This window comes from Mastigoproctus giganteus, chromosome 1 (genome assembly GCF_048544385.1).
Source record: "Mastigoproctus giganteus isolate SK-2022 chromosome 1, ASM4854438v1, whole genome shotgun sequence".
Lineage (NCBI taxonomy): Eukaryota > Metazoa > Arthropoda > Arachnida > Uropygi > Thelyphonidae > Mastigoproctus > Mastigoproctus giganteus.
Window position 1 is genome coordinate 139,092,298 of NC_143575.1, and position 288,358 is coordinate 139,380,655.

Genomic DNA, 288,358 nt, shown 5'->3' on the forward strand with positions numbered 1-288,358 from the left:
TTTCTTGCAGGCGCATGGTGCGAGCAAAGCGTACCAGTTAGGTCTATTGTAATTCATTCGTTATAGGGAAAATTTTCTTAGTTGCACGGAAACTATTTTAAATGTAATTACCAAGGGGAATTCAAAAAAAATCCGTTATAAAAAAATTCATTAAACAGAGGTCCGGCTGAACTTATTATTTATTATGATTTTTCCAATTATCGTAAAAAGGTGTGTAGCTACGAATTTGCCAAGGATGACAAAAACCAAGCTACGCCTCTGCCACTGCATACCCTTAGTCTGAATCAATCCATGTCATATGCACTGGAAAAGCTAAAAGAATTTGAATGAAAACCACGCCTCACACCAAAGAAGCAAAGCAAAAGGCTGAAGCTAGTGGGAACGCCACGTAGCTCTGAGGAGAAGTGAGAGGGCGGCTATAATCCGAGTCACAGCCTAATGAAATGTACAGCTTCTTTGATGTTTGCAGGCTATCAGGAATGGGTTATATATAAGTATGTGCTCGATGTAAGGAGTGTGGGGATATTAGGAGCCAAGTTGGCCTTTATGAGAGATCGACGAACAAGGTGGATGGCCTCAAAGGATTTAAATTTGAGGGAGGAGTCACCCAAATTCTCAGTTGCTCATATCAAGTTAGAGTTCAGGCAACACAGCAGCAACCCCCAAAGCAGAGTGCGCTTCTCCCACAAAAGCTAATTGTTGTTGGTGGCTCTATTGTTAGGGAATATTTATTCCGCAAAAAGGAGATGGAATAGGACCAGAAAGTTGCAAGTCTGGGTTAATTTGAAAGTGTCTGCATTTCTAGCCAGACACGATAGGAGAAACTATGTTGAGGGCCTTGTCAGGCAATTGAGCCTTGGATGAATGTGCAAGGCTGTAAGGTATAATTTTTCTGTGTGGTGTGTTTGTTAACAGGAGAGAATGCTTCTACAGGGTGGGATACACTTAAATAGAAAGGACGTAAGAATATTTGCTGATAGTGACAGTGTTCGGAGGGTGGGAAAACTGCTAGCCTAACGGGATAAACAGACCAATAGATAAACAACAGCCACAAACACAGGAGAAACTGATTGATAAACTGTTTCTATTGGAAGGAGCAGCAGACTTAGAAGCAAGGAAATGAGGATTTCAAGGATTGAAGGGAGTCATCATGAAACAAGTAAATACATGGGCTATATTCGGCAACTAAAAGTATGAACAGGTGCAATTATGCTTACACATATATACATATATATCTATATATATATATATATATATATATATATATATATATATAAAACAATCACTTAAATTTAAAAAATATCAACAATAAAATCAAAGAAATACAAAACAAATTTGTTATTACTAGAACCGACAAAGCAAGCAATAATTTCAGTATCATTTGCAAAAAATTCTACATAGAAGCCATCAAAGAGGAATTGCATGACAATGAAACATACAAGTACATAGACTCCAATCCAAACATCATCAGCAAAAAAGTATTGGCCATGCATAAAAAGCTTAAAATTAAAATAGACAGAATGCAATACCCCTACATATATTGGATTCCAAAATATCACAAGATTCCTACGGGAAAAAGATTCATTACTTCAGGTAAAAACAGCTATATCAAATATACCAGTAAAATCATGGAAGACAAGTTAAAAAACATCAACAAAGAAATTAAAAACACCAGAATTATCAACAACAACAAAGAATATTTGGATTATTTAAAAAAACAAAACAATAATATTAAATGTATAAACACATACGACTTTAAAAACCTCTTTACAAGCATATCGCATGACAACCTAATAGAAGTACTACAGATATATTACCAAAAATATCACAACATACTACAATGCAAAAAACAATACTGGAATGACCTTACAAAAATCAGCGTCAAAGGAAACTACATTCTAATGGGAGGCAAAGTGTATTTACAAAGCAGGGGTATAGCTATGGGATCCAGCAGTTCTTGTGCCATGGCTAACCTCTACTTACACCATTATGAAAGTAACATTACGGACAGTTTAAAATTCTACAGATACATTGATGACGTAATAGTATTCAACCATGACAACTTTATAAATATTGCAAAGAATTATTACCCAGCAGACCTTAAAATAGAATGTACAAATCCGGATAACAACTTAAAAGCTGTCTACTTAGACAGCGAAATTACCATCCACCCAGACAAAATATATACACATCACCATGATAAAAGAGATCATTTTAATTTCGAAACAATAAAACTCACACACTGGGAAAGTAACATAGCAAAGCATATACATGGTAATACCATAAGAAATCAGACAAACAGACTATTACAAATATGCAACAATATAAATAGTGGAAATATAGCCATTAAAAAACTCATTATAACGCTGGATAGAAACAAAATTCCCAAACAATACAGTAGATATCACGTAAGAACTGCCATATACGCAAATATTAGAAAACACCATCCCAATGTAGACCCATATACTTTTATCAAAAGCCAACTAAAAATATAATAGTAATTACTCAGAAGAGTATCCCCTTATTTACTAGGTTTATTGCACTCAGGCGAGGCTCGTCGCCTGACTGCACTACAACCTATTGCCAAAATTAAACCCCCCCCCCCTCTCCCATAGTAAGAGGCTGTATATATGTATATAGTTTTGCCTCTGGACAAACAAGTGCTGTTACGCCTTGGAAAAGCGGTACCGGCACTGTCCGAGGTGAGACATAAAATAAATGTAAAAATATTGTAAATACACAACTAAATAAATTCATTTAACCTGCCACAAAACCACCATAATAGACCTTGGCCTGAAGTTCGGGGACTTCCGCCAAAACACCATCGGAACACAGGGAAACGCTAAAGCGACAAAGCCATAAAAATAGCCATCTATAAAACAAGTTAAGGGTGCGAAACATTCCTTTTTCGACTCGACGACCTCCACCGAAACACATCAAGTAGGATGGGAAACTTTCCTGATTCGACACTACGACCTCCACTTATACACATCAAGTAAGTAAAGTTATTGTAATTTTTTAAAAAACTCACCCGTTGGGCTTTGTGTATTCTATCACAGTTGCTGTAGAAATTATGGGATATTAATTCGGTTCATAATAAATTTATAATAAATAATACCTATTTAACTAATAGCAATGGGAAAGGGACAAAAATGGGAATTTAAAAGAAACTTAGAATTCAGTATCGGACAAAATAGCAAAGCTGTGATAGATACAAACAGAAACGGGTAAGTAAGTAATGCATTACATCGAATGGACCGTCAATCCGCTCAAAGCCCCCGATGAAGTAGGGGATTGACGACCATGTGATGTAATACAAATATGTATAAAGATGTAATACAATAAATGTATAAAAATGTTTAATATTTTATCATTTTGTCATAAAGTAGTATTGCTACAGTTTTTCATCTATAATTAATATGACAATTTCTTTAGCAATACGTAACAAGTTGAAAAATAAAAAATGAATAGGCCCTGGGCATTTAAGATAACCGAGTTTAGGCTAGCTTAAAGACCAGTAATGTATTAACCATAATACCTATGAGTAGAAAACACCCGTAATTAAGAAAATAAACACAATAAACCACAATAGAAAGATAAAATAATAATAATATATATATATATATATATATATATATATATATATTTTTTTTTTTTTTTTTTTTATGAAAACCCCAAACACGAGAGGTATTACAACTTATAGTACATAGTAACGTGCATGGGTCGGAGGTTGAAAAGACGAAAGAAGATATTTGTTGACATTAGACTTGAACTTCTGTAGACTGCAATATTCAGAAATACGTATGAGGTAAGTTTATACCAGAAAACGGCAGTTGAATGAATAAACGTGGAAGTTGAAAAGATGGTTCTGCGAGTTTGAAGTTGGAGAGTATATGGATGTTGGGTGGTGGCGGCAAGTGTTCGGACTGTTTTGAAAGAGAGGGTGGGAATTATAGAAGCCAATTCAGAAGAACAGTGCCCATGGAAGTATCTGTAGAAAAACCATGCAGCAGAAACAGCACGTCTATGAGACAGAGACTGGAGAGACTCTGTTAGAGTTGAGTCATTAATTAAGCTAACTGCCCTCTTCTGAATGGAAACTAGAAGCCGGAGAGAAGTTTTGGGGGCACCACCACAGATGGGGGAACAATATTCCATGGTAGGGCAGATTTTCGATTTGTACAGAGTGAACAGCTGTTTGGAAGAAAAGTAACGCCGAGAGCGAAAGAGAAACCGAGTTTTTTTGATTCAGAACAAGCAACATTTGTAATGTGCTTGTGCCAAGAGAGATTAGAAGTCAGGGTAATGTCCAAAAGAGACATATCATCTTACCTAGAAATCGAAGTGTCACCAAAGATAAGCATAGGAGCAGAAGAATAATTTTTGCGAGATATAACATAGCACTGAGTTCTAGAAGGATTAAAATCAAATAAGTTCCTTGCCCCACTGGAAACTTATCTGAAGATCGGCATTTAAGGAATTTGTAAAGCAAATACGAGAAATTTAAGATTATTGAGCAGGGCAAGGTTTCTTAAAATGGAAAGTGGAATGCAATGTGCTATCATCAGCAAAACTATGGATAGGATTTCGGGGGTCAATGGAAATCCTATCCATAATTAATATACAAGAGGCAAAAAGTTGATTTTGATTTGGTAGCGCATCGGCTTCTGTGGCCATGTTGCACCTCCCAAGGTTTTAGCAGTACTTTGATCCAAGCCCGAGGCGGGAATCGAACCCGTGACCTTTGGGTTGCCGGGCAGGTACTTTACCCACTCGGCTAGCCCGGTCGGCTTAGAGGCAAAAAGTAGGAGACAGAATGGAACCTTGGGGGACACCAGCATTACAGGAGAAGTTAGCAGACAGAGAGCCATCTACCATCACCTGCAGTGAGCAGTCAGAAAGAAAACTGGATAACCAATTGCAAAAAAGAGATGACAAAACACAAGATGGGAGCTTGTTTAGAAGACCTTTATGATATACAATAGAAAGCCTTTCAGATGTCAAGAGCAACTGCTCGTGTTTCACAAAATCTTCCCATTCAATTTGACCATAAATGGGTAACATAAGCCAGAATATCACCAGTGAATCGACACTGATGGAATCCATACTGGCGATCGTAGATCAGACGGAAGGTTTCTAGGTAGTTTAAGAGTTGGCGGTTAATTGATTTCTCCATTACTTTAGAAAGAGTAGAAGTAACTGCAATGGAACTTTAATTGAATGGGAAGGATTTGTCACGCTTTTTAGGAACTGGCTGGATATGAGAAAATTTCCAAGCAGAAGGAAACACACCTTTGGAACAAGAAAGTTAAAAAACAAAGCAAAGAACAGGATTAAGTTCAGCAGCACAGGTTTTGAGAACAAATGGAGAAATGCCATCAGGACCTGGAGCTTTCTTAGAATCAAGATCTGACATCCTTTTTAAAGAAGATCACAGGAGGCATTGAATGGATCGTGTTGGGAATGGTGGGAGGAGTTTTACCAAGATCATTAATACATGAGTTGGAAGAAAAATGGGATGCTACCAGATCAGCTTTATCCTTGGATGAAGTGACAACGGAATTATCTGGTTTTCACAGAGGTGGGAGCAGAGATGGACAAAAGTTTCAGCCAAGAGCTTTGGCAAGAGACCAGGATGCTCGGCTACCATTAGGGCAAGAAGCAAGCTTTCTACTCTTAGGCTGTTCAAAATCTAGTTTGGACTGATTAATAACTGTTTTACAATTGCAGTAAGCTCTGGTGTAGGCAGAAAATTAAACTGAAGAATTGGAAACAAGCCAATTACGATATTCAACGTTCTTCTCTTGAACAGCCTTAGCACATTTATTGGAAAAACCAAGATTTAGATAAAGGACAAGAATTTAAGTTGGAGTATAGAATAAAGGATTCCATTCCTACAAGAATAATTTCACTACCACGATCAGAGCAAATGTTGAAAACAGACGTTTCGAAACAGTAATCCGACCGAGGAAAAGAAGAAAAGAAATCTCGTAGATCATCCCATTTTGCGTTTTTGTAATGCCAAACAACACGAGGTTGGGAACAGCCACGAGATAAAGGCTCCATTGGAGAAGAGACAATCACCAAGTTGGGATATAAGGTGCCTGTATGACCACGGACTTTGATCGTGTACTTAGAAGTGTTGTTTTGACAGAATGAGGTAGAGAGATTTTCAATTGGGGAAGATTGAAAAGAGGAGATTCCAAATTACCAAGTCTCTGACTGGGAATATTCATAATGTGTTCAAGTGAAGGAAAAGTGGGGGGGGGGGGAGGAAGGATATACTAGAGTGTGTTTAGTGTCAAACGGCACCAGGGGTTTCCCCCATCTCTGCGTAGTATACATTCTGGGTGTGGAGCGGAACACTGTCAATGCCAGAGTTTTAAAAGTGTATGGGTTTTGCATATGTGTAATGTCGTGTACCGTTGTTCCTCTACTCATTTAGCCGCTGGGCCCCTAATGGGTTCCATCGTTGTCCACACTCTGCGCCTTGGAGGCAGACCAGGTATGTAGTAGTGAAATTTTTGGGTACGGCATACACGTGGTAAGAATATACTGAGATCCTTGATATAACGTGACCTCGACAATGCCCGCGCATACACACTAGTCGAACTCCCTCCATTCACTATCTGGCAGAGTACAGGCAGCAAGATTATACACTAGCCGATCCAAAAATCTTCTAAAGCGTTACCAATAGGATCTGTCCGGTGAGCTGACTAGCGGCCGGCCAGCGAACAGTGTTTTAGACCCGTACCCTCGAAATATAAGGATGTTTGGATCTCACCATTGTGTTCATCATAACCTCAGAAGAGCTGCACATGTGTTTCCGTTATCGGGTGCTTGCTTGCTGGGTAATGCTCTACTAAGGGAGAATATTATTACTTATCATTCAATGTGTGCAATACGGTTTCCTGGCAAGTCAAGCACTAACATTGATGTTCCAGAAAACTCCTGTGTTTTATATGATTGACTAGTGTTTTAATTTTTAGGACAAATATCTGGTGTTCTCAAGACCTATTCCGAAACGTGGAGAATAGGCTCTCACCATCAAGAAGGCGCTGTGTTATTTCACTCTGAGCTCCTCCCAGTAGTTAGACCTCACAGTGCCGCAAAATTATAGCTCTTTCACTAAAAACACGTGTTGTGGATAATGTGTAGCAAGAGAATGGCCAAGAGGCAAGGATGAATAAACAAAGCATGATTTATTAAACTTAAACATATCATACAAATGGATAAAAGAAACAAATGGTTATGTCTTTAGTATAGTAACATAAACTCTATACCTCTATTTCTAATTAAACAATGGACTAACATGATAATGGCACATATCTTTAGATTTGTCTCTGTTCTTCATGTAGCCTTTGATGGATAACCTTGCTCATACTCTACGGGATTGACGAATATCTCACTGTCCAGGTATTTAGGTACTTGTGTAAAGTCGACATACAAGTTTGATAATGACTGATGGTGCTACGTTTAATAGTGGGTCGTATTGATAACGCATTCTAGGGTCTAAGTGCGATAAAATAGACATTTATCCTGGTGTATACCGAGGAGGAGGGATATCGGTCAGTGACATCAACAAGAAAAGGGGAAAGTCTTATTGTTGGACTGTTGGACTATCTCATTCGATTAACTATCGAAACTAGGGTGAACTTACCAGAAGACTCCTGGGTGCGTTCAGGGGTTGACAGTTCAGGATAATCGCAATCGCATCAACTCTTCAGACGTCCACTATTCGTCGGCTAATCTCTCTCCCGATTTTCTCCTCGTTTTGCTCTCTCCGTACCCGTTCTCTCTCTCTCTCTCTCTCTTTCTCCTCGCACGACCACAACCACAGCGACAACAACTCCAACAATCCCTTTTCCTTCTCCTCTCCCCATATATATATGTCCCCATTTTTTGAGTTCCCCGAACTTGTATTGGTTCACAGGTCAGCTTTGCGGGAAGAAGAAAAGCCAGGGACTGTCATCTAGGAGACCTGATACAGCCAAAAATGGGATTTATGAGGAGTAAGGGGAACTTCATATCTGCACGGGGTTACGTCTCCGAACTGCCAAGCAGAGGTTAGCAGATATAAAGTTCGCCCACTCCTACACAAATAATCTCCAAACAACAAGCACCCCGTAGTTATCTGGTTCAGATTACCTTAAAAAGTATGTTCCTTACTAACGTTACTCTCTTTTCCCCGACGAAAGTTACATTCTCACCGTTTTTATAAATATTACGTGCACGACGTTCGTCCGATCCAACCGAGTGACTATCTCTTGCTGTGATCCAGCCGGACTCATTACGATGGAACAGTGTTTCAACTGCTGCTTACCCTAGCACGGCGTCAACGAGCGCGTGCTAGAGCGAAAGAAAAACAGCTTTCACAGGAAGTGGATGTTTTTCTACAAATATAGTAGTGACAAAAGTATAGGATGACTTGGAGTAGTGACTACTCTTAAAGGCGAATAAAAAGTAAAAATGAAGAAGACATCAATCATACTTCATGATGGAAGAGATCAGCATTTACATTACAAATTGTACAAGTATACGGTGCAATAAAGCAAGCTTGTGCAGCTTCGACAAAAAAAAAAAAAAAAAAAAAAACCCCTCCCATTTCACCGCTGCATTCGTCCAAATGCCTGTCCAGCTCAGCCTTAAATTTATTTAGGCTATCAATTTCCACAACAAAAGATGGAAGTCTGTTCCGCCATTGAACTACCCGCTGGCTAAAGACAAACATCCGTAAATCTATTCTACAACTGACTTTCCTCAACTTGAAACCATGCCCCCTCAATTTCTTAATCTGAGCAAGTGGAATTATCCCTTCAGCATTGAGTCTGCTCAAGCCATTGAAGGCCTTATGCACCTCAATCAGATCATCTTGCAGTCTCCAGATGCTGCAAATTGCAGAACTTTGCAAGCCTTTCTTCATCAGCGCACCCCTTTGTTCCTCTCACCAATCTTGTTGCCGTTCTCTGTACTCGTTCTAGCAGCTGTACATCTTTCCTAAAATGAGGCCTCCAGACCAGTATACAGTACTCAATGTGTGGCCTGACCATTGCCTTATAGAAAGGAATAATCACCTACTTGTCTCTGCTAGCAAAATTCCTATGTATCATTGAAAAACTCCATGACCTGCTCTGGTAGTCCGTCTTCTCAGCTCAGAGAATTCCATATCTGATTGCACAATTAACCCCAGGTCTTTTTCATTATCCACCTCCACGAGTGTAGTACCACACAGTTGGTACATTTCTGTTGAGTTACTGCTATGCATATGGAGTAATTTGCACTTGTAAATGTTAAACTTGAATTGCCATTACTCGGCCCATCTGCCTAGCTTTTCTACATCCTGTAGCAGTAGCATATTGTCATTAACAACCCTGCCGTCTCCCACTCAACCATCCCTTTATCCATTGCAGTAACTTGCCTTTAATGCCATACCGCTCCAATTTGTACACAAGTCTTCGGTGCGGAACAGTATCAAAAGCTTTCCTAAAATCTAAAGTTATGGCATCAAGACTATTATTTTTTCCATCCAGTAGCTTTGTGACCAGATCGTCGTATCCAATCATGTTGGTCAGAAAAAACTTCCTCTTAATAAACTCATGCTGTGTCTGAATTATTCCTGCTGTCTTGTCGAGGTGATCCTGTATAACCTATTTAACCATTGACTCCATTATTTCCCCCGGAACAGAAGTTAAAGTAACAGGTCTCTAATTATTTGTGTCACCCTTTGAACTACCTTTGTGAATTGGGGATACATTTGCACATCTTCAGTCCATGCAGGACCTCTGCGGACTCTAATCATGCTCTCATAATTATAGCTATGAGTTTACTTAGTTCCCTCGCTGCCTCCTTCATTACAACTGGATAGATTCAATCTTCCCCAAGTGTTTTTTTCTGTTTAAATTCAACAATTCCGCCTTCATTCATTTATTACAAAATGACCTATCTCTCTGCTAGAGTTAGATAAACTTCTAGCATTCCCATTCTTGAATGGGAATGTTCACAACTCCAGCTGGCTTCCATTTTCTAGTCACACCGATCCAGCAGGTCGAGATGCTTAGGCTTTTGCAATTACTAATGACCTAGCACAGATTGTTCATTTACCTACAAGAATACCGGACAATCCTAATCATACAGCCAATACGCTTGATCTTTTTCTCACAAACAACCCTTCCAAGTACACGGTCGAAGCGAGAGGTCCTTTAGGCACTTCAGATCACAACTTGGTGATTGTCTCTTCTCCAATGGAACCTTTATCTCATGGCTATTCCGAACCTCGTATTGTTTGGCATTACAAGAATGCAAAATGGGATGACCTGCGAGACTTCTTTTCTTCTTTTCCTTGGTCTGATTACTGTTTCAAAACTTCTGATGTCAATGTTTGCTCAGATCGTATCAGTGAAATTATTCTTGCAGGAATGGAATCCTTTATACCACACTCCAATTTAAAATCTCGTCCTTTATCTAAACCTTAGTTTTCCAATAAATTTGCTAAGGCTGTTCAAGAGAAGAATGTTGCATATCGTAATTGGCCTGTTTCTAATTCTTCAGTGTCATTTTCTGCCTACACCAAATCTCGCAACAATTGTAAAGCAGTTATTAATCAGTCCAAACTAGAGTTTGAACAGGCTAAGAGTAGAAAACTTGCTTCTTGCCCTAATGGTAGCCGAGCATTCTGATCTCTTGCCAAAGCTATTGGCCGCAACATTTGCCCATCTCTGCTCCCACCTCTGTCCAAACCAGATGGTTCTGTTGTCACTTCAGCCAAGGATAAAGCTGACCTGCTAGCATCCCATTTTTCTTTCAGCTCATGTATTAATGATCTTGGTAAAACACCTCCCACCATTCCCAACACACTCCATTCAATGCCTCCTGTGGTCTTCCGTCAAAAGGATATCAGAAGGATTCTGATGAATCTTGATGCTAAGAAAGCTCCAGGTCCTGATGGTATTTCTCCACTTGTTCTCAAAACCTGTGCTCCTGAACGTACTCCTATTCTTTGCCACCTTTTTTCACTTTCTTATTCCAAAGGTGTTTTTCCTTCTGCTTGGAAATTTGCTCATATCCAGCCAGTTCCTAAAAAGGGTGACAAATCCCTCTCATCCAATTATCGTCCCATAGCAATTACTTCTACTCTTTCTAAAGTAATGGAGAAATCAATTAACCGCCAACTCTTAAACTACCTAGAAATCTTCCGTCTGATCAACGATCGCCAGTATGGATTCCGTCAGTGTCGATCCACTGGTGATATTCTGGCTTATGTTACCCATTTATGGACTAATTCAATGGAAAGGTTCGGTGAAACACAAGTAGTTGCTCGTGACATCAAAGGCTTTTGATTGTGTTTGGCCTAAAGGTCTTCTAAACAAGCTTCCATCTTATGGTTTGCCAACTATTTTTAGTAATTGGTTATCCAGTTCTCTCTCTGTAGATGGCTCTCTGTCTTCTAACCTCTCCAGTAATGCCAGTGTCCCCCCAAGGTTCAGTTCTTTCCCCCCACTCTTTTCCTCTTGTATATTAATTACCTTCTTCCATTGACTGGAAATCCTATCCATAGTTTTGCCGATGATAGCACATTGCATTCCACTTTCCATTTTGAGAAACCTTGTCCTGGTCAATCAGCTTCAACTTCTCGAAAATCTGCTACCAATTCCTTAAATGCCGATCTTCAGGTAATTCTCCAGTGGGGCAAAGACAACTTAGTTGATTTCAATGCTTCTAAAACTCAGTCTTGTCTTATATCTTGCAAAAAGGATTCTTCTGCTCCTATGCTTATCTTTAGTGACACTCTGATTTCTAGGCAAAATGATATATCTCTTTTGGGGATTACCCTGACTTCTAATCTCTCTTGGCACAAGCACATTACAAATATTGCTTCCTCTGCATCTAAAAAACTTGGTTTTCTCTTTCGCTCTCGGCGTTACTTTTCTTCCAAACAGCTGCTCACTCTGTGTAAATCATAAATCCGCCCTGCCATGGAATATTGTTCCCACATCTGGGGTGGTGGCCCCAAAACCTCTCTCAAGCTTCTTGATTCCATTCGGAAGAGGGCAGTTAGGTTAATTAATGATTCATCTCTAACAGAGTCTCTCCACTCGCTTTCTCATAGACGTACTGTTTCTGCTGCATGCCTCTTCTACAGATACTTCCATGGGCACTGTTCTTCTGAATTGGCTTCTATAATTCCCGCCCTCTCTTTCAAAACAGTCCGAACACGTGCCGCCACCAGCCAACATCCATTTACTGTCCAACTTCAAACCCACAGAACCAACTTTTCATCTTCCTCATTTATTCATTCAACTGCCGTTTTCTGGAACAATCTTCCTTGATACGTATTTCCTGAAAATTACAATCTACAGAAGTTCAAGTCCAATGTCAACAAATATCTTCTTTCGTCTTCTCAACCTTCAACCCAAGCATGGTACTAAGTACTATAGGTGCTAATACCTCTCGTGTTTGGGGTTCACATAAAAAAAAAAAAAAAAAAAAGGTGCAGGCAGAGGATTTGGCTGTCACAGACCATCGAGACTTCGCTGAAATTGGGTCCACTTGATTTGAGTGTCACCCAAATATCAGTTCCATCAGAGTTTTAGACTCCCAGGTAGCAAGCACAGCTTGTCTGGCATATCTAAGAGAATGTCTGCGACAGCCTCAAAGACCATGTACAACAATGAATATACGACAATGCTAGAAGCATAATAAATAAATTTGATGAATTTGAAGTAGTAGTCAAGACATCAAATGCAGATATTGTTGTAATATCAGAGACATTGTGTCACTGAGATATAACACACTCTATCTCTCTTTCTCTCTCTCTGGGTAACTCAGAAATTTTTTTTTCTCTGGTGCAGCAAAAGCCTCAGGCTTTTGCTCCCATTCTATCCTTTCAATAGAAGTGAAGAGACCTTGTTCTTAGTTAAAAAGCACATAGAATCTAAGGCAGTGCCTCCAGTTAACATGGGTGGCCAGTGCAATGTTGAGTCAGTGTTGTGTGACATGACCACTCGGAAATCAAAAAGGAGAGTAGGAGTGTGTTATAGCCTTAATCATTCTGATGTGTAAAATGAACAACTGTACAGAGAAATACAGTGGGCCAGTAGATCAGAATGTCGTATAATGGGGGATTTTAACTCTCCAGATATTGACTGGAACTTGTGGATTCGTCACTCACAGATTAGCAAGACTTTTGTGGATTTATTGGATGACCATTTTCTGCAGCTGCATATTAGAGAGGCAACAAGAGGGAGTAATACTCTTAGTCTGATTATCAGCAGTGATTATGTATGGATTAAGAAACTGCAATTAAAGAACCACTAGGTGGCAGTGATCACAGTGTATGATTTGGGATTTACTTAAAGGCTTTTCATACCAACTAGGAAATACCGTTCAAGGTTTAGGCCCAAATGGATGTCAAGTGAACTAATGAGACTCATGGCAGAGAAGAAAAATATGCCAGATGCATATAAATTATCAAGTGACGCAGAAGCCTATGGTAGATATAAGCTTGTCTGCAATCAAGTCACAATGGAGGTTAGGCAAGTGATGGCAGAATGTGAAAAATCTTTGGGAAATGATGCAAAGAAAAACAGCAAAGACTTCTTTACTTATATAAACTCTAGAATGGTCCACTTGATATCGATGGTTCGATTCTTGAGGATCCTGCTTCTACCCCCAGGGGCTCACATCTGGTGAGTATGGACTTGGCACATCCAGGGTCCTCAGCTGGATATCATCACATTCTTCTCTTTCTTGGTGATTCCCTTCTACTTCTCTCTCTCTCTCTCTCTCTCAGGGTAATTCAGAATTTTTATTTTTTTTTGGCTGGTGCAGCATAAACCTCAGGCTTCCTTGCACCATATGGCTAATAATAATAATAATATAGCTGACAAACTGAATGAGTATTTTGAAACTACATTCACAGATAAGGAATTCTGTAGGGTAGTGGAGGACAGAAGCTGATTAAACTCCAACAGAGAGCTAAATGATTTGTAATAAATGAGAGCAAAGTGTAGGAGAATTTGTTGAAGTTAAACATAAGAAAGGCACCTGGGGTGGATGGAATCTATCCCGTTATATAAAAGGAGGTAACAAAGGAAGTAAGCAATTCCTTAGCCATAATTATCTAGAGACCTAGAGAGAATCCTTGTACTCAGGAGGACTGAAGATGTGGAAATGTTTTTTTTTTTTTTTTTTTGTTGGTGCATCGGCTTCTCTGGCCATAATGCACCTCCCAAAGGTTTTGCATTTTTACTCTGATCCAAGCCCGAGGCGGGATCCGAACCCGTGACCTTTGGGTTGCCAGGTCACAGGTCACTTTACCCACCAGGCTAGCCCAGTCGGCATGTAGAAATGTACCTTCAATTCACAAAGGGATGTTCAAAGGGTGACATGAGTAATTAAAGAAGCATTGCAGGATCATCTAGACATGGCGGCAATTTTACTTCAGACACAGTATGGGTTTGTTAAGGGGAAACCTTGTGTCACCAATTTGATTGGATACTATGATGTGGTCACAAAGGAACTGGATGCAAAAAATAATTTTGATATCTTAACACTGGGATTTCAGGAAAGCCTTTAATACTGTTGCACATAAAAAATTTCTGCACAAATTGAAGCAGTGTGGTGTTAAGGGCAATTTGCTGCTATGGATGGTTGAGTGGGAGAAGACAGAGAGTGGTAATCAAATGACATTGTACTTTTTGGACTAATGTTGTTAGTGGAGTCCCCCAGAGTTTGATGTTGGCCGATTGTTGGTTTCTATAATTTCAATGCTATTAATGAAGTCATATCAGGCTTAATGTCCAAGTTTGCAAATGATATAAATGTTGGCAGTGTGGTTAATGACAGGATCTCAAAACGTTAGGCAGATGGGCTGAGAAATGGCAAGTGAAGTTTGTCATTGACAAATAGAAACAAATTGAGAATTCATGGAGTTTTGCCAATGATATACAGGAATTTTGCTAGCAGGAATAAGATGATTATCCCATTTTATAAGGCAGCAATGGTCAGGCCACATGCTGAGAACTGCATACAGATCTAGAGGTCTCATTTCAGGAAGGATGTAGAGTTGCTGGAACAAGCGCACAGAAGGGCAGAAAGATTGGTGAAGGAAACAACGGGGTGCTCTAACGAAGAAAGGCTTCATTTTGCAAATTGCAGCACCTGTAGACTAGGCATGGTAATCTGACTGACGTTTTAAGGCTTTGAATGGACTGAACAAGCTCAATGCTGATGGGATTCTTCCTCTTGCTCAGACTACACATGGGGGAAAATTAATTCAAATTTAGTAAGGATGGTTGCAGAACAGATTTGCCTTTGGCCAGTGGGTGGTTGATTGCCTTAAGCTATCAACTTCTATCTGTTGTGGAAGTTGATAGCTTAAATAAATTGAAGGAAGAACTGGACAAACTAATCCCAGGGGCTCACATCTGGTGAGATGGGCTTGGCACACCCAGGGTCCTAAGCTGGATATCATCATTCTTCTCTTTCTTGGTGATTTCCTTCTCTGTCTCTCTCTCTTTCCTCCTGGGTAACTCAGAATTTTTTTTTTTTTTGCCTGGTGCATCAAAAGCCTCAGGCTTCCTTGCACCATATGGCTAATAATGATGATAAATGTTGGAGTGGATGAATAGGTGAAATGGAAAATGTTTTTTTTTTTTTGGCTGATGCTTCTTGCTTTCTTGCATCATTTGTCACTACTAATACTAATATGTCTGGTGCCTGTGAATCAGTTTTCTGTATGTTAGGTCACTTGTGAATCATTTGATTGCACAACTTTACTGGACATTACAATCTGTGACATTAGATTTTATGCTGCAGGTCTATATTAAGATCTGCAGATTAAAATATTCATTTCAGTAATTTTAAAATTACTGAAATGAACATCTAATTATTGTATAAGATTATAATGGAAAGCTTGTTGTTTGTTTGTTTGTTATTTGGTTTTTAGGAGCATTAGCAACTAAGGCCATATGCTCCGAGGATATGCGGTGGTCATTCCCTGACCTTTCCGCATCATCCGTATTTGATGGTGACGGGCTCGAACCCCGGTCTAAATCAAGAAGCGTATGCTACGCACTGCTGCTCCTTCCCACCTGGCTACGGAGGCGCCTAATGGAAAGCCTGCAATGGCCAGTTGCACCATATTGGCCTTTACAATGTATAGCATTAGATTTTAAGCTGCAGATTTGTATTCAGATCTGCAGGTTAAAAATATTCTTTTCAGTAATTTTAAAATTACTGAAATGAACTTAATTTTACCTACCATCACAGATCTTTTTTATTTCATATAAATCTGTATACGGCAGTATAAATGTTCTTGTTCAGTTGTGATGCATATAAATAAATGCAATGCTAGTTGCACAGCACTTTCATCAGCATAAGGAAGTGTTTGCTTCACAGCATAAAATACAGAAATTATGCTTGATAATTTTTACTCAAGCGATTAGCCTGCATAAGGCATTTATGTATTCACTTTAATTATACTGCCAGATGATGGAAATCTATTGAGCCACTATCAAAAATTTCCAAGTTCTGTTTCTGATTGAGACAGCAAGAGCTTAACAAACAGAGCTTTCTGAAGTGGGTAGCATGACACAAGATGTGTTTCACAGTGTTGACAAATTTTAGTATAATACTGGCATTGTTTTCACTGTGATTTCCTTTTACTGTATATATTGATTAAAATATGATTAATGACTAATACATACAAAAAAGCCTTCCCATACTACTTGTCCATTCCCTCCAATGGTTTGTTTAGTTCTACCTTGAATTTATTCAAACTATGTGCCCAACAACACCAGATGAAAGTTTGTTCCAACCATCAATTACCCACTGGGTGAAAGCAAATTTCCTCCTGCAACTATCCTTCCTCAAATTGAATTTGAGTGTGTGTGTGTATTGGTATTAGTAGTGGTAAATTATGCAAGAAAGCAAGCTTATACAATATCAGCAAAAAAAAACTTTCCAGCAGTTTGAACTTAGAAAGGAGTCCATTGACATTGAAAATCTCATTGAGGATTGAGCTTACTCAATCCTCAATCAGATTTTCACATCAGTTGCAAGTGATGTAATTACAATGGTTAAGCCTATGCTATTAACACACATTTTTTGTGTCAGTTACCCTTATTTGGATGTTTTTGACATGAAACAGGAATTTACTTAACACTGCATTTACTATAAACATAAAGATAAAAAAATAACAAGTAGGATTTCAAATAATTACAAAATTCTGGGTGGTGTCAAATTACTTTTGGCACATTAGCACTAGTAGAGGCATATTATGCAAGAAAGCAAGTTTATGTAGCATCAGCCAAAAAAAAAAAAAAAACTTATTTCACACATCCATTCCCTGTAAACATTTGTCCAGTTCCTCCTCAAATTTATTTAAGCTATCAACTTCCACAACAGATGGAAGTTTGTTCCAGCAATCAACAACCCAGTGGCTAAAGGCAAATTTCCACACATCTGTTCTATAACTGTCTTTCCTCAATTTGAATTTATGCTCCATCAGGTTTGTAATCTGAGCAAGAATAATCCCATCAGAATTGAACCTGTTCAACCCATTCAAGGATTTATACACCTCAGTCAGATCACCTCGCAGATGCCTAGTCTTCGGATGCTGCAATTTGCAGAACTGAAGCCTTTCTTGGTAAGAGGATCCCTTCGTTCCCCTAACCAATCTTGTTGCCCTTCTCTATACTTGCTCATACCCTTTGTATATAAAACAGAATACCAGCATTGATATATATGCATAGTTATAATGTGAATTATAACTATATGTATATCACTGATGATAATAATAAGCAATACTTACTAAGTCCTGGGATGAAAGTTAATGCTAAAATCAATCAATGTTGGGAAGAAAGCAAAGTTAAATTGAACATCACAGCAAAGGAGACAACAACTGCGATGATCTGTTGGACCCATAATGTTTCGTACATTTCTGTCAGTGCTAGTAGATCAAAACAGAAAATTAAGAAAAAAAAAAAAAAAAAAAAAAAAAAAGCTGAGCGGCCTCCGTAGCCGAGTGGGCAGGAGCGGGAGTGCAGTAGCACACGCTCTTTGAGTAGACCGGGGTTCAAGCCCCTGACTGCTGAATACAGTCGATCTGCCAACCCGCACTGGACCAGCGTGGCAGATTATGGTCCATTTCCCTCAGCATGAATTGTTGAGGAGGCTTCCACCCTGCAGTGATAATGGCTGCACTTTACTTTTTTTTTTTTTTAAAATATGCATAGGCATAAACACTGGTCCTGAAGCTATGAACTACACGTTGATATATTAACAGATGAAGTATTAAAATGTAAGTAGAAAATTAAATTTCTTGCAAAAAAAAGTATACAAAAAAAAAAAAAAGTATATCCAACAAATGACAACTTGTTAATGGTAAAGAGGGCTAAGAATAGAATAGAGGCAATATTGCTAAAAATAACAGATAGAAAAGGCAGTACACTGCTAAAAGACTAATACTTGGGTTGTAAAGCCCATCCTCCAATGGGTGGCCTGACATCAGCACACAAGTATGTAAGTGGGAAGAAAGGGAGTTAGATTGTGAATGGTATATGACCATTTTTGATGTCATGAAACATATGGCCAAAATTAAACAAGTAATGTAATGAGTGAAATGTCCAGAATTATTAGAATTTTTTGGGGGAAAATTTGAGAAATGTTTTATAAAAGGTGTGAAGAGTGATTCGTAGTCAAATAAACAGCACATCTCTCTCTCTCTCTCTCTCTCTCTCTCTCTCTCTCTCTCTCTCTCTCTCTCCCCCCCCTCAAGTCAGTAGTGTAGATGTACAATGTATGGAGAGGAATAAAGTAGTCACTATTCAGTGGTAAAGAAGTCAAAGAACTGAGTGAAAAAAACAATGATACTAAATATGACAGATAGATAGATGGCAGTAAACTGGTAAAAGTTGCAATACTGGGGCATGCTGGGATCATAAAGCCCACTCTCCAGTGGGAGGCTGCAGCATTATTACAAACATGTAAGTAGGAAGAATAGTGGTTAGAATGTGAATAGTATATGGAGAGGAATTAACTTGAAGATGGGGAAGGGTAAAAGACAATTAGATAAAGTAGGTAAAGAAAAGAGAGCTAAGGATAGAAATAACGCTGAACAAATCCCTCCGATAATTAATAGATTATTCAGCAGGAAAAAAGTATACAAAGCAAACAGAGAAGTAAAGGAAAGAACCACTAAATAGATTGGACAAGCTGGGATCACAAGAGCCCATCTTACAAGTGAGGACCCTGGCTGAGAAAAGATTTAATACCATATACTGATGTACAGTACACTCTTTGAAAGGAATTAATCTGAAAAGCAAAAAAGATAAAACAGAAAGACAAATAGCAGAAAGTCCATGTATAAACAGAAATGCCAAAAATTTTGGTTTAAGCTTAATTTACAAGGAAAATTATTAATAGAATTTAAAGGTTAAAAATGAAATAAAATAGAGTAACAACGGCAAAATAAATTAAGAAAGGATGATTTAAATATAAACAGTGGTAAACCTAATATTAAAACAATTTAATAATTCAGTTTCAACTGCAGAGTAGTCTTGTTATAACTGAGCATATCAAATATGGTTAAAAGAATTAAAACTGGATGCAGGGAATAACTTTGATATTACATATTTGGATCTTAGAAATGCTTTTGATACTGTTGCACATGGAAGACTGCTGCACAAATTGGAGCAGTGTGGCATTGGAGGCAAATTGCTCCTATGGATAAAGGGATGGTTGAGGGGGAGAAGACAGAGAGTGGTAATCAATGGACACTGCTCGTCGTGGACTAATGTTATTAGTGGAGTCCCTCAGGGTTCAGTGTTGGGTCCATTGTTTTCTGTATTTATAAATGATATTGATGATGGTATATCAAGCTTAATGTCCAAGTTTGCAGACGATACAAAGGTTGGCAGGGTTGTTAAGGACACTATTGATGCTGTGCTGCTGCAACAGGATCTGGAAAGGTTGAGCAGATGGGCTGAGAGGTGGCAAATGAAGTTTAATATTGACAAATGTAAAGTACTACATATGGGAAACAGCAACCCCAGAGCAACGTATCAACTCTGTGGTACTACACTGACAGTGGTAGAGAATGAAAAGGACCTGCGGGTAATTGTGCAGGCAGATATGAAATTCTCTGAGGGCAGACGGGCTGCAAGAGTAGCTCATGGTGTCTTGTCAATGATATACATGAATTTTTCTAGCAGGGATAAGGAGGTGATTATTTCCTTGTATAAGGCAATGGTCAGGCCACACCTTGAGTACTGTATACAGGTCTAGAGGCCTCATTTCAAGAAGGATGTAGAGCTGCTGGAACGAGTACAGAGAAGGGCAACAAGATTAGTGAATGGAACAAAGGATTGCTCTTACGAAAAAAGGCTTAAGTTTTGCAAATTAGTGTCTGGAGACTAGGCACCGGCGAGGTGATCTGATAGAGGTGTATAAAGCCTTGAATGGTTTGAGCATGGGATTCTTCCTCTTGCTCAGAATAATCACCTGAGAGGGCATAAATTCAAATTGAGGAAAGACAGATATAGGATAGATGTGCAGAAGTTTGCCTTTAGCCAGCGGGTAGCTAGCTGGTTGGTGGAACAGACTTCCATTCCTTGTTGTGAAAGTTGATAGCCTAAATAAATTTAAGGCTCAGCTGGACAGGTATTTCGAATGAACAAAGGGGTGAAATGGAAGTGGTTTTTTTTTTTTTTTTTTTTTTTTGGCTGATGCTGCATAAGCTTGCTTTCTTGCATCATATGCCACTACTAATGCTAATGCTAAGGGTACTGCTATGAACTATTAAATGATCAGCAGACATAGTCATGGACTTTACATAGAAGCAAGATGGGAAAATTATAATTGTTTTGATAAAACTGAATCATCCTATAGCAAGCTATACATACATTGCTAAAAATTGTCGTATCAATAATTTAAATATTAGATTGAAAACACAACTATGTCAGCCATGCAGAAAGCAATGAACTGAATGAATTTCAAACATCTGTCATACCAAAGTTCGCTATAAGGGTATTGTTGTGAACTGCGGTATATATAGTGGACAGAAAACAACAATGAGGGTCATGTAGGAAATTAAACTTTACATGAAAGCCAAATGCAAAAATTAGATTTAAGTAAAAGTAATATGATGAATTTAATAAGAAACCAAGATTCTGATCCAGATTTTTATAAAAGCAAGATCCAAAGAAATATAAAAGTAGAAGCATAAATTTGTTAATAACCTAACCTAACAAATTAATAATGTAAAACAATAATGTAATTTATGGAATCAAATTTATGGAATTATGGTATATTCTGCACATACTCCCTCATTACATTAAATATAATTGTATACTTTATTAATCGTTTAATTTTGGCCATACATCTCACGACATCAAAAATTATCATATCACCTCTACTCTATTCTTTTCCTTCATTACCATTAAATTGGTTTCTTTAATTGATAGAACAACCCCATTTTGTCAGCATTAAAAACATCTCTCACGCTATATTCTTCAAGCACTGTGGGCAATGTAGACTGCAGCCAATCCGATGTTATACTCAGTAAACTTGATTTGCTTCACCGCAAACATTTTTAAAAATGATGCCATTTCTTTTCTTGAAACATTCCAGCCAGCCTGGATTCGCAGTGAATTCAATCCCCATTTGAATTGCAAACATATCCATTTTTTCCATTAATAGAGGTCCCGATATTGGAGCATTCTGCGACCTAGCTTGTTTGAACCAAACAAGCAATGCAGCCTCCAAATCTTCATGTTTGGCCGTTCTCATCAGTTTCCTATCCGGCTCAAACATACTGCACTCAAACATTGCAGTAAGTTGGTCTCTATTCTTTATGATTGCTGACAACGTAGTTAGTGATTCCGAACCTTTTACAAATGCCTGTTTTCAAAGAATCCCCTACATCTACTGCTTTCAGCAACTCCATTTTAACTTTAAGCGAAATAGCGCTTTGTTTACACCCTGATTTTTCCATTGTACAGTTGAGGGTGATAAATTTACGGATTTTTTACTAAACACGAAATTCACCACTTTATACAGTACGTGTCACTCCAAGACTGTAAATGAAATGTTTTGCCTGCCGAAAGGTAATCCCCATTTGTTTAAAATGATAAGGGTGGTGTGGGGCAAGCAGCAACCTTGTACTATCTACATATTGTTTATTATCAGATGTTGGCCTAGTCAATAGAAAGTTGAGTCAAAGTCATAAACAGTAAAAATTTAGTGACGACGCAGCAGCCAGTATATTTTTTTTTTCTTCTGAGATGTGAAATCTTTTCATGTTAAGCATTTTTTGTTTCGTGTTAAAAGAAAATAAATGTATGAAATCGCATAGCATTTTGTCGGGATCAGAATATTTTTTCATGTTAAACATTTTCCAGTGTAATTTAATTTGCTACTTACATTTTAATATTTTCTCTTTTAATATATCAACATGTGGTCCACAATGTTGGCACCATCATTTTTGTTTAAGCATATTATGAATATTCTAAAATCATAATATTTTATTTTATTTTGTTTGGTTTGCTTAATTTTCTGTTTTGATCTACTTTGCATTGGCAGAAATGTACAAAACATTACAGCTCCAATGGATCATCATAGTTGTGGTTCCCAGATAAAGTCTGCTATGATGTTTCATTTTACTTTGTAGAACTACATGTATATCAATGCTGGTATTTTGTATTATATATAAGCAGTATTATATCATCCTTTCTTATGCTTCCACTTTCCCTTCCCCTCTTCTTATAAGTGTAAATCTTGTAGAATAAACACTTCAACTTATTACTTTGGCTAAATTTCTTTTCCTTTATTATTTATATATATATATAAAAACGTAAGGGTTTATCCTCAGATTTTCAAAACTTAATATCACCAACTCTCATATTTCTGCTTTTGCTTTCAGGTGCAAAAAGAAACAGTAGCATGATTTGAATTCTGATAAGAACCATCAGAGCAGTTATTAGGTCACTATAACTTGACTTAATTTATACTTCACTCTGCCGGAAAATATGCCTTTAGTTTTGCGTTGATATGTTAGTTCCTTTTGAGTTAGTTAAGGTGCAATTTTAATCATCAATAAACAAAAGTTATAAGGTTGACTTTTTTTTTTTACTTTCCATCCTTGTAGAAAGTAAACAATGCATGTCCTTGTCACATCATGTATCAAAATTCACACTTTACGTATTTTATTTTATTCTGGTTTTTGTGTTCCGGTTGATTAGAATACAGCAAGTGATGCCAGAATATTTTAACTGATGTTTTAGAATATGTAAAAACTTTTGCCTTTAAGATATATATATATAAAACAAGGTTTTCTAACAGATAGGTTTTGTGCTGATAATAAATAATCACAACGTAAGTTTAATTTCTACATATAAAATCTCTTTTTTTTTTTTTTTTATTAATACAGTGGCCAGAGAGGTTCTGCTTCATAACATATCATGCAGTCTTAAAATGAACAAGAATAATGAAAAAATAATAAATAACACCTGATTACTATCAACTGATTTTTCCTTATAGTTCAGTATTTCAGCATCATAACATTAATGTTTAATCACTGATATAGATTCTTGAACTTCTTTACTGTGATGGGTACCATCACAGAAAGGTCGGTGATTACTCTGCTTGCAGTTGCAAAACCAATAATCTCTCGTTTCAGGAGCTTTAAAGCGCATGGGTCGCAGAGTAATCTTTAAACTGGGAATCAGACACATAAGATCGCAGAATGGCTAAAATGAGAAAAACTTTTAGGCAATTACACTAAAAAAAGCATTGAGTATTTATTTATCAATATCTCATTTACAGGTACAGATTTATGTATAGGCAATTGCTTATATACAGTAGAATCCCGATTTAAGGTTTTATTTAAGGGTCGTATTTTCATATGTTAAATCAAGAAAACTCTTAAATAACACTACTCTGCATTTTGAAAAAAACGCATTGATTTTTTCTCGGGAAACAGTGTTTCTGAATCATTTTATAATGCTGATTTCAAAAATGACTTTTTTTTTTCCCATCATGTCAGGTTCTTTCAAAAATCACAAAAGAAAATTTGATTTTTCACAAATTTTTATTAATTTTGGCAGAATCTGTGCATTGAAATTATAACAAAATGCTACTTTTACCAGACATTTATATTTAAATATGTTGAAAATACTATTAAAAAAGGGCAGTGTGGTAAAAAGTTCAAACACTCACCTCTCATTTTAAACACTGATGTACAATCTGTCAAATTTTTATTTCTTTGATTTTCTTGCAGATCCTTCTACTTGAGTCCCTCTTCAGCATCAAGCAATAGTCAGCCATCATGTTGACATTCCACATACCCTGGTAACTCATCTCCAAGTCTTTAATGTCCTGGTGAAACCTCTCACCTGTTTGTACTAACACTTCCAAGATTTTCTGGGAAGAAGTCAATGTAGGAGAGTAAAAAATGTACATTGACACTCATGTTGCAGCCCAGCTTTTTGAAGTTTGCCAACATATTTTCAACTATATTCTTGTAGTCAGGATCCTTTTTGCTCCCTAAAGAAGTTCTCAACAACAGACCTGAAGCTAATCCATGTGTTTTTCTCTTTTATTCATAGTTCCCTCCAAATCTCAGTCCCTCAGTTTGTGAATTTAAGGTCCAACAAAAATAACTTGTTTTTTTTCTTCTCTTGGGTGATTGATGGGAATTTCGTAAAAAGGTAGTTGAAGCAGGGACCTTCCTGAGCTCATCAAACTGGGTTCGATGAAGCAGTTTTCAAAATCTGCTTCATCGAGCCCAGTTTGATGTGCAAGGGTGGAAGGAGGCCAGATTTGGGATCTACCAGTGGTTTATGAACTATGTTCTTTGATCCAGTAACTGTCCCTCTTCGGCCAGACGACACAGCAGTGCTCACTTCTTGCATGACTGTCCCTCACACAAAAAGCAAGGCATCTTTGTGTAGCTAAATTGCTGTCCAAGTAACATGCCTATCACTTCAAAGTTCAGCACAGACCAATGAACCATGTTTTTCATGCTGCTTAATATTTGTCAACAACAACTTCAAGTTCTCATATATTTCTTTCAAATGAACAGAGTGAGATACTGGAATTGACTCATTTATGGGGAGCAAAACAACTGTTCCATTGTGGAACGACACACTTTTGCGACTCCTCTTTGATGAGTCAAACAATTCTCCACCAATAAACAAGTCTCCACTGTGTAGGATTGTAACTAATTCCTAAATAATTCATTTAAGTCTTTATATTATTGCAAAAACCATAGAATCATCCTCAGAAAAGTAAAGGACTAGTACTAGTTCTTGTTCTCTGTGTCAGTACCATGAGAAAAATGTCCCATGTGCTAGAAGATTTTTTGCCTTACGTGTAGAACCAAGGAGTTATGGATTCCTTTGGTAATTTTAAATCTTTCCCAGATCATTGAATTTATGCTATTAAAACAGTTGAGGGCTGAACTCAATGTCTACAAGTGTATAGACTTCAGTTGCTTCACTTTCACAAGTGGAAACACAGGAACCAACTAATAAAAGACCAAAACAAAAGTATGATGACATTTGAATTTCAGCTTTACTTGTGTTGGAAATAAAGATGCTCCTGATGCACAGTGCATCGTATGTAACAAAATATTAACAAACAGTTCTTTGGCTCCCACTAAACTTGTGTACCTTAAGTGTACCGTAAATATATTGTGAGATGAAAAGTGTCCCGTGACTTAAAAAGGCTTGGGAAATGCTGCTCTACATTAACAAAATAAGTTCAGATTATTCAAACACTTTTCAGTCAAAAACTGAAAAGTCAGTAAAGAAATTTTACTGACTTTTTAGTTTGGCACAATAATCTCAAAAATACACTGAGTTCACATGGAGGTATTAAGGACAAGAAACAAATGACTAATGGCAGCATTGCCAGCATGTGAAGATTTAGTTTACAAATTCCTGGCATTTATGCCTAACTTAATACATTCAATAATACAACTCATGGCATCAACTTAAGTGATCTGTGAAAAAAACGGTATGTGATAGAAAAAAATATATATAACATTTCTGAAATCAGCATAAAAAACAGCTGTTAGTTTACAAATATTAAAAACTATGCAGAGCGATATAATGGTTATATAAGAATCAAATAGAAAATGGCACTCCACTATTAATTACAAAAATTTGCTCTAATCCTGATAAAAATAAGAAACAACAGTAAAAAATTGAACAATGTACTTCTACGAATAACAGAAAAACTTTGTTACTAATGTTACTTAACTTTGTTTGCTATATTACTAATGCCACTTAATTTATTTCTTGCGACTCTTAACTAAAAAAAATTATACGCAGGGATGGAATAAGAATGAAATAGGTCCCCAGTCATATTTAAATTTGAGGCCCCTTTAATATATATAATTATATATTAATCAATTCGATAATTATTAAAATCATCGTAAAAAGGTGCATAAATAAAATTATCATAATAAATAATAATAAGTACAGTCTGACCTTTGTTTAACGAACTTCTTTATACCAGATTTTTCTGTTTAGCGAATTTTTTTGAATTCCCCTTCGCAATTACATTTAAAATAGTGTTTGTAGAACAAAGAAAATTTTCTATATGAGATTACCTAGTTAATGGATTATGAGAGACTAAACTGGGCATGCATTTGTTCGCCCCTCTCGCCTTCAAGAAATTTAGGCAATAGTGCTGTTGTTAAGCACAATGGTAATCTCTTTAGCTTAAAGATTATCGGCAACTTAGTGGTACCTGTAAAATCTATCCAACTTCCTGTCCCACATTTCATTGGATACTATGATGTGATCACAAAGGAACTGGATGCAAAAAATTAATTTTGATGTGATATACTTGGATTTGAAGAAAGCTTTTGAATGGAAGATTACTGTACAAATTGGAGCAGTATGGGATTAAGAGCAAGTTGCTACAATGGATAAAAGGGCGGTTGAGTGGGAGACGACAGAGTGGTAATCAATGGATGCTGCTCTTTGTGGAATAATATGAATCCCCAGGGTTCAGTATTGGGCCAACTGTTGTTTTATATATTTTTCAATGATATTGATGAAGGTATATCAGGGTTAATGTCCAAGTATGCAGATAATACAAAGGTTGGCAGAGTTGTTAATGACAGCAATGGCAGTGTGCTACTGCAACAGGATCTAGAAAATTTGGGCAAATGGGCTGAGAAGTGGCAACTGAAGTTTAACATTGACAAATGCAAAGTACTGCATATAGGTAGAAGTAACCCCAGAGAAACGTACTGTGTGGTATGACACTCAGGGTGGTAGAAAATGAAAGACCTGGGAGTAGTTGTGCGATCAATTATGAAGTTTTCTGAACAGTGCAGCCAGGCTGCCAAGAGCAGGTCATGGGATCTTGTCAATGATATACAAGAATTTTGCGAGCAGGGATAAGGAGGTGATTACCCCTTTGTATTAGGCAATGGTCAGGCCACACCTTGAGTACTGCATACAGGTCTGGAGACCTCATTTTAGGAAGGATGTTGAGTTGTTGGAGCAAGCACAGAGAATTTTGGTAAGGCGAACGAAGGGGGTTTTCTCTCTTACCAAGTTCTGAAATTTTCAGCTTCTGGAGACTAGGCACTTGCAAGGTGATCTGATTGAGGTGTATAAGGCCTTGAATGGATTGAGCAGGCTTAATTCTGATGGGATTAAGATCTTCTTCTTGCTCAGATTACGAACCTGAGGGAGCATAAATTCAAATTGTGTGCAAATTTGCCTTAGCCAGCGGGTAGTTGTTGTGGAAATTGATAGCTTAAATAAATTCAAGGAGGAACTCGACAAACTTTTAGAGGGAATGGATGTGTGAAATGGGTTTCCTTTTTTTGGCTGATGCTACATAAGCTTGCTTTCTTGAATCGCATGCCTCTACTAGTACTACTACATAAAGAGAATTTTTATTTTCTCTTTATGCAGTCTTTCTTTGTGGTATATGCTTCTTTTCTTTGGTGGCATGTCTAAAATTAATTGGTCTTTTGTTGTTTTTTTTAGCATTAGCGTTAGAGGCATATGAATTATGCAAGAAAGCAAACTTATAACAGCATCAGCCAAAAAAAAAAAAAAAAAAAAAACCTTCCCATTTCGCCCATCCATTTGCTCCAAATGCTTGTCTAGTTCTGCCTTGGATTTATTTAAGCTGTCAACTTCTACAACAACAGATGGAAGTTTGTTTCAGTAATCAACCAGCCGCTGGCTAAAGCCAAACTTCCACACATCTATTGTACAAGAGGAATTCCACCAGCATTGAGCTTGCTCAAACCTTTTAAGGCCTTATAAACCTCAATAAGATCACCTCGCAAGTGCCTAGTCTAAAGACCCTATAATTTGCAAAACTTAAGCTTTTATTCATAAGGGAAACCCTTTGTTCCTTTCACTAATCTTCTTGCCCATCTCTGTACTTGTTCCAGCAGCTCTACATCCTTCCTAAAATGAGGCCTCCAGACCTCATACAATACTCAAGGTGTGGCCTGATCACCTTGAGTATTGTATACGGGGATCAGGAGGTGATTATCCCCATATACAAGGGGATAATCACCTCTTATCCCTGCTAGAAAACCTCCTGTATATCATTGACAAGATGCCATGAGCTACTCTTGCAGACCGTGTGCACTGCTCAGAAAACTTCATATCTCCCTACACAATTATCCCCAGGTCCTTTTCATTCTGTGCTACCCTGAGTGTAGTACCACACAGTTGATACGTTACTCTGGGGTTACTGCTACCAATATGCAGTACTTTATATCTGTCAATGTTAAACTTCGGTTTCTGCCTCTCAGCCCATCTGCTCAACTTTTCTAGATCCTGTTGTACTGTCGTTAGTGTTATTAACAACCCTGTCAACCTTCATATCATCTGCAAACTTAGACATTAAGCCTGATATACCTTCATCAACATCATTAATAAATACAGAAAACAACAATGGAACTATCACTGAACCCTGGGGTAATCTACTAATAACTTTAGTCCATGAAAAGCATTGTCCATTGATTACCACTCTATCTTCTCCCACTGAAACATCCCTTTATCCATTCTAGCAACTTGCCCATAATGTCACACTGCTCAAATTTGTACAGTAGTCTTCCATGTGCAACAGTATCAAAGCTTACCTAAGATCCAAGTATATGATATCAAAATTATTTTTTGCATCCAGTTCCTTTGTGACCACATTATAGCATCCAATCAAATTGGTCAGACAAGACTTCCCCTTAACAAACCCATTCTGTGTCTGAATTATAACTGAAGTCTTGTCTAGATGATCCTGCAGTGCTTCTTTAACCAGTGCCTCCATTCATTTCCCCAGAACAGAAGTTAAGCTAACAGGTCTGTAACTGCTTGTGTCACCCTTTGATCCTCCTATGTGAATTGGGGTCACATTTGCACATCACCAGAGTCCAAGGAAGCTCTCATAATTATGGCTAAGGGTTTGCTTACTTCCTTTGGTGCCTCCTTTAATATAACTGGATAGATCCCATCCACCCCAAGTGCCTTTCTTATGTTTATCTTCAACAATTTCTCTTCCATTTTGCTCTCATTATTACATTATCATTTAGCTCATTTCTAGGGTTTAATTCACCTCTGGCATTCCCTTCCCTGAATAACTCCTCATGTGTGAATGTTGATGCAAAATACTCACTTACTTTGTTAGCTACCTGAGCAGATTATCAACAGTTGAACCATTGATATCAAGTGGACCAATCTGATTCATCTGATTCACCGTTTCTTCTAGAGTTTACGTAAGTTACTCTTTGCATCTTCTGCCAAAGATTTCTCATAATCTGCCTTTGCCTGCCTAATCTCCATTTTGACTTGATTACAGACCAGCATACCATAGGCTTCTGTATCACCTAAATTAAAAATCACAATATTCATGATCATCTGTTTATATAGCAAGCACAAAACCGTATACACACATTATTTATAACTTCGAACTTATTCCGTATCTCAGAACATACACAGTGTTTGAACTGCAAACTGCTGTGCATTTGAGCATGTACCGATGATAAGGTCGCCAGCATGGTCCCTTAAAAGTTGTGTTCTGAACAGCAAATAGATGTATGCTGCTATGCAGTATGTACTCAGATGTGAGGATGCATGCAGGCTTGATTCACCCTCTGAAAACAAACACGGCATTTGGCAAAAATTAATTTTCACCTTGCCCTCTGTTCTCATCCTGATGCTAAATCTAGGTGCGCCATTTCATCAGCTAGCCCCGGGTGCCGAAACAGCTTGACATGGAACTGATGTGGCCTGTCATTGGCGCCTCTGATACCAGCACCCTTGGCACCTGCCCGAATGCCAAGGCTTTCCTACACTACTGATTACACATTATATATATACACACTGATGAGCCAAAACATTATGACCAGCGAGTCGTTATGCAAATCAAAGCAACTACAGGTGAACTACGGTGCGTGTGCGGGTCGGGACATGGTATAAAAAACACCTGATACTGAGCTCCGTTAATCAGTGTTACTCTTGTTCTTCAGATGGGAAAGGCAGTGGACTTAAGCGAGTTTGACAAAGGCCAAATTGTAATGGCCAGACAACTGGGTCAGAGCATATCCAAAACGGCACGGCTGATGGGTTGCTCATGGTCAGCCATAGTTAGTACCTACTGAAAGTGGCCTGAGGAGGGAAACCCACGAACTGCCATCAAGGTATTAGGCGACCACGGCTCATTGATGTTCAAGGTGAGCGAAGGCTCTCCCGGATGGTACATGGCAACTGTGGCGCAATTCGCCGGTAATTGGAATGCTGGTGACGGGAGTAATGTGTCAAAACACACAGTAAATCGAACTCTGCTGAAAATGGGGCTGTGTAGCTGCAGGCCACTCTGAATGCCCAGGCTAACCACAATTCATCGGCGACAGCACCAACAATGGGCATGCGAATAGGTCGTCTGGTTCAATGAATCACGTTTCCTGTTGCACCACGTGGACGGCCAGGTAAGTGTGCGTCGTTTACCTGGGGAAGTGATGCCGCCTGGTTGCACCGTGGGACGAAAACAAGCTGGTGGCAGCGGTGTCATGCTTTGAGAAATGTTCTACTGGAATACCCTGGGTCCAGTCATCCATGTGTCGGGCACTCTGACATCTATCACATACTAAGCATCATTGCTGACTAGGTACACTCTTTCACGGCAACGGTCTTCCCCTTGGGTGGTGCCATCTTTCAGCAGGATAATGTGCCATGTCACACTGCCCAGATTGTTTGAGATTGCCCTGGCCTCCAAATTCCCCAGACACCAATCCCATCAAGTATCTGTGGTTTGTGTTGGAACAGCAACTTCGATCTGCAGATCTTATAGTTTTTTTTTTTGTTTTAGTTAGTTGTTGGCGCTTCGGCTTCTATGGCCATAATGCACCTCCCAAGATTTTTGCAGTACTCTGATCCCAGCCAGAGGTGGGATTCGAACCCGCAACCTTTGGGTTGCCAGGCAGGCACTTTACCCACCTGGCTAGCCCAGTCGGCGATCTTATAGTAACCAGCATATCCTTTAACTACAGGAGTTAAAGGATATGCTGGTTACGTGTTGGTACCAGATACCATAAGACACAATTAGAAATCTTGTAATGTCCATGCCTCGCTGGGTATGAGCTGTTTTGGCTGCACGTGGAGGACCAACATCATATTAGGTAGGTCGTCACAGTGTTTTGACTCATCAGTGTATATATAATATATATTACACACACATAGAAATACAAATACTACATAGGTTTTTATATTTTTATTTTGAATAATAATTCCTTGATAAAAATGCAAACTGAGAGGTTAAAAATATTTTATGTTTTCTGACTTGAAAAATAAAGTAATAATAAAAACAATTTTAATACAAACTTTTAACTTATTTATTGTACAATAAAAAGGTATAAGAATAAAATTTTAAACGCTTAAGTTTAAGAATGCTTTTAATTTACACATTTTCTTGGTTTATTATTATCAGAAATTTTTATCACTACTTTAGAAAATATTTACACTGAAAATGAGCCCCAGCCATGGTCGGTTTGGCTGTAGTGTTAATGCGGCCCTGATTATATGTTACAGAAGGTTAAAAAGACAACAGAAAAAATGTAAGTTAAGCCTAACTGCTCTGAGCAAATGCAGTCTGTTTTTGTTCTTCTAAAAGGATCTTGAAAGAGAAAAATTAATAAAAGGAAGAAAATTAATAACACTAACTCATTACTTGTAAAAAAATCAGTTCATGTTAGCATAATCAAGGCAATTACTGTATAAATGCAAAAAAAAAAAAAGCAGCACATTTGTCGAAAAAAGAGCAAGCAACTTCCTCTCTAGCGAGGAATTGGTGTATCCTCATCCATTCCTTCTTCTTCACTGTCTACACCTTTTGTTCTTTGCTGTAACACGCTCAATCTTGATGATGTTAAAACACCATAATCAACACTTCATAGTCTGTGAATTGAATATCTGGATGAGAAGCACCTTTTTTTTTTTTCCAGTCTTCTCTAACCTCATGCTCATCATTTTCTTCAATGGTAATAATGAATCCAACGCCAAATTTAGGACATGGGGTCTTGGTGTAGACGTTTTTCTGTTCCCCCCTCCATAAACATCAGAAAAAATTACAAAAGATATATTTATGTATGCATACATTTTAATGCAGTTGAGGCCATGCTACAAACGCGCCCCATGAAATCTGACCTTGGATGACCCCTACTTTTTGTGGCAGAACACCCAGTTCCAGCTCAGCCTTTCTCATTAAGCGGCAACTGTCTTCTTAACTGATGCCTTGATTTTATAGGCAAATCTTTTGTGCATAAAAAATATTAGATCAAAAGTCTGTTAGCACAAATGTGGATCGGTTTGATATTCATAAAAAATGCTATGTCTGGTGGATGGGCAGGACAATTATCTATAAAGAGCAGTAGGTTTCTAATGGCAGAAACTATCTTGAAATCCGATACAAAAAAATTTTTGATAAAGGTCTAACGTCATTCACACTTTTGTGTTATTAGTGTAGAAGGCTGCCGTAGCCTAGTGGTCAGGCGCACGGGTGCATAAGTACACATGCCTTGAGTGACCAGGGTTCAAACCCGTGACTGCTGAATACGGTGCTGTTTCTTGTATTCTATCTTGTGAACTCCTCTGACTGTTTGGTCGTCCCGGAGTATAAACAGAAAATTTATTTATTTACAAGGAAAAGTGAAGATATTCCTGAAATGCTTTGTTTTTGCTTACTTCATTTTGTCACAAGCTCTGATTCTTGAATAATGGCATTTTTTACAGGCAAACCTTTTGTGCATAAAGAATGTGCATCAAGTAGCCTTAACAAATATAGTATAAGCACAAGACTATGAATCATTTTGACTCTATTCAACACACAAGCAAACTCTCTGCATGTTCAGGTGTATTTACAGTATGTGATTCTCCCAATGTCTATGTTTGATACAGTGCTGATGGATTTAAAATTGGCTATTTCTGACTTGATGTTGATAGGTGTGTTACAAACACAAAAATGTCACTGAAAACTGCACTACATTGTAAAGATACACTTACTTTTGAAAAACCATGTGATGATGAATGCAACAATGCTCAGTAACAAACTAATCTCTATTGTATAACAAACTATTTATACAATACCACTGAAAACAAAAACTCCTACTTGGTATGGACAGGAGAAAAACTGTAATAAAACATCAGTTGTTTTTGGAAAAACTCCAACAAAACATATCAGTTGTTTTTGACAGACCGTGCAGAAGAATGCTGTCATGCGTTTTAAAATGTTTTTCGTTCTATACCCATATATGAGATGAGGCAGCGATTTGTTAATCCACTGGTGACAAACTCCAGCTTAATACCATTACTTTTGCCACATACTTTTCTGCATTTATAGTTGACAACTGTAAAGTTTTCAACAAAAACGTCCAATGTAAACCTTTAATCAGACATACTTTGCTGTTTTTATAACTTAAGTTAACCTGACACATATTTCTGCTGCAAGTAGGTAGCAGAAAGCAGTACTACAGCAGATTATATCTGGTTTAGTGAGATTTTCAGTGAATTTGTAAGAATCTAATTAAGCATGCTCACATGTAGAATGCAGGTGGCCGCTTACCTGGAACCAGCAGTGATATGCAGCTGAAGCTTCTCACTAGCTATAAACTGTGCAACTTCTCAGTATACGATGGGGTAGGTTTTTTGGACACCAATGAATTGCAGAATGTTAATTCCTTTAGCTCTCGAGTAAACTGGTACCCTAAAATTGACCACTAAGTTGCCATCAAATCCCTCTTGCAATTCAGCGGGTGTCCAGTAACTTTCAGGTGAAAACTTATCAAGAGATAAATAATTATGGGGGAAGAGGGGGAGTGGGTGGTTTGCTAATGCCCATCACAGGTCATTTCAATAAAATGTGTGTTGGAATGCACACTAAAATAATTTAAAGTGGAAGGGAGAAATATTTTTGCAGGTGAATGATTTTAAATTTATCAAAGAAAAAATCCCCATTATAAAGTGGTGAAGTGTTCAGAAGCTATGTATAAGTGTCAGGTATTGATAAAGGTTGAGGAGAATGGAACTCCACCCGATAGGTAAGAATAATATTGGCCCAAAATGCGATTTTTTCCGAATTTATTACGGTAAAATGTGAACGAAAAGAAAAAGTATAGTTTTAACACTGCAACAAAAAACAGAAATTAATAGAATTAGAAAACGTGAAAATTTAGGAAATCTCTCCAAAGAGTTTAATGTGGGGACTTCAACAATTTATGACATCAAGAAAAATTCCAATGCTATAACAGAATTTGTGTCGATTATGAATAGTGAAGGAGAATCTAGGGAAAACAAAATGTTGAAACCTAAAAATGCCACTTTAGAGAGTGCACTTAATTTAATTTTTTTGTTTTCTTTAGAGCGAAGTTTAGGTGAACCAGTGTCTGGCCTAATATTGTATGAAAAAGCATTGGATTTTAATCGAAAATTAATAGGTAATGAAGATTTTAAGGCAAGCACAGATTGGCTGAAAAACTTTAAACTAAGACACTGTATATGTGAACTAGATATTCAAGTCGAGAAATTTTCTGCAGACGAATCGGCAGTGGTGTCCTTTGAAAAGTAAGTTTGCTTCAGTAATAGCAAATTATGAGAAAGAAAACGTTTATAATGTTGATGAGACAGGCTTATTATAGAAAGCATTATCAAGAAAAACCCTAGCCACTAAAAGAAAAATGCCTGCACCAAGTGTTTTAAGATGAGAAAAGAGCAAGTTACAATTGATATGTGTGCATATGCCACTTGGACGCACAGAATGTCTGTGTTCGTTATCGGTAAGTCAAAAAAACCGAGAGCATTCAAAAATCTTTCTAATTTTCCTGTTTTGTATAAAAATCATAAAAATGCCTGAATGGATGTTTCTGTTTTCTGAAATTGGTTTATAATTTTTTTAAATTTAATTTAATTGTTAATTAATCCTACCAGAAAAATTATCCGAAAAATTTGGCTATCCGGAAGAGGTCTGACATCAATTATGCTGGATAACTGACACTCTACTGCAGGGGTCGGCAACCTGCGGCTCATGAGCCGCATGCAGCTCTTTTAGCATGTAACTGCGACTCCAACTTTTAGCCCATATGAAGAACAATTTGAAATGGAGTTAGAGGACTTAAAAATCAAGGACATGTAGAATGCAAGACTAAAATGCCTTAAAACTGAAATTGAGGATTTGGAGAGGCAAAAGGCCCTTGCAATTCTACACAAATGGATGGCAATAGAGGAGCTGAAAAAGCAAGACCAAATTGTGTTCGATGCATGGAGTAGCTTACTGGACATGTATATAAATTTGAAAATATTTGCGTTTGGGCTTCTCTCAGTTTTTGGTTTGACGAATTTCGACGAAATATTTTTTCAGCATGAACTATATTAAAAATAAATCAAGAAACTGTCTGAACAATGGAAGTCCCTCAGCATGTTTAAAGATGAAAATTACGGCATACTTGCCTGATGTTGTGAGACTTTCAAGAAGTTCAGCAGCAAATGTCATATTAATTCGTACCTAATTGGACGTGTGTTCCGTTTTCAGTAATAATAAATATTTCAAAATATATATTTTTTTAATAAAACACCTTCCCACTCTATTCCATTTCTTAAAAAACTCCCCCATCCCTCTCCCTCCTCGAGCTGAGGTGCGGCTCTTCAGATTGTCTTTTTTTTTTTTTTTTTAATTAGATCAAAAATGGCTCTTCACTCAAAAAAGGTTGCCAACCCCTGCTCTAGCGTATTATAGAAAACCTATGTGCTGGGGGCAATATATTCAGTAAGATGGCACAAGCCAATAATCATGAGAACAGTGTTATTAGGGCCTTGTTGGATAGGGCTGAGTCTCACTGTAGCTCCTCTGAGGATAGAAAGGAGGAGAATAAACGTGTCACAGTAGATCACAATATGTTTGGGAAACAGAACACAGATGAAGAGAGCCGTTTGCAACCATTGCCACCGCAAACATTCCCTGCTATCCAGGCTTAACGGAGCGAACCTCCTGAGTATTACGTACTGTCAGACACACACTGTGTGCAGCTGCCAGGACGAAGATTGCACACAGTCATGTCAAAGGTTAAAGATCTTGTACCTATGGAGGATGCAAGTGGGGTCATATATGAGATCAAATGCCTGGATTGTGGGGAGTGCTATATTGGTGAAACAAAATGCAGGTTCAAAGATCATATAGGGGAGCATATTAACATAATAAAGGCTACAGATTTTGGGAAATCTGATGTGGCCGAACATTTTTGAGAGGAGCACTGCAATTTGCAGAACTTAAGCCTTTTCTTGGTAAGAGCACCTCTTTGTTCCCCTCACCAATCTTGTTGCTCTTCTTTGTACTCATTCTAGCTACTCTATATCCTTCCTAAAACGAGGCCTCCAGACCTGTACACAGTACTCTAGGAGTGGCCTGACCATTGCCTTGTACAATGGGATAATCACCTCCCTGTCCCTGCTAGCAAAATTCCTATATATCACTGACATATAGGTTATCTTGCCTATATGTCAGGAATCCTCCATGACCTGCCCTGGCAGCCCATCTGCAGTGCTCAGCAAACTTCATATTTGACTGCACAATTACCCCCAGGTCTTTTTCACTTTCCACTTCCCTGCGTGTAGTACCACACAGTTGGTACGTTTCTCTTGGGTTATTGCTACCCATATGCAGTACTTTGCATTTGTCAATGTTAAACTTCAGTTGCCACTTCTCAGCCCATTTTCCCAACTTATCTAGGTCCAGTTGGAGTAGCATACTATCTTTACTGTCATTAACAACCTGCCAACCTTTGTATCTTCTGCAAACCTGGACATTAATCCTGATATAACTTCATCAATATCACTGATGAATAAATAAAACAACAATGGACTCAGCACTGAACTCTGGGGAACTCCACATTTGTCCACAAAGAGCGGTGTCCATTGATATGGGAAATGCTGATGTAAAACAAATGGATATGCCCTCCCCCCAGTTAGGAATACTTCATGTAAGGAAGCTAAATTTGGACAAGTGCCCAACTTGAGAACTACATTTGCCAATTCTAGAAATTGACAGATTTGGCTATTTTCTTAAAAACAATTGGAAAATGGAGTGTGCTAGAAAATTCCCTGATTTGAGAGGTTCACCTAAACATGCATAAATGTATAATACACTACTCTGTATATGGATCGTATGTATATGCAATGCATATGCCAATACCTCAGACATGGTTATCAAATGAACTAATGAGACCCATGACAGAGAAGAAAAATGCATGGGATGCATATAAATTATCAGGTGACGCAGAAGCCTGTGGCAGATATAAGCTAGTCTGTAATCAGGTCACAAAGGAGGTTCGGCAGGCGAAGGCGGATTACGAGAAATCTTTGGCAAAAGATGCTAAGAAAAACAGCAAGGATTTCTTTACTTATATAAACTCTAAAAGGAATGGGATGAATATGATTGGTCCACTTGACATCGATGGTTCGACTGTTGATGATCCTGCTCAGATAGCAAACAAACTGAATGAGTATTTTGCATCTACATTCACACGTGAGGAATTATTACAATTTGAAAATGGAAGAAGGTTATCAAATTGTAGCAGCGCGCTTAATGATTTTGTAATAACTGAGAGCAAAGTGGAGGAGAAATTGTTGAAGTTAAACACAAGAAAGGCACCTGGGGTGGATGGGATCTATCCAGTTATTTTAAAGGAGGCGGCAAAGCAACTAAGCAAACCCTTAGCCATAATTATGAGAGCATCCTTGGACTCAGGGGAGGTTCCCACGGACTGGAGATGCGCAAATGTGTCCCCAATTCACAAAGGTGGATCGAAGGGTGACACGAGTAATTACAGACCAGTTAGTTTAACTTCTGTTCCGGGTAAAATAATGGAGTCGCTGGTTAAAGATGCATTGCAGGATCATCTAGACAAGACTGCAGCAATAATTCAAACACAGCATGGGTTTGTTAAGGGAAAGTCTTGTCTGACAAATTTGATTGGTTATTATGATGTGGTCACAAAGGAACTGGATGCAAAAAATAATTTTGATATCATATACTTGGATTTCAGGAAAGCTTTTGACACTGTTGCGCATGAAAGACTACTGTACAAATTGGAGCAGAATGGTATTAAGGGTAAGTTGCTACAATGGATAAAAGGATGGTTAAGTGGGAGAAGACAGAGGGTGGTAATCAATGGGTGCTGCTCTTCGTGGACTAATGTTATTAGTGGAGTCCCACAGGGTTCGGTGTTGGGTCCACTGTTGTTTTGTGTATTTATCAATGATATTGATGAAGGTATATCAGGCTTAATGTCGAAGTTTGCAGATAACACAAAGGTTGGCAGGGTTGTTAATGACAGTAATGGCAGTGTGCTACTGCAACAGGATCTAGATAATTTGGGCAGATGGGCTAAGAAGTGGCAACTGAAGTTCAACCTTGACAAATGCAAAGTACTGCATATGGGTAGAAGTAACCCCAGAGACACGTACCAACTGTGTGGTACTACACTTAAGGTGGTAGAAAATGAAAAAGACTTGGGAGTAATTGTGCAGTCAGATATGAAGTTTTCTGAGCAGTGCAGACAGGCTGCTAGGGCGGGTCATGGGGTTTTGTCAATGATATATAGGAATTTTGCTAGCAGGGAAAAGGAGGTGATTGTCCCTCTGTATAAGGCAATGGTCAGGCCATGCCTTGAGTACTGCGTACAGGTCTGGAGGCCTCATTTTAGGAAGGATGTAGATTTGCTTGAGCGTGTACAGAGAAGAGCAACACGATTGGTGAGGGGAATGAAGGGATTCTCTTACCAAGAGAGGCTTAAGTTCTGCAAATTGCAGTGGCTGGAGACTAGGCACCTGCGCGGTGATCTGATTGAGGTCTATAAGGCCTTGAATGGGTTGAGCACGCTGAATTCTGATGGGATCCTTCCACTTGTTCAGATTACCAACCTACGGGGACATAAGTTCAAATTAAGAAAGGACAGATGTAGAATAGATGTGCGGAAATTTGCCTTTAGCCAGCGGGTGGTTAATTGCTGGAACAAACTTCCATCTGTCGTTGTGGAAGTTGATAGGTTAAATAAATTTAAGGAGGAACTGGACAGGCATTTGGAGGGAATGGTGTGATTTTTTTTTTTTTTTTTTGGCTGATGCTGCATAAGCTCCTACACTTGCTTTCTTGCATCATGTGCCACTACTACTACTACTACTACATTATAACCATTTTTGCATACGCCACTAAGGCTGACAGATGTGAAGAAAGTGTTGCTCTTAAATTTTGCCACTGGTTAGAATAAAATTGTAAAGAAGCTTACTCCATGATACAGGAAGCCAAAGAATCTGTGCTTCTCAATATAACAGTCAGATGGTGGTGGTTGTTATGAGAATTTCTGGTTCAAGGGCTACTTAGGCCATATTGTGTGCCTACCAAAGTAAATGAGGCTATATATGATAACTGCTAGGGAAGCAATGAGAACCATTTACATTTTGTTTAAGGCAAAAAAAAAAAAAAAAAATGCAAAGAATTTTGCATCATTACCTATGATGCATTTGCAAGGCATCATTGAATGATGAATGGGAAAAACTTGCTCACAGGGAATGTGCTGACAGAGAATGTAATATCAGGAATGTTGGAGATTCCTGCTTGTTTGCATCCTTTTTTTTCAGTCTCTGACAGAGAGAAGTCATGGTCAGTTTAATGACTGTCGTGTTGAGAGCTCTTCAGCTCTAAATATGGGAATTTGTTAGTGTTCACTTTACTCCTTTTGACCCTAAGCACTGGTTTTTTTCTCTCAGTAACCTGTCAGAAAAATTAACCCTCAGGGCCATGCCATGTAGAGGCAGGAGTGGTTCTGACCAGTAACCAAGCAATCAGAATAGTACGTTGCTAGCAGTAATGTTGCTAACAAGGGGGATTTAACAGTAATGTTGTAAGTTGAGAAAAAATTTTGAAAACCAAGTATTTTCCCCTAGTAAATCACACTAGGGAAATTACTTGAAAACTATTGCTTGGCACTTGGGGCCACTAGATGGCAGCTAAAACCAAAGATGGAAGTTCATTGTCAGGTCTGCTCAAAAACACTATTTATCCACTGCTTCATGATCTAAAGAATGATAAATCAGGAAGTTTGGGGGGGGGGAAATAAACCTGCCCAAATCAGCTAATGGAGAATTTAAAACCTTTTTCACATATTTTTAAATTACAGGCTGCAGGAGGGTAAAGGCAAGAGCCAATTTAACATCAAAATGATATGCCAACTAGTTATGTGACATTACATGAAATATTTTACATCTGTTTATATTGCAAAGAATGAAATAAATACTATTCTAGCAGTTTTTGTAAAAGAATGATCTTAGTTTGGATTAAAAGTACATACTTTTACAATATGTAATTACCAAAGTACATATTGTTGAAGTTTTACCTGCATATTGTGACTTTGTCCACATGTACACCAAAGATATATTTTATCTTTCTGGCATTTAAATTTAAATGGTTTCTTGTCATATACCTGTCCTTTACTCTGATAATAAGAATCATAATAATCTTTCTCTTTTGGGTCTTCCATTTCAGGAATTCTGGGTGTATTTTGGAAATCAGATTGGCTTTTCTCTCCATAACTTTCTTTATTATCCTACAATAAAACAATTGGCAAAATAAGTAATAAATAATGAAACATTATGTTCATGACATTAAACTAATTTAAAAATGTTTTACAGCGTAACATCGAAGAGCTAACAATTAAATTTAATCTGGAAAATGTACAAGTATTTATTTTGAAGAATATCAGCATGTTAGGAAATTACTAGAGAAAAGAATACCCTAGACCTTATCACCATCCACAATCACAGAAAACATAGGATAGACAGGGACCCTTATCAGGTAGTGATCCCACTGTTCTAAAAAAAAAAAAGAAAGAAACAGATTGAAGTTGTTTAGGGCATGGATTTAAGACAGTTTGTTACATGGCCTTTATTAACGGTCAGAAGGCATAGGAAGGGCAAATACTGGGAAACTATGAAACAGCTTTAGTCACAGAATATATGTCTTTATATACATGTACAGACATATATAAATATATACATACATTATATGTGTGTGTGTGTGTGTGTGTGTGTGTGTGTGTGTGTGTGTGTGTGTGTGTGTGTGTGTGTGTGTGTGTGTGTGTATTAGCATTAGTGAAGAGTAGTGAATAACTGACAGACATACATAGTTAAGTCTATGGAGTAGACATAGGTAAGTCTATGGAGTAGACACACGTAAATGCATGTTAGATTGTTAAAAATATATACAATACCTACAATCTGGGTGATTTTTTCAAGAAAAAATAACAATAAGGGTGTGTGTGTGTGTGTTAATCAATATGCAATATGGTGTCACCAATGTATTAATCACATCTAAACATTATGTACAACTGTTTTAATTAAATTTTTTTTTATATATTATAAAATGTATGTGCACTATGCATACATTTTATAATATACAAAATTCTTTTATAAAAATGCATGGCTTTTAGCTTGGACATGGTAAGTCACATGGTATTTTTAAGCTTGAAATTCAATACAGATTCAATTCTTTATTCAATATAGATTCAAGCTAAAAAAAAAAAAATTTTTTTTTTCCCTTTTCTATATTGAATCTGTATCAAATATCAAAGTATAATAATGATACAGGTTAGTTTTTGTATTTTGTAATGACTACATCAATCCTTTTCAAAAAATACTTTAAAATATCACAAACTCTGCTACGGAAGTTTTATTCAAGCTTTTACCTTCTCTTCTGATATTCTAGTTCAGGGATTTGCCTTTTATAAGATTATCCAAGATCATAACCATACCCAGTGTACACTGTTCTACCAAAATTAACAAGCCATTTCCAGTTATTGTGTATTTATTCAAAGAAACTGTTGGCCCAAATTATTAAACCAAACTGGCCATAGTATGCTCCATCCATCTGAATTATTTATGGAATCATTTACCAAAATTTCTATCCTTTTTATCAGATTCACCTAGACACCACAAACACTGATATAAAATTTTTTCAAGTATCCTTCAGTTTGTTGCAATTTTAGTGCCTACTAAAAATCATGATAAAGGAAGGAATGATAAAATGAAGTTTATGGGCTTAGTTCAAGATCAGAACCATTTTGACAAATTCATCCAAAAGGGGCTTTCAAGTCCTATGAGTTCGGAGCAAAGAAGACTTGAAACCTCTTGCAAAAAAAGAAATAAATCAAGATTTGAACTATATCCCAGGACTAAAAAAGGCTCTGAAATAATTTTTGAAATAGATTTTTTCCAATAATTACTGCATCTGCATAAAAGAAGGTTATAAAAGCAATTTTTAATAAAAAGTACTTTTAATATACATAGTGTCACAAAAAGAGAGTTAGTCAACTTCATAAATTTGTTACAAAAAGAAAAAAGTTTTTTAAAAAACAAATTTACAGCCATCAATAGAACTCAAAAGGTTTTTTACCATATCACAGGTGATTATGGGTGGCACCTGTCATGCAACAGTATGGGGAAAATGGCATCTCCTCAACAAAAGGCAAAATGTGTGGCATGGTTCATAGAGACAAAATCTGATATTCGGACTCAGAAAAATTATTGAACAAAGTATGGGAAACAACTATCATCTTATACCAACATTCATGAGTGGCATCAAAAGTTTATGGAAACTGGAAATTTTGATCACAAAAAAAAGGTATGGGCATCCTAACACAAGTGCCAAAGATGTGGAATGAGTGTAGAGAACGCTTGTTAGGAGCTCTTCTAAATTAATCACGACTGCCTCCAGGGAGCTTCAGATAACAAGATCAACTATACACAGAGTCCTGCTCAAATGTTTAAAGTTCTGTGCATACAAAATGCAGCTCATGCAGGCTTTGGAATCTGAAGATAAACCAAAGTGTTTTGAATTTGTGTTGAATATGCTTCACTGCATGGATAGTGATGGAAGTTTTCTTAAGCAGGTTATGTTCCCCAGCAAGTCCATATTTTGCATTTTGGAAATGGTGAATAGGCATAATGTTCAAATTTCGGGCTTGGAAAACTCATGCATTGTATGCAAATTGAACAGAACAGCAAAAATGTGAATGTTTGGTGTGGATTGCATAATTTCTTTTTTCATAAACAAACTATGAAAGCAAACATTTACTTGGATATGCTTGAGATTTATGCATTCTCACAGCTGGACAAACTTCAACCTTACGTCTTTTTCCAGAAAAATGGCATACCTCCACATCCTCTTGTCCAGTGTTTCCCAACTGGGGTCCATAGAAGCTTTGAGGGGGTCCACAAGAAAAAAATTGTATTTCGAGGGTCCATAATATGAGCTAAGGGGTTCATGATAAAATATTATAAATAAAATAATTTATTAAATAAAAAAAATAAAAAAATAATAATAAAATAAACTAATCTCATCAATCCAGAAATTCGCAGATAGAAGATACTCATATTTTCTGTAACCTTCTTTAGTTGACGCAAAAAAAAAATTTCTTTCCATAGAAAATTCTCGAAGAAGAAAACATTATTTAAGCACCGACTAATCTAGAAAGAGTCAGTCAGTCAGAGGTAATTGTTTCATTCTATAGTGAGTAATTGGCATCGTCTTGGTGAAATCTATTGTTTGTGTTATTGAACGTTATCGTTCTAGTGAACTATATTTCCATTAGTACCTACAAGCATTTCCAACATTAAATATTTGAGGTTAATAAAATTATTATTGTTTTCAGCATTCTCACAGTTGGACAAACTTCAACCTTATGTCCTTTTCCAGCAAAATGGCATACCTCCACATCCTCTAGTCCAGCGTTTCCCAACCGGGATCCATGTTTGCATGAGCCATTACCCATGGCTCATGCAAAGAAGAAAACAAGACAATATTTGACTGAATATCTCTGGTGATTCAATAAAACGTATGGTTTTATTGAATCACCAGAGAATATCACAAAAACAATGTGTCTTATATGTATGACTGTGCTGTCTAATGATAGCATGAAGCCAAGTAAGCTTCGTCACCATTTGGAGACAAGGCACAGCGAAAAGAAAAATAAATCAGTGGAGTATTTCCGAAAACTATGAGACAATTTTCAAGGAAGAAACAAATTGGATCAGATTTTTAGTAGACAAGCAAGCAATAAAGATAGCGGTTTATTAGCATCATATGAAATCAGCAAAATAATCGCAAAATCTGGAAAGCCACATAGCATTGGTGAAACTGTCATCTTGTCTTCAATATCAGTTGTAATTTCAACAAGGTTAAACAAAAATGCACGTGAAATTACCGATAACCTTCCTTTGAGCAATAACACAATATCCAGATGCACTGATGAAATGTCTGAAGATGTAGAAAATCAACTTATTGCTCAATTACGAGTGAAACAGTTTGCAATGCAACTCGATGAATCAACTCTGATGGGCAATGAAGCACTTTTATTGGCATATGTAAGATGTATGGAAGGTAATCAACTCGGAGGAAATGCTTTTTGCAAGATTTCTCAAAACAGATACTAAAGGTGGAACAATATTTAAGGAAGTCCAGTCTTATTTTAGAGAAAAAAATATTCCACTCGAAAATTTAATGGCTTGTGCTACTGATGGCTCTCCTTCCATGGTCGGTAGGTACAGAGAGTTTATCACTCATTTAAAAAATGCATTGCCAAAAGTATTTTGTATTCATTGTGTGATTCACCGTCAACATCTGGTGGCGAAGAGATTGAGTGGACGTCTTCATGAAGCTTTAACTCTTGTAATAAAACCTGTCAACCACATTAAGGCTAATGCTCTTCACGATCATCTCTTTCGCAAATTTTGTGATGAAAATGAAGAAGGATTTGACCGTCTTGTACTGCATACAGAGGTGCGATGGTTGTCTAAAGGCAATTGTCTTCGTCGTCCTTTGGGACAGTATTGTATCATTTCTAAACGAAAAGGAGATGGGAAAACCGTTGGTTGCCATGAAAACAGACATATTTTACCTCTCAAATGTGTTTGAAAAACTGAATTCTCTTAATAAGCTACAGCAAGGACATAATTGTGATTTAATATCTAGCAAAGAAGCCATTAATGCATTCCTAGGAAAACTCAAATTGTACAGTCTTAATATCTCACGCCGTGCGTTTGACCAGTTTCCAAACCTTGCGTCACTTAGCAGTGATTTAAAAGATGATGATTGTGTTGTGTATGTTGATCATTTTAAAAAAAAACATAAGAAGACATGCAAGTTTGGTTCAAGGACCTACTAGAACTGAACATCCCAGATTGGGTGCTGATTCCATTTGAGGTAAATGTTGCTGATGTCGAAACTGATTTACAAGAGGAACTTGTTGAATTGCGCTCTGATGACAGTCCGAAGTCTATTCAAAAAAGGAAAACATGATGTATGGAAGAATAGTGACATTGCATGTAAATATCCGCTTTTATGGGAGAAAGCTAAAATGTATGTCATTGTTTTCCCATCATCTTATCTTGTGGAATCTGGCTTTAGTCATGTAACATAGTTGTTAACAAAAAATCGTAATCTATTTGATACAGTAAAAAGAGGTGATCTTCGTCTGACTCTCACAAAATTGGAGCCAGATATTAAAATGCTAATGTCGAAACATCAGCCACAAGGATCTCATTAATAGGGCCTATTTAATGGGATCCTATTTTAATAGCCTTAGGAATAAATATATATATGTTGTTTGAAATAGTATTTTTTTAAATTTTTTTACTAATTCTGTCATTACAAGTAAAATTATGTTTCAGTTTTATCAATTAATTTTCTAAATTTGTAATTTACATTTTTTATATTATATTGGAATTGTTTAATTATTACCTTTTACTAACCTACAAATAAATATTTAATTTAGGAATATTACATATGCATATATGGGGGTCACATACGTAAAGTTAGGACTCGGGGGGGGTCCACAAGCAAAAAAAGGTTGGGAACCCATGCCCTAGTCCATCAAGTAATTTATCATTGGTTTATTACTTATATTTAAATGTGAAATTTCATATAAACAGGAACAATGCCCAACAGCTAGGCAAAGGATTCATGGAAAAAATACAAGTTAAACTTCAGAATAAGAATGTTACCCATGGATCTTTGCAATATCGAGCAATGTTGACTGATAAGCTTGTGGTTTAAACTGAACAGTGGTCAATGATAGATGCAGAAAAGTATGTGGAAAAAGTGGTAGTATTAGGCTGTAGTTGGTCATCAGTGGATCAACAAATCCACTGTAAGCTTAGCTCTTCCTACAATTTCGCAGTGATTGCATGATCTATTCCTTCACGTGATTTTCTTTTCTGATTAAAAACCAGTGGTGGGGGAACCCCTAAACCATTTATTGGGAAACGAGTTCCCTCCCCACCCTCTTTGGTGCTGGTTTAAAATCAGGAATTGATTTCCCCCTTTTTACTGCTATGCTTATCCATTGCTCCGCGTTGCAAAGATTCATGGGTAAAAGTCTTATTCTGAAGTTTAACCAATACATATATATACAGGGTGTGTCAAAAATACACGGCATAGCTTCAGGAATGAGTTCCTCACATGTAGACAATAAAAATATTTTATATCAATATTGTTCCAGAAATGTGTGGCTCCCGAGTTATTAACCGGAATGTTATTAACCCAAATAACTTATCACTAAAAACACCCACCCAGATGCTGAGGCTGAACCACTGTTGGTGATGTGATGGAAGAATTGCATGTGGGTTTTCCTCAGCCCATACATGCTGATTGTGAAAGTTTTGGATTCCGTCTCGTGTGAACTGTGCTTCATCTGTGAATATCGCTAAGGCAGGAAAGTGAGGAGTTGTACCACACTGCTGCAAGAACCACTGGCAGAACATTACTCACGTAGGGTAATCTGCTGGTGACAAGGCCTGTACCCATTGCAGATGGTAAGGATACAGTTGGTGTTCTCACAACACTCTCCAAATAGTGCATGCCACTCTTGATTGCAGGAGTGGCATGCACAATATCCAAAATATCCTCCTCTTCAGGAGTCGTAGATCTTGGTCGCTCTCTGTCGGCAGCACGAAGTGTAAAGGTCCCATGTTCACAAAGGCGGCGATGGATACCTTCAAACATTTTCCTGTCTGGACATCTTCGTTCTGGGAACCTTTTGTGGTACAAACGACGAGCCTCCAGAGCATTACCGTCCGCCAAACCGTACATAAAGAACATATCCACTTGCTCCAGATTTGAGTACATGGTCGGAATGGAAAACCACCAGATTCTGTCAGTACCTTGTGATGAAGGAAATCACCTGCGGGAGACAAGACATTCTGGTTAATAACTCGGGAACCAAGCATTTCCAGAACTATGTTGATATAAAATATTTTTATTGTCTACATACAAGGAACTCATTCCTGAAGTTATGCCGTGTATTCACTAAATTTAGAAAACTGAATCATTTTTGATTTTCATAAATGTTAAGTGTTGTTTACGAAGCCAAAGCTTTTATTGTAATTTATAATGACCAAATTGGTCGAAGGCATAATCAAACAAATCATGGACATCCAGTGGCAGTGCTGGAGCAGTCCACAGCAACTGGAATTTTCAGCGAACAATGCTTTGTTCTCCTTAGCCATTACTGTCCCACTGCTGGGCAAATGCCTCTCCCAAAATGTTCCATCTTTTTCTGTCCCATGTTGGGGTTGGCCAGTTTCCTTCTGTAAACTCCTTACTCGTCACAGCATCTTCTTTTTTGTCAACCTCTGTTTCTATGTCCTTCCAGTGGTATCCATTCAGTTGCAGCTTAATCCATCTATTATCTTCTTTTCTCATAATATGACCTGCCCATTTCCACTTTAGACGTTTTGCTTGCACACTGATGACCTAGGTGATTGTAATTTCACATATATTTAAGAGCCGCCCTTGTACGTATAATAAAAGTACAGGTAACCTTCATATAACATGGTAGTTCGGCTCCTACAAAATCTCATGTAATGTGAAACCATGTTATATGGACTAAGAACCAGTACAAAAAGGGGGGTTACATACCAAAAGCTAACAAAAATACGAGTACATCATTTTTTATAACTATCGGAAACTTAATTTTTATTAAAAATAATAATAACCAAACAAATGTCTTACAAACTCTGATACATATATGTCAGATATTGTACATTCATTTAATTTTCTTCCTCTTCATTGTTGCACATAAACAAACGAGAATGTTTTCTCTGTTGCAGAACATCTTTGCCTTTTGAACTTCCTTCTGCAGCATCTAGATTTCATCTATCTTCTGCTCTCTTTAAAAAATCAGTAGTCTGGGATTGTTTGCTTTTGCTTGATAGATCTTTGTAAATTGCATGGTATGGAGCTAAGCATTTTTGAAGCTCCCTTTTGAACTTTGTGTTCCTTTCAGTCTAAGGATCTGCATTCAGAAAATAAGATTCTAATTGCTCAGTTCATGCCTTCCATGTTTTTTAGTATAAAATTTGGAACCTCCAATGCCATTTCCACCAAATCCACTTTGCAGCCTCTTTTTCTACCAGTAATTCTTGGAACGTCTTCAGTAGTCATATCATCAAAACTTTCCATTCCTACCAACTTAGCAAGTTCTACTACCGCACCGATTCGACCATATTTCCCAAATGAACTGACTCTGGCCATACATTTTTCCAAACTACACGTTGCCTGTTTTACTTCCATGAGCGATAAAGCTGACTCCGATAGTCCACAACTGAAAAATGTTTCCATGCCTCCGTGATGATTGATTTTTTTCCAAAATCCATTGTAACGATTTTCTGATATAATGGGTTTTAAAGGTAATAATGCCTTCATCTAATGGCTGAATTAAAAGAAGTTGTATTAGGTGGTACGGACATTACTTCAACATTTCGGATGCCAAATCTTTTGGATGGCCTAGCAAGTTATCCAATAGCAATAAAACTTTGAAATCTAGATTTTTGCCCTTTAAATAGTGTTCCACGGCTGACACAAAACCATTCTTTAAATAAATCGGCAGTTACTCAAATTATGCCTAAGTTCCTTAGGCATAAAGAACAAAGTTTAGTAATACATACCCAGAAAAAATTATAAACGATCAAATAAAACCAAAATAGTAGTAGTAGTGGCACATGATGCAAGAAAGCAAGTGTAGGAGCTTATGCAGCATCAGCCAAAAAAAAAAAAAAAAAACACACCATTCCCTCCAAATGCCTGTCCAGTTCCTCCTTAAATTTATTTAACCTATCAACTTCCACAACGACAGATGGAAGTTTGTTCCAGCAATTAACCACCCGCTGGCTAAAGGCAAATTTCCGCACATCTATTCTACATCTGTCCTTTCTTAATTTGAACTTATGTCCCCGTAGGTTGGTAATCTGAACAAGTGGAAGGATCCCATCAGAATTCAGCGTGCTCAACCCATTCAAGGCCTTATAGACCTCAATCAGATCACCGCACAGGTAGTCTCCAGCCACTGCAATTTGCAGAACTTAAGCCTCTCTTGGTAAGAGAATCCCTTCATTCCCCCTCACCAATCGTGTTGCTCTTCTCTGTACACGCTCAAGGCCGCCTCCGTAGCCAGGTGGGAAGGAGCAGTAGTGCGTAGCACACTCTTCTTGATTAGACCGGGGTTCGAGCCCGTCACCACCAAATACGGAGGATGCGGAAAGGTCAGGGAATGACCACCGCATATTCCCGGAGCAATATGGCCTTAGTTGCTCCTGCTCCTAAAAACCAAATAACTAACAAACAATAACAAACACGCTCAAGCAAATCTACATCCTTCCTAAAATGAGGCCTCCAGACCTGTACGCAGTACTCAAGGCATGGCCTGACCATTGCCTTATACAGAGGGACAATCACCTCCTTTTCCCTGCTAGCAAAATTCCTATATATCATTGACAAAACCCCATGACCCGCCCTAGCAGCCTGTCTGCACTGCTCAGAAAACTTCATATCTGACTGCACAATTACTCCCAAGTCTTTTTCATTTTCTACCACCTTAAGTGTAGTACCACACAGTTGGTACGTGTCTCTGGGGTTACTTCTACCCATATGCAGTACTTTGCATTTGTCAAGGTTGAACTTCAGTTGCCACTTCTTAGCCCATCTGCCCAAATTATCTAGATCCTGTTGCAGTAGCACACTGCCATTACTGTCATTAACAACCCTGCCAACCTTTGTGTCATCTGCAAACTTCGACATTAAGCCTGATATACCTTCATCAATATCATTGATAAATACACAAAACAACAGTGGACCCAACACCGAACCCTGTGGGACTCCACTAATAACATTAGTCCACGAAGAGCAGCACCCATTGATTACCACCCTCTGTCTTCTCCCACTTAACCATCCTTTTATCCATTGTAGCAACTTACCCTTAATACCATTCTGCTCCAATTTGTACAGTAGTCTTTCATGCGCAACAGTGTCAAAAGCTTTCCTGAAATCCAAGTATATGATATCAAAATTATTTTTTGCATCCAGTTCCTTTGTGACCACATCATAATAACCAATCAAATTTGTCAGACAAGACTTTCCCTTAACAAACCCATGCTGTGTTTGAATTATTGCTGCAGTCTTGTCTAGATGATCCTGCAAAAACCTTAAAAGTCACGAACTGCACGCTTCACAGTCTTAATTTTTTATGGTTTCAAACACGCAGAAGTTCAATAGCGTAGAACCTAGGGAATTTACCAATTTTTTTTTTTTTTTTTTTGCTTAACGACTAAAAAGTCAACAGCGGGGACTCACAAAAAAAAAAAAAAAAATGGAAATATTGAAAAATTACATCCAACATAATATCTGGGTTTTCTCCGCACAAAAGCAGAAAAATAGTTATGCGAGGTTCGCCGCATTTCTCTAACCGTGTTATAAAAGTACCATGTTGTGCGAAGATTGCCACAATTTATCAATCATATTAGAGCGAAACCGTGTTATACGGGATTGCCTATACAGTAAATTTATAACGCGAAGAGCACACGGTCATATGAAAAAATAAGAATAAAAATAAGAAAAAATGAAAAAAAAAAAGAAAATAAGAAAAAATGAAACTAAGTCGTTATGGATCACACAAACCTGAATATGCACAGATCGCGCATTCAGTTTTATTAAACTGAATACGCCACTTGAAATGCAACTCTCAGAAATAAGTGGCTTTAAAAATAACACACTCCTACACAACACCGCCATAACTCTTCTTGAGATCCTAATTTACGGTGTATTACTACCATGTGGCTTCTCTGATTAATAACATATCTTTCTTCACTGTGACTGATGCCACAGAGTAGAGTGAACACTGACTCAATTACTACGCGCTACGAGTAGCAGAGTCTTGAACTAACGCGGCAATCAAAATCCACAGAGTACTAATGCGCAAGCCTATTGTTGAAAACAGTTGTTACTGTATTTGAAAAGATTAGCAGATTCGTCGGAGTAGCACTTCTATTTTTCATAGCGTTTTTGGTTACTATTATTATAATTATTTGTTGTTTTTTTTAATTTATATTGTGTAATTGTTTGTGACATCATGAACAAGAAGAAGTGTTATGTAAGAAATCTGTAGTGCCATTTTTTTTTTTTTTTTTTATGAAAACCCCAAACACGAAAGGTATCAAAACCTATACATGTAGTACTTAGTAGTAGTAGTAGTGGCATCTGATGCAAGAAAGCAAATGTATGAGCTTATGCAGCATCAGCCAAAAAAAAAAAAAAAAAATCACACCATTCTCTACAAATGCCTATCCAGTTCCTCCTTAAATTTATTCAACCTATCAACTTCCACAACGACAGATCGAAGTTTGTTCCAGCAATTAACCACACGCTGGCTAAAGGCAAATTTCCGCACATCTATTCTATATCTGTCTTTTCTTAATTTGAATTTATGCCCCCTTAGGTTCGTAATCTGAACTAGTGGAAGGATCCCATCAGAATTCAGCGTGCTCAACCCGTTCAAGGCCTTATATACCTCAATCAGATCACCGCGCAGGTGCCTAGTCTCCAGCCACTGCAATTTGCAGAACTTAAGCCTCTCTTGGTAAGAGGATCCCTTCATTCCCCTCATCAATCTTGTTTCCCTTCTCTGTACACGCTCAAGTAAATCTACATCCTTCCTAAAATGAGGTTTCCAGACCTGTACGCAGTACTCAAGGCGTGGCCTGACCATCGCCTTATACAGAGGGACAATCACCTCCTTTTCCCTGCTAGCAAAATTCCTATATATCATTGACAAAACCCCATGACCTGCCCTGGCAGCCTGTCTGCATTGCTCAGAAAACTTCATAACTGCCTGCACAATTACTCCCAGGTCTATTTCATTTTCTACCATCTTAAGTGTAGTACCACACAGTTGGTACGTTTCTCTGGGGTTACTTCTACCCACGTGCAGTACTTTGCATTTGTCAAGGTTAAACTTCAGTTCCCACTCCGTAGCCTAGTGGTCAGGCGCGCGGGTGCATAAGTACACGTGCCTTGAGTGACCGGGGTTCAAGCCCGTGACTGCTGAATACGGTTCTGTTTCTTGTATTCTGTCTATCTTGTAAACTCCTCTGACCGTTTGGTCGTCCCGGAGTATAAACAGAAAATTTACTTTACTTTACTTACTTCTTAGTCCATCTGCCCAAATTATCTAGATCCTGTTGCAGTAGCACACTGCCATTACTGTCATTAACAACCCTGCCAACCTTTGTATCATCTGCAAACTTCGACATTAAGCCTGATATACCTTCATCAATATCATTCATAAATATACAAAACAACAGTGGACCTAACACCGAACCCTGTGGGACACCACTAATAACATTAGTCCAAGAAGAGCAGCACCCATTGATTACCACCCTCTGTCTTCTCCCACTTAACCATCCTTTTATCCATTGTAGCAACTTACCCTTAATACCATTCTCCTCCAATTTGTACAATAGTCTTCCATGCGCAACAGTGTCAAAAGCTTTCCTGAAATCCAAATATATGATATCAAAATTAATTTTTGTATCCAGTTCCTTTGTAACTGCATCATAATATCCTATCAAATTAGTCAGACAAGACTTTCCCTTAACAAACCCATGCTGTGTCTGAATTATTGCTGCAGTCTTGTCTAGATGATCCTGCGATGCATCTTTAACCAGCGACTCCATTATTTTACCCGGAACAGAAGTTAAACTAACTGGTCTGTAATTACTCGTGTCACCCTTCCATCCCCCTTTGTGAATTGGGAAATACATTTGCACCTCTCCAGTACGTGGGAAACTCCCCTGAGTCCAAGGATGCTCTCATAATATGGCTAAGGGTTTGCTTAGTTGCTTTACCGTCTTCTTTAATATAACTGGATAGATCCCATCCACCCCAGGTGCTTTTCTCACGTTTAACTTCAACAATTTCTCTTCCAATTTGTTCTCAGTTATTACAAAATCATTAAGTATCTTGCTACAATTTGATAACCTTCTGCCATTTTCAAACCTTAATAATTCCTCACGTGTGAATGTATATGCAAAATACTCATTCAGTTTGTTTGCTATCTGAGCAGGATCATCAACAGTCGAACCATCGATGTCACGTGGACCAATCAGATTCATCCCCTTCCTTTTAGAGTTTATATAAGTAAAGAAATCCTTGCTGTTTTTTTCTTAGCATCTTTTGCCAAGGATTTCTCGTAATCTGCCTTCGCCTGCCGAACCTCCTTTGTCACCTGATTACAGATTAACTTATATCTGCCATAGGCTTCTGAGTCGCTTGATAATTTATATGCATCCCATGCATTTTCTTCTCTGTTCCGAGTCTCATTAGTTCATTTGACAACCATTTAGGCCTAAACCTCGAACAATATTTCTTAATAGGTATGAAACTTTTAGTAGCTTCCAAAATTAATTCCTTGAATGCTTCTCACTTAGAATTTACTGTTGGTAACATCGTCAGTTGATCCCACTGTACAGAATATTTAAAAACTGTAGGAGACCACTGTACTCGACTTTACGGAAGCAAAAACCCTTGCCTTTACCCCTGATGGTAATTAAATCTTTAAGTAAATCCCACGTCAGTACACTGTGATCACTGCCATCTGTACTAGTGGTTCTTTTATCTGCAAATTCCTAATACATGAATGATCACTGCTGATAACCAGATCAAGAGTATTACTTTCTCTGCTTGCCTCTCGAATATGCTGCTGCAGAAAACAATCATCAAATAAATCAACAAAAGTCTGACTAGTGTGTGAGTGACCAACCCACAAGTTCCAGTCAATATCTGGGAAGTTAAAATCCACCATTATAAGACATTCCGATTTACTAGCCCACTCTATTTCTCTGTACAATTGTTCATTGTACTTATTCAAGTCATTAGGCCTATAACACACTCCTACTCTTATTTTTGCTTTCGCAGTGCTTATGTCACACCAAACTGACTCAACATTGCACAGTTCATCTATATCAACTGGATGCACTTCTTTTGATTTTACGTTTTTCTTTATTAACAGCATACCACCTCCTCCCTTCCTATCCTGTCTATCCTTTCTGTACACATTGTACTCCCCAAATTCCAGTTCGGCATTCCTTATATCTGTGTGACACCACGTCTCTGATATCCCAACAATATCCGTCTTTGATGTCTTGACCAACACTTCAAATTCATCAAATTTATTTACTATACTTCTAGCATTGGTATACATGCACCTATTCTTATTCTTAGTTACTCTAACACATCCCATATACCCACCTGTTTCACGATGGCTGCCATCCGTCCCTGAAACCCCCAACACCCCTCGCTCCAGGTTGCTACTTATTTTAACAGAAGTTGTGCAAGAATCACCTTCACCTCTGCCTATGGCTACTGTTAAACTATTAGTCCTTGTATCCCCCCAAGCTATCAGTTTTCCGACCCACCTAACACTGCCTCGGTAGCATCAGGAAATATTCTTGCACCCTTTCTATTAAGTGTATCCCATCCCTGTAGAAGCAGTCTCTCTGTTAACAAGTACAGTCCAGGCTGAAAAAAATTCTATCCCTTGAGCCTTGCACAATCTTTCCAGGGCCGAATTGATCGATCGACAAGGCTCTCATCATATACTCCCTCCTATCGTGTCTGGGCAGAATTGCAGACACTTTCAAATTCAACCTTAATTCACGGCTTTTTTATCAGTGACCTGTACTTGTTAAGTAATTCTGCCGGTCTCCTACTCTTAATATCATTAGTGCCAACGTTTACAACTATATCACCTTTTGTGCCCCTAAAAGATGATATCTGCTCTACAACGTCATCAACCTTTGCCCCTGGCAGACATACCCTGGTCGTGTTCTACCTATCCTTTTTACACAATATATTTCCCATCTCCCTGACAATAGAGTCACCAACAACTACTAGTTCCTGTGGGACCAGCGCATTCCGCCTTGGGGGTTGCCGCTGTGTTGCGCGATGACCAAGTGCAAGCTGTGGTGTTGATGTGGGCACCTGAGAGCCTGATGCGCCCCTCAATTTAGATCATTCGATGGCATCCACCCTGTCCTTCAAACTCTCATATAGGCCCATAACAACGCTGAGTTGACGCCTGATTTCCTTACACTCCTTACATCGCGCACACACAAAGACATCCCCCATGGCAATATCGTGTTCCGTTCCAGATAGTTCGGCAAACATTTCACAAGTTGCACATGTTTTTTAGGCTGTGATGCGTTGGAGAATCGCCCCCCTCAGTTCTCCCCCCGAGTCACAGCACTCCTGACATTTTGTGCCCGTTGCTTTGCTGCTCTAGTTTGGGGCATGATATTTTAAATTAATAAGATCAATAAATTAAATTAAATTTATAGTACCGTGCATGGGTTGAAGGAGGAGTATGGGGGGATGGGGATCCCGGAAACTTTGCTCTAGAGACTAAACATGGGTTTCACCACTTCAAGCCTCCAATAAGCAAAGCGGTGGTATTTCACCGGTTGATGAAAGTCGTCTACTATTGCATCGCTTTAAATAAATAAAATTCCGTTTATTAGTTCTCCGTCACTGGTTCGTACAATGCATAGAGGCAACAGCTCCAGACAAGCCAGTGGTTGCAGGTTTGACCAAGAGGCATCCTGGACAAAGTGCCGGACCAGGGTGGCCATGTAGAGATGTGCCATCAATACAGTACAAAAAACATGCTGAGCTTTCCCCGTGACTACTAATGCAACAGCTATAGGAGCTTACATTAAAGCATAAAGACACATACAATTAGAAAAGAGTTCATAGGTTAATAGGAAAGGCAAAGTTATTGACGCATGTATTTAACATAAAATCCACACGACTGTTTGACTTGGCTATCATTAATTCTCGAGATCAGCTAATGCATTAGAACTGCAATTCAAAAAAGAAAAAAAAAAAAAATACCAGAGTTATCTGATGAGTGGAAGGTGTATGTTCCACTAGATATCTAGACTGTAAAGTTCGGATAAAAGGAGAGAGAGGATGTAACATTGTGGTTATATTTAGTTTGGTGAAGATTCGTTAGTATTAGTTCAGCCGCTTGTGACAGGAGAGCTCTGTTTTGGGCTGTTAAGACCGAGTCTATATTCAAACCATTCACAAAGGACAGTGTTCAATGGGAAGTGTCTTTCAATTAAACAGAGTCAGTTCAATAAACGGACTAGAGTTGTTTTGGATCTTGCTGCTTTACTGGGAATTCTCCAAGCTATAACTTCCCAAATTTCTGGACAATCAATGTCCGCGCTGTAGAGTTTTGTAAAGAAAGAAAGGTTGTACCAGATTGATTGTGAAAAGTCGGAGTAGTAGTTTAGGTAGTCAACCATGAAAGTTCGGGAAGAGGCAGGTTCATAGCTGGACTTCAAGAAAGTACATTTAAGAAACCAATATAGAGAAGACAGTTTTTAAATTCTGTACAGTGGGATCAACTGATGATATCACCAACAGCAAATTATAAGTGGGAAGCATTAAGGAATTAATCGTGGAAGTTACTAAACGTGAAATGTTGTTCAAGGTTTAAGCCTAAATGGTTGTCAAATGAACTAATGAGATGCATGGCAGAGACGAAAACTGAAAGTGATGCATACAAATTATTCGTCTAGGCATGGTCAATCGATGATGCTGAAAACGAGAAAGAAAGGTGTACCTTGCAGTTATGAGTATGTTACGCAGTTCCTTGAGATTCGACGGAGGTGTATACGCTTGCAGCGAACAGCCCTTTCCAGCTTATCTTAAAGATGTTCAATAGGATTGAGATCCAGGGACTGAGTGGGTGACTACAGCAAACAAAAGTCATTGTCATGTTCCTGGAACCATTCGGACTTTGTGCACCGGCGCATATCCTGCTGGAAGTAATCATCTGACTAAGGATAAACTGTCAACATGAACGGATTCACTTGTTCAGCAACGACGTTTAGGTACGATGTGGCATTCAGATGTGAATCTATGCGTATCAATGGACCCGACGTAGTAATAGTAGTAGTAGTAGTGGCATGTGTTGCAAGAAAGCAAGTGTATGAGCTTATGCAGCATCAGCCAAAAAAAAAAAAAAAAAAAAAAATCACACCGTTTCCTCCAAATGCCTGTCCAGTTCCTCCTTAAAATTTATTTGACCTATCAACTTCCACAATGACAGTTGGAAGTTTGTTCCAGTAATTAACCACCCGCTGGCTAAAGGCAAATTTCCTCAGATCTATTCTACATCTATCTTTTCTTAATTTGAATTAAGATGGAATCCTTCCACTTGTGGAAGGATCCCATCAGAATTCAGCGTGCTCAACCCATTCAAAGCCTTATACACCTCAATCAGATCACCGTGCAGGTGCCTAGTCTCCAGCCACTGCAATTTGCAGAATTAATCCTCTCTTGGTAAGAGGATCGATCCCTTCATTCCTCTCACCAATCTTGTTGCCCTTCTCTGTACACGCTCAAGTAAATCTACATCCTTCCTAAAATGGGGCCTCCAGACATGTACGCAGTACTCAAGGCGTGGCCTGACCATTGACGTATACAAAGGGACAATCACCTCCTTATCCCTGCTAGCAAAATTCCTATATATCATTGACAAAACCCCATGACCTGCCCTGGTTGCCTGTCTCCATTGCTCAGAAAACTTCATATCTGACTGCACAATTACTCCGAGGTCTTTTTCATTTTCTACCACCTTAAGTGTAGTACCACACAGTTGGTACGTTTCTCTGGGGTTACTTCTACCCATATGCAGTACTTTGCATTTTTCAAGGTTAAACTTCAGTTCCCACTTCTTAGCCCATCTGCCCAAATTATCTAGATCCTGTTGCAATAGCACACTGCCATTACTGTCATTAACAACTCTGCCAAACTTTGTATCACCTGCAAACTTCGGCACTAAGCGTGATATACCTTCATCAATATCATTGTTAAATATACAAAACAAAAGAGGACTCAACACCGAACCCTGTGGGACTCCACTAATAACATTAGTCCACGAAAAGCAGCACTCATTAATTACCATTCTCTGTCTTCTCCCACTCAACCATCCTTTTATCCATTGTAGCAACTTGCCCTTAATACCATTCTGCTACAATTTATACCGTAGTCTTCCATAAACAACAGTGTCAAAAGCTTTCCTGAAATCCAAATATATGATATCAAAATAATTTTTTGCATCTAGTTCCTGTGTAACCACATCATAATATCCTATCAAATTTGTCAGACAAGACTTTCCCTTAACAAACCCATGCTGTGTATGAATTATTGCTGCAGTCTTGTCTAGATGATCCTACAATGCATCTTTAACCAGTGACTCCATTATTTTACCCGGAACAGAAGTTAAACTAACTGGTCTGTAAACAATCGTGTCACCCTTCGAACCCCCTTTGTGAATTGGGGATACATGTGTAGATCTCCAGTCCGTGGGGACCTCCCCTGAGTCCTAGGATGCTCTCATAATTATGGCTAAGGGTTTATTTAGTTGCTTTGCCGCCTCCTTTTATATAACTGGATAGATCCCATTCAGTGCCAAGAAAACATACCCCACACTATAGCACTGTCCCCACCATCTTGCACAGTAGTCGTCAGATTCTGAGCCTTCCATCAACATGATACACCAGAAACTTCGACTCGTCAGACCAAGCAACTGTTTTCCAACCCTCGATAGTCCGTCCAGTGCTGGTATTGCTGTGCCAACAGGGGGCGTGCTCTCTTGTTCTTAATTGATAACAAAGGTACGCGATGTGGCCGTCGGCTGTTGTAGCCCATTCGGGACAAATTCGGGATTCAGCATTGCTATGGGCTTATGTGAGAGCTTGAAGGACAGGATGGATGCCCTCGAAGGATTTAAGTTGAGGGCCCATCCATGAGTTCTCTGAGCTGCCCACATCAATGCCACTTCAACATCACGCAACACAGCGACAACTCCCAAGTCAGACTTCGCTGGACCCAAAGGAACTAGTTGTTGTAGGTGATTATTGTCAAGAAAACGGGGTACATATTGTGCAAAAAGGATAGATGGAACAGGACCAAAGAATGTCTGCAGGGGCAAAGTTGATGACATTGTACAGCAGATATCTTTTAAGGGTACAAAGGGTAACATTGTTGTATACGTTGGCAATAATGATATTAAGATAGGAGACCGGCGGAATTACTTAACAAGTACAAGTCAATGCTGAGAAAAAGCTTCGAGTTAGAGATTAATTTGAAAGTGTCTGCAATTCTGCCCAAACACGATAGGAGGGAGTATATGATGAGAGCCTTGTGGATCAATTCGGCCCTGGAGAGAGATTGTGCAATGGTCAAGGGGTAGAATTTTTCCCAGCAGGGTGTGTGCTTGTTAACAGGAGAGACTGCTTATACAGTGAGGGGACACACTTAAATAGAAAGAGTGCACGAATATTTGCTGATGCTGTGTCGAGGAAGAGTTAGGTGGGTCCGAAAACTGCTCGCTTGGGGGGGATACACGGACTAATAGATTAACAGTAGCCGCTGGCATAGGTGAAAGTGATTTTGCACTGCTTTATGGAATGTCATGGAGTCTTGTCAATGATATATAGGAATTTTGCTAGCAGGGAGGTGATTATCCGTTGTATAAGCCAATAATTAGGCCACACCTACAATACTGGGTACAGGTCTGGAGATCTCATTTTAGGAACGATGTAAAGTTGCTAGAACGGGTACAAAGAAGGGCAACAAGATTGATGAGAGGAACAAAGGGGTGCTCTTACCAAGAAAGGCTTAAATTCTGCAAATTACAGTGCCTGGAGTGTAGGCACCTGTGAGGTGATCTGATTGAGGTCTATAAGGCCTTGAATGGGTTGAGCAGGCTGAATGCTGATGGAATTCTTCCTCTTGCTCAGATTAAGAACCTGAGTGGGCAGAGATTCAAATTGAGAAAAGACAGTTGTAAAATAGATGTATAGAAATTTGCCTTTAGCCATGAGTAATGGATTGGTGGAAAAGATTTCCATCTTTTGTTGTGGAAGTTGATAGCCTAATAAATTTAAGGCTGAGCTGGACAGGAATTTGGAACGAATGGAAGGATGAAATGGGAGGTTTTTTTTTTTTTTTTTTGGCTGGTGCTGCATAAGCTTGCTTTCTTGCATCGTATACCTCCAGTAGTGCTAATAAATCAAACCTCGCCAATAGTATAAAGGCCACGTGAACTAATACACACACAAGTAGTGCTTAGTCTTGTAACAGCCACAAACATTAACAAGAAGTGGTTGAACATAAAAATTATAGACTTTTTTTTTAATGAGAGGACTAAGGTTTTACTAATCAATTTGACGTTTGTCTTGGTAAAAAAATTAGTTAATTAAATAAAATAAATAAATAAATAAAAACAAAAAATATGTCTCGGAGAACACTCAGCAATCATTTCTTTATTAGCAACTGGACTGGTTAAATCAATACTACGAGTATAACCGTAATTTTGAAAGGAATCTATCCTACAACCGTCTTTCCTTAATTTGAATTTTTGCCTTCTAAGGCGATTGTTCTGAGCAACAGGAAGAATCCCATCAGCACTGAGCATGCTCAAAGTATTCAAGGCCTTATACACCTCAATCAGATAACCTCGCAGGTGCCTAGTCTCCAGACACTGTAATTTGAAAAACATAAGCCTTTCTTCGTAAGATCAGCCCTTTGTTCCATTCACTAATCTTGTTGCCCTTCTCTGTACTCGTTCAAACAGCTCTGCATTCTTCTTAAAATGAGGCCTCCAGACTTGTAAACTGTACTTGTATACTAACCATTGTTTTATACAAGGAGATAATCACCTCCTTATCCCTGCTAGAAAATTTCCTGTATATATGATTGACAAGACACCATGAACCATGAACTTTCAGACCGTCTGCACTGTTCAGAAAACTTTATATCTGCCTGTATAATTGCCCCCAGGTCCTTTTCACTCTCTACCACTATAAGTTTAGTACCACACAGTTGGTACGTTACTCTGGGGTTACTACTTCCCATATGCAATACTTTACATTTGTCAATGTTAAACTTCAGTTGCCACCTCTCAGCCATCTGCTCAACTGTTCTTAGATCCTGTTGCAGCAGCGTACCGTCATTTGTGTCATTAACAACCCTGTCACCATCCTTCCGTCTGCAAACTTATATTGATGATATACCATCATCAATATTATTAATGAATACAGAAAACAACAATGGGCCCAACACTGAACCCTGGCGGACTCTACTAATAACATTAGTCCACGAAGAGCAGTGTCAATTGATTACCATTCTGTCTTCTCCCACTCAACCATCCCTTTATCCATGGCGCACTCTGGCCATAGTTGCCGATGCACCCAATTAATCTCGAAACAAATAACCCTTTATCCATAGCAGCAAGTTGCCTCTAATGGAACACTTCTCCAATTTGTGCAGCAGTCTTCCATGTGCAACAGTATCAAAAGCCTTTCTATGATCCAAATATGATTCATTATAATGGTAGCAAGAAATTCTAAACAGTGAAGAAATTCAACCATGAACTTTCTGTATCTCACTAATTCAAAGATAGATTTAAAGAAAATCTAGCGGAGAAACTAATATTAAAGAGCAGAAATCCTTCTGGATAAGTGTACAACTCAAGATAGTGAGGGACAAAACATTGTGTTTTAGCATTTTGTTAAAGTTTTAATGATTAAATTAGTGGAGTAATTTGTTGGTAATTAGTGGAGTTGGTAATTTTTTAGTAATTAGTGGAGTTAAATTATTCGAGTAATATGTTGCAGCTCTTGTTTTAGAGATTAAACTGCTTTCGTGTATTTATTAGCCAAATATGTAGTTGAAACGATGAGCAAAAAGTAAATTTAGAGCCTTAAAACTCTTCTAAATGTTTATGATTAGGGACTGTGGTAATCAGTTGAAAATCAAAAGAGGACCCAAAGATTTCAAATCAGAAATTGAAAAATGGGAAAAGGTTTGCAGGTGATTTGGAAACGACAAGTTTAGCAGGGTTGATTGAGAAAAAAGATGAACGATAGGAGGAAAATATTTCATATGTGTCATAAGGAGAAATTTAAATATGGTTCAGTCGCAAGCCGAGAATCTGTAGTTGTAGTTTATGAATGCAGGAGAATATAGATATGAGGAAATGTCTTTCAGATGTTGTTGATTTTAAATTTTGGAAGTTACAATATTTATATATGGTAATTCAGGAGGGAATAATTAGATGTCAGAGCACCATTGAAAAAGTGAATCAGAAAATGATGTAAATAAGCAGTTGATATTATTATAATGAAGAAAGGAATGTCAACTCATCCAGCAGTGCCTTTCAGACACAAGAAATTAATTCCAATTTTCAGAAAATCCGTGGAGACCTGTAAGAGTTTATATTACTGATTACCACATGATGGTTAATACGAACAATAACTTTTTCCTGAAACCTCGCGATGCATGCAAATCCATGTCTATACGAAACATGACGAAATTAAAATTGCGCTCAAAAGAGATTTTTGAATTAGTTTCCATTTTTAAGTCGCATAATTTGAAATGGCATATTTCTTAAGTTTCTTAAATTCTTTCTGAGATTGAAGAAGCCTTTAGAATTAGCATTAGTAGAGCCATATGATGCAAGAAAGCCAGCTTATATGTCATCAGCCAAAAAAAAAAAAAAAAATCCCTTCCCGTTTTACCCATCCATTCACTCCAAACGTTTGTCTCGTTCTGCCTTGAATTGATTTAAGCTGTAAACTTCCGAAAAAGGAGAGATGGAAGTTTGTTCCAGGAATCAAACACCGCTGGGTAAAGGTAAATTTCCACACCTCTATTCTACAACTGTCTTTCCTGATTTTAAATTTATGCCCCCTCAGGTGAGGAATCCTAGCAATAGGAAGAATCCCCTCAGCATTGAGTTTGCTCAAACCTTTCAAGGCCTTATACACATCAATCAGATCACCTCGCAGGTTCCTATCTTAAGTCTTTTGTCGTAATATCAACCCTTTGTTCTATTCACCAATCTTGTTGTCCTTCTCTGTACTCGTTCCAGCAGCTCTACATCCTTCCTAAAATGAAGCTACCAGACCTATATACAGTAGTCAAGGTATAGCCTGACAACTGCCTTATACTATGGGATAATCACATCCTTATCCCTGCTAGCAAAATTCCTATTTATCATTGATAAAACCCCATGAGCAACACTTGCAGCCTGTATGCACCGCTCAGAAAACTTCATATCTGACTACGCAATTACCGCCAGGTCTTTTTCGTCTTCCACTACTCTGAGTGTAGAACTACACAGTTGGTATGTTATTCCGGGGCTATTGCCATTCATCTGCAGTACTTTGCATTTGTCAATATTAAACTTCAGTTGCCACCTTTCATGCCATCTACTCAACTTTTTTAGATCCTGTTGCAGGAGCGTACCGTCCTTACTGTTATTAACAACCATACCAACCTTTTTATCGCTTTTGTATCGTCTGAAAACTTGGACATTGAGTGATATACCTTCATCAATATCATTGATAAATAAAGAAAACAACAATGACCTTAACCCGGACCACTAGGGTACTCCACTAATAACAACGCTATAGTCTATGTCATGTTATGGGATCCCCTAGGGGACTCCACTTAGTTCATGTCATCAATGGATACTGGTCTTCATGGAGTCCCCTAGGGGACACCACTTAGTCCAGGAAGACCAGTGTCCATTGATTACTACTCTGTCTTCTCCCACTCAATCATCCTTTATTGTGCAGGCAAAGTTTTTATGGCTCCGGAAAATATAAGTTTTTTTTTAAATATTTTCTGTTTATTAATTTAAATTGGCATATTAACTTATTTTCTAGAGTAGCTGTATATTCCTAGTTACGCGATACTTAGTTTAGTTTCTAACTTCGATAGAGATTTTGTAGGTTATTACTTGGTATCAGTAAGGGTATCCAGTCCATGCGTTTTACAAGTTTTGCATCTCCGGCATGTTTTTACTATATTTAGCCGCTTTATTGACTAAATCGTTATACATCAAATTATTTTCTATAAGTAGCTTATAGACCTGGTCAAGATCCTTGGTTTATTCTGAAGTTAGATAGCGAGATTTTGGAAGTTAATCAATATTTAATGCGTAGATTTGCCGTTCGTAACTTGCTGCCATTGTTACACGATACAACGTTATAATCTGTACTAGATAGCGTTAGCTTAGTATATAGTATGAACTGTAATGCTCAATACATTCTACGTTGATATCAATGTTTGTAAAATAATAAGAGAAGTTTATCTCAATATAGTACGTAGAACACTTCCGTATGATACTCTTCAGAAATTAAAACGAAAAACTTACATTAGAGTAACAAATAATTTAAAAACTAATTAAAAATCAATTTGCGCGTTGTCAGCTTCAAGAAGGAAAATCGTTTTGCAATTTTTTTCGTTAAATTCTTTTAATTAATTTTCTTGTTTTTAATTGTGTTAAATTGATTTTTAAATTATTTGTTACTCTAATGTAAGTTTTTCGATTTTATTTCTGGAGAGTATCATATGGAAGTAACTATATTGAGGTAAACTCTTTTTATTTTACAAATAAGGACAGTATATAATATTATCAATTAATCAGTTAAATTTATTAATCTCGTTAAACTTATTCCTACCACCTGGAGTAGGATTAAGTTTAACCTCCCACCTTTACCCACCCTAGGTAGCTCCTACCCCGTTTTTCCTGGTGGCTCACCCCACCACCTGCTTTCAACTCCACCCTCTGGACCAGAATGGGCATTCTGTACCAGGGTCCCCTTACTGTCTCACATTTCAAATCAGGCGGGTGCCTCAACTACTGCCCCCTCTGTTCTCTATCCCTTTTATCCCACCCTCTTCCTATCTCCCCCCTTATCTCCTTTCCAATAAAATTTTTTTTTTTTTTCTTTTTGGGCTCTAATTGGATGTCTAGGCTACTCCAGGGTTGGACCAGCCAGAGCTTTCTTCTCTCCTAATGTGTCCTGGCCTGCCTCTCCTGGGAAGTGTCAGAAACTGGCGGTGCTGGTGACTCTCCACAGGCCCCCAGGCTAAGTGGCCAGAGGAACAACACAACCTACCCTAATACTTCACAAAACACAGACTAACACACACTCTGGCCTTATGCAGAATATTGTATTCTGCACAGAGTAAAAACGCGGAGTTGGAGGAGACCACCAGTCTCGCCAGACGAAACGCACTATGTCACTATATATAAGGCAATGTCTGCGCGGTAGCACAGTGGTAGTACCGTCCTCCCATACTGGATGGAAAATGTCCGAGTTCGAATCACGTCGATGACGCGAGAAACGTTAATGGATTTTTTCACTTTGTGGCTGAGTTAGTCGGTCTCAGGCATAGAGAGCAAGGTTTTACTCCCCAGAAATGGGGAGTAAAACCTGATCAACAAGAGAACACGCAATTTACAGACATAATACATATAAAAAACTAAATGATGGCCCTAATATAATAGTTTGAGTTTTTTTTTTTGTTTTTTTTTTGTAAACGGTTTGGAGGCCTCATTTTAGGAAGGATGTAAAGTTGCTGGAATGAGTATAGAGGAGGCAACCAGATTGGTGAGCGGAACAAAGGGTTTCTCTTACGAAGAAAGGCTTAGTTCTGAAAATTGTAGCGTTTGAAGACTAGAAACATGCCAGGTAATCTGATTGAGGTGTTTAAGGCCCGGAATGAGTTGAACAGGCTCAATGCTGATGGGATTCTTCCTTTTGCTGAGATTTCGAACCTGAGGGGTTAAAAATTCAAATTGAGGAAAGAAATGTAGAATAGATGTGCGGAAATTTTACTTTAGCCAGCGTGTAGTTAAATCAACTACGTACTGGCTAAAGGCTGGGACAAACTTCCATCTGCCTTTGTGGAAATTCATAGCTTAAATAAATTCAAGGAGGCATTTGACAAACTTAAGCTAATGCTAATATGCATTGGCAATAATTACGGAGAAGAGATTAAAAATGCAAGTCTTACAATTAAACTAATCAAACATTTTTTAGTTTTTTTCTGTACTTTGTTGCATAATTTATTCTACGTTAGTTGAATGTTTTGTTGTTTTTTGCAAAGTAACAGATGTTTTAAGGCAGTGGTTCCCAAACTACTGAGATCTACAGACCCCTTGAAAAATGTTCGCGGACCCGTTCAAAAACGAAAAAAAGTTCGCGGACGCCCTATATATATATACATATATATATCTGATAATTAAAATAAATATGATATTTAAATAAAATCATCAGCCAGTAGTACGGCAATAATGCAGAGCGAAATGAAACGCAAAATAATATAAATAAACAAACAGGGAAGGGAAAGTAGAGATAATAGGACAAAAAGGTAGTCGATAATCCCCTATATAATTTAGTCAATTAAGTCATTAAACCCAATTAATAAAAAACGATATAAATTTAAATAATGCCAATTATAAATAATTTAGCGGTACCGCCCTTGAAGGTACCAGTTCCAAAAGACGTGAAATATCACCAAAAAAGGGTTAAAGAAACTACCAAAAAACTAAAATATCAAAATAATAGACTGACCATCATGCCCCATATCGACAGAGGACCACGAGGCTAATAATGGTCATGGAATCGCTGCATTTCAATCGTCATACAAATCATCGCAAAGGCAGAAATATCGAAGAACCAAACCACCCCTCCATTCTCCGATAGATCAACCCATGCAGAGGATTTGCATGGCGGTGGTCCTTATGCAGCGAAAAATAATCTATAGAACAGACAGCACTCTTGATCAGAGCCACACCACTGACATAATGCAAGCTTAACCAGCTTATATAATAGAAAGGAAAAGAATAGATCTTTTGGAACTGGTACCTTCAAGGGCGGTACCGCTAAATTATTTATAATTGGCATTATTTAAATTTATATCGTTTTTTATTAATTGGGTTTAATGACTTAATTGACTAAATTATATAGGGGATTATCGACTACCTTTTTGTCCTATTATCTCTACTTTCCCTTCCCTGTTTGTTTATTTATATTATTTTGCGTTTCATTTCGCTCTGCATTATTGCCGTACTACTGGCTGATGATTTTATTTAAATATCATATTTATTTTAATTATCAGATATAATTAGGCATCATGTGGAGGATGTGCATTTGCTGCCTCTAATGATAGCTACATAGTCATATTTATTTATTTTTATTACTTTTACCTAACTTTTACCTCACATAATATAAATTAGTGGTAGTAGTGGGTTGATATGCTAAATAAGCAGCACCTGTGCCGCCATCTATTCTTTTCCTTTCTATTATATAAGCTGGTTAAGCTTGCATTATGTCAGTGGTGTGGCTCTGATCAAGAGTGCTGTCTGTTCTATAGATTATTTTTCGCTGCATAAGGACCACCGCCATGCAAATCCTCTGCATGGGTTGATCTATCGGAGAATGGAGGGGTGGTTTGGTTCTTCGATATTTCTGCCTTTGCGATGATTTGTATGACGATTGAAATGCAGCGATTCCATGACCATTATTAGCCTCGTGGTCCTCTGTCGATATGGGGCATGATGGTCAGTCTATTATTTTGATATTTTAGTTTTTTGGTAGTTTCTTTAACCCTTTTTTGGTGATATTTCACGTCTTTTGGAACTGGTACCTTCAAGGGCGGTACCGCTAAATTATTTATAATTGGCATTATTTAAATTTATATCGTTTTTTATTAATTGGGTTTAATGACTTAATTGACTAAATTATATAGGGGATTATCGACTACCTTTTTGTCCTATTATCTCTACTTTCCCTTCCCTGTTTGTTTATTTATATTATTTTGCGTTTCATTTCGCTCTGCATTATTGCCGTACTACTGGCTGATGATTTTATTTAAATATCATATTTATTTTAATTATCAGATATAATTAGGCATCATGTGGAGGATGTGCATTTGCTGCCTCTAATGATAGCTACATAGTCATATTTATTTATTTTTATTACTTTTACCTAACTTTTACCTTACATATATATATAACAATAAAAAATTAGAATAAGAATTTTAAAAATAATAATACCAGCAGCAAGGCAAGACAGACGAGCGAAAATAGTCAAAATTAAACACAACGATCAAACAAACAGGGAGGGAAGAGAGGGGTAACAAAAGTAAAAATATTGAAACAGAAACTCTAAAATAATCTAGAGCATCTAAATGTAAAGATAATAAAATAATAATCCATTAAATTTCGAATGCCAATTAAATAGAAATTTAACGACGTCCCCTCTGACGGGCACCAGGTCCAAATTTATGCGAAATATCACCAACAGAGATGCAAACCACTACAATAAAATAAAACAAAAATAGACTGACCATTACGCCCCATCTCAACAGAGGACCACAAGGCCAATAAGGGTCAGGAAATCGCTGCATTTCGATCGCTAGACAAATCGCTGCATTTCGATCACTAGACAAATCGCCGCAAAGGCGAGTCGATCGAAAGGTCAGTCCGCCACCCGATCCCCAGATCGAATCACGGACACTGTTCTTCTGAATTGGCTTCTATAATTCCCGCTCTCTCTTTCAAAACAGTCCGAACACGTGCCGCCACCAGCCAACATCCATTTACTGTCTAACTTCAAACCCACAGAACCAACTTTTCATCTTCCTCATTTATTCATTGCGGCAGTATATATATATATATATATATACTGCCGCTTTCTGGAACAACCTTCCTTCATATGTATTTCCTGAAAATTACAATCTACAGAAGTTCAAGTCCAATGTCAACAAATATCTTCTTTCGTCTTCTCAACCTCCAACCCAAGCACGGTACTAAGTACTATAGGTTCTAATACCTCTCGTGTTTGGGGTTCACATAAAAAAAAAAAAAAAAACGTTAGCAAATCAGCCCACTATTGTCATATGATACAATTATACATATATTTGAATAACGTTTGAAACAGTTGGAAACTGAATCTTTCATAATAAAAATAAAATGAAAAGGTAAAGCAAACATCAGAGGCAGCAAAAAGCATATTCCTCTACAAAGAGTCTACATGATGCTTGAAATATAACAATAAAAACAAATTAGAATAAGAATTGAAAAAAATAAATAAATAATGCCAGCAGCAGGGCAAGACAGAAGAGCGAAAATAGTCAAAATTAAACTTAATGATCAAACCAAAAGGGAGGGAAGAGAGGGGTAACAAAAGTAAAAATATTGAAGCAGAAACTCTCTAAAATAATTTAGAACATCTGAATGTAAAGATAATAAAATAATAATCCATTAAATTTCGAATGCCAATTAAATAGAAGTTTAACTGCGGACTGATCTTTCGATCGACTCGCCTTTGCGGCGATTTGTCTAGCGATCGAAATGAAGCGATTCCCTGACAATTATTGGCCTTGTGGTCTCTGTTGGCCTTTATTGAGAAGGGATGTCTGTTGAGATGGGGCGTCATGGTCAGTCTATTTTTGGTTTATTTTTGTTTTATTTTATTGTAGTGGTTTACGTCTCTCTTCGTGATATTTCATATAAATTTGGACCTGGTGCCCGTCAGAGGGGGCGCCGTTTAATTTCTATTTAATTGGCATTCGAAATTTAATGGTTTATTATTTTATTATGTTTATATTCAGAAGTTCTAAATTATTTTAGACAGTTTTTGCTGCAATATTTTTACTTTTGTTACCCCTCTCTTCCCTCCCTGTTGGTTTGATCGTTATGTTTATTTTTGACTATTTTCGCTCTTCTCTCTTGCCATGCTACTGGAATTATTTTTTTATTTATTTATTATTTTTTAAAAAAATTCTTATTCTAATTTATTTTTATTGTTATATGTCAAGCATCATGTAGAGGAATATGCTTTTTGCTGCCTCTGATGTTTGCTTTACCTTTTTATTTTATTTTTATTATGAAAGATTCAGTTTCCGACTATTTCAAACGTTATTCAAATATATATATACAATATATATATATATATACTGGTGTTCAGGGCCCACTATGATTTCCATTGTCAATGCGCCAGTAAACACCAAAACAACAACGACACCAACTGGTGTTCAAAGAAAGTGCATTGCCCAGTAAATTTGTAATTGTCGTTCGTATAATAGGTATATGGCAATATTTCTTACAGATTGCTTCAGATAAGATTGGCACGAGTAGGTGATGACATAATATTGCATCAGCTATTACTTTCAGCTATATAAGCACGCTCTGCAACAGTTGCAGTCATTCTTTGCTTGTGTCACGATGGCAAGTTACGTGCAATTCACGCCACGAAGTGCTATTTTTGCTTTAAGTGCTATTTTTGCTTTACGTGAGGAAGGATGTTCTTCTCTTCATATTACTTATAGAGTGTCTTGTAATCAGACGACAGTGAGTAGATTTCTTTCCAAACTCAAGAATACTGGTTCTGCCGATAGGAATTAAAGGAACCGGAAGCAAACGAAGTTCAGAAGTTCTCTAAACAGGACCGCGTTTTGAAGCACTTGTTCCTTAAAAACCGTATAGCTTCTTCGTCTGAGCTGAAAAGAGAATGGAAAGAAAATACAGGAGTGGTAGCAAGTGCAGTAACAGTCAGAAGACGCCTCTTCAAAAATGGACTTGTAGCCCGTCGTCCTAAGAAGAAGCCCCTACTCACACAAAATATGCAAAAGATCCGATTAATTTGGTGTAAGGAGCATGTCAAATGGACCCTCGAGCAGTGGAAGTCAGTACTTATTTTCTCGGATCAGAAGAAATTCAACCTGCATGGCTGTGATGCGAGACGAACGATTCGCCATAGATGTGCTGAAAAATACCATCCAGACTGTATGGTGTCTACAGTGAAATTCCCCGCCAGTCAATTGATATGGGGGTGCAGTTCGTGTCGCGGAATAGATCACCTGCAGTTTATAAAAAGTTCCGTAAATGCCAGTGGATACCTGGCTATACTGGAAGGAAAATTGCTGCCAACCATTAGAGACCATTTCAACCTGCCAAGTAACTGCATCTTTCAGGACGATTCTGCTTCTTGTCATCGGGCGAAAGGTGTAAGTAGTCACTTCTGTAGTTACTTTAGCTTAATTTCTGCATTAGAGGTTCGACAGTAATGTGTTTACATTTGTTACAGGTGAAAAGATGGTTGGAAGAAAGGTCCATTACAACTCTTAGCTGGCCAGGAAACAGCCCGGACCTGAATCATAAGAGAACTCTTAGCTGGACAGGAAACAGCAGGGATCTGAATCCTATAGAGAACTGTTAGCATCGTGTAAAATCTGTGGAAATTGCCAGAAAGAAACACCAAAGACCTTTCGTGAACTTCAGGAAGCTATAATTTGTGTTTGCAACCACGAACTATCAGTTGATTATCTTCAGAAATTGATCTTGTCAATGCCTTGACGGTGTGTTGCTGTGATCAGGGCCAGGGCAGTTCAACTAAATATTAGTTTGCACCTGGTGAACTTTTCATTTTGTTTTTCATTTAAAATGATAATCTGAAGCAAACTGAGAGCTTCTGATAACATTTCAGCCATAATTGTCGTGTTTACCAAAGCCGTTCTATAAAAGTTGCAAAGGCTCATTTTGGAATATTTTGCGAGCAACTGTCAGATATTACTTAGCTTTGCCTTAATTATTAATAAATATCTTTGTTTATATTTCTATTTGTGATGCTAGTCATTAATGTAACTTACCATCGCGAAAAAGAGATAGAAATGTGTGAAATTCTTAGGTGATGCACTTTCTTTGAACACCAGTGTATATATGCAGGCTGTTCCAAAAGTGATGGTCAATAATTTAAAGGTGAATTGTACAGACTACAATATGCAAAACAGGCCTAGTAAATATGGGTCTTTAAGTGAATCATTTTTGAGATATTGCACATTTATAGTTGGGATGCACCACTGACAAGGTGAACTGTACAGAGTTGGGATCTATCACTGACTTGTTTTTGTTGTTTAGATTATGCTCATTCTCTCCCTTTCTTCTCTCAATACTCTGAGATGTAGCAGGCATACTAGTACTTGTCAAAGGACAGTCAACATGGAAAGAGGTTACAGCAACGAAGAGTATGTGGACATGCACTTCATGTATGGTAAAGCCAACAGCAGTGTACTCGAGGCTGCACGTTTGAACTAAGAAACATGTCCCCGCTGAAGGCAGCCCAACAGGCGCACATTCATCAGGGTACATCAATGCCTTAGAGAAAATGGGCGCTTCGCACATGGAGTACGAGCAGTTAGGCCCAGAAACACAACACTTGATGTTGAGGAAAGGGTGTTAGAAAGAATTTAAAAAAAAATCAAATTATTATTTTAGGGTTTCCCGTAATTGAAGACATTAACTCGTATTTGTGTCTGTAAATTGCGTGTGTTCTATGGTCGATTTGTCTGTTTTGCTGGACGAAACCTTTCTATCTATCCTGAGACCGACTAACTGAGCCACGGAGTGAAAAAGGCCATTAAAGTTTCTCGCGTCATCGACGGGATTCGAACCCGGGCCTTTTCCCACGCGGTTTGGGGAGGATGGTGACGATACTACTGTGCTACCCGCGCAGACTCTTAGAAAGAATAGATCAAAATCCAGGAATTTCGACAAGGAGGGTTGCTCTTCAAGAGCGTGTACTGAGGCATAGCAGTGTCTGGTGAATTTTACATTGCCAGTTACTGTATCTCTACCATATCCAGCGTTTACAAGTTCTCAGCAATACAGACTACTTTCCCGGACTGAACCAGTGGATGCAACAGTGTGTCCTTAACCTCCAATTGTTAAACAACATTTTGTTCACTGACGAAGCTGCGTTTACTCTTGATGGTATTTTTAATTTTCATAACTGTCACGTTTGGTCCGACGAAAATCCTAATGCAAATCACGAGTTAAGACATCATTAACGTTTCTCGTTGAATGTCTGGGCAGGACTACTCGGAGACCGTCTAATTGGACCACACTTTCTGCCAAACTGTGTGACAGGAAAGCTGTACCTTGAGTTCCTGCAGAATGTTCTTCCAGACCTCCTTGATGATGATAATGTACCACTTCAGCAAAGCCAGAACATGTGGTTCATGCATGATGGTGCACTGGCACATCCTGCTTGAGTTGTCACTCGGTATCTAACCAGAAGTTGTGGTCAACGGTGGATAGGTAGAGGTGAGTCTAATGTGGCCTCCCAGATCACCAGACTTAAATCCTATGGATTTTTTTTTTCTGGGGTCATATAAAAAGCTTGGTGTACACCTCTGACATTAACACAGTTGAGGAACTGTAGCGTCGGGTTGAAGGAGCCTTTCAGTAAATCAGAAATGACCTGGGAATGCCTGAGTTGATTCGCAACTCAATGCATAGAAGACTACAATGATGCGTACGGATGTGAGGACAGCATTTTGAACACCTTTTGTAACATCTGTAAAATCCTATGGCGTTGAAACCAAAAGTTAAAAATGTATTATCTTATGTTTAATAAAACCACCCTTAACTAAGGATTCACAGCTTTTTGCTAAACTAGTGACCCCATAGTCTGTGGAGGATCTTAACAGAAAATGTGCATTGTCTGGAAAACGGTTCATTTGCAGCCCGATGTTCACTGGGACTTTTTTTGCTTATTTTTAGTTTGTGCTTTTCACCTTTAAATTATTGACCATCATTTTTGAAACACCCTGTATATAGGAGGCCCGACAAACTGTATATATGTATGAACACTGGGTTTTCTGAAAAGAAAATTCAAAGTTTTATGTTTAAAAGAACTCTACTTTATTCTTAGTTTTATATAAATATATAATAATAACTTTTATTTATCATCAATTTGCTATACATAGAGCGAATATTTTGACCAGTTCCAGAAGGTGGTTTCGCGGAGTTTGGGAACCGCTGTTTTAAGACATTACTAAAATTCATTATTTATAAACGGAATGTAGTTTTTTGGCCGGTTGCTTTTTTGCCTGGTGAAAGTCTCTAATCGTCGTGGTAAAAAAAAAAAAAAAAACGTGCACTTCGCCACCGTGTTAAAAAAATTCTTTACGATACTCAAATCTTGTAGAACAACGATGATCTGGTGAGTATGGGCTTGGCACACCCACGGTCCTGAGCTGGATATCATCATTCTTCTCTTTCTTGGTGATTCCTTTCTACTTCTCTCTCTCTCACTCAGAGTAACTCCGGATTTTTTTTTTTTTTTTTTGGCTGGTGCAGGCTTCCTTGCACCATATGGATAATAATAATAAAACTACGTATCGTGAGTTTTTTTTTTTTTTTTTTAAGTACAGTTTATAACTTTCCAGAATTAAGAACTGTTGTTTGTTGTTAGGTGATGCTGTAATCACCTGCCCCACCTCGTCTGCGTGTTATTCTGTTGCTATGTTACCCGAACTAATGTAATGCTACTGAGAAGACATATAGTATAAAATGTGAATGTGTTCGGAAAATGGTTTCTGGGAGAAAAAGCGACAGGGTTAATCAATTTAAGTCATCTCCGTCCGAAAAAGAATGCATATACAATTTAATACCGCGTGAAGAAGTAAAAGTAGAAAAGCCCCCAAGGTTAGTTAACTTTTCTTCCAAATGCTTTAGAATAGTGACATTTTTTCTACTTTTTTTTTTTTTTAAATGAGATTGCAGCTTTCCTTGATAGTTTTAAAGGCCTTACAGTGTACTCACGACTTAGTATGCGCAATGTATTATTTTCTAGCATTAAATTGCACTGTTATAATTCAGAACATGGATACAACTTCATACTTCGGCGAAAAGAGAGGAAGAAGGCTAATTTCGGACGAATTAAAGAAAAATAAGTGTGGATTTTTTAATAGACCTTCATTTTTGGCTAGTGAAAAAAGGGTTAGCTTAATTTACGCCACTAATTCGGGACTGATTCAAGCAAAGGAAGCCACCGCCGCAAAGTGATACCCATGTTCTGGATACCCATATATGAATCTCTTTCTGGATAACCAGAAAGAAATTCATTGATTAGATGTGGCTTTAATGCAGTATTATTTATTAAACTGAATGGTTCATGTTTAGAGAATGTAAAACTGTAGAGTTTTTATTTTTTTATTGAGTGGTCTATAAAGTTATGATCTTAAAAAGTAATTAATTGAGAAGAAGATTGACTTTTCACTTCTATTAGGCACAGAAAAAAAAATTGAATTTAACTTCGAACATGTGTGCCAATTTCCTTCCAACTGACAAGTGCACCCTTCGATAAAGTATACCATTTTATAACCCAGAACTGTTCACTTTTTTGATGCTATCCTTCATTGTAATACTATGAAGTATTACCTTCATTGTAATACTGTGCATACACAGCTATGATTAAGACATTTTTAATATAGAAAACATATCTTTAAATAAGTGTTTTTTTTTTTTAATTTATACACTTCAGTTGGCATACTTTATACATAGATGCACCACTATTCATGAAATGTGAAGTGGCCAATTTGGCTGGGCAAAGCAGTGCAATGGGTGCTACTATGAAAATGTAGCAAGCTATAATTCATGTTTTCCTATGATGTTTGCATGAAAATTGGCTTTACAGCCACAAGCATACCTTCGTACAACATATGCCAAAATGAAATTAAGCTTGCTATTTAATTTTTTTTTTAGATAAAACTACTCCAATTCTAGCATAATTAATGTAAATTGGATGGAAACATTAATTGAGGAATACTAAAAAATTCTTAAAATCTATTATATTTAGTATTCCTCAATTAATATGTTAAACATACATTAATTTAGGAATACTAAAATATTGAATGTGCCTGAAATGTACATTAATTAAGCTGTTTAATGACCAGTTCAAATGTGCAACCCATTTTTACTTAGTATATTCAGTTGGCGAGTTATTTCATATTTTAGTTTTTCCATGCTAATTGTTACCAAGGAAAATGGAATGCAGCATGCTGCATGCAATTTGTAGATGTTGATTAGGAGGCTACTGATAATTTCAAAAGAAAGAGAAAATAAAATAAAAAATTGCCTATATTTGCCTCGCAGCTAACTACTAAATAAAAAATTTAGTAGTTATAAAAAAATGTCTAAAAAATTGCCTCGCAGCTAACTACTAAATAGTTATAAGATTGGCATTATTATATTATGTATATCTCATATTGTGAGATATACATAATGATGCCAATCTTCTATAACTATTTAATAGTTAGCTGTGAGCAGATCTGATGCATTTTCACTTACAAGTTATTGTGAGCATGTTAACTCACTACGTAACTTGAGGCATTTTGCCCTAAAATGTGACGTCATTTTTATACTGCTTATTGTAATACTTAGTGAAATTTTAAGTATATCTGCATTTCAAAATCTGTTGGTCCTAAGCAGTATCTGACTTCAAATTTGGATTCAGCTCATCAAAATCCATGTGTACCATTTCAGGAAGAAAAATTAAAAGCTTGAAATTTATTGTCTGGCCACCAGTATATTGTGAATTACATCAAATATTTTTTTAGCAAGTAGCCATATTGGTCATTACTCTCACATTCAGTGGTCTCTCCCTTCTATTTTTTAATTCTGCTACTAATTTTTTCACCATGGCATGTGATGTAGCAAATTCTATATCATCAGTGGATTTCTTTCAGCATTAAACTATTCTTCTCCCCTTAATTTACTGCACCTATGTTTGCATTTTTTCATTATCTGTAAAAAAAAAAAAAAAAAAAAACATTTGACAGGTTTGCAAGCAAACTATAACCTTTTGCTGTTAGTATGGCAAAGCAAAAGCAAAAATGCCACTTTTAAAATTTTTTTTTTATTTTTAATTTGTAAATGAAATCAAATCTTTCCATGTGTCTCTCTCAACCAATATACTCTAACTGATTATAATATTTTTTTGTTTTCATTTTGGTATACTATGAATTAGGAGGCATTAGTTTTTTGTTTGGCATTTAACAGATACCAGGTGAACAAAAGCATCTATCTTTCTTCTATGCAATTCCCATTTCCACATGGTGGCTGTGAGATGCCAGCAACAGGTGTCTAATCTTACCATGGAACTTTGCTTTTGTGAACTAAACATCAACAGCTAACAGAAATACAGATGTTTGCATTGAATCTGCCAAATGCTACACAAGAGTCTGTTTCAATCCAGGGGAGATGTGTGAATTTATTCTAAAAATGCAATAAAATTTTGCTATATTATTATTGGTTTCTCTCACTTATTTTTGTTAAATTTTTTTTCCCCCAAATTTAGCAAATAAGTAATATAATCACCATTTTCAATTCATTAAAAAGCTAAAAAAATTTAAAATGAAGACAGAAAAGGGGTCTCAAGAGATGCCGTGTGTATTTGTTAAATTGAGGGTGCAAGTAACAGAAGGTTATGTCTAAGAACCTGTATTTTTGCATTTTGTATACAAATGACCAAAAACCAAGAATTATATTCACAGTTTAGTTGCCATTCTTTCTCTCTGATGCTATGATCTCTCAGTTCTGCTTTATAAATATATAGTTCTGTGAAAATTAAGTGTAAGACAAGTTTTTTTTTTTTTTTTGGCAAAATCAATTTTTTATCTAGAATATTTAAACTTATTCATGATTAATACTTAGGGTTTATTATATAGATAAGAGTAACAAAAAATCATGGAATTATGACAAAAATTACACATGCTTTTTTAAAAATGAAATTTAATTGAAACAAATACAAGTATCAGCATTATTATAATTCAAATGAGAAGACTTTTAAATTTGCAGGTGCATGCCTGAACATAAATTCACCTCTGTTGCTTAGTCATCTGTAGGCATACATTCCAAAGTTGTAATTTCAAAGCTGCAATTTCTTGAGGTGGTGTTGATAAGCTTTTCTTTTGCTTGTATATAATTTTACTTACTGCAGATGAATACAACTCCCAGAAAAGAGAATAGATTTGTTAGCATAGTTGAGAAAGGTTGCTCTTTAATAGAAGTTGCTAATAAAAAATTAGTAAGTCAAACATAATCAATAATGTCAAAAAATCAGCTCTGTCAAGGATTGTGAAGAGATGATAAACTTGTCGAACATTAAGCCCTCACATAAAAAGTAACTGCGGTAGAAAAAGGACTTTAAAAACAAATATAGATGCTATTCTTAAAAGATTATGCACAAAAAAATATCATTATGTTGTCAGTTGAACTTTCTTGGAAAATAAGCATTATCAGGCACAAAGGCTTCTGCTCCAGCATTTCAGAGATGAATCATTTGAATGGGCCATAAGTTCTGTCAGGAAGCCTTTTCTAAGTAAATTTCAGTGATGAATACAGTATTACTTTGGTGGAATTTGCATTCCTGTAGTGCAGTATGAAAAAGATCTTCAAAAAGGCTGATCTCTCAAATTGTAGAAGTATGAGTAACATTAGACTTTACTAAAAAGAGAAGTGTGATATTACTAATAAGCATTACTTATTAGTATTGCAGTATAGAGCAACTTTTCATGATAAGTGAGGTAGTATCTTGTCAGCTGTGTAGTCTACTTTGTAGCTTACTTTATGAGAGGTTGGAGCTCTGTATTGTCTTTGGCTTCTGGAGAAATGCCCAAACCTGTTGTCAGCTCTAGCACAATTTGAGAGCTCATTGCCTTTACAAAAACTTTACTTTTTTTTCATAATGGGCTATATAATAAGAATTCAAATTCTACCATAGTAATACTACAGGAGCTGTTCAATAAAGAATGATCATAATTATTTTTTCATAACATATCCATACTGTGATGGTCTTTTTCAATGTAGTCCCCATTTGATGAAATGTACTTATTTCAACATGTTTGCCATTTTTAAAAAACATGGTGGAAGCCATTTTTTGACATACATGTCTGAATTGCCTGAAGAAGTTGTAAGGTTGTATGTATAACTTCTTCTGATGAAACATTTTCCTCACAGTACCTAATTCAATATTGGAAATAATAAAAAAAAAAAATCACAGGGTGCAAGGTCAGTTGGTAATGCTGGCTAAGTACTCTATGACAGTATGTGCAATTTGAGGTCTTGCATTGTTGTGATGCAGCATCCACCTACCTGTGTACACTTGTGGTCGTTTGCAATGAATGTGATCCCACAAAGTGTACAATACAGTAAGGTCCGGTAACCGTCGTACGATATGACACAACATGCTGGTAAACCATTCCTTGAATGTTAAAAAAAAAGAGATGACCATAACCTTTCCTGCAGAAGCCACAACTTCTCCTTTTTTCGGTCTTGGAGGTGACGTAGACTTTCAGAGAGCTGGTACTCTCTGGACTGAGTTGACGAAGCCATGTCTCGCCCACTGTCACCTTGTGCAGAACCGCACCACCTTCAATAACCATCTATTGCAGCTCCCGACAAACCTCCATACGAACTTGCTGTAACTCAGTTGTAGGTAGTTTTGGAATCCATTGTGTACAAACATGTGGCATAAACAAATGGTCATGGAGAATACTATGCATGCTTCCTGATGATATTCTCTACGTCTCTGCCATTTGCCTTACTGTTATATGATGATCTTCTCTTGTGGTTACAGAAGCCGTGTTTATGGTTCCTATGGTGACAGCATTAGTTGGAGTGCCAATTTTTGTGATTGAATTACACCCATCTTTAAGGATTCTAAACTGCCTACGAGCTGTTCTATATGGAAGCGTAGATTCACCACAAGCCTCTTTTACCATTTCGTATGTTTCAGCTGATGTTTTTTTGAGATGGAAACAAAATTTGAGAGCAGCATACTGTGACTTGTGTCACATCCATTGTTACTTAGGCATAAACGTGACCAACTTTCAAGGTCAGACCATATGCTTGAGTTAACTGCACAGTTGCTGTTTGATGCAGCTTGGTTTGGTCTTAAATTTTGCAGCTCAGCTAGAAATAGCAAGCAGTACAGTTGTTCATGAAAAATTATGATCATTCTTTGTTGAATAGTCCTCGTATATCGAATACAGCCAGGTCTGGAGTTTCCTTAGCTCACATCCTGAAAAATCTCAATGATAAAAGATTATAGTTTGAAGGTTCATATCAAATAGACTGAGAATGACTGTTATAATATAATACTTAATGATGAATCCAAAATTAATACTGGATGCTTAGATGATAATTTTTGCATGTATACCTCTGTCAATGAATCAGAGTCATTAAAATTAGAATCATGGCCACCAGAGTGCAGAGCTGGCAGCTTAATTTCTGGTGAACATTATGCTTTTCGGTTACATTAGTAATCTAGCTGTTCGGATATAATCAAGTTGTTGAAGGAACAGTTAATGGAGATAAATAAAATATTCTGAAAAAAAAAAGTCATTATTCCTGCCTGTAGAGGTCATTTTCCAGACTGTTCACTTTCCAGTGCAAATGCATCATATTGAAGTAAAATTGTTTGAACTCTGGTTGGAAGGGAAATCATCAGCACAAGGCAGTGTGTTGATGAATTCAAATCATTATTTATTAACCTGCACTAAGCTAAAAAGAAAAGTAGCTGGAAAGAAAAATGTCATTGATAGTTGAATTTATTTTATGAGTACTGTTATCAGTGTGAGAATGTGTACCTCGTCATTTTTGTCATATTTCAATGTTTTTTTATTTTATTGTTTCACATACTGTCAAATTAGCATTAGCAAATGCACATGATGCAAGAAAGCAAGCTTATATAGGATCAGCAAAAAAACAAAACAAAACAAATCTTCTAATGTCACACAGCCACTCAGTCCAATGTTTGTCTAGTTCTGCCTTAAATCTATTTAAGCTATCAGCTTCTACAACAACACATGGAAGTTTGTTCCAGCAATCAACCACACGCTGGCTAAACGCAAACTTCCGCACATCTATGCTATAATTCTTTCCTCAACTTGAATTTGTGCCCTCTTAGATGATTTTTCTGAGCAAGGGGAAGAATCCCATCAGCATTCAGCATGCTCAAACCATTCAAGGCTTTATACACCTCAGTCAGATCACCTCGCAGGTGCCTAGTCTCCAGACACTAATTTGCAAAACTTAAGCCTTTCTTCATAAGAGCAACCCTTCGTTCCATTCAAATTACTAATCTTGTTGCCCTTCTCTGCACTCGCTCTAGCAGCTCTATATTCTTGGTAAAATGAGGACCTGTATACAGTACTCAAGGTTTGGCCTGACCATTGCTTTATACGAGGGGATAATCACTTCCTTATCCCTGCTAGAAAAATTCCTGTATATCATTGACAAGACACCATGAGCTACTCTTGCAGACTGTCTGCACTGGCGCCTCCGTAGCCAGGTGGGAAGGAGCAGCAGTGTATTGCACACGCTTCTTGATTAGACCGGGGTTCAAGCCCGCCACCACCAAATACGGAGGATGCGGAAAGGTCAGGGAATGACCACCGCATATCCTGGAGCAATATGGCCTTAGTTGCTAATGCTCCTAAAAACCAAATAACAACATAACTGTCTGCACTGCTCAGAAAACTTCATATCTGCCTGCATCAATATCATTTAATAAATATAGAAAAGAACAATGGACCCAACACTGAACCCTGAGGGACTCCTCTAATAACATTAGTCCATGAAGAGCAGTGTCCATTGATTACCACTCGTCTTCTCCCACTCAACCATCCCTTTATCTTTAACAGCAATTTGCCTCCAATGCCAAACTATTCCAATTTGTACAGCAGTCTTCCATGTACAACAGTATCAAAAGCCTTTCTAAGATCCAAATTTATGATATTAAAGTTATTCCCTGCATCCAGTTCCTTTGTGATCACATCATAGTATCCAATCAAATTGGTCAGACAAGACTTCCCCTTAACAAACCCATGCTGTGTCTGAATTATTGCTGCAGTCTTGTCTAGATGATCCAGCAATGCATCTTTAACCAGTGCCTCCATTAATTTTCCTGGAACAGAAGTTAAACTATCAGGTCTGTAATTACTTGTGTTGCTCTTTGATCCTCCTTTGTGAATTGGGGTCATATTTGCACTCTCCACTCCATGGGTACCTCCCCTGAGTCCAAGGAAGCTCTCATAATTATGGCTAAGTATTGCTTACTTCCTTTGCTGCCTCCTTTAATATAATTGGGTAGATCCCATCCACCCCAGGTTCTTTTCTTATGTTTATCTTCAACAATTTCTTCTCCACTTTGCTCTCAGTCATTATAAACTCATCTAGCTCACTGCCAGAGTTTAATTCACCTCTGACATTTCCCTCCCTGAATAACTCCTCATGTGTAGATGCAAAATTCTCATTTAGTTTGTTAGCTACCTGAGCAGGATCATCAACAGTTGAACCATCGACATCCAGTGGACCAATCTGTTTCATCACCTTCCTTCTAAAGTTTACATAGGTAATAATAAGCTCCCTGTAATTATTAATCATGTATCTTGTGCAGAAATTTAAATGCTCTCAGTAAAGTAAAAAATTGTGTTGTCATTAATATTCACAGCTGTTAAGTGATTTCTGAAAGCTGGTGCTACGAGTGCTATAAAATATTATAAGTGGTGGTCAAAGCCATTTTTCTTGTATATTCTTCGTGCAAACTGTTTGCCATTTTGTGTACTGAACACTACAACAATTAGCAAAATTTTTTACAACTATTTATGTTTTAAATATAAAATTTTTAATGTTCAGTTATGAATTGTATTTTTTTAGGAAAATAAATATTTTTTATCAATAATATGTTCTTTTCTGTGTGCCTTCTCCTAATGGAAGTTGGCAACCACCACTGGAAATGTCTCTGGTAGCTCTGAATAGCTGCTCTGTGTTCAGTCATGTCCAATTCTTGATGTTATCAAGCCACATTGTACATCCTCGCCCAGGCTTTCTTCTTCCTTTCATTCTCCCCTCAATAAATAGTCATGGAATTGCATATTTGTTGTTCCTCATCAGGTGTCCAAGATATGCTGTTTGTCAATTCTAAAGAATTTCAGAAATTCACAGTTCTCTGCAGGAAACTCATCAGTCTCTCATGCTGTCCATGGTATCTTTAGCATTCTTCTGTATGTCCACATTTCAAATACTTCTAGTTTTTTCGAGGGGTCAGTTTTTAATGTCCATGTTATGGCACCATACAACAAAATTGATCAAACGTAACATCTCAGCATCTGGATTCTAAGGTGGAGATACAGGTTTTCATTGCACAATGCCTTATTTTAACAAAATACTGTCTGGCCATTTCAATCCTTGCTTTAATTTCCATATCTGGTTCGTTTTTGTCATTGATCCAACAGTCTAGATATTTGATTTTGTCAAGTCTCTCTATCAGCCTTCTGTTTAACATGAGGGGGAGGTGTTGGCATTGCCCCATTAAAGGCCATCAGCTTAATCTTGTTGATCCCATGATTGAGTATCTGTAAGTCCTGCTTATTAGTTGTAAAAAGCACAGTGTCGTCTGCATAGCGAAGGTTGTTAATCCCTCTACCATTGACAGATATTCTTTCATTTCTTCCATCATTAGATGATGCTCTTGAAGAGAGCATTAGCTCTCTTGAAGATGATGTCCGAGTAAATGTTAAACAGGATGGGGGAGTACACATTCTTGCTTCACTGCACGTTCACCGTTGATGTTTTCTGTCTTTCTGCCATCGACTACAACAGTGGACCCCTCACAATTTACTCCTCAATGATTTTGATGAGCTTTGTGTGTTGGACTCAATCAAAGGCCTTCTCAAAGTCAATAAAACAAGGATGGGCATCAATCTGCACCTATGCATATTATGACCTGGGCACAAAATAGTCCTTCCCTAAATCCAAACTGCACATCATCCATCGACATTGGATGCATTTGAAGTGCTGATCAATGCATCAAAGGCAGATATTGTTGGGATATCAGAGATATGGTGTCACACAGATATAAGCAGTGCAGAATTGGAATTTGGGAGTACAGAAAGGATATACACGAGAGGAGGGGTTAGGCTGTTAGTTAAGAAACATAAAATCTAAGGAAGTGCATCCAGTTGACATGGGTGGACAGTGCAATGTTGAGTCTGTTTGGTGTGACATAAACACTGGGAAAGGGAAAATGAGAGGAGTGTGTTTTAGGCCTAGTGACTCTGATTAGTACAATGAATAGTTGTGTAGAGAAATAGTGAGCCAGTAAATCAGAATGTCTTGTAATGGGGGATTTTAACTTTCCAGATATTGACTAGAACTTGTGGGGTGGTCACTCGCACGCTAGCAAGACTTTTGTGAATTTATTAGAGGATTGTTTTCTACAGCAACATGTTTGAGGGGCAACCAAAGGGAGTAATACTCTTGATATTATTCATGCATTAAGAATTTGCAGATAAAGGAACCATGGTGAAGGTAAAGAAAGCCAACATAAGAATGACGAGACATGTTGGGTAACTTATGCGGAAAATTAGTTTCCCGGTACGGCACTCTAGCGCTGCTCGCTCGATAAACAGACTGTAAGTGTTATCGGTCTGGAGCAAAGTCGAGAACTATATACTGATTGAAAGGTAGGTGTTGCAAACGATGTGCTGATTGGTGCACGAACACAACACAACACACGATAACATCGGTTTAGTATCGGTTTAATGGTAACTTGCCCTAATGAATGCTTTCCATAATGGTTAAAAAAGATCAGGTTACCTCCACTTAAATCCCATGGGAGCTTGAACCTCTCCTGGAATGGAGGGGGTAATCTAACCTTTTTTTTCTTTAGAATCATGGCTGGACTAGCGCATAAATTGTTTATTAACAAAATATTAATTTTTTATTACTGTACTTTTATTTTTGTAAAGGTGTGTGTATGTGTGTGTTCCCTAACATTTAAGGTTAGGTCACAAAAAATAAAGAAACCTTTTCCTTTTTTTCGTAACCAAACCTAAATCTACAATATAGTAAACATACTCATGAACTCCAAAAATCTGCTTTTAATAATGAGAAAAAAAAACAATGAAGAACATAAAAATGAACAGAACGAAACTTTTATTAATTTAGTTTTCATCAAAAAATCAACCAATGTTTTATTTTCCTTACAAATTTCTTCCATCTTTAAAAGATTCATTGCTACTATTATCTGTTTACCGTTCATCACAAAACTATTATTTACTGTTCTTTACTCACAAATACACATTATGCCAACCAATGACTACACAGTAGCTTGTCATCTGTCGTGCCCACCACCAATCATTTCATCGTTTGCCATGCCTACCTGTCAATTAATATATCCTTCTCGATTTCGGCTCCAGACCGATGACACCTACCGTCTGTTTACCGAGAGAGCAGTACTAGAGTCCAGTGTCGGGAAACTAATTTTCTGTGTAAGTTATCCAACGGTTCTCGTGTTGGCTTTCTTTACCTTAGCTGCAACCACTAGGTGACAGTGATCACAGTGTACTGATCTGGGATTTACTTAAAGATTTTACTACCAACGAGGGTAAAGGAAAGGGGTTTTGTTTTTGTAAAGGTGACTGCAGTGGTCTCAGACAGTTTTTATATTATATACAGTGGGAGCAACTGATGATGTTACCAACAGTGAATTCTAAATGGGAGGCCTTCAGGGACTTAATTTTTCTTCTTGTGGCAGAGAAGAAAAATGCATGGGATGCATATAAATTATCAGGTGACACAGAAGCCTATAGCAGATATAATCTAGTCTGTAATTGAGCCACAAAGGAGGTTAGGCAGGCAAAGGCAGATTACGAGAAATCTTTGGCAAAGGATGCAAAGAGTTTACTTATGTAAACTCTAGAAGGAAGGAAGGAGATGAATCAGCTTGGTGCACTTAACGAATGTTGATGATCCTGCTCAAGTAGATGGTTCGACTGTTGATGATCCTCCCAAGTAGCTGGTAAACCGAGTGAAATTTTTGCATCTATATTCACACATGAAGAGTTATTCAAGGAGGGGGAATGTCAGAAGTTTATCCAACTCTAACAGGGAGCTAAGTAATTCTGTAATAACAGAGAGCAAAGCAGAGGAGAAATTGTTGAAACTAAACATAAAGGCACCTAGGGAGGATGGAATCTATCCAGTTATACTGTAGGAGGCAGCAAAGGAAGTAAGCAAACCCTTAGCCATAATTATGGGAACATCCTTAGAGTTGGGGGTCCCCAATTCACAAAGGGGGGGGGGTGCAAAGGATGACACCAATAATTATAGATCTGTTTGTTAGTTTAACTTCTGTGCCGGAGAAAATAATGGAGCCATTGGTTAAAGAGGTGATACAGGATCACCTAGACAAGACTGCATAATAGTTCAAATACAGCATGGGTTTGTTAAGGGGGGAAGTCTTGTCTGACCAATTGGATTGGATACTACAATGTGGTCACAAAGGAACTGGAATCAAAAAATAATTTTCATATCATATACTTGGATATCAGGAAAGCTTTTGATACTGTTGCACGTGGAAGTGTAAGATGTAAAATCTTACAAAAATATTATTTTATAGAAAAGTGAGATTTATTTAAAGTAAAACTTATAATATGGCAATATGGGGGAGCGAAACCATACGTCAAGAATATTACTAAGATCAGCCAAGGGATTAAATTAGACAACGTCTATACAAGGGGAGCGGTAGACTGAAAAGCTATTAGCAACCTGGGTACACACCCGACTCCCAGCTCACACAGGCAAATCAGAACAATAGAAACTAGTAGCAACGGCTATTAGTAGAAGGTGTCAACTCTGGTAAACAATAGTGCGGTGGAACATGTGCTGTCGGGACATTTTTTTAATGTGACACCTGGACAAGAGACAAGGTAGCGAAAACGGAACAAATTCTGGGAATTAGATTTAAGTCTGTCTGGCTGGCAGTGATGGCAAGTTTTATAGATCGTGGGAAATTAATCTGCTACTATTTTCAGTATAACTATAAGCGGCTGACTTCAAAGGTACAGACAGCCTGAGAAAGTTTACAAATTTCTTAAAATAAGAAGTTAGATCGAGCAATAAGGAATCAGCTTGAGAAAATAAAACGGGCAAATAAGAACAGAGAAAGTTGAGAAAATGAGTAAGATTGGTTAAACTGAAAACTAGCGCGGATTTGACATATGTAGGTGGTACAGAAATTGAGATGAACAAAAAGAGAGAACAGGAGTGGAAGTGATGTGAGTCTGTGAGGTTTCTTTTTTGAGGTGTTTTTAATGAGACAGACATACCCCGAGTTGAGATTCATGTGGGTGTTTATGGAAATGAGTTAGGGGAGACACAGTTGAAGTTTTTGTCAGTACTTGGGAAAGTGAGACAGACACAGATCCCCGAGTTGAGTTATGTGGGTGTTTAGGAAAATGGGTTAGTGGGATTCTAAGTTGAGTTTTTGTTGGTGCTAGGGAAAATGAAATAGTCAGCGGACACAGCAGTCGAGATTTTTGTCGAGATAAGTAAAATGAGTTAGTAAAATGAGTTAGTACGAGAAATCCTTGGCAAGGGATGCAAAGAAAAACAGCAAAGAGTTCTTTACTTATGTAAACTCTAGAAGGAAGGGGATGAATCAGATTGGTCCACTTGATATTGATGGGTCAAGTGTTGATGATCCTGCTCAGGTAGCTAACAAACTAAATGAATATTTTGCATCGACATTCACACATGAGGAGTTATTCAGCGAGGGGAATGCCAGAGGTGTATTCAACTCTAGCAGTAAGCTACAGAATCTTGAAATAACTGGGAGTAAAGTGGAGGAGAAACTGTTGAAGATAAACACAAGAAAGGCACCCGGGGTGGATGGGATCTATCCAGTTATATTAAAGGAGGCAGCAAAGGAAGTAAGCAAACCCTTAGCCATAATTATGAGAGCTTCCTTGGACTCAGGGGAGGTACCCATAGACTGGAAATGTGCAAATGTGACCCCAATTCACAAAGGAGGATCAAAGGCTGACACAAGTAATTATAGACCTGTGAGCTTAACTTCTGTTCCAGGAAAATTAATGGAGGCACTGGTTAAAGAAGCACTGCAGGATCATTTAGACAAGACTTCAGTTATAGCTCAGACACAGCATGGTTTTGTTAAGGGGAGGTCTTGCCTGACCAACTTGATTGGATACTATGATGCAGTCACAAAAGAACTGGATGCAGGGAATAACTTTGATATTATATACTTGGATCTTAGAAAGGCTTTTGATACTGTTGCACATGGAAGACTGCTACACAAATTGGAGCAGTGTGACATTGGAGGCAAATTGCTGCTATGGATAAAGGAGTGGTTGAGGGGGAGAAGACAGAGAGTGGTAATCAATGGACACTGCTCATCGTGGACTGATGTTATTAGTGGAGTCCCTCAGGGCTCAGTGTTGGGTCCATTATTGTTTTCTGTATTTATAAATGATATTGATGATGGTATATCGGGCTTAATGTCCAAGTTTGCAGACGATACAAAGGTTGGCAGGGTTGTCAAGGACACTACTGACACTATGCTGCTGCAACAGGATCTGGAAAGGTTGAGCAGATGGGCTGAGAGGTGGCAAATGAAGTTTAACATTGACAAATGTAAAGTACTACACATGGGAAACAGCAACCCCAGAGCAACGTATCAACTCTGTGGTACTACACTGACAGAGGTAGAGAATGAAAGGGACTTGGGGGTGGTTGTGCAGGCAGATATGAAGTTCTCTGAGCAGTGCAGACGGGCTGCAAGAGTAGCTCATGGAGTATTGTCAATGATATACAGGAATTTTTCCAGCAGGGATAAGGAGGTGATTATTCCATTGTATAAGGCGATGGTCAGGCCACACCTAGAGTACTGTATACAGGTCTGGAGGCCTCATTTCAAGAAGGATGTAGAGCTGCTGGAACGAGTACAGAGAAGGGCAACAAGATTAGTGAATGGAACAAAGGGGTGCTCTTACGAAGAAAGGCTTAAGTTTTGCAAATTACAGTGTCTGGAGACTAGGCACCAGCGAGGTGATCTGATAGAGGTGTATAAAGCCTTGAATGGTTTAAGCATGCTCAATGCTGATGGGATTCTTCCTCTAAGAAAAATCACCTGAGAGGGCATAAATTCAAATTGAGGAAAGACAGATGTAGGATAGACGTGCGGAAATTTGCCTTTAGCCAGCGGGTGGTTGGTTGGTGGAACAGACTTCCATCCCCTGTGGTGGAAGTTGATAGCCTAAATAAGTTTAAGGCTCAGCTGGACAGGTATTTTGAACGAACAGAGGGGTGAAGTGGAAGTGGGTTTTTTTTTTTTTTTTTTGGCTGATGCTGCATAAGCTTGCTTTCTTGCATCAAATGCCTCTACTAATGCTAATGCTAATGCTAACATGGACAGTTGAGGGTTCTGTTGTGGTAGGAAATATGTGTCAGTTAACAGTTGAGTGTTTGGTCGTGGTGGGAAAAGAGAAGGGTAGCGCCCTGTGAAGTTTTCTTCTTGAAAAAGTTCTTAATAGGTGGAGCGGAAAAACGAGGATAGCACCCTATGAGTTTTTCCTTGTGATAAGTTTTAATAAAGTGGAGTGGAGAAGGAGTTAGTGTGAGATGCCCTATCAGTTTTCCTTGTGATAGGTTTAATAAGGTGGAGAGAAAGGGAGCGAAATCTGCAGAATCAGTAGCTCGAGAGAAAGGAGCGAAAATGCAAAATTAGTAGCTCGATGAGAAGGAAGGAAGCAACGAATGGATGGTAGCCTGAATAAGGTGGAGAAAGAACGCCAGTCCTATGCAGCCAAGAGTTCCTAAAAAAAAGTATCTGTAGCAAATTCAGGTGAAAGCAGACGAAGGAGATCCTCAGTGAGCCAAAAATGGAAGTTTGAAACCACCCCAGAAAGCAAAGGAAAGAAAAAAGATGATAGTAAGTACTGTAAGTTAACAAGGACTGTTAGTGAAACAGTTTAGTGATTAATTAATGAAAAACAGAGATAGCACTAGAAGTAAATTGATAGATAAATTATCTCTTAAGTAAATTATATATATACTAACAGAGTTAATTAATTCAAAAAGGTTATTGTAAAATGCAAGAGAAACGAAAGATGAGTAATAGATTAAATTGTTGTTCAGATGATTATAATGTTAGAAGGATAATTGAACTATATAAAAAACCTTGAATGTTTTAAGGACAGATAATTGAATCCTATGAGAAGTTTTGATTATGTTTTAAGGATAGGTAATTGAATATAGTGTTTGTATTAATGAAGAATTGTTGGTCCAACTGAAAGACTAATAACAAATAGAGACTTTAGGAAAGTTAAGATTGGTCTTCAGTGTATTGTAACAGAATGGCGAGAACACAGAGTATAATGATGAAAATAGCATATTGATTGTTAATATAAGAATAATATATGCAAGGTATCCTTGACTTAACCTTGTATGCATATTACATGTTTTTTTTTTTTTTTCAATTGTATATTATGTTGTATATATAAGTGTAAATAAACTATGCTATGTTATATATTAATGTGTGCGTTGTTTGTCATTCCTGAACACTCAGCCTTTCTGAAGGGAATTATACACAATTGAGAAGCTCCCACGAATCTGGAATTCTCCTAGGAAGTAAAGTTAGATGTGTAAGTGGGCAGAAATAAGAATAAAGTGGACAAACACATAATAGGGAACAAAACGAAATAAAAATAAGAACAATAAAACAATAACTAAATATATAAACAATCATCTTTGTTTTCCACCCCCTACAGAAGACTGCTGTACAAATTGGAGTGGTATGGCATTAAGGGCAAGTTGCTCCTATGGATAAAGGGATGGCTGAGTGGAAGATGGCAGAGAACGGTAATAAATGGACACTGTTCTACATGGACTAATGTTATTAGTGGAGTACCCCAGGGTTTGATGCTGCACCCATTGTTGTTCTATGTATTTATCAGTGATATTGATGAAGGTATATCAGGCTTAATGTCCAAGTTTGCAGATGATACAAAGGTTGGCAGGGTTGTTAATGATAGTAAAGACAGTATGTTACTGCGACATGATCTAGAAAAGTGTGACAGATGGGCTGAGAAGTGGCAACTAAAGTTTAACATTGCCAAATGCAAAGTACTGCATATAGGTAGCAGTAACCCAAGAGAAATGTACTGTGTGGTACTATGCTCAGGGAGATGGAGAATGAAAAAGACCTGACTGGGGTAATTGTGCAGTCAGATATGAAGTTCTCTGAGCAGTGCAAACAGGCTGCCAGAGCAGGTTATGGAGTTTTATCAATGATATATAGGAATTTTGCTAGCAGAGACAAGGAGGTGATTATCCATTTGTATAAGGCAGTGGTCAGGCCACACCTTAAGTACTGCATACAGGTCTGAAAGTCTCAATTTAAGAAGGATGTAGAGTTGCTAGAACAAGTACAGAGAAGGGCAACAAGAAGACAAAGGCATCACCTGTCAGTAATTTCATCTGCATTGCTTATTTGTGTCGGAACAACATAAACATGTACATGTGTTGGAACATGTACTCTATTGTTTTGGCAACTGATCACAGAATGAAGTTGCTCCAACATTCGGCACCTACGTAGCCAGGTGGGGAGGAGCAGCAGTGCGTAGCACACACACTTCTTGATTAGACTGGTTTTCGAGCCCATGACCACCAAATACGGAGGATGTGGAAAGGTCAGGGAATGACCACCGCATATCCCCGGAGCAATATGACCTTAGTTGCTAATACTACTAAAAAAAAAAAAAAAAAAATCCAAAAAAAAAAGCTCCAACATTTATCAGTACTAAATTTCTCAATGTACCTTGCCAAGGCATTGTTCACCATGCTTTCCTAAGGTGTGTAGAATATTGTATAAAATAGACCATTCCCATCTTTCCTGCAGCAGATAATTCCACATGTCCCCCTCCCATATACTATAATTTCTTATAGAAGACAAAACTTAAAAGTTGCCCAGTGATTTTGTGTTTGTAGATGTTTTTCATCAAATCATATTTTTAAATTTCAGTGGATAAGAATAAGAAACTGGATTTTTTGTGATGTGACACACCTCAAAAGGTGTGGCACATTTAAAATAGAGGTGTGATGCACCTTAAGAGGTGTGATGTACTTCAAGGTGTGATGCACCTCAAGAGGTGTGATACACCTTTCATACCATGAGGTGTGTCATGGTATCAAATTACAAAACAGTTAATAGAAGAATTAATTGATTGCCAGGAAACTGAACTGACAGTTATATGTAGTTAGGAGAACTATCCTTTATTCATAAGATTTTTTTTGTGGCCAGTAGGATTTAATATGCTTAGTTGATGCAATGGGCTTAATGCTCCCCAGTAGAACAAACTTTAAATGTTGTATGAGTGGCATACATGGAATTACGTCACCACCTTTTACTTTTACACTTTTATGGCAATAATGTATAGTACAAGGTTTTGCCGTTGTAGTGGTTTTACTTTAGTTTACATGTGATAATTATTATTGCAAAGTACATATTATTTAAAAGATTTTTAATGTTGAACTTTAAAGTGTATGAATTAAGAATTTTTTTTTTTTTTTTTAACAAAAAAAAAAAAAATAGTACAAGAACTAAAATAATTTTATTTAATTATACAGACAATTAAAATTGATATACACAAAACTGGAATGTATTGTTGCATTTTATGAATACGTAATCAAATATCAAAATTTTCAGTTTTGGTTCATTATTTGAATTTAAAACACACTTTTTGTTTGACTTAGCTGTTTCAAGATATCCTTTTCCTTAAGCACAAATGTAAAAGTCCTCACAAGTATATTTATAAATTGCCTTTACTGCAATTTCACTTTTTATTAAGTTTATGATGCTCTTATTGCATTCACTTCACCAGTAGCAGTTCATAATCGAGAAAGCTTGCTCCACGTAGGTGTTGCACACAGGAATAGATAATGAAAAAGGAGAGTAAATAAGGAACGTTTGGAAGTCCAAATTTTAACAGTAACCCCAAAATAACTTGTATACTTGGTGGAGTTGAACTAAAGTCAGAAGTGGAAGAAAAGGACTTAAGTTATGATATGGTCAGACATGAAGTTCTCTGAGCATTGTAGGCAAGTTGCAAGGAAGGCCCATGGTGTCCTATTGCCTTTTTTTTTTTTTTCCCTTAATAAACAATTTATCCACTAGTCCACCAGTGATTCTAAATAAAAAAGGTCAGGTTACCCCCTCCACTTCAGGAGGGTTTCAATCTCCCATGGGATTCGATTTCTACTCCTGACCAATAACACCCACTGTATGTTTACTGAATGAGCAACAATACAAATGCTGTTACAGCAAAGTACTTTTGCCGGTAAATTTCATCTAACTTTTGCGTGCTTCTCGTGCAGGTTTTCTTTACCTTCGCCACGCATTGTAAAGGCATTTCGTTCTCTGATCAAAATTTTAAACTAATTCTACATAACACTGCATAAGAATTTGAATTTAAATTGGGTTTAGCCCCCTGTGATTTTCTCAAGCTTAAAAGTCCCCTTGAAAGGATGCACTTCAACAAGATGAATTATTCAGAATGTGACATCTATCATGTTCTGAATAAGTTGTAGAAGCAGCTGGATTCTGTGTCGTAAGTGTCAAGGAGGCCTATTTCAAAGGAGATCCATCCAAATGTCCTTTAACCTTTGTCATTTTCCAAATATTAGTTCAGTCTCCAAACTTTCTGATCATCAGCAAACATAGACAACAAAATTGAAAATTCCTACATCATTATCATTAATAAGTATTAAAACAATTAGGTACCCAATACCAAATCCTCTGATACCTTCTATATAACTACTCTTCTACTGTTTAACAATCTGTTTACCCATAGTGCCCTCTTGTCCTTAAGGCTTCATTGCTACAGTTTATACAGCAGACATTCATGGGGAACACCATCAAAAGCTTTACTGAAAGCCAAGTATTTGATATCAAAATTATTCAAGTTCCTTTGTGACAATCCATACTGGCTAATCAGATTGGTCAGGCATGGTCTCCCTTTAATGAATTCCACTCTGTGATTGTTTTATTTAATCAGTATTTAAAGTAGTAATGCAAGATGATCTTATAATTACCTCTTTAAATATTGTTTACATTGTTTTCCTTGGCAGAGGTAAAACTATCAGGATTTCAAAGTTTAGGTAATTGATTTTTGGAATAAACTTGTAACAATTGGTGTTGTCTAAGTGTGTAGTGAGAATCATTTGAAAGAAGGACTGGACAAGTAAATGATGTGATAATGATTTTTTTTTTTTTTGGCTGATTCTCTATAAGCTTGTTTCTTTGCATCATTTTGTCACTACTAATATCAGTATCAAATGAATAATTTCTTGCTACTTTTCTTTTCATTCTTAGTCAAAGATTTCTCATAACCTGCATTAGCACATCTCACCTTCTGAAGAATTTGATTACAGACCAATTTGTAGTTATTGTAACATTTCATATTTCCCAACAATTTATAATCATCCAGTGAATTTTTTCTTTATTACTGCTAAACTTATCAGTTCATCTGACATCTGTTTGGTGCAAACCTTGCACAATATCTCAATTTATTCTCCTTTGTGAGTGTTTTCTGAGTAAGAGTAAGGATGGCATCAACATTTTGTTTATTCAATCCATTCAAAGCCTTAAGCACCTCATTTAGATCTCCTTGGATTTGTCTAGTTTCCAGATGCTGAATACCTATTCAGTTTGTGAGCAACCTGAGCAGGCTCACCAGGAGTTAAATCATCATTATCAAGTGAATCAATGTGATTCAACCCCCCTTCCTTTTTTTGTTAATATAATTAAAGAAGTCTTTGCTGCTATTCTTTGCATTCTATGCCAGAAATTCCTTGTAATCTGTCTTGGCTTGCCTAACTGCCTTTGTGATTTCATTGCAGACTAATTTGTATCTGCCATAAGTTCTGCATCACCTGATAATTTATATGCATCCCATGCATTTTTCTTCTCTGCCAGAAGTCTCATCAGTTTTTCCAACAGCCATTTAGTCTGTTGGATGAACTGATCAGATGATCTAAGCCTGATGGGTTGATCTAAGTCTGGAATGCTATTTCTCAGTTGGTATGTAATGCCTATAGCTTCTATGATTACTTTGCTGAAATGTACCCATTTAGAAGTTGCCGTTGGTAACATTTATCAGATGGACTCACTGTATAGAATATAAAACTGTTTGAGAACACTGTAGTCACACTTATGAATGCAAAAGCCCTTCCCTTTATCATTAACAGTAGTTGTCTTCAGATAAATCCCACATTGGCACACTGATCACCACAACCCAGAGGGTGTTTTACCTGCAGATTCTTAATGTATGAAGATTTGTTTTTGATAATCTAATCAAAATTATTGCTTCCTCTTGTTGCCTCTTAACATGCTGCTGTAGAAAAAGTCATCGTAAAACCACAAAAGTCTTACTAGAATGAGAGTGCACAACCAACAAGTTCCAGGCAATGACAGGAAAGTTAAAAAAAATCTCAATTTATAAGACATTGAAATTTATTGGCCCACTGTGTTTGTCTGTATAGTTTTTGTTATACTCATCACAATCGTTAGGCCTATAACACACTCCTGCGATCGGTGTTTTGTTTTCCCAGTGTGTACGTCACACCAAACTGACTCAACATTGCACTCTACCCGTGTTGACTGTATTCACTGCCTTAGATTTAATTAGGTTCTTAACAAAGAGCATAATTCCCCTTCACTTCCTTGTCCTTTCTGTACACGCTGTACTTCCTGTATTCAAATTCTGCTCCCTTATGTCTGAGTATTAGTATTGGTAAATGATGCAAGAAAGTAAGCTTATACCGGCATCAGCCAAAAAAAAAAAAAAAAATCCCGTTCACCTATCCATTCCTTCCAATAGTTTGTTTATTTATTCCTTGAATTGATTTTAAGCTATCAAATTCCACAACAATAATTTAATAACATGGAAGTTTGTTTCAGCAATCAGCCACCCCCTCGCTAAAGGCAAACTTCTGTACATCTATTCTGCAACCGTCCTTCCTCAATTTGAATTTGTGCTCCCTTGTGTGCATAGTCTGAGCAAGTCTATGCACACAAGTCTATTCATGGTCTGAATAACTGTAAATGTCTAGTTAATCTGTTAGTCTTTGTATCCTTCAAGCTAGCAGTTTTCTAACCCCTCTATCACGGCCTCGATAGCATCAGCATATATTCATTCTTGTTCCTCTTCTATTTAACTGTATCCCACATCTGTAAAAATAGTCTCTCCTGTTAACAAGCACAGACCATGCTTTGAAAAATTATAACCCACAAGCCTTGACAATCTCTCCATGGCTGAACTGATTGACAAAACCCTCAATATATAACCCTCCCCATTTCCATTCAGGATTGCAGACACCTGGAATTTAAATCTAACTCAAGACTTTTTCCCAATGTTGCCTTGTATTTGTTAAGGAAGTCCTCAGATCTCCTACTCTTAATATAATTATTGGCCACATGTACAAAAATATCATGTTTCTTTCTGTTAATAGAGATATCTGCTCTACAATATCATCTACTTATGTTCTCAGCATACATACTCTGGTTCTATTCTACCTATTCTTTTTGCACAATATATTTCCCATTTACTTGAGAATTGAGTCTCACAATGCATACCTTCTGTGGGACCAGTGCATTCTGATTTGGGGATTGCCTATGTTTTGCTTGATGCAGAAGTGAGGATCCTGGCATTGAGTTGGCATCTGAGAGCTTGGTGAACCCCCATTTTAATTCCTTCAAGGACATCCATCCTGTTCTTCAAACTCTCATAAATGCTTATCAGAACACAGAGTTTGTGCATACTCTTTGCAGAACACAGACAAAGATTCCCTTTTGGCTGTATCATGTCCCATTCCAGATAGAGCCGCAAACCATAGCATAAATAGCACATTTTGTAAGGCCTGTAATTTGTAGAAGAACTGCCACTTTCAGTTCTCCCCCTTCTTCCGCTCCTTTCAGCCCATTGTTTTGCTGCTCTAGTCTGAGATATAATTTTTGTTTTCAATTTTACTTGAGAATACAGTACTACACTAAACTGATTGATACCATCATGCAGTAATATGTATTAAGCTATCAAGTGTATGTTATATGTATTATGCTATGCTGTTATGTTTGTAGAGTCTTAAATTAGTCATGGCCTTACTAGAAATAAAATTTCTTAACTAAAATAAAAATATATGCCAACCTACATGATTAGAACCTTTGACTACTTATTTACCACGATTAAAACCCTGCTATTCTATTACTGTGCACTACACTTCTAGTTATCACGATATAATATTCATGTCACATGGTAGATTAAAAAGCCCTAAGAATATTAACTTAGTATGTTATGTGCTAAGTGATAAAGTCGTTATTAATCACATTTGCATTGCTATAAATAATAGTTTATAGGCCTCTTCTGATACTGATTACAGTGCTGTAAAACCACATAGAAACCTCTGGTATCATTTTTATCAGTACTATATTGCAGCAGAAATCGACTGGTTTCTTAGCCATTTACAAAGGCTAAGTAACAAACAAGTTCACCAACTTATCAGAGAATCACAAATAACTACACTACTAATTTTAAATCAAAAGTTATAAGAAAACTAATTTTTAAGGAATAAAAAAAGTTCTATTTAGTTGGTCCTGAAAAAGTTGCACATCCAGCTAGTCTCGCCATATAGTAGACATAGATGGACTTTGAAAATATTTTGTTGTATTTAATCTTTTGTCGTAACTGTTTAATTCGAATGAGACGTATAAAGCATTTATTTTTAAGGAAAGGCATTATCATGATGTCTGTCCGCATCTGGAACAGGGAAATATTTTTATTAAAATAATATTCATTCTAACAGGCTTTTAGTGTAATTCATAAGTGTTCAATATGACCTGCATCTGGGCTATCAAGATATTTTTGATTGTAGCTTATAGGGCAAACATACCTAACACCAACACTACAGCATAGACTGCAAGCCACAGGTATTCTTGGACAAGGCCAAGTACTTCGGCGATATTAAAGGCTATTTAACTGTTTAACAGATGTAAAGGATAAGAAAAATTAAATTTTATCCCTAATGGGAAAACAAAAAATACTGCTTATCAGAGAGCTTTATATTTTAAAAAAATAATTTTATATTTGTATAAATTCCTTTATTGCTAAAATAACTTAAGAGAATTTGCTGATGAAGGAAAATTTCAAAAATCTTTTTAAGGGCACAATAACACAGGTTGTAGAGTTCATGTAAGAATTCCTCCAATTTACAAGTCACAAAAAATGAAGGAATCCAGTGATTCAGTAAGATGATGAGTGAACCAGTCTTAATGTTTGGCCTGGTTAAAGGCTGTAGATGTAAACTGTGACACAGTTGGTGCCTATAGAAGAGTGATGGGCTTCTCAGCTTAAACCATTTAAGATGAATTCCACTGTGAAGATGGGTTGTAATAGTTTTTTTTGCAGCAGATGACCAGACAATTGAAGCATATATCCATCCAAATGGATATATATTCAGTTTCCAAAAACTGAATTCCACAGAAAGATCTTGACTGTCGGTCGTATTGTTATACATGATTTACCACTACCTTAATTTTTAATTAATGAATTAAATTTTCCAGTAAAATGCTCAAAGGGTCATTCAGTATAGAAAATTTAAAACAGTAAGACCAGCACTCTTTCTAATCGCAGTGAAATGAAACTGACCAGTTGCGAAGCAAATCAAAAAACTAGCCTAATTTAGTTATGATTATTTAAAAAAAAAAATTGTAGTTGAAATGACTGGCCAGTAGTGAAAGGTCATTAGGCACATTTGCATATAAATATATATGTATGTGTGCATATTGCAGCGATAGATATGATGAAGGGATATCTTTACACAGGACTCACATCTGGTGAGTATGAGCTTGGCACACCCAGGGTCCTGAGCTGGACATCATCATTCTTCTCTTCCTTGGTGATTCCCTTTTATCTCTCTCTCTTGGTGTGTAGTTCAGAAATTTTTTTTGGCTTGTGCAGCATAAGCCTCAGGCTTCCTTGCACCATATGGCTAATAATAATACGGTATCTATCCGCACATACTAGAGGAACTCCGAGTGGATGGATTTTCATGAGGTTTTATGTTTGAGCCTTTTGAATTACAGTAGACTCATGATTTTCCGGGACAGATGGTAAAAAAAAAAAAAATCCCGGATAATCGATTTCTCGGTTAATCCAAAAATAGTGTCTCCGACATGCATAAGAGATATGTTCCAGGACTTCTCACGTAAGTCGAGTTTTACGTAACTCGGGAATGACTAATAAAATATTGCTACTATATCCCTGATATTATTTTATTATGCCAAAATTACAAAAACTACGTAATATCCTCAGAAGAATGAAGAAAAAATAGTTATATTTTTAATTAGTTTAATTAAAAACTTCATCTGGGGGACAGTGGTGAAGTAGCCAGAGTGGCACATAAGAAAAGAAAAAAATAAAATGAAGAAAAAACGCATGTTATTATACTGTAAAAACTGATTTGTATTTCGTAGCCTTGGTTATTATAGTTAGCTTCATTGGTGCCGACCGCTTCTCGTAGTCTGTCTTTCTACTTTATTATTGTGTTCACCGTTGCGACTGACAAATCTGAATTCCGCGCGATACTTGTTTGGCCATTTTCATATATCTGTTATACTGGGCGTTTTTCTTGCTTACCTACTTATTTTTCATTTGGACTTCTCTGGACAACACATCTGTATAGCAGGACGTTTTCCTTCCTTGATCATTTGTTCTGTCATAACCCCAGTATACTCATGTGACTGTCTAGTGGTTTTTTATATTAGGACAATGGTCTCAGCCCTCAATATCCACCCTTTTGAGGGGAATGGAACCGCAGCATCGACCAGGGCGCTGTGTTAATACTCAAGCCCTTTCCAGTTTTAGTCAGGAATTTTGAGCACCGCAATAAAAAGTTCTTCTATATATAATTCTTTACTTACTCATTCGTGTGAATGGAGGATAGGCCTGAGGCATATGTTTAAAACAAAACATAGTTTAATATACTCCACTATAGAATTGATACATGTATAAAAACTACCGCCCTAGTGGCAGTGACAAGCAAATCCTAAATCATTTGGTTACAAAAAAATACAAGCTGATTTTATGGGAGTATTTAAGAGTTCTTAGCATTATTGATGTTTTGGAAATTAATGGGCTCTTCACATAGGTGTTCTTCGTGTGGATACTTCATCTCAGGCAAGGACTGGCATATGACATAATGGTTGTATAAACATGATGGGGGTCAATACTAAAATACTGCACTATTTAGGATAGCACGCTTAAGATACATCATTTTACCTATTGTTAATTTGTGAAACTGACAATCTAAGTGATGCGCTATTTAAGATAGCAGTATTAGGACATTTTACAATTTTATCAATGCTAACATAATTAATTATATTATTGAGGAGTAAGGTTTATGTATAGCTGTGGGAAGATGTTATAACTTACCGAAGTAAAGTTGACTCCTTCGGCCGAGTGCGGGGCTTGTAGGTGGCACTTCAATAATTCTGCGTCTCTCTTCGTTCTTCTACTCTTTTACACTTTTCGTCAAACTTGCTCTCTGAAAAACCAAAAACTCTTCCGTACCACACTACTGTTCTTTCTACAACAACCTCCTCTCCACGTACTCAAGTATATCCTCCTTATCGCGTGAACTTTCGCCTCCTCCCCGGAGCTTGGTCTAGGGTGGGGCACTTTTCTCACGCGGTCAACGTCAGACACACTGACCAGTATTTGTCAGGGAGAGCGAAGCTCGTATTTTACTGGACTAGTGAGCTCAACGTGTCCGTAGCGGCAGCTTATCTAGAGTCATCGCCATAGTGACCAGGGGAATTGGTACTATACAAGGGTGATATCCAAACATGCGAAATTTCAACCCTACCGACTTTTGGACTCTTATCGCTATTGCGGACTGTTAGTTAAGTTTGTCCTGTGAGTTACTAGATATGTTTTCACTGGAATAACCAAAAACAACTCTTCAGCACAAGGGGCACATCAAGGAAAGGGGGGGGGATATGCAAAATGGAAAGTAAAATGTGTGCATTTTACGCATTCTTATTATTTTAATTTTCTAATCTAAATCGATCGCTTTCCTTTTCTTGGTAGATTTACCAGTAGCGCCGTCACTTATTCTCTTAGTCGGCACCATGATACCAGTCAAAATTAAATTTTCTGAAAAGAACTTCAGAGGGGACGAAAACTCTATCATCACCCCATGCGAGCTCCCATTTTACTAAAGCACATTTCTGGAAGTCACTAGCATAAAACAATAAAAACAATTTGCACTTTCTTGGTTATTGGGCTTTTCTGTTAGCGCAATCTGTTATAAATGCTAAATGGGTAGTAAATTCGATCCTATTGCATTTGCAATAATACCGAGCTGGAATTCTGTGGATTTTTACGATATTACGGTGAAATGTGTGCCTCCCTTCACTGAAATCTTCAGTCATATAAAAAAAATATAAATAACGTAACGTAAGTCCGAAGCTAAATAAGTTGGGGACTTACTGTATCGAAATCATTCATCATCATCATCAGCCATTTTCAATCCACTGCAGGATGAAGGCCTCTCCAGCAACTTTCCAGTTCCTTCTGTTTTGAGCACTGGCCATCCATTTACTACTCAAAAACTCATGAATTTCATCTATCCATCTCCGCCTTTGTCTTCCAGGTTTTCTTCTGGCTCCTCTTGGGTACCATTCTGTTATTTTCTTAGTCCATCTGTCATCATGTCTTCGAGCTATGTGTGTCCTGCCCAAGACCATTTTAGTTCTTTAGTTTTGATAAGAATGTCCTTTACTTGAGTTTGCTGCCTAATCCATGTGTTTCTCTTCTTATCTAACAGTCTGATTCCCAATATAATTCGTTCCATTCTTCGCTGTGTAGTTCTTAGCTTCTCTTCCATTCTTTTGGTGAGTGCCCAAGTTTCACTTCCATAAGTCATGGTGGGGAGTATACATTGATTCATTATTTTATGTTTCAGACAAACTGGGATATTGCTCTTCAGTATGTGGCTATATTTCCTGAATGCTATCCATCCAAAATTTATTCTTCTCTTGACTTCCAGCCATTTATCATTATTACAGCTAATAACTTGTCCCAGATAAGTATATGACTCCACCTTTTCAATTACTGCTCCTTCGATCATTATTTCCCTTTCCGTGGCATACTTGTTCATCATTACTTTTGTTTTATCCATATTCATCTTTAGTCCAAAATCCTTACTAACTGTGCATAACTGATTAAGATTTTCCTCTAATTCTTTGGGATCGTGGCTTATGACCACAATGTCATCTGCAAATCGTAAATGGTTTAGGTACTCTCCATTCACATTGACTCCTTTCTGTGACCAGTCTAATCTTCTGAAAGCTTCCTCAAGGGCAGCAGTAAACAGCTTCGGAGATATTGTGTCTCCTTGTCGAACTCCTTTCTCGATTTTAAATTTGCTACTGTCTTTGTCTAGTCTAATAAAGGATGTAGCACTCTCATATATTTTCTTCAAAATCATAATATATGGAGTATCTATGCCTTGTCTTTCCAGTGCCCGAAACATTGCCTTATGCTGTATGGAGTCAAATGCCTTTTCATAATCCACAAATGCCAGGCATAATGGTGTTTTATATTCATTTGCTTTCTCCATTAGCTGTGATATTACGTGAAGGTGATCCATAGTTGAGAATCCTGTCCTAAAGCCAGCTTGCTCTTTCGGTTGATTCTCATCAAGTATTCTTTCTAATCTGTTAGTAATGACCCTTGTGAACAACTTGTAGATATGGGATAACAAGCTAATTGGTCTATAATTTCCAATTTCTGATTTATCTCCTTTCTTATGCAGCAAAACTATGACTGCATTATTCCACTGCTTAGGCATCACACCTTTTCTAATGCACTTTGTGAAGAGCCTTGCCAGTTTTTGTGTTATGTCTCTTCCTCCCAATTTTAACAACTCTACAGTAACTTCATCTTCCCCTGGGGCTTTCCGATTCTTCATTTTCTTCAATGCATGTTCTACCTCATCAGGAAGAATATCGGGTATGTCGTATGTGTTGCTACTTTGCAATCCATCTTCCCCACTGCTGGTATCATTCCCTCACTCCTTGTATAATTCTCTATAGTAGTCTTCTGCTATTTGAATTATGCCTTCTCTGCTGTTTATAAGTACACCATCGCTATTCTTCAGTTTCAGTATCATTTGTCTTTCTGTATTACTGCTCATGGCTGCTGATTTAAATCCTTTGTTTTCCCTTAATGCTTGTTCTACTTTTCTTGTGTTAAATCTTCTTATGTCCTCTCTGAGTCTCTTTCTAATGGCTTTGCATAACTCAGTATACTCAATTTTCTCCCTGTCAGTGTTTTTCTTGCTCTTCATTTGTCGTCTTTGGTTCATCATGACAAGTGTTTCTTGACTAATTTTTTCTTCTTTGGATTTCTGTTTCCCTATAGGTTTCTTGGGCTTTATCACTTTCAGAAAGTTGTAATATTCCTCGTCGATATCTTGGTCCTGAGCAGTCTGCAGAAGCTCAAACTTGTTCTTAAGTTCCAGTACATACTGCTTTTTCTCCTCCTCTGTTATTTCAAAGACCTTTGTATTATTTACTCGAGTCAGTTTTTTCCTTTCCTTTCCTACATCTATATCAAGTGTACATCTTACCATTCTGTGATCACTTCCAACATTTACCTTATTCAGGACGGTAACATCATTCACAATATATCTTCTGTTAGTGAGGATGAAGTAGATTTCATTAGTTGTTAATCCATTTGGACTCTTCCATGTCCACTTTCTGTTCATCCTTTTCTTGAAAAAAGTGTTCATTACTGACAGTCCTTGAGATTCTGCAAATTCCACAAGTCTTTCACCTCTTTTATTTCTTTCACCAATTCCAAAATTTCCTATAGTTCCTCTTTCTGCACTGTTTTGCCTTTTTCCAACCTTAGCATTGAAGTCCCCCATAATAATAGTGTAGTGGGTTTTCTGCTCATCTAGAAGACTCTCAATTTCAGTGTACATTTCTTCAACCTCTTCATCATCATGGCTCGATGTTGGTGCATAAATCATTATAATCTTTAGCTTGTACCTCTTAGAAATCTTGAGTATTAGTCTTGACACCCTTGGTGATGTACTTTTGAATTCCAAAATGTTGTTTTTTAAATCTTTATGGACCAGAAACCCAACTCCACCTTCACTCCTTTCACTGTTTCCATTGGTGTACAGCAGATTTCCACTTGATAGACTTATAAGTGACTCATTTCTTCTTCTTGTTTCAGCCAAACCGATGATATTCCAATTCACATTTTCTAATTCCTTTTCCAGCTCTAATATCCTGTCTTCACCGATGAGTGATCGTACGTTATAACAGGCCAAGTTCAATTTCCGTGCATGGCAGCCTGGTCGTACCCAGAGATTCTTAGCACCCTCTGCTTCCACTCTGATCCTCTCGCTGCCGTAAGAGGGAGAGTGAAAGCTGCTGGGGACTGAGGGCCATTTGTATTGTTGTGCTCTCATTGCTGGAGGGTTTGGTCTTTTCCTCTTCACGCTGACCAGGCGTCTTGAAGAGAACCACTCTACACGTTCGTTGCCACCTAAGTGACGTAACAGGGCTTACCATCGAGAAGGTGTGCATGAGTGGATTTTAGGGAGGCAGGCCAACCGGACTTCTCCTAAATCTTCTGTAATAGAGAGATATTGGATCCATCAGTGTTTTAGGCTGAGTGTCTGATAACACACAGGATACCTGTTCCCCTCTAAGCCCCACTGTATCGAAAAATGTTCAGCAACTACATAAAAAGTATGGCGATAGATAAAAAACTTACCACGCACTACCGCGCGTCCAATACGATGTCGATTTTAAATCTAATAGCTTCCCTTTATTTTTTACAATATCGCGTATGGTTTGGTCACCAGCATTATAATGGTTTCTTAGAGATTAAACAGATGCATTGGTTTCAAACTTTTGAATAATTTCAAGTTTTTGTTTGATTGAAAGCGGAACTCTTGCATTTGCCCATCATTTTCGCGATTTCTAAAAAAAAAAAAAAAAAAGTTACTATAAAAAAAAATCCGACATCTCTGACATAAATAACGAAACAAAATTTGTCCTTTTGCGGTGCAACAGAACACAACAATCGAAGTGACGCACTAAAACAAACTAAACATTTGGTCTCTTTTTTTTTTTATTTATTTTTTTTTTTTTTAGCGGCTGGGGTTGCAAGATAATAGGCACATTAATCTCACAATGACGACTTATAACATCGCTTCTCGTGGCTTATTTACGACTTGCAAAACATTTGTTTATACCTATTCTAGTTATTACTTGAATTTTATGATTTCTGTTTTTTTTTTTTTTTTTTTTTTAATTTGGAGTCTTAAGTGTCCTGAATCCGATCCAGGTAAATAGTCCACTGTATTTATTTGCCCTTGAACCTTTAAAAATATTTATAGAGCCATTATAAATTTCAAAATTGGGCCAATTGAAATGTGGAAATTAAGATTTCATTTTTCCATACAAATTGTATAGAAAAAAGAAAGTCGTAGATTAAATGTTGTTTTATTGCGGCCAACTGGGCTAGCCGGGTGGGTCAAGTGCCTGGCTGGCAACCCAAAGGTCGCTGGTTCGAATCCCGCCTCGAGCTTGGATCAGAGTAGAAAATGCAAAAACCTTGGGAGGTGCAATATGGCCACAGAAGCCGGGGCGCCAACAACTAACAAAAAAAAAGAAGTTTTAATGCAGTAGTGTTAGCATTACACATTCTGTGCACACTTCACATGTATTGTTGTTATTAGCATTAGCATTAGTAGACGCATTTGATGCAAGAAAGCAAGCTTATGCAGCATCAGCCAAAAAAAAAAAAAAAAAAAACCCACTTCCACTTCACCCCTCTGTTCGTTCCAAATACCTGTCCAGCTGAGCCTTAAACTTATTTAGGCTATCAACCTCCACCACAAGGGATGGAAGTCTGGATGTAAGATAATGTAAGTCATTATGTAAGATAATGAATGTGGTTTTGCTTGTGTAGGGAAACAGAGAGAAAAGAGACATAAAAGTACATGGAAGAGAGAAAGACTAAAAAATATATGGTTGAAATTAAACTGAACAGCTAAGTTTAGGGAATGTTAATCTTTAGTTTTTTATTGCATTCTATAAAGTTATAATCTAATTAATTGATAAGAAGATAATTATGTTTACTTTTAACTTCTTTTAATCACAACATTAAGTTCGTTGTTTGTTTGTTTGGTTTTTAGGAGCATTAGCAACTAAGGCCATATTGCTCCGGGATATGCGGTGGTCATTCCCTGACCTTTCCGCATCCTCCGTATTTGGTGTTGACGGGCTCGAACCCCGGTCTAATCAAGAAGCGTGTGCTACGCACTGCTGCTCCTTCCCACCTGGCTACGGAGGCGCCAACATTAAGTAACTTGGTTTTGTGTTGCAGTCAGGTCTCTAGGTTAGCAGTGAAATCAAAGTGACTGTTGGAAAGAAAGTCACTTAAGTCTAATTTATTTGCAATACCATCCATTCTGAAAGTAAAAGAAAAATTGATATATTCTATCTGGAATGACCATTGACAAACAAGTTTGATCATGTTTATTTTTAAAAAGTTAATTTTTTTTTTTTTTAGATCAGCAGTTCCCAACCTTTTTTTTGACTCGCGAATCCCTTACAACATAATATTTTTTATCACAAAAACCCCTTTCAACACAATATTTTTAATGTGAACCACTGAGCCTATATTCTCTGAAATCGTATATTTCTGAATTTTTATTATAAAATATTTCCAGTACTGTGTTTTCATAAGTGATGTGTAATAATAAAAATTATTATTAAGTGTTATTTATACTTTGTAATTGTAAAGCAATTATTAATCAGTCCAAACTAGATTTCGAACAGGCTAAGAGTAGAAAACTTGCTTCTTATCCAAATGGTAGCCAAGCATTCTCGTCTCTTGCTAAAGCTATTGGCTGTAATTTTTGCCCATCTCTGTTCTCACCTCTGTCAAAACCAGATGGTTCTGTTGCCACATCAGCCAAAGATAAAGCTGACCTGCTAGCATCCTATTTTTCTTCCAAGTGATTTATTGATGATCTTAGTAAATCACTTCAAACCATTCCTAGTACACTCCAATGCCTCCTGTGGTTTTCTGTCAAAAGGATGTCAGAAGGATTTTGATGAATCTGATGGTAAGAAAGCTCTAAGTCCTGATGGTATTTCTTTATTTGTTCTCAAAATTTTGCCCCTGAATTTACTCCTGTTTTGTGTCGTATTGTTTCACTTTCTTATTCCAAAGGTGTTTTTTCTTTCTGCTTGGAAATTTGCTCGTATCCAGCCAGTTCCTAAAAAGGGTGACAAATTCCTTCCATCCAATTATCATCCCATTGCGATTACTTCTACTCTTTCCAAAGTAATGGAGAAATCAATTAACTGCCAACTCAGACTATCTGGAAATCTTTCATCTGATCAATAATCACCAGTATGGATTCCATCAGTGTCGTTCCACTGGTGATATTCTGGCTTATGTTACCTATCTATGGACAAATTCAATGGAAAAGTTTGGTGAAACTCAGGCCATTGCTCCTGACATTTCAAACGCTTTTGATCGTGTTTGGCATAAAGGTCTTAATAAGCTTCCACATTATGGTTTGCCAGCTATGCTTTGTAATTGAGTATCCAGTTTTCTCTGACCACTTATTGCAGTTGATGGAAGGTTGGTTCTCTGACTTCTGCACTAATGCTGGTGTTCCCCAAGGTTTAGTTCTTTCTTCCACTCTTTTCCTCTTGTATATTAGTGACCGTTTTCCATTGACCGGAAATCCTATCCATAGTTTTGCTGATGATAGCACATTGCTTTCGACCTTCCAGTTTGAGAAACCTTGCCTTGCTCAAACAGATTCAACTTCTCGAGTATCCACTGCCAAATCCTTAAATGCTGATCTCCACGTAATTCTCCATTGGGGCAAAGAAAACTTAATTTCAATCTTTCTAAAACTCAGTCCTGTCTTATATCTCACAAAAAGGATTCTTCTGCTCCTATGCGTATCTTCGATGATGCTCTGATTTCTAGGCAAGATCTTGGGGATTACCCTGACTTCTAATCTCTCTTGGCATAAAGCACATTACAAATATTGCTTTCTCTGCATCAAAAAAACTGGGTTTTCTTCTTTGCTCTCACCGTTACTTTTCTTCTAAACAGTTGTTGACTGTAGAAATCGCAAATTTGGCCTACCATGGAATATTGTTCCCACATTTGGGGCAGTGCGTCCAAAACCTGTCAAGCTTCTAGATTCCATTCAAAAGAGGGCAGTTAGGTTAATTAATGTCTCATCTGTAATAGTCTCTCCACGTTCTGTTTCTGTTGTATGCATTGTCCATAGATATTTGCTTGGGCACTGTTCTTCTAAAGCGGCTTTTATAATTCCCGCTCTCTCGTTCAAAGCAGTCTGAACATGACTCAATTAGTCAACATCCTTTTACTGTCCAAGTTAAATTCCACAGAACCAACTTTTCTTCTTCCTGATTTATTCATTCAACTTCTGTTTTCTGGAATAAGCTTCCTTCATATGTATTTCCTGAAAATTACAATCTACAGAAGTTCAAGTCTAATGTCAATAAGTATCTTCTTTCACCTTTTCAACCTTCATCCTGTGGTACTAAGTACTATAGGTTCTATAAAAAAAAAAGTACCTACACATAACAATTATCCTTAAAAAAAAATTTAGTATGGAAAACACTTTTTTTATTTAAAAAAGATTGTTTATGCATGAGCGCTTCATTTCCATAATTTCTACTACCCAGTGCATACATCATTTGATTATATCTCATATTGTGAATACCTTCACAACAGGTTATTATTATTATTAGCCCTATAGTGCAAGGAAGCCTGAGGCTTATGCTGCACTGGCCAAAAAAAAAAATGAGTTACCCTGAGAGAGAAAGAGATCGCCGAGGTATTGCACTGCTTTGAGTAAGTAATGCTTCACCAGTGGAGAAGACTAATGTTACTTATTCTTGGCAGATACCACTACCCAGATGGCACCCTTTCGAAGCTTGTTGGCTTACTCATTGGTGGGTGGGCAGGTACCCTGTTGTTGCAATGCAATAGTGACAACCCAGTTATGAAGTATAACTCCACAATACGAGAGATGTTTGATGGTATGCATGGTTTAATCTAAAACTGTTTCTTGATTAAATGTCTAAGAGTATGAAAAAGTTGTTTATGCATGGGTAATGCACTTTCATCATTTCTACTACCCAGGTAGTATGCATGCATTGTTTGATTATATCTCACATTACCAATGTATAAACAACCTTTTTGGTCCTTGAGGTTGTCACAGACATTCTCTCAGATATGCCAGACATGCTGTTCTTGCTACCTGGGAGTCTAAAACGCTGATGGAACTGATATTCGGGTGACACTCAAGTCAAAGTGGACCCAATTTCGGTGAAGTCCGGATGGTCTATGACAGCCAAATCCTCTGCTTGCACCTTCACGATGGTGGGACTGTTAGTAATCCTGGGTATAACCTTCATGCACAAGTACATGGTTGGTGACCACCCAGATGTGAACCAACGTAAGCAGGGGTCGGGGTGTGGCGCCCACACCACATGGAGGAACGCCGCCCCTCTATGTTACCAGGCAGTACTAGGTGGTAGATGACTTTCATCAACCGGTGAAATACCACCACTTTGCTTATTGGAGGCTTGAAGTGGTGGAACCCATGTTTAGTCTCTAGAGCTAAGTTCCGGCCAACCCTTCCCTATCTCTTCCATCATGCAGTATGATTGATGATTTTTGAGGTTATGATGAATGTCGTGGCGAGATCCAATATTCCTTACATTTCAAGGGTACAGCTCTAAAACGGTGTTCGCAGGCCGGCCGCTAGTTAGTACACCGGACTGAACCTATTGGTAACTCTCTAGGAAGCTTCCGGATCAGCTAGTGTATAATCTTGCTACCTCTACTTTGCCAGATAGTGACTGGAGGGAGTCCGAGTAGTGTGTATGTGGGGAGCATTGTCGAGGCCACGTTATGTCAAGGATCTGGGTATATTCTTACCACATGTACGCCATATCCAAAAATTTCATTACTTCATACAGCATGTCCCACCCACTTTTTCTTACTATTGAATACACCATGAATTGTCAAAATACTAGAGCAAGCTTATCTGCGAAAAGATCTAAACCTCCCAAGGACTTCCTAATTCATTTCACAAATATACGTGGTCTCAATTCTAATCTCAACGATGTCCATTTCCACTTGCAGTCTTCCAAACCCCATGTACTTTTTCTGACTGAATCTCAGTTATCAGTTGATTCAACTACTGCTCATCTCAGATGTCCAAATTATTTGCTGTATGATTCCTTTCGCCTCAAAGGTGGTACTTGTGCATATGTCCATTCTGATATTCCCTATCAAAGACTTGGCAATTTGGAATCTCCTCTCTTTGATCTTCTCTGGCTTAAAATCTCTCTACCTCATTGTGTAAAATTCATCTGTTGTCTCTACCGTTCTCCCAACTCCACTAATCACTTGGAGCTCTTTGACTTCCTCTCTTTGCAACTTGACTTTCTCCAGTCCAACTTTCCTAACAGTGAGGTAATTTTCCTTGGTGATTTTAATGTTCACAACTCCAGCTGGCTTCCGTTTTCTAGTCACACCGACCCAGCAGGTCGAGATGCTGAGGCTTTTGCAATTACTAATGACCTAGCACAGATTGTTCATTTACCTACAAGAATACCGGACAATCCTAATCATACAGCCAATACGCTTGATCTTTTTCTCACAAACAACCCTTCTAAGTACACTGTCGAAGTGAGAGGTCCTTTAGGCACTTCAGATCACAACTTGGTGATTGTCTCTTCTCCAATGGAACCTTTATCTCATGGCTATTCCGAACCTCGTATTGTTTGGCATTACAAGAATGCAAAATGGGATGACCTGCGAGACTTCTTTTCTTCTTTTCCTTGGTCTGATTACTGTTTCAAAACTTCTGATGTCAATGTTTGCTCAGATCGTATCAGTGAAATTATTCTTGCAGGAATGGAATCCTTTATCCCACATTCCACTTTAAAATCTCGTCCTTTATCTAAACCTTGGTTTTCCAATAAATGTGCTAAGGCTGTCCAAGAGAAGAACGTTGCATATCGTAATTGGCTTGTTTCTAATTCTTCAGTTTCATTTTCTACCTACACCAAAGCTCGCAACAATTGTAAAGCAGTTATTAATCAGTCCAAACTAGAGTTTGAACAGGCTAAGAGTAGAAAACTTGTTTCTTGCCCTAATGGTAGCTGAGCATTCTGGTCTCTTGCCAAAGCTATTGGCTGCAACTTTTGCCCATCTCTGCTCCCACCTCTGTCCAAACCAGATGGTTCTGTTGTCATTTCAGCCAAGGATAAAGCCGACCTGCTAGCATCCCATTTTTCTTCGAGCTCATGTATTAATGATCTTGGTAAAACACCTCCCACCATTCCTAACATGCTCCATTCAATGCCTCCTGTGGTCTTCCGTCAAAAGGATATCAGAAGGATTTTGATGAATCTTGATGCTAAGAAAGCTCCAGGTTCTGATGGTATTTCTCCACTTGTTCTCAAAACCTGTGCTCCTGAACTTACTCCTATTCTTTGCCGCCTTTTTTCACTTTCTTATTCCAAAGGCGTTTTTCCTTCTGCTTGGAAATTTGCTCATATCAAGCCAGTTCCTAAAAAGGGTGACAAATCCCTCCCATCCAATTATCGTCCCATTGCAATTACTTCTACTCTTTCTAAAGTAATGGAGAAATCAATTAACCGCCAACTCTTAAACTACCTAGAAACCTTCCGTCTGATCAACGATCGCCAGTATGGATTCCGTCAGTGTCGATCCACTGGTGATATTCTGGCTTATGTTACCCATTTATGGACTAATTCAATGGAAAGGTTCGGTGAAACACAAGTAGTTGCTCTTGACATCTCAAAGGCTTTTTGGCATAAAGGTTTTTAAACAAGCTTCCATCTTATGGTTTGCCAACTGTTTTTAGTAATTGGTTATCCAGTTTTCTCTCTGATCGCTCACTGAGGGTGATGGTAGATGGCTCTCTGTCTTCTAACTTCTCCACTAATGCCGGTGTCCCCCAAGGTTCAGTTCTTTCCCCCACTCTTTTCCTCTTGTATATCAATGACCTTCTTCCATCGACTGGAAATCCTATCCATAGTTTTGCCGATGATAGCACATTGCATTCAACTTTCCATTTTGAGAAACCTTGTCCAGCTCAATCAGCTTCACGTTCTCGAAAATCTGCTGCCAATTCCTTAAATGCCGATCTTCAGGTAATTCTCCAGTGGGGCAAAGACAACTTAGTTGATTTCAACCCTTCTAAAACTCAATCTTGTCTTATATCTCGCAAAAAGGATTCTTCTGCTCCTATGCTTATCTTTAGTGACACTCCGATTTCTAGGCAAAATGATATATCTCTTTTGGGGATTACCCTGACTTCTAATCTCTCTTGGCACAAGCACATTACAAATATTGCTTCCTCTGCATCTAAAAAACTTGGTTTTCTCTTTCGCTCTCGGCGTTACTTTTCTCCCAAACAGCTGCTCACTCTGTATAAATCACAAATCCGCCCTGCCATGGAATATTGTTCCCACATCTGGGATGGTGCCCCCAAAACCTCTCTCAGGCTTCTTGATTCCATTCAGAAGAGGGCAGTTAGGTTAATTAATGATTCATCTCTAACAGAGTCTCTCCACTCGCTTTCTCATAGACGCACTGTTTCTGCTGCATGCCTCTTCTACAGATACTTCCATGGGCACTGTTCTTCTGAATTGGCTTCTATAATTTCCGCTCTCTCTTTCAAAACAGTCCGAACACGTGCCACCACCAGCCAACATCCGTTTACTGTCCAACTTCAAACCCACAGAACCAACTTTTAATCTTCCTCATTTATTCATTCAACTGCCGATTTCTGGAACTTTCCTTCATGCGTATTTCCTGAAAATTACAATCTACAGAAGTTCAAGTCCAATATCAACAAATATCTTCTTTCGTCTTCTCAACCTCCAACCCAAGCACAGTACTAAGTACTATAGGTTATAATACCTCTCGTGTTTGGGGTTCTCATAAAAAAAAAAAAAAAAAAAAAACCTCTTTCATACTCTTAGACATTTAGTCAAGAAACAGTTTTAGATTAAACCATGCATACCATCAAGCATCTCTCATATTGTGGAGTTATTCTTCATAACTGAGTTGTCACTATTGCAATAACAAGGTACCTGGCCACCCACTGATGAGTAAGCCAACAAGCTTTGAAATGGTGTTGTCTGGGTGGTGGTATCTGCCGAGAATAAGTAACATTAGTCTTTTTCAGTGGTGAAGCTTTACTTATCCAAAGCAGTGCAACACCTTGGCAACTTGTTGTGAAGGTATTTACAATATGAGATATAATCAAACAATGAATGCATACTACCTGGGTAGTACAAATGATGGAAGTGCAGTACCCATGCATAAACAGCCTTTTTCATACCCTTAGACATTTATTCAAGAAATAATTTTAGATATTTATTAAACATGATATACTGTAAGATAGTAAAGTAATTATAAGGAATTGTGGGAGATATGGTTTCTTTCTTTGGAAATTCTTTACTTTTTATTTAATTTTTAGTTTACTTTATTGTTTATTATTAGTTATATTTTGTAGTTTACAATAATTTACCTATGTAAATCTAAGCAGACGCCATTACAGAATTTTAGTGTGAACCCCCACGGGTTTGCAAACCACCAGTTGGGAACCACTGGTTTAGATGAACCCCTTCCTTTCCTAATAGACTTCAGTAACTGAATTGCTTTCTACTTTAAAAATTAGCATTGATCAATAAGGGATATTTAAAAAAGACATGAGAGCTAGAATTTAGTATGGAAAACATATTTATTTAAAAAAGGTCATTTATGCATGGGTAATGCACTTCCATCATTTCTACTACCATATTCATTTAAAAAAGGTTGTTTATGCATGGGTAAGGCACTGCCATCATTTCTACTACTAATATAGCAACAGAATAGAATAGCAAAGGACTATAGCAAGTGAGAAATGCAATATAGTAAAGCCCAAAAGTTTAACACCAGAACCAATTTGAAAGCAACCACATGCAAGTGTTATCATTAGTAGAGGCATATGATGCAAGAAAGCAAGCTTATGCAGCATCAACCAAAAAAAAAAAAAAAAAAAAAAACCAACTCCCATTTCACCCCACCATTAAATTGATAGTCTTAAATTGTTAGGCTATCAACTTCCACAACAAAGGATGGAAGTCTGTTCCACCAGCCAACTACCCATGTTGTATGAGGGTTAAGCAGTAATCTTGTACACATGTGTAATCATGTGACAGACTTAAAGCTTTATATTTATTTTAATACACCAAAAATTATTTATGAGGTAGTACTGTACTGAGTGCAAATGTTAAACTAAAAATTAGATAGTTTGTCTGCTCTTGATGCAATTAGACTTCACATGAGTCGGTGCATCAAAACTTTCCCTATGCAATACCGAGTAATTTGGCTGGTTTATACGTGTGATTCCTGTCCACTAGTTCTCAAGAATGCAGTAGTCTTCATTTATCATTAAATAAAAATTGAATTGGTAATGTTACAGATTTTTTTTCCCATTGTTTGCATGACTTTCATCAACCGGTGAAATACCACCACTTTGCTTATTGGAGGCTTGGGTTTCACCACTTCAAGTGGTGAAACCCATGTTTAGTCTCTAGAGCAAAGTTTCCGGCATCCCCCTCCCCCCATACTTCTTCAACCCATGCACAGTACTAAGTACTATAGGTTTTGATACCTTTCATGTTTGGGGTTTTCATTAAAAAAAAAAAAAAAAAAACAGGTATTGATTTAATTAACTAATACTTTTCATGCAGAAAGAAAGGCAATTGTAATAACTTTGGAAGAGCTTTGTAAAATTAACTTTTTTTTTTTTAATTATGTAGATACAAATCCAGATATAATGAGATGGTTAAAGAGAACTATAAGAAAGTCAGATCTCCTCATAAAACAATGGGATATGCAAAAACTCCGTTAAATCAACCAACAGAATTTCTTAAAAAACATAGCAAGGAATTAAAACTAGGAGAAGGTAAGAGTGATATTATTAATTCTTGATTCTGGTAATATTCTTTATTGCAGAAAAAATAAATACACCTGCAATATACCCCTTGTGGCCAGGGTCTTAATTTTTATGTATATAAAGTTACTTTAAATTGAAAAGTTAGTGCAAAGCATCATTTTAGTTCGTAGTCACTGAAGTAGGTAAACTCACTCACTCATAATTCATTGCTTTGGTGATTTACTAAGAACTAAAATGATGCTTTGCTCTAACTTATTTGTCTAGTAAATTTCCTGTAGTCTGAGGCTTTCAACCCTAAACTCTTTTTAGTAATTATTGAACAATTCTTTGATGTCCATATTTTATTGTTGATACATGCTGCTGAAATGTATCCATTTGGAAACTTAATTCCAGAGAAATATCTTGACTGCCAAATTGTTATGTGATTTACCAATATTTTAATTTTCACTTGATTAATTAATCTCCAATAAAATATTGAAAGTCAGAGTCATCAGTGCAGCAATTTTTTTTTTTTTTTAGTTCACATATGTGAAAGTGCCTATTGCCTTTATTATGTCCATCCATCTGTTTGCATGTAACAACTTAACTGCCAGCAGTTGGTAGTCTCTTAGAAAGATTTGTTGTACCACCACAAATTTCATTAAAATAAGACCAATAGAAATTTGCCAATTTTTTTTTTTTAAAATAACATTTTGATTTATTTTTTGTGAAATATTCTTCCATTCACACACAGTGAATGGATGTATGTTTATTGCTCAATAAGGAAAAGACATTCAACATCAAGTTTTCAGGATACGTTGTAGTACCTGGGGAGATCTCAGTATCAACTAGATGTACCCAGCGTAACATATGCCATCTTTCTGATTATGGCGTAAATAGTTTAATCTAGATCCTTCAGTCTTCACTATTCTTGTTTAGCGGTGATATAATTCTACAGCAGTCACCTGTGGGATATATGCATATGTCTTTTCCATCTTCTCCAAGAAATATTGCAGCAACCTGTGTTTTGGATGTAAATGTATTATATCATCTCTTAACCACCTCATCCAGTTGTTGCATTACTTCGGCCATACACCCTTGGTTTGATTATTTTTCAGGCTGTTTTGTTGTTGCTTCAGAATCGAAAATATAAAGTTGTCCATATCCTGGCTTATTTGCCTCATTTGAATATAGCGGTGAAACCAAATGGTAAATCTGGCCGTGTATTCTAAAACAGTATGGATCATATTTCCAGACGGTGATTTAATCTCGTATATATTCTGTTGTTTTTGGTTTTTAGGAACATTAGCAACTAAGGCCATATTACTCCGGCGATATGCAGTGGTTATTCCCTGACTCTTCTGCATCCTCCGTATTTGGTGGTCACGGGCTCGAACCCTGGTCTAATCAAGAAGCATGTGATATGCACTGCTGCTCCTGGCTACGGAGACGCCTCGTATATGTTCTCTGTAGTTATTTGCTTCATGTGTATCACCTGTAAGCAGCTCTCATAATAGAGTAGGTGGTTCAAGTGAAACCTTTCCCATCATGACGCCATATAGTGTATTTATTCTGTGTTTAACTCATTTCCCCAACATCTTGCATTGCAATAGTCACAGTTGTAACACATATTTACTATGTGATGCTCTTCCACATTAATTACAGTTTTTTGATTATTCACATCCGGTACTTCTCTTTGATTAGTTCTATGCTGTCTTCTTATTTCCAATCTTGCTTCTCTTTTTTTCAATGTTTTCTGTCCGTCTTTTTAGTCAGTCTTGTTTTGGTCTCTTAGTCTATTAGATCTCTCCACTGTTTCATTAGAATTTCTACATTTTCTCAAAGTTCTTACACACTGTTAAGCCATTTTTACGCCTTAAACTAGAATGGTTTATTAAAATTGAAGACATTTAAAATAAACATACATCGATAGCTTTCAGACATAGGTTGCCTTTCTTCAGTCGAAAAACGTTAGTACAAAAATTAATAAAGAATGCCCGTTATGGTGGTCATGCGAGTGAACTGCATGAACTGGTTCTGGTAACAATTAGCATTTGAAAAATTTGGGCAGCATAAAAAAAAAAAAAAGTAAAGTGCAGCCATTATCAACCCACTGCAGGATGGAAGCCTCCTCAACAATTCATGCTGAGGGAAATGGACCATAATCTGCCACGCTGGTCCAGTGCGGGTTGGCAGATCGACCGTATTCAGCAGTCAGGGGCTTGAACCCCGGTCTACTCAAAGAGCGTGTGCTACTGCACTCCCGCTCCTGCCCACTCGGCTACGGAGGCCATAAATATATAAATATGGGCAGCATACGTAAGTGTTTTATATATATAGATTCCAATTTGACATCAATAGAAATCTACATCAGTTTTTTATGTTAAAACATTACTTGAAAGAAAAGTCAGTTTGTCATGAGATTTTCAGCATGTTTTATTGGCCCCTCGGGAAGTTTTAGATCCAATTCGGATTCCACAACCCCATATTTCCTTCTGCCCTATAGAAAAATGTACTAAATTTGGAACAGCAGCTCTAATCCTTTTCAAAATTTCAGGACTTTTTTAGAATATTCTTCTAAACCAGGGCAACCAATCTTTTTTAGCTAGGGTTAAAAACAGATAATGTGAGGGTTGCAGTTGGCGCAGGTTCTTGTCAACAGTAAGTTATTGGCTCCTAAAGCAGTTCTTTACCAATAATTATGCATTTTTTAAAATAGGATTTAAGTTTATTTTTGTTATTATTTACATTTAATGATTAAGTATAAAAATCCAACATTTATTGTCACCAATAACATTCTTATAACATAGTTGTTATAATATTGAGGAAGATACAGTAGGGCCTACACATACGGTGGGTCCAGACCCTCGCCGAAAAGTGAAAATCGCCAAAAAGTGGAACACAGCCTTTTTTCACTTGTGAATGCATATAAAAGCCTAATAACATGTTTACACTATCATATGCTGTAAACAGAATGAATCACTGACAATAAAATGGCACTCATCGCCCTTCTCAGACTTGGCTGTTGAGTGTGTCATGCTAAAAAGCAGAACAAGTGCCGAATATAATGAACATGGATATAATTGAAAACTGCCCTATTAGCAGAACACCGAAAAGCAGGGCCCTACTGTATATAAAACATACAAAAAAAAAAAAAAAAAATTAATATTACTGAAAATAGATTTTCAAAAGGCAATGTGAAATTGTGTTTTATGACAACCCAGTTTTAAGCTTGTGGTTGGAAGGGTGCATAACACTTAAGGCTGGCCTTACATGTGCAAACCAAGGTTTCGAAGTTGCAGTTAACACTCATGTCCCAGTTAAGCAGTGCATACCTCGATCAATTAAATGACCTTGTCACTTGACCAAGAACTTAAACAGCATAATGAATGAATTTTTGATATATAAATATATATGCTAAATATCAACATGTTGGTTGTGATATATTGATAGTATCAATAAATGGTTTTTGATTATTGTATATCAATTATTTTTGTGTTTTTGCCATCCTTACATCTAACCAGTGCCATTTAACATCTTCATGGCAGGTTTATATTCCTGTAGTTTAATCCTACCCTTGGTATCTCTAAATGGATTACCAGGTTCTTTCACTGCAAGTGTGAAAATGTAAGCATAAAAATATCGAATAGGGTCTGATGTTTTCATGTTTTCATTTTTCACACTTGTGATGAGATTTTATCACTGGAAGTGTTAAATCCTCAAAGAATTGCACCTTGACAATTCCTTTCAAAACCTCAGGAGTAGGATTAAATAGCAGGGGTCTAATCCTGCCATGCTAAAGATGTAATCTGCTGGTTGGGAATAGGAATGGCAAACAAGTAATAGAAATAAAATTGATCTGCAAGCAGCCCACAGGTTAGATATCCCTGTATTAGTTAGTCTGTTAATATCTTGTGGTATAAACATTAAGTTTGAGGAAGTTTTTGATTTAGTAGTTGTAAAGCAGATGTCATCTTTACTGAAAAATTAAAGTGTCGTGCTTTATTTGAAGCCCTTCTGACCAACCATTGGAAACTTTATTTAAAATCACTCATGCTTGCAATATTCAGGGCAGATATTGGAAGCATGAGTATGCTTGTTTCAGCCAAGTAAATATTCCCATGTCACTTGTTGTAATCAGAATTTTGTGTTCTTTATCTTATCAGTGAACATTCTTGTTACAGGAATGTTTTAGTTATGTTTATTATATTTTATTTTGATGAAAGAATGCTATTCGAAGGGTTGTTTTTATTCTTCAGCAAAAGAGGCTGTAGATGATCCTAAGTGCTTGAACTTGCCCGAAAAAGATGGGTGACAAATACTTTTCCTTTGATGTGCCCCAGACACTGTTTCACTATTTTAACAGTAAGAATCATTTTATTCTCAATGATATTGGCAAATGTGAGGCAACACTGTAAAGTATACATATGTAGTGCAACACAAATTTCAAGAAAGAATCTAATGCTGCTCTCACTGCCGATTTAAAGTTGTTTAGGGAGGTTACCAATTATTTTGGCTAAATATCTTGTAGGCGATTTTAAAAATAACAATAAGTAGCATGATGAATTATTGAAACTATACTGTATGTAATTGGACTTAGTATGTGTGCATTTATTAGTTTTGTAGTGTTGTATGGCTACATAAGGGTGCATAAATTAACCTTACATATTTTATTACAAAGGTATATTGTGATATTTTGGGATAAAACTTGGTGACAAAGATAAACCATGAGCTGCACATAGTTTACCACGTTTTGTGTGCAATTGAACTGCATAATTTTTGCTAGCTATTCCCATATTCTTTATGAACTGAGAAACAAGAGATGACTGCTAATTTTTGCTCAACAGTGCAAAGCTATAGTACTAAAAATAAGAGAACTTTTTTGTAACCAATTTTATAGGGAGAAGTATCAAGGACTGTGCACAGAGATGACTATGCACTGGTGGAAAGTGGCACATTGGTATTTTTGTTTAGTCAGGTCTGTGAATAAGGATTCACAGAGAGGTACTGTGAGGCAACCATGATGCCATCCCACCGTGGTTGCTTTTGACTAGTTATATATGAGATTTTAAAAGTTTCATTCATGGATAACTACACATTAAGTGCAGCAAATATTCATATAAGAATTGTTATGTGCTGCATAATTCTAAGTATTCATAACTGTAAGCAGAGCCATGCAAATTGGGGATGCATTGGATGCACCATGCCAGGGTCCCCCGATCCAGGGGCCCCAAGTGAGGGAGCCATCAAAGTCTCAACATAAATGAGGCCCCTTAACCCCTTTTGCATCGGCGCCCCCAAGTGCCTTTGCACGGCCCTGAGTGTAAAGATGAATTTGTGGAGAAGTTTTCCAGTATAAGTGTTCCACATAGGAATATTATTTGTAGTTTAGTAACTAAACTGAGAACCAGTGGTGTATTATTGGACACTAAACTGAAGCAAGAACACTCAGTGTTAATGGAACCAAAATTTAATGAAGGTCAGTAGGTATTAATTATATTATAAATAATGAATGAATGGATTTTAAAAAAAATAATAGATGAAGAAGGTAGTGGCACCATTTTTGCCTAAAATAGGCATTGCTTAATGTATTTTTCCTGGCATGCTATTGTTAGAGCTGGTAAAATGAAAATGCTTATGAGTGTTGGTAGTGTGTCGTTTACTGCTTGTACAATTCTCAGAAAACTTGTATGATCTACTATTAGACTAATTGCACACATGGACGTGATATGCCCATATTTTCTCTACCAGAAATTCCCAATTCTCAGTATGTTTTGTCCCAATCCGAATGTGATATATATGGTTATAGTGACTGTACACAGCATGAAAATATACCTGAACTTCAGTATTTCAGGTAAAATGTGCTAAATGATTTGGTGAGATTTATGCCATCCAAAAACTTTCTGCAGAGATCCTGTGATCAAGGTTCTAAACTTGTCTCTGGAGACAATATTTTTGGTACAAACACTAAGTGAAGGCATTCATTCTATACTTGTTTATTGCAGCAATATTTCTCAATTAATGACTGCTTTAGGAGCAGTTATTGCTTCTAATAATAATTTCTCCAGTCCTTTAAATTTATTCAAACTACCTACTTCCAGAACACTATGTGAAAGTTTATTTCAGCAAATTTCTCTCTGACTGAAAGTGATTTCCTGTATATCTGTCCTGTAACTATCCTATTCTGGTTCAATTACCCCATTGCCATCCTGTACCTATCTGTTTTCCCAAGTACAACAGCTTCTATCTGCGCTCTTTTTTAAGCAAATTACTGACTTTCCTACAAGGGACTCCCGGACACTTGACATCAGGGCCAGCTTTAGGGTAAGGCCGAGTAGGCATTGGCCTAGGGGTGCCAAGGTTTATGGGGTGGCAATATATTCCCCCTCCTCCCAAAAACAAATCCCACACAAAAAATTGTCTTTCATGTGTTAACATATTAAAAACAAACAATATTAAATTCAAAATTAAAACTTTTATAAATTAGTTTTACATATTTTTAAACAGTATTTCAAAACAGCCTTCTGCTATATTTATTTATGAGACTGAATAGGTTCAAATAAGTTTATTATTATACTCTGTGTAATTTACAGGCATAATGCCTTGTTGCTATGTCTTTTCAACAGAGACTATTGTGTATTAGACCAGTCAAATTTTTTTAATCCTTTGTCGCGCACAATGTTTTTCGTATTGAGACTGGGTGCAATGTGTTTGAGAGACACGTTAAATTATTTGGCCAGTGCATGGCTTCTGATCGTGGGAGAGTGTAAGTTCTTCACACATGTATACTTCAGTGTATTCCCCATGTATTTTGTGCTTTTCAGTTCCATTGACGGGATATTTTTGGAAAATATGGTTCCATTCTAAACCTTGATTTTGGACCTTTGATGTGTTTATTTATTACATCATGGGTGATTAAAAGTAACAGCAAAACTATACAACTGGTCAAATCACAAAACTACAGAGCAAGGATAAAAGAAAGACAAATGGATGTGAAAATGACAATTTTTGTTTTCTGTAGGTTTATTATCTTTAAAAATCCTTAATGTATGTGTTTGCGCAACTTTTAGTTGCGCAATCGGGCGCATTGTAACTTGAATGCTATTTATGTTTTGAGGGTCTTTCATTTCTAACTATTTGAAAAAATACAGCAACTTAACATTCTAGGCAATGCAATAAATGCTTTAAAGAATCATTTTGATTTAATGACGAAACATAATGATAATTTCAATATATTATGTAATATAAAGAAATGCATGAAGATGGATGACAATGAACGTTTAAAAAATTGCATGGACTTGGAAATGCTTCTAACAGATGGAAATGTAAAAGATATATGGGGAAGAGATTTAGTTTATAAAATAAGATACTGACAATGTTCTTATCCTTATGAAGAAGTATCACCAATGAAAATCCTTGAATTTCTTTGTGAAAAAAATTTTACATCTTCACTACCAGATTTGTTCATAGCGCTATGTATTTTGCTGTGTTACCTGTTTCTGTGGCCAGCACAGAAGGGAATTTTTCAAAGTTAAAATTACTAAAAACTCATTTAAGAACAATGATGACTCAGAAAAGATTGAATGGGTTTTGTTGAAAGAGCTTGATTTGGTAGATATGATTATAAATATTGCAGCCATAAAAGCTCCAAGTTTTGCTTTAAATTCTAATTTTCAAAAGTTTTAATAAATTTTATCAAATTTTGTTAACTGTCAAAAAGTTCTGCTTTAACATGTAAACATTATTTGTTTAGTATACTGTGTGCTTGAGTGTTTTTTTTTTTCAATTTGAATTAAAAGTTTTATGAAGTTTTATTTTTTTATTTTAAATTTAGTGTTATATTATGTATAGTTTACTTTTTGTAAGTAAATAAAATGTAAAATTAATCATTCTAAAAAATGAAAATCTTTGCATTTTGCAGGAGGGGTGCCCAACAGTCACTGTTGCTTTGGGGCACCATTATGCCCTTGAGCTCGTCCTGCTTGACATGCTCTTTACTAACATTCAGAATTTCTCTACCTTCCAAACTCGACTCTCACTTTGTTTCTGATTATCTTTGTCACGTTCTCACTTATAATTAATAAAATAAATGACTAGTTTACCCCTCAGTACTAAGATAAAAGTGTATTTAAATGTTTCTCCTTCCCAAATTTTTAAATATCTCTGTAGCTCCTGAACTACTTGCTCTCTTTCTCTGGGATTTAGAATGAATTCCAAGTTGATTTAGCCTTAGTTCTATCATCTTGGCTTGCTTGACTTTCTAAAAATTCTGCCTGCAGGCTATTTGCTATATCTATGCAATCTAAACATCTATGCATTCTAAACATTGGTGGAATTCTGAACTTGGTGAAGCCTTCCTTCAAGCAAAAAGGCTTTTGAATCAAATCTAGATCCCATTCTGAAGAAAATATTGAAAATTAAGCACAAGCCACATCTCACTTTATATATATATATTATCCAGCTTTTACTTGACTCAACTCCTATATAGTAAGAATATCTGTACTAAACCATCATCTCTCTCTCTCTCTCTCTCTCTCTCTCTCTCTCTCTCTCCCTCTCCTACATCACGAGCTGATTTCTCTAATGTCCAAATTTCCCTGAAAACCCCTTTGTCTCTACAATTTCATTGTTTTCATTTGATCTGAAGGTTAGGAAAAACCTAATTAATAAACTTCCCCCATTTCTAATTCTACTGGTTCTGACTAATAACATGTCCTGCTTTATCTTAAAAATTGCTAATTTACATTTTGTATACTAAATCATCATATCTCTCTCTCTCTCTCTCTCTCTCTCTCTCTCTCTCTCTCTCTCTCCCTCCCCCCCTCCTACATCACGAGCTGATTTCTCTAATAGTAGTCCACAAATTTCCCTGAAAACCCCTTTGTCTCTACAATTTCATTGTTTTCATTTGATCCGAAGGTTAGGAAAAATCTAATTAATAAACTTCCCCCATTTCTAACTCTACTGGTTCTGACTGATAACATGTCCTGCTTTATCTTAAAAATTGTTAATTTACATTTTGTATCCTATGGTCTCCATCTTTAACCATTCTTTTAAAGCTTTGAGTCTTCTTGTGTGCAATTCTGCCCAAACACATAGGAGGGAGTATGTGATGAGAGTTTTGCCAGTCAATCTGTCCCTGGAGAGACTTTGCAAGACTCATCATGTGGAGTTTCCCTCAGCATGGTCTGTGCTTGTTATAGGGTGTCCTTTTTTTTTTTTTTTTACAGTGAAGGATACTCTTAAATAGAAGGGTATAGGAATATTTGCTGATGCTATCAAGGCAGAATTAAAATAGGTGATAGGTGGGTTGGAAAGCTACTAGCTGGAGGGGATACATTGACTAATAGATTAATCGTGGCTGCAGGCAGATTGTTTGGTTTTAATGGGGGGTTTTCTGGTACAAGGGCAACTAAGACCAAATTGCCTGTTATGGTAATTATGCAAATAAAATAATTTTTCCTGGTTGCGTATTAGAAATGTTCGTATAAATGAATCTGCTTTAGAAAACTAAACAAGTCAGATGATTATACCAACAAGGAGATGTTAAGTTATTCCTTGAGCAGCATGGTGGGTAGGTAAATTGTGTTGCTTGAAGGTGATAAAGCACTCAAACCTATTATGTGTATTTCCAAATTGGAAACATGTACATGGTGGAGTTAAACATTTAATGGTATTTTCTTACAACTTCTTCAGTGACTGCAAAAACAGTAAGAAATTCAGTAACTATTATGAAATTCTTAAAATTGTTTAGTAGAATTAAAATAGATGTCCTGAAGGGCTTTGTCCTGAGAGCCTGTTGCCTCTGCAGTGGCCAGGTTCTGAAGGATGAAACTGTCCAGATAACACTCATCTTCAGTAACTGTGGATACCTACATTTAACCCTAGAGGCTCACATCTGGTGAGTATGGGCTTGGCACACCCAGGGTCCTGAGCTGGATATCATTATTCTTCTCTTCCTTGGTGATCCCCTTCTTTCTCTCTCTTTCCGAATTTTTTTTTTTTGGCTGGTGCAGCATAAGCTGCAGGTTTTCTTGCACCCTACAGCTAATAATAATAATAATAATAAACTCATATCAAAAAGGATAAAAAGCATGATAGAGTAATTCTCCAAAAATATTCCTGATGAAGATAAACAATTCATCACCATCCTCTATGCACCACATATCAGTGAAGAAATAGTTCAAATTGCTAAAAAAACAACATTTTTATCAGTTATACAAAAACCATAACAATAAGACATTAAAACCCCCATCTCGACCTCTCCCCAATACCTTCACCACTAGAAACCGTATATACAGTGCTGTAGTTGTAAAATTAGCAGGTGTACTGTATGAATATTATGAAAAGCAGAGTATGCTGTGCATATTAACTGAATTCCACAAGGTATGTGGAGTATACCCGTGTGTGTATGTGTGTGTGTGTGTGTATATATATATATATACACAGGGACTCCCCGACTTACATAAGGGTTGTGTTCCGTGGAATGCTACGCAAGTCAGAATTTCCCCCATGCTTGTGCAGCAACTGTGCTCGCTGCATTGATTAAATCAAAAAATAAATGTTCGATGAACATGTAAATAGAATTATTTATTGTATTTATTCAGTTTTTTATCTCATGCACAGGAAAAATTACAAAAGTGTGTAATTTAAAAAAATTTAAAAATTATAAAATTACAAAAAAAGAGAGGAGACAGGCATAACATCAGTATGTTTTACCTTCAAAGCATTGTTGTCAGAATTGACATCTTCAACTGATAAGTATGCTGCTGTGGAGATTTAGAAGGGGCTGGCCACTCAACCTTACAAAAGAACATATTAATGGATGACTGGATGGTGGCTTTTTTCTTTTCATCATAGATTTCTTTGTAGCAAGCAATCATTCACCCCTCTATTAACTTTTAAGAATCGTTCACTGTCAGAATCTATCTTCTCAAACCTTGCCATTGCCGATGCAATTTCACGAAATGCCATTGCCGATGCAATTTCACGAAATGCCATTGCCATCTCTCTGGTGATGAAGCGTCTCGGCTCCTTATTTGGTTCATCTTGATCTTCGTCAGCATTTTCTTTCACTATCGCTGCCTGCAAGTCAATAAGTTCTTCATTAGATAATTCCTTCTCCTCTTCCTCTAACTCCTCCACATCTTTGGCATCAATCTCCAACTGAAGTAGCTCTGCAGCCTTTACAATCTTCTGTAACTTCTTCATGTGATTCGTCTTTCTCAAATCCTTTGAAGCCTTTTACATGCCATGGGCATATTTTCTTTCATGCACTGTTTGAACTACTTTTAGTAATTTCTGCCCAGGTCTTATGTGTGGTAATTATTGTAAGATTTCCAAAAGTCTCTTAACGTAAAATTTTTCTTGTTTACTGCTGACAATACCTGAGCAAATGTCTTGCTTAAATAGTAAGCTTTTAAATTCGAAATAACACCCTGATCCATAGGTTGGATGAGGGAAGTCATGTTTGGCAGTAGAAATATGACTTATGTTCGAATTGAAATAATCTAGATGCGCAGGATGTCCAGGAGCATTATCTAATAGAAGCAAAATCTTGAAAGGAACGTTGTTGTCTTTACAATATTTTTCAACCTTGGGAATGAAGCAGTATTTAAGCCAATCCTCAAAGAGAGATATTGTTATCCATGCTCTCTGATTAGATCAGAAATGCACGTACATACTTTAATGTTGTGATGCTCTTAAATGCAAAGGATTTCAAGAATGGTACACAAGCAGTGGTTTTAATCTGTAAACTCCTGCTTCATTAACCCTAAGCAAGAACGTGGCCCTATCTTTTGATGCCTTGAAACCTGGCATTTTATTTTCCTTTTTGGCAATGTATGTTCGATCTGGCATTTTTTTTCCAATACAGAGCAGTCTCATCAACATTAAAAATTTGCTGTGTTGTATAGTTGCCTTCATCAATAATTTTTTCTACACATCACAATTTCTCTTCAGCTGCAGAATCGGCAGTGGGGACTTCACCACATACTTTAATGTTGTGGAAACCAGCGTGATGCTTGAACCTATTAAACAATCCGTTGCTTGCAACGAACTTGAGTTGGGGTTCGCCGGTACTTATCCTTAATATCTTTATAAATACTGGTTGCTTTTGCTTGAATAGTCATTAGACCCAGGGGCACTCGCTTCTGAATCTGATTTTCCATCCATTTTAACAGCTGTTCCATCTTAGATATAGCACCTGAACACTGTTTTGTGATCACCTTTGATTTTAAGTGCGTTGATCCTTTGACATGTTCTTTTATATGTTCACTGTCCTTTAAAATAGTATTCACTATTGAAGCAGCGAGACCTAATTCCCTTGCAATAGATGACAAACTTTGTCCTGCTTCGTACTTTTTAATCATTTTCATCTTCATTTCTAAATCAATTTTGTTTCGTTTCCTGGCACTGCCACCACTTGCACTTTCCATTGGTCCCTTTCCCTTCATCATTGTAATATGTAAATAGGAATGATGAGAAGTTTCTGAAAATTTGTTTTTTATATGATTGAAGATTTCAGTGAAGAGGAACACATTTCACCAACCCACACAATTGCAGTTATTGGTATTATCGCAGATGCAATAAGATCGAGTTTACTACCCATTTATAATTAGATGCGCTAACAGAAAAACCAATTAAACTGGAAATTGCAAATTGTTCTTATTGTTTTATGGTCGTGACCTCCAGAAACGTTCTTTAGAAAAATATCACAAAGGCATTCAAAATTGATTCTTATAATTGGGAACATATAACGATGAAAGGGTAGAGAGATAAATAGCTTAGTAATATAGCGAAATTTTCAACTTCCAAGGAAGGACTTGGAGCGAATTACAAAAAAACAATATGTTGTTGGATTCACATCGCAATAATTTCACGATACCTCCATTTATTCCTACGTGATGCAAATTGTGTTTCCACGATTTATTTTTAAGTTTTACTGGCTGGCAAAAACTTATGTAAAGTCAAATTTCTGTAAGTTGAGTATTACATAAGTCGGGGAGTTCCTGTATAGACAAATTTATTTTATCATTGTATTGGGTAGGGTTGCTGACCTGTGAAGTGTAATTACAATGGAAAAAATTGAGAATGCCTGCAAGGTAAAAAAACAGATTACCTGAAATTAAATGAAATTAATAATGGTACCTGATGCCCTAGGTCCTAGGACTTTTAACTACTGCTTCTAAGGGTCAGCAGCCAAAACTATAGGAGCCACCGCAACAAGCAGGGTCTCTGTTTCTGTTATGATCTATACGTACAAAACATACATCATAGCCGACCCGACAGAGACCAAAAGGAAGGAATAAAATTCAAACATAAATAAAGTTAAAAAGCTAAAATAATGCCAATTAAATCCTGTTAAAGGAAAATTGAATGTAAGTTTGAATTAAAAAATGAAGGCAAAAAGCCCAGTATGAAATTTAAACAAAGTAAAGGAATAAAGTCAGGTTATTGACAACTTACTGTATGCTTAGACCGGAATCTGTAAAATTAGCTGAGTGTGGCGAATACAGAGCTACATCAGAAACCAAAGATGAAAGCTGATAGTTCCCTGTACAGTATATTTATATCAGTTGAAGTAATCCCGAATGAGAGGGGAGCTAAGGTGCGAATTGGTCAAAGTGAACCGTATGACGGGGAAGTACGCAGTTAAACAAATGAGGCAAAGTGCCAGCAAAGGGAGAATCAATGACTAACAAGATAGTGTAGAAAAGACACTAAACTTTGTTTAAGAAGAAAAAAGAAGCGATAGCAGAAGAATAGCATCTCGATATTGTTTTTGGCCAGCCTAATCACGCATGAAAAATAAGTATTAGTTATTAAGGACAGCAGAAAGTAATTGGAAGAAGGGGAATATAGTTGTGCTTGGGTTGTCTGGGGTTGCAAAACCGATATTAAGTTGGTTAGGTCTGTGCTGGTAAATAGACTATTGAAGTCAAAAGTTTGAACATGGGAGATGTTGTCAGTATTTAGAGCATTAATAACTGGTATGTTGTTATTAATTATTCTACTATCAGGAAGGATGTCCATGATAGGTTTAAGTAACCTTTCCAAAGTTTTGCCAGGTTTATGGGTGTACTGTACTTGTAGGAAGTATACTGTACTTGCAGGAACCTGAAGCCCTTGGGGTTTTTGTGGAACTTTGGTATGAAATAATTATATAACTGCAGGAGGCTTTATCAACAGTGGTGATGATATCATCATCACCACTTTATCATCACCCCTGTTGATAAAGCCTCTTGCAGTTATGCCATAATCTGTAAAGCCTTTTATTTCCAAACATTAAATGCAGAATTAAATTCCAGTGACACCTACAAGTCCATCGCTAACAGCAGCAGTATTATTACAAAGAAGTTAATTGCTTTCAGCGAGAAACTTAAAATCAGCTTTAATAAATACAAATTTCCTTATACAGTAGACTCTCGATTTTCTGGGATAGAAGATAAAAAATATTCCCCGATAATTGATTTCCTGGTTTAATCCAAAAATACAGTAAGTCCCCGATATAGGTAAGAGATACGTTCCAGGACTTCTTATGTAAGTCGAGATTTGCGTAAATCAGGAATTTCTAATAAATCCCTGATATGCTGAAATTAAAAAAAAAAAACCACATAATATCCTCAGAAGAATGAAAAAAAATAGTTATATATTTTTAATTAGTTCAATTAAAACTATCTGGGGACAGCAGTGAAATAGCTGGAGTGGCACATAAGAAAACATAAAAGGAAGAAAAAATGCATGTTATTTTACTGTAAAAACTGGTATGTATTTCGTAGCCTTGGTTATTATAGTTGACCTTCATCGGTGCCGACTGCTTCTCATATTCAGTCTTTCTCCTTTATTGTGTTCGCCGTTGCCACTGACAAATCTGAATTCCGCACGATACTTGTATATATGACACGATACTTGTTATATGATACTTGTATAACAAGTATCGTGCGATACTTGGAGGGAGGGAGAGAGATATTCAGATTCACAGGGTTAAGGCAAACTCACTGTTATCACTCCATGCAAGCTCACATTTTACTAAAGCACATTTCTGGAGTCACTGCCATAAAACAAGTCGCACTTTCCGGGTTACTGGGCTTTTCTGTTAGTGCAATTAATTATAAACAGGTAGTAAACTTTATCTTATTGCATTTGCGATAATACCGATAGCTGGAATTTTGAGTTTTTCATTATGGTGAAACGTGTCTCCCTTTCACTTGAAATCTTCAGTCATATAAAAAAAATTACAAATAATGTTCCGTAAGCTGGGGACTTGCTGTATCAAAAAATATTCAGCAACTTACGTAAAAAGTACGGCGATAGATAAAGAACTTACCACGCACTACTCGCGTGTCCAATACGATGCTTCCCTTTATTTTTTACAATGCTGTGTATGGTTTGGTCACCAACATTATAATGGTTCTTTAGAGATTTAATGGATGCACTGTTTTCAAACTTTTTAAGAATTTCAAGTTTTTGTTTAAATGAAAGCACAATTCTTGAATTTGCCCATCATTTTCGCGATTTCTAAACAAAAAAAAAGAAAAAGTTACTATCAAAAAAAAAATTCTGACATGCATAACGAATTGTCCTTTTGCAGTGCGACGGAACAACAATGTAACGCACTTAAACAAACTGAACATTTGGTCTTTTTTTTTTTTTAGCAGCAGGTGTGAAGACAGTGGGGATTTCAAGGTAATAGGCACACTAATCTCCTAATGACAACTTATAATGCTGCTTCTTGTCGCTTATTTAAGACTTTCAAAACATCTGTTATACTATATTTATATGTTAAACTCTATTTTATGTTATATTCTATTCTATGTTATATTCTATTTATTACTTGAATTTTATGATTTCTGGTTGGTTTTTTTTTTTTTTGTAATTTGGAATCTTGAAGAGTACTGGTAAATCGAGAGTCTGCTGTATTTATTTCATACCCAAGTTCAACAAAATCCCACAGGCTTCAGGTTCATTACTTCCTGCAAGTGCAGTTACACCCATAAACCTGGCAAAACTTTGGAAAGGTTATTTAAACCTGTCATGGACATCCTTCCTAATAGTAGAATAATTAATAACAATGTAACAGTTATTAATGCTCTGAATACATGACAACATCTCATGTTCAAACTTTTGACTTCAATAGTCTATTTACCAGCATAGACCTAACCAGCTTAAAATCGGTATTGAATGAAATTTACAATAACTACCAACATGTTATTGGTTGTAATTCAGTTTATTGGAACAATCTCATAAATCTCTGCTTTCCAATAATTACATTTTTGATGGCAAATCTGTATACTTGCAAACCAAAGGTGCCCCTATGGGTAGCCCCACTAGCTGTGTCTTAGCTAACATATATCTATACTTTTTTGAGACCCTTCTACCCTCAGACGTAAAGCTTTACAGATATTTTGGAGTCTGTGCTCCCTACTATTTTACCACCCTGTAGAAGGGTAGTGGCAGACTGTAGGTACTGGACAGGAGGGGTTCATATCCTTGCCTGGCCTGCAATACATAGAAATAACATTTAGGCAGCCTAAAGCACTGATAATATGAGCACATACTGCGTAAGGAGTGCAAAGCTCATCTGTTTTAGTTAAAGTGAGGGATGGATTTCTCACTATGATGGAGCCCACAAAGTATCTGTAGAGGATTCACCTACTCTAAAGGTTACAAGTATTGTACCATACCCATGTGAGTATATGGCTCTTGGAGCAACATAACATTTATGATTTCCTCTTCAGAAATGAACCTGAGTGGTCTGCCATGGCTCGAGCCCACTGCATATTCAGTTGCAGAAATTTTAGAGTAGGGACCCCCATCTATATTAGGGTGTCTAGTCATCTATTCTAGATTGCATCTATTTCCTGGCTTTCAAATACACTGCGTATTTTGGATCTCTAACTGAATGATTAGAATCTAAGTGAGCAGACTTACAATTCCTGCACTTCGGTTGTAGGTTTTTATTACATTTATTGTAGCCATGCCCTATTATGGCATGTTGACGACATGCAGCTGTAGAAAACACAAATCCACAAAATCCTTGCTGTAGCGTTTGAGTGACCAACCCACAAGTTCCATTCAGTATCTGAAAAGTTAAAATCCTCCATTGTAAGATATTCTAATTTACTGGCCCACTGTTTCTCTGCATTGTTGTTTGTTGTATTAAAAAACAGTCATTTGGCCTATGACACGCTCCTACTCTCATTTTTGTTTTCCCAGTGCTGATGTTACACCAAACTGGGTCAACATTGTACTGGCCACCCATGCCAACTTGATGCACTTAGATTTTATATACTTTTTAACTAAGAGCATACCCCCCCCCCTCCTCTTGCCATGTCTGGCCTTTCTGTATCCTTTGGATATCTTTTGCTGCCTTTACAACACCTTTCTTAGAGATGGGATTTTTCCCTCATTGTGGAAGAAAGCAAACTTGAAGGTCCTTTTTAACAACTGCAATAAGCCTCAAGATGATTAGGAATTGTATAAACTGATTTGTTTATTTCCATATGTGGAAAAATTCTAGAAAAATTAATAGCTGTCTTCTTACCAGGCCAATGGACTTGCCACAGCAAACCATTTTGGGTACAAGAAAAGACTCAGCACTGAAGATGCAATTAGGGCAATCATAAATGTTCGGGAAACAATATGCCTTTGGTCTCTTCATAGGCTTCAAAGGTGCCTTTGACATCCTTTGGTGGCAAAGCTGCATGGAGAGGTTCAAGGAGACTAGGTCTTGAACCCCATTTATTGCAACCATGAGGACTTGTCAGAATTGTGTGATACCAACAAGTTCACAGTCTGAGACAAAACAAGACAAATGTTACTGAAAGTCTTGATGAAGTCCCTCAGACCACCCATAATTAAATGCAGAGGACAACGAATCAAATATGAGTCTACATACAAATACCTTGATGTCCTTCTTTTAACGACAAGTTTTATTATCTTTAATTCTGCACTGTGATTATATCAAAGGCAAGTGCAGAATTTTGCAGGCAAATTCACAAGTCACAAGAAAGGAGTGGGGTCTCAAGGGCTGCACCTTTAAACTATACTATCAGTGGATCTTTCTCCCAGTCATTACATATGGAGCTGGAGCCTAGGGGATACAGAATTGTGGTGAAATCCATCCAGAAGAGGTTATTACAAACAGTGAATTATTCTGCTCACAATCTCTAGTCTGTAGAATGGTTTCTACAAGTAGCCCTGCAGGTCATCTGTGGAAATTGCCCATCCAATACGAAATTATGTTCGACTACCCAAAGTTCATCCTTAGAAAACAATCCAACAGAGATCAAGGACATCTCACTAAATTTACATAGATTGATACAGGAGGAAATAATCAGAATTAGGACCAAGCTTACTGAACTTTGGCAAGAGGACAACAGTAATAACATACTTGGAAAAGCAAACTTTCATCTTCTGCCCATGATCCAGGATTTTCAAAAACAGTATCTAGAGTGGTTTAACACAGGGCTTTTGCCACTTACCTTATAACTGGCCATTCTTGCTTGAATGCCAAGCTATTTGAACTGAGACTGTCGCCACCACCTAATTGCAAGCGCAGATTGGTGGAAACATGGGATCACATCCTTCATGATTGCCCATACTACATGAAGTATGGGCGATCATGAAGAACATTAGAACAAGTCTCCAAATCTTAACAGGAATTGTGACAACAGGGAGTCACCTTCTCTGCAGATTCCAAAGGAAAACCTCCTTGCGTTCACTGAATTTGCCAATAAGGCTTTCGCAGAAGAATCACCATTCAACTACCAGGATGGAAAATTGCATGGGAAAATGGATGGAAAATTGCACGGGAAAATGGAATGAATGAAGCATCAGTGATCCTTCTTTCGAAGAGCAGGAAATTTCTACATCATCTTATATGATGAAAGTGATAACTAAGAAAAGAAGTTAGCTATTGATTAATATGGAACATCTTTTATTAATATGGATAGAAGATTGTGACAAAAGAGAATTCCTTTGAGCCAAAACATCATTCGAGCAAAAGCCGTGAGCTTATAACACACTGAAAGAAAATGAAGAGGAGGAGACTAAAGAAATATTTACAGATAGTCGTGGTTGGTTTTTCCACTTTAAAAATCATGGTTGGGCTTCACAATGTTCATATCTCAGGTGCAAGTGCAAACAAAGACGCTGCTGCAAGATTTCCCAGTGAATTGAAAGACATCATTGAAGAAGGTGGCTACAAGGACGAACAGATTTTCAACATTGACAAAACTGGACTTTTCTGGGGAAAAAATGCCCTCGCAAACATTTTTAGCTGAAAATGAAAAGGCCCAACTTGGATATAAAGCATCGAAAGATCGTTTAACACTTGTTGGGAGCAAACTCATTTGGAGATTTTAAATTGAATCCTCTACTCTTGTTCAGAGCAGAAAACCCAAGAGCTCTAAAGGATTGCATAAAAAGCATATTGCCTGTAATTTGGTGATCCAATATGTATTATAAGAGAATTTTTTACAGAATGGTTCACAAATTATTTTTGTCTAATGGTTGAATGTTACTGCAAAGATGAAGGGATGGATTTCAAAATTTTGTTGCTTTTAGACAATGCATCTAGCCATCCACCTGAAATTTCTGATCTCAATGAAAATGTAAAAATATACTTTCTTCCAGCTAACACAACGTCTCCTTACAACCCATGACAAGGCATAATTGCCACATTCAAAGTGTATTATCTGCAGTGAACTTTTTCCTCAAGCGATTGAAGCTTCAACAGGAGTGGAATCATCATCCTTACAAACATTTTGGAAAAATTATAACATCAGGAATGCAATCAAAAATATATCTGCACCTTGGCTAGAAATCACTGCCAACAACATGTGTTCTGTTTGGCAGCATGTTTTGCCCCATTTGGCAAATGATTTCTCTGGTTTTGAATTGCAAGTTCAGATAATTGCTGAAGACATTGTGAAGATTGGAAAAGACTTGGGATTTGAAACTTCGGACTGCCAATGTACGTGACTGCATTGACTCACATGCAGATGACTTAGATGATGCAACTCTCCTTGAAATTGACAAGCAAACAGCATATGAAGAAGAGGAAAACAATTCTGAAGTGGCACCAAAATAATTTTTAACAGAAGAATTAGGAAGTTTTTCGGGGGTTAACATGGCCTGTAAGGTGATTATGAATGGAGATCTGAATGTTGAACGTAGCATCAAGATACAGCAAATTTTGCAAGATGGGTTTCGATGCTACAAAGACTTGTATGCTGAGAAAAAGAAGAGATGAGTTCAGCAGACTTCATTATTGAAATATAAATAAACAAAGCTTTTTTTCTCATCTCTCATGATGTTACCTTTTAATTAATGAAATTTTTGCAATATTTTTTATTTCAAATCCTTTTAATTGGTTATAAAGTGGAAATTGTTTATAAATTTATTATAATTTGTTTATAGATTGTTTCTCTGGTATGCATTAAATTAAAACTCATAAACACAGTTTCTCATAACACAGAACAGTTTCGGTACCAATTATCAGTGCTATGCAGGGTATTGCTGTACTACCATACCCATCAAAAAATTTGAGCAATGAGCAAAGAATTTTCAATTATAGATTAACTCGAGCAAGGCAACTTGTAGAATGCACGTTTGGAATACTGAGCAATAATTTGTGCATTTTTCACTCTAGCATATTACTGAATCCTCATTCTGTTATCGACGTAATAAAAAATTGTTGCATATTGCATAATTTTGTGAGAAGAAGAATATGTTTCGAAGACACATTAACTTGTGAGATGGAAATGACAGCAGTTGGAGGGTAGCCTTCAGTCGTGTTAATAAGGGATTCTTTTTCTGCATATTTCAATGGTGTTGGCCCTTTCATGGCAAAATACTAGAATATAATCACAATAAAATTTATCCTATTTTTTAAAATAAATATTAATATTTAGTAGATAATTAAAATTCTAAAAAATAAGAAACTGTGTTCAACAAATTTGAATTAAATGTATGTGGCAATCAAAAGATTTTTTAAATTATTTAATATGTTCCCTCACATATAATAAATTTCATTAATTTAAACTCTTTGTTAGTCCTTTGGGGTAATCCATTAATGCAGTGTTGTACAAGGCAGGCTTCCTTTCCACCTCACAAAGAAATTTCTGTGTCAAACATCTTCTCCAAATAATAAAAACAAACAAATGAAGGATAAAGGCCAACCATCCCATGCATGGGTAGAATTTCCCCTCAGGCAATATAAACAAGTTGCTGGTGCTTTCAACACCCCTGACAGCATCAACAGGTGTTGAACATCAGCGCACATCTAGTTTGCATGCTTTTCCCCTCTGCTTCCTGTAAAACCAGGCATTCAAAGGCATTTCCAATGCTGCACTTTAAGCACGTGTTTAGTATAACTATAAGGGCAAGTTACTGCTATGGATAAAAATGTAGCAAAGGGTGGGAGAAGACAGAATGGTTGTTAATGCTGTTCTTGGACTAATGTTATTAGTGAAACCCCTCTCCCAGGGTTCAGTGCTGGACCTGTTGTTTTCAGTATTTATTAATACGATGAAGGCATATCAGTCCTAATGTGTAGGTTTGCAGATGATACAAAGGTTGGCGGGGTTTTTAATGAAAGTAAATAAGTTATGCTGCTGCTACAGGATCTATAAAAATTAGGCAGATGGGCTAAGAAGTTTAAGTTCTTGTGGGTAACAGTGGGTCGTGTGGAGGTGATTGTGAGCATGTGGTTGTTTTGCTGCTAGCTCCTGCATTGTCGATCGTATCTTTGGTTTATTGTGATCTGACTGTGGAAGTATTTCTTTAGGTGTTATTAACAGTTTCAAGGTAAAATATTACTTAGCTTTGTGATACAAAGACAGCTATCTGATTAAGTGAGTGTAGTTTACCACATCGGCAGAGCCAATATGGCTGCCATGTGGTAAAGATCGTCGTCGGCGGATCTAGTTTTGGAGGGAAACGTAAATTAGCTTTCCTTTTTTGCGTTGAACCTAAAAGGAATTGTTCAAGAACACAGGATTTAGAAGTTAGAATTATTGAAATACTGTAGTTGTTTTTACTAATATATTTGGAAGTTGCTTATTTAATACTACTAATATTAATCTATTTGTGAGTTTTTGATATCAAAGAATTATGGAATAGAAATCCTAATGGTAAACGATCTTTAGACAGATCCAGCGGGGAGGGAGAGGATACTTCACCCCTACTCCCACCTAAAATTCCTCAATCTCATGGCGATATACGAAGGTTAGGTGAGTTTGTATATTCCAAAAGTATTGGTCACGAGCAGTTAAGACCCGCGGCTCAGTTAGTACGAGAGCAGAGCACAAGTGGTGAGTTATTTGAAGTGGAGGGGATTGGGTCTATTCCCACCCCTATTTTGAATACAGATTCAAGTACAATGACTGATGAATGTGAAAATTATGCGAGTACAATAACTGATGAGTGTGATAATATTCAAGATGCGTCCTCTGTATATGCGGTCATTTCTAAAATGCGAAAAGATATCACAAGTTTTCTTTTCGGAGAGGCTAATAAGGTGACTAAAAAAAATGGGGATATCATTATGGATAAATGGTGTAATTTGGAGACTGTAACAACTGCACTATTGATAGAAAATGAGAGATTAAAAGCCATTAAGGAGGAAAATGATAAAAGAGCCCAATTGCTACAAACAGTTTTACAAACTTTATCTGTGGTCTCTGGCAAACACATTCAACAGGATGAACCAAAGTCAGGTGTAGATACAGATGAGTTCCTGACGGATAGGTTATATACACAAGAGCCTGTGCGTACCTATGCTGATACTGTGAAGGCTACTATTGAGAAGGGTGTTTCTTCTAGTGATCTTATTAAATCATCTAATAATGTTCTAATAATTAGAGCTTCAGATAACAGTGACCTGAAAACAAGTTCTGATGTGAAAAATGTAGTTACTACAACTCTTAAAAATGATTTGAAGAATGTAAAAGTGAAATCTTTGTGACTTGTTCGCAATCGAGGAGTGGTTGTGGAAACAGCTACGAAATCAGATTTGGACTGCTTAACTTCAACGGCAGCGTTTTCCGAAGCTGGAGTGATCACTGGCATTCCTCGTAAAGGTAATCCATCAGTCATAATTTATGATGTCCCACGGGATCTTTCAAAGGATGATATTGTGGATAATCTTTATAACAAGAACTTGATAGATTACGGTTTCACATTAGAAGAAGTGAAGCAACAAACAGTTTTTCATTTTACTACTCAGGCCAGGTCGTCATCGCTAGTTCATTGGGTTGTTAGCTTCTCACCTAAAATTTATAAATATGTGTCCCCCCCTGGACAGGTTGTTTTTGACTTGGAGTTCTCATAAGCACTGTCCTTATACGATAGTCACCAAATGTTATCTGTGTCTTGGGTATGGACATACTACCCAATATTGTTCGCATGAGTCCCCGTCTTGTGGAAATTGTGCTCGAAGTGGGCACGTATTTAATGAGTGTCCATTTAAGGAAGAGCCACCTAGTTGTATCAACTGTAAGAGACGTAGGAAGGAATATCAGCACTCGGTTAGGGACGGCACGTGTCCCGAGTACTTACGGGCATTACAGACGGCACGATTAAGGACTGCCAATGAATAATAGTTATAATAATACCAATACAAGTTTTATTCCCGGAGATGGAGCTGTTATTGGAGATAATAATGTTCTTGCTGATTCTCCTGTGTCTTTGCTTGCTGGTATTAGGATTATGCAAATTAACGGTCAGCGTTCTAGAGCAGTATCGGACGAAATTCGAGTGTCTGCTGAGCAAAATGCTATTGATATTATTGCAATTCAAGAGCCTTATACTGTTAAAGTGCAACCTGCATATACTCCAAAGGTAACGGGATTTCCACTCACTGCCCGTATAATTCAACCGGTCTCTGAGGAACTTAAAACATGTATTGTGGTGTTAAATAGTCAGCTTGATATCACTGTAATCAATGGTTTATGCAATAGAACGGCTACTTGTATTTTGGTTACATATTTGAATTTGAATTTTTATTTAATTTCTCTATATTGTCCTCCCTCAGAAGATTTTAATTTATCCCTGAATTATCTAGAAACAACTTTAAATTTCTTGGGTCCACAGAATGTCTTAATAACTTCTGACGTAAATGCTAAATCTCCACTCTGGTTCAGTAATGGAGGTGATCGTCGTGGTCATATGTTGGAGAAATTTATTATTAATAACAGCTTAAATGTAATAAACCTACCTCAAGAAGTAACAACCTTTTCCATCTCTGTTGGAGAATCAAATATTGATGTGACATTAACTAATTTTAATTTTAAAGCAATTGTTCGTGATTGGGTGGTGATTACTGATTGGACAACAAGTGATCATCGGGTTCTATTTTTTGTTGTTACTGATTTTTCTCAGCCTGGAGACCAATTTTTACTACAGCCAGCTTTAGTCAGATTTTCTATAAATCATATAAATTGGGAATTATTTGACTCATCCATTTCTGCAGATTTCCCTGAACAAGACTTTTCGTCTCTTCACTCTTTTACGGCTGCTGGAATTGATTCCTTATTACGCCAGTCATTACTTAAGGCCTCATACAGATCGGCCAGCAAGAAAAAGATTAGATTAAAGATCTGTTCCTGGTGGACCTCAGAATTGTCTTCTTTAAGGAAAAAGGTACATCAAGCCCGTCGAAAATATCAGCGTTGACGTAGGGATTGGCATTCTGATGAAGTAGCTTATTTTTACTCTCAATACATTTCACTCAAACAACGTTATGTAAAGACTATAGCCACACGTAAACGGGAAACATGGAAGGAGTTTGTTCACATTGCTGGTAATGATAATCCTTGGGGTCTTATTTATAAGATAGCTTGTAATAAGATTCACTCTTTAGATGTATACGGCACTGTGAAAGAAGATTTCCTGGAGACTACTGATTGGATAAATACAGTTAATGTTATTCTTGACAGACTATTCCCGGTGGATGATCTAACTACTGATTCTGTTGTACATTCAAATATTCGAGTTGCAAATTCACTTTATACCACCAATATTCAGACAGAAGAATTTACCATTGATGAGTTAACCTCTGTTGCTAAAAAGATTAATATTAAGAAATGTCCAGGGATAGATCTGGTTGAAAATACATTTATTTTGCGATTTTTCAAATTGCGTCCACAAGTACTGCTTTTACTTTTTAATAAATGTCTCCAAGAAGGTCTCTTTCCTGATATGTGGAAAATTGCGCTTTTAAAACTGATTAAAAAAACCAGATAAACCAGCATTAAATCCTAGATCTTATAGGCCTATTGCACTTTTGCCAAATCTTGGGAAGTTGCTAGAGCGTCTAATGACTTTGCGTGTTACTGATCTTCTTCAGTCGAAAAATATGGTGTCCTCTAATCAATACGGGTTCTGTGTAGGGAAGTCTTGTGAAGATGCACTTGTTGAATTTGCTCGCAGCATTGAGAATTCAACATCAAAGTACACGTTAGCTACCTTTGTTGATTTCGAGGGCGCATTTGATTCTCTATGGTTGGCAGAGTGATCTCGAACGGTTACGATCAGCTGGATGCTCTCAGCAACTGTACCACTGTTCGCAAGCTATTTCAGTAATCGTCACATTTTAGTGAAATCTAAATTTCAGGAGGTGTCTAGAGAAGTCTCACGAGGATGTCCCCAGGGATCTATCTTAGGGCCTCTTATATGGAATATGGTATTACAGGATTGGATTTCCCGTTGTTTCAGTAGCACTAAAATCATCGCTTATGCCGACGATCTCACTATCTTAATTCATGGTTCATCTAGATCTGCTATCGAAAGTAATGCCAGTGATGTCTTACAAAATTTATTTCAATGGACAATGGATAATAAATTGACAATAAGTTTGTCTAAGACTAAAATGATGATCTTTGGATCACATTTAAACCCTCAACGACCCCCTTTAGTGAAGATTAATAATAACAGGATTCCACTTGTCTCTGAAACTAAATTACTTGGGATTACAATCGACTCAAAGCTTAATTTTGTCTCTCATTTAAATAATGTAACAACAAAGATCAGAAGATTCACTGGTGGTATTGTAAAAATTTCTCGTTCAGACTGGGGACTTTCTAGACATACCATGAGAATTTATTATAATGCCTTATTCCTTCCTATGGCTACTTATGCGGCAGGTGTATGGTTTCACAGGCTTAGAACTGTTAAATTTCGATTGAAGTTGGCTACTATGCAACACACAATATTATTATGTATGTTAAGAGCTTGTCGTACTGTTTCAACTTCTGCACTGCAGGTTCTTGCAGGTGTATTGCCATTGGACCTTCACGTAGCTTACAGAGGTCTTTGTTATAGGTTAAAAAACCAACTATCAACTGAATTTATGGGTTTGGTTCTGAATATTAATTCAGATATTAAGCAAGAACATAATCGTTTGTGGAATGAAATGATAAATCTATGGCAGACACGCTGGGATACGTCATCTGTCGGATCTGTTACTAGAACTTTTTTCCCTGAGGTGACCTTTTGTGTAAAGCAGAAACCTGTCTGGTTCTCTTTGGACTTATATACATCCTTCCTCTTAACGGGACATGGATCTCTTAACGAAAAACTATGTCGTTTTGGTCTTTCTAGGACGGAAGCTTGTCAATGCGGGGAAAATGAAAATTGGAGCCACATTTTATTTGAATGTCCGCTGTATAATGACTTTAGAGATGTTCTTCGTTCGTCAGTTTCTACACTCTCTCATGGGCATGAAACTTTGCTGGTGGGAGACAAGAATTCTTATGTTGCTCTTCAGCAGTTTGCATCCGATGTTTTCACAAGAAGAAGAATTAGTTATACGTCTACGAATAATTCTACTCCTTTGTCTGGTGAAGCTACTCAATAGGGAGCAACATTCCCATTTTTTTTTTTATTATTATTATTATTCTATTTTAATTTAATTTTATTTTATTTTTTAATTTTATTTTATTTATTTATTATTTTTTTTTATTCATTTATTTTTTATTTATTTATTTACTTTTTATTTATTTGTTTATTATTATTATTTATTTTATTTATTTATTTATTTATTTATTGTTTTTTTTTTTTTAACACCACGGGAAATCCTTTTTTTTTTTTTTTTTTTTTTTTTCTCTCTCCTCTGGAGTGGGCCCCCCAGAGGAATCTGGCCCATCTTTTGCCAACATCAGGTGGGTCAGAGTCTCAAATTGAGACAGTGCGAGCTCCATTGAGACTGGCCCACCTTCCCGTGATGTGGACGAGTACCCAGAATCATCTGTCCAGGTGACTGATGATTCTGGGTAGCCAAGCGGTCAGACACAACAACAGAATACACACAAACATACACTACTTATTTCTGGCCCTTCTACAGTGGTACTGTTCTTCACAGATGAACTGACGTTCTAGGTGCCGCCCATTACAAAAACACATGTCCATGTCCACATGTGGGTAACAGTGAACCCTGTTTAACGTACCAACTGTGGGGCACCATAATCAAAGTAGTAGAGGATGAAAAAGACCTGGTAGTAATTATGAAGTTAGATATGAAGCTCTGGCATTTGAAGCTGTCAGGACAGCTCATGAGGTTTTGTCATTGATATACAGCAATTTTACAGCAGGGATATGGATGTGATTAACCTGTTGTATAAGGCAATGGTTAGGCTACATCTTGAATGCTTCACACAGGTTGAAAGCCTCATTTTAGGAAGAATAATTGGCTCTGCTGGCAAAATTCCTGTATATTTACTGACAGAACCTCAACTTGTAGTAACATCACACGAAGTATTCCAACTTGTTCTACACTTTACGTCATGCTGTAATTAACTCTAGGTCTCTTTCATTCTCCACTAAATAGTTTACCCACTTGCCTAGGGACACCATTATTTGAGAGTCAGAGCAGGTTGAAATAAATTTTTTTCAGAATGTTATTAATTTTAATTGATGCTTTACTCACATAGATATACTAACATTAGTCTAATCAAAATGTCAAAGTGGTCTTTGTTTTTTATAGCTTTATAAATATTTTGTGTATTTAAACTTTATTTTTAAATACATAGAATAACAGTACTGACCCAAAATCACCGTGCCACACATTTGGTACATTCGAAATGTCAGTTAGATCAGCCAAAGCTCTAACTGATATTTCAAAAAATAACTATGCTGATGGTGACAGTTTAACTTAAAATCTTTCATAACTTAAGTGGCCATCCTAGTTGATTATCTCATCAGCCAAAAGAGTACTTTTGTGTATATTCAAACAAATGAATTGGCAGACCAAGTTCATTAACAAGTTGTAGTTAATGTTTTAAAAAACTGATTTAAAATGGGGTATAATCTTTGAGGTGCACTTTCAGTGACATAAGTTCTTAAAACATAAATTTGTACAAATCTAATTGCCATAATTTATGTTTACTGCTCCAGTAAAACCTTTTAAATATCCGGATGAAGACAGGAGAAAACCACCGGTTCCAAAGCATTACGAAAGACCACCAATGCCTGAAGGACCTACAAAGAACTTTTTCACAGAAAATAAACGAGACGTAATTCGAGCTGCTCCAAAGAAACCACATGCCAAATTGGTAGATACACCAAAGGGAGATGTTATTTTATTAGAACATTCTGGATTAGTTCCAAAATTTGCCAAAAAGGGGGTAAGGTTATTTTATTATAAATTGTAATACAGTTTGAAGTATTTTTGCATAATTATAAGTTTTAAATGTTTTTCTCAATTCACATATTTAAATAGACAATGACTGAAGAAATTAATACCATACCATCTCTACTTTTTTTTTTCCTTGATTTTGTTAATTGTGTCACTGGCTGTAATATGTTATTTAAAAAAAAAAATGGTGTAGCAGGATTATTGAATGGAAAACCAGAATGGAAATTATGAAAACCAGATATTTTTATTTTATTTTATTTTTTTATTCATTTTAAGTATGTTGTAACTTAATGTTTAATATTAACAGATTGAGTTCAGTGTATAGCATGGCTGCTTTCTCAAGCTGAGTGAAAATGACTTGTTTGGTTCCCATTGTCAAAGTTGAGGGTTACTTTCTGGTAAGAGCAAATATGGGAGGGAGCAGTTTTTACAAGTTAAGTTTACTTAGTGGGTGAGTCAGTCTCATGGTCTCCACCCCCAAACCATATTAATAAATTAGTGTTTCTAAGCAACAGTTGAACTAGTCATAGAATACACATAGGAAACAGATAAAAAAAAAAAAAAAAAAAGTATAAGGCATATCTACCGTATCCAGGACATAATGTAACAACTAGTCGTTATGAAATAATAATCCCTCTAGTGAATATATATGTGGTGTCCTCTATGTGATGGATATGGTAAAAATAAATTAATAAATAATTAATTAATGTTAAGTTAACATAAAGAGAAACATGCAAATAGTAAGAAGAATAAAAACTAATAGAACCTGAACTCCATAAAGGCAAAAATATAGTAGTACAAATAAGAAATGGTTTCTCCTACATCCTCGGATTACCCTAATAATTTCGGAGAAATAAGAACAAAGAGTGTAGGACAGCTTAAAGACAATACAAGATATAAGTTGTAGCTCGGTATGCCCGGGATTGCAAACCCGTTTTTATAGTAGGACTCTGAGCTGAATTTGCATGTCACCTTAGCATGAACTTAAGTATATACAGTGTGATTATAAAATAAGATAAGATAAAATAAATGATACACTATAATTTGCAGGTTTTCTAAGCCGTAAGAAACCAAGAAAGCAAAGTGTATCCTATGTACATAATATACATGGCTCTAAATCCGTAATTATGGTAATTATATTGAAGCAGTGGGTTCAGAAAATAAATTTTTGAAATTAATTATATTTAATTAATATAATACCTGAAGTACCACTTCAGGAAGTGGTATTTCAGGCATGAACTTAAGTATATACAGTGTGATTATAAAATAAGATAAGATAAAATAAATGATACACTATAATTTGCAGGTTTTCTAAGCCGTAAGAAACCAAGAAAGCAAAGTGTATCCTATGTACATAATATACATGGCTCTAAATCCGTAATTATGGTAATTATATTGAAGCAGTGGGTTCAGAAAATAAATTTTTGAAATTAATTATATTTAATTAATATAATACCTGAAGTACCACTTCAGGAAGTGGTATTTCAGGTAAGCGATAGGGAAATTATTATTTATCAACTTATTGTACAATGCTATTATGTTTGCTGAACAAGTTGTGTTTTTATTGCAAATAGAAGCAATCCTCAGGCATTGGGATAAAATGATATTAGCATGCACTGATTTCGATATATTAGATCTCCAGTTTGTAAGGCCGACTACATTAAAATTAAATGCGTCTCTTTTATTGTATAAGTTTACATCTATATTATTATGGAATATTTCTACATGAAGATCCAGGTAATTTGCTGTAGTATCAGAACTGTTAGTTTTTTCCAGTACAAGTTCTTCTGGATATAATTTGCTGTAATCCTGAACGAAATGCGGACAGTTAAATACACATAGATCATCTATGTATCTGAACTTAAGTAGGTTATCTTGGAATGTTCTTTCTGTAGAATATAGATAGAGGTTTGCAAATATGCAGGATGCTGGACTTCCCATAGGGGTGCCATTCACTAAATAAAATAGGTGCAAGGAAACAGAAGTGTACACATCCAATCCTTGGTTGTCATTGAAGTAAAAGAAGCAAAAGAATAATTAAAAACTAAATAAATGAATATGGTGAAAAACTACTTATTTAGTTTTTAATTATTCTTTTGATTCTTTTACTTTAATGACAACCAAGGATTGGATGTGTACACTTCTGTTTCCTTGTAAAGCTTGTAAGTATAACGAAGTTCCGTCATATACGTAATTCTTAAAAATACATAAATTTATTAGAGTATCCCAGTAGGTTAAATCAAACTTTATAGTATTTTTATGTTCCAAATAGTTTTAGGAGAACATCTTTTAAATTGTCGAGATTGATACTAGTGAATAAATGGTTAAAGTCAAATGTTTGTATTTGCTGAAAATTGTTATTTTTTATTGCATTTATAATCAGTAAGTTGTTATTTATTATAGTAGTTATGATGCGAAGTTTTAGAGAGATCTTCAAGTACCATGTTAATATCCTAGTAAAGGATAGTGAATGCTTATAAAGTGGTACTCACCTTGAATTAATGTGCGATTGCTTACTTAGCCAGCGTGGTTAATATTTAGGTTGAATTGTTAAATTGAATAAAGTTAAAAGGGGGAAAGTAGGTAAGTGTTGACTGAGTTAAAATAGGTGCAAGGAAACAGAAGTGTACACATCCAATCCTTGGTTGTCATTGAAGTAAAAGAAGCAAAAGAATAATTAAAAACTAAATAAATGAATACGGTGAAAAACTACTTATTTAGTTTTTAATTATTCTTTTGATTCTTTTACTTCAATGACAACCAAGGATTGGATGTGTACACTTCTGTTTCCTTGCGCCTATTTTAACTCAGTCAACACTTACCTACTTTCCCCCTTTTAACTTTATTCAATTTAACAATTCAACCTAAATATTAACCACGCTGGCTAAGTAAGCAATCGCACATTAATTCAAGGTGAGTACCACTTTATAAGCATTCACTATCCTTTACTAGGATATTAACATGGTACTTGAAGATCTCTCTAAAACTTCGCATCATAACTACTATAATAAATAACAACTTACTGATTATAAATGCAATAAAAAATAACAATTTTCAGCAAATACAAACATTTGACTTTAACCATTTATTCACTAGTATCAATCTCGACAATTTAAAAGATGTTCTCCTAAAACTATTTGGAACATAAAAATACTATAAAGTTTGATTTAACCTACTGGGATACTCTAATAAATTTATGTATTTTTAAGAATTACGTATATGACGGATTAATTCAAGGTGAGGACCGCTTTATAAGCATTCGCTATGCTTTACTAGTATAATAGTTATTTACATTATTTAATATAGTTTTAAGTAACTTTTCTAATGTTTTACTTGGAATTTTAGCATAACTATCTCTACATGATGTTATGAATCTAAATGCAATAGGTGATTTATGAAATTTAGGTATACCATATATAAAACGGATATTTTAGGTTATTGTACTTTAATTTTTTTATGCAATGCTGTTAGTTTTTTGATTATTATATTAGGGGAAGAAGCATTATATGCTAGAGCATATAATGCTTCTAACTCTAATATCCGAGATCCATTTCTTAAATTTCAACGTTGTAATAACAAATTATGTCTTACTTATCCTTATGCTACAATTCATGCTACAATTAATATAAATGTGCAAATATTTTGCAAAATAAATAATGTTATATATATGATCACTTGTCGTACTTGCAATGTTAAATATATTGGTCAAACCAGTAATAATTTACATATCAGAATTGACTTTACATCATTCAGACATTAATACTTACAATAACAAGTCTAGTAAGAAAATAGGTAATCTTGAACATGATATTGAATTTAGACATTTCCAAAAACATACTTTTGGTAATATTTTCATTTCAATATTTAATGTAATTATTAACGCAAATGAAAGATTTACTGCAAGAAGAAATTAGCATGTTACAATATAAAACACTATATCCATACGGACTGAATAGCTGATTTAATCAAAAATACACGACTAATAATTTAAAAGATATATATATATATATGTGTTATGATATGTTTAAAATTGCAAAACCTCATAAATCTAAATGCAAAAGAAAATTTAGTAAATCTAAAACATTTAAGAGCGACCGAGAACAACTAGGAGATGTCATAGATTTATTTAAAATTTGGGACACCGATCCTATAAACATTGGTAAAATATATAATACACTCTTCAGCATTAAACTTAGTGCACTCAAAGCCCTAAGCAGGAAAGCCAATAATTATGTCTTTGGATCTTTGTCACCTTATGCACATTATACTAGACATTGTTAAATTCAGAATTAATATTTTGAATATTAACAAGCAACCAGAAAACTCTGTCCTTGTCTTATATTTTCAAAATAAAATGATGGATAATTTGGATATACATAGAACTACTAACTTACGTAACGACTTGCTACCTATTAATAACTTACATATTAATACCATTTAGATATGCTAAACCATTTGATCTTAAAGCATGTAACTATAAAATAATAGCTACAAACCTTCACAATATTAACATTGGATAGGATATATGTTTTGCCACAAGCCTTCATTTCTTAGATACTTAGATCCTAGCCATAACCACATTATAACCGGCGATTTAGATATAATCCCATATCCCGAGCTTAGAGATATTTTATCACTCGGTTTTAAGTTTTGACCTAATCTACCTATTAGTAAATCAACCTTTAAATAACTGTTATATCTAGATTTATTAAAATACTGCATAAGATCTGCATACAAATATAACATACCGGTTGAGGCATATCACATGTGGCTGTTCACAATGCTAAATATCATATTTAACAAATATAATCAATTCAAATTCATACCGGATAATCTAAATAATACAAAATTAATAAATAAGCAGCTCAAAGAAATACAAACATTTTGTAATTACTCCGGTTGACAAAACTGCTTGCAATTATGCAATTATATGTAAGTCATTTTACATAGAAATTATTAAAAATGAACTGCAGTCCAGTAGCAAAATAAAAATACAAAGCATCTTCCCCTAATGTAATAATCAAAAAACTAATAGCATTGCATAAAAAATTAAAGTACAACAACCTAAAATATCCATTTATATATGGTATACCTAAATTTCATAAATCACCTATTGCATTTAGATTCATAACATCATGTAGAGATATATATATATATATATATATATATATATATATATACAGTTGGTCGTCGACTTACGACCGACTTCTGTTCTGACTGACCGGTCGTAATCGATCTGGTCGTATGTCGGCCATATATTTATTAACAGTATTTTTTAACCTTTCTAATCTTTTTATCATCTTTATAAATTATTTTTATAATCTTTTAAATTTTTATCATCTTTTATTTTTAATTTTAAATACAGCAATGTTTTTATCTTTTACTTAGCGCAATGTTTTTATCTTTTACTTAGCGATACTGTACTAGGCGTAGAAACGAAGGTATCTCTCTCTATGAGCTTAAATTCAAACGTTCTCTACATTTTAATTGGTTTATTATTCGTACTGTTTATAAAAAAAAAAAAAACTACAATCTATAATTATATTGTACATAATGTGAAAAATAATGCTGTGCATAATGTACTGTAAACACTAAAATTAATGTAAAAATTAATAGAAATGAAATTTACAAAATCAATTTTTAATCTTTGCTTGTGCTGGGTTGTGCATCGTCAGGGTCATGTTCTTGGGTTGAGGTAGGAGATGTTTATTTATAGAGACATTATGCAAAGCAAATCTTTTTTTTAAAACGCTTAAACCACCCAGTACTAGCCTGAAAATCTTCAGCGTAATCGTCTCCGGCGCGTGATTTTAAACTCTGAAAAACAAACTTCTAGCCTTTGCTTGCACTGTGTGAAGGCTCATGGGTGTATTTTTTTTGTATTAAATCTTCCATCCACATAAACAACAATTTCTCCATTTCATGGATGGGTTCCTGTCGTTGTTTGGTTAAAATTGTAGACATAATAGGTGCAGTATCGTCGATGCCATGGAATGTGATAATTTCAAGTCACGTGCTATCGTATTCACTTTCTTTCCGCTTTCATACTGCTGGATAATTTTCGTTTTACACTCTGAATCAATAGTTTTCCTTGACTTCTTAGCTGACGTATATGTAGATGAAGACATTTTCCTTTTACTAAACATATTATGCATATTTCAGTGGAATTTTAATTAATACACCACACGCAACAGATGCTTAATAGCGACTGGGTGTATGTGAGAGAGAGCGACTGAGTGTATGTGCCTGGTGCTGTCCTCAGGCCTGCCGTCATCGACGTGCCTCCTCACCTGGGTTATGGGTGTCCTCAGTAGTGATTTCCTGATTTATTATTAATTTATTCATTATTTATTATATATATATATTTTTTGTGGTCGTAAGTGCGGCCGGTCGTAAGTCGACGACCAAGTGTATATATATATATGCTAAAATTCCAGGTAAAATGCTAGAAAAGTTACTTAAAACTATATTAAATAATGTAAATAAAACTATTATAATAAATAACTTACCGATTATAAATGCAATAAAAAATAACAATATTCAGCAAATACAAACATTTAACTTTAAACATTTATTCACTAGTATCAATCTTGACAATTTAAAAGATGTTCTCCAAAAACTATATTTGGAACATAAAAATGCTATAATGTTTGATTTAACCTACTGGGATACTACAAGAAATTTATGTATTTTTAAGAATTACATATATGATGGAACTTCGTTATACTTACAAGTGAATGGCATCCCTACGGGAAGTCCAGCATCCTGCATAATTGCAAACCTCTATCTATATTCTACAGAAAGAACATTCCAAGATAACCTACTTATGTTCAGATTACGTAGATGATCTGTGTGTGTGTGTTTAATTGTTCACATTTCGTTCAGGATTACAGCAAATTATATCCAGAAGAACTTGTATTGGAAAATACTAACAGTTCTGATACTACAGCAAATTACCTGGATCTTTGTATAGAAATATTCCGTAATAATCTAGATGTCGTATATAATAAAAGAGACATTTAATTTCAATGTAGTCGGCCTTACAAACTGGAGATCTAATATATCGAAACCAGTGTATGCTAATATCATTTTATCCCAATGCCTGAGGATTGCTTCTATTTGCAATAAAAACACAACCTGTTCAGCAAACATAATAGCATTTATATGATAAGTTGATAAATAATAATTTTCCTATCGCTTACCTGAAATACCACTTCAGGAAAGCGATAAATATAATTAATTTCAAAAATTTATTTTCTGAACCCATTGCTTCAATATAATTACCATAATTACGGATTTAGAACCATGTATATTATGTACATAGGATACACTTTGCTTTCTTGGTGTCTTACGGCCTAGAAAATTTGTACCCACCGGCCTGCAAATTATAGTGTATCATTTATGTTATTTTATCTTATCTTATTTTTTAATCACATTGTATATACTTAAATTCACGCTAAGGTGACATGCAAATTCAGCTCAGGGTCCTACTATAGGAATGGGTTTGCGATCTCGGGCATACCCGAGCTACAACTTATATCTTGTCTTGTCTTTAAGCTGTCCTACACACTTTGTTATTTCTCCGAAATTATTAGGGTAATCTGAGGATGTAGGAGAAACTATTTCTTATTTGTTCTACTATATTTTTGCCTTTATGGAGTTCAGGTTCCATTATTCCTACTCTATTAGTTTTTATATTTCTTACTATCTGCATGTTTCTCTTTGCGTTAACTTTAATTAATTATTTATTTATTTATTTTTATCATATCCATCACATAGGAGCCACCGCATATATACTCACTAGAGGGATTATTATTTCATAACAACTAGTTGTTACATTATGTCCTGGATACGGTAGATATGCCTTATACTTTACATTTATTCTTATTTTAATTATTAAATTATGTTCTCTGTTGGGTCAACAATGTTCAATATATGCTTACATTTATAATGTCTTCCTTTTGATTCAAAAATTAACTACCTTTAATTGGTTTTCGATTCAAATTACTTAATCTCTGGATTTTTTTATATTTTATATATCTTAGCAGATATTGATCATTGCAGAAACAGAGAACTCTTTGTCATTTTTTGCCTTCAGTCTAGGTGGTTGGCCCTGGTTGAAGTCATTTAGATTGTGGGTAGACAACGATAAGTTTTATATATATATATATATATCCCCTGCATTTCTTTAAATCCAGCTTGGTATTGTCTGCTTGAATTACCTTCTATATTATGATCTTCAATATTATACAAAATATAATATATATATATGAGGATGATAATTGAGGATAAGCACTGATTATCTTAGACATATATATATTTTGGCATCAAATCTGTGCAGTAATTGATTCAGAATCTGAATATTTAGTAATCAGCTGATATTGTCACCAAATTGAATTTACTTACCCCACAAGAGTGAAGAAAACAGAATTATGTATCTACATCTTAGATCCTATATCACTGAATGATTTTAATCCCAGTTTCAAGCAGTATTTCATTCCAACCAAGATCCCCCCCCCCCCCCCCCCCGAATCTTTGCAGTTTAGTATGCCCGAGTTGTCTGGCTACCATCAGATATCCTATTCCTAGATCCGATGTTTTGGTGACCTTGTACAATACAATTGTAAGCATTAGTATTAGTAGAGGCATATGATGCGAGAAAGCAAGCTTATATAGTATCAAGTAAATAAAAAATAAATAAATAAAATAAAAAACCTTCCCATTTCATGCATCCATTCACTTCAAATGCTTGTTCAAATGCATTGAACTTGTTTAAGTTGTCTACCTCCACTATGACAGATGGAAATTTGTTCCAGCTATCAACCACCCACTGGCTAAAGGCAAATTTCCGCACATCTATTCTACAATTGTCTTTCCTCAATTTCAGTTTATTCCCCCTCAGGTTTGTAATCTGAGCAAGAGAACCATTCAATGCCTTATACACCTCGATTAGATCACCTCGCAGGTGCTTAGTCTCCAGATGCTGCAATTTGTAGAACTTAAGCTTTTCTTGGTAACAGCAACCCTTTGTTCCATTTATTAATGTAGCCCTTCTCTGTACTCGTGTCAGCAGTTCTACATCCTTCCTAAAATGAGGCCTCCAGACCTGTATGCAGTACTTAAGGTGTGGCCTGACCATTGCCTTACTATGCTAGCAAAATTCCTGTACAGGTAAACCTCGTATAACATGGTAGTTAGGTTGCTATAAAATGTCATGTTGTGCAAAACCATGTTATATGGGACTAAGAAAAAGTACAAAAAGGGGGTTGCGTTCCAAAAGCTAACAAAAATACACCATTTCGTTAACAAATCTAACAAAAATACACCATTTCGTTAACAAATCTAACAAAAATATGCCATTCTAGATTTCTGCTCTCTATTAGTGTATTTTCTGCTCTCTTTAAAAAATCAGTAATCCCTGGGTTTGTTTGCTTTTGATTGATAAATCTTTGTGAATTTCATTGTATGAACTAAGCATTTTTGAACTTTGGGCTCCTTTCATTCAAGGATCTGCATTCAAAAAGTAAGATTCTAATTGCTAGGCTAACTTTATGCCTTCCCATATGCTTTTTAGTGTAAAATTTGGAAGTTTAGAATTTTCATCTGCGCTATCATCCTCTGAATTGATTTCGTTTTACCTCTGATGCCATTTCCACCAAATCCACTTCACCATCCTCTTTTTCTACCAGTAATTCTTGAACGTCTTCAGTAATCGTATCTTTTTTAAATGTTTTTAGGAGCATCGGCGACTAAGGCCATGTTACTCTGTGTATATTGTCTAGAAATTACATGTGTCCTGAGGTCTATTTTCTGTTTTGCTGGACAAAAAAACAGAGTTTCTGGGAGAAAAAAATCATGCTACCCTTGCCTGGGCCCGACAAACTCAGCCTCATTGTGAAAAAAGACCCATAAAAATTCCTCATTTCATCGACGGGATTCAAACTCAGGTCTTTTCCACCTGGTGTGGGGTTGGTTGATGGGGGATTTTTTTGGCACATCAGCATCTATGGCCATAGTGTGCCACCCGGTGTGGGGAAGGAAGGTGAATCTATCAACTGTGCAACCCACGAGTGCTTCAATAGTCATATCATCAAAACGTAGCAAGTTCTACTATCGCACAGATACCATTTTCTGCCGGTTTGATCATATTTCCTGAATGAACTGACTCCGGCCATACAATTTTCCAACATGCACCTGTTGACAGTTTTACTACTTTGAGCGATAAAGCTATGATTCTGATACAGATTAAGAAATGTTCCATGCCTCCATTACTTCAACAGACTGGGAATCATTTTTTTCCAAAATCCATTGTAACAAATTTCTGACGTAATGAGTTTTAAAGGTGAATATAATGCCTTTGTCTAATGGCTGAATAAAAGAAGTTGTATTAACCTAGTACAACCGTGGTGTTAGGAACATAACTTCAATGTTTGGATGACTTAAATCTTTTGTATGGCCTGGTGTGCTATCCAATATTAATAAAACTTTTAATTTTTCCAATTTTTCTAGAATTTTCCACAAGTTCAATAGCACAGAACGTAACACAGGGATTTCTCAACAAAATAAAATACAGGAATTTCTCAATATTTCTTTTTGACTAGTGAGTCAACAGCGGGAATTCAGAAAGAGTGGAAATTATGAAAAATTACGTCTAACGTAATAGCAGTGTTTTCCCTGCACAAAAGCTCAAAAATACCCTGTTATGCAAGGTTTATCGAAATTCTATAACAGTGTTATTTAAGTACCTTGTTGTGCGAGGATTGTCGTAATTTATCAATCGTGTTAGAGCGAAACAGTGTTGTAGAAGTACGTGTTATATGGGGGTTTCCTACATATCATTGACAAGACGCTGTAAGCTACTCTTGCAGCCTGGATTAGTTCCAAAATTTGCCAAAAAGGGGGTAAGGTTACTACACTGCTCAGAAAACTTCATATCTGACTGCACAATTACCCCCCAGGTCCTTTTCATTCTCCACCGCCCTGTGTGTAGTACCACACAGTTGTGTTCAGCCATCGGTAGGTATAAAAATTCAATTGATAGTGAATGTGTGATTCTTTTGCAGTTCATGCCACATCAAAAACAATTTTAAACAAAAAAAAAAAAGGGGGGTGAGTTTCATGTACACAGGGATGGTAGAACTTTTAACTCAACTTCTATAAAAACATTGAAAAGACTGATTTTACACATGCGACACGAGCAGTGATTGTTAAAATTATGAATGTATTTTGACTCACTTAAAATATTTAGGCAAAAAACTTACAAAGGTTGGTGATGTTATGGAGGCAGTTGTTCTTCAATGGAAGACAACAATGTAATTATTTACCTGCATATTTGTAGTGACGTAATTGTCCTGTCCTCTTCTCCCATTGGCTCGAATAAATATCACTAGGAGGAAAACATTTTAATGTATATAGAGATAAAATGTGGAAGAAACTTTCAATACAGGTATTGTCTTTTTCAGCTTTATTGATTTACATATAGCAGCATATTTAAGTAATTAAAATTACATGGAACTTGTGATGTGCTCTGTTATGTGAATCTTTTTATCATATTTTATATATTACTATCAACATGACACTGTTGGCCATTTCTTTAATCAATCACAGCTGTCGAGCAGAAGTTTGTGGTGTCAATGCCAGGGGCTCACATCTGGTGAGTATGGGCTTGGCACACCCAGGGTCCTGAGCTGGATATCATCAGTCTTCTCTTTCTTGGTGATTCCCGTTTACTTTTGTCTCTCTCTCTCAGGATAACTCGGGGAATTTTTTTTTTTTTTTTTTTGGCTGGTGCAGCATAAGTTTCAGGCTTCCTTTGCATCCTGTAGCTAATAATAATAATACAGCAGGCCCCCGTTATAACGTGGTTCGCTTTACACTAATTTGCTATAATGCTGTTCTTATATTATAACCTGTATCTGACTATGACGCTGTCACAGATCACTATAAAGCTCTTTTACAGATTGCATCTTTGGCATATTTAATGAAATCGTTTCATTTGATGGAGTTGATATGATGAAAATGAATACCAAAACAGCATTAAAACATTTCCCACGCTCAGTGAAATTTTCTCGCACGCTAAATTAATTGCAGTACAGTCACTTGTTACGTAGTTCCGAGATCAACATTTTAAAAAATGATCAAGTATATTGCTTGTAATATTTGCGCGTTATATGCATTTATCCGAAGCCTAGTCATCACTCAGTACAGTATTAGACATTGTGCGTAATGGACAGTTTACTTGAACATTGTATCATAATTAATGCAACCAATGCAGTTACATTTTCGAAGAGTTAATAATGGCCAATAATAATGAAAAAGCAACAACATCTGGGTGCAGTACGAAGACTGTAAATGTAAGAAAAGGCTGAATTTGAAAATTAAATTAGATGTTTTGAAGCGAATCGATTCAGGTCAAAGACAAGCAGATGTGTACCATAATTTAGGACTTGCAAGTTTAACTGTAAAAAGAATTAATTTTAGCAGCGGGAAAGATAGCTGTTCCACTGCAAGCAACTAGGACTAGGCAGGCTATTAGGATTGAAATGGAACGACTTTAACTAATTTTATTGAAGATAATATCCAATGCAGAATTCAGTTAAGTTAAATATTAAAACTGGTAAGGGCTGGTTGAATGGATTTAAAGCCACAAGTGCAGATGGAGCCGAAACTTTCAGAAAATAACTTGTTAAAATTATTGAAGAGGGGTATTATGTGTTATACTTCTCAACAAGTTTTTAACATAGATGAAGCAGGACTTTTGTGGAAACGAATGCCTAAAAGAAGTTTCATATTGAAAGAAAAAAAAAAATATGCCAGGTTTCAAAGCAGGGAAGGATCAGTTGACTCTATTGTTGGGTGGTAACGCTGCAGGGGATTTAAAATTAATACCCCTTTTAGTTTATTTGGAAGAGGGCCAAAGTTCAACCCAAAATCTACACATTTTTCATAATTAAATTCATCAATTAAATTAAATCAATTTAGATCAATTCATGATTTTAATTGGAATTTTAAGTTTAATTTTGATACGTAAGTAGTTACCACATAATTATATACGTATGTAATGCAGAATATTTTATGTGTACAAATATTTGAATATTAAATATTTTGACCGACATTTGTGCATCTTTTCACTGCTGTTTATTATTGATTAGGAAATATCTTATGGCACCGACCGCAAATACATATGTTAACTTATGGGAATGCGGCGCTCGCTTAGCACGGATTCACTTAGTGCTCTGTTTTTCCGGAACGAATTATCAGCGTTAAGCGGGGGTTACCTGTAATGCAAAACATGTTTTGCAATTGCTAAACCGAAATCTGCATTCCATATTACATCAATGTGGTTTTGCTAACAATAGGTGAGATATATGTCAACCGGGCTAGCCTGGTGGGTAAAGTGCCTGCCTAGCAACCCAAAGGTCGCGGGTTCGAATCCCTCCTCGGGCTTGGATCAAAGTACTGCAAAACCTTGGGAGGTGCATTATGGCCACAGAAGCTGATGCGCCAACAACTACCAAAAAAAATAAAAAAAAAAGGTGAGATATAGTTTACCTCACCCATGTAGCTTTCATCACACTGTGAACAGTTAAGCTTATGTATCACCCAACTCCTGAACATTTCCTATTGGACTTAATTGGGGAGGAGGATATTGAATGTTATTTGTTTTAGTATTCTGGCATTCCTTTGTTACACTCCCAAATAGAATAGAATAGAATAGAATGTGGGCCACATGAGAATTGGCAGGATGTTCCTTCCCTATGCCTGGTATTCTGGCCAGCCATAACTTTGTATTTCTCTTACTGCAATGCAAAATGACATTTCATAAACTCTAGCCATTAAAACCTGCTGAGCAGTTCAGGAGTATATCATGTAAAATGATATGTAAATTGGCTTGCACACAGTTTCTGTATATTGTACTATACAAATGATTACAACAGTATACAACCAGTTAAGTCCCCTACATTCGAAATGTTCAGGTGGGTTGATTTATAGGATGTTCACAATGCAATGCCAAATGACATTTCATGATTTCTCAAATGATGCTATTTCATCATTTGGGAAACCATGTCGAAGCAATATGGAATGCTACCTGAGCAAGATCATCACCAGTCGAACCATTGATATCGGGTCTGATTCATCCCCTTCCTTCTGGGGTTTACATAAGTAAAGAAGTCTTTGCTGTGTTTCTCTACATTTGCCAAAGATTTCTCATAATATGCCTTTGCTTGCCTAACCTCCTTGTGACTTGATTACAGAGAAGCTTATAGATACCATAGGCTTGTGTGTTACCTGATAATTTATGTGCATACCATGCATTTTTTCTTATCTGTCACATCTCATTGGCGCCTTCGTAGCCGGGTAGGAAGGAGCAGCAGTGCGTAACACACACTTCTTGATTAGACCGGGGTTCGATCCCGTCGCCACCAAATACGGAGGAAGCGGAAAGGTCAGGGAATGACCACCGCATATTCCCGGAGCAATATGGCCTTAGTTGCTAATGCTCCTAAAAACCAAATAACAAACAAACAAACAAGTCTCATTAGTTCATTTGACATCTGTTTATGCACAAACCTTGAACAACATTTCTTAGTTGGTATTAAATGCCTTGTAGCTTCCAAGATTAATTCCTTGCATGCTTCCCATTTAGAATTTGCTGTTATTATTATTATTATTAGCTATATGGTGCAAGGAAGCCTGAGGCTTATGCTGCACCAGCCAAAAAAAAAATTCCCGAGTTAGTGTATGAGAGAGAGAGAGAGAGAGAGAGAGAGAGAGAGAGAGAGAGAGAGAGAGAGATGATAGCCAGCTCAGGACCCTGGGTGTGCCAAGCCCATACTCACCAGATGTGAGCCCCTATTGGTAGCATCATCTCTTGGTCCCACTGTATAGAATTTAAAACCTGTCTGAGACCACCATAGTCATCTTTATGAAAACAAAAACAGTTCCCTTTACCCCTGATAGCAGTTACATCTTTAAGTAAATCCCACATCAGTATACTGTGATCACTGCCACCTAGTGGTTCCTTTATGTGCAGATTCTTAATGCATGAATAATTATAGCTGATAATCAGATCAAGAGTACTGCTCCCTCTGGTTGCCTCTCGAGCATGCTGTTGTAGGAAATAGTCATCCAATAAATCCACCACAAAAGTCTTACTATTGTGTGAATGATCAATCTACAAGTAACAGTTGGTATCTTGAAAGTTGAAATCCTCAATTATAAGACATTCTGATTTACTGGCCCATTTGATTTATCTGTACAGTTGTTCATTGCAGTCATTAGGCCTGGAACACACTTCTACCCTTATTTTTCCTTTCCCAGTTTTTATGCAACACCAAACTGAGTCAAGATTGCACTGGCCGCCCATGTAAACTGGATGCACTGGCTTAGATTTTGTTTCCTAGCTAAGAGCATAAACCCTCCTCCCTGTCCTTTCTATACATATTTAAATATGTATAGAAAGAAATATGTATAAATTCTGCGTTCCTTATATCTGTGTTACACCATATTTCTGACATCCCAATGATAACTGCCTCTGTCTTGACCAGCACTTCAGATTTACTGTACTCTTAGCATTGGTGTACATGCACCTGTTCTGCCTCTTAGTTATCCGAACACAGCCCATGTATTTACTTGTTCCATGATGTCCCAAGCAGGTCTTGAAATCCCCAGTACCTTGCTTTCTAGGCTGCTGCTCATTTCAACAGGAATGCACGGATCACTTTCACCTCTACCTGTTATTATTAGTCTGTGTATCCTCCCAATCTAGCAGTTTTCCGGCCCACTTAACACCGCTTTGATAGTATCAGCAAGTATTATTGCACCCTTTCCATTTACGTGTATCCCATCCCTGTAGAAGCACTCTCTGCTGTGAATAAGCACAGACCACGCTGAGAAAAATTCTACCCCATGAGCCATGCACCATCTCTCCAGGATGGAATTGATTGACAAGGCTCACATTATATATGCCCTCCGATCGTGTCTAACCATTTCAGACACATTCAAATTTAAACCTAACTTGTGACTTTTTGTTTTAACATTGCCCAGTACTTGTTAAGTAAATCCACAGCTCTCCTGCTCTTAGTTGCATTAGTGCCAACATACAAAAATATCACCTTTTGTTCCCGTAATAGATGATATCTGCTCTACAATGTCATTCAACTTTTGCCCCTGGCAGACCTACCCTCGTCCTATTCCACAATATTTTTCCCATTTCCCTGACAATAAAGTGAGCAACAACTAGCTCCTGTGGGACCACAATATACTATGTGTTTGTGGTTTTCATATATAAAAAAAAATTAAATGGTATTGTGTATACAAGAGACAATTATAATGAAAAAGCAAACCTCTTAATTTGGTTTCTTTTTTAGGTGTAATATATGTCCCCCCCCCCCCCCCCCATTCTTTCACTGTAGTATGAAGGGGTTTCAAAAAAAGACGTATTCTCTCAGAAGTAGTTGTAGAATTTTTTTTTTTTTTTTTTTGTTGGATACCTTGAAATTTCTATAGCAACCACACGAATTTTGGTTTCAATCTGACAATTTTTTTTTTTTCTATGCTGAATGAAGTGAAATGTTATAGTGGATAAAGGTCACAGTGGATAAAATAGAATGAAGATAAGTGATTTGATTCCTCTTTCTGCAAGGGGAAAACACCCAAAACAATTCACAAAGAATTGGTTGCTGTTTATGGAGAAGACTGCTCAGGTTACAGTGTTCTTGGACATTCGTTCTTGAATGTTCATCTACAGTTCCAATGTAGATGAACCTCAATGCATTATGAAGAAATCCAAGGATACCCAGCAGCTGCTGTCAGGGCTGGATTTTAATGTTTGTAGGCCCTAGTCACTTATTCTGAAAAGTGGGAAAAGAGGACTAAAATATTTCTTATAATAAATTATGCTGTATTAATATATTGACTGCGAATTACATCTTTTGATGTAATGCAAGTATGAGCAGTTGATCAGTGCAGCAGCGCATGCACATATGAATGTGTATAAACGACTATGACTGTTGTCTCATGTTTATCTTGTTAAACTTACTTTTTGTGGAGAGTTAAACGTGCATTCTCCTGTTCAAAACAGTTGTACTCACAAATATGTACATTGAGTTATATGTATAGAGAGCGGTAGACGTAGCTGAGTGAGTGGTCAGGAGTGCGAGTGCAGTAGCACACACTCTTTGAGTGGACGGAGTTCAATCCCGTGACTGCTAAATATGATTAAAATTTGTATTTATTGTAATCTACACTGACCTGGTGGTAGTGTCAGAGTATAAACAAGAACATTTATTTTTTTTTAAATTAAAAAAAAAAAATTTATTTTTATTTTTTTAAATAGCAGAAATAAGTTTGTGGTGTGACATTTTAAGAAAATAGTGTGAATTTTAAAAGATTACTGGCGAGCTGTATTTTCAATTTTTCATATTCTGATCCTAGAACAATTTGTGTTAACTATGTTTTAAAATGTCTTACAGGTATATGCGAAAACACGAATCTGGTTATAGAAAAAGCTTTGGGTAAAATGAATATTCAATTCCTGATATAAGTCACACAGATCAGTTGTTTGTCACTATTTGTTATTTATCAAAAGATGGCAAAGTACATGAGCATTTCTTGATATTTGTTCCCATTGAAAAGCATGATGCAAAATATCTTTTTGATTCGGTAGCATCTGTTCTTGAAACACATGGAATAGATGTAGCAAATTGCAGATCTCAGTCATATGACAATGCTGCTAATATGAGTGGGATGTATTCTGGAGTCCAAGCCAGATCCAAGGAAGTCAACAGATTAGCAGTATGGGTTCCATGTGCTTCACACAGTCTTAATTTAGTATGGACCACAACATCTGCAGAAAGTTGTTTGGCTGCTGTTAATTTTTTTTTGCATATTAGAGTTGCCCTACACATTCTTTGCAGCCTCACCACAAAGATGGTCTAAATTGAGTACAATGGAGAATACAACCTTGGTCAAAAATCGATCAGACACAAGAAGGTCATCACGTTACAATGCTGTGAGATCATTGAAAAAAAATTACAGTAAAATTTGTGCGGCACTCGTTGATATCTCAGAATGTGAAGAACAAAAACCAGTGGTGGTTCATGAAGCAAAAGTTTTGATAAATGAACAGAACAGGTTAGAAATATCATTAATGACTGTCATTTGGGAAGATCTAAAAAAACATAGATAGAGCAAATTAAGCAATTCAAGAACCTGGAATTGAGTTATGCGTAATTGTGAAATTATATGATGCTCTTCTGGATTATCTGATTGATGTTCAAGACAAATTTGATGATTTTGAAAAAATGGCAAAGGAATTCATTCCAAATTCTGATTACAGACTGAAAGTGGAAAGGGAAGAAACCATGTGATGAAACACCAGAGGAATTGGTACCAATTCCTTCTGGTTTTGCAGAACTAAGTGCAAAAAATAATTTTGAATTCAAGCTTTTTTAAATTCACAGAAATGATAAAATGATGTTCTGCATACAATGCATTGCATGATACCTTCAGTTTTTTTATAGATAAATCTATGTGAAAAGAAGAAATTTGATCCAAAGCCACGGCATTAGTAAACATCTACTCTTCTGACTTAGAAGTAGACTTCATTGATGAATTCCTATTGTTTTTGGCACTATACAAGGGCAAAACATCTGTGGCAGAATTAATAAAGGCACAAATAAAAGAAACTAATTACTAGTTTCCCAAACGTACACATAGCTTTAAGAATTTATCTATCCATAATTGGATCGAATGTGGAAGGAGAGTGCTAATTTTCAAAACTTAAGCAGATCAAGAACTGTGAATGCTGAACTATGAACCAAGATTGCTTATCATTGTTGGCACTTCTATGTATCGAAAACTATATTACTTGTCATATGGACTTCGAGGACTTCTTTAAAGATTTTGCTACAACAAGAAGCTGAAGCAAGAAACTTTTATAATCTTAAGAAATGTTACAAGTAATCTAGATAATGATGATATTTTAGATTTTGTTTCCATTTAATTTCAAGAATAATGTTGAAGTTTTATAGTTGCATTATTTTTAAATCTGAAAACCTTTCCCTCCCTATTTTTTACTTTTTTTCTCTTCCTTTGTAGTTCCTAAACCTGTCGTAGGCACAGTGCTCGATGGGAAATCCGTCCCTGACTGCTGCAACAAAAGAGAGTATTGCATAAATTGAGGCCGAGGAGTTAATTCTAGAAGATCGCCATACAGCATCAAAGAACTAGCTGCAGAGCTCCAAATTATGCAGGGTTTGTGGAGAACATCATCCATCAACATTTGCATATATGAGTAAAGTCTGCTAGATGAATTCCCACACTTCTGACCTCAGAAGAAAAAGGCACAATGTGCACATGAAGTTGATGTGCCAGGAAATTCAAAGTTTTTTCATGGCTAGTCACTGTGGATGAAACTTGGATCCACCACTGTGATCCTGAAACTAAACAAATACTAACAGATTACCTTCAAAAGGGCAGTACTGTGATGGTGAAGTATTCTTCCAACATTCTCATAAAGCTATGTGCTTTGTGAGTATAAAAGAAGAAATGATGGGGAAAATGCTCAAAAGGTGTGCCACATCTTGCTTATTCCCCCGACCTTACACCCTCTGATTTTTTTCCTCTATCTTGCTCTTTCTTCGTAGAAAACACTTTGCTTCTGATGATGAGGTGATTTCTGTTCATGGTTTAAAGGATAGTTAGAGGACTTCTACAATACTGGTTTGCAGAGTGTATTGAGAGGTGACAAAAATGTGCCATTTTGCCTGGTGTAAAGGAAAAAGTGTAATACATGTTGTTTGTTTCACCTTCTATCACAACCACTTCTGGGTGAATACAAATTTTTGACCCTCCCATATTTTGTTTGAAATTTGGTCTTCTGCTATATAAATGCATTGAATAAATTATTTAGTCCTGTGTATGTACTATCTTTCGACAACTTCTTTGTAATATACTGCACAATAATGATATTGTTACTTTCACATTGAATGGCGTTCTACTTTTTGCATATCCAAAATTTTTATTTCCTTATGTGACAATACTGTTACTAGTCAAAGCTTTCAAGCTGAGCTGGTGCAAAATATTTTGTACTGGTACAGTCTAAAAAAATGCTTTGTCTGGAAAGGTTATGGCATTGATGTTTTGGGATAATGAACATATAATTCTTCTGGAATTCATGACATTTGATGCTAATTCAGGAGGGCATCAGACAAAATGTGACACAGACCTCTATCCCTTGGAGTGATCCTTCTGCACAATAATACAACACTGCATGTCAGACCAGAAATACTTGTTTGGGAAGTTGAGATTGTAAGATGGATGGCTGAGAACTTCCCAACTATACATCAGCTACTAATGTGAAACTAATGTGAAAAAAAAAAAAGTTTGTTTGTAGCTACATCTTGTGGTAGCACAGTAATTCCAGTCATCCGTCAACACCATGTGGCTGAGTTAGTGCTCTCAGGTGAAGGTAGCAAAGTTTTTTTCATCTTATGAAACAGCAGAATGTGTAATTCACAAGCACCTCATGGCCTTGCTGTACATATCAAACAATCAACTGACTAACTTATATGTCAGGGAAAAAAAAGTTATTTAAATTTTTTTTTGTTTCTTATCTTATTAAAATTAATTACTTAAATTTTTTGGATGCATCCTTTTTATTTTCCATTCCACCATTTTGTAATTTATTTTAAAATTCAAAACTTGGTACTAGGAGCATGAATATTCTTGAGCTTACAGTGCAAGGTTTGGAATGTGACCCACTTTTACACTTATTGCACTTATGCATTGTCTCTCATGAGGAATATCTGCAGGTCAGTGTCACTACATTTTTAAGTTGAAGCTAGTCTCACTGTGCTTTTGGTAATGTAATTGTAGTCAGTCAGTCAGTTGGATTATGACAGATTGCCAGAACATGTCAGTATCTTAATTTATCTGCCATTGTGTTGTTTGTCAAGATGGAATACTACAGTGTGCTCACCACTGTATTTACCGGATTTTTTGATGTAGCTTTTCCATGAATTGTGATCATGGTGGTAATTAATAACTTAATTATTTAATAAGTAACAATGAGTATTTATTCTCTGATTCTACAGAATAATGAGCCATTCTCAGTTATATAAGAATTACTGAATATTCTGAGTTAATTTACTGCACAGATGATTTTCATTGTAAAATTTTTTTTTTTTTTTTTGGGAGTCATGTGTTATAACTAGTGAACTTTCAGATAATATATTTCTAGATGTTTGGTATCCTTAGCTTTGTTTTTCTAGCTTCGTTACACATCCTGTCAAATTTTTACCACACAACTGATTTACCTTTTTGAAAACACGAAACATGCTTTAATTGTAAAAGAACATAATACACACATACACAGACTCAAATCATGCTTAACCCTTTCCAGAATGAGATTAATGAAAATGTCTGGTGCTAGCAGTGGACTGTGTGGAGTGAGTTTTTTCATAAAAATTAATTTTATATAAATGCTTTTAATCTGTTCTCATTTTTACTTGGTTGTCTGATATTAGATGAAATTTAAGGGACTTCATATTTCACTTCATTCAGTTTCATTATCTTCTGGATTTGAATTCTAGAAAATTTTAGCATATGTAAGTCAATATCAGCCTACATTGAAGATCTCTTCCTCCAATTTTAAAATATATTTTCTTGCTATCATCTGTTTCAAACTGTGCCTACAAATAGTTGAAAATGCATAAGAGAAAGCAGTGCTAACTGGAAGATTTGTAATTTAAAATGATCTTGGAAAAGGTTAATGGTTAGTGTAACGTTTGTTATTTGATTTTTAGGAGCATTAGCAACTAAGGCCATATTGCTCCGGGATATGCAGTGGTCATTCCCTGACCTTCCCGCATCCTCCGTATTTGGTGGTGACGGGCTCGAACCCCGGTCTAATCAAGAAGCGTGTGCTACGCACTGCTGCTCCTTCCCACCTGGCTACGGAGGCGCCTAGTGTAACAAAATTGAATGGTTATACCAAATCATATAATACAAGCACATATTACTCTATGCTTCAGAGCATCTTTTATGCTGTGTTTTCAAGATATATAAACCATATTGAAAAAATAACAGTTGGGAATGTGTACTCTTGTGCTTGTTAAGCAACTCTTCATTGTAAAAAAATTATTGGTATCTTAACTAGTAAACTTTCAGGTCATAACTTTGTGGACTATCAGAAATTCATTGATGACCAATGTCTACAGAAGACATATTTTCCAACAATTTACTAAAGTATGATTGATTCTTCTTCTTCAGAGTTTTTAAATGTACAATAGCAAATTGTCTGCTGATGATGAGAATATGGCATGCTCATCCACTGTGAATATTCATTTCTATTAGTTTTGTCTTTTAACTGAATTTACTGTGTATAAAATATTATCTGGCACTGTTGCTACTAATCTGCCATTGCCTTTGTAATCTCTTTTTTAATCTTTGCCAAATAGATTTCCAGTTTAAAATTTATGCAGACTTAGCATACCTATATGTTGCAAGGAAACTTTGGTAAAAAGAGGTATAATTTTATTTTATGAAGGAAAAATTACAAGTAATTTTCTTCAAAATTGTAAAAACTCTTCAACTTCTATCTGAGACTGACTAACTGAACAACTAATGAAAAACAAAGAAAAGACCACCTTTAAAGGGCACAACATTTTTTTATTCACAGAATGTTAAATTATGCAAAAAATTATAGCCAGTTAGTGCAACTGTGCAATATTTTACCAGAACACTCAGAAACAAACTGGAAATGCTGAAGTCACAATTTTATGAAATGTGATTGTTGAAAAAATTACAAAAAAGATGGATGGTTATTTGCATATATATATATATATATATATATATATATATATATATATATATATATATATATATTTGCTTTGATTATATGTAGATTAATATTCTTCTCTTTTTTGAAGAGAATTGTAAAGTTTATATTTTCTAATATAGGAGTTTGGAAAAACGCCAAAGTATCTTTTGAAGCGTGCAGAGGATATGAAGTATGCCAAAGATGCATATGAGAATTTTGTTAAAGATCAGTATATGAAAGATGCACCCCATAAACTAACTGATGAAGAAAAGAATAAGATTCTTGAGGTAAGAAAATATGTACTAAAATTAAGAAAAGTAAATTTTTTTTTTTTTTTTGTCTTGATTGTTATTCTCTAATGAAATATGTAATAAAATATATATATATATTTTTTTATCAGTACAGAGAGTCTATAACTTAATGTTGATAAGTCGAATTTTTTTTCATCTGTCTTTTCCAACCTTACTGTAAAACTCCACAGGAATAATACTTTAACTATATTTAACGTAATTGACATTTTGTTGAGGTACACAAAACTAGGTTAATTTAAAATGTTTCCAGGTAGAAACAGGTAGAGAGCACGTCTTGGCACGTTCATACTTTCTCCTGTCCCTGCTTGTTTAGCAGTTGCTAAGTGTTATGAAAGATTCAAGGTTGGAATATGGTTCAAAATGTCAAAAGGTTATTTGTGGAAAAAAAATTGATCTTTCACAAATTTTTCAGCCTTTTCATGAATATGTCACACTTTCAAAATTTATGCAACCCAAATATTACTATTAAAATTGCATAATCAGTAATATTAAAATCAAGCAATTTTAATATTACTTTTTCTAAATGTACAATCTTTTACATAATGCTCCTGGCCTAATCTGCTGCAGTGAGAAAGAAAAAAGAAAAAACACCACAGCAGATTAGGTCAGGAGCATTATGTAAAATGTAGTGTGCAGAGCAAATCTTAGATTACTTTATTAAAAAAAAAATTTAATGTATTCGTTTGCAATTTTATTCTGCATATTTTATTTCATTTTTCTCTAATCTGTGGGGGATTATTTTTATATACTTAGCCCTTCACCAACCCCCATAAATAATAATATGGCAATATTAAATCTGGGGATTGGGGATAACACATTTTTAGAAATAAAATAATCAAAAACGTTTCTGTTAACTATATTTTTGAAGAACAGAGATCTAGTCACTCAGTGATTCAGTGATATGAAATGGCATAATACACCTCAATTTTTTGAGGATATAAGTTCCATAAGAAAATATGAGAATTATCATTACTCCACATTCTGCCATTTTGCTGATTGACACAACCACTCAAATGGAACAAAGTTCATCATTGAGGACACTGCTACCGGTGCCTCCGTAGCCAGGTGGGCAGGAGCAGCAAGTACGTAGCACACGCTTCTTGATTAGACCGGGGTTCAAGCCCGTGCCCACCAAATACGGAGGATGCGGAAAGGTCAGGTAATGACCACCGCATATCCCCAGAGCAGTATGGCCTTAGTTGCTAATGCTCCTAAAAACCAATCTCCAGTCTACAGTGACCTCCCCCTGAATCCAAGGATGCTTATCCCCTTTGCTGCCACTCTTAATATAATTGGATAGATCCCAGATACCTCATTCAAGTTTAGCTTCATCAACCTCCCTCTCAGTTGTTGCAAAATCATTTTAGCCCCCTGTTAGAGTTTGATATATTTCTGCATCTCTATCCCAAAGAAATTTGTTGAATGTCCAGCAGGGTCATCAACAGTTATACATTTCCCATCTAACAGGAAAAAACTGACTCAACATTCCACTGCCTTATTGTTTAAGTAGAGCAGTATTTGCTTCCATTTTCTGATTGACTTCTCGTAATTTACTTTGTGATTTTATTGCAGGCTAGTTTGTATCTATGGTAGGTTCCTCTATCTCTTGATAATTTATGTGCATTTCTAGTGCATTGTAGAATTTAAAAAAAAAAAAAAAAAGTTTTTTTTAAAGTTCATTTTCTCATTAGTCTCATGCCTTGAACAGTATTTCTTAGTTGGTATAAAAAGTGCAGTAACCTCTATGATTACTTCTCTGAATGCTGAATTGTGCAGTCGGATATAAAGTTTTATGAGCAGTGCAGACAGGTCATGGGGTATTGTCAATGATATACAGGAATTTTGCTAGTAGGGAAAAGGTGATTATCCCTTTGTATAAGACCTTGAGTACTGCATACAGGTCTGGAGGCCTCATTTTAGGAAGGATGTAGAGTTGCTTGAGGAGGTACAGAAAAGGGCAACAAGATTGGTGAGGGGAACAAAGGGGTGGTCTTACCAAGAAAGGCTTAAGTTCTGGAGACTAAGCACCTGCGAGGTGATCTGATTGAGATGTATAAGGCCTTGAATGGGTTGAGCAGGCTCATTTGTGATGGGATTCTTCCTCTTGCTCATATTATGATCCTGAGGGGCCATAAATTCAAATTGAGGAAAGACAGTTATAAAACAGATGTGTGGAAATTTGCCTTTAGCCAGCGGGTTGTTGATTGCTGGAACAAACTTCCATCTGTTGTGGAGGTTGATAGCTTAAATAAATTCAAGGAGGAACTGGACAAACGTTTAGAGGAAATGGATGTGCGAAATGGTTTTTTTTTTTTTTTTTGGCTTGCAACATAAGCTTGCTTTCTTGCATCATATACCTCTACTAATGCTTTCCATTTAGAATTTGCTGTTGGTAACACCACCAGTTGGTCCCACTGAATGGAATTTAAAAACTGTCTGAGACCATTACAGTCACCTTTATGAAAGAAAAGGGCCTTCCTTTTGCCCTTGACATAGTTACATCTTTAAATAAATCCCACATCAATCTGCAATCACTGCCACCTAGTGTTTCTTTTATCTGCAGATTATTAATGCATGAAGAGTCACTGCTTTCTCTTGTTGCAAAAAAACAGTCATCTAGATAAATCTTAGTACTGTGTGAGTGACCATCCTATAAGTTGGTCAATATCCCTCATAATACATTATAATTTACTAACCCCTATACTCTTGTTTTCATTTTCTCCTGCTTATATCACACCAAACTGACTCTTAACCAAGAGTCAGTTTGGTGTGATTCAACTTCCCCCACCTCAAAGAATTATGATATATAATAAGCCAGGCTTTAATTTTAATGTGGTGTATGATGCCATTTGTATAATATCAGGGGGGCATTCAAAAGGTGTCCCTTTTGAATGACCCCTGATATTATACAAATGGCTTCCCACTTATAGTGCCTTTGTGGTCAGTTCCTTCAAAAGTATTAGTAGTGGAAAACGATTTAAGAAAGCAAGCTTATACAGCCCATATAAATCTCTTCAGGATCAGCCTCTCTTATTTTTGCACCATATGAAGGACAAATAAAAGAATTCTTAAATGGGCACTTGAAATTTAAGAATTAAAAGTAAAGTAGCAGACTACTTAAATTCCAGAAACATTCCTGATACTATTATAACTGAAGGTAAGAAATCAGAAAACACTCAAATTGTATATATGGGGATAACAACCAAAGGGAGGATTAAAAATGCTCCATCTACTCAGGAAACAAATATCCTAAATATAATTGTCATATTCTGGTTCAAGCTTGAAGTCATACAGAATGCAGTTAAGAAACCAGTGCTTTTATTTGGACAAAAAACAAATGATGGGAGATTTGTGTAGAATGTTAAATACATATATTTTATCATATCATCTAGTGTGAACTGTCATGTTTTTGAATGCTTAAATTTAAAAGAAGCAGTTTACAATCAAAACTGTGTATAAAGAAACTGCTTACATATGTAAATTTTTATAGGTTTGCATAAAAAAAAAAAAAAAAAAAAAAAAAAACTAAACCTCCAAAAAAAGCACTTGCGGTATGACACATTTTTGTTACACATGTGGCCAACAAAGCGGATTATGGAGAAAAGTTAAATGCTTTACAGGAAGGATCTTTCATATTTTGAAAAATGAACATGAATGGTTTTACTATGCAACTGAAAGTGACCCGCTGTACTTTTGACTGACATTCTCTAATTATTCAATACTACACAACACAGAAAAATTCTATTTGTACTAAATTGTTATTTTACTTTTTGAGAGATGTGAAACATGCTCTGGACCCCAGGGAGTGGCAACCCCCTAGTGTGTTGCTGCAACTGAATGGTTATTTAAGGGCAGAAAAATTAATGTGTTGATTCTTATTTTAGAATCAAAATACATCATTGGGCTTCAACTTGGACATGTATCCCTGTGGAATAAATGACCAAGTTGCAGCCCAATATTGATTATTTCTTTTAGAGTCACTCACGTATCAAAAGTTTTAGCCAGATATAATAATTTGGACCATTTAATGATTTTTTTTCTCATACTGGTAAATAGTGAGAGGTCTGTCAGCTTTATGCCAATGCCTTTCAAATATCAGAAGACAGTGTGTCCTCTGATTGATTGGAAATTACTCTGTCCAATAATGTATTACAGTACACTCTAAAATCAGGCAGCCTCGAGGATTGAGTGGTGCTGGATTATAAAATTTTCCAGATTTTAGGGAAGCACATTTCAAAGTTCATGACATAATAAACCACAAAGTGCAAGAGAAAACAGCAAAACAGCAACATCATGGTAGTACATCCCACATTCTGTGCACAGTCATGCTGTATTTATTCTCACAAGCTTATTAGTAATTAATAGTAAGCAGTATTTCCTCACTACTTGTGTAGTAGCAAACTACTGCTAACAAACTCTCTGATATGCTCTCTGATACACATGAATAGCATTGATGTACCTTGCAAGTTTTTAATTCCCCATTATAACAAGGCAATGTTTATTAGTTTGTATGATATTTTGCTTTTATTGTGATGTGGTGAAATTAAATCAGTTTCTTGCACTTAATAACTAAGATTGGCAAGTTTCATTTTTGTCACCATTAATGTGTTAATGCAAAATAAGATACAGAATCTGACGTTGAGTTACCTGTTGTTTTTCTCCCTACTTTAGTCATGCATCTGAAAAGTATGATTAATCATAATGGCAGCAAAATCTGTTATTTGTGTACATCAGTTGCCACTTATGGATACATAAAGCATACATTTTTCCAGCTGTACCCACCTTGGGCACTTTTAATCTTTCTCTTTGCTCTCAGCTGTTCTAAAGTGATGCAAAGTGCTCACCCAAGGAGAAATTATAAGATTATAAGGTGTGTGCAGGACTGTCTTGTTCTTTCATCTGTTTTTTTTGGGGGGGGCCAGCTGAATTTAAACTGCACTGATAATACAATGGCTTCTCACAGCAGAACAAACTTGCCTTTATAACGAGTTGCACTACTTTCTAACAGTTGGACTCACCAAAGGTTAATCAGGTGTTTGCTTAAGAGAATACAATGACAACCTGTTTCAGGAGTAACCAGTCCCTCAACAGTTGACTTAGCCTTTTGTGGCAATACTCAGACAAAACAGATAGTTTTAGCCATATTACATGGCTAAAACTATATACTATATATCAACTTTGAAAACTTCAGTTTGACATATGCATAAGCATTGGGCAACTTCTTTAAAACTGATTTTTCTGTATGCTGCCACTAGGGACCAGTTATTCCTGAAACAGGATGTCATAACAGACAGCCATTTAACCTTTTCCACGTTTGAAAGAAGTGCAAATACTTGAAGGAAATCTTTGAAAAGATGTATTGAGACTATTGCATTATATATGCAGTTTAAAGGATAAGGTAGTCCTTATAAAGGGAGAACTGTGATTTTTAATATGAGCACCACAATTTGCTGTAATTAGGCACAATGTTATTGTAATATGAGGTAGAATAGAGTTACCCTCTACCAAAAATGTGTATTATTTAATTATATTCTGTTTGTTATTATTATACAGGGCCTGAAGGAAAATTGGAGAGAAGTGCATCATGAATATCAAGGGCTTTCTCTTATTACCGACACTCTTAGGAAGAAAACTAGAAAAGAACGACTGGAAGCAGAAATGACTCGTTTAGAAAAAGATATTAGGCTATTGGAGAGACACAGGGATATTTACATACTTAAAAAAGATATATAACATCAAAAACATTTTGTGGAAGAACAAAACTGAAGTTTAGCATTACATGATAAATTGTAATAACTTGCAGTTAAGGTATAGTGTACACTATTATGGGAATTTTAAATTAACCTTACTAAATTCTTGGAAGAGCAAAGTTGATTGTATATAATAAGCTGCACTTTACATCTTGAAACATTTATACAGTATTAAAGAGCTTTATTTATATACTTTTCAAATATAAAATTTCATGTCTCTGTTTCAGAGGGAGAGAAGCACAAACTTAGGAGCTGATGAGCATTAGCATTGGCATACGATGCAAGAAAGCAAGCTTATATAGCATCATGCAAAAAAATAAACTCTTCCATTTCACCCACTTCATTTGTTCCGAATGCCTGTCCAACTCAGCCTTAAATTTATTTAGGCTATCAACTTCCACAACAAAAGATGGAAGTCTGTTCCACCAATGAACTATCCGCAGGCTAAAGACAAATTTGCACACATCTATTCTACAATTGTCTTTCCTCGATTTAAATCTATGCCCCCTCAGGTTCTTAATCTGAGCAAGAGGAAGATCCCATCAGCATTCAGCTTGCTCAACCCATTCAAGGCCTTAAAAAACTCAATCAGATCACCTCGCAGGTGCCTACTCTCAAGGTGCGGCAATTTGCAGAACCTAAGCCTTTCTTGGTAAGAGCACCCCCTTTGTTCCCCTCATCAATCTTGTTCCCTTCTTTTTATTCATTCTAGCAACTCTACATACTTCCTAAAATGAGGCTTCCGGATCTGTACACAGTACTCTAGGTGTGGCCTGACCATTGCGTTGTGCAACGGGATAATCACCTCCCTGTCCCTGCTAGCAAAATTCCTATATATCATTGATGAGACTGCATGACCTGCACTGGCAGCCCGTATGCACTTCATATTTGACTGCACAGTTACCCCCAGGTCTTTTTCACTTTCCATTTCCCTGAGTGTAGTACCACAAAGTTGGTATGTTTTCCTTGGGTTATTGCTACCAACATGCAGTACTTTGCATTTGTCAATGTTAAACTTCAGTTGCCACTTCTCAGCCCATTTGCCCAACTTATCTAGATCCAGTTGGAGCAGCATACTGTCTTTAGTGTCATTAATGATCCTGCCAGCCTTTGTATCATCTGCAAACTTGGATATTAAACCTGATATACATCAATGAGCCAAAACATTATGACCAGTGAGTCGTTATGCTCATTGAAGCAACTGCAGGTGAACTACGGCGCGGGTCGGGACACTGTATAAAAAACATCTGATACTGAGCTCCGTTAATCTGTGTCACTCTTGTTCTTCAGATGGGAAAGGTTTAAGACTTAAGTGAGTTTGACAAAGGCCAAATTGTAATGGCTAGATGACTGGATCAGAGCATATCCAAAACAGCATGGCTGGTGGGGTGCTCACAGTCAACCGTGGTTAGTACCTACCAAAAGTGGTTCGAGGAGGAAAAACCCACGAACTGGCAGTGAGGTATTGGACGACCACGGCTCATCAATGCTCGAAGTGAGCGAAGGCTCTCCCAGTTGGTATGTGGCAACAGAAGGGCCACTGTGGCGTAACTCGCCGGTAATTGGAATGCCAGTGACGGCAGTAATGTGTCACAGCGTACAGTAGATCGAACCCTGATGAAAATGGGGCTGCATAGCCGCAGGTCACTCCAAGTGCCCATGCTAACCATGGTTCACCGGCGACAGCACCTACAATGGGCACGCAAGCATCGAAACTGGACCATGAGTGATTGGCAGAAGGTCATCAAAAAAGAAAATCACGTTTCCCGTTACACTATGTGGACGGCCGGGTATGTGTGCGTCATTTATCTGGGGAAGTGATGTTGCCTGGATGCACTGTGGGAAAGAAAACAAACCTGTGGCTGTGGCTGTGTCATGCTTTGGGCATTGTTCTGCTGGGATACCCTGGGTCTAGTCATCCATGTGCTGGGCTCTCTGATGTCTACCACCTACCTAAACATCATTGCTGATCAGGTATTCCCTTTAATGGCAATGGTCTTCCCCTCTGGTGGTGCTGGCTTTCAACAGGATAATGTGCAATGCCACGCCACCTGGATTGTGTGAGACTGGTTCACGGAACATGAGGAAGACTTCCAGGTATTGCCCTGGCCTCCAAATTCCCCAGGCATTAATCCCATCAAGCATCTGTGGTTTGTGTTGGAACAGCAACTCTGATCTGCGGTGTCTCTACGATGGACCTTACAGGAGTTAAAGGATCTGCTGGTTACATGCTGGTACCAGATACTACAAGACGCATTTCGAAATCTTGTAGCATCCATGCTTCGCCGGGTATGAGCTGAAATATACAAACAACAATGGGTCCAACACCGAGCCCCGGGGAACTCCACTAATAACATTAGTCCACGAAGAGCAGTGTCCATTGATTACCACTCGCTGTCGTCTCCCACTCAACCATTTTCATCCATTGTAGCAACTTACCCTTAATGCCATCATCGTCATTTTCAATCCACTGCAGGATGAAGGCCTTTCCAGCAACTTTCCAGTTCCTTCTGTTTTGTGCACTGGCCATCCATTTTACTACCCACAAACTCGTGAATTTCATCTGTCCATCTTCGTCTTTATCTTCCAGGTTTTCTTCTAGCTCCTCTTGGCTACCATTCTGTTATTTTCTTAGTCCATCTGTCATCATGTCTTCAAGCTATGTACCCTGCCCAAGACCATTTTAGTTCTTTAGTTTTGATAAGAATGTCCTTTATTTGAGTGCTGCCTAATTTATTTAACAGTCTGATTCTCAATATAATTTGTTCCATTCTTCACTGTGTAGTTCTCAGCTTCTCTTCTGTTCTTTTGGTGAGTGCCCAAGTTTCACTTCCTTAAGTCGTGGTGGGGAGTATACATTGGTTCATTATTTTACGTTTCAGACAAATTGGGATATTGCTCCTCAGTATGTGACTATATTTCCTGAATGCTATGTATCCGAAATTTATTCTTCTCTTGACTTCCAGCCATTTATCATTATTACAGCTAATGGCTTGTCCCAGATAAGTATATGACCCCACCTTTTCAATTACTGCTCCTTCGATCATTATATCCCTTTCTGTGGCATACTTTTTCATCATTACTTTTGTTTTAGTCATATTCACCTTTATTCCAAAATCCTTACTAACTCTACGTAACTGATTAACATTTTCTTCTAATTCTTTTTGGATCATTGCTTATGACCACAATGTCATCTGCAAATCGTAAATGATTTAGGTACTCTCCATTCACATTGATTCTTTCTGCGACCAGTCTAATCTTCTGAAAGCTTCCTCAAGTGCAGCAGTAAACAACTTCGGAGATATTGTGTCTCATTGTCGAATTCGTTTCTCAATTTTAATTCACTACTCTCTTTGTCTAGTCTAATAAAGGAGGTAGCGTTCTCATATATTTTCTTAAAAATCATAATATATGGGATACCTATGCTTTGTCTTTCCAGTGCCCGAAACATTGCCGTATGCTGTATGGAGTCAAATGCCTTTTCATAATCCACAAATGTCAGGCATAGTGGTGTTTTATATTCATTTTCTTTCTCTATTAGCTGCAATATTACGTGAAGGTGATCCATAGTTGAGAATCCTGTCTCAAAGCCGGCTTGCTTTTTGGGTTGATTCTCATCAAGTATTCTTTCTGATCTATTAGTAATGACCATTGTGAACAACTTGTAGATGTGAGATAACAAGCTAATTGGTCTATAATTTCTGATTTATCTCCTTTTTTATGCAGCAAAACTATGATTACATTATTCCACTCCTTCTTAGGCTTCACACCTTTTCTAATGCATTTTGTGAAGAGTCTTGCCAGTTTGTGTCATGTCTCTTACTCCCAATTTTAACAACCCTACAGTAACTTCATCTTCCCTGGGGCTTTCTGATTCTTGATTTTCTTCGAAGCATGTTCTACCTCATCAGGAAGGATATCAGGTATGTCTTATGTGTTACTAATTTGCGATCCATTTCCCCCACTGCTGCCATCATTCCCTCGCTCCTTGTATCATTCTCTATAGTCATCATCATCAGCCATTTTCAATACACTGCAGGATGAAGGGCTCTCCAGCAACTTTCTAGTTCCTTTTGTTTTGTGCAATGGCCATTCCTGCCCTCAAACTCATGAATTTCATCTATCCATCACCTTTGTTGTCTTCCAGGTTTTGTCTTAGCTCCTCTTGGGTACCATTCTGTTATTTTCTTAGTCCATCTGTCATCCAGTCTTCGAGATATGTGTCCTGCCCAAGACCATTTCAGTTCTTTAGTTTTGATAAGACTGCCCTTTACTTGAGTTTGCTGCCTAATCCATGTGTTTCTCTTATCTAACAGTCTGATTCCCAATATAATTCGTTCCATTTTTTCTGTGTAGTTCTCAGCTTCTCTTCCATTCTTTTGGTGAGTGCCCAAGTTTCACTTCCATAAGTCAAGGTGGGTAGTATACATGGGTTCATTATTTTTTGTTTCTGACGAATTGGATATTGCTCCAAGTATGTGACTATGTTTCCTGAATACTTCCATCCAAGATTTACTTTCCTCTTGACTTCCAGCCATTTATCATTATTACAGCTAATGACTTGTCCCAAATAATTGTGACTCCAACTTTTCAATTAATGCTCCTTCAATCATTATATCCATTTCTATGGCATACTTGTTCATCATTACTTTTGTCTTAGCCATATTCTTCTTTATTCTAAAATCCTTACTAACTCTGCATAACTGATTAAGATTTTCCTCTAATTCTTTGGGATTGTGGTTTCTGACCACAATGTCACTGCAAATTGTGAATGGTTTACGTACTCTCCATTCCCATTGATTCCTTTCTGCGAACAGTCTAATCTTCTGAAAGCTTCCTCAAGGGCAGCAGTATTGTGTCTCTTTGTTGAACTCCTTTCTCAATTTTAAATTTACTAATGTCTTTTTCTAGTCTAATAAAGGAGGTAGCATTCTCATATTTCTTCCAAATCATAATATACGGGGTATCTATGCTTTGTCTTTCCAGTGCCAGAAACATTGCCTTATGCTGTATGGAGTCAAATGCCTTTTCATAATCCACAAATGCCAGGCATAATGGTGTTTTATATTCATTTACTTTCTCCATTAGCTGTGGCATTACGTGACGGTGATCCATAGTTGAGATTCCTGTCCTAAAGCCAGCTTACTCTTTCGGTTATTCTCATCAAGTATTCTTTCTAATCTGTTAGTAATGACCCTTGTGAACAACTTGTAGATGTGAGATAACAAGCTAATTGGTCTATAATTTCTGATTTATCTCATTTCTTATGCAGCAAAACTATGATTGCATTATTCCACTGCTTAGGCGTCACACCTTTTCTAATGCATTTTGTGAAGAGTCTTGCCAGTTTTTGTATCATGTCTTTTCCTCCCAATTTCAACAACTCTACAGTAACTTCATATTCCCCCTGGGCTTTCTGATTCTTCATTTTCTTCGATGCATATTCTACTTCATCAGGAAGGATATCAGGTATGTTGTATGTGTTGCTAATTTGCGATCCATCATCCCCATTGTTGGCATCATTCCCTCGCTCCTTGCATAACTCTTTATAGTAGTCTCCTGCTATTTGAATTATGCCTTCTCTGCTATTTATAAGTACACCATCACTATTCTTCAGTTTCAGTATCATTTGTCATTCTGTATTACTGCTCATGGCTACTGATTTAAGTCCTTTGTTTTCCCTTAATGCTTGTTCTACTTTTCTTGTGTTAAATCTTGTGTCCTCTCTGAGTCTCTTTCTAATAGTTTTGCATAACTCAGTATACTCAATTTTCTCCTTGTTTGTGTTTATCTTGCTCTTCATTTGTCATCTTTGGTTCATCATGACAAGTGTTTCTTAACTAATTTTTTCTTTTTTGGATTTCTTTTTACTTATAGGTTTCTTGGGCTTTATTGCTTTCAGAAAGTTGTAATATTCCTTGTCGATATTCCTTGCCTGAGCAATCTGCAGAAGCTCAAACTTGTTCTTAAATTCCAGTACCCACTGCTTTTTCTCCTCATCTGTTATCTCAAAGACCTTTGTATTATTTATTTGAGTCAGTTTTTTCCTTTATTTTCTTACATTTATATCAAGTGTGCATCTTACCATTCTGTGATCACTTCCAACGTTTACCTTGTTCTGGACGGTAACATCATTTACGATATATCTTCTGTTAGTGAGGATGAAGTAGATTTCATTAGTTGTTAATCCATTTGGGCTCTTCCATGTCCACTTTCTGTTCACCCTTTTCTTGAAAAAAGTTTTCATTACTGACAATCTTTGAGATTCTGCAAATTCCACAAATCTTTCACCTCTTTCATTTCTTTTGGCAATTCCAAAATTTCCTATAGTTCCCCTTTTTGCACTATTTTGTCTCTTTCCAACCTTAGTATTGAAGTCCTCCATAATGATAGTGTAGTGGGTTTTCTGCTCATCTATAAGACTCAAGTTTCGGTGTACATTTCTTCAATCTCTTCATCATAACGGCTCGAAGTTGGTGCATAAATCATTATAACCTCTTAGAAATTCTGAGTAGTAGCCTTGACACCCTTGGTGATGTACTTTTGAATTTCAAAATGTTTTTTTTTATATCTTTATGAACCAGAAAGCCAACTCCACCTTTGCTCCTTTCACTGTTTCCATTGGTGTACAGCAGATTTTCACTTGATAAACTTGATTCATTTCTTCTTGTTTCAGCCAAACCGATGATATTCAAATTCACATTTTCTAATTCCTTTTCCTTTTTCTAATTCCTAATTTCTCTTCACGCTGACCAGGCATATTGAAGAGAACCACTCTACATGTTCACTGCCACCTAAGTGACGTAACCATGGCTTACCATCGGGAATGTGTGCATGAGTGGATTTTAGGGAGGCAGGCCAACCGGACTTCTCCTAAATCTTCTGAAATAGAAAGATATTGGATCCATCAGTGTTTTAGACTGAGTGTCTGATAATGATCTTGATCTTGGCAGAATGCCTGTTCCCCTCTAAGTCCCTTAATGCCATAGCTTTACTGAAATCCAAGTATATGATATCAAAATTATTTTGGCATTCAATTCCTTTGTGACCACATCATGGTATCCAATCGAATTGGTCAGACAAGACCTCCCTTTAACAAACCCATGCTGCATATTAACTATTACTGCAGTCTTGTCTAGATGATCCTGCAATGCTTCTTTAACCAGTGACTACGTTATTTTCTCTGGAACACAAGTTAAACTAACAGGTTTAACAAAGGTGACACAAGTAACTAACAGGTTACTTGTGTGATCTTTCTCACAAACAACCCTTCTAAATACATGGTCGAAGTGAGTGGTCCTTTAGGCACCTCAGATCACAACTTGGTGATTGTCTCTTCTCCAATGGAGCCTTTATCTCATGGCTATTTATTTCCTGCAAAATGGGATGACCTGCAAGATTTCTTTTCCTTGGTTGGACTACTGTTTCAAAACTTCTGATGTCAGCGTTTGCTCAGATCATGTCAGTGAAATTATTCTTGTGGGAATGGAATCCTTTATCCCACACTCCACTTTAAAATCTCGTCCTTTATCCAAACCTTGGTTTTCCAATATATGGCCATTCAGGAGAAGAATGTTGCATATCGTAATTGGCTTGTTTCCAATTCTTCAGTTTTATTTTCTGCCTATACCAAAGCTCGCAACAATTGTAAAGCAGTTATTAATCAGTCCAAACTAGATTTTGAACAGGCTAAGAGTAGAAAACTTGCTTCTTGCCTTAATGGTGGCGAGCATTATGGTCTCTTGCCAAAGCTATTGGCCGCAACTTTTGCCCGTCTCTGCTCCCACCTCTGTCCAAACCAGATGGTTCTGTTGTCATTTCAGCCAAGGACAAAGCTGACCTGCTAGCATCCCATTTTCCTTCCAACTGGTGTATTAATGATCTTGGTAAAACACCTTCTACCATTCCCAACATGCTCCATTCAATGCCTCCTGTAGTCTTCCGTCAGAAGGATTTTGACGAATATTGATGCTAAGAAAGCTCCAGGTCCTGATGGTATTTCTCCACTTGCTCATTTATCATGGTGAAGCAACAATCAAAAGTGAAATTAATGTTTATCATGGCCTGCAATTATGAGAGCATTATTACTGTTGACAGTTGTGACAATGCAAGGCCCTCATATCACACAGTCTGTACAGCTTGTTTTCACCAAAATCTGTGAAGCACTTCCTCACCCACACCCACTCTATTGTCCTGATTCTTGTCCTTGCAATTACAGTCTATTCCCAAAGAATCGTTATGTGCAGCTGTGACCGAATGCATCAGACAGTTAAAGTGCAGCCATGAGCCATGAAGGAAACCATGTTGAAAGTTTTTAATGTAAGTAAAATAAACTGCTTTTGGAGTAACCCTTGTGTGAACGTGGGAAACTTTTCCATAGCTTCCCAGTATCAATAAATTTGAATTATATGGCACGATTGGACAGATTTTTAATTAAATTCCACGATATATACCTCACTGATTGGTTCCTAATCACATCTGAGAGATACCATTATTCAAATTGAATATGAGGCAAAACATATATGCTGAAGTTATTTTTTAATATCACATTGACACTGGAATGCTACAGTGTAGTTGCTGTAGTTATACATATAAAGACTTGATAAAGCATATGAAACTTTATATAAAATTACACAATTTAAGGTTGTGATATTCAATTAATACATAACAAAGGGTTATCATTCCGTTGTCAATCTAATGCCATTTTTATTTTTACTGAATCACAGCTCAGTATCCATTCATTTTCATATGCCTTGTATTAGTGATGCAGTTACTTTTCTGAATAGTGTCCTTTTTCTCATCAACAGAGAGTATAAGTATTTGCTGTATAGTGCAAAGAAGCAACAGGTTTTTGCTGCACTGGACACAAAAAAAAAAAAAAAAAAAAAAGTGAATAACAAATTATGTTATCATTTCTTTAAATTGCCAGCCTCAGCTACCTGTATAAGCATCTTGTTCCAGTAATCGACTGCTAGCTAAAAGAAAACTTCCTACAATCTAGTCTAACAACCCCCTCCCGTAATTTTAATTTATGGCCCTAGTTCTGGAAATTCTTTAAAACAAATTCTGCCTCATTTTATTAACCCATACCCTTGTAAATCTATCAAGTTCCCACTAAGGTGCCTGGTTACCAGGCTCTATAGCCCACACCCACAATCAAAATCTTTCTTCAGATGTGGTCTTTATACTTGGACACAGCATTCCAAATGCAGTCTTATCTGCCTTATCTCTACAGGATATTGTTCAATAAATCATGAATAGGACAACATGGGCTTTCCTGGCTGCACTGCTCAGAGAACTTTATATCTGCCCATATTGTAACTCCTAGGTCCCATTTTGTACATTGTCTGCAAATTTTGACACCATGCCCTCTATCCCTTCGTTGATGCTAATTATGAAAATCAAAAAGAACAGTGGTCCAAGAACCAATCCATGGTCGACTCTGCTTCTGACAATCTGAAGAATATCCATTAATTATAGCTTTCTGCCATGCTGTCCATCTTATACAGTAATTACTGTAAATGCCTTCAAATCCAAATAAACTGTGTCAAAATAGCTTAGTAGTTAGTTAAAAACATGATTCCTTAGCCATAATTATGAGAGCTTCCTTGGACTCAAGGGAGGTCCCCATGGACTGGAGATGTGCAAATGTGTCCCCAGTTCACAAAGGGGGATAAAATGGTGACACAGGTAATTACAGACTTGTTAGTCTGACTTATGTTCCAGGGAAAATAATGGAGCCACTGGTTAAAGAAACATTGCAGGATAATCTAGACAAGACTGCAGTAATAATTCAGACACAGCATGGGTTTGTTAAGGGAAGTCTTGTCTGACAAATTTGATTGGACACTATGATGTGATTACAAAGGAACGGAATGCAAAAAATAATTTGGATATCACATACTTGGATTTCAGGAAGGCTTTTAACTCTTGCTCATGGAAGACTTGAGTGGGAGACGGCAGAGAGTGGTAATCAATGGATGCTGCTCTTCGTGGACTAATGTTATTAGTGGACTCCTCCAGGATTCAGTGTTAGGCCCGCTGTTGTTTTGTATATTTATCAATGATATTGATGAAGGTATATCGGGCTTAATGACCAAGTATGCAGATGATACAAAGGGTGGCAGGGTTGTTAATGACTAATGGCAGTGTGCCACTGCAACAGGATCTAGAAATTTGGGCAGATGGGGGGGGAGTGGCAACTGAAGTTTAACATTGACAATTGCAAAGTACTGCATATGGGTAGAAGTAACCCCAGAGAAATGTACCGACTGTGTGGTACTACACTTAGGGTGGTAGAAAATGAAAAAGACCTGGTAGTAATTGTGCAGTCAGATGTGAAGTTTTCTGAGTCATGCAGACATGCTGCCAGAGCAGGTAATGGGGTCTTGTCAATGATATACAGTAGAGCCCCACTCATACAGTGGGTTAGGTTCCAGACCCCTGCTGAAAAGTGGAATATGTTTACACTATCATACATTTAATGTACAGCAGAGCTAGACAAATGTAAATTGGAAAAATTAATATATTTATTGTAGGAAGAATGAAGGGATGATGAAAATGTGCTTGAAGCTCTTACAGGAATTTGTGTTGCTGTTGAATACTGTTCAAGGCTATTGACAAAGGTTGCAATGGTGCTTTCTTAAAGTAGGAAAACAGTGAACTTTGCCTTAGAATTCCTTTATAGCATGCAATATCATCTAGAAGTCTTGCATTCACTTTAGAACTTCTTTTGAAATTTGGATCAATCCTCTCAAAAGCTGCCATCCCCGTTTCTATACAGTTGTTAACTTCTTCCAATTAACCAGTGGTCATTTTTCTAGGGATAGCAGGACTATCATCAGGATGGAACTTCTCTTTAAGAAACATCCTTCTTTACTCTTTAATCAAATCTTTGTCCATTAGGGTCTCATCATGAGAAACAAGCAATTCTGCCACATCCTCAGGCTTGATTTCCAATTCTAATTCCCTTGCCATCCATAACATTTGTAGTGACTTCCTTCACTGAATTCTGAAAGCCTTCAAAAGTTTCCATAAGTGTGGGAATTGGCTTCTTTTCAGCAACTTTCAATGTTGTTTCTTTAACTTCTTCCCATGCATCTCTAATAGTTTTTATATCATCCAAAATCATGAAGCCTTTTCGATATGTTGTAGAATAGATGTGCGGAAATTTGCCTTTAGCCAGCGGGTAGTTGATTGGTGGAACAGACTTCCATCTTTTGTTGTGGAAGTTGATAGCCTAAATAAATTTAAGGCTGAGCTGAACAGACATTTGGAATAAATGAAGGGGTGAAATGGGAGGATTTTTTTTTTTTTTTTTTAGGTTGATGCAAGCATCTCATCACAACATTTGTCAATATTAAACTTCATTTGCCACCTCTCAGACCATCTGCTTAAAACTTTTCTAGATCCTGTTGAGGGGCGTACTGTCTTTAGTGTCTTTAACAACCCTCCCAACCTTCGTATCGTCTGCAAACGTGGACATTAAGCCTAATATACCGTCATCAGTATCATTTATAAATACAGAAAACAACAATGGACCCAACACTGAACCCTGAGGGACTCCACTAATAACATTAGTCCACAAAGAGCAGTGTCCATTGATTACCACTCTGTCTTCTTCTACTCAACCATCCCTTTAACCATAGCAGCAATTTGCCTCCAATGCCACACTGCTCCAATTTGGGCAGCAGTCTTCCATGTGAAACTGTATCAAAAGCCTTTCTAAGATCCAAGTATATGATATCAAAATTATTCTTTGCATCCAGTTCCTTTGTGACCACATCATAGTATACAATCATATTTGTTAAGCAAGACTTCCCCTTAATAAACCCATGGTGTATCCTAACTATAATTGAAGTCTTGTCTAGATGATCCGGCAGTGCTTCTTTAACTAGTGCCTACATCAATTTCCCTGGAACAGAACAGATCTATAATTACTTGTGTCACCCTTTGATCCTCTTTTGTGAATTGGGGTCACATTTGCACATCTCCAGTCCATGGGTACCTCCCCTGAGGCCAAGGAAGTTCTCATAATTATGGCTAAGAGTTTCCTTACTTCCTTTACTGCCTCCTTTAACTGGATAGATCCCATCCACCCTGGGTGCCTTTTTTATGTTTATCTTCAACAATTTCTCCTCCACTTTCCTCTGTTATTACAAAATCATCTAGCTCACTGCCAGATTTTAATTCACCTCTGGCATTCCCCTCCCTGAATAACTCATGTGTGAATGTAGATGCAAAATACTTATTTAGTTTGTTAGCCACCTGAGCAGGATCATCAGCAGTTGAACCATCAATATCCAGTGGACCAATCTGATTCATCCCTTTCCTTCTAGATTTTACATAGGTAAAGAATTCTTTGCTGTTTTTCTTTACATCCTTTGCCAAAGATTTCTCATAATCTGCCTTTGTGACTTGGTTACAGACCAGCTTATGTCTATCATAGGCTTCCGTGTCACCCATTAATTTATATGTATTCCATGCATTTTTCATCTCTGCCACATGTCTCATTAGTTCATCTGACATCCATTTAGGCCTAAACCTTGAACAACATTTCTTAGTTGGTATGTAAAGCCTAGTAACTTCCAAGGTTAATTCTTTGAATGCCTCCCATTTTGAATTTGCTGTTGGTAACATCATCAGTTGGTCCCACTGTATAGAATTTAAATACTGTCCCAAACCACTGTAGTCACCTTTATGAAAGCAAAACCTCCTTCCCTTTACCCCTGATGGTAGTTACCTCTTTGAGTAAATCCAACTTCAGCACACTTGTGTTCACTGCCACCTAGTGGTTCCTTTATCTGCAGATTCTTAATGCATGAAGAATCACTACTGATAATCAGATCAAAGTATTACTCCCTCTAGTTGCCTCCCGAACATGCTGATGTAGAAAACAATCATCAAATAAATCCACAAAAGCCTTGCTAGTGTGTGAGTGACCAATCCAAAAATTCCAGTCAATATCCAGGAAATTAAAATTCCCCATTATAAGATTCTGATTTACTGGCCCACTCTATTTCCCTGTACAGTTTCTTATTATACTCATCAGAGTCATTAGGCCTATAATACACTCCTCTCAATTTTGATCTCCCTGTGCTTATGTCACACGAAACTTACTCGACACTGCACTGTCCAGCAATGTCGACTGGCTGCACTTCCTTCGATTTTGTTTCTTAACTAATAGCATAACCCCTCCTCCCTTCCTATCCTGTCTATCCTTCTTTTACACATTGTACTCCCAAAATTCTAGTTCTGCATTCCTTATATCTGTGTGACATCACGTCTCTGATATCCCAACAGTATCTGTCTTTGATGTTTTGACCAACACCTCAAATTCATCAATTTTATTTACGAAACTCCTAGAATTGGTGTACACACAAATATACATGCATCTGTTGCTATTCTTAGCTACCCTAACACAGCCCATGTGTTTACTTGTACTGCAATGACTCCCAGCAGTCTCTGAAATACCCCTGCATCTTGTTTTCCAGGCTGCTGCTCATTCCAATAGAAGCAGTGCAAGAATCACTTTCACCTCTGCCAGCAGCTAATGTTAATCTATTAGTCCTTGTATCCCTCCCACAAAGCTAGCAGTTTGCCGACCCACCCAACACTGCCTTTATAGCATCTGCAAATATTCTTGCATCCTTTCTATACTATATTATATATAATACAGTAGAATAACTTTAAAAAGTTTGAAAGTTTGGAAAATTACCAAAATACAGAGACATGTAGAGTGCACAAATGCTGTAAACAGACTGAATCACCGACAATAAAATGGCGCACGATGTCATTCTTAGACTCTCTGCTGAGCGTTGTGGAAAAATGCTGAAAAGGCGGAACTAGTGCCAAACATGGATATACAGTAATTGGAAACTGCCGTAAAGCGGGGCCCTTCTTTATAGGAATTTTGCCAGCAGGAATAATGAGAGTGATTATCCATTTGTATAAGGCAATGGTTAGGCCCTGCCTTGAGTACAGTTCTGAAGGCCTCATTTTAGGAAGGATGTAGAGTTGCTTGAGAGAGTACAGAGAAGGGCAACAAAGATTGGTGAGGAGAACGAAGGGATCCTCTTATCAAGAAAGGCTTAAGGTCTGCAAATGGCAGCATCTGGAGACTGGGCCCGTGTGAGGTGATCTGATTGAGGTGTATAAGGTCTTGAATGGGTTGAGAATGCTGAATTCTAATGGGATTCTTCCTCTTGCTCAGATTATGAACCTGAGGGGACATAAATTCAAATTGAGGAAAGACATTTGTAGAATAGTAGGGCAGAAATTTACCTTTAGCCAGTGGGTAGTTGATTGCTGGAACAAACTTCCATCTGTTGTGGAAGTTGATAGCTTAAATGAATTCAAGGAAGAACTGGACAAACTTTTAGAGGGAATGGATGTGTGAAATTGGTTTTTTTTTTTTTTTTTTTTTTTTTGGCTGATGCTACATAAGCTCATACACTTGCTTTCTTGCATTACATGCCTCTACTACTACCTTTCTGACAAAGTAGTGGAAGGAAGCAAATGTTATACAAACTTAAAGGTAAAAAAAGGCCTCCGTAGCCTAATTTCCTCTAACTCATTGATTTCAAAACACCTTGCAAAAAATAATTTGACGCCCCACTTAAGTTGATGATAAATGCAGTGGTGCATAACTTCCTTAGTTTCATGAGAGAGAGGGAGGAGTACAGTACTAGGCACCAAAACCACAGTGTGCCTGGAACTCTGTGGCTGCTAATTGTGAAGAAATAAATCATGTATTAATCAGTATATGCAGGAAAGAGCAAAACAAACCAATGCTAATGTGATGCTAAAATTTGTTAACACTATTTGGAAAGCTCTGCTCTAAGTAGTTAGTCATTTCAATTACAATTTCTAGTTCTACATTATTGGGTGAGATTCACATTGAAGGCAAAATATTCTCAACGTCATTCGGCAGTTATCCTTTCTTGATTATCCAGTCTTTTTTTCTCCGAAAAATTTATGAAAATGTGGTCACCAGTACTTGTGCCACTGCTTCCCTACTATCATTTGTTAGAGAAAGTAGCAATAGGTTGCTGGTCAATTCACAAATTACATTAGTTTTCAGCTCCTCAAACCTTTAACTTCATTTCATATATAAAATGAAATTGTAAGTTAACTTTCATTAAATATCCAGGATTACAAATTTTGTGAATTGATTAACATGACATTGTCCTCAAAAATAATATTCCTGGGTTAACCAATGATTAAAAATCTGAAATGATTTTTTTTTTTTTTTTTTTTTTACTATTTTCATACAGGAATTGTGCACACAAACGTGTGCCTTGCCAACATTTTTGCAACCATTTAGCTTTTGCCTTGAAGAGTGACATGGCACTGCACAAGCACTGTTGCTGTTTTTTCCCTTTCCCACTAGGTAAATAAACACTTACCATCTTAGCTTAGTTGTTTTTACACAGTAAAGACTATAACATAAAAACCGAGTCTCTAAAATAGTCACTACTCTGCATGAAGCAGCATGTGTAATTTCACATACTGTGAAAGGTGCAGATTTGAAATAAATCATAACAGGGAAGTATAGTACTGAATATAATTAATTTTTAATTTTTTTTTTTTTTTTTGTGTTTTAACTTAAAGTATACTGCAATCGATTAAGAAAATATGAAATATTGTTCAAGCAGAATTCAAGTGACTTTCCAGATACGTCACTGCTGCTAGGTTAAAAATATACAAATTAATTTTTGTGTATTAGGAATAATGGCACTTTCTTGTAGTAGCATGAACCTAGAAGAAATGCTTTGCAAGGGTAACAATAATATCAGTTGAACTGCTGTCCCAATGTCTTCCCTTGATTTCTTTTCTATGGGGTTACCCAAAAAGCTTCCAGCTATACTACTATAATCACAACAACCTTTCTGAATTCCTCCCTTTTATGTATAATTCACAAGGCAAGAAATAATTAAATTGCAGCAGTCCTGTTATCCATTAATTATACCTATACTCCTTCATTTCCAGCGATGCAAAGCATAAGTAATTACTTGAATATATGGGTAACATTGATGTCCCTTTAATAGTCATTTGATGCATTGACATTATAAACAAATTTGACATTTTTTAAAATTACAACATTTAAATTTAATAATAAAATGCATACATATCACACATTTATGCTTCCTGTTGCACCAAATACTGTTTCACTTTCATAGGCATTAAATACAGTGTGACCTCGACATAATGCGCCTTTACATACTGCAGGTATGATCATGCCCACCAAATTTTCGGCGCCTCCGTAGCCAGGTGGGAAGGAGCAGCAGTGCGTAGCACACGCTTCTTGATTAGACCGGGGTTCGAGCCCGTCACCACCAAATATGGATGATGCGGAAAGGTCAGGGAATGACCACCGCATATCCCGGAGTAATATGGCCTAAGCTGCTAATGCTCCTAAAAACCAAACAACAACCCACCAAATTGAATTATGAAAAAGTGTGTTCAAAGAAATAGCAATTTCATATTGGAAACTGGAAAAAGTGAATACTGCATATCTCACTACTGTATTTCCAAGAGGGGAAATTAGCTAAAAATTGCTTGCTGTATATTTGCTTTGATATATGCAGTTGCAGAGTAATATTTGTAAACAGGCTTCGTTGGACTGATTACTCTTGGGACCCAGTTTCTCCCCTCAGCTAAGAGATGTAATAAGAGAGTATCAGTGAAATGCTAATTACAAATAGCCACCTCTGTAGGGGAATACAGCTACTATTTGTCAAGTGTGTTACATTAATTACAAAGTAAATTTTTGCAAACAACAGCAAGTGACATCCTTTTTTCAGCCGGAAATTACACTTAGGATAGCAAAAACTGCTAATGGCTAAAATAGCCGAAAATATACATGAACTGACAAGTGATTTATGGAGAAATCACATGGCTTCATTTTTGCACTATGATAGGCCAGACAGTCTTGTTTTGATTTAGTTTTCTTAAAACATGGTAAATTCTAGGGCATCAGAAATAAATACACAGCAAAATTAGTAGGACTTAAGTAATGGCCACCAAATGAAAAGTTATACAGCTGAAGAAAAGTTAAAGATTATTGAAAGAGTTAAGAGTGGTGAAACAAAATTCAATATATTTTGTGAGTGGAATTCCAGAAGGAAAATTGCGTTTATTCGTAGACCCAAAGAAAACTAGACCTTGTGAAAAGAGTGATGTGGACCAGTGCTTAAACAAGTGGTTTTTACAGAATCGTAGCGAAGGAGTACTGATAAATAGAGTAATTTTGAAAGCACAGACTTAAATTTCATAAGTTACTTGGTGCAGATGAAGACACATTTAAAGCTTCTGAAGCATGGCTTTGGAGATGGAAGGCTCATCATGGACGTGGAATATCCCAGGTTAGTCTTGGTGACATTACAGCAACAGAAGGATTTCTGGAGTTTCTGCAAACAGTTGTACAACTGTGATGAAACAGTAGTGTATAAAACTTCTCCCAAACAAGTCCCTGGATATTAACATGTGGGCTGCTGCGCTGGCCGTAAATGTCCGACACTATTAGGTTTTTCAGGCGCCACATCAGGCATATATTGCTGAAACCCTCTGTTTCAGTGTAAGCTGTGTCTGCTGTATGGCGCTGATGATGCAGACCGTTGAAGCTAAACCTTCAGATTTTCTATAATTTTCAGATTTATCTGAATAAATCTTACTTGACCAAGTATATCCTTCAGTGGAACATAACAGCTTGATAACAGCTCGAACAGCTTGATTCCATATCTGTGTGCTTTATTTGGTATATCTTGTTGGAATATCAGCCTGCCCCCTCCAAGTAATGAGTTTTGTCAATGACAATCTTGGCCGCGGAAAAATATTTTCCGATATTTGAGCTGCAAAACATCTATCAGGTGTTGTATTTTACCGAGTCTGTCCTCTGAAATGGCAGTTTCGTTGTCTGAAAAGTGAATGCGGCGTAACAACAATTCAAATCTATTGCGAGACAATTTTTGTTAAAAATTACTTAGGTAATTTTTATAGATAAGTTTGGTTGACCAGTAAGATGCAATACTGCCCGATGTTACTAATCCCATCTACATAAGAAGCCCAAAAAACTTTATCTCATCAGCAGTTGTTGGAACCCACTTTTTTTTTAGAAGGCTCTGCCTCGAAGCTCGGGTACTTTGAATTTTCTGTTTGATGTATCTGTTTGTTTCTGTTACAATAAGATTTATGACTTCTTCATCAAAAAATAATGAAAATGCCTCAAGTCGAGTAATATTTCTTGATATGTCTATTTGCAGTCCTGATTTGCCCATAAATTCAAATCTTTTTTGGCATGCTTTGTATTCAGTCCATTCAATAGCTTCATTTGTTTGTCACTTCAATCTCAGGTTCTTCGGTCTTTGCAATTTGCCCATCAGTGTTTTCTTCTGCCATCCAGTCTTGCAGCACTTTAATATTTTCTGGTATTTCAGTATTTCCTTCATTTGATGAAATATCCCAGTCAAGATTTTTTACCGAATCATCAGAGTCGAAACCTTTTTCATCTTCAGAACTACTACTAAGATGTCCAGTAATTTCTCTCAGCTCTTCTTTTAGCCATTGCTTTTTTTTTTTTTTTTTTTTAACAACACACTTGTACAGACTTGTGGAGAAATAAACAACACAATATAATGGATAATACAGTGTGCTAATGAACTTGTTTTAACAAAATCTTTAACAATACTGACAAACTTATTGCGATGTTTGTGAGTTTATTTTATTGCAGTGCATGTGCAATAAAAACTAATCGCAAATGACCTTTATATGTGCACCGTAATAGCAACATGGCTTCTCAAGAAATAAAGTAACCTACTGGGCCACATATATGCAACACAAAAAAAAGACCTTTTTTTTTTGATATTTTAAGCAAAAAAAACATAACACTGACATTACAAGATTTATTTTAGAATTACTAATTAAATTATTTACTAAATATTTTTTGGCACTAGGGAAAACTTTTTCTTAAATTAGCTTGGCATTCAACATGTTAAACACACCCAACAAAGAATTATTATGTTACTCTGCACAAACAAGACTGGAAATCACAAGCATCAGTAAAAGTTGAAGTCCCAAGTGTTTTAAGCATATCAACAGGAAATCTTAAGTGATTTATAAAAATAGCACCCTCTTGGATAATAAGTGATAATTTTGCATCATGGTTTGAAAGTGAGTTTGTACCATCAGTGAGATGCCACTTGCTTTCAAAAAACTTGAAGAAAAGGCTCTGTTACTGTTTGATTATTGCGTGGCTGATGTATTGAAATTGAAAGATGGCAAGACCAATCATGTTTCTGCCAAGGAACTCAACCACTAATTCAGCCCATGGATCAGGGCGTTATGTGAGCCTCTTGTAGTGAATTACTTGCTGGTGTTGTAAATTAGAGTTCTAAAGTTTCTGAAAACATTAACACTGAAAGACGTTGCATTCAATATTGGATTAGCGTAGAAGAAAGCAAGCTCAACAGCAACTGAGAAGTTCATTAGAAAAGTTGAGATCATTAATTATAATAACCTAGACTTAGCAGCATTTTTGGAACAAGAAGCAATGGCTGCAGAAGCTCCAGGTGTGCATTCCTGAGCCAAGAATAAATTGCAGCCTCTATGAACAGTGGGAAGACAATGTCGATGACTTGTGTAAGGAAAAAGCACCAAAGTGCTTGAAAACATCAGTGAGGTGATATTAGAACATCTTCATTTATTGCATCTGACCACTATTAAAAATTATGTACTTAAAAAATGCTGTCATTAGTTCCAGCAAACTAAATTACATGGCTAGTTCAGGACAGATGGGTAAAATGTAAAGGGAATGATATAACCTTTTATCATTGTCATTTAGTGTATATTCATAAAATATTTATGTTAAAAACAGTAAAATTTTTTTCTGCTATAGTATGCTTTACTCATAACATGGGTATTAAAGTTGTTACCTGACACCTGTGTTATGTTGAGGTTGCACAACCAATACTGCTGTATTACCTATGCATAGATTAGGCCTGATGTAGCCGAGTGGTCAGGAGCATGGGTGCAGTAACACGCTCTTTGAGTTGGACCGGGATTCAAGCTAGTGACTGCTAAATATGATTAACATTTGTATTCATGATTTATTGTAAACTCCACTGACCTGGTGGTCATGCCGGAGTACATTATATGTGATTTTCTTTTTTTTTTTATTTTCCAACAAGAAGCGATTTTTCAGATTAATATCTGAATCAGTATTATGATTGTCCTGTGTTTTTGTAAAAAGGATCTAAAAGTTTAGCTGCTTGAAGAGCTTCATTAATAGTCTGAATTTTCCGTTCTACATCTTCCTCACCCATTTGATTCTTCTTTGTCAACAACCATACTGTACTGATTTTAAATATTTGTTTTGCAAATCCATTCTGAGAAAGGCATCTCCCTAGGAGCTCCTGTACTAAATTTTTCATGAAGAAAAGCATTATGTATTTCCAGATATTCTATTCCATGCCATTTTTATTGCATCCAATAACACAATTGTGCAGTTATCACACTTTCATCCAGTGTATGCTGCATGATTGCCCAAAAGAAGTGATCTCAGTGAAGCAGTTCAGATTCAACCAAACTTTTCATTTTCACTGTATCAAACCGATAACTTTAACATTTCTGAAACATTATGGATTCCAATGCCATTCAAATTTGCATTAAGGTTAACAGATTGCTTTTTGAGAGCTGCTAAGTTGACTTTTTTTATTGTACAAAAATGATTGATTTTTTGTTTAGAATTAAGCACAAGTAACAGGTGCACTATTAAAGTTGGTTAATTTGATATTTATTTGGTTTTCAAAATTGCCTAAATGAAAGTTGTAGTCTGCCGCCATTGTATCGATATAAACAGGCTTTAGTAGTCTTCTATATAGAAGTATAGTTATATTAAGTCCATTAACTATAAATATACAGTCGCTCCTTGATTTAAGACCTGTGGAATAGAACTCCATCATAAGTCAAACATAAGCCCATTTTTTACATTATTTATGGTCCAATACTACAAAGCAAAGTAGAAGTTATAAAATGGGATACAGTACAAGTTAATGTACTGTATCCCATTTTATCCAAATTTTATAACTGCTGAATTAACATGGGGAATTTATTAAACTATTTATCTTTTAATTTTATTTTTTTACAAATCTCTAAAATTTGTTTCTTTACAGCACATATAATTTCTGAACAACCATCATCTAGGAGTGTGTTGTTGTCATTTGATTAGATATTTCATTCAGTTGCAAGTGTATTAATAAGAATTCATATTCTGTCTCAAGTGTGTGGTTAGGCTTCAAAATTGAAGGACGTTTCTCAAAATTCCATTTGTTTTTGGCATGATTTACATACATAGATAGATGAATAGAATTGTTAAAAAATGCATCTAACTCGAAATGGATGATTTTGAGCATTTCATGGGCTATCAGTGCACACACTCACTTTAATATCACTGCAAACTGAGGTAGTTGTACATAACTCTGATGGCAGCATCAGAGTTATGTAAAATTTTAAACTTTTTCTGTAAAGTCGGGATTGTCGTAAGTTGAGGAGAGACTGAATAGCAATACAAACAGTCTAACTGCAACGTAACAAAATAGTAAGTCTTGCTGCTAAATAATACTTGTATTTCTTAGTTTCTGCGGCATTCATAAATTTTGATTAAATCGTGACAGATAACCTCCAAGTTTTCTTCCAAATCAACATTTTGTAATGTGTTCTCCTTGTTGTCTCTTTGCAAAATGACCTTTAAGTGGACATGATAGAGACAAAATGTGTTCATTGTAAAGAGTATGAGGGTTTGAAGAACAGGACTCATATCGCTTGAAGGAAAAAAAAGAGGGATCCATCAATCACTCTGTTCAATGCTAGTGTCATGCTTGAGCAGCAAACGCTGGTCCCACAGAAGGTAGTTGTCAGAAAATACTGTCAGTGAAACATTGTTTAAAGGATAGGTGGATGGAGCCAGGATATGTCTGCCAGAAGCTAAAATTGAAGAACAGCTATCTTCTTTTTTTATGGGTGTACAAGTGATATTAAGAGTAGGAGGCCTGAGGAATTGCTTAACAAGCACAGGGCAATGCTGAGATCAAGTTGTGGGTTAGGAATAAATTTGAGAAGTGTGCAATTTTTCCCAGACATGATAGGAAGGAGTACATAATGAGAGCCTTCTCAGTAAATTTCATCTTGGAGAGACTGCAAGAATTTGCTGATGCTATTGAGGTGGTATTAGGTGAGTTGAAAAACTGCTGGCTTGGAGGAGGGGGGGGGTGGAATGACAGACTAATAGCAGCCTCAGGCAGAGGTGAAAGTGATTCTTGCATTGTCTCTATTGGGACATATGGCAAGCAAATACATGGATTACAGATGCATATTTACTTCTCTGTATACTAATGCTAGGAGTATAGTCAATAAAAGCAGAATAGTGGCAGAAACATGGTGCCACTCAACTAAGGGATGCAAAATTTGAATATGGTGGGTGGGGTTCTCTTGGTTAAGCAGCGCAGTGTTGAATATAATGAGGGTTAGTCACTCACACAGTAGCAGAAACTTTCCAGATGACTGTCTTCTGCAGCAGCAGCATGTTAGAGAGGCAACATTCTTAATCTGATTAATCAACAATGATAAATCATGCATTAGCAATAGTAGGGCATATGATGCAAGAAAGAAAGCTTATATAGCATTAACCAAAAAAAAAAAAAAAAAAAAAACACCCTTCCCATTTCACCCATCCATTCACTCCAAATGTTTGTCTAGTTCTGCCACAAACTTATTTAATTTGCTGACCTCCACTACAGCAGATGGAACTTTGTTCCAACTATCAACCATCTGCTGGCCAAAAGTAAATTTCTGCACATCTATTCTACAATTGTCTTTCCTCAAATGAATTTATGCCCCTCAGGTGAGTAATCTGAGCAAGAGGAAGAATCCCATTAGCAGTGAGCTTGCTCAATCCATTCAAGGCCTTAACATCTCAGATCACCTCACAGGTGCCTAGTCTCCAGAAGCTGCAATTTGCAGAACTTGAGCTATTCTTGGTAAATAGCACCCTTTGTTCCTCTCACCAACCTCATTGCCCTTCTCTGTACCTGTTCCAGTAGTTCATTCCTGTTCATTGCCCTTCTCTGTACCTGTTCCCTCATTTTAAGAAAGTTTCACTTTCTTAAAATGAGGCCTCCAGACCTGTATATAGCACTCAACGTGTGGCCTTGAGTACTATATAGTACTCAAGTACCTTGAGTACTATATAGTACTCAAGGTGTGGCCTGACCATTGCCTTATACAAGGGGACAATCACCTTATCCCTGTTAGTAAAATTTCTGAATATCAATGACAAGACACCATGAGCAATGCTTGCAACCTTTTTGCACTCTTCAGAAAACTTTATATCTAACTGCACAATTACCCCAAGCCCTTTTCATTCTCCACTACCCAGATTGATTGTAGTACATCTCAGTTGATACATTACTCTGTGGTTACTGCAGTAACTTTATAATGCAGTACTTTGCATTTGTCAAATTTAAATTTCAGTTGCCACCTCTCAGCCCATTTGCTTAACTTTTCCAGATCCTGTTGCAGTAGCATACTATAACTGCTGTCATTAACAACCCTGCCAACCTTTGTATTGTCTGAAAATTTAGACATTAACCCTGATATAACTTCATCAATATCGTTGATAAATACCAAAACCAATGGGGTCAACACCGAACCCAGGAGGACTCCAATAATAACAACATTAGTCCATGAAGAGCAGTGTCCATTGATGTCTTCTCTGTCTTCTCCCACTCAGCCATCCTTTTATCCTCTTTAGCAAATTGCCCTTAATGCCATACTGCTCTAATTTATATAGTAGTCTTCCATGTGCCACAGTATCTAAATCTTTCCTAAAATCCTAGTATATGATAATCAGAATTATTCTTTGCATCCAATTCCTTTGTGACCACATCACAGTATACAATCATATTTGTTAGACAAGACTTCCCCTTAATAAACCACTGCTGTGTCTGAACTATAACTGCAGTCTTGTCTAGATGATCCTGCATTGCTTCCTTAACCAGTGACTCCATTATTTTTTTCCTAGAACAGAAGTTAGACTAACAGGTCTGTAATTACCCATGTCACCCTTTGTGAATTGGGGACACATTTGCACATCTTCAGTCCACAGGGACCTTCCCCGAGGAAGCTTTCATAATCATGGCTAAGGGTTTGCTTACTTCCTTTGCTGCCTCCTTTAATATAACTAGACAGATCCCATCCACCCCAGGTGCCTTCCTTATGTTTAACTCTAACAACTTCTCCTCCACTTTGCTCTCAGTTATTACAAAATCACTTAGTTCCCTGTTAGAGTGTGATAAACTTCTGGCATTCCCCCTCCTTGAATAACTCATGTGTGAATGTAGATGCAAAATACTCCTTCAGTTTATCAGCTACCTAAGCATGATCATCAATAGTCAAACCATCTATGTTAAGTGGACCAATCTAATTCATCCCTTTCCTTCTGGAGTTTACATAAGTAAAGAACTCTGCTGTTTTCCTTTGCATTCTTTGCCAAAGATTTCTCGTATTCTGCCTTCGCCTGCCTAACACATCCTTTGTGACTTGATTACAGACTAGCCTATATCTGGCATAGGCTTCTGTGTTGCCTGATAATTTATATGCATCCCATGCATTTTTCTTCTCTGCCACAAGCCACATTAATTCATCTGACATCTATTTATGCCTAAACCTTGAACAGTATTTCTTAGTTGGTATGACAAGCCTAGTATCCTCCAAGATTAAGTTCCCAAAGGCTTAGCATTTAGAATTCACCGTTGGTAACATCATTTGGTCCCACTGTATAGAATTTAAAAACCCTTCCCCTGATGGTAGTTACATCTTTAAGTAAATTCCACATTAGTACACTGTGATCACTGCTACCTAGTGGTTCCTTTGTATGCAGATTCTTAATGCATGAAGAATCACTGCTGTTAATCAGATCAAGAGTATTACTCCCTCTGTCTTTCAAACATGTTGCTGAAGAAACAGTCAATCCAAGAAATCCACAAAAGTCTTGCGAGTGACCAACCCACAAGTTCCAGTCAATATCTAGAAAGTTAAAATCCCCCATTATGACACGTTCTGATTTACTCACCCACTCTTTTTCTGCACAATTGCCCATTATACTCCTCAGATTCATTAGGCCTATAACATACACCTACTCTCATTATCACTTTTCCAGTGTTTATGTCACAACACACTGCCTTAACATTGCATTGTCCACCAATGTCAATTGGATGCACTTCCTTAGATTTTGTGTTTCTTAACTAACAGCATAACCCCTCCTCCCTTCCTGCTCTGTCTATCCTTTCTGTACACATTGTACTCCCCAAATTTCAATTCTACAGTGCTTATATCTGTGTGGCACCACGTCTCTGATATCCCAACAATATCTGCTTTTGATGTCTTGACCAGCACTTCAAATTCATAAAATTTATTTATTATACCCTAGAATTGGTGTACATGTAAGTATACATACACTTATTCTTACTCTTAGTTACTCTTAACACAACCCATGTATTTACTTGATCCATGATGACTCCCAGCACCCCTTGAAATCCCCAGTACTTTGCTTTCCAGGCTACTGCTCATTCCAATAGAAGCAGTGCAAGAATAAATTTCACCTCTGCCTGTGGCTACCATTAATCTATTAGTCTGTGAATCCCTCCCCCCCCACAAGCTAGCAGTTTTCTGACCTACCTAACACTGCCTCGATAGCATCAGCAAATATTCTTGCACCCTATTTAATTAATTGTATCCCATCATTAAGTGTAATTGTAGAAACAATCTATCCTGTTAATGAGCACAGACCACGATGAGGAAAAATTCTACCCCATGAGCCTTGCACAGTCTCTCCAGGGCTGAATTGATTGACAAGGTTCTCATCATATACTCCCTCCTGTCATGTCTGAGCAGAATTGCAGACACTTTCAAATTTAACCCTATCTCGCAATTTTTTCAATGTTGACCTGTACTTAAGTAAGTCCACAGATCTCCTAATGAATCTCCTCTATAGATCTCCTCTATTCTTAATGTTATTAAGAATAGAAGTGCCAGTGTGTACAACAATATCACCCTTTGTGCCCTTAAAAGATAATATCTGCTCTACAACGTCATCAACCTTTGCTCCTGGTAGACATACCTTGGTCCTATTTCACCTATTCTTTTTGCATAATATATTTCCTGTCATTAAGAATAAAGTATAAGATATTGATGTAGGAGATACAGCTACTGTTAAGGGAAGGTATTTTTCTTTCCCAAAGGAGAGAACTGCAGTGATCTGAAGATAGTTTTTAAATTCCTTTCAGTGGGACCAAATGTTATCAATTGCAAATTCTAAATGAGAGGCATATTCAGGGAATTAATCATAGAAGCTACTGAGCTTTTTATATCTGAATAGATTCACATGAGACTGTTGGCAGAGAATAAAAATGCATGGGATGATTATAAATTAGCAGAGGACCTGGAATTCTACAAAAAAAAAAATCCTTGAGTCATTTGAAAAGAACTAGGAAAATATGTAAACCTGAACATTCTGATGTTAACACTTCTTGTGTTAATGGAAAGGAATAAATAACATAGGCAGAATTATCATTCTGTTCAAGCTGCTAAATATATATTTTGCATTTATGTTCGTGTGTGCAGTTTTTAGGAGATTGAACACCAGAAGTAATCCATGTTATAATTGAGAAATGGAAGAGAAATTGCCAAAGCTAAATGTAAATAAGGAACCTGGGGCTGATGAGATTTATCCAGTTATATTAAAAGCAGCATAATGGCTTATAGCTTAATTCTACAGAATATTTGACTTTCATTAAAAATGTCCTATTTTTCAAATAACTCAAGATTTCCAAGTTCTGCGCATTTAAGTTAAATTCATAAACACATTTCTTCTTCCTGTTTTCTGTTTCTCTAATAGTTTCATTTTATCCTCCACAAGCAAACCATTTTGCTTGCCATTCATTTTAAAACTACTTTACTATATGGTGAAAAAAACCACATCCTCTGCACAGCAGAATGACTGGAAGTATACATACACAAGCACACAAAAATGATGTTTTTGAGTAGAGGCCACCTAAACACACATTTTATATAGAAAATGTGTTAAACAGGGCACAAGAAATGGCTCACTTATATAATCAAAGCCCCCCCCATACATTTCATCAATAAGAGCAATGTCATGTTATAACCCATTACTGTAAAATTTTTAATTTTGTTACCTTCAGTTATTGTATTGATGTAAACCTTTAAAATAGCAGGCAGTGGATCATGATGCAGATTTTACTGTAATACACCACTTATGTGAAAGATGACTATAAAAAAGGGTTTGACATAATAGCCAAGGTATGCAATTTTGAAATGGAAAAATTTATATGCAGTTTTCTTAATTGTGAAAGTATAGCTGAGCTGTTGCTATTTTCACTATCATTTTAATAAAGTTTGGCTGTATGTGGTGATGAGGCAAAGAGACAATTTAAAGTTTAGTGATGTTAAGAGTGAGGGAAAGAAGTAGGAGATAGTTTCAGATATTTAGGGAGTACAGTAGATAAAGAAGGGAGAATTCATAAGGAGATATGTTAAGGAGCAGTGCAAGATAGTACTTCTGTAGAGTTTATGTACCAATAATACCTATGGATTGGAATCTTGGGTAATGTGGGAGAAGGATATTATCAAAATGCAAGCAATGGAAATTTAGTTTCATGACCTATCCTTACCTTCATAATTATCAGTATCATTAATGAATCCTGTAAAAGCCTCATTTGTGATACTGATCAGTGAAGGGAAAGCACATTCTTCTTTTGCTGCTGCATATATGGAATTATTTCTACTTGTTCAGAGATCACATTGAATTGAAATTTTTTTTTTTTCATGCATCAGTCATGAAATAATCAGTATTAAATTTTTGAACATTTCACAGCTAAAAATAATGTTCCATTATTTTTGGCTGTTAAAATTCCTTACTTCAGTTCTTCAACTGGTGAGAATGTTTGTTTGTTTTTGTAAAGAGTATCCTTAACCCCCTAGCTGGCATATGCAAGTTCTCTATGATATCATTCGTGGAATAAAGGCAACAATTAATGTATAATTGGGCACTTTTTAATGTATTACTTTTCTTGGCAGCATAGTGGATATCAGAAAAAAATTTTTTTATTTTTATATAAATTAATGATAAAAAATCATCACAATAGCTAGAATGGAATATCTATAAAGGATATATATTTAAAAATTACTTCTGCCACCATGCTTGATTGAATTTCTGCAATTGAGCAAATAAAAGTTGACAGTATTGTACTCTGATATAAAGGTTTTCTATTTTATTTTTTTTGTATTGTGGCTCTGACCAAACTGTGGCAACTTTCACTGTATTTTGTGATGATAAAGACAATTACGTGGCAATGTAATGTTGGAATATGTTACTTGTATGGCGCAGCTGACCACTTAGCACAGACATTAACAGAAACCATCTGTCCCTGTGTGTGAGAAGTGAGGAACCGAATAGGGGGAAAAATTCATCTTAGATCTTATTGTCCAACAAATATGTATTAATCACTAAGGACTCATTTTTCAACAACCCTCAGTATGTCTGTTAACATATTCCAAAGCTCTTTGATAAGAAGGGCATTGCATACTCTGTTACTGAGTGTGATGAGCAACTCACGGATAGGCAATTAACACAAGTTGATTTTCCATTCTTCACTAAAGATTCATGAGTGCCCATAATGAAGACATCTATAACACATTGTTGTCAAGTAAATTTGTGACTCTTCCATCCCAAAAAAATGTCCAGAATGTTTTAGAAGGCTGCAAATTTCAGTTTATGTGCAATATCCAGTTTCTACTTTTATCTTTCCTATTGACTGTCGAGAAGTGCCTTACAGCCTTTATAAAACTCATCAATCCCATGGGCAATCAACTTTTGTAAAGTCTTTTAACAGTTCTTATTGACTGAAAGTTTCAAACACAGGTTTGATTCTATCAATTCAATGTCATTTAGAGTGTCTACCTCGATTAATTATTGCATTGCTTATATATTCTTTAATGTTTTTCACTCATCTGCACAGACTGGAGCCTGCTTTCCCCGCTACTAAGAGTACTGACCTATCCCATACCTTCCCAATTTTTAGTATCAGTATCATTAATGAATCCTGTAAAAGCCTCACTTGTGATACCGATCAGTGAAGGGAAAGCACATTCTTCTTTTGCTGCTGCATATATGGAATTATTTCTACTGATTCAGAGATCATATTGAATTAATTTTTTTTCCTTGCATCATTCTATAAAATTTACTGTACATGTATGAAATAATCAGTCTCAAAATCAATATTAAATTTTTGAAGCTGAAAATGATTCCCACTGAACTTCCCCATCCAGCTATACCCAGAACAAACTTACACAGTTAGTTAAAACATTTTTATTGCATAGCTGTTTTTTCAATTTTTTTCTGCAAAAGAAAAAAGTGAATATCCATATTATTTTTACAATATACTCTTTCATTAAAGAAAAATGAAAACATGAAATAAATATGAATGTGATGATCCTTAACTTATAGTCAATAAATTAAACAGTTTATGCTTATTTTTTCTAAGAGAGATTGAGAGCATGTCATTTCCAAGACTTGCCAATGTTTCAGTTAAATAAATTTAGTTGCTTTTAAACATGCATGTTTTGCACATGAGAATTTAATCCTCACTAAACCAAATATAGTAATAAATTTGTGCACACTAATTAATGAAAAGCAGGTGTGTTGTTACTTGGGGGGGGGGGTCTGTTTTTTTAATTTTTATTCAAAGTAATAAAAATTAACTTCTTAACACTTATCTGTTACTTATATTAGTATGAAATTTAATTGTTAATGCAATAACATACATTAAGTCTGATTCTCAACTGAAGCACCACAAATTTCACTCTAAGGGCATCTTGAGTGACAAAAATTTGAGAATTACTGCTTTAATAAATTCTTAAAAAATTGTCATTTTATTGCTTAATAGAAAACATTCTTAATAGGGCTAATTGAGCATTGTGTAACTTATTAATACTGCATATTCTATAGTTAGTTTGGAAGGAAAAACAGAGTACCAGGAGAAAACTTTCACACTGCCAAAGTGAAACCAACTAACACTTATTCCAAGCAGAAATCTATAACAAATTTCTTCAAGTCTCAGGAAAATGAAATAAGCAAGCAGACTGACTCAACAAATCGTTTTCTTTTTAATATAGCCTATATAATGCTTTCCTGATATTTATAAGTAGAGTATATATCATTCATTAATTTTGATAAAAACTTGTGTTCCATAAAATAGGTTACAGGCTAGAGTTATTCCAGTTGCCAGTCACTTTAAAGATATATGTCCCATTGTTTCTTACCTTAATTTGAATTCATTATGAGGGCATTTCTCCCATATTTAATAATAAAACTTGCATTCATTAGTTTAAATTTATTAATTGTAAGAGCATTTAAGGCTTGGAATGAAAATCAAAAGTTTGTTTCTTTTTTTTGAAATTGCTTTGGCTTAAGATGCTGGATTAGTATTGGAAGAATGTGCCACATTCATCCAGATTTCTTCTTTGAGAGAAATACATGCTGGCTTCAGTAGTGCCCTTCTGTAGATCCACAGTCAGTCTCACATATACTATAAATCACTGTTGATAACAACACATCAGCATTCTTTTATACAGGTAGGGTAATAGCAAAAAAGTAAACTAATCATGTTATGAAATGTATATATCTCATTATGAAGGCAAGTTCATCTTAAGTTGCCACAATATTACTATTTATTACAATACATGCCACTGTATAAAAGTAAAAAAATGGACAAAATTATGACTGAATTAGATGTTTAAAAGTTTTATGCTTTTGTAAAAACACCATCAATATCAGCATCTACCGATGCACTTAAAGACTGGAGAAGACACGTTATTGAGGTTACACGAGAAATAAATATAGCACTTTTGCATAAATGCTGAAACCTTGGGTCTCATTTTTGAGCCAGCCACTCTCATTTCCTCTTAGCAATAAGTGCTGAAAACAGAATCAGTATGCTCATATCCTTCTCACTTAATTCGCTGTACTCATTTTGCTCACCGATCTAAAATCAGGAAAAGACATCAACGTATTTGCTACTCTTTGATAGTAGTGAGTGAACCAGCATCGAATGATTTCCTTATCCAACCAAATGGTTCTATTTTCAGATCTGAAATTCTGAGTGTGTTATAGGCCTAATGATTTAAAGTACAATTTTTTTCATCTTCACTATTTTGTGTTACTGCTCACAATAAAATAGGAAAACATGTCTCCATTTTACTCTGCCCATAGTTAATCTTTCCTAATAATTTATCTTTGAGTGAAAGAATATGACACATTAACAGGAGAGACTGTTTTTATAGGGATGGGGGTGCAAGAATATTTGCTGATGCTATCGAGACAGTGATAGGTGGAACATAAAACTGCTAGCTTGGGGGGGAGGATACACAGAATAATAGTAAACTAGAACTGCAGGCAGAGGTGAAAGTGATTCTTACATTGCTACATGCAGCAGCCTGGAAAGCAAGGTGTCTGGTATTTCAGGCCCTGCTATGGATCACCATGGAACAAATAAATACATGGGCTGTGTTAGGATAACTAAGAATAGGAACATTGTAAAGATAGTGGAGACATGGTATCTAAGCCCCATACTGATGGGGAGGTTTAATGTATAGAGGAAAAAGAGACAGGAGAATATTAAATCTAAGGCAGTGCATCCAGTTGACTTGGGTGACAAGTGCAATGTTGAATCAGTTTGGTGATATAAGCACTGGGAAAACAAAATTGACAGTAGGAGTGTGTTATAGGCCTAATGACTGTAATGCATATACTAAACAGTTATACAAGGAACTAGAGTGGGCCAGCAAATCAGAATGTCTCATAATGGAGGATTTTAACTTTCCAGATGTTGACTGGAATTTGTGGGTTGGTAAATCACACTAGCAAGACTTTTGTGAATTCCTTGGATGACTGTTTTCTACAGCAGCATGTTAGACAGGCAACAAGAGGAAACAATACTCTTGATCTGGTTCAACATTGGTTCTTCATGCATTAAGAACCTGCAGGTAAAAAGGCCTACAGGGTGGCAGCAATCACAGTGTACTAACGTGGAATTTAATTAAAGACAACTATTCTCAAGGGTGAAGGGAAAGGCTTTTACTTTTGTAAGGGTGACTACAGAGGTCTCAGACAATTTTTAAATTGTGTGCAGTGGGACCAATTGATGATGTTACCAACTGCAATTTCTGAATGGGAAGTATTCAGGCAAGTAATGAAAGAAGTTACTATTCAAGGCTTAGACCTAAATGGATGTCAGATTAACTGACAAGTAGCAGAGAAGAAAAGTGCATGGGATGTATATAAATTAATCCATAATCAAATCATAAAGAAGGTTAGGTAAGCTAAGGGAGATTATGAGAAATATCTTGCAAAGAAAAACAGACTTCTTCTATGCTTATATTAGCAGAAGGAAAGAGTTGAATTATATTGGGCCACTTGATGACTATGGATAAACTGTTGATGACCCTGCTCGAGTTGCAGACAAATTGAATAGGTATTTTGCATCTACATTCACACATGAGGAATTCTTTAGGGAAGGGGATGCCAGAAATTTATCAAACTCTAACGAGGGGTTAAATGACTGACAACTGAAAGGAAAGAGGAGAAATTAGCATTGGTTGAGGCATATGATGCAAGAAAGCAAGCTTATACAGCATCAGCCAAAAAAAAAAAAAAAAACACCCTTGCCATTTCACCCATCCAGTCACTCCAAATGTTTGTCTAGTTCAGCCTTAAATTTATTTAAACTATCAACTTCCAAAACAGCAGATGGAAATCTGTTCCAGCAATCAACTACCCTAAAAGCAAACTTCCGCACATCTATTCTACAACTGTTTTTCCTCAATTTAAATCTATATCGCCTCAGGTTCTTAGTCTGAGAAAGCAGAAGTGTCCCATCAGCATTGAGCCTGCTCAAACAATTCAAGACTTTATATACCTCAATCAGATCACCTTGCAGGTGCTTAGTCTCCAGATGCTGCAACTTGCAGAACTTAAGCCTTTCTTCATAAGCACACCCCTTTGTTCCTCTCAACAATCTTGTTGCCGTTGCCCTTCTCTGTATTCGTTCTAGCAACTCTACATCCTTGCTAAAATGAGGTCTCCAGATCTGTATACCAGATCTTGAGGCAATGGTCAGGCCACACTTTGATGTGTGCCCTGGCCTCCTTGACCTTAATGTGACCTCCTTGTCTCTGCTAGCAAAATTCCTATATATCATTGACAAAACTCCATGACTTGTTCTGGAAGCCCTTCTGTACTGCTCAGAGAACTTCATATCTCACTGCACAATTATCCCCAGGTTTTTTCATTCTCCACCTCCCTGAGTACCACAGACTTGGTACGTTTCTCTTTGGGTTACTGCTACCCATATGCAGTACTTTTCATTTGTCAATGCTAAACTTCAATTGTCACTTCTCAGACCATCTGCCTAACTTTTCTAGATCCTGTTGCAGTAGCATACTGTCTTTAGTGTCATTAACAACCCTGCTAACCTTTATATCATCCGCAAACTTGGACATTAAACCTAATATACCTTCATCGATATCATTGATAAATACACAAAACAACAATCGGCCCAGCACCGAACCCTGGGGGACTCCACTAATAACAGTCCAGGTACAGCACTGTCCATTTATTAGGCGCCTCCGTAGCCAGGTGGGAAGGAGCAGCAGTGCATAGCACACGCTTCTTGATTAGACCGGGGTTCGAGCCCGTCGCCACCAAATATGAAGGATGCGGAAAGGTCAGGGAATGACCACCGCATATCCCGGAGCAATATGGCCTTAGTTGCTAATGCTCCTAAAAACCAAACAACAAACAAACAACAACAGTCCATTTATTACCACTCTTTGCCATCTCCCACTCAACCATCCCTTTATCCATTGCAGTAATTTGCCCTTAATGCCATACTGTCTTCCATGTACAGCAGTCTTCCATGTGCAACAGTATCAAAAGCTTTCCTGAAATCCAAGTATATGATATCAAAATTATATTAGTATCCAATCAAATTGGTCAGACAGGACTTCCACTTAACAAACCCAAGCTTGTCTGAACCATTGCTGCTGTCTTGTCTAGGTGATCCTGTATCTCCTCTTTAACCAGTGACGCCATTATTTTTCCCAGAACAGAAGTTAAACTAACAGGTCTATAATTATTTGTGTCACCCTTTGTGAATTGGGGACACATTTGCACATTTCCAGTCCATGGGGGCTTCCCCTGACTCTAAGGATGCTCACATAATTATGGCTAAGGGTTTGCCTACTTCCCTTGCTGCCTCCATTATAACTGGAGAGATTCCATCTGCCCCAGGTGCCTTTATTAGGTTAAACTTCAACAATTTCTCCTCCAGTTTTCTATCAGTTATCACAAAATCACTTAGCTCCCTGTTAGAGTTTGATAAACTTCTGGCATTTCCCTCCTTGAATAACTCCTCATGTGTGAATGTAGGTGCAAAATACTCATTCAGTTTATCAGCTACTTGAGCAGGATCATCAAAAGTGAACCATCTATGTTAAGTGGACCAATCTCATTAATCCCCTTCCTTCTAGAGTTTACATAAGTAAAGAACTCTGCTGTTTTTCTTTGCCAAAGATTTCTTGTAATCTTACTTTGCTGCCTAACCTCCTTTGTGACTTAATTACAGACTAGCTTATATCTGTCGTAGGCATCTGTGTCGCGTGATAATTTATATGCATCCCATGCATTTTTATTCTCTGCCACACATTAATTAAGCTAACTGCCCTCTTTTGAATGGAAGCTAGAAACCTGAAAGAGAGGTTTTGTGGACACCGTCCCAGATGTGGGAACAATATTCCATGGTAGGCCATATTTGCAATTTGTACGGAGTGATCAGCTGTTTGGAAGAAAAGTAATGCCAAGAGCGAAAGAGAAAAGAGTTTTTTTGATGCAGAGGAAGCAATATTTATAAAGTGCTTTGGCCAAGAGGGAGATTAGAGTTGGGGTAATCCCTAATATAATTTTGCATAGAAATTGGGCTGTCATTGAAGATAAGCATAGGAGAAGAATTCTTTTTTGTGACATAAGACAGGACTGCATTTTAGAAGGATTGAAATCAACTAAGTTATCTTTGCCCCACTGGAGAATTACCTAGTGATCAGCATTTAAGGAATTGGTAGTGGATAGTTGAGATGTTGAAGCTGTTTGAGCAGGCCAAGATTTCTCAAATTGGAAGGTGGAATGCAATGTGCTACCATCAGCAAAACTATGGACAAAATTTCCAGTCAATGGAAAAAAGTTAACTCTAGTGAGCAATGAGAGAAAACTGGATATCCAATTACAAAAAAAAACAGTTGGCAAACCATAAGAAGGAAGCTTATTTAGAAGGCCCTTATACTAAACACAATCAAATGCCTTTGAAATGTCAAGACCAACTGAGTTTCACCAAACGTTTCTATTGAATTTATCCATAGATGGTAACATAAGCTAGAGGATCACCAGTGGATCGGCACTGATAGAATCCATACTGGCGATCGTTGATCAGACGGAAGGTTCCTAGATGGTTTAAGAGTTGGCTGTTAATTGATTGATTTCTCGATTACTTTAGAAAGAATAGAAGTAATTGCAATGGGATGATAACTGGATGGGAGGGACTTGTCACCCTTTTTAGGAACTGGCTGGATATGAGCAAATTTCCAAACAGAAGTAAAAAAACTCCTTTAGAATAAGAAAGTGAAAAAAAAAGTAACACAGAACAGGAGCACAGGTTTTGAGAACAAAGGGAGAAATACCATCAGGACCAGGAGCTTTCTTAGCATCAAGATTTGTCAAAATCCTTTTGATGGAAGACCACGGGAGGCATTGAATGGAGCATACTGGGAATGGTGGGAAATGGTTTACCAAATCATTAATACACCGGTTGAAATAAAAATAGGATGCTAGCAAGTCAGCTTTATCCTTGGCTGAAGTGGCAGTAGAACCATCTGGTTTTGACAGAAGTGGGAACAGAGATGGGCAAAAGTTGCGGCCAATAGCTTTGGAAAGAGACCAGAATGCCCAGCTACCATTTGAACAAAAAGAAAGTTTTCTACTCTTAGCTAGGTGCCTCCGTAGCCAGGTGGGAAGGAGCAGCAGCACGTATCACACGCTTCTTGATTAGACTGGGGTTCGAGCCCATCACCACCAAATACGGAGGATGCGGAAAGGTCAGGGAATGACCACCACATATCCCGGAGCAATATGGCCTTAGTTGCTAATGCTCCTAAAAACAAACAAACAAACAAACAAAAAACTACTTTTAGCCAATTTGAAATCTAGTTTGGACTGATTAACAACTGCTTTAAAATTGTGAGCTTTGGTTTAGGCAGAAAATTAAACTGAAGATTTGGAAACAAGCCAATTACGATATGTAACATCCTTCTGTTAAACAGCCTTAGTACATTTATTGGAAAACCAAGGTTTATGGAAGAGATTTTAAGGTTGAGTGTGACAAATGGATTCTATTCCTACAAGAATAATTTCACTGACATGATCTGAGCAAATGCTGACATCAGAAGTTTTGATATAGTAATTGGACCAAGGAAAAGAAAAGAAACCTTCACAGATCATCCATTTGCATTCTTGCAATGCCACACAACACAAGGTTGCCATGAGAGAAAGGCTCCATTGGCAAAGAGACCATCACCAAGTTGTGATCTTTTGTGCCTGGTGGACCACTCACCTCGACCATGTACTTTGAAGGATTGTTTGTGAGAAAAAAAAATCAAGCCTGTTTGCTGTGTGATAAGGATTATCTAGTATTCTGGTAAGTAAATGAAAAATCTGTGCAAAGTCATTAGTAATTGCAAAAGCCTCAACATCTCGACCAGCTGGGGCCATGTGACTAGAAAACAGAAGCCAGCTGGAGTTGTGAACATTAAAATCACCAAGGAAAATTGGACTGGAGAAAGTCAAGTTTCTGAGAGAGAGAGAGAGAGAGAGAGAGAGAAGTTAGAGTTTCAAGTAATTAGTGGAGTTAGGAGAATGATAGAGGCAACAGATTAATCTGACAGAATGTGGTAGAGAGACTTTAAGCCAGAGAAGATCAAAAAGAGAAGATTCCAAATTACTAATTATTCTCTGACGGAATATCAGAATGTACTTCTAACTTCCAATAAGGAAAAGTGCTGGTAAGTAAAGTACCTACCAGCTTTGAAGCGAAATGAATCATACAGTGAATAATTCGGACAACTGAGATGAGCAGTGGTTGAATCAACCAATAACTGAGATTCTGTCAGAAAAAGTATATGGGTTTTGGCAGACTAAGTGAAAATGGACATCACTGAGACCACTTATATTTGTGAAATTAATGAGGAAGTGTTTGGGAGATATAGACCTTTTCACAGATAAGTTTGGAAATTCATGGTGTATTCAGTATTAAGAAAAGATGGAGGGAACATGCTGTACAAAGTAATGATATTTTTGGATATGGTGTACACATGGTAAAAATATACCCAGCTCTGACAACACCCCTGCATACATACGAGTGACTCCCTCCAGTCACTATCTGACAGTTAGTTAGTTAGTTATTTTGGTTTTTAGGAGCATTAGCAACTAAGGCCATATTGCTCCAGGATATGCGGTGGTAATTCCCTGACCTTTCCACATCTTCCGTATTTGGTGGTGACGGGCTCGAACCCCGGTCTAATCAAGAAGCGTGTGCTATGAACTGCTGCTCCTTCCCACCTGGCTACGGAGGCGCCTATCTGACAGTACAGGCAGCGAGATTATACACTAGCTGATCCAGAAGCCTCCTAGAGAGTTATCAATAGGTTCAGTCTGGTGTACTAATTAGTGGCCGACCTGTGATCACCATTTTAGAGCTGTATTTTGAAATGTAAGATTGGACCTTGCCATGATATCCATCTTACTGCATGATGGAAGAGATGGGGGAGGGTTTACCGGAGCTTTGCTCTTGAGGCTAACCATGGGTTTCACTGCTTCAAGCTTCCAATAAGAAAAGTGCTGGAATTACACCAGTTGATGAGTCATTTTCTACCTAGTATTGCCTGGTAACACAGAGGGGGCATCACTCATCCATGTGGTGTGGTGCCACACCTTGACCCTGACTTACATTGGTTCGCACTGGGATGGTCACCCACAGTGTGCTAGGTGCTGTATTTCAGGACTCGCACATTGAAGTTATACCCAGGGTTACTAAAAGTCCCACTATCGTGAAGATGCAAGCAGAGGATTTGGCTGTCACAGACTGACCAGACTTGGCTGAAATTAGTTCCACTAGACTTGAACTAACCCAAATATCAGTTCCATCAGCATTTTAGACTCTCAGATAGCAAGCACAGCTTGACATATCTAAAAGAATGTCTGTGACATCCTCAAGGACCATCTGCCTGGTAATATAGCCCTTAATACCACATTGCTCCAGTTGCCTTTTACGTGCAGCAGTCTTATGTGCAACAGTATGAAAAGCCTTCCTGAAATCCAAGTATCTATGACATCCAAAATTATTTTTTGCATCCAGTTCCTTGGTCACTGCATCATAGTAACCTATCAGATTGGTTAGACAAGACTGCCCCTTGACAAATCCATGCTGTCCAGATGTCCTGCATTACTTCTTTAACCAGTGATTACATTATTTTCCCTGGAATAGATGTTAAGCTAACAAGTCTGTAATTACTCATGTCACCTTTTCATCCCCACATCTCCAATTCATAGTGACCTCCCCTGAATCCAAGGATGCTCTCATAATTATGGCTATGTTTTCCTCCTTTGCTGCCTCCCTTAATAAAATTGGATAGATTCCATATGTCCCAGTGTCTTTTTAACAAGGCTCCCATCATTTACTCCCTAAATTGTTAAGGATGTCCATCCTTAACAATTTAGGGAGTATATGATGAGAGCCTTGTCAATCAATTCGGCCCTGCAGAGATTGTACAAGACTCACGGGTAGAATTTTTTTCAGCATGGGCTGTGATTGCTAACAGGAGAGACTGCTTGTACAGGGATGGGATACACTTAAATAGAAAGGATGCAAGAATATTTGCTGATGCTATTGAGGCAGTGTTAGGTGGGTTGGAAAACTGCTAGTTTGGGGGGATTCTCAGACTAAAAGATTTAATGGTAGATGCAGGCAGAAACCAAAGTGATTCTTGCACTGCTTCTATTGTAATGAGCAGCAGCCTAGAGAGCAAGTTGCTGGGAGTCATCATGGAACAAGTGCATGTATACTTGAATGTACACTAATGCTAGAAGAATAGTAAATAAAATTTATAAATTTGAAGTGCTGATCAAGACATACATCAAAGGCAGATATTGTTGGGATATCAGAGACATGGTTTCACACAGATATAAGCAGTGCAGGATTAGAATTTGGGGAGCACAATGTGTACAGAAAGGAGAGAAAGGGTTATGCTGTTAAGAAAACAAAATCTAAGAAACTGCATCCAGTTGACACGGGTGGACAATGTAATGTTGAGTCTGTTTGGTGCGACAAACACTGGGAAAGGGAAAATGAGAGTAGGAATATGTTATAGGCTTAATGACGCTGATGAGTACAGTTGAACAGTTGTGCAGAGAAATACAATGGGCCAGTAAATCAGAATGTCTTGTAATGGGGGATTTTAACTTTCCAGATATTGACTGGAACTTGTGGGTTGGTCAATTGCACACTAGCAAGACTTGTGAACTTATTAGAGGATTGTTTTCTACAGCAACATGTTCGAGGGGCAACCAAAGGGAGTAATACCCTTTATATGATTATCAGCAGTGATTATTCGGGCATTAGGAATTTTCACATAAAAATAACCACTAGGTGACAGTGGTCACAGTGTACTGATGTGGGATTTACTTAAAGATGTAGGATTTACTTAAAGATCATCAAGGGTAAAGGGAAGGGTTTTTGTTTTCGTAAAGGTGATTACAGAGGTCTTAGACAGTTTTTAAATTCTATAGAGTGGGATCAACTGATGATGTTACCAATGGTGAATTCTAAATGGGAAGCCTTCAGGAACTTATAATCTTGAAGGCTACTAGGCTTTTCATACCAACTAAGAAATACCGTTCAAGGTTCAGGCCCAGGCCTAAATCGATGTCAGATAAATTAATAAGGCACCTCAACTCTAACATCTCTCCATTCCCTGTCTCATAGATGTTCTGAATAAGCTTATATAATTCCTGCTTACTGTCCAACTTCAAACTCACACAACCAACTTTTCTGTAAGTTTATTTATTTATTCATTCAACTTCCACTTTCTGGAGCAACCTTCTTCATACATATTTCCTGAAAATGACAATCTACAGAATTTCAAGTATAAAGTCAACAAATATCTTTTATCTTCTCAACTGTAAACCCATGCACAGTACTAAGTACTATAGGTCTAATACCTCTTGTGTATAGGGTTTTCATAAAAAAAAAGTTACTGCTATGGATAAAGGGATGGTTATTAGTGGAGTTCCCCAGGATTCAGCACTGGGTCCATTGCATTTTTCGTGGATATTGACAAAGGTATATCAGACTTAATGTCTATGTTTGTAGATAATAGAAATGTTGTCAGGGTGAGCTACTCCAACAAGATCTGGGAAAATTGGGTCGATTGGCTGAAAAATAGCAAAACAAATGCAAGGTACTACACTCAAGGCAGTAGAGAATGAAAAAGACCTGGGGGGGGGGGTAATTGTGCAGTCACACATGCTTCCAGGACAGCTCATGGGGGCTTTGTCATATACAGAAATTTTGCTAGCAGGGATAAGGAGGTGATTATCCCTTTATATAAAGCCACAGTTTGGCTGCATCTTGTTAACTGCATACAGGTCTGAAAGCCTCACTTTAGAAAAGATGTAGATCTGTTGGAATGAGTGCAGAGAACAGAAAGGTGCTCTACCTAAAAAAGGCTTCAGTTCTGCAATTTGCAGCATCTTGAAACTAGTCTTCTGTGGGGAGATATGATTGATAAGTAATAGTAGTTTAAAGCCTTAAATGGATTGAGTAAGCTGAATATTAATGGTATTCTTCCTCTTGCTGAGACTACACACATGAGAGGGCATAAATTCAAGTTGAAGGATGGATGTGCTGAAGTTTGTCTTCAGCTAATGGGTGGCTGATTGTTGGAACAAGGCTTCATCTATTATTAGGGTGAAAGTAGATAGGTTGAATAAATTCATCAAGGGAGAACTAGACAAATTCTTGGAGGGTACAGATGGGTGAAACTTTTTTTTTAGCTGATGCTGAAAGGGGGGATAAGCTTGCTTTCTTGCATCATTTGCTATTACTACTACTGTTTATCATATATAACTGCATATTTAAATCATAGTCAATTAGTGTATTTGCACTACTGTACCTTTTCCAAGTTAAAGTTCATTTGTCAGTTTGAAAATGTCAAACATTTTCTCTGAGACAGCCAGCTTATTATTAGTAGAAGCAAATTAAGGGGGTGGGGGGAAACTAGCTATCAACATTACCTGTCTATTCTTTCTTTGAATTTATTCAAACTACCTGCTTACTCAGATAGAAATTTATTACAACAATCAACCATCTGTTGGCTGAAGGCAAACTTCCACACATATCTATCCTTAAATTTGAATTGATGCCCCCTAGTGTGTGTGTGTGTGTGTGTGTGTGTGTGTGTGTGTGTGTGTGTGTAGTATTAGCAAGAGAAAGAATGCTATCAGCATTAAGCTTGATTCATTCAAAGCCTTAAAGCATCTCAGTCAGATCACCTTGAAGGTGCTTAGTCTCCAAATTCTAAATTTGCAGAAATAAAGCCTCTTTCTTGATGACTACCCTTTTGTTAACCTTCTCGGCACCTGTTTCGGCAGATCTACATCCTTCGTAAAATGAAGCCTCCAGCCTTGTACAATGGGATAATTATCTTATCTGTGCTATCAAAATTCCTTTATATCATTGACTTGCACTAAAGAACTATGTTTGTTACCCATCTCTTCAAAAAGTTTGCAACATTTATAGTTGTCTGTATTACTTACTGCTACTGCAATATTAAATATTTACAAGCAACAGCTTGCCTATGAATTATATGGTAGGTATTCAGTGCTGAAAATCTAATTCTTAAGACTAATATTTCCTTAAGAATAAATATTATCATGTACACCTGGCATTTCTCATATTGTGGGATTATCTTCACAACTGAATTGTCATGTCTGCAATACCAGGGTACCTGCCCACCCACCGATGAAAGGCCAACAAGCGTTGAAACGGTGCCGTGTGGGTGGTGGTGGTGCCCACTGAGAATAAGTAATAGTAGTGCAATACATGACATTGTTGTGAAGGAAGAGCAACAATATATGATACAGATAAAATGATGCTCTTCACACTACTAACATAGTTTTTTGTTTAAGTTGTTTGTGGTGTGTTTACACCAATATTATATAGATTATTATACTCTTAAAGATATGATGCCTTGTTGCATTTAATTTTTACTTAATTATTAAATGAGCATACTTAGTGCTTGACCTTGAGAAGGCGTTTGACATGGTTCCATGGTGAGTTGTGGAGGGCTCTAGAGAAGAAAAATGTTAGCAGAAGCTTAGTAGCTGTCATTAGGATTTACTATAAGTGATGCTGCAACTAAGTAAGAACTGGCAATGCAAATTACACATGCTTATATAGATAGACTAGATTTGTGAAATTTAGAAGAAAATGCACATATTCTATGCTTGGTGGAAATTTACATATTAAACCTACGAAGTATTCTATTTCAATATACATCAACATTTGAAATACAGTTGACTTCCAGCTGTTTGGGCTAGTTGAGAAATAACTCTGAATACAGTATTTACATAATACTATATTCAGAGCTAGCTTGAGAAGACTTGCCATAAAATTTAATATGAACTCAAAGTTCACTTTTTTCCATTGATTTTCCTTCCCACATTGCACCTGAAAATTTCAAAGCATCAAACTTTAACGAGTAGAGACTTATTAAAGTCGAACTTTAACATCTTCATAATGCTTATTTGATGAACAGTCCTTTTCTGTTTAAACACAATGGATACATAGACCTAAATTAAAATACTTATAGAGAAGAATGTTAAATTTAATCATACAGTAGTAAAACTGATATGACTAAAGTGAGCTAGTAGGCAGAACAAGGTGGGATGCACTTTCTGAGAAATTCAAGTGTAAGTGTATTGTTTACAGAAACAAAAGTGCTTTACTTTATAAAACAATTTTTTTATGCGAGAACTCTAATGTCTATGTTTTTAAAGGACCATTTGTAAAACACACCACTCTAGACAGTTCCAACACTTGGATATCTCAAAATCCCCATCCCAGACTCATGGCACCCAGTTATCAACAAGCAACAGTTTTAATGGATTCAATGTATTACTTTTTGTTATCTGACTTAGATGGGCTGTAGAGGCCCTTCAGGTGCTCTTACCAAGAAAGGCTTCCCTTCTGCAAATTGCATTTGGAGACTAGTCACCTGTGAGGTATTTCAGTCTTTGAATGGTTTGAGCAATCTCAATGCTGATGGGATTCTTCCTCTTGCTCAGATTATGCATTTGAGGGGACAAATTCAAACTGAGGAAAGAAAGTTGTAGATGTGCGGAAATTTGCCTTTAGCCAGCAGGTGGTTGATTGTGGGAACAAACTTTCATGTGTTGTGGAAGTTGATAGCTTAAATAAATTCAAGGAAGAACTAGACAAACTTTTGGAGCAAATGGATGGGTGAAATCGAAAGTTTTTTTTTTTTTTTTTTTTTGGCTGATGATGTATAAGCTTGCTTTCTTGCACCATATGCTGCTGATAATGTTAATCCAAGCCCAGGTAAATGAGAGTCCACTGTTAGCTCTTGTTAACAAATTCTGGAAATGATATACTGCATATTTATGAAGGTTATTCAAATGAAAATTGCTGTAAATTATTGAAGGAAAAATACACACCATATTTAAGTTTGCTAGCAACATTGTGCATCAGCTGCTTTGTTCAAAGCTACATCGAAACTTGTTGGCTCAAACATTCATTTTCTGAATATTTATACATGGTGGTAATACAGAAAATTCTGTCTGACGTAGTACTTCATTCTCCACTAGATTAATAAAATTATTAGTAACCAGTGATTTTTCACCTTTTCTGACCTCTGAAAGCAGCACTTGGACCACATCACTTCTTGTCATATGAATTCCTCTCTCTCTCTCAAAAAAAATGAGGTAAGTGGTGTGAATTTCCCTAAAATGTGCATATTTTTAAATATATTAGCAAGTTATTAAAAAATGTTTATATTATTATTTATGAAAACTATACATGATAAATAGCAGTACACGTATACTTCTCCTGGAGTAGTGCATTACATCTTCTTCTGGAAAATTAATGGGAACTACAGTGAAAATAATGTATAGGTTTTGCAACTCAAGTAGTTTGGGGAAGAGAAGTACAATGCTGACCGGGCTAGGCGAGTGGGTAAAGTGCCTGGCAACCCAAAGGTTGCGGGTTCGAATCCCAGCTTGGATCAGAGTAAAAAATGCAAAAACTTTGGGAGGTACATTATGGCCACAGAAGCCGATGCGTCAACAACTAACCAAAAAAAACACAGAAGTACAGGCCTATGAAGTTCATCATACTATGAAATGCAAACAAACAATTGTAGTTGAAAGAAAATGTCTTAGGTGTGATGCACTACTCTAGAAGAAATATACTTTTTATCACAAATTATTTCAGTTAGTCAGTAGATATATATTAAACAACACTTGACAACCTAGTAATTTTAAAGGATATTAGAGAATAAAATTCAGGATTATGAAATTTTTTAAAACTACGAAGTACTATTTTTTCTTTAGCACTGCACTGAATTCCTAGTTTTGAAACACCCATTATATTCTTGCTGAGATTACCTTGTCTCTTTTGCTAGTTAAGCATATTCACAGCAAGAATTTATAAAACAACTTAACAGATTATTTTATGAAGGTACTGAGAAAGTTTCTCTTTGCCAGTCACCTAAGAAACAATACGAAATTCAATACATATTGTTATCCAAACAGAAATTCCCAAAAATACAAAACAGAATCTATATTTACACACTCAGTATAAATATGGTGCAGTGTAGGAAAAAAATATAAAATTATATTTTATCGTATCTTGTTATATATTAGCATTTAGGTTCAGTGAATAACATTCAAAGGCTTAAATATCTTTTGGAATCACTCATATTATAAATAAACAATTTCTAAATTAATGTTTATCCAATGACAACTGCTTTTTTTCCCAATGGGAAAGTTGTTCCCCATTACAGACACAACGTGAACTGCAGAATGAACATAACATAAAAATTTTTTTGTTTGTTATTCAAATAACAGTAGCACACTGATGGTGGGGGAAACTTTTCCACTGAGTAAAAAAAAAATAGTTGATTAGGCAAAATTTAATTTAGAAATCATAAAAATCAACAAATTTCAACCCAGGTAGGACAAAAAAGCCTTTTAACTGAAACACCCTGTATATCATTCCTTTTAAAATTCTTATTCCAAGATTAGCATTTATATAGAACTATTCATGGTAAATTCTGAAACTATATACAAGGTGTGACTATTAAATAATAGGCTGTGCACGGCCATCTCTGTTAAATGAAGGCATAGTAGTTGACCTTTAACCTTTCCTTAGTTGTCTGCCAAGTCATGTTCCAACATGCTCATTGGCTTTGCAGTGAGACAGAGTTTTATTACCTCGTGTTTTTGCAGTTTACTGGAAAAATGACAAACAAAAAAGAATCAAACTCAAAATGTTAACAAAACACCAAATGAAAATTATGTCAAGAGCTTGTGTTTGAATGGCATAAAAGATTATTAGAAGGAAGAAAAGGTAGAAATGATGAATGACCAGGCCATCTGATATCCATGAAAATGTGGACCAGGTAAGGACATTGATTAGAAGTGATCACTGTTTAAGCAATAGAATGGTTGCATCAGAACTCTATATGGACAAAAAAAAAAAAAAAGACACATTTTAACTGAAGATTTAATCACAAGAAGCATATGCCAAGGTGATAACAAAAATTTAGAATGAAAATCAAAGAATGAGAAGATGTTTTGAAAAAAAACTGAAGTTCCAGACTTTTTGAGTACTGTAATTGCGATGAAAGTTGGCTGACCCACAAATTAAAACACAGTCAGTGCAATGGAAGACAAAACAATCCCCCAGACAACTCAAAGGAATTATGGCTGAATACATCCTACCAAATCAGACTGTCAATCAAACATGCTACATTGAAGTTCTGACCAGTTTCTGGCATGTGGGTCTATGTCTACCAGACATAGCCCCACATGACTTTTTTTTCTCTTCCCTAAACTGAAAAGTGCACTTAAGGGAACCCATTCAGAAAGGGAAAAAAAAAAAAAAAAAAAACGACTGAAGTGTTAAAAGGGCTTACAGAAGATGACTTTCAGAAATGTTTGGAACAGTGTGTGTGTGCAAACCCAAAGCATTTTAAAGGTATAATGCATAAGGTAATAAATATTTCATTATATTTATTTTATTGCAACACCATGTATGCTACACATTTTTAGGTAGAATGAACTTTAATTAAAAATCACAGGGTTATCATCTTTAAAATACTGAATATTAGGTGCCCAGCAAACCATTAACTATATAACAATTGAATGTTTCCTGCCTCAAAATATTGCAGAATATTTCTGGAAACTAAAGAGGGAGGGGAATTGTGATGCGGCTTAAATTCCTGTAGGAACAGCTTCCAAAAACAGTCAAATCTCATAACATTCATAGCAGCATGAAATATATATCTCTTCTTGTGCTTATTTTCCTGGATGACCGAGAATCAAGCTTTGCTTTCATTGCAATTATATCAATTCCTTTTGGAGGATAATATGCCTTGTTATCGCCTTTTTATTTATTCTGTTTTCACATTTATATTGTCCACAATATATTGTAACATATCTTGAATGAAATAGTTTTCATGCATCTTTTACATGACTTTCAAGGATATTTTTGTAGTTGGATTAGCCAGCTAAACTGGAAGAATCTTCATCAGCAGATAATCTTTTATCACCATTGTCATCTGGAAATTAATCATCCAGAAGGCAAAAAATTTCACCATCAGACAAGTGGCCTATTACTAGAAATTAAAAAAAAAAAAAAATTTTACAAAAGTATTTATTGAAATATTACTGCTCCCTTAATTCTTCTCAAACAAAATGCCAACACTTACATGCTTGTGGACTGCAAGGGACCCACTCTTTCAAACTGTGAAGCACACTGACCACTCAAGCTATCAGGGTGAATATTATTAAAATTATAAGTGACACCAGGAAAATTAAAGGATAATACTACTTACCAAATTAAAATGAGAATACTACATTGTCAAAGCTATTTATTAAAGCTATTTATTATGAAACAAAAAATAGGCATAACCAGATCCCCTAACTTTAAAGACAAGTGATGAGGATACCATCAGTGTGTACTTACAAGGATGACAAAAAGAATTTCAATTTCATCAAAGGCAGTCTCTATCAAATGATTTGTCTCAGTACAACCGACTAACAATTTACAAAAAAATAAGACATTTACATGCCTTATTTGTTGTCTCCACTCTCAATAAAGGGATTTTTCTTGCAACTACACTGGTGTGCAAAACTTAAGGACCAACACTATTTCTAAAGGTTACAACCACAAAATCTTTACTTAAGGTACTCTTACTGATGAGTGATTCTGGATGTCAGCTAATCTGATGAGAGGTTGGCACACGGTATCACCCAACAAACATCACTGAAAGGGATCGATATGGTGGTCGAGGTGTTCTCATTTGGGGAGGCATTATCTTGGATGCACATACACAACTCCAGATACTGGAAGGCGGTGTACGCTACTGTACTGAGGTAATCCTTCCCCGTGTGCTTCTGTTCTGAGGTGCCATTGGTCCTGAGTTAGTGTTTATGGATGATAACGCCACACCCCATCGCACTGCAACTGTTGATATGCTTTTGGAAAGTGAGGACATTGTTCGTATGGATTGGCCTGCCCGTTCCCCGTGATCTAAATCCCGTTGAACACATATGGGATGCTCTGGGGAGATGCCTAGTGGCACGTCCACACCCACCAGAAAATGTTCGCCAGCTGAAGATGGTGCTGACAGAGAAATGAACGATGTTACTGCAAGAACTTATCAACAACATTGTTCTACCTGTCCATACTTAGAACAATGTTGTTGTTGTTATCAACAACGTTGTTCTAAGTATGGACAGGTAGTGCAAAGCCTGCACTGACATTAGGGGTGGCCATATCTACTGAGGACCACCTCTTCCCTTTGTTCCATGTTTGGCAGTGATGCATCTGTATCATGGCAGCCAGTGTTATGTTCCCATATCCAGGCCACTCCTATGAGAAGCTAAAGGTGAAAACCTGACTGGTTCTTAAATTTTGCACACCAGTGTATTATGTCCATACTCATATTTAGTGTTAACTGAGACCAATTAAGATTGTTTTTTTAATGGTTGGTTTATTTCCACTTTGATCACTGTATATTTAGGAAAAGGGTTACTTTACATAAAAAATTTACAATATCAGCACAGCACAGGGCATTAATTAAATTCCCTTGAGTGTTTTATCTATGCCTTTAAAGTTATACTTAAGGCTTTCCCATGGTTTAGTGATAATGCATACTTTTCTCTTATATATTCTTCTTCTTCTTCCACAGCTTTATATATATAAAATGCTTAGGTATGCTGCCCGAATTTTGGAACTGCTAATTGTTGCCAGCACCAGTTCACTTCACATGACCACCATACCGGGCATTCTTTATTAATTTTTGTACTAATGTTTTTCCAACTGCTAACTGTTGCCAGCACCCGTTCACCTCGCATGACCACCATACCGGCCATTCTTTATTAATTTTTGTACTAACATTTTTCTACCGAAGAAAGGCAATCTATGCCTGAAAGCTATCACTGTATGTTTATTTTAAATGTCTTCAATTTTAATAAACCATTCTAAGGTATGCTAAGGCAAGTTTTAAGGTGTAAAAATGGCTGAACGGTGTGTAATAACTTTGAGGAAATGTAGAAGAAATGTTAATGAAACATTAGAGGAGAGATCTAATAGACTGAGACTGAAACAAGACTCTACGATTACAAAGATGGACAGAAAACATTGAAGAAAGAGAAGCAAGATTGGAAATGAGAAGACTCTGAGGACTAATAATATAGAAGTACCAGATGCATATAATCAACAAGCTGTAATTTTAATGTGGAAGAGCACGACATAGGAAATATGTGTTACAACTGTGACTATTGCAATGCAAGATATTGGGGACATGAGTTAAACACATTGAATAAATACACTAAATGCTGTCATGATGGAAAGGTTTCACTCGACCCACTTTCTGAGACATCTATTACAAGAGCTGCTTACAGGGGATACACGGGGAACATATAACTACAGCGAAGATATACGAGAGTACAACTCAGCAATGCCGTTTGCATCAATGGGTGCAGAGATTAAATCATCGCCTGTAAATGGTTCATACTGTTTTAGAAAACATGGCCAGATTTACCATTTGGTCTCATCGCTATATCCAAATGAAGCAATAAGCCAGGATATGGGCAATTTTATATTTTCGATTCTGCTGAAGCAACAAACAAAACAGCTTGAAAAACAATAAAAAAACCAAGGGTGTATGGCCGAAGTAAGGCAACAATTGGATGAGATGCTGCAACAAGTTAACCCATTTGCTGAGTCATAAACAAATGCATCAAATAACCCAGGCCAATCCAACAATGAATGTGCACATGATATTGATAAGAGACGATATAATAACTTACATCCAAAATGGAGGTTGCTGCAATATTTGTTGGAGAAGACGGGAAACCACCTGCAAATAGATATATGCATATATCCCACAGGTGACTGCTATAGAATTATATCACTTCTAAACAAGAATGGTGAAGACTGAAGGATCTAGATTAAACTATTTATGCCATAATCAGAAAGATGCCATATGTTACACCAGGTATGACTAGTACCATCGATTTGGAGGTTATCTTTTTTGATTCCTGTGCCATTCCTTTCTATCATGGGTCAAGGTCTCTGCCCTTGCTTACTAACCACTCACAAATCCAGGAATCCTATTTACCGGTTCATCCTCAACTCTTCTCTTTACATGTACAAACCACCTTTCTCCAGTTGGTCAAACCTGTGGATTTTCTCAAACACATTCATTTCTCACTTCTAGTAACCTCCCTCATCCATCTTGACATACACATTTTTACCATATGCAACATTTTTGTCCTTTTCTCTTTTTTAATGCCCAACACTCTAAACCATATAACATAACTGGCCTCTGCTGATTTATAAAACTTACCCATCAGCCTGATTGGAACTTGTTGGTCACATTATCATCAATATCCCCATCTTATTGCATTACTGAACCCAGGTATTTAAATTAATTCCCCTGCTCTTCTGTCTTCAATATTATGTCTTCCCCTCTATAACCATCTCCAAAATTGTGAGCCCAATTAAGATTAGTTATTTTTTTATGCTTTGTTTTTGTTGTATTTAGATTAAAAAGCACAGCACAAAACATTCAAGATACCATCGTTACATTGAGTTTCTCTCTTCCATGCTTACTTTAATGAATATTTATATAATAATAGGGTTATTTTTAACACTGACAAAAGGTATTGCTGATTAATTTACACACCCTCCTAGTGAAATCATATGATATTAATTAAGAAGCATTAGGTTAGGCTGATAGTGAAGGTAAAATGATTCACTTTTTTCTGTGTTAATCCCCTGAAATGCAGCTAAGTGTGCGTGACACAATTAAATTAGAATGCCAAGAAGACTGTTTAGCAATGTTTAGGTTTGATTTTATACCTTCTTAGAAAATAAGAAACATCCCCAAAATTTGCAGTTTTTAAGTTTCTGCCTTCAATTCTATGTAATTTACTATTACTGGCAAAGTCTAGAAATGCTTGATAATGTTTATTTTTGCTACACAGTGCATCAATCTCATACTGTGGAGACACTTCACTACTGGTTATCAGGTACTACTATTTACTTAAAATGTGTACCATTCCTCATACCTGGGTTTTACACTCTTTTTAGAGCCTCAGCAGTGGGGAAGTGTAGGCACTGCATGTGAATGATCTGAAGATCTAGTGATGAGAAATATCTATCCACGGTATGTGAGATGCCTGACAGTACAGAAGTTTCAAAAGACCAACAGATTTAGGGCTGAGGTCCCATGATATATGCAGGCATAACTCTAAGCCCATACACAGCATTTAGCACAACCTAATACTGTGGTAGCAAACTTAGTTTGCTACCACATTTGTGGACTTTTTAAAACTTCTACAAAATCATGTATGGATATTTCTCAATAGATTATCTACAAAATCCAGTTGTGGTGAATGGAATAAAATAAATAGTAACATAACTTCTCCACTGAAACAGAATAATACCATGGTGGTGTGTTCCTCCAGAATATGAGCCCAATGCTACAGTAACCCCTGATTATCAGGGATGGTTAGGAAATAAATTTTCCTGGATAAGCCACCAAAATGTAAATTTATTTACAAAAATATAATATGCACATGCTATGTTTTGAAAAATAACAAACAAGGACGCTTTCTTTCCTGCAAATTTGGAAGAATCATCTTTCTCAGCAGTCTCTTTGTTATTCCATGTAGTCAAATAGAGACTCATGTTTATTGATTAGCTGGAGTTTTCATTTAATAGAAAGAACAACCCCTTTTCCATTTTAATAAGGGGATGCAAATTAAAAAACTAGGCAGAGAATGATAAAAATTAACTGTACAACTGAAATACAACTAGAGTGAGCTAGTTGGCAAAAAACACAGAAACCAGGTTTCATCTATTAAAAATTCATAAAATGTAAACAGACAACATCTACATTGGGTTCCACATATTTCCTTTTGGTATCCATTTCCAAGGAAGCAGACTGTAAAACAGAGCAGTAACAAACTTGTCATTTTTTTTTTTTTTTAACTAGAGTGGGGGATGGGGATCTCAACAGCCTGCAAAAGTGAAAGGCAATATGAAATAATTTTCTTTTGACTTATCAAGAAGTTAGTTTTATCCTTTTTATAGAATATTCCTTGATATTTCATAAAAATTCTCCTTGCATATGTGAGGCTATATAATCTTACATAAGGAATTGTTCTGTTAATTTATCTTCCATTCCTGTTTTTTTTTTGTGTGTGTGTATTTATCCAAGTATACATTCTGTGCAATATAAAAATTAAATCCTATTCCAAAAAAGCTTTTGCCAGTCCCAGTAATATAATATGGGAATATTTTAACTTTTTGTTTAAGCACATTTGAACTAATGAAAACTTTTACAATAAAAGTTCAGTTGATAACTGAGATCCTTAACTGAATCAGTGTCTAAATTTTGTGTTTATGGATTTTCTTTCAGTCCTCCCAATTTTGAATTAACATTGTGTACAGTCTCACTTTCTCTCATTATGAAAAGAAAAAAGAATGAAAACACACTCTGTATCTGTACAATAAACAACATAGTGTTATACAAAGAGCTGCAGTTCCATGTGTTGCTTATAAAAAGATGAACAGATGGAAAAAGCAAGTTTATTCTTAAGAAACAGTTTTAATATAATAGCTTAGTTATTATGTAGATGTGAGGCTTTTGCCTTAAATTATCTATTGGTATCGCTCATGATTTCATGCTATCAGGGTGCCTGCCTATTCTACCACCAATTAGATGCTAAAACATGTATTGAAACTGCCAGCTGGGAGATGATACTACATTGAGTACCATACACCTCCCAGTAATGTAAAATGAGGCATGATGCCTCATTCCCAAAACCACTAATACTGAGGAAATTCAGTATGATAACCTCTCATTAGAACTGTTTTAAACTCTCAGCAGGTGCATGTGAGATAGGCAGTAATTTTGTTTTCCCATCTGCAATTCTATGCTCAAATTAGGTTGTAACAATATATACAGATAAACACAAAGCATTCATGCATAGCTATGTGCTTGCTTGTGTGTTTTTTGTTCATAATTTTAACTTAAGCTGGTTTTAAGCTTAAGCAATACATAGTCATGTATTACTATTTCAGTTTTTTTTTTTTTTGTTCAAGAAAGGGGTAAGTACACTTTTGGTGACATAAAAATAGAATTGCTAAATTTGTAGAAATCAGTACTTCTTAAGGTGTATCAGCATAAAGTATCATAAAGTAATTTACTGATGACCTAGCACAGATTGTTCATTTACCTACAAGAATACCGGACAATCCTAATCATACAGCCAATATGCTTGATCTTTTTCTCACAAACAACCCTTCTAAGTACACGGTCGAAGTGAGAGGTCCTTTAGGCACTTCAGATCACAACTTGGTGATTGTCTCTTCTCCAATGGAACCTTTATCTCATGGCTATTCCCAACCTCGTGTTGTTTGGTATTACAAGAATGCAAAATGGGATGACCTGTGAGACTTCTTTTCTTCTTTTGCTTGGTCGGATTACTGTTTCAAAACTTCTGATGTCAACGTTTGCTCAGATTGTGTCAGTGAAATTATTCTTGCAGGAATGGAATCCTTGATCCTACACTCCACTTTAAAATCTCGTCCTTTATCTAAACCTTGGTTTCCCAATAAATGTGCTAAGGCTTGGTTTCCCAATAAATGTGCTAAGAATGCTGCATATCGTAATTGGCTTGTTTCTAATTCTTCAGTTTCATTTTCTGCCTACACCAAAGCTTGCAACAATTGTAATCAGTCCAAACTAGAGTTTGAACAGGCTAAGAGTAGAAAACTTGCTTCTTGTCCTAATGGTAGCTGAGCATTCTGGTCTCTTGCCAAAGATCGGCCGCAACTTTTGCCCATCTCTGCTCCCACCTCTGTCCAAACCAGATGGTTCTGTTGTCACTTCAGCCAAGGATAAAGCTGACCTGGTAGCATCCCATTTTTCTTCCAACTCATGTATAAATGATCTTGGTAAAACACCTCCCACCATTCCCAACACGCTCCATTCAATGCCTCCTGTGGTCTTCCGTCAAAAGGATATCAGAAGGATTTTGATGAATCTTGATGCTAAGAAAGCTCCAGGTTCTGATGGTATTTCTCCACTTGTTCTCAAAACCTGTGCTCCTGAACGTACTCCTATTCTTTGCCGCCTTTTTTCACTTTCTTATTCCAAAGGTGTTTTTCCTTCTGCTTGGAAATTTGCTCATATCCAGTCAGTTCCTAAAAAGGGTGACAAATCCCTCCCATCCAATTATTGTCCCATTGCAATTACTTCTACTCTTTCTAAAGTAATGGAGAAATCAATTAACCGCCAACTCTTAAACTACCTAGAAACCTTCTGTCTGATCAACGATCGCCAGTATGGATTCCATCAGTGTCGATCCACTGGTGATATTCTGGCTTATGTTACCCATTTATGGACTAATTCAATGGAAAGGTTCGGTGAAACACAAGTAGTTGCTCTTGGCATCTCAAAGGCTTTTGATCGTGTTTGGCATAAAGGTCTTCTAAACAAGCTTCCATCTTATGGTTTGCCAACTGTTTTTAGTAATTGGTTATCCAGTTTTCTCTCTGATCGCTCACTGAGGGTGATGGTAGATGGCTCTCTGTCTTCCACTAATGCCGGTGTCCTCCAAGGTTCAGTTCTTTCCCCCACTCTTTTCCTCTTGTATATTAATGACCTTCTTCCATTGACTGGAAATCCTATCCATAGTTTTGCCGATGATAGCACGTTGCATTCCACTTTCCATTTTGAGAAACCTTGTCCTGCTCAATCAGCTTCAACTTCTCGAAAATCTGCTGCCAATGCCTTAAATGCCGATCTTCAGGTAATTGTCCAGTGGGGCAAAGACAACTTAGTTGATTTCAACCCTTCTAAAACTCAGTCTTGTCTTATATCTCACAAAAAGGATTCTTCTGCTCCTATGCTTATCTTTAGTAACACTCTGATTTCTAGGCAAAATGATATATCTCTTTTGGGGATTACCCTGACTTCTAATCTCTCTTGGCACAAGCACATTACTAATATTGCTTCCTCCGCATCTAAAAAACTTGGTTTTCTCTTTCGCTCTCGGCGTTACTTTTCTTCCAAACAGCTGCTCACTCTGTATAAATCACACATCTGCCCTGCCATGGAATATTGTTTCCACATCTGGGGTGGTGCCCCCAAAACATCTCTCAGGCTTCTTGATTCCATTCAGAAGAGGGCAATTAGGTTAATTAATGATTCATCTCTGACAGAGTCGCTCCACTCGTTGCCTCATAGACATACTGTTTCTGCTGCATGCCTCTTCTACAGATACTTCCATGGGCACTGTTCTTCTGAATTGGCTTCTATAATTTCCGCTCTCTCTTTCAAAACAGTCCGAACACGTGCCACCACCAGCCAACATCCGTTTACTGTCCAACTTCAAACCCACAGAACCAACTTTTAATCTTCCTCATTTATTCATTCAACTGCCGATTTCTGGAACTTTCCTTCATGCGTATTTCCTGAAAATTACAATCTACAGAAGTTCAACAACAATCTACAAAAGAAGAATGAGTATAATAAGAAACTACAAGGAAATAGAGTGGGCCGGTAAATCAGAGACTCTTATAATGGGGGATTTTAATTTCCCAGATATTGAAATTTGTGGGTTGGTCACACACACACACACACACACACACACAAGCAAGGCTTTTGTGGATTTATTTGATGATTGTTTTCTACATCAGCATGTTTGGGAGGCAACTAGAGGGAGTAATACTCTTGATCTGATTATCAGTAGTGATTCTTCATGCATTAAAAATCTGCAGATAAAGGAACCACTAGGTGGCAATGATCACAGTGTGCTGAAGTGGGATTTACTCAAAGAGGTAACTGCCATCAGGGGTAAAGGGAAGGGTTTTTGCTTTCGTAAAAGCGACTACGATGGTCTGAGAGAGTATTTAAATTCTATACAGTGGGACCAACTGATGATGTTACCAACAGCAAATTCAAAATGGGAAGCATTCAAAAAACTTATCTTGGAAGCTACTAGACTTTACATACCAACTAAGAAATATTGTGCAAGATTTAGGCCTAAATGGATGTCAGATGAACTAATGAGACATATGGCAGAGAAGAAAAATGCATGGGATACATATAAATTAATGGGTGACATGGAAGCCTATGACAGATATAAGCTGGTTTGTAACCAAGTCACAAAGGAGATTAGGCAGGCAAAGGCAGATCATTAGAAATCTTTGGCAATGGATGCAAAGAAAAACAACAAAGAGTTCTTTACCTATGTAAAATCTAGAAGGAAAGGGATGAATCAGATTGGTTCACTGGATATTGATGGTTCAACTGTTGATGATCCTGCTCAGGTGGCTAACAAACTAAATGAGTATTTTGCATCTACATTCACACATGAGGAGTTATTCAGGGACGAGAATGCCAGAGGCGAGTTAAACTCTGGCAGTGAGCTAGATTTTGTAATAACTGAGAGGAAAGTGGAGGAGAAATTGTTCAGGATAAACATAAAAAAGGCACCTGGGGTGGATGGGATCTATCCATTTATACTAAAGGAGGCAGCAAAGGAAGTAAGCAAACCCTTAGCCATAATTATGAGAGCTTCTTTGGACTCAGGGGAGGTACCCATAGACTGGAGATGTGCAAATGTGACCCCAATTCACAAAGGAGGATCAAAGGCTGACACAAGTAATTATAGACCTATGAGTTTAACTTCTGTTCCAGAAAATTAATGGAGGCACTGGTTAAAGAAGCACTGTAGGATCATCTAGACAAGACTTCAGTTATAGCTGAGACACAGCATGGTTTTGTTAAGGGAAAGTCTTGCCTGACCAATTTGATTGTTTACTATGATGCAGTCACAAAAGAACTAGATACAGGGAATAACTTTGATATATATTTGGATCTTAGAAAGGCTTTTAATACTTTTGCACATGGAAGACTGCTGCACAAATTGGAGCAGTGTGGCACTGGAGGCAAATTGCTGCTATGGAATAAAAGGATGGTTGAGGTTTTTTTTTTTTTTTTTTTTATTTGGTAGTTGTTGGCGCATCGGCTTCTGTGGCCATATTGCACCTCCCAAGGTTTTTGCAGTACTTTGATCCAAGCCCGAGGCGGGAATCGAACCCGCGACCTTTGGGTTGCCGGGCAGGTACTTTACCCACTCGGCTAGCCCGGTCGGCTGATGGTTGAGGGGGAGAAGACAGAGTGGTAATCAATAGACACTGTTCATTGTGGACTAATGTTATTAGTGAAGTCCCTCAGGGTTCAGTGTTGGGTCCATTGTTGTTTTCTGTATTTATAAATGATATTGATGATGGTATATCAAGCTTAATGTCCAAGTTTGCAGACGATACAAAGGTTGGCAGGGTTGTTAAGGACACTACTGACGGTATGCTGCTGCAACAGGACCTGGAAAGGTTGAGCAGATGGGCTGAGGTGGCAAATGAAGTTTAACATTGACAAATGTAAAGTACTACATATGGGAAACAGTAACCTCAGAGCAACGTATCAACTGTGTGGTACTACACTGACAGTGGCAGAGAATGAAAAGGACCTGGAGGTAATTGTGCAGGCAGATATGATGTTTTCTGAGCAGTGCATATGGGCTGCAAGAGTAGCTCATGGTGCCTTGTCAATGATATACAGGAATTTTTCTAGCAGGGATAAGGAGGTGATTATTCCCTTGTATAAGGCAATGGTCAGGCCACACCTTGAGCTGTATACAGATCTGAAGGCCTCATTTCAAGAAGGATGTAGAGCTGCTGGAATGAGTACAGAGAAGGGCAACAAGATTAGTGAATGGAACAAAGTGTTGCTCTTACGAAGGAAGGCTTAAGTTTTTCAAATTACAGTGTCTGGAGACTAGGTACTAGCAAGGTGATCTGATAGAGGTGTATAAAGCCTTCAATGGTTTGAGCATGCTCAATGCCGATGGGATTCTTCCTCTTGCTCAGCATAATCACCTGAGAGGGCATATATTCAAATCGAGGAAAGACAGATATAGGATAGATGTGTGTAAATTTGCGTTTAGCCAGTGGGTAGTTGGTTGGTGGAACAGACTTCCATCCCTTGTTGTGTAAGTTGATAGCCTAAATAAATTTAAGGCTCAGCTGGACATGTATTTTGAACGAACGGAGGGATGAAATGGGAGTGGGTTTTTTTTTTTTTTGGCTGATGCTGCATAAGCTTGCTTTCTTGCATCATATGCCTCTACTAATGCCAATGCTTAAAAAAAAAAAAGCTATCACTCATGATTATGAGCTCCACTGAGATAACCACAGAGTGAGTTTAATTATCAATGAACCATCCAACACACCATAGCAAATTTTACTGACACTGGAAATATGCTGCTTCCTGAAGATACAGAAGATGTTTCTCCATAATATAGGTTGTGATAAATACACTAGAGGTGTGGTAAGTTGTAACCTTTCTGTAGTTGACTAGGGCAGAATGGAACACTTTTTCCATCAATTAACACTGTAAGTCTTAATGTGTTGTCAGAATTATGGAAAAAAGGTTGTGGTCCAGTCAATGAACTTTTTCTGTAACTGATATATGTGGTTCTACCCAAAAGTTCCCGAAATGTATTTATAAAATAAATTAGACTCACCCAGGCTTGTTTGCCACCGGCACCTTCGAAGTAGTCCTCTTGAGAACGTAAACAACGATCTCAGCACATCTCCCATGATTTGAATGTGTCCTGGAAGGCCTTCATCATAGTGTTCAGCACCGCCTGCGATTCAGTTTAGATATCCTCTACACTATCAAATCGCTCCTCCGTAGCCAGGTGAGCAGGAGCAGCAGTGCGTAGCACATGCTTCTTGATTAGACCAGGGTTCGAGTCCATAACCATCAAATACGGAGGATGCGGAAAGGTCAGGGAATGACCACTGTATATCCCCGGAGCAATATGGCCTTGGTTGATAATGCTCTTGAAAACCAAATAACAAACAAACAACACTATCAAATCTTTGACTCTTCAGCTTGATTTTCATTCTTGGGAAGAGGAAGTGGCAGGGGCCTAAGTCTGGCGAATAAAGGGGGGGGATGATTGTCATGTTATTGGATCCCAAAAACTGTGCCATAGTGAGAGATGTGTAGACCCAGTTCTTTGTGTGCCACTTCTCTGAACGTTTCCTCCTGACAGCTTCCCTTAACCACCTCAAGACGTCACAGTAGAACTTTGTATTGGCGGTCTGGCCAGAAGGGACGAATTATCCTTATGAATAATCCCATCAGTGTCCAAAGCACAAAAATCAGCATGGACTTCACATTGCTCTTCATTTGTCGGGCTTTCTTCGGTCGGGGCAAAGATGGGCTCTTCCACTGGGATGACTGTTGCTTGGTTTCTGGGTCATACCCATATACCCAACTCTTGTCACCAGTGACGACTGTACAAAGGAAGTTTTGATCATTTCTGACCCATTCACGAAGATCTCTGCTAACTTCCATGCAATGCTGCTTTTGGTCTTCACTCAGTAATCGTGGAACACATTTGGCTGCAATCCTTCTCATGTTCAACTCGTCTGACAAAATCCGCTGACATGTCCTGTACGATAATCCTACAATGCCACAAATTTTGTGGACGGTCCAGTCCACCTGCGGTCTTCACGGATCATCGCCTGAACTTTTGTAACATTTTCCAGGGTGGTGCTCTATGATGGATGCCCAAAGTGATCATCGTAATCAACCGACATTTGACCATTTTTAAAACAGTAAAAGTAGTAGTAGGCCTAAAGCATTGTTTGCATAGTTTGCATTTGGCCTAAAGCATTGTCACCAAAAGCTTGTTTCAACTTCTTATGGGTTTCTGCTGCTGTATCGTTAAGAAGAGACAAAACTTGATGCAAGCACATTGCTCTTTCATATCAGACATTGCAAACTATGCAAAACACACTGCCAAAGAACTGTGCATAAATATTCAATGACTCTATCCAGCCTGACACCACACTGATTCACAAAGGATGCATGCAGTCTTACTTAGCACTACATGTCCATACTAGACATAGTTCCCGCACAACATTCAAATTTTGGGAATATTTGGGTAGCACCCTGTATGACAGAAAATAGAAATACTGCTCTGACTCAGCAGTTAAAAAAAAATGAGAAGACTAGTTTTTCATTTTCCTAGAACTACAATTAAGATGCTTTCGCTTATCATAGCATTATATAATTGGCCACTTTGCAGCCTGGCCTGTAACCTCAAACACTCATATATGGTAAGCCATCAACATATAAGCCATTATTTCATATGGTAAGCTATCAGCAATCTGAATGTAATTAGTCTGGTCAAAAATGGTTACAATGTCCTGCATTTTATACAGGTTTGAATAAGGTTCAGCAATGTACTCAAAAAACTTTAAAAAGATTACCAGATAATACACATATGATTGCTTCCTTGTCAATACAAATGGTAATATGCTTATTTTTAAGAACAGAGTAGGTTTCAGCTGATTAAAAGTAAAGCAAATTGACTAAAACAGACAATCCTTTGTAGTACCTATGATTTTAGTGCTGTATGACAAAATCAGGTTTCAAATTTAAAAGCTGAATAAAAAGGGTACAGAATAAACTTTTTACAGGGTTCAGCCCTTGAAAGAAAATGAGCAGAAAATGAGTGGGATAATATTCTAGGAATATTATCCCACGTCTCCAACTTTTTGCATACACTAATTTAGAAGCTTATAACAAAAGGGAGTTCTCCCCCCACCCCAATGCACTATAAGAAATCTTAATCATGAAAAATAAATAAATAACATAAATCAGTGATTGGAACTGGTGGCCTCTAGAGTGACTAATAAGCTCAGATGAATGAATTTTAATTAACTAAAAATTAGTGATGACCTTCACTTCCATGGCACTGCAATTTTTTTTTTTTGTGAGGGTTGTAAAGCACTGCTATGTGCCTACTAAGGGGATAATCAAACTAGCTACTAAAAGTTTCTATCTATTCAACTTTTTACAGGAAGTGCATGGAAATTTAGCTCCATATATCTATAGTTCGTTACGTGTGAGTTATACCCTGAATTATCTAATGTTAATTGCTTTGTCATATTATTTAAGCATTGCAAGTTTCTAATTCCTAAATCCCAAATCTACACATTCCTTTGTAATCTTGGCTTAAATGCAAAATTTGAGAACATTATCAACAATAATTTATCTGCCTATTAGGGCAGATATGTTATTGCGAAAATTTTTTAAAATTAAAAATAAAACTCTTTTTTTAATATTGTTTATCAGAGTTTATCATTGTCTATACAATATGACAACATTCCATAATGTAAATTATATTTCTAGTTGTTATATTCCTCTAATAAAGCAGTTATTTTCTAGAACTATGGTAAAAGTTTTTTTTTTTTTTTTTTACCTTTTAGATCACTATGATGCTCTATATTAAATCAGTTAACCAAACTTTCTATTTATATTGCAGGATATCTAATAGCTAGATCTGATGTTCATTTATGATGCCATATGAATTCAAACTTGTGTGATGTACCTGTAAGCTCTTATCATATTAAGGATCACAGAAATATTTTTGCCCGATGAAGATATTAAAAAAGTATGAAATTACTTAACCTCAAAGTGCAGTCATAGTAATTTTTTCTTTGAAGACTAAATGGTTTCTGGAACATTACTGACACTAAATATTTAGAAAAGTGTTACTTTATGTTTGTAATTGACATGCTTAATATTTCTCTAACTACTGATTAAGTACTATCACAAATTTAAATAATGCAAGTTGCTAACAGACCCACTAACTACATATTCTTTCTGTCACACAATAATGTTAACACAGACTACCAGTAACATAACATTTACACTCAGTGCTAAAAATACCAAGAATATACAATCTACTGGTGCATAGTAACCACAGTTATCTGTAATACAATACAAAATTTGAAACTAACTTCAAATATAATTTAAAAGTCTTTGGGTGCTTTACAGTCAGTATCACTTGTTAGCAAGAAAGAAAACATACAAAATCCTTCTTGAGTTTTACAAAAAAAAAAAAAAAAGAAAGTTGCTCCTGTTGCAGAGTTTTTAGTCCACTTACACTTGCTGGTCAGTTTAGAAGACTGATGGAAGTAATAACATCAGCAAGGTGGGCCAAACATAGCCCCATGTTAAAAAGATGGAGAAAGAAAAGTCACTTGATCCCACATGATGGCTTCATGGATACAGAGATACCTTTAAGTGACAATGTAATAAAACAGACAATGAATACAACCAACTTTGGGTTGGCACATTGTACACGGATGATCACAGCTACTGAGGAATGTCCAGTTAGACTCAAGATGCATTATTCAGGTGGATCTCTCTGACGAGGCCGGTGAACCAAAAAGTGGGTCAGTTTGGTTGGTAATGAACCAAGGTTTAATTGATAGAATTCAACCAGTTGTAAGAGATCATAGAATTTAGTCCGACCAGCATCAAGTGAGTAACACAACTGCTCTTTCTCTTCTACCTAAATGAAAATATAAAATCATTTTTTAAATTGTAATTTCTATTTCATATTACAGATTTATAGCTTAGCAAGAAAAATTATAAACATGGCTGATGAAAAAAGTGTGCACTGTGAGTTATGGCAGGTAAAATTATTCATATACACTACCTACCAAAATCTGTGGGGTACCCTCTGATTGCAGAAATTGTGACTACAAAGTATATACATATATTTTGGTTTAAAAAGTGATCAGCAGTTAGCTTGGAATTCATTTCAAATGTGTATGGAATAATGAGCATGCTGAAAAAGCTAACAGTTTTCAGAGGGGAAATGATAATGATTCTAGAAAAATGTGTGCATATTATAGTAATAGTAATCGTGGCATGTGATGCAAACGTATGAGCTTATGTAGCATCAGCCAAAAAAAAAAAAAATCACACAACCATTCCCTCTAAATCAACTTCACAACTACAGATGGAAGTTTGTTCCAGCAATTAACCACCCACTGGCTAAAGGTTAATTTCCACAAATCTATTCTACAGCTGTCTTTCCTCAATTTGAATTTATGCCCCCTTAGGTTCGTAATCTGAACAAATGGAAAAATGGGAGTAGTGGTGGTTTTTTTTTTTTTTTTGGCTGATGCTGAATAAGCTTGCTTTCTTGCATCGTATGCCTCTACTAATGCTAATGAATTCCTTCAAAATTCAGCGTGCTCAATCAGATCCAAGGCCTTATACACCTCAATCAGATCACCTCACAGGTGCCTAGTCTCCAGCCACTGCAATTTGCAGAACTTAAGTCTCTCTTGGTAAGAGGATCCCTTCATTCTTCTCACCAATCTTGTTGCCTTTCTCTGTACACCTTCAGGCAAATCTACATCCTTTCTAAAATGAGGCCTCCAGACCTGTATGCAGTACTCAAGGCATGGCGTGACAATTGCCTTATACAGAGGGACAATCACCTCCTTTTCCCTGCATTTGTCAATGTTAAACTTCAGTTGCCACTTCTCAGCCCATCTTCCCAAATTTTCTAGATCCTGTTGCAGTAGCATACTGCTATTACATTCACTAACAACCCTGCCAACCTTTGTATCATCTGCAAACTTCGACAAACCTGATATACCTTCATCAATAACATTGATAAATATACAAAACAACAGTGGACCCAACACCGAACCCTGTGGGACTACACTAATAACATTAGTCCATGAAGAGCAGTGCTCAATGATTACCACCCTCTGTCTTTTTCCACTCAACTATCCTTTTATCCATTGTAGCAACTTAACTTTAATACCATTCTGCTCCCATTTGTACAGTAGTCTTCCATGCCCAACAGTGTCAAAAGCTTTCCTGAAATCCAAGTATATGATCTCAAAATTATTTTTTGCATCCAGTTCCTTTGTAATCACATCATAATATTCAATCAAATTTGTCAGACAAGACTTTCTCTTAACAAACCCATGCTGTGTCTGAATTATTGCTGCAGTCTTGTCTAGATGATCCTGCAATGCATCTTTAACCAGTGACTCCATTATTTTACCCGGAACAGAAATTAAACTAACTGGTCTGTAATTACTCGTGTCACCCTTCGATCCTCCTTTGTGAATTGGGGATACATTTGCACATTTCCAGTCTGCGGGGACCTTCCCTGAGTCCAAGGATGCTCTCATAATTATGGATAAGGGTTTGCTTACTTCCTTTGCCGCCTCCTTTAATATAACTGGATAGATCCCATCCACCTCAGGTGCCTTTCTTATGTTTAACTTCAACAATTTCTCCTCCACTTTGCTCTCAGGTATCACAAATCATTAAGCACCCTGCTAAAATTTGATAACCTCCTGGCATTTTCAATCCTTAATAACTCTTCATGTGTGAATGTAGATGCAAAATACTCATTCAGTTTGTTTGCTATCTGAGCAGATCATCAACAGTCGAACCATCGATATCAAGTGGACCAATCTGATTCATCCCCTTCCTTTTAGAGTTTATATAAGTAAAGAAATCCTTGCTGTTTTTCTCAGCATCCTTTGCCAAAGATTTCTTTTAATCTGCCTTTGCCTGCCTAACCTCCTTTGTGACTTGATTAAAGACTAGCTTATATCTGCCATAGGCTTCTGTGTCACCTGATAATTTATATGCATCCTATGCATTTTTCTTCTCTGCCATGAGTCTCATTAATTTATTTGACAACCATTTAGGCCTAAACCTTGAACAATATTTCTTAATAGGTATGAAACGTTTAGTAGCTTCCACGATTAATTCCTTGAATGCTTCTCACTTAGAATTTGCTGTTGGTAACACCATCAGTTGATCCCGCTGTACAGAATTTCCTATTGCTCAGGAATTACGCATTCCCAGTTCACAATTGGCAACATGCTAAAGAAGTGGAAATCCAGAAATGGTATTGAGCCCAAGAAACATAAAATACACACTTGCAGGCATCAATTTTCCTTGAGACAGTTGCCTACCTCATCCCTCCAAAGGGCCCTAAAGATTCTGAGTTTGGCACAGAGGCAAACCTGTTTAGTTTTTCCAGAACACAGAGAGTTATAGCCAAAAGACTCTGATAACAAAAGTTAATGGTCACTGAACTAGGATTGTGTATCAAGTGAAATCGGTCCTACGAAGTGAAAAGTCATGCTACAAACTCTTCCACTTTGATGAACACATACCTTGAGTATGTTGTGCCAGCTGAAGTTGGGAAGTGTGGTATGATCAGAGTGTGGACTGGGTGCAACAGCTACAGCACATGGAACCATGAGTCCTACATTGAGGTAATTTTATGAAGTGGCTAATACCAAGTCTTGACCTCAAACCACTTGAAGAGCAATGGAATGATTTTGCAAATGTGCTATTTATTCTGTTTGATAAATGCAAGTACAGTCAGTCCTCGTATAACACGGGTTTACACTACATGAATTCGATCATACACGATTTATAAATAGGGGAACGATATCTTATATAACACGAACCGAATTTGCTTATGCACAATTCGCCTTTGTGTTTACAAGAAATGGCAGTCGAACGCAAAATCACCCCAACTGAATGCAATACGATAGGAATGAAGAGAAGATTCTGAAAATGTATTTGTTTTTTATTTCAGTGAAGGGGAAACACATTTCACCATAATAACATAAAAACCAACACAATTCCAGCTATCGGTATAATCGCAAATGCAATTAGATTGAGTTTACTACCCGTTTATAACAGATTCCACTAGCAGGAACCTAATTGGAAATTGTTTTTATTGTTTTATGATAGTAACCCCCAGAAATGTGCTTTAGTAAAATGTGGTGTTAATAGTGTATCTCTGCCTTTACGGTGTTGTTTATTCAGTTGCTACACATGCGCAGCTTTATGTGTATCAAGCATGCCTCCTCGTTTTGTAACTGCGCTTTATTCCCTAAAAATGAGTAAAATACTTAAAAGGTGTGAAAAGGAAGCATCCTGGTGAAGACACTACAGATTCATAGAGAAAAAGAAAAGCAATATCGATAAACAGCGGCGGACTGGGTCAAAAATTCTTACCCGGGAAAATTTGTAGTGGCCTCATACCAGCGTTTATGGCCAAAATCACACCGCCTCCGGCCCACCGGGGTTTCCCCGGTAAGGCTTATGGCCAGTCTGCCTCTGTTGATAGAGAAAAAATATGAAATTGTGAAACGCTTTGAGCGAAATGAAAGGCCATGTGATATTGCATGTGCTACAGGCCTAAATGAGGCAATGCCGAGAATTACAAAGAATGCAGAGAAAATAAAAACAACTTTCATAGCAGGAACAACTCAAAGTGTAATTAAAATCCATTAGATTAAGATACAAAGAATTGGAAGAGATGGAACGACTGTCATCTGTTTGGATAGAAAATTAAACAAAAAACAAGTTTGCTTACGATAGAAGCAAAAGCATTAGCAATATTTTATTACATAATAAAATACGTAAGTATTTTATTACAGTAATTTATTGTGTTTGGTAATGTTTTGATTACAAATGTGCATTTGATCTTGGGTGGCTGGCACCTAACCCTATTTTTCCCATAGGGCCTGTTGTTTATATTGCACGTGGGTTTCTAGGAACACAACTATCGTGCTATACGAGGACTGACTGTATTCTCATAACTTTTGGTTGGTGGCGAGCATTTTTTCTTGCATATACACCCAAATGCAAAAGTTAAGTTACACGTTTTTAGAAATTTCTTGTCTGTTGATATTTGTGTCAATATCTATAAACAAATAACTCACAAATCCCCAGTGAATCTGCATATCATGAGTAAATTAACAGGGAATGTGATCACCCTCTCCCACTACATATAACTTCACACTGAATCATCATGATGGCAACAAGATTATTCAGGTCAGTAAGTAATAAATTCCATTACTCTTTCATGGCAGATTTTAGCCCTGAAACATGGCAATAAATAACTTGTTTCTAATAAGTTTTTGTTAATAAGTTTCTTTTCTGGAAAGCCACTTCCCAGAAATTCAACTAGCCGAATTCTATTGGTGAAGCGTTTTTTTAATCAGAAAAAAAAAAAAAAAAAAAACCAACTGCACTCTGGAATAGCCTCACATAGGGTTCTAAGCTTTTATCTCTATACCACCTCAATCTTTATTAAAAGATTTTTAATCAAGATTGAACCCTCAAAGATATGGAGGGATGGTATTATGCACCACATTCTCTTCAGAACCATGATTCATCCAAGAATAGAACTTTATTCCACGATTAATACGCTCTCTTTGTGAAATAAATGAATTGCAGGTTTTCACACAGAGATCTCTCTGTTTAAGACCTGAAAAGCAATGTATACTAGCTGAATGTATACTCTGGTTTGTTTGCCCACTCTACTACCTTGATACAGAATGACCTATGACTGATGAGAGCTTCATTGGAAGTTGCTGTACAGACATTTTTTTCTGCTGCTGCTGAAGGAATGGCTTTCACCCTCCACAGTCACATATGCTTTTGTCCTGGAATTGTTTCCATAATCTTGAGATGGCATTTTTGAATACAGTGAAGAGAATGTAACAAGTGTGTCTGGCCCATCCATATCCTTTAACAGCTGTCTGCTGCTAAGAATTATCCAGGTAGATAATTCCTAGATAATTCTCAGCAGTGGATACATTTTCCTGATAGACTGTCTTGTACTGGACTGTACTGTACAAGACAGCCTATCAGGAATAAAAGTGCAAAATATCATTTAAGTCTATTTCTAGAATGGGCATGAAACCTGTGTTATTTGGTCCCTACTTATGTACATTTCCTGAAAATGTAAATGAAAAATTTGGCATATACGTTTTTCTAAACAGTGGAACACAGTATATGCATAACCATTCTGAAGAAGAAATATTTCTCTAAAATCTTAATGATTATGAATATGAAGTACACCAGGAGCTTTCCTAATTGCAGGTCAATCTTTCTGAAATTTTTCTTCTGTAGTTCTTTAACCTTGACTACTACATGCACATGTGTCATTTATTTTTTCTGCAATGTTTTGTACTACACTGTACATACAGTCATCCATTTCAGATGCTACCCTGTACTACAACCTTTTTAAAAGTAGAATATTGTGTGGCACTACAATTATTTCATGAAAGTTTTCTCATTCAGTGCATACATTCTTTGGGACTTTCAGCTATTCCCAATGGTTTGTACTCAAATGTTTAAGGCCAATATAAGAACACTGAATAAAATAAAATCCCTTCCCTTTATCCTTAATAAATGTAACGTACTTAGATACTTCCCATACCAAAAAGATGTGGTCGCTACCTGCTAGTGACTCCTGACTCAAAGATTTTTAAGAGAAAACAAATTTCCTATAATGACAGTCATTACTGAAAAGGTAATGATCAAGTCAAGAATTACAAGTTAATTTAAAAAGCAGTAATCATAATGGTCCGAGAACCTACTACTAGACTGGAGTCCTATAGATAAATCCCAATTTACATTTGGAAAATTAAATCCCACCCCTCCTATATAAGACTTTTTTTTTTTTTGTTTGTCTGCTCTAATACTGTGTACAGATGATCATATCTGTCACATATTCCTATTCTCAGATTTGTCCACTCTTTATAATCATATGCTAACATAGTAATGGTAACTCTTTGGCAGCGTAGTAGCCCAACACATCACTGCATGCCTCCTGTTTGGATAGATCTGAGTTTGATCCATGACTGGAGAAATTCTTTATGCCTCGATTAGGGCTGTTGATTTAAGGTGAAGGATGCAGAATTTTCCCCATCAGGTATCCTAGATTTTTATCATCTGTGCAACATACAAATCAGCCTAAACAAATATTATACAGCCAAAAGAGTAAAAGTAAGTGTGGGGGAGTTCCACACTAGGTGTGAACCCTCACCAACAGCTGTAGTAACCATATTGAATCACATCAGATGACTCAGTGTTATTTTGATGTTCTCCACCCTCCAAAAAGTGTCTGGACATCCCTGAATAAACAAGAAAATGAGCCAATCTCATTGTGGCACTATTGTTGGATGTCAACAATAACTTCTCTCTTGTCTTCTCCATTCATGCAATTGTCTCACAGCCAGCACTAACTGTTATGTGTCTACTGAGTTCAAAAACTAGTGTGTCACAATATATATAGTTTTACATTAACTTTTGAAATATCTGTTTTTAGTAATATTCTATTTTTTCTATTGCTTTTATGCGATTTATATATCTTGCTCAGTAGTATGTAGTATAAGTAGTGGCCAATGATGCAGGGAAACAATCTTATATAGCATCAGCAAAAAAAAAAAAAAAAAATCCCACAGCATCTGTCCATTTCCTCTAATAATTCATTAAACTCGTCCACAAACAATCCATCACATGGAAATTAGTCGACTGTTGGACGTTTTTACAACAATGAACTAAACATTGATCCTGCAATCATCTTTTCTTAATTTAAATTTATGCCCCTTTATATAAGTTGTCAGAGTAAAAGTAAAGAAGATGTCTTCAATATTTAGTTTATTCAATTTATTCAAAGCCCTGAACACCAATCAGATCTCCTCGCAAGTGCCTAGTTTTCAGATACAATTTGCAGAAATGTCTTTCTTGGTAAGAGTATCTTACATACATATAAAACTGACTATATGTATGTATTAGAACCTGCACATTGTCTATATTTTTATGGAGGCCCCAAATAGTTCTACTGGATCGTTGTATTAATCCAGTATGCTTGTTACATTCCTCTATCTGTTTTCTGGGGTTTTAGCATTAGCATTAGCAGAGGCATTTGATGCAAGAAAGCAAGCTTATGCAGCATCAGCCAAAAAAATAAATAAATAAAAATAAATAAATAAATAAAAAATAACCACTTCCACTTCACCCCTCTGTTCGTTCGAAATACCTATCCAGCTGAGCCTTAAGATGGAAGTCTATTCCAGCAACCAACCACCCGCTGGCTAAAGGCAAATTTCCTCACGTCTATCCTACATCTGTCTTTCCTCAATTTGAATTTATGCCCTCTCAGGTGATTATTCTGAGCAAGAGGAAGAAACCCATCAGCATTGAGCATGCTCAAACCATTCAAGGCTTTATACACCTCTATCAGATCACCTCGCCGGTGATCTGATAGAGGTGTATAAAGGAAAAACACAGGCCATCTAACCCTTGCCGGGTTAGATGGCCTGTGTTTTTCCAGTTTTGATTTATCTCTTCTTTTGGAAGGAAAGGTTACCTGTAAATAGTTCCAGCATAAAAGACATCAAAGATGGATGTTGTTGGGATATCAGAGACGTGGTGTCACACAGATATTAGGAATGTAGAATTGGAATTTGGGGAGTACAATGTGTACAGAAAGGATAGACAGGATAGGAAGGGAGGAGGTGTTATGCTGTTAATTAAGAAAAACATAAAATCAAAAGAAGTGCATCCAGTTGATATAGATGAACAGTGCACTGATGAGCCAGTTTGGTGTGACATAAGCACTGCGAAAGCAAAAATAAGAGTAGGAATGTGTTATAGGCCTAATGACTCGAATGAGTACAATGAACAATTGTACAAAGAAAGAGTGGGCTAGTAAATCAGAATGTCTTATAATGGGGGATTTTAACTTCCCAGATATTGACTGGAACGCGTGGGTTGGTCACTTGCACACTAGTAAGACTTTTGTGGATTTATTGGATAATTGTTTTATGCAGAAGCATGTTCGAGAGGCAACCAGAGAGGGTAATACTCTTGATCTGGTTATCAGCAGTGATCATTCATGTATTAAGAATTTGCAGGTAAAGGAACCACTAGGTGGCAGTGATCACAGTGTACTGATGTGGGATTTACTTAAAGATATAATTACCATCAGGGGTAAAGGGAAGGGTTTTTGCTTCCATAAAGTTGACTACAAGGGTCTCAGAAAGTTTTTAAATTCTGTACGGTGGGATCAAATGATGATGTTACCAACAGCAAATTCTAAGTGGGAAGCATTTAAGGAATTAATCATGGAAGCTACTAAAAGTTTCATACCCATTAAGAAATATTGTTCAAGGTTTAGGCCTAAATGTTTGTCAAATGAACTAGCATTAGCATTAGCAGAGGCATATGATGCAAGAAAGCAAGCTTATTCAGCATCAGCCAAAAAAAAAAAAAAAAAAAACCCACACACCACTCCCATTTCACCCCTCCGTTCGTTCGAAATACCTGTCCAGTTGAGCTTTAAATTTGTTTAGGCTATCAACTTCAACAACAAGTGATGGAAGTCGGTTCCACCAACCAACCACCCGCTGGCCAAAGGCAAATTTCCGCACATCTATCCGACATCCGTCCTTCCTCAATTTGAATTTATGCCCTCTGAGGTGATTATTCTGAGCAAGATGAAGAATCCCATTGGCATTGAGCATGCTCAAACCATTCAAAGCCTTATACACCTCTATCAGATCACCTCGCCGGTGCCTAGTCTCCAGACTCTGTAATTTGCAAAACTTAAGCCTTTCTTCGTAAGAGCAACCCTTTGTTCCATTCACTAATCTTGTTGCCCTTCTCTGTACCCGTTCCAGCAGCTCTACATCCTTCTTGAAATGAGGCCTCCAGACCTGTATACAGTACTCAAGATGTGGCCTAACCATTGCCTTATACAAGGGAATAATCACCTCCTTATCCCTGCTAGAAAAATTCCTGTATATCATTGACAAGACACCATGAGCTACTCTTGCAGCTCGTCTGCACTGCTCAGAGAACTTCATATCTGCCTGCACAATTACCCCCAGGTCCTTTTCATTCTCCACCACTGTCAGTGTAGTACCGCAGAGTTGATACGTTTCTCTGGGGTTACTGTTTCCCATATGTAGTACTTTACATTTGTCAATGTTAAACTTCATTTGCCACCTCTCAGCCCATCTGTTCAACCTTTCCAGATCCTGTTGCAGCAGCATAGCATCAGTAGTGTCCTTAACAACCCTGCCAACCAGGCAGGGTTGTTAAGGACACTACTGACCAGTCTGCACTAATGTGACTCATGGCAGAGAATAAAAATGCATGGGATGCATATAAATTATCAGGCAACACAGAAGCTATGGCAGATATAAGCTAGTCTGTAATCAAGTCACAAAGGAGGTTAGGCAAGTGAAGGCAGATTACGAGAAATCTTTGGCAAAGGATGCTGAGAAAAACAGCAAGGATTTCTTTACTTATATAAACTCCAAAAGGAAGGGGATGAATCAGATTGTCCACTTGAACACCAATCAGATCTCCTCGCAAGTGCCTTGATATCGATGGTTCGACTGTTGATGATCCTGCTCATATAGCAAACAAACTGAATGAGTATTTTGCATCTACATTCACACATGAGGAGTTATTAAGGTTTGAAAATGCCAGAAGGTTATCAAATTGTAGCAGGGTGCTTAACAATTTTGTAATAACTGAGAACAAAGTGAAGGAGAAATTGTTGAAGTTAAACATAAGAAAGGCACCTGGGGTGGATGAGATCTATCCAGTTATATTAAAGGAGGTGGCAAAGGAAGCAAGCAAACCCTTATCCATCATTATGAGAGCATCCTTGGATTCAGGGGAGGTTCCCACGGACTTGAGATGTAAAAATGTATCCCCAATTCACAAAGGGGGATTGAAGGGTGACACGAGTAATTACAAACCAGTTAGTTTAACTTCTGTTCAGGGTAAAATTATGGAGTCACTGGTTAAAGATGCATTGCAAGATCATCTAGACAAGACTTCAGCAATAATTCAGACACAGCATGGGTTTGTTAAGGAAAAGTCTTGTCTGACAAATCTGATTGGATATTATAATGTGGTTACAAAGGAACTGGATGCAAAAAATAATTTTGATATCAAATATTTGGATTGCAGGAAAGCTATTGACATTTGTGCATGGAAGACTACTGTACAAATTGGAGCAGAATGGTATTAAGAGTAAGTTGCTACAATGGATAAAAGGATGGTTGAGTGGGAGAAGACAGAGGGTGGTAATCAATGGGTTCTGCTCTTCATGGACTAATGTTATTAGTGGTGTCCCACAGGGTTTGGTGTTGGATCCACTCTTGTTTTGTATATTTATCAATAATATTGATGAAGGTATATCAGGCTTAATGTCATTGTTATTTGGTTTTTATGAGCATTAGCAACTAAGGTCAGATGTTTGTTTGTTATTTGGTTTTTAGGAGCATTAGCAACTAAGGCCATATTGCTCCAGGATATGCGGTGGTCATTCCCTGACCTTTCTGCCATATATCAAAGTTTGCAGATGATACAAAGGTTGGCGGGATTGTTAATGACAGTAATGGCAGTGTGCTACTCCAACAGGATCTAAAAAATTTGGGTAGATGGGCTGAGAAACGGCAACTGAAGTTTAACATTGACAAATACAAAGTACTACATATGGGTAACCTCAGAGAAACATAACAACTTTGTGGTACTACACGTAAGGTAGTAGAAAATGAAAAAGACCTGGAAGTAATTGTGCAGTCAGATGTGGTTTCCTGAGCAAGGCAGACAGGCTGCCAGGGCAGGTTTTGTCAATGATATGCAGGAATTTTGCTAGCAGGGAAAAGGAGGTGATTGTCCTTCTGTATAAAGCAATGGTCAGGCTTATGCCTTGAGTACTGCGTAGAGGTCTGGAGGCCTCATTTTAGGAAGGATGTAGATTTGCTTGAGCGTGTACAGAGAAGGGCAACAAGATTGGTGAGGGGAATGAAGGGATCCTCTTAACAAGAGAGAGACTTAAGTTCTGCAAATTGCAGTGGCTGGAGACTAGGCGCTGACAACCCATTCAAGGCCTTAGACACCTCAATCAGATCACCTCGCAGGTGATCTGATTGAGGTGTCTAAGGCCTTGAATGGGTTGAGCATGCTGAATTCTGATGGGATTCTTCCACCTGTTCAGATTACGAACCTAAGGGGGCATAAATTCAAATTGAGGAAAGACAGATGTAGAATAGATGTGCGGAAATTTGCCTTTAGTCAGCGGGTGGTTAATTGCTGGAACAAACTTTCATCTGTCGTTTTGGAAGTTGATAGGTTAAATAAATTTAAGGAGGAACTGGACCAACATTTAGAGGGAATTGTTTTGTAAATTTTTTTTTTTTTTTTTGGCTGATGCTGCATAAGCTCATAGCACTTGCTTTCTTGCATCACATGCCGCTACTACCACAACATTGATTTATTATTGATTCTTTTCCTTCTACTTCCATTTATTCTGAAGGGATTGATGAAAGTTTTTTTGTAACATGCTATTTAAATGTTTAAATGATTATGTATCTTAGATGGAACTCAAATAACCATGTTTAATTCTTTTTTTTTTTTTTTGTCAGGTGGCTGGACTAATTAACTGTCATTCACTAAGAGTGAAAAATCAAATGGTGTGACAGTCATGCGTGTTTGTTGTTTCTCACTGTTTGAGCACATAAGACTTACTAAAAAGTCTCATTAGAACCTGCACATTGACTATATTTTTATGGAGGCCCAAACAGTTTATTAACAGCTTGTTGTATTAATCATTTATGTTTGTTACATTCCTCTGTCTATTTTCTATGGTTAGAAGACCAGTGTTTTTCCAGTTTTGATTTATCTCTTCTTTTGGAAAGAATGGTTACCTGTGAATAGTTCCAACATTGATTTATTATTGATTATTTTCCTTCTATTTCCATTTATTCAGAGACTTCCTGAAAAGTCTCATGTTTTTCACTTTCTTGAAAAGTTTTTAGCCCAATACAGATTTGCAAGTTTTTGTGAAATACAATACTGCCAATCTGTGCTATGCCTCTTCTTGTGTGTTCACAGAAAATTTCAGGTTTGTAGCAATATTCTTCTCCTTTACAGAGGGGCATTGAAGTGTGAAAGGAGATGGTTGAGAGAATCAAGCACCATACAGTTATTGAGTATTTTCATTTAAAGAGAATGTCACCAAAAGAAATTCATGAAGACATGCCACAAACATTAGAGGAATCTTGTCCTTCATATGCCAGATCAAAAACAGGGTTGCAGAATTTAAGCATGGATGAGAGTGTTGAAGATGCACCCTATGATGGGAGGCCTGTTGGCACCTGCAAATGTGGATGCCATTCATGACCTGATAATGCAAGACTGCAAAATAACATCAAACCATTGAGCAAATAGTGAACATTTTTTTTTTTTTTTTTTGCCTGATGTTATATAAACTTGCTTTCTTGCATCATTTACCACTACTATCTCCCATAATATTGTGGTGAATGTTTTAGGAATGAAAAAGGTTTCTTTGAGGCGGGTCCCTAAAGCATTCAGTACTTTAGGGACCCACCTCACTCTTTCCTGCTTCTGCTCTGCATTCGTGTTCAACCCTAACAAAATAACAATCAAAATGGTGGAAGCATCTCTCTTCTCTCCTTCCTAAAAATCTTTGGGTGTAGAAGTCAGCTGGAAAAGTCATGGCATGTTTTCTGAGATACAGAAGGAGTGATCATGGTTGATTTCCTGGAATGAGGTGTCACTATCAATACTGAGACGTTTCAGAGGAATCAAAGCTCAAGAGGCACAGGCAATTGGACAAAGGAGTTATCTTGTATCAAGACAATGCACTGTGTGACTGCATATTCGAGCTATTATAACATCCACCCTACTCACTGGATTTGGCTCCGCTCCGTTGGATTATTTTCTATTTCCAAATCTCAAATAGGACAGAAATTCAATAGTGACAATGTTGTGATGGATCCCTCATGACCTGATCAAACAGGGCTGCAGAATAATGTCGAGCCAACATTCAACATCTCCCATGAGTGAGCCCATGATACTGTGGCGAGTCCCTAAAGCACTATTCAGTGCTTTAGGGATCCACCTCACTGTTTCCCACTTCTCATCTGTGAATGCAGAAAGATTGATCATGGTCGATTTCCTGGAATGAGGTGCCACTATCAATGCTGAGTATTATTCTAACCTACTGAGATGTTTCAAGTGAGGGGCATGGGAAATTGTTCAAAGGAGTCATCTTTCATCAAGACAGTGGCACACCCAGCATTTGTGGCATTACAGCATCTGGCCAAAATACTGGATTTGGTTCCATCGGACTATTTCCAAATCTCAAAAAGAATTTGAAATGACAAAAATTCAACAATGACAAAACTGTGATGGATCCAGTCAACAACTGGTTTGAATCAAAATCTGAATTTTATTTGACCAGGTTAAGAAAACAAGTGGATTGTGCCAGAAAGTGTGCTGACTTAACATGTTTGCTGCCTTTTACATCTGTGAGGGTCATCCCATGTGCTTGGGACACTTCTGTGGGGTGTTGGAACAAGTAGGCAGTGCTTTTTAGTAAACAGATTTCATCTATGAAGAATCATCATAGATGAAATCACTTCAAGTAATGCTGGCATCTGTTGTTTGTAGTGTTCTAACGTCAACAGATGCATTGAAAGTGATTCAGACTCTGCATCACTTGAATAGAATTCTATTTCAGTATCAGACGACATATTATAAAGAGTTGATTCAATGTCATCAGCTTTAACATACTGTGGATCCATTATAACAACCCTTTAGGGTAAAATTTTATCAGTAGATACACACTAAAGAATTAAAATTCAGCAAGCATATTCTTCAAAAATTTTTTCCTTTTCTTCTTATGGAAAATCCTAAACTAAAATAAAATAACTTCAACATGTGAAACTGTGAGCAGAGTATACATCTTTTATAGCGATCTCTAGCCAGTACAATTGATGCTAAGCAAAATTCCAGCCATAATGCAATAGCTCACAGTTCAATCAGTTGTTCATTTCATGTGTTGCTCCTTTTACAGTGCTCATTTATTGACAACAATTGAATGGATGCATATGGACAGATGTGCGTAAGTTTGTTTTATGCCAGCAGCTGGTTGACTGCTGGAACAAAACCTCCATCTGTTGTTGTTTGTTTGTTTGTTTGTTTGTTAGTTACTTGGTTTTTAGGAGCATTAGCAACTAAGGCCATATTGCTCCGGGATATGCAATGGTCATTCCCTGACCTTTCCGCATCTTCCGTATTTGGTGGTGACGGGCTTGAACCCCGGTCTAATCAAGAAGCGTGTGCTACGCACTGCTGTTCCTTCCCACCTGGCTACGGAGGCATCTGTTGTTGTGGAAGTGGGTAGTTCTAAACTAAACAAATTCTTGAAGGGTATGGATGGATGAAATATGTAGGATTTTTTTTAATGATGCTTTTTTAAGCTCGCTTTCTTTCATCATTTGCTTCTACTGATACTACTGCTGACGTGATACAGCTTGGATTGCAGATGCTAAGAAGCATTTCTCCCTTAATCCTTGGAGAGACCCTTAAATCTAGAGTAAATCAGAAAGGTATTCATCTTGAAATCTCTGTGGTCATGTTTGGGTAAAACTGTAGACTTTAGGTTAAGAAGTACATGTCAGAAAATGAAAAACAACATTTTGATCTATCTTGTAGTGTTTCTCCAGGATAAACATATTTTGCAATAAAGTTTGAAGTTCCCACATGTAACTAGCTGGTAACGTCACCAATTTTTTTACCAGGCAGGCAGGCATGTCTTTATTACAGAAAATGTTTCCAGTTTCCCTAAACAGTAGTTCCCACTTAAATTTCATCATTTTTGAATAAAACAATTTGGTATCTGATGATCATTGTGGAAAGCATCACTTGGTACAAGTCCAGGACACTTAGGAAATTGTTGTGCATTCAATGACTCATTCACATCCAGCATTATGTCAAGTTTCAACTTATGCAGTGAGTACAAACAATTACTGTTTCTTACATATGAATCTCCAAATGCAATGCATCTCCTCCCAAGCCCAGTTATACCATCATCATCTTTTTCAGTGGAAACCATATTTATTGTTAAATAAAATTACAAAATATCCTACATTACAACTTAATCATCATTAAAAACTAATTATAAGCTACTGTAAACTATCAATTTCTGTTACTGCTCTGATTATGTTTAATAGATCTTATCGTGCAGCAAAAAAGTGACAAGTAAATCCTTACTGACAAAATAAGGAGACAGTGGTCCAAGATTTTTAATTTTAGTGTTAACTTTTGACCTGTTAGTAAAAAAAAAAAAAATCCCTGCCACATGATCAGAATAAGAAAAACTATGAAACATCACAAATTTTAAAGTGACAGGAATAAAAAAAAAAATTAACTCTCTTGCCAGAATTCAAGAAACATGGCAGGTACATCACTTAATTCTTACTACTAATGGCAAAATGCATGTACTGATTATTGGTTGGATTATACTGAAGACAAAGGAAATTCATTAACTTATAAATTCATTAACATTAATGATTACTTTTGATTCCAACTATATGAACAAAGCTTTGTGAAATTTTCTAGCACAGAAGTAGCATTTTATGCAAAAATATTAGGCTGTTTCTTTTTATGTGCTATTAATTGAGAACCCTTCTCTCTAGAAAACTTCACAGCAAGGCTGTATCCTCAACTTTATCAACTTGCTTTCTTTGACTCAGATTTCTCAATCTTTCCATAATATTTTTCTCTTTCATTTTCAGAGGCTACCTTGTAAACCTTAACAAGTTACCAATGCTTTTGATCAGAGTATTCTACAAAAAGTAAAGATATATACACAAAACTATAAACAGGCAGCTAATAGCTCCCTAAACAACAAATGTTGCATTCTCACTCTCACACACACACACACACACACACACACACACACACACTAGAAATACTTACAGGAATGATTTGACTATGGTGGACTTTGTGATTATATACATAGGATAAGACAAAGCTACCAGGGTTTCTCCTACTTTCTCTGACTAAAAATACACTATACAAAAAACAATATATGAGTTGAAAAAATCAAATTTTCATTAGGACATATTATTAATTTTGTTTATCATTTTTTTTTAAAATTAAGAGTACATGTCAAGAACAAAGCACACACTGGCCTGATAAAAACTAATAACTTTCTAAAATTATCTTATACAAGATAATTGTATTTGTATAAGACTTGTACTGGAAACTAATTCCTTATACAAGATAATTTTAGAAAGGCATTAGTTTCCAGTACAAGGTCTGATCAAAGAGTTCTAAGACAATTACAAAAGAAGATGTGGAAGTAAAGAATCAAGAAAGTATAGGGAGAATTCACTACAGAACTGGTTTAAGTTATGTAATAAACAATGGTTCATCATTGTTGCTTAGAGCAGAGGTGGGCAACCTCTGGCTTGCAGGGCACCTCTGTAGCCAGGTGGGAAGGAGCAGCAGTGCGTAGCACATGCTTCTTGATTAGACCGGTGTTCGAGTCCGTCACCATCAAATACGGAGGATGCGGAAAGGTCAGGGAATGACCACCACATTTCCCGGAGCAATATGGCCTTAGTTGCTAATGCTCCTAAAAACCAAATAACAATAACCCTCTGGCTTGCAGTCATTTTTAAAATATATGATCAGCAGCCCACCATTGATTATATATATTTTTGAATTAATGGAATTTCTGATGTAAATTTAGAATATACTGTGCACATTGCTACAACAAATATTGATCCACTGATAAAAATAAACAGTATCAATCTATCATTAAATATTATGAAAATAAAATATTGCAGTTTTTGTTACTGGAATTGTATTTTTGTAATTTTTATCTTGAATTTGTATTTTGTTTTTCTTATTAATAAATTTAATTATATGTATGTGTATGCATAATTATTACAATAAATAACATAAAACTGTTTATGACATTTTTTTCATTACACACCATTTTAATTATCCTAAAAATTGTGGAAAGCTAAAAAAAAAAAAAAAAAAAAATGGCCTGCATATATCTCACAGATATTTTATTTGGCCCACAATTTATAAAGGTTACCCACCCCTTGCTTAGAGGGTAGTGTTCATTCTGAATTTGTTCAGAATAGTCAGATAGTAAGCCTTGCCTATTCCAAGAGAGGTTCTGATTCAATAGGGAAAAGGGAGAAAACATTATCAGCTGTTTGAAATGGTGGGGGTGGATGGTTTCTCTACACCCTCACACTCTCCATTCAACTATTTTGGCTAAAAAAAAAAAAAAAAAAATCATTCCTATAATATCTTACTACTCTCCATATTCACCCGAACTTGTCTCATGTAATTTTTTATATTCCCCAAACTCAAAATGATGCTGACGGAAATACTGGGCCATTTCTAAATCACCAAGGTGAAACTACTTTTAAGATGACCACTTGTAAAAATGTTGTCCGAATCCTAATTATCTGGAAAAATAGTCTTAGAACTTTTTGATTAGTCCTCTGAAAACAAAACAAGTATCATCATTAAACTCTAAAATTATTTTAGCCCATCAGCGACCACATGCTTACTAGCATGTTTGCTAACAAGTTAAAACTATTTTATCACACGTTCCTGCACAAAAATTACTTTCTGACCTTGCCTGAAACTTTGAATTACTTTTTTTGAGAGAAAAGCATGAGGCTTGTGTCAGCAGTGATGATGCATATTATCTAGGATGTTTTTCTTTTTTTTCTATGATTTCATTTTTTGAAGAAGCATACCTGAATTACACAGAAAAATGGGTGACTCACATCGTGGAAAGGGGTGGGGATGCTCGCGATCACCATTCTATAACACTGACTGACATAATAGGATGTAAAATGTCCATAAATTGTGATTATAAGGGACACAAACCAAATGATGAGGATTGATGTGATCATGCTGCTCACACACCAGTAATGTCTGGAGAGGGTGAGGGGTGAATGAAATTCACAGTCACAACAACACTCAAACATTCTGTATGACCCCCCACGCAGTTAACACATTTCAAACACCCAACAGAGTAAACCAACCCACTCTGTATAAATGGTGGAAAGGAGGTTTTGACACATGTAATGATAGACTAGCATGGTCTCCCAGGAAGCCATATACTCCAAATAGATTAAATGTGCAGCACTGTCTAGCTACCTGGATAATAAGTAATGTATGCAGCTCCTTGAAATATGTTGGTAGGAAATATAAACTGAAACACAACATTCTGAATTTGAAATTTATGGAGGTTAATGAATTGTCATACGTGTTACTTTAGATGAGTTGAAAAAGAAAAATTTAGCTTTAAAAGCTACTCTGTTTTAGTGATATTATGCTATTTTAATATTTTATAAATATCACTAAATTTATAAATAAATTCATATTAGTTTTGCTGTTGTTTGCAGAAAGATTTCATTAAAGCATCTTTTGACAAAAAAAAAAAGAAATCCCATTAAATATTTAATCTAACTTCATTACAAGCTTCTAAAGATGGGATATGGTTGCAAACATTTTACTTTTACATTGAGTTAAAAATATTAGTATATAATTATGTTAGAAGTTTCTAAAAGCTGTGGAAAATAATGCTGCCATTTAATCACAGCAATTCATTTCTACAGTGTGCATAGTATTCTACATACTATTAAAATAAATGAGAAATAGCTGTTCACAGTTCCAATCTAAATGTTGAAATTACACAGGCTCTGATCTGTAAGCACAGTCCTTTCTCTCTTAGTTTCTCTTTCCATTTAGTGATAACAAAATCATTAAGCTCTCTCTCTCTCTCTCTCTCTCTCTCTCTCTCTCTCAGTGACTCCTCAGCTCATATGTGGCAATTTAGATACAGCTGCGCACCGGTCAATGTTGGCAAATTGTACCTGCCATGTAGTTCGTACTGGAGGATGGCAAAAACATCTTCTTCGTATTATATTACTTCAGATCACCTCACCTGCTTAAAAGATATTCAACAATTGTAAATCTTTGTGATTCCTTCTGTTTTTTCTTTCAATTTTTAGGCATTCTCTTTGATTTAGCATTAGCAGAGGCATATGATGCAAGAAAACAAGCTTATATAGCATCAGCCAAAACAAAACACCCTTCCCATTTCATCCATCCATTAACTCCAATTTGATTGGATACTATGATGTAGTCACAAAAGAACTGGATGCAGGGAATAACTTTGATATTATATATTTGGATCTTAGAAAGGCTTTTGATACTGTTGTGCATGGAAGACTGCTGCACAAATTGGAGCAGTGTGGCATTGGAGGCAAATTGCTGCTATGGATAAAGGGATGGTTGAGTGGTAGAAGACAGAGAGTGGTAATCAATGGACACTGCTCAACGTGGACTAATGTTATTAGTGGAGTTCCTCAGGGTTCAGTGTTGGGTCCATTGTTGTTTTCTGTATTTATAAATGATATTGATGATGGTATATCAAGCTTAATGTCCAAGTTGCAGATGATACAAAGGTTGGCAGGGTTGTTAAGGACACTACTGATGCTATGCTGCTGCAACAGGATCTGGAAAGGTTGAGCAGATGGGCTGAGAGGTGGCAAATGAAGTTTAACATTGACAAATGTAAAGTACTACATATGGGAAACAGTAACCCCAGATCAACGTATCAACTCTGTGGTACTACGCTGACAGTGGTAGAGAATGAAAAGGACCTGGGGGTAATTGTGCAGGCAGATATGAAGTTCTCTGAGCAGTGCAGATGAGCTGCAAGAGTAGCTCATGGTGTCTTGTCAATGATATACAGGAATTTTTCTAGAAGGGATAGGGATGTGATTATTCCCTTGTATAAGGCATTGGTCAGGCCACACCTGAAGTACTGTATACATGTCTGGAGGCCTCATTTCAAGAAGGATGTAGAGCTGCTGGAACGAGTACAGAGAAGGGCAATAAGATTAGTGAATGGAACAAAGGGTTGCTCTTATGAAGAAAGGCTTAAGTTTTGCAAATTACAGAGTCTGGAGACTAGGCATCGGTGAGGTGATCTGATAGAGGTGTATAAGACTTTGAATGGCTTGACCATGCTCAATGCCGATGGGATTCTTCCTCTTGCTCAGAATAATCACCTGAGAGGGCATAAATTCAAATTGAGGAAGGACCGATGTCGGATAGATGTGGGGAAATTTGCCTTTAGCCAGCGGGCAGTTGGTTTGTGGAATAGACTTCCATCACTTGTTGTTGAAGTTGATAGCCTAAACAAATTTAAGGCTCAGCTGGACAGGTATTTCGAACGAACGGAGGAGTGAAATGGGAGTAGTGGTTGTGTTTTTTTTTTTTGGCTGATGCTGAATAAGCTTGCTTTCTTGCATCATATGCCTCTACTAATGCTAATGCTAACTCCAAATGTTTGACTAGTTTTGCCTTGAATTTATTTAAGCTGTCAACTTCTACATTGACAGATGGAAGGTTGTTCCAGCAGTTTAGTTAATTTGTCACCGCATTTTTGATACCATTATCACTTTCAAAATTATAAAATCACCTGCATGTCCCAGAATTTATTTTATTGCCATTTCTTTCAGTTGTTTCCACAGTCTCCTTTTTTTTTAGCACCAGATTGAATAGTATTAGAGAGAAGGTAAATCTCCCTGAAGGGGTGATCTCAGGTACAGGAAGCAGAGTTTTCTCCTGTAAGCTGTTTCAGGTTTATCAGCCCATCAGTAAATCGATCTGTGAACACACACACTGCATACAAAAGTGTTCTGTTTATCTTTCACATGATCACTAGATCAGAGAAGTTTACAATTGTTAACTACATTTGGCAGTTATGTGAACCTGAAAAGATCCTTTGAAAACTTCTGAAAAGATCTTTTGAAATTTTGAAAATAATGGCCTTTGACTCCCCCCCCCCCCCAAAAAAACCCCTACCCTTTGTATCCGTTATATATAGATGATATCCTCACTACATAAAACAACTCACAATTTTCATTCATATGTCAACAGCCTCATTTGCGCATAACCAATAGTGGGGAAAACAAATAGTGGGGGAATCCCCACAAATAGTGGGGATTCCCCCACTATTTGTTTTCTATGGCAGCATGTTAGAGAGGCAACCAGAGGGAGTAACAGTTGATCTGATTATCAGCAGTGATTATTCATGCATTAAGAATTTACAGATAAAGGAACCACTAGGTGGCAGTGATTATAGTGTACTTATGTTGGATTTACTTAAAGATGTAACTACCATCAGGGGTAAAGGAAAGTTTTTTTGCTTTCATAAAGGTGACTACAGTGGTCTCAGAAATTTTTTAAATTCTATACAGTGGGACCAACTAATGATGTTACCAACTGCAAATTTTAAGTGGGAAGCATTCAAGGAAGTAATCTTGAAAGCTACTAGGCTTTTTGTTGTTGTGTGGATATTGATAGCTTAAATAAATTCAAGGACAAACTTTTAGAGGGAATGGTTGTGTGAATTTTTTTTTTTTTTTTTTTTTGGCTGATGCTACATAAGCACATACACTTGCTTTCTTGCATCACTTCAACTAAGAAATACTGTTTTAGGCCCAAATGGATGTCAGATGAACTAATGAGACTCATGGCAGAGAAGAAAACTATATGGGATGCATATAAATTATCAGGTGACACGGAAGCCTATGGTAGATATAAGATAGTCTGTAATCAAGTCACAAAGGAAATTAGACAAGCGAAGGCAGATTATGAGAAATCTTTGGCAAAGGATGCAAAGAATTCTTTTCTTATATAAACTCTAAAAGGAAGGGGATAAATCAGATTGGTCCAATTGATATCAACGGTTTGGCTGTAGATGATGGTTCTCAGATAGCTGCCGAACTAAATGAGACTTTACATCTACATTCACACATGAAGAGTTATTCAAGGAGGAGAGGGCCAGATGTTTATCTAACTCTAACAGGGAGCTAAATGATTTGTAATAACTAAGAGCAAAGTGGAGGAAAAATTATTGAAGTTAAACATAAGAAAGGCACCTGGGGTGGATGGGATCCATCCAGTTTTATTAAAGGAAGTAAGCAAACTTATGCGCCATAATTATGAGAGCATTCTTGAACTCAGGGGAAGTCCCTGCAGACTGGAGATGTGCAAATGTATCTTCAATACTCCACGAGTAATTACAGACCCGTTAGTTTGAAAATAATGGAGTCACTTGTTAAAGAAGCATTGCAGGATCATCTAGACAAGACTGCAGTTATAGTTCAGACACGCATGGGATTGTTAAGGGGAAGTCTTGTCTGACCAATTTGATTGGAAACTATGACGTGGTCACTAAGGAACCGAATGCAAAAAATAATTTTATTATCATATACTTGGATTTCAGGAAAGTTTTTAATACTGTTGCACATGGAAGAGTACTGTACAAATTGGAGCAGTACAGCATTAAGGGCAAGTTGTTACAATGGATAAAAGGATGGTTGAGTGGGAGAAGACAGGGAGTGGTAATCAATGGACACTGCTCTTCATGGACTAATGTTAATAGTGGTGTCCCCCAGGGTTCGGTGTTGTGCCCGCTGTTGTTTTGTATATTTGTATTGATGAAGGTATATCAAGCTTAATGTCAAAGTTTGCAGTTGATACAAAGGTTGGCAGGGTTGTTAATGACAGTATGCTGCTGCAACAGGACCTGGAGAAGATGGGCTGAGAAGTGGCAACTGAAGTTTAAGATTGACAAATGCAAAGTACTGCATATGGGTAGCAGTAACCCTGCATGAGAAGCATGCAAAAATTCGATGAAATTTACCGATAAACGTACTTTGCCGTAACGGCATTTGTATTGTTTGCTTGCTTGGTAAACAGACTGTGGGTGTTATCGGTCAGGAGTAGAAATTGAATCTCATGGGAGATTGAAACCCTCCCAAAGTGGAGGGGGTAACCTGACCTTTTTTCTTTAGAATCACTGGTGGACTAGTGGATAAATTGTTTATTAAGAAAAAAAAAAAAAAAGGCAAAGGAAGTCTACATGAGAAGCACGGCAAATTTCGAAAAAGTTTACCGGTGAAACTACATTACGAACATTTTTTACGACACCAGAACTTCTAATATGACTCTGTTCGTGATTCAATTAGTTAATTTAATTAGTGATTTTAAAGAAAAAAGGTCAGGTTACCCCCCCCCCCCTCCACTTCAGGAGGATTTCAAGCTCCTGTGGTTTCAACTTCTACTCCACACTGATAACACTCACCGTCTGTTTACCGAGCGAGCAACAATACAAATACCGTTATGGAAAAGTACTTTTACCGGTAAATTTCATCGAACTTTTGCGTGCTTCTCGTGCAGGCTTTCTTTACCTTAGCCGTACCAACTTGCTGGTATTACACTCAGGGTAGTGGAGAATGAAACGCCCATAGATGAAAATGTTTTGACTGTGTCTTACTTTGCTAACCCTCTCACATGTAAATTTATCCACCAAAGCACCTTTGCCATGAGAAAATGTATGGTACTGCTTTCCATACCCCTGTTTTAACAAAGTTTTTTGATTTTTAATAACTGCTGCTGCCGAAGTCTTTCCAATTTTGAAATGATCAGCTAACTTATGAATGCCACACTTATTTTCTAGAATATTTTATCACTCCTACTTTTTCTTTCAAAGTTCAACTGCTTTCAAGACATACTGTACTATAGTATGAAATTGTAAGTTTTTACCTGAGCCTGGAACTCCATGCCTGCATGTCAAAAAATGGCTTCTACTATGTTTTTGAAGAATGGCAGAGTAAGTGCATTTCATCAAATGGGAACTACTCTGAGAAGGACCACCAAAATATGGATGATTAATAAAGGTATGTTGTGGGAAAAAAATTATAATTCATTTTTCAGCTATCACTCATCGACTATTCATAGTTACAACAGATTTCGCTCTAAGAAGATAATGTTCTGAAATTCTTTTTTGGAATGAGTTCGGTGTCTTGTAGGATATTACTACAATTGGTATCCCCCAATCATTGGGGGGGATACCAACTGAAGAAGAAGGGAGTCATTTTCCACATGGATTTCTCACTAGTAGAATGAATTGTTCAAGCGCTGAGGTACAGGACCTGATAAGCCTTCAGTTCTGGTTTTTTTGCTGCAGTGATAATATCTTGTCGTTGATATAATTTTATGGCAAGTTTGAGTAGGATCCATCCTCTCTTGGCCCGTTTGCCAAGAGGAGGGGGTACCACAAGGATCTGCCAAGTGTCGTGCTTTATGCCATTAAAGTAAATTCCATTACCGAACAACTTCCTCCAACTATAAACAGTGCACTCTGTGTTAATGACTTCAGCTTATTTTCTCCATAATGCAATATGAGGGTTATTGAGACACAACTGCAACAAGCCATTGGCCATCTAAACTCCTGAGCCACAGCCAATGATTTCAGGTTCTCACCGGAGAAGACCATTTGCATCCATTTTTGTTGCAAACGTAACCTCCACCCCGAGCCTGAATTACAACTTGGACAAAGCACTGTTTCCAGTAGTAGCAGAGATGAAATTCTTGGGACTCATATTTGATAAAAAGCTGACATACCACCAACCTTCATCACCTACACACAAAGTGCATGCGAGGGCTTAACATTCTCTGCCCTCTTTTCTACTTCTTGGGGCACAGACAGATGCACTTTACTCTATCTGTACCACACACTTGTATACTCAAAATTAGATTATGGGTTCTCAGATATATACTTCCACCAGAAATAGTGCACTTTGCTGGCTTGACCCTTCACTATCAGGCCATTCGTATTGCTAGTGGTGCATTCAGAACATCACCTATCCGAAGTTTATATGTCGAAGCAAAAGAATCATCCTTGTTGCTTTCACAAAAACAGTTGTATCTACAGTATGCCTTTAAGCAAAACTCCCTGCCAGATCACCCTGCGTGGACAACTGTCTTTGAGCCATGTTGAGAAAATCTTTATATCAAACGTCCAACTGTCAGTCGCCCATTCAGCATTCGTGTTCAAGAGCTACTCACTGAGCTTAACATCATGGTACACTAGGTTGCTCGATTACAGTCCCTTCCTCCTGGCATGCTCAAATACCCGCATGTGACTTTTCACTGAAGAATGCGATGAAGTATTGTACCCCGCCTTCTGTCTATCTTCAGCTCTATTCACAACACCATGCAGAATATTCTGACTTCTTGCCAGTTTACACAGACGGCTCGAAGTCGGAATCGTGTGTGGGAGCTGCTGCTGTTTTTCCAGATGATACTATATCTGAGCAGATTCCCCTTGAATGCAGCATATACACCACAGAGCTCTGTGCTATAGAGCTAGCTCTAGCTCTAGTTCACATAAAAAATCAGCAATATCAATGGTGTATTATATATGCCAATTCTTTGAGTGTACTACAGACTTTACCAGCGATGACACATATACTAATCATCCAACCCTGTCCCGGATTCAGCAGATGATATACACTCTCTATGAAGGTGAATCTGATATCCGTTTCTGTTGGATCCCCAGCCACAGAGGAATTAGAGGAAATGATTCGGCTGACACTGCAGCCAAATTGGCAGCCCTTGACGAATAATGTTGACCTGTTAGTTCCCTGTACAGACTACAGGCAAGTAATCTGTAGTAAGTTACATTCTCAGTGGCAAGAATCATGGCATCGACAGGTTACAAACAAACTATATCGGATAAAACCTGTGATCCATTTTTGGCAGTCAAGTCTATGCAGGGATCATAAAGAGGAAGTTGTGATTGCTCGGCTCCACATAGGACATAGTCATCTGACACAATCTTTTATACTGAGGGCTGATGATCCTCCATTGTGCAAGCAATGCAACAATGTTTTAGCTGTTCAACATATTTTATTTGACTCTACCAATTTTAGAAATGCTCATTTTACTGCTTTTACCCATCTGACTGAGCCATACACACTCCGTCAGATTTTAAATGACAATGTGTCAGCAGATTTAAAATCTTTATAAACGATTTAATATATATACAACTTATTTTTACCATTATACTTATTTTTATTTAATGATATGTCTATATATATGTGAACTTTTCATGGCACACTATAACCTTGTCGTTTTTGCACCACAAAAATCAAATCAAACATCATTTCATGGTAGGGACTTTGTTGAGGCCCCAGAAGAAGGATGTTATCAGGAATCATGAGGTTTTATTTGGTTTATCCTCTGAGTGTCCTTTTGGCTCCCCACTCACACACCCTGGAGCCCAACAGGACACCCACAACTGTCAAGCAATAGATGCAGTCAGGAATTGGACACCACACCTGCACATCCATCAGTCTGAATCCTTTGGGCCACAAGAATAAGAACATGGCTTTTGGGTTCTAGTTGACTCCATTAGCCAATTGTTCCTGGGTGAACTATCCCAGGATCTGCCATCCTGCTGAAGCAGGAACCAAAGTAATGTATTGAAGCTGGGCCCATCAAACATTAAGATCCTCCTTTCCAAATTTCTATGGGTCACAGTGTATGGAAAACAAACCAGATTCCTAAGGTGCTAGCCTGGAACCTACGATGCAGACCCCACAGAAGGGTCCACAGGAAGCTGCATGTCATCACAAACTCCATATCACAGAAGATATCTGCAGTGGTGTCCAGCCCTTGTACAATGGAACAATAGATCTAATGAAACAGATCCTATCCAGCAGGTCCTATGAAGTAATGGGCCATGTTACACAAACTTAAGACCAGACAGTCAATGGAATGATAGGTGTGGAAAATGCTTGACAAGCTGTGCATTGGGGACACAGTGTACTGTGCCTACAGTAAAGTTGGGGGGGGAAGAAATGAGATCATGTTGTGGGGCTGCTTCATGCTGCGGTTTAGACTGTCTATTGGTTGTAGTGCCAGAAACCATCAATGCAGGGTTGCACATGAACACCGTCAACAGTTCTGGTACATAGAAGCAAGCCCTCCACACTATAACATAGTAATGTTCCATCCCATACAGTGAGAGATGTAAATACCTGGTTTCAGGTACTCAAAGCCCAAACACTTTACCTGGCTTACCCAGTCCAGATATGGATCCAACTAAACACCAGATCATGGTCAATATGATTCACTTCATCAGTTGAACTGGCAACTGCACTGAGAGAGGAATGGATGCAAACTCCTGCTACAAGGAATTGTTTGAAAGTGTTGCACAATGGAATAATGCTGTCAAAGGCAGACCCTATATCTTGATTTGTTTATTAAAACATATTTTCATTTTTATAGACATGACAGTGTTTGCATACATTTGGTAATATAGTACTTCTCTCATGGGCGCCTCTGTAGCCAGGAGCAGCAGTGCGTAGCACACGCTTCTTGATTAGACCAGGGTTCGAGCCCGTGACCACCAAATACGGAGGATGCAGAAAGGTCAGGGAATGACCACCGCACATCCCCTGAGCAATATGGCCTTAGTTGCTAATGCTCCTAAAAACCAAAAACAACAAAAAACCAACAACTTCTCTTATGAGAGATACTGTTTATTTATAGTACAGTCAGTTCTGCTATAACGCACATTTTTGCAACGCAAATTTGCTCCAACATAACTAATATAATAGGAAACAATGTGAGTATAACACAATTTTCGCATTGGCTCATAGGCACCTATGTAGCCAGGTGGGAAGGAGCAGCAGTGCGTAGCACCTGCTTGATTAGACCGGGGTTCGAGCCTGTGACCACCAAATACGGAGGATGTGGAAAGGTCAGGGAATGATGACTGCATATTCCCAGAGCAATATGGCCTTAGTTGCTAATGCTCTTAAAAACCAAATAACAACAACAGTATTGGCTCATGTGCGATTCCATCTGCGAGTAACACCAGGTGAATGCAAAACCCGGCACCAAGCTGAATGTAGCAACCTGTGCAGCAATACATACAAGTTTACGAAGCTTAAAAAATGTCAATGTCAAATGTGTGAGAGCTATATTTCTCATTTACTGCAGTTGTATTGGCCCGAGGCACACTTGTCATTTGCTGTATTTACAAGATAACAAGTGATATTGTAGGCTGACTAGTGTTTCAGGAGCTCACATTTTTCTGGGCCGACCGGGCTAGCCGAGTGGGTAAAAGTACCTGCCCGGCAACCCAAAGGTCGCGGGTTCGATTCCCGCCTCGGGCTTGGATCAAAGTACTGCAAAAACCTTGGGAGGTGCAATATGGCCACAGAAGCCGATGCGCCAACAACTACCAAATCAAAAAAAAAAAAAAAACATTTTTCTGTTCGAACAGATATTTCGTGAAGCATGATAGCATGAGCAGAGGAGCACATTTCTCTAGGTCATTACCATAAAACAGTAAAAACAATTAGCAGTTCCTGGTTTATTGGTTTATAGTGCTATCTCATTATAAACAGGTAGTAAACTTGATCTTACTGCACTTGCAATAATAATACCGATAGCTGAAATTCTGTGGGTTTTTACGTTATTATGGTGAAATGCATTTCCACTTCCATGAAATCTTCAATCATAAAAAACAAATAAATTTTCAGAATCTTCTCTTTATTCCTATTTTTTAAGCATTATAAACTTGTCTCACTTGTGCATTCCACGTTCGTTGTTATTGATTGCTTATCTTTTTTACCGTTTTAAATTTTACGATAGAAAGAAAAAAGAAAAGAAAATGTCAGTGAACAGAAATATCAATCAAGCAAACTTCATTTCTTGTCAAGTTAAAGCGCTATATTTACTGTAATGTTTATTTATTTATTAGAAATTTAAGAACTTTAAACCTATGTTAGCAATTTTATTGGGTTTTTAACTTTTTTTTTTAGTGTTTTACTTACTGAACTAGACTGAACATTTTTTTTTTGAGTGCTCTTCCCCATACTTATTTTTCCCATAAGCCCTGTTGTTTTTAATGCACGAAATACCATAATGCAGAGATTTTTAGGAACACATGTACTGCATTATAGCAGAACTGACTGTACAAAAATTTGTAAGAAACATCCTAATCATTTGAGAGATTAATGGTTTGTGAAAGAATTTTTAACAGAAAATAGCAGGCATAAAGCACATTATGCTCATTATTCTTCATACCTTGAAAGAGGAGGAAAGAAAAACCTTAAGCATATCACTTACCCATCTACAGTTCCATATTTAGTAAGCAGCTGAGTTGCTTCATCTCGAGACATCCCACTATAAAACCAAGGCTGCATTGTATGAATGCCAAATTCGAAGTTTGGCCGTGAGGTAGGACTTTGATTAAAACTGTTTGGTAGAGTAGGTGGTATTCTACAGCATGGCAGACGCCTCTATAGAAAAATGTGACAAAGAACTTAAATTCTGAATAATTCTTTAAGGTAATATTTCTTCATGATAAATTTAAAATAAGAATTATTTTTAATTTATCATGATGATAATTAAGAATAATAAACTGTAACTCTAGAAATAGTAACAAATTATTGAAAGAAGAGAGCAGGAATAATTACACATTTGATTCATCACTTACAAAACTCATTAATTACATAAAAGTTCATTGAGAGGAAATATAACTGTTTCTGAATTGTGCATATGCAGAAATGGTTGTTGTATTTTCCACATGATAATAAATCCTCCTCCTCCCCATCTCTTTTATTAAACAGGTTATAATGGGCATAATGGAGAAATCCAATATTCCTTGCATTTAAGGGTACAGCAAGCTGGCTATGAGACAGTTCACCAAACCAAATCCATTAGTAACTCTCTCTGAGAGGCATTCAGATCAGCTAATGTATAATCTCACTACCTCTACTCTGCTAGATAGTGAATGGAGTCCAAATATTAAGATTGTGAGTGTGAGAGAGGAAGGAGCCGGTATATTCATGGTGTGTGTGTGTGTGTGTGTGTGTGTGTGTGTGTGTGTGTGTGTGTGTGTGTGTGTGTGTGTGTGTGTGTGTGTGTGTGTGTGTGTGTGTGTGTGTGTGTGTGTGTGTGTGTGTGCGCCATATCCAAAAATTTCATTAATTCATACATCTTCTCCCTTCACTACATATGCCGAATGCATCAAAATTAAATAGTCAAAATAATGGAAAAAACTTAACTGCAAAAAGATTAAAACCACCAAAAAACTTTCTTAAAACGTCATTTTAAAAATATACAAGGGTTGTTCAATAAAGAATGATAATTTTTCATGAACAACTGTACTGAAGAATTTAAGACCAAACCAAGCTGCATCAAATAGCAACTACGCAGTTGACTTGTGTGCATGGTGTGACTTTGGCAATCAGTCACCATCCCCATGAAGTTTATGCTGTTCAGTTTCACCTACATAACAATGGATGTAACATGCGAGGAACAGTATGCTGCTCTCAGATTTTATCTCCGTCTCAAGAAAACATCAGCTGAAGTGTATGAAATGTTAGAAGCTTATGGCAAATCTAAGCTTCCAGATAGAACAGCTCGCAGGCAGTTTAGAATGTTTAAAGATGGATGTGATTCAATTGGTGGTCCTGGAACTATAACCACTGCTTCTCTAATCATGAGCGAAGACTGCTGTAAAACAGTAAGATAACTGGCAGAGATGTTGAGAATATCAGTAGGAAGCACGCATGGTATTCTCTATCACTATTTGCATATGACATGTTTGTACATACTTTGTTCCAAGTCTACTCGTGCCCAGTAATGGCAAGTTTGCATTGAGGTTTGTCTGAAGCTGAAATCCAAGTATATCATATACTTGGATGTCAGGAAAGCTTTTGGAAGACTGCTGTACAAATTGGAGAGGTATGGCATTAATAGTAAGTTGCTACAATGGATAAAGGATAAAGTTGCTATAATGGTTGAGTGAGAGATGACAGAGGGTGGTAATCAGTGGACAAATGTTATTTGTGGAGTTCAACAGGGTTCGGTGCTAGGCCCACTGTTGTATTGTGTATTCATCAATAATATTGAAGAAGGTATATTAGGACTAATGTCCAAGTTTGCAGATGATACAAAGGTTAGCAGGGTTGTTAACGATGGTAAAGACAGTATGCTACTCCAAATGGATCTAGATAAGTTGGGGAAATGGGTTGAGAAGGCAACTGCAGTTTAACATTGGCAAATGCAAAGTACTGCACATGGGTAGCAATAACCCAAGAGAAACATACCAACTGTGTGCTACTACACTCAGGAAAGTGGAAAAGACCTGGGGGTAATTGTGCAGTCAAATACGAAGTTCGCTGAGCAGTGCAGAAGGGCTGCCAGGGCAGGTCATGCAGTCTTGTCAATGATATATAGGAATTTTGCTGGCAGGGACAGGGGGGGTGATTATCCCATTATACAAGGCAATGGTCAGGCCACACCTAGAGTACTGTGTACAGGTCTGGAGGCCTCATTTTAGGAAGGATGTAGAGTTGCTAGAACGAGTACAAAGAAGGGTAACAAAGGGGTGCTCTTACCAAGAAAGGCCTAAGTTATGCAAATTGCAGTGCCTGGAGATCGCAGATTGCAGGTGCAAATTGGCACCTGCCTCAATTGGTGCCTCAATCAGATCGCAGGTGCAAATTGGCACCTGCGATCTGATTGAGGTGTATAAGGCCTTGAATGGGTTGAGCGGGCTGAATGCTGATGGGATTCTTTCCTCTTGCTCAGATTAAGAACTGGAAGGGGCACAGTTTCAAATTGAGGAAAGACAGTTATAGAACAGATGTGCAGAAATTTTCCTTTAGCCAGTGGGTAGTTGATTGGCAGAACAGACTTCCATCTTTTGTTGTGGAAGTTGAGAGCCTAAATAAATATAAGCCTGAGCTGGACAGGCATTTGGAACGATGGAGGGGTTAAATGAGAGGTTTTTTTTTTTTTGGCTGATGCTGAATAAGCTTCCTTTCTTGCATTTTATGCCTCTGCTAATGCTAATCCTGGTGTTTCCAAGGTTTTCTGCTTTCTCCTGCTCTTTTTTCTCTTGTATAAAAGGTGTGGCTATTAAATAATGAGACTGTGCATGCAGCCACTGCACATCAAGCACCATCCATGGAACAAATCCACAGCAGTTGATCCTGAACGATTCCGTAGTTGTTTGCCAAGGCTCATTCACTTTGCAGTGTGCTAGAAAAACGACAGACAAAAGAATCGAATAATGAGGAAACCTGAAATTTTTAACAAAACTAAAAGTTAAGAGATGTTACATCAAGTTTATGGAGAAGATACTATGTCAAGAGCTTGCATGTTTGAATAGCATAAAAGATGTTTAGATAGAAGAAAGAATGTGGAAGGCTATGAACGACCAGGCAATCTGATATCCATGAAAACTGATGAAAATGTGGAGTGGGTAAGTAAACTGATTAAACTTGATCATTGCCTAAGCATCAGAACTCAATATGGACAGAGAAATAAACAAAACAAAATTTTAGCTAAAAATTTGGGCAGGAGAAAAGTATGTGCCAAAAATTTTGAACGAAGATCAAAGAATGACAAGACTCCAAGTTTGTGAAGATGTTTTGAAAAAAACTGAAGAAAATCCAGACTTTCTCCGAACTGTAATTACTTGCAATGAAAGTTGGCTGTTCCAGTATGATCCAGAAACTAAAAGACATTCCATTGGAAGACAAAACTATCTCCCAGGCCCAAAAAAAATGAAAAAATGTTCTTGTTTTCTTCGATATTAAGAGAATTATGGCTGAATACATCCACCATATCAGACTGTTAATCAAACTTGTGGTTCTGACAAGGCTGCTTGAAAAAATTAAAAGGAAGAGACCTGAATTGTGGAAGGATGGCTGGATACTTCATCAAGATAATGGATGCTCCAGTGCACAACGCACTTGCTCACCAGTTTCTGGCCAAAAAAACAAATACCTCTGTGTGAACATGCACCCTACTCTCCAGATCTAGCTCCTTATGATTTTTTTCTCTTCCCTACATTGAAAAGTGTACTTAAGGGAACCCATTTTCAGTTCATTGAAGACAAAGAGAAAAAAAAAAAAAAAAAGATCAAAGTGTTAAAAGCCTTACAGAAATGTTTATGTACAAGCCCAAGGCAATTATTTTGAAGGGGATAACTTGTAAAGTATGAAATATTTCATTATATTTATTTTTTATTGCAAGTCATTATTTATTAGCCACATCTCATATTAATGACATTTTCCTTACCTTCCTTAAACTACTACTTAAAAGTATCATTCACATTTAAATAAATAATGAGTCCTTCAATATTTTACCTCTAGTATTGTGTACATGTGAGAGATAGAAATGCCACTTGTTATTCTCTGGTATTGTTTTGTGGAGAGCCAATAATTAAATGCTACACTGTAAGCTAGTATAGTGGAGATATATAGCTACAGAGAAAAAATAGACAAATTAAGTGGTACCCAGCACATTATCTTCCTTTCTACCTGTGCAGAGACATGGTGCCCACTGCTTAGGTTCAGGTTTTGTATTAAATATTATAGACTCCAAATTTCCCACTACATTCTCAAATTCTAGCAAGAACAAGTGTTTTTTTCACATATTTGTTCCACCAAATATGTGATGCTTTTTTTTTTTTTACTTTTTCTATTTGTCTGAAAGTCATTTTGTGTAAATAAGTTATACGTTTTTTTCCCCTAGTTTCTCATATTAAACAGAACCATATTTGAAAAATTAAATAACATCTACTACACTAAACTTATTTTATTAAATAAGTTTAGAGCAATATTTTCAAATTGAATTGAATTGAATTTAAATGGAAATCATGCTTCAGACTACAACAGCAAGGCAACAGACTCAAAATAGCGAGAGTGAGTGCTGTGGCTCGAAAAGAACTGAAGGGTGGTTCTCCTATGAAATACAGCCTTAAGAAATGTAATACTTGTGCAATGTTTGCGTGCTATCTGGAATGGGACACGATGTCCTGCTGTGGGTCATCATGGAACAAGTAAATATATGTGCATGTACACTAAAGTGAGAAGCACAGTAAATAAATTTGAAATAGTAGTTAAAGCATTAAAAAAATGAGACATTGTAGAGATATGAAGACATGGTGTCACTCAGATATACAAGAATATTATGATCTTAGTTAAGAAGCATATTAAATCTAAGGAAGTGTAACATTGAGTCAGTTTGATGTGACATAAGCACTGGAAGCACTGGGAAAATAAAAATGAGAGTAGTAGCGTATCATTGGCCTAATGACTTTGATGAGTATAACAAAAAGTTATACAGAGAATTAGAGTGAACTAGTAAATCAGAATGTTTTATAATGGAAATTTTAACTTTCCGCATATTGACCGGAACTTGTGGGTTGGTCACTCACACACTTGCAAGGCTTTTGTGGATTTATTGGATAACTGATTTCTACAGTAGCACATCAGAGAGGTAACAAGAGGAAGTAATACTCTTGACCTAATTATCAATAGTGATTCCTCATGCATTAAGAATCTGCAGACAAAAGACCCACTGGGTGGCAGTGATCACAGTGTACTGATATGAGATTTACTTAAATACGTAACTACCGACAAGGGAAGAGTTTTTGATTTCGTAAGGGTGACAATAGTCTTTCAGACAGTTTTTAAATTCTATGCAGTGGGACCATCTGATAATTTTGCCAACAGAAAATTCTAAATGGAAAACAATTGTGGAAGCTATTAGGCTTTTTATCTACTAAGAAATACCATTCCAGACTTAGACCTAAATGGAAGTTAGATGTACTGATGAGAATTGTGGCGGAGAAGAAACAATCATTGGATGCATATAAATTATCAGGTGACTGAAGCCCATGGTTGATATTAAATAGTTTGTAATTAAGCCACAAGGGAGGTTAGACAAGCCAAGGGAGATTATGAAAAGTCTGTTGCAAATAAAAACAGCAACAACTTCTTTACTTACATTAACAGTAGAAGGAAGGGTTTGAATCATATTGGTCCACTTGATGTTAGTTATCCTGCTCAAGTTGCTGACAACTGAATAGGTATTTTGCATCTACATTCACACATGAAGAATCCTTTAGGGAATGGTGCCAGAAGTTTTTCAAAATCTAACAGGGAGCTAAATGCATTTGAGATATCTGAGAGGAAAGTGGAAGAAAAACTTAAAAAAAGAGGCTTGGATGGGATCTATCAATTAATATATTAAGGAAGGTAAGCAAACAGCCATAATTATAAGAGCATCTCTAGATTCAGGGGAGGTCCCTACCTATGAACTGGACATGTACAAATGTATTCCCAATTCACAATGGAGGATCAAAACATGACACAAATAATTACTAGATATCAGATTATATGCCCTACTATGTTTACATTTATTATTTGTTTATTAAAATTAATTGAACCACGATTTATTTTTCATTCAATATGTTAAAGTAATAAAACTGTTAATGAAAAGATTTCCTTTTCAAACTCCTAATAATTTTTGTTACAATGCACAATAACATATTTCTCAAAATGATCCATTGTAAATTTGTGGCCTTACATGCAAATAAATACAGATGCAATGATTCGGCATCTAATTTTCCACATATAAAATGTGCAACAGCTACAAAACATCTGTCGTTTCATTAAAGGACATCCAAATGTAGTTTATTGTATCTTGACAAATACTGTGTTAAGGTAATTCTCCCTCAAGGTAGATGCATCTTGAATATTTGATTTATACAATATTTTTTGCAAAAATTGCTTGAGACTCAATTGTTTAACTTATTTAGAAGGGCACTACTGCCTACCAGGGCAAGACTCAAATCCTTTGAAATAATTTTTCTCTTCTTTTGAAGTACATGATTTGGTCTGGAAATTTTTCCTTTGCTTGGCCATAATGTGCAATGCTGTTTTCACATGTTGGTCAATCTGAAATTTTTTCTTGCATGGAACTTTCTTTTTGCAAACAGCACAAAATACAATAATGCTATCTGTGATAATATATTTTCTGTGACTGGCAGTCCATATGAAGTTTTGTAACATATTTAATTTTTGGCATGTTTACCAAAAACATTTTGTCTGATGTAGTCGATAGCATGAGAACGAATATCAAAATAGCATTAAAACTGTGAAGTAATTGTGTTTATTTTATTATTATTTTCCCCCTCCTTTCATTTGCTAGTATTATTTTCTTAATTTGCATTACCCTCTCTTTCCGTGACTCTTTTCCCATAGAATTACTGGTTTTTTTTTGTCTTCGCCACCTCCTGGGCAACACTCATCAGTGGCTCTTTTATCTGTCATTTTCAACGCATCACTATCCTCCCACAACTCTAAAACAAAGGTTCCCCCACTAGAGACCTCTCCATCTACCAGATTTCCACTCTCTGATGGTGTAATGGGGGTTTTTGCATCTTTATGTTATGATCTGAAATTGCAGTCTCTTTCGTCTTGTTTTCACTATTTTCATATACTACCTGCTACTTCCATTGCCTGAAGGTTCTCAGATGGTACCATTTGGCCCAATGATTATAATTCTCGTGTTTACTACGTACAGCATGCTTTACTCTCAAAGCTCTTATTTCCCTTCCCCTTTAATGTTGCCCCCATTACGTACTCTCTCTCTCTCTCTCTCTCTCTCTCTCTCTCTCTATCTGCGATGCCCCATCAACAGAAATAAACACACTAGCCAACACAATTTTTACCTCCAAGAACTGCTGTTTTTAACCAATTTTTATGCATAGATTTCAAAAAAATCACCATGATAGTAATGTATGACATACTAATTTATTTTAACAGATATAAGCTAATTCTCTTAATTTTAGCAATTGATTCTGGCCTCGATAAACTATGTATGGTGCACTATAGTTGCCGATGCACTTAATCCCTTGTGTTATTTCTTGTGATAAACTATGTATGGCACACCACATTTGCCGATGCGCTTAATAAATCCCTAAACCAACAACAACTTGTGATAAACATAATCAGACTTCTTTCTATGGTTCTTAGGTTCAAATTCCGATGCAACAATTTACAATTTGAAGGGAGCATGCAGCATTTTTGGTCAGGATTTTTGTTGGCTGTGCCAAAGTTTTCCAAGTATTCACTGATCGTGACATGTTCTCAGGTTTGTAAATCTATCCTCCAAACATTTTTTACACTTGTATTACAAACTTGAATTTTACATACATATAACTTTATTTTAACATTAAACATTGATGCATCTTTTGATGTAGATGTGATAGAGACATTTTATGGTGATTTTCGGAATTAGTGCATTTATTTCCTCCAGAATCACATATTTTCATTGAGAAGGTATGAAAAAAAAAATTTTTTTGTTGGCTAGTGACATATTTTTGAGCAGATGAGCTGAGAGGTGGCAACTGAAGTTTAACATTGACAAATGTGGAGTACTGCATATGGGAAGCAGTAACCACAGAGTAATGTATCAATTGTGTGGTACTACACTGACAGTGGTAGACAATGAAAAGGACCTGGGGTAATTGTGCAGGCAGATATGAAGTTTTCTGAGCAGTGCAGACTGTCTGCAAGAGTAGCTAATGGTGTCTTGTCAATGATATACAGGAATTTTTCTAGCAGGGATAAGGAGGTGATTATCTCCTTGTATAAGGCAATAGTCAGGCCACACCTTGAGTACTGTATACAGGTCTGGAGGCCTCATTTTAAGAAGGATGTAGAGCTGTTGGAATGAGTACAGAGAAGGGCAACAAGATTAGTGAATGGAACAAAGGGTTGCTCTTATGAAGAAAGGCTTAGGTTTTGCAAATTACAGTGTCTGGAGACTAGGCACCTGCGAGGTGATCTGATTGAGGTGTATGAAGCCTTGAATGGTTTGAGCATGCTCAATGCTGATGGGATTCTTCCTCTTGCTCAGAATAAACACCTGAGAGGGCATAAATTCAAATTGAGGAAAGACAATTGTAGGATAGATGTGTGGAAGTTTACCTTTAGCCAGTGGATGGTTGATTGCTGGAACAAACTTCCATCTGTTGTAGAAGTTGATAGCTTAAACAGATTCAAGGCAGAACTAGACAAACATCTGGAGCAAGTGGATGGGTGAAATGGGAACGGATTTTTTTTTTTTTTTTTTTTGGTTGATGCTATATAAGCTTGCTTTCTTGCATCATGTGCCTTTACTAATGCTAATATGGGTTTTCTGTTTTCCAATATTTACAAGGACTGATTGCCTACCCACTTAGCACAAGCCTACTCTTTCTTCTACTATACTCTTCCTTTCTAAAACAATAAAAACACACATATATAAACATAACATTAACTTTATGTAAGATTTGGATCTTATAAAACGTTTCCCATGCAATACAGTGACTTGATATGTAGTTCCAAGATCAAGTTAAGGAATATGCAGTATTGCTTGTAATATTTGTGTTATTAGTATTAGTAATGGCCGCATGGTGCAAGAAAGCCTATGGCTTATGCTGCACTAGCCAAAAAAAAAAAAAAAAATCCAAACAAAACAATGATATAAATAAATAATAATAATTAATAAAAAAAAAAAGGAAATTAAACCTATCATCCTATGCGCTTCCCTTACCCAAAAGTACTATCCATTTGAATTTCCCCAAACTGTTGGCCTCTACCACGCATGAAGGCAACTTATTCCAGTAATTTATAACTCGCTGGCTAAAATAAAACTTCCTGCAGTCCAATCTAAACATTTCCCCCCGTAACTTGAATTTATGTCCCCTAGTTCTAGCATCATTTATAATCTTGAAAATTTCATCCTCATTCATTTTACTGATGCCTCTCAGGGCCTTAAACACCGCAATCAAATCTCCTCTAAGGTGTCTAGTTCCCAAACTTTGCAACCCACATATTTGAAGCCTTTCTTCATAAGGACGCCCTTTTGCCGATCTCACCAGGCGAGTTACCTGTCTTTGCATCCTTTCAAGAAGCTTGATGTCTTTCTTTAGGTGCGGTCTCCATACTTGAACACAGTATTCCAAGTGCGGTCTAACATAAGCCTTATATAATGGGATTATCACGTCCCTATCTCTACTTGGAAAAGTTCGATAGATCATCGATAGGACACCATGGATCTTCCTTGCAACCTGTTTACAATCCTCAGAGAATTTCATGTCTGACCGCATCGTAACACCCAAGTCCCTTTCCGCCAGTACTGGGTTTAGTTGAACTCCACCAAGTGAATAAGTTATTTTGGGATTACTGTTTCCCAGGTGTAATACTTACACTTTGTTGGATTAAAGCATAGATGCCATTTTTCTGACCATTCCTGAAGTCTATCTAGGTCTCTCTGAAGAAGCTCAGCTTGACAGTGATCATTAACTACTCTACCAATTTTAACATCATCTGCAAATTTAGACATCACGCTCTCTATCCCTTCATCAATGTCGTTTATGAAAATTAAAAACAACAGTGGTCCTAATATTGATCCTTGGGGAACCCCACTTCTTACATCAACCCAATCTGAGGAATAGCCATTTATCACAACCCTCTGCCTCCTGCCCTGAAACCATCCTTCTATCCATCTAAGGATTTTCCCAGTGATTCCAACCTGTTCCAGCTTATAAAGCAACCGCTCATGTGGGACTGAGTCAAAAGCTTTGCTGAAATCTAAACAAACAATGCCACCTGGGCATGAAATTCTAATGCCACCTGGCTATGAAATTCCATGCAAGAGCAATTTAACCCAATTTCTATTTAATCAGAGAGTGAGATACATTCATAGAATTTCATAAATCAGGAATGCTCAGGGGCTGGTACATGACAGATTTTTGAAGGTTATGTACATAGCCTCAATTTCAGAGGTAGATAATACAGTAGTTCTGATCCCTATAAAGCAACAGTCTCCAGCATTAAGCCAAAATGTTAACCATACTGCTAGATTGGACACCATTTTGGCAGTATGGGTTAAGACAATGGTTGTATGCTGCCCCTGGGATGGGTGTTGTAATTGTCGAATAGTTTTTAATGAGAAGTGCAGCATGATTTCAACAATCAATTTCATGGTATACAGTAGTTGTCTTCACATGACATCAAGGAAGCAGAAAGTTTGTGAAGAAGGCAGAGTATTTAAAGACAACTAAATATAGAGAATGCTTTTTTATCAAAAGAAAAACATAAATCTATTTGTATTATCTGCCAAAAAAATGTATTTATTTTTTTGGTATGAAAGAATATAACACCAAGCATCTTTATTCATTAACTAATGCTACTGCTTAAAATTTGAGAATTTCTGAAGTTATTTTGCATTAAATTGTTTCAGTGTTTTTATCAAAAACAGTAAAACAATTTAATGCAAAATAACTTTTTTCTGAGTTGCCACATATGGACTATAAGTACAAAGTTTCAGTATGGAATTTTGAAGTTTTCACCTTTTACATTAAAGTGAAATTACTGTCAATCAGAATTTAACAGGAAAACTCCATCGTTAGCAGTAATATCCTCTGCATCGATTTAATTCAATTTCAGTTTTTTGTAAACCCAACCTATAAAATTGCATCTATAATTACTTGGAAGGGGAAACAGCAATGTTTACCGAGGATTTCAAGATAATCTAATAACATAACTTTATTAACATAATAAATTTTTATTATGTGTGCACACATCATATACCTGTGCCTGTGAAATGGTGAATAACCAAGTTCTAAATTAACTAGGGTTACATAAATTTTGCTTGTAGTGCATTTTCATTACATGGGACAGTTCTTGAAATTCGACCCATATTTTTTATTAATTTGACACTATTTTTAATGTAATAATCAAAATATATGACCATTTGTTAAGATACATACTCCACTAACTATAAAAAAACGAAGCTGTTTAAAGCTCTGATCTCCAAATTTAAATACCGTATATATCTTTCATACCTTCCAAATATATCCTTCTGCTGCAGCTATGGCTTCTGCTTCCTTTGGATCTTCAACAACTCTTCCATGATTTCCTGTGAAATCCATGGCAACTCTTGGCTTCATTGGGGTATAGTCCTGAAAAATTTCAAATATCCCTATACACACAATGAAAAATATTATAGCATGCTATTTTAACTTATTTTAAGAGGAACAGATTATTTTACATATTTAAAAGATTATATGGATTGCAATTATGTATAGCAGTCCGCATGTACCCCCTGGACCATTTCAATGCTGCACTTGACCACAGAGAAGTATTTAAATTTCAGAATAATCTGATTTTAGTGGTTTCACAAAACTGGTGATATGTTTGGTGATATGTACGGGAAGTTTGAAATAAGATATGAAATGGCATGTGATAAAATGCAGGCATTCCATTTCATTGTTGTCTTGTATTAAAACTTATTTTTAAAACTTGCGTAGCATGATAATTTACTAATGGCAACAATCAAGTTTAAATTTGTTTAGGTTTCTTTTCTTTTCTTAAACTTCAAACACTCAGCAGCAGTCAATAATAAAGAATTGTTATGCGACAAATCAAAAGTAACATATTGCATTGCATTATTGTCAGTCATCATCTCAGTCGTGTTCCAGTATTCTCATTCTGTCTTGTACTTACAGTATGCAATATAGAAGGGGAGAAGGAACCTATATCTGATAGTAAGGTAAGCCCTAACTTGAATATTTTCATTGATAATTTCCTATTTCCTTTGGAATTGTATTTTTCTGTTCTTAAGATTTTAGTGACTTATGGGAATCGATAGGAAACATTTTTAATCCCGCTACTAACTTAGTTATTGCTGCAAGGTACTAAAAAATAGCTAAAAGCAATAGTAATACTTATTGCCGTAGCTTCGCACCTCATTTAATAATAGCTAATTAAATTTGCTCTCCTTTTTCCATATCATTAGAGTCATGAGCAGTGCAGTATAACAAATAATTTAATTATTGAAATACACTATGGTTTTTTATTTTAGTTTTTCAGATAATCTCAAGAGGTATAAAAAAGTAAACCTTAAAGAACTTGATTTGGTCACATAAAATGACAACAAGAAAGCGAAAGATAAATTATGAAGACCATAAATTCAATGATAGTGGGACAAATGAATATATTTTTCACACAACAAAAAAGGCACTTTGTCTGATATGCCATGAAACTGTTAACAGTTTAAAATTGTTCAATATTATGAGACACCAAGAATCCCGTCATAAAGAGTATTCATCATTTCATGGAGATGTACGATTGAGAAAGCTGAGTGCACTGAAAAAAATATTTGGATAACCAGCAAAGTTGTTTCAAAAAAGAATTTGTCAGGTGTGCATGCTAGCTACCTTGTGAGAGGAGGGCCATTCATTGATAGTGAATTTATAAAGACTTGCATGTTAACAGTAATGAAAGAAGTGTGTCATGATAATTTACAATGTATTCAGAATGTAAGTTTATTTATGATTACAAGGCTTTTGGAGGACATGGGAGAAAAGCTCTATTCTACTCTGACTGAAAAAGCAAAACAATTTCAGTATTTTTCATTAGCTCTCGACGAGAGCATTAATATAACAGGCATTGCTCAACTACTAATTTTTATTAGGCTATAGATTCCAAGTTTATGATCACAGAGAAGCCATGTGCTCTTCAAAGTATGACAGATACTACAACAGCAGAAAATATATTTATGAAAGTGTCCGAAAATTTAAGGAATCTTAATCTGAGCTGGAATAAATTAAAGTGAAACAATTGATGGTGCAAAAAATATGGTAGGAGAAAAATCTGGGGTATCTGCATGAATTAATGAAGAAATAGTGAAAGTTAATGGTACATTCCTATGCAGTTTCATTGTATAATTCACCAACAGGCTTTATGTGGAAAAATTTTTAAATGTGATGAATGTTGTTGTTTCAAGCATTAATTACATCAGGCATTATGAACTGATTCATATAAATGCAGAATATGAGGATGTGCTGTACCACACTTAAATTAAGGTGCTTAGTAGAGGAAATGTCCTTAAATGGTATTTTTCTCTTTGTCATGAAATTAACATATTTCTAACAGAAAAAGGAAGAACTCAAAAGGAATTTTCTGACTCAGAATGGATTTGGGCTTTGGCTTTCTTAAGTGATATTGTGGAACATCTGAATAATTTAAATTTAAGATTACAATGCAGAGGAAAGTTTTTATCAGATATGTTCACTGAGGTGAAAGCATTTGAAAAGAAACTGAATATTTTGGTGAAACAATTTTGTGAATGCAATTTTGTGCATTTCTCTTGCTGTAGAGAACTACAATCTAATAGAGAAACGATTTCTCAGTCTTCTCTAGAAAGATACACAGACACTAAAAATTTTGAAGAAGGAATTCATATCATTAGAGTCATTACATGAATACAGGCACTCCCTGGCTTATGTAATACTTAACTTGCAGAAATTCGACTTTATGTAAGTTTTTTGGGCAGGTGCAAACTTAAAAAAATCGCGGAAACGTATTTTGCATCCTGTAGGAATAAATGGAGAATGAAAATCATATCATGAAATCATATCATATCATATCATGAAAATATTGTAATGTGAACCCAATAACACATTGTTTTTTTTTTGATAATTTGTTCCAAGACCTGGGAAGTTTAAATTTTCACTATATAACTAAGTCATTTATCTCTCTAAAAGGTCATTTTTATAATGGAAATTGCACTACACTTTCATCATTATCATATGTTCGGTTATAAGATTCAATTTTGAATGCCATTGTGATATTTTTCTACAGCACATTTCTGGAGGTCACTACCATAAAACAATAAAAACAATTTGCACTTTCCGGTGTATTGGGCTTTTCTGATAGAACAATCTATTATAAATGGGTAGTAAACTCGATCTTATTGCATTTGCAATAATACCAATAACTGGAATTCTGTGGGTTTTTACGTTACGGTATTATGATGAAATTAGCCCCTTCACTGAAATCTTCAATCATAAAAAAACAAATAAATTTTCAGAATATTCTCTTCGTTCTTATTTACTTATTACAATGATGGAGGGAAAGCAACCAGTGGAAAGTGCAAGTGGTGGCAGGGCTAGGAAACGAAACAAAATTGATTTAGAAATTAAGATAATTAATTAAGAAGTACTAAGCAGGACAAAGTTTGCATCTATTGCACAGAATTAGGTCTCACTGTTTCAACAGCAGATCGACCGTATTTATCAGTCAGGGGGCTTGAACCCCGGGCTACTCAAAGAGCGTGTGCTACTGCACTCCCGCTCATGACCACTCGGCTATGAAGGCCTTCCAACTTAAAGGAATTTGCAGCGGGAATGTTCTCCACTTTCAGAAGTACATATATTTGAGAGTCAATGTTTTCTAAAATGAAAATGATTTTATGTAAATGTTCATCGAATTTCTGATGAACATTTACATAAAACCTTAAGGTAATGTGTAACAAACATTGAGAAAGTAATAAATAAATTGCAGCCTCAGGTGCTCATTGAACATATACAAAAAGAAATTAATTTGTATTAATTAATTAACAAAAATGTAATTTTATGACATGGAAGAAGAATAAGTTATTCAAAAATAAATATGTATATATCATGAATTTATTTTGTTATGTATGTCATTGACTAATTGTTATTTATCTTTCAAGCAATGTATCCATTCTTCACACTTAATTACAGATGGACACAATTTGTTCATCTTTAAGTTAATATTACTGTATGTGAGTAATTTTTAGTGGCTGCCCTGCATTCTATTCTAAAGCTCAGGAAACAAATACATAAATTTTTTTTTTAGTAAGATCTGCAAAGAAATGCTAGAAGTGGTTTTCGTTGCGGCCCTCATGAACTGATGGGCTGCATTTGCAACAGATTGCAAATGCAGCCCATCAAAAGCAAAAGGTTGGGGACCACTGATGTAAAGCATATAGAGCAGATCAAATGCCACCCTTTTCCATCACACTACAAAATTTGTAATTATAATTTTATTGGAGGAGATGCTGCTTTTAATGTAATTGGTTTAAAAAAACATTAGATACATCATATGAAAAAATTTTTCCTTAAGCAAAATTTTCACTGGATTCCATTTTTGGTATAAATTATGAATAACCATCCTTAAAGGACTGGCAGCAGATAGAGCTATGCAAAGTTTTAGATTAACTAGAAACTTAGTACCTCTATTAAGGGCAAGTATGCAATGCTGCACCTAATATACTGGAGGCCACCACTCAGTATGAGCCAGTATAAACATGGGTCATGGTGTAGCACCCATTCCTCTATGTCACTGAGGTGGCAGATGACTTGGATCATCTGGTATAATGCCATCACTTTGCTTATAGGAGGCTTGAAGTGGTGAAACCCATGTTTAGTTTTTAGAGTGAAACTACAGTATTCCTTACTTTGAGGGTACAGCTATAAATAATTGTTATCTGGCTGCTAGACAGTTTATCCACCAAACTGAACCAACTGATAACTCTCTAGAAGTATCTGGATCAGCTAGAAACTGGATGGACTTCTATATGAGAGGCACTGTCAAGGAGCTGGGTATATTCTTGCTGTGTATATGCCATATCAATAATATATATAGATTTATCACCCCAACTCTACTTTATCTATTTAATGCATCATAAATAGTCAAGCTGATGCAAAAAAGATCTAAACCTCCAAAAAACTTCAGCATTCATTTTGCAAATACACACGGGATCAGTATGCTCATTTCCACCTGCAATCTGCCAAGCCCCACTTACTTTTTCTGACAGTCTCAAGTTATCAGTTGCCTCAATCACTATTGATCTTAAATTGCCCTAAAATTCCTTTTGCACATGTCCATTCTGATAATTCTTCTCAGAAACTTCATAATTTAGAATTTCCTCTGGTTGAAAATATCTCTACCTCATTCTATCAAATTCATTTGTTACCTCTACTAATCACTCTAAACTCTTTGACTTCCTTTCTTTGAAACTCTAGTTTCTCCAGTCTAACTTTCCTAATAGTGAAGTCATTTTTCTTAATGATCTTAAATGTTCACACTCCAACTGGCTTCAATTTTCTAGTTACACGGACCTAGCTGGTTGAGACGTTTGAGGCCGCTGCAATTGCTAATGACCTCACACAGCTTGTTTATTTACCTACCAAAATACCAGACAATCCTAAACATAGCCTAACACTCCCTGGTATTTTACTCACTGACAGCCCTTCAATCAGGACCAGACTAAGGTATTTCGGTGCCCGGGAAGAAAGGTTTTTCAGTGCCTTTTACTAAAGATATATATATATATTTATTTATTTATTTTTCCTCATTGTTCTTCTGTTTTTAATACCCTAGGCAAGAGCCCTGCTAGCCCATATCTTAATCTGGTACTGCCTTCAATGTATACAATGAAGAGCCATTAGTGAGGAAAATATTAAAGTACACAGTCAACGGTAGTTGTCCTTGAGGCACCTCAGATCACAACTTAATGATAGCCTCTTTTCCAATGGAGACTCTCGCTTATGGCCATTCTCAGCCTAGAGTTATTTGGAATTACAAAAATGTGAAATGGGGTGGGCTTCCTCTTTCACCAGTTGGATCTGTTTTAAATCTTCTGATCTTAATGCTCTGATGAATTGTGGCAGTAAAATTCTTGTAGAAATGAAATCCTTTCCTTTATCAAAACTTCGGTTTTCTAATAAATGTACTAAGGCTGTTCAAGATTTGAATGCTGAATATCGCAACTGACTTGTATCCAAATCCCAGGCTTCATTTTCTCTTTACACTAACTTTCATAACAAATGTAAAACAATTACTGATTTTGAACAGGCTAAGAGGAGGCAACTTGCTTTTGTCCAAATGGTAGTTGAGCAATCTCATCTCCTGCCAAACTTACAGGCTGCAACTTCTGTCCGTCTATAACTTCCTTTGTCAACCTGATGGTTCAACTGCATCTTCAGCTAAAGATAGATGCTGACCTATTAGTACACTACTTTTCTTCTAATCCTTGTATTGACAATCTTGATATATTATCTCCTACCATACTCAATGAATGTCTCATGTGGTCTTCTAACAGACAATATTAGAATTCTGAACAATCTCATTGCCAAAAAAACTGCAGGTTCTGGTGGAATTTCTCCACTTGCTCTCAAAGCCTGTGCCCAGGGCTTACTCATGCTCATCCAATTCATAGTCACTGATGACAGCAAACTACATTCCACCTTCTAGTTTGACAAACCTTGCCTTGCATAAACAGCTTCAACTTCTTGAATATTCACCAACCCTTAAATGCCAATATCCAGTAATTCTCACTGTGTTACCTTTTTTTTTTTTTTTTATATTCCATATTCCACTGGTTTTGGCTCTGAAATTTGCTCATATCCAGCCAATTAATAAATGGATGACAAATCTCTCCCTTTCCAAAGTAAAGGACACTCCATCAACTGCCAATTCTTAAAATATCTTAAAACCCTCCATTCGATCAATGATCACTAATATGGATTTCATTAGCATTGATCCACTGGTGATGACAACATCCTCCACAACAGTGTTCCCACACGAAGTAACTACAGTTGGTAGTGTGATTGTCGAGAAAATGGGAAATATATATATACAGCAATATTCCGCATAGCACTGAAAACTGGTACCGAAACTGTTCTGTATTATATGAAACCATGCTGATTGAGGTATAATTATAATGGGTTTCAATTGAATGTGTACCAGAGAAACAGTCTATAAACAAATTATAATAAATCTATAAACAATTTGCACTTGATAACCAATTAAAAGGATTTGAAATGAAAAATATTGCAAAAATTTTATTAATGAAAAGGCGACATCATGAGAGATGAGAAAACAGCTTTATTGTTTATTTAGGTTTTCAATAATAAAGTCTGGTGAAGTCGTCTCTTCTTTTCCTCAGAACAAGTCTTTGTAGCATCGAATCCCATCTTGTAAAATTGCCATATCTTGATGCTATGTTCAACATCTGGATCTCCATTCATAGTCACCTTGCAGGCCATGTCAACCCCCCAAAGAACTTTATCAAATTCTTTGGTACCACGTCAGTGTTATCCACTTCAGAATTGTTTTCCTTTTCTTCATATGCAGTTTGCTCATCAATTTCAAGGAAAGTTGCATCATCTAAGTTATTTGCATGTGAGTCAATGCAGTCACACACACGCTGACAGTGTCCAAAGTTTCGAATCCCAAGTCTTTTCTGATTTTCATGATGTCTTTGATAATTGTTTGAATTTGGGATTCAAAACCAGTGAAATCATTGCCAAATGGGCAAAACATGCTGCCAAACAGAATGCACGTTGTTGGCAAGCGATTTCTAGCCAAGATTCAAATATATTTGAAATCATATTTAAAGGAGTAAAAAACTAAATTGTGAAAAGCTATCACGTCGTCTTGCCAGGATGGAATTAAGAATACTGAACATTGTTGCATGTTGCTATTGGCACATGTGAGACGATAGAGTTGGAACCGCAGCATATATGTATGCATAACTAGGCTACGCCAATGCAGCACATATGTATGCGTACCTAGGCTACGACAACATAGCATATATATACAGCAGGCCCCCGTTATAACGCAGTTCGCTTTATGCTGTTTCGCTATAACGCTGTTCTTATATTATAACCCGTATCTGACTATAACGCTGTCACAGATCACTATAACGCTCTTTTACAGATTGCATTTTTGGCATATTTAACGAAATCGTTTCATTTGATGGAGTCGATAGCTTGAAAATGAATAGCAAAACAGCATTAAAACGTTTCCCACGCCGACTTGAGAAATTTTCCCAAGCTCAGTGAAATTTTCTCGCACGCTAATTTAGTTTCAGTACAGTGACTTGTTACGTAGTTCCGAGATCAACATTTTAAAAAATGATCAAGTATATTGCTTGTAATATTTGCGTTATATGCATTTATCCGAAGTCTAGTCATCACTCAGTAGAGTATTAGACATGGTGCATAACGGAAAGTTTACTTGAACATTGTATCGTAATTAATTCAACCAACACAGTTACATTTTCGAAGAGCTAATAATGACTGATAGGAATGAAAATGCAACAACGTCTGGGCGCAGTACAAAGACTATAAATGTAAGAAAAAGACTGAATTTGAAAAGTAAATTAGACGTTTTGAAGCGAATCGATTCCGGTCAACGACAAACGGATGTGTGCCATAATTTAGGACTTGCAACTTTAACTGTAAGAACAATTATAAAAAAATAAAGAATTAATTTTTGCAGCGGGAAAGATAGCTGTTCCACTGCAAGCAACTAGGACTAGGCCGGCTATTAGGATTGAAATGGAAAGACTTTAATTTTATTGAAGATAATATTCCAATGCAGAATTCAGTTAAGTTAAATATTAAAAAAAGAGAGAGAGAGAAAGAGATTAGCCAATATGATGATCTGAAGAAAACTCGCCTAAAAAAAAAAAAAAATGTGGAACCATTTAAAACTGGTAAGGGCTGGTTGAATAGATTTAAAATCCAGGGAGAAGCCGCAAGTGCAGATCAAGGAGCCGAAACTTTCAAAAAAGAACTTGTTAAAATTGTTGAAGAGGGGTATTATGTGTTATACTTCTCAACAAGTTTTTAACATAGCTGAAGCAGGACTTTTATGGAAACAAATGCCTAAAAGAAGTTTCATATTGAAAGAAGAAAAAAACATGCCAGGTTTCAAAGCGGCGAAGGATCGGTTGACTTTATTGTTGGTTGTAACACTGCAGGGGATTTAAAATTAATACCCCTTTTAGTTTATTTGGAAGAGGGCCAAAGTTCAACTCAAAATCCACACATTTGTCATGATTAAATTCATCAATTAAATTAAATTCATTATTTTAATTGGAATTTTAAATTTACTTTTGATACGCAAGTAGTTACCACATAATTATACGTATGCAATGCAGAATATTTTATATGTGCAAATATTTGAATATTAAATATTTTGACCGACATTTGTGCACCTTTTCATTACTGTTTATTATTTATTAGGAAATATCCTATGGCACCGACCGCAGCTCATAAATACATATGTTACCTTATGGGAAAGCGGCGCTCGCTTAGCGCGGATTCACTTAGTGCTCTGTTTTTCCAGAACGAATGATCAGCGTTAAGCGGGGGTCACCTGTATATATGTAGAGTGCGTGTCTAGGCTATTGAAGGAGTTTTAATATACAGTAAATTTTCAATTTAAACTTAACTGGAAACTGTGTTATAGTGAAACCCATGCTGTTTGAAGCCATGCTAAGTGAAGTATTGCTGTATATATATATATGAAAATTATTTTTAATGTTATGTGTAAATCTTTAATTTAACTTATGCTAATAATGAAAATACCGTGTACCCTGGGAGCGATGTATGTTGAATAAAGGGGGAAGAACGGAAAAGAAAAGTGTAACGTTATAAACAAAGTGCGAATTTTGAAAAAATGCAAAATTTGAAAAGAACGACCAAGGTAGAAATAGCAGATTTTTGAAAAGAAATATATATTTCTTTGCTATCCCGGGTGTTTGAGTATCATGTACTTAACTTTAACCTAGCGTAGCTCCACTGCTTACGTAAATTACAAAATATACATACACCAAAATTCGTCTAACGCTAGGTGCCGCTAGCGTTTCTTCGCATATATACACGGGTTAGCCTCCGGCTCTTTCTTTTTTGTCGACCGGTCAAGTAGCGGTAAGTTATTGTCATTCTTGTCATTCAGACACTCGCTTCCTTTGTCTTCTCTTTTTGGCGGGCTACTTACTTCTGTAAGGTCATCCATGTTCTGTATGTTATACTTTGGCATAATATTTTTTGCTTAACTTGTATTTTATTTATTCAAAATTTATATTCTAAATTATTTTTTACCACGTGTCCGCGTACACGTGTTTTTTGACATACAGAACATGTCAGAAACAGAAGTAAGAGTATTGCTGTTCTTTTTCATAATTTAGGTGGATGACCTCTGAAGAAGACACAGAAATTATGAAAGATACTGCAATGCTATTTCTACTTTGGTCGTTCTTTTCAAAAATCTGCTATTTCTACCTTGGTCGTTCTTTTCAAATTTTGCATTTTTTCAAAATTCGCACTTTGTTTATAACGTTACACTTTTCTTTTCCGTTCTTCCCCCTTTATTCAACATACATCGCTCCCAGGGTACACGGTATTTTCATTATTAGCATAAGTTAAATTAAAGATTTACACATAACATTAAAAATAATTTTCTATATACATTATGGTTGTAGGGTACCTTTGCTCTTGCAGTGTCCCTGATCCATAATTCATATTATCGATATTTCATTTTATCTCTATTCAAATTCAAATCCATTTTCTTTCTTTACTTAATTTTAATTTTTTATTCATAATTATATATATATATATATATATATATATATATATAGAGAGAGAGAGAGAGAGAGAGAGAGAGAGAGAGAGAGAGAGAGAGAGAGAGAGAGAGAGCAGTTATCATCTTTTAAGGGCACGAAAGGTGATACTGTTGTACATGTTGTTACTAATGATATTAAGAGTAGGAGGTCTGAGAATTTAATTAAAAAGTATAGAACTATGTTGAGTCATGATTTAGGACTGAAATTGAAAGTCTCTGTCAGAAAACTTCTCATACTGTTGCACATAAAAGACTGCTGTACAGATTATAGCAGTGCGGCAATTAAAGGCAAGTTACTGCTATGGTTAAAGGATGGTTGAGTGGGAGAAGCCAGAGAGTGCTTATCAATGGGCACTGCTCTTCTTGGACTAATGTTATTAGCTGAGTCCTCCCAGGATCCATTATTGTTTACTATATTTATTAATGACATTGATGAAGACAAATCAGACTGAATAATAAATCTATTTTATAGTTATTTTTCTCAGTTTTCAGAAAGCAAAGTTTTTAATACTGTAAATAATGAATGTGAGAAATAGAAAAACTTTCTCTATAGTGTCATGGCGTGCAGGAAAATTAAAAATGGATGATAATAGTGAGAAAATAGGCATTTAAGCATGTGTAGAATGTAATCTATCTATTCATGGAGGACTACAGATTATTCTCAGATATTTTGTGGACACTTCCTCATCCACTTATTATTCTATGAGATTTACACACTATGTGTGAAGTTGATGATGAAAATGTCAATCTGTTTTTATGTTCTCCATGTTGTTAATATTGAAAAGCATGAGAAATACTACATAAATTTTACATTTCCCACAACTTTTCTTATTTAGCAATTTTCATACCATATGAGTGACGTGCTTGAGAGGTCAGGCTGATTTGGCCATTTATTACTTTAACACATTCACTGCAACTGAAGATGCAAACTTGTGTCCAAGTTTGTGTCTTCAAATTTTAATCCACTTGGAGGAAGAACTACCGTGCTTTTAGAACTTTTTCTTCCAATTTAACAGAAGAAAAACAGGAATTTCTGTAAGGCAACCTTCACCAGGGGCTGATTAATTCAGTCATAGTGAGAAGAAAGCCCAAAAGTGTTTCTGCCCTATCCAATCCAGGCTGACTTAATCCCAGGTTTGAAACTGCAATCAGAAAAAGTGTTAAACCAGTCATTTGTTTTCGTTCCAAATGACAACACCAAAAGTGAATATTTTTTTTAAATGAGAGGCTAAATAATTTAGTTAAACTGGTCATTTGTAAACAACATTGTCCAACTGATGTATAGAATTACTGATATAAATATGCATTTTCAACAGCACATGATGCTCTTTCTCTCAAAAAACCCCCAGCTAACTGCTTCTTGCACTGATACATTCTGGAGTACTTAGTGACAATGAAGCACAAATGGATTTCTGCAGATGATATTTTACAGATGCTCTCAGTGTACAAAACACTTTTCTCCTCCTAAAGGAAACTGAAACAAGCAAGGATGTAAATTACAAAATGAAATAACTAAAAATCAATTTTTAATTTCCTAGGACAACTGGATTTTTTCTGGTAGAAGAGATTAGTTTTATGAATGGCAGTCAGATCTCTTCGCTTTTCTTAATGTGGTAATAAATGTAGATTACATAAGTCAAATTTTTTAAACTAACCTACATTACTTAAT

The 288,358-nt window shown here is 36.7% G+C and overlaps 3 protein-coding genes across 6 annotated transcripts in view; 1 reads left to right on the forward strand and 2 right to left on the reverse strand.

Annotated features, from left to right (window-relative positions):
* Positions 1 to 23,404: 23,404 nt before the first annotated feature.
* LOC150091161 (uncharacterized) lies at positions 23,405 to 51,753 on the reverse strand. The gene is made up of 3 exons (XM_090382329.1): positions 51,526 to 51,753; positions 40,916 to 41,125; positions 23,405 to 23,747 (listed from the first exon to the last, which is right to left on the reverse strand). The coding sequence occupies exons 1-3, from the start codon at positions 51,637 to 51,639 to the stop codon at positions 23,562 to 23,564; spliced, it is 510 nt and encodes a 169-aa protein (XP_090238455.1). The 5' UTR covers positions 51,640 to 51,753; the 3' UTR covers positions 23,405 to 23,561.
* A 23,292-nt stretch (positions 51,754 to 75,045) lies between these two features.
* LOC150091162 (enkurin) lies at positions 75,046 to 173,175 on the forward strand. Its single transcript, XM_090382341.1, has 5 exons — positions 75,046 to 75,271; positions 115,425 to 115,570; positions 143,939 to 144,168; positions 167,145 to 167,291; positions 172,869 to 173,175. Exons 1-5 carry the CDS (start codon positions 75,156 to 75,158, stop codon positions 173,046 to 173,048), a joined length of 819 nt encoding a protein of 272 aa, XP_090238467.1. The 5' UTR covers positions 75,046 to 75,155; the 3' UTR covers positions 173,049 to 173,175.
* Positions 173,176 to 234,748: 61,573 nt separating this feature from the next.
* LOC150091163 (growth factor receptor-bound protein 14-like) overlaps positions 234,749 to 288,358 on the reverse strand; it is a 452,305-nt gene continuing 398,695 nt past the window's right edge. For all 4 annotated transcript variants that reach the window (XM_090382372.1, XM_090382364.1, XM_090382349.1 and 1 more), the window contains 4 exons: positions 276,309 to 276,425; positions 264,734 to 264,906; positions 251,666 to 251,759; positions 234,749 to 235,568 (listed from right to left, as the gene is read on the reverse strand). In XM_090382372.1, the coding sequence (XP_090238498.1) occupies positions 235,404 to 235,568; positions 251,666 to 251,759; positions 264,734 to 264,906; positions 276,309 to 276,425 (549 nt within the window). In that variant the 3' untranslated portion in view covers positions 234,749 to 235,403. The remainder of the gene's footprint in view (positions 235,569 to 251,665; positions 251,760 to 264,733; positions 264,907 to 276,308; positions 276,426 to 288,358) is intronic.

What these genes read in the sequence shown, in the direction of transcription:
- LOC150091161 (XM_090382329.1), bottom strand. Translation starts at nt 51,639, where the DNA reads ATGGCGGTGTTGTGTAGGAGTGTGTTATTTTTAAAGCCACTTATTTCT. An exon ending in CGCGATCTGTGCATATTCAG is followed by an intron (nt 41,126 to 51,525) that starts GTTTGTGTGATC and finishes GTTTTATTGTAG; the next exon opens with GATAATAAAGAAAGTTATGG. An exon ending in GACAAAGTCACAATATGCAG is followed by an intron (nt 23,748 to 40,915) that starts GTAAAACTTCAA and finishes TTCTCATTTTAG; the next exon opens with CCATTCTGCGATCTTATGTG.
- LOC150091162 (XM_090382341.1), top strand. Translation starts at nt 75,156, where the DNA reads ATGGTTTCTGGGAGAAAAAGCGACAGGGTTAATCAATTTAAGTCATCT. An exon ending in GGAATTAAAACTAGGAGAAG is followed by an intron (nt 115,571 to 143,938) that starts GTAAGAGTGATA and finishes TTACTGCTCCAG; the next exon opens with TAAAACCTTTTAAATATCCG. An exon ending in CAAAATTTGCCAAAAAGGGG is followed by an intron (nt 144,169 to 167,144) that starts GTAAGGTTATTT and finishes TTTCTAATATAG; the next exon opens with GAGTTTGGAAAAACGCCAAA.